The sequence below is a fragment of the Lepidochelys olivacea genome, assembly GCF_965140295.1.
Source record: "Lepidochelys olivacea isolate rLepOli2 genome assembly, chromosome: 4".
In the NCBI taxonomy this organism is placed as follows: domain Eukaryota; kingdom Metazoa; phylum Chordata; order Testudines; family Cheloniidae; genus Lepidochelys; species Lepidochelys olivacea.
Window position 1 is genome coordinate 86,293,619 of NC_140414.1, and position 288,358 is coordinate 86,581,976.

The 288,358-nt window shown below is 42.3% G+C and overlaps 2 protein-coding genes and 1 long non-coding RNA gene across 7 annotated transcripts; 1 reads left to right on the forward strand and 2 right to left on the reverse strand.

The window, feature by feature from the left end:
- Window positions 1–22,133: 22,133 nt before the first annotated feature.
- STOX2 (storkhead box 2) lies at window positions 22,134–141,734 on the forward strand. Of its 5 annotated transcripts, XM_084625826.1 has the most exons (6): window positions 93,683–93,772; window positions 94,174–94,245; window positions 94,594–94,707; window positions 102,090–102,242; window positions 122,422–124,687; window positions 135,570–141,734. In XM_084625826.1, the coding sequence occupies exons 3-6, from the start codon at window positions 94,689–94,691 to the stop codon at window positions 135,763–135,765; spliced, it is 2,634 nt and encodes an 877-aa protein (XP_084481952.1). In that variant the 5' UTR covers window positions 93,683–93,772; window positions 94,174–94,245; window positions 94,594–94,688; the 3' UTR covers window positions 135,766–141,734. The 5 variants fall into 5 exon arrangements, with proteins under 5 accessions (XP_084481951.1, XP_084481954.1, XP_084481955.1 ...); XM_084625828.1 differs by lacking the exons at window positions 93,683–93,772; window positions 94,174–94,245; window positions 94,594–94,707 and adding exons at window positions 23,599–23,711; window positions 52,732–52,895; XM_084625827.1 differs by lacking the exon at window positions 94,594–94,707.
- On the reverse strand, window positions 88,077–93,512 carry LOC311519389. Its single transcript, XR_014711263.1, has 3 exons — window positions 93,405–93,512; window positions 91,388–91,431; window positions 88,077–88,163 (listed from the first exon to the last, which is right to left on the reverse strand). It is a non-coding gene; the product is annotated as an uncharacterized lncRNA (long non-coding RNA).
- A 43,813-nt stretch (window positions 141,735–185,547) lies between the features above and the next one.
- Window positions 185,548–243,934, reverse strand: ENPP6 (ectonucleotide pyrophosphatase/phosphodiesterase 6). Its single transcript, XM_084626319.1, has 8 exons — window positions 243,597–243,934; window positions 225,046–225,225; window positions 212,640–212,751; window positions 202,988–203,129; window positions 201,100–201,279; window positions 197,187–197,324; window positions 191,807–191,930; window positions 185,548–190,463 (listed from the first exon to the last, which is right to left on the reverse strand). The coding sequence occupies exons 1-8, from the start codon at window positions 243,832–243,834 to the stop codon at window positions 190,258–190,260; spliced, it is 1,320 nt and encodes a 439-aa protein (XP_084482445.1). The 5' UTR covers window positions 243,835–243,934; the 3' UTR covers window positions 185,548–190,257.
- Window positions 243,935–288,358: the final 44,424 nt, after the last annotated feature.

Here is a 288,358-nt window from a genome sequence, read left to right on the forward strand (position 1 = left end):
TGCTAAGATAAAGTATGGTCCTTTTTGCAAATAAGAGAGTAAATTAACAAATTTAGCCCACGTAAATTATCAGAACAAGAGTGATAACTAATTGGCCATCTGTTTTGTTGTCCCCCAACATCATTTTTCTCCCTGCTTTTTTTTGGTGTGTGTATTTAATATGCAAATTCCCGAGGTGGCAAGTTGAATATGTATTAGTATTTTGAATTTAAAGGGAATCTTAACCCTTTGCTTTATGGGTGAAATTCTGGCCCGTTAGACAGCAGGCTCAACTGTGGATACCCAAATGCATTTATTATAAATACCCAGAGTATGAATAATTTCCTGGATAATAGTGAGGGTCAGTATAAGAGGCAACCAGCTTGTCATGGGAAAGGTACACAGTTCTGCTTTTGTAGCATGATGGGATATCTGGATTGTTTCCATTGCTGGATCAGTGTACAAACATGCAGTCTTATTTCCTGATGTCCTCTCTGCAGCTCCTGTAATGAAGGGCTTACGGTGTGGCCTCTGTGTTTTGGGAGACCCAGAATGTCTGAGGTGTATTTAACCTGTTGTTTTGTCAACAGGTTTTCTGATATGGATCTACTAGTTTGACTGCTAGAATTTCTCTCAATATGTAAACTCCCTTTAGATTATTCATATTATTAAAAAATTATTTGATTGTGTTCTTTCAGAAATGAGAAGGGTTAAATTATATCTATTCATTCCTGGGTTGGCTGAGCAGTGTTTTGAAAGATGGATAAAACAAAGCAAAATTCATGTTTCTAGCTGTACCATCCAGCACATATTCTGGTGCTTTGTTTGTTGCACTGGCTCCCTCTAGAACTGATCAAATTCAAGATCTCTATGAATCTTCAAAGACCTTCATGGACTTGGCCAACAATACCCCCAAGAGTGTGTGTGTCTGTGGGACAGTGACCTCCCACGGTGGTTGCATTCCTCATGAACTACGCAACTGTCAACCTGAAACCTGAAGTCCATGATAACATGAAATGGGGCTTTCTTGGTAATAGGGCCATGGCTTTGGAAGTCATTACAGGAGAGGATAAGAGTGACTACAAATCTCTCAGGTATCAGAATGAGTATAAATCTTAATTTTTCAACGTAGTTTCCCCAGATTTTGCTTAAAACTGCAAAGAAGAGAGGAAGAAAAATAGGTGAAGGCAACAAGAAAGAAGGGAAAGGTATGAAATGGGGGAGGCAGGAGGAGGAACCCCCTCCCCCAAATCCCAGGTGACGGAAATGCAGGAGGAAATGTAGCCACCAGTCAACTGTGACTTAGGTTATTAACTCCTGGGATCTGCTCAGATACTCTTACTGTGATGGGAGCTGTTAGAAGAACCTAAATAGATGGAATACGGTTTGTTTTGGAGGAATTGTTCTTGATGAAGCGTTCTTTGCAGGGTTTTAGATTGTGTAGCCTGGCTCATCACATCCAGCTTGGCCCCATGTCACTTCTCCACTAGCACTGCAATCTATCTATATTATTATTATTTTTTTTTTTGCCTGACTGCTAAGGAGACAGGCAGTGGCTTTAGCAGTTTCAGCTGACGCTATATTTTTGGGGAAAAGCTGATACGTCGCAGTGGTGATTTCTCCAGGCCCTTATTGGTGATTGATTGGCTGATCTCCTACTTTTTTTTGTATATCATTACTCATATTAATCAACAACAAGTATGCTAAACAAAGGGATTAATAATTTATGAGAAGAAGGGAGGTGATAAACTAGTGTCCTATAATTCTAGATTTCTATTTTCATTTATCAAGAAGTTGTTTGTGGAAAGATAATTCACCATCTGGGTTTGCAGTGAAGTGGAGAGCAATAATATAGGTCTGCATTGGTGCAGACATTCTGTTTCTGGAATCCAGAATACAATAGAACCCTTTTTTTTTTTAAATGGGTGGGATTTGGATAGTCCGAGTAGGACAGTTGAGTAGATAAGGAATTAGTCTTTCCAGCCAAGAGACAGGATATCTTTTTTTATTGGAGACTGGTGAGCTCGAAGAAGTAAAACGTGCATATTTTGGCAGCTGTTTCCAGCTCTAATTCAGCTATTCCGTTCCTCAGCTTCCTTTCAAAAGAAGTTAGAACTGTAGGCAATAACAAATTGAGAACATGCTGGTTGTTGAAAGCAAAGCAACTGAGGAATGAATTTTCAAAAGCTGTACGTTGTATCTGTTTCTTTTATAAAGACTATTTCCTTTATGACTTCTTCCAGCTTAGTATTTAACATTTCAAAGAACTTTGGAGGACCATGTGTAGGCGGTGCCTTCAAGAAGCAATAGCCAAGGATTTAAACTATTGTCATCAATGGGCACAGAAGCTGAAAACTGCAGGCAGTTTTAATCTCAGCATTTTTAATCCCAACCTTTTGTGTTCAGATTAGGAACACCGGGGGATATATTTAAGGGGCATTAGCAGAAGTTTTTTCATTGGCAGTTCAATAATAGCATCACCCTTTGGAAATACTTTTTTCCCCTCTATTGTTTTTGGTTTCAGTGAGTGGAAATCTGTGGAGTTTAAGTACTGCTGAAATGATTAGGGGATCAGGACACTAAAAATACAGGTGCTTGTGTTCACAGCTCCTTACTCCACAGGCAGTTGAAGCAAAGATGCTTAAACGTCTCCCTGATGACTCTACCTTTGTTTCATTTCTGAACACAAGGTCTCTCTGTGTTTTTTGTACTGCATTCCACACGGTGCTTGGGACTGTTCTTAAAAATAGAAGGACTTTGGATCCATGGGTTTTAGGGGCCAATCTGCTGACCTGGCTTATAGGTGTGGCGGGAGGGAGAGGAAGGTGGTAGCGGCATCAAGAAAGTGATCAGGAAAAAAGATGAGTGCATGCAGGTGGAGTTTCCTTTACTCTTTCACAGAACCCAAGACAGGTTTAGGATGAGTGTGTGATGAATCTTAGAATAACCGGAGAAAAAAAGCATTTTAAGTTTGTGTAGCTGGGTTTGACGTTCCTTCAAGAGTTTATAGGATGATCAGCATGACTAATGGCATTTACCTCAATTGACTTATAAAGGTATTGATTTCTGTTCAAAAGTGATCAGTTTTTAATGGGGACTCGAGAGAAAGCACCAGTTCCTCAGTATCTGTGTAATACTGTTTAAAAGAGAACTGGATAAATTCATGGAGGTTAAGTCCATTAATGGCTATTAGCCAGGATGGGTAAGGAATGGTGTCCCTAGTCTCTGTTTGTCAGAGGGTGGAGATGGATGGCAGGAGAGAGATCACTTGATCATTACCTGTTAGGTTCATACCCTCTGGGGCGCCTGGCATTGGCCACTGTTGGTAGACAGGATACTGGGCTGGATGGACCTTTGATCTGACCCAGTATGGCCGTTCTTATGTTAATTCTTCTGAGTGAAAATGTTTGTTAAGAAATGTGGGCTATGAACTTTCTTCTAAAATCACCTAATTTAGGTTTTGTTTATTTAAAGGATCTTTTTAGATTTCTTGAACTATTAAGTACAAGTTGTTTCCTGGGCTTCATACAAATGTATAGTAATGTGAAAATCATTTACTCTGGAAGAAACACGATCCTTTGCTGTTCCTATTCACATGCTTTGTTCTATAATTGATTAAGTAAGTAATCTTTTACCCGGAAGCATTGAGGATTTTATTTTACAGCACAAGAATGCCTTTTAATTTTATACTTTGTCACTGTTTCTCCAGGGCTATTGCAATGATATTCCCATATAATAATTGACTCATACTTCATAGTGTTGTCAAGTTTCTGTTGTTCTCACTCTTGAGTTTGGTTGGAAGACTTGTAACCTGAAAAATTGACACCAGGGTTTGTTCTCATACCCAGTGTGACACTTCAGTGCTTTCTGTAAGGAGTGTAATGCTTCAGATGAGGCATTATATCTAAGCTCCTTCTGTGCAACTCCAGGAAGGGGTTAACGATCCCATAGCAGGCTTCAGACAAGCTAGGGGATAACCTTGCTATACTAGATAGCACTTTTTCTTGGCATTTCAGAAAAGAAACTGAATATTGTGTATTGCAGAGTTCCCCGGGGCTGGCGGACTTGCTTTAACAGTTTGTGTTATTATGTAAAATTTAAAACATTTTCTTTTCTTTTGCATAATTTTTTTTTAAATGGGGAGCTTAAAAATGTTGTGAGGTGGAGATATAGGTTTGGAATATACCCCATCGTGCTCTTGGTAAATGCCCCTCCCTTATCCTCTTCTTGAATGCGAAACATAGACACTGAGAAGTACTCAGAAAAACGTGTTCAGATATGCAAGCACAAGTCGTGCCCATCATCTCCTGCCGGCCTATAAACATGACAGTGGAATCATCTCCGGGTATGTGGGTGAGTAATGTGTGTGTTACAAAAGCGAACTGGAACACAGTTGAGGATGGCAACAAACCACGGTAATGGAGAACACACAAGGTAAGCATTCCAGTGACATCTCCACTGTAGCAGGGAAACATAGTTCTTACAATTGGGCCTCTGGCCATTTCCTGGTTCACCCCAGGTGTTTGGTGTACATAGGCAGTATTCTGAATCTATACGCTGCCACCATAATAAAAGTGCTGGGATTAGTGTGTAGCAAAAATGCTGGGATCAGCATGTAGCTTTCTCTTTATTTCCCCCTTTACTTGGTACAGCTTCATAATTTTCTCTCATCTGTGTGATAGCAGAGTCACTGGAAGGATGAAGCTCCTCTAGTGTGCTTTACTGAGAATATCTTAGGGTTGCTTAAGTGAGGCAAAGCCACAACTTTAATCAATATTGGAAAAGTTTCTTCCATAGCCCCTTCTGCTGTGTAGTGAGAGATTAATTGATCTGATAAAGAACTTGGCTTTGCTATTCTTCAACAGCCCATCATTATTCTCCAACATAAGAATGGCATGAGATGCTAGCAGGAATTATGTTTTGTCTGATCCCTTGGCAAAATATTCAAGGATTAACTGACCCACCATGATATGATGAACAGAAGGTGTTTTTGAGACTCTTTATGCCTGGGGTGTACTCTGCTCCCTTCCTTCAGAACTTTATGTGGAAATCAAGCATTTTGTGTTACACAGAGGTGTTTACCTGTGTGAAACAAACTTTGTGAAGAGCCTCATGTACACATGGGTGTATTCATGCTTGAAGGTGTTTAGACTTTTTTCAAACTTGTAGGCTTCCCCATCCTCTTAAAGATTTTAAAGTCCCCTTTCTTTTATACATGCTATATACATAATGTATTGTGTATATACGTATAAGCGAGGATTTTTAAGGTGAATTTAGTGCTTTGTAGTTCAACAAATGCTCGTGGAGTTCTAGAAGCTGTCAAGATTTAGTTCCCTTGGTATTTTTAAGTTCTAAACTGTCTATCAGACATATTTTTTGGTTCATTTGCAAATGTGCCTCTGGTGTTTTGTTCAGGTTTCTGCATGTGGAAGGAGAATACTTTCCTCCTGTGTATAGTTGTGTGGAATTTAAAATAAATGTGCCAGTGAATGGTAACTGCTGAAAAATACAGAAATTGTCCACTTGTTATGGGTATAGCTACATGCTTCCTTTTATTTTGGAATGTATTTTTTTTTTAAAGGGCATGAAAGAACAAACTCTGAGTGTCAATTAATTGCCTTATGGGGGAATGGGGGAAAAAAGGCAAAGAGGTATCTGTATAATAGTCTTTGAAAAACAGATGTCATGGGTTTTACTATTAGTAAAGATTGATTAGATATTTATTTTTTATCATTTTTTAACATCCCATACCAGACAGTTAGGTTATGTCTAATTTATAATAGTACAGCTGGCTCCTGGATATCAATTTGTTACTTAAATATCCGTGTACTGAAGATATTTGACACCAGTGGAAAACAAGTAAGTTGTGGTCGACATTTTTGGCACGTTCTTTACTACTATTTCTTTTGTGCAAGCAGCCAACGAATGAACTGAACTGTTATAACTCCAGTTTTCCAGGATTTTGATTTTTATTGTATATGAGAGGTTTAATAACTTGGCGTGGCTTGGCTGTTTAAAAATCTGTGCAGTATTCAGGTTTTTTCTTGCCCAGCTTGTATTTAGAGGCATAATCCCACCTCCTTTCCCTCTTGAGTCACACGCTTCACAACTCAATGATAATGGGAGCTAACAACTTATATCAAGAGAAGACTATAACTTGTAAAATGTATTCCCTTTGGTGCCAAGCTGTGTTTTTGAGTAGCCTGGGCTACCCAGATTAACAATCCCTTATCAATTGTCTTCTGTACAGGGGAAGCCATGAATGCAATCAAAAAGGCTGGAGTTGAAACACATACAGGAGAGCTTTTCTTCCCTTAAAAGGGGTAGAGGGAAGGCAGGATTTATCTAAAAGCGGTGCTAGCTAAAATAAATACTGGACTGTATAAGCCAACACATAGAAAAATTAATCGGTGAAATACAGCATTTGTGCAGCAGCACTGCATTCCTGTCATCACATGTTCCCAAACCATAACAGTGAGAGAAATATGATCTGAAACTAGCTTAAGAGGTGGTGTAATTAAACCAGGATTATTACCATAGCATAATATAACTTGATATCATTTTGGAGTTAGGCTGCAGGGTTGCCTTGTGATAAGCTTGAAATATTTTCCCCTCTTCTCTTTTGAAAGTTTTTTCTCTCACATGTTCAACTTCTGGATTATTTCTCTCTCTTTCTCTGGTAGAGCTTCTCAAACAGTTTGCCCAAGAAGAAAGAATCTTTTGAATGAACACAGCTATTAAAACTCCTTTGTAGCTGTTAAATCCATCAGCAGAAACTGCCTTATTTTGTAATATGGGTTACAAGCCTGGGCAGCCAAATAGCATGGCTTCTCTTCCTTCCCCCCACACCCCTCGCTTATGGTATGAATGATGAGTGCTTGTGAAAGATGACAAATTAATAACACTAGTGACCTGAAAGTCTTAGTGATCTGAAAAGGAGACATGCTACAGTGTACGTTTTCTGGTTTACTTTTGTTAGTGCACCTGAATGCTAACTATGGAAGCAGAAACCCTGTTACTTCCTAAAATCAAAGGACAGTTGTAACCTGTTAGCAGACTTTCTTATGCAATAAGGGATTACACAAACGTTTCTTTAAAGGTTACCTGGGTTAGTGCCCTTTTTTGCTGTATCTGATAGTAGTGGCACATCCATAACTCCTGTTTTGTGTGTGTGAAAGTCTGAAAAGCTTTTTTCTTTTACAAATTTTTTTGTATATGTTTGTTTATAGTAGAAATTCAGGTCTTGTTTACCTGTTTTCACTGGCAGACTGTACAACTGGAGAGCGAGTAGACTGTGGCATCGTGGATATCTGTGGTATTTTTCTTCTTCTAGTTTCTCTCCCCTGTTCTTAGTCCTATCTTATTTTATTTTTTCTTTTCTTCTGTTGCTAAACTATACCTTTCTCCTTCCTGCTTTTTTCTGCTTTCAGCTGCCTGTACTAATTTCTCTGTTTTCTCATTTTGTCCTCTGCTCGACCCTCTTGTCATCGTATCTTCCCATCCTTCTACTTCCACCCTGTATTCTCCTTTGTCTCATTCACACCCTTGCTTCTCTCTGTCCTGTCCATAATGGTGTGTTTGCTTCACATACCCCTCCCACAGCCTGTTCTCTTCTGGGGACTTCCAGGGAGAAGTGGCTTAAAGAGGATACATTGCACCGCAGCCCAAGGAGCATTCCACAGTACTCGTGCTGCCTGGTACCTCTGTATTATGTGGGTCTGACACCTTTTCCATTTCCACCAAGATATAAAAGAAAGGTAGTGCCAGCAATAGATTCCTGGTTAGCTCTGGTGGTGGTGTTCGAGTGCTTGGTCATGTCCATTCCATTGTAGGCATGTGTGCTTGCCACATGCACCCGTGCTGGAAGATGTTCCTCAGTGGTGTCCGTAGGAGACCGTTTTGGCGCCTTCTGAAGTGGCATGCATATGCACCAGTATAAGGAGCGCTCCCCTTGTTCTATCAAGGGGTTTCTCTTTCAATGGTTCTACAAACTTTCCTTGTGCAAATAGTTGCAGTCAGAGAAAGTTAACAGTTCCTAATAGTGTTAGTATACTTAGTTATTTATAGTCCTGAGGGACTTAGCCCAGGCTCCCCAGGCTTCAAGCCTTGGGATTACTTTAAGAAGCCCATGCCAGTCAGCGAGCCACATCTTAGTTGTTTGAAGTGTCTGGGTGAGGCCCACATTCATGAAAAGTGCCATATTTGCAAGGGATTCAAGCCCCGGACCAGAAAGGAGAGAGACATTTGACTCCACCTGCTTCTCATGGAGTTTGCTCTTGCACTGGTCTTGGAGCTGGCACATTCGGACTTGGTGCAGAGTACTTCGGCATCAACTAAAAAGCGTGCCCCCAGCACTGGCTGCTTCTTGATGCTGATCCTTGTCACCAGTATCAGCCAAAAGGCACAAAAAGCAGGCCGGGAGAGGGTACTACCTGGGGTCCCGTAAGGATAAGGGAGAAGAGGAACCTCAACCAAGTTGAACCATCTCACCATCACCGGAGCGCAGCCAAGCAGCAGCCTCATCTATTGGGCCTAGTCTGCCCTGTGACCTGTCTCCTACCCCAGGGAGTGGTAGAAGTACATGGTACCGTCAACCACAGAAGTCTGTCAAGCAGCAAAAGATGACATCTCCCTCCCGCTGCTGCCTACTCCTTGGGAAGAGCGGCCTAACAGCCCCTCCCGCCCATCTGTTTTTAGGGGAAAGTCCTCAGTGGCACCCCTGCAGAAGGCTCGCAGCCCCATACTCTGGCCCCCTCACCAGGACCGTGCCAATGATCTCCAGAGCCGCGTCTCAAATCACAGAGTTGCGGCCACTCAGCAGGTTCCCGGCACCAATCACCGAACTCCAGGCACTGATCTCTGGGATCCATACATTGGTCACCAGATCCACGGTATCGGGCCACAGAGGTTCCCGGAACTCTGGCAGCGGTCACCGAAAAGGTACCACTCCCCAGTTTCCAGGCATTGCTCACCAGAGCTTCCTCGGTGCTCTCCAGAGTCCCAGAACTGCTGCTCAGAGCAACACTGATCTCCAGAGCCCTGACGCCGGTCATTGGAAGGCCGATACCAGTCACCGGACCAGCACTGGTTGCCGGAGCCCAGACGTTGGTCACTGGAGTGTCCTAGACAATCCCCATGCTCCCGGTCATCGGAGCCTGCACACCATTCCCGAAATGGGTGGCATCATTCTCCGGATTATTACTGGGCCTTTGAGCAGCGCTACCGGTTGCCAGATACATGGCACGACTCAGCAGGCTCCCGATACTGCTCCCCAATTGGCAGGCATAAGATCACCAGACATAGTGGGGAAGCCTACCCTATTGTGGCGACACCATGGTCACCAGAGGAATACCATTCCTCCTGGGGCTCTGAGAGCAAGGAGTCGATCGCCCCCAGGGACCAACCGCCACCTGCACAGCCAGCAGGTTCTTCCCAGAGCCAACCTGCAAAAATGTAGCCACAGGGTCAGGGACCTGGGCTTTGGCAAATCTAGAACCTATGGGCAATTCCCCAGGCTGGGAGACCTCAGGCCCAACATGCAGTCTCAGGGGTGTCAGAAAGACTGACCTTGGTGTCTCGATCCCGGGCTCAGATGTCGCATCCATCCAAGGGGCCCAAGAGCCACTTCCTCTGGTGGATGTGGTTTCCCAGGCAGGGGACATGGAACCCATCCCTCATCCTGGGCTGGCCTCCCACTTATCATAGCCTGATGAGGCAATAACAGGCCCATCGCAGATTGTGCCTCAAGATGATGTCAGAGCCCACCAGGAGCTGCTTAAATGAGTGGCAGCCAACCTGGGATTGGAGGCAGAGGAGATGTCCAAACTCGCGTACTCCCTATTTGATGACTTGGCGGCGGTGGCCACAGCAAAGGTGGGTCTACCCATGCATGATGGGGTAGTCAAAATTGTAAAAGCCCTGTGGCAGACCCCGTCATCCCTGCCCCATTTCTAAGAGGGCAAAACGCAAGTACTACGTTTCTGGAAAGGGGCTTGAGTACTTATACACTCACCTCTCCCTCGGGTCACTAGTGGTCGCGGCTGCCAACAAGCACGAGAGGAAGGGGCAACCCAGCTTGACCCCGAAAAATTAAGATGCAAAGCAACTTGTTCTGTATGGCAGGAAAATTTATTCTATAGCCTGCCTACAGCTTCACATCGCAAACCACCAGACCTTGTTTGGCAGGTATCATTTTAACGTATGACAGTCCATGGCCAAGTTTGCTGACTCGCTCCCGCAGGACGCTAAACAGGAATTCAATGCCATACTAGATGAGGTTAGGGCAATCACGAGAGCCCCCTCCAGGCCACCTCAGATGTGGCAGCTTCCTCAGCCAGGCTGATGGCTTCCGTGATGGCCACGAGAAGGGTGTCATGACTTCAGTTGTCTGGTCTGTTGGCGGGGGGGGAGGGGGGGAGGGATAGCTCAGTGGTTTGAGCATTGGCCTGCTAAACCCAGGGTTGTGAGTTCAATCCTTGAGGGGGCCATTTAGGGATCTGGGGCAAAAATTGGGATTGGTCCTGCTTTGAGCAGGGGGTTGGACTAGATGACCTCCTGAGGTCCCTTCCAACCCTGATATTCTATGATTCTATAAGTCCAACAGTCCTTCCAGGACCTCCCATTCGACAGCTCAGTCCTATTTATTTGCTGAACAAACAGACAGCAGATTACATGGCCTAAAATACTCAAGGGCCACTCTTCGTTCACTGGGTCTGTACACCCTGGCCCATGCTAGGAAGAGATTTAAACCTCAGCAAACGCAGAGGTTCACGGGCTAGACCAGAGCGGAACCGTGCCACAGAAAGAGCAGGAGATATAGGAGTTGCCAAGGCCAGCTGCCTGTAGCAGGGGCTCATTTGGGCTTGAGCCGTGCCCCTCCCAAGAACAGGCAATCATTCTGAGGGGATGCTCGAGGGCGACTTCCCAACCTGCAACCAGGATCTGTCTTACCCTTTATTTTCCCACCGTTTGTTACCTTTCCTCCCTGTTTGGACCGCCATAACTACAGACCACTGGGTCCTCAATACGGTGGCAGCAGAGTATACCCTCCAATTTCTTTCTATCTCCCCTTTCACTCCTGTTCCCTGTCCCTCTTCAGGGACCCTTCTCATGAGCAATTGCTTGCCCAGGAGGTACAAGCCCTCTTGCTGCTGGGGTCTGTGGAGGAAGTTCCAACAGAACAAGTAGGGAAAGGATTTTACTCCTGGTACTTTCTCATTCTGAATGCCAAAGGGGGCCTACACCCCATCTTAAACCTACAAGACCGCAACAAATATCTCAAGAAGTTGAAGTTCCACATGGTCTCCCTGGCCTCCATTATCTGCTCCCTGGATCCCCGGAGACTGATATGCTACCCTTGACCTGAAAGATGCTTGCTTTCGCATCTCGATATTTCCTGGCCACAGGAGATTTCTGTGGTTTTTGGTCGGTCAGACACGTTACCAGTTCACAGTGCTCCCATCCAGCCTAGCGACAGCACCAAGAGTGTTTACAAAGTGCATGGCGGTAGTCGCAGGTTACTGTCGGAGGGTCCAGACCTATCCCTGTCTGGATGACTGGTTCATTAAGGGCTGCTCAAAAGGGCAGGTGCAGCGCAGTATCGAGGTGTTGCAAGCCACTTGTCATGCCCTAGGCCTGTTGATAAGCGAACAAAAATCAACATTGGTCCCTGTTCAGAGGATAGAGTTCGTTGGAGCAGTCTTCGACTCTACCTAACCAGAGCATTGTTACCACAAGCCAGGTTCAGGGCAATGTTGGATCTGAGTGCCCAAGTCACCACACACCTGCTCACGGCAACTCAGATCTGTCTCGGACTCCTAGGGCACATGGCTGTGTGCACCTACATAGTCCAGCACACAAGCTATAGCTGAGTTGCCTTCAAATGTGGCTGCTGTTGGTCTATTCCTCAGACACCCCCTGGACAGGCTCCTCACAATTCCGCCCCAGGTACTCCTCTCCCTCCAATGGTGGTGCAATCCAAATCCAGTGATGGAAGGGGTTTCATTTGTGGCTCCATGGCCCACAGAATCCCTGGTGTTGGATGCATCTGACCTCAGCTGGGGAGCGCACCTTGAAGGCCTCAAAACTCCAGACTGTGGTCGTGGGAGGAGCAGTCACTTCACATAATCAGAGAGCTCAGGGCCATCTGCCTGGCATGTGAGGTATTCCTTCCCTATCTATCTGGTCGAGTGGTGCAGTTACTGACAGAGAGCACAGCCTCCATGTTCTACGTCGACAGACAAGGGGGAGCCCGGGCATCAGTCCTGTGTCAGGAAGCCCTTTGCCTGTGGGACCTCTGAATCCAGCATGCTATCCACCTAGAAGCCTCCCGCTCCTCAGAGTCTGGAACACGCTGGCGGATTGCCTCAGCAGGTCCTTCTTCTCTCACCACAAGGTCCCTCCACTTGGAGGTTGCCCGGATGCTCTTCCAAAAGTGGGGAGCTCCCCAAGTGGACCTGTTCGCCAACAAACAGAACAGAATATGCCACCAATTTTGCTCACGACAAGGCCTTGACTGCGGCTCGCTATTGGATGCATTCCTTTTGTCGTGGTCGGAGGGTCTCATGTATGCCTTTCCGCCAAGCTCACTGATCAACAGGGTCCTTTTCAAGATCAAGAAGGACAAGGCACAAGTCGTCATGTTTGCCCTGGCCTGGCCTGGCCTCGCCAGCACTGGTTCGGCACACTCATGGATGTGGCAGTGGCAACCCCATGGACTCCCCAGGCCATCCAGACCTGCTGGTGTGGATGCTGTGTGGCTGAGCCCAGAGGAGCAAGCCTGCTCCACGGAGGTCCAGCAGGTTCTTCTGGAAAAAAGAAAGCTCTAGTGGAAGGCTGTCTACCTCGTGAAGTGGAAATGCTTTTCCTGCTGGGCTTCAGAGTGGAATGTCTCCCTTGCCAGTGCCTCTTTACAATCCCTCCTGGACTACCTTCTGCATTTAAAGCAACAGGGCCTTGTCTTTTCATCTACTAAAGTGCACTTGGCAGCCGTATCAGCATTCCAGATGCATGTCCGGGGTAGATCAGTATTCTCACATAAGATGACGATCAGGTTCCTCAAGAGGCTGTTTCCTCCAGTCTGTGATCCGGTTCCCCCAATGGGATCTCAGTCTAGTCCTTTTCAGGTTTACCAGTCCTCCTTTCAAGCCTCTAGCCTCTTGCTCTCTCTCCCACCTGTCGCGGAAGGTCACATTCCTTGTAGCTATTACATCAACAAGGTGAGTCTCCGAGATTAAAGCTCTTACGTCAGAGCCAACGCACATGGTGTTCTACGAGGATAAAGTCCAAATGCGTCCCCATCCGCCTTCCTGCGAAAAGTGGTGTCGCATTTCCATGTCAACCAAGACATCTTCCTCCCGGTGTTCTGTCCAAAGCCACATGTGTCTAACAAGGACAGGCTCCTGCACACCCTACACATTAGGCGTGCCCTGGCTTTCTACCTAGAGCACACTAAGCTTCTCTGCAGATCGACTCAACTCTTCGTTGCAGTGGCTGACAGAATGAAGGGCATCCCAGAGGATTTTGTCCTGGACTATCAACTGTATCCGTACCTGCTACAAATTGGCACAGGTGACGCCCCCACCAATAGTAACTGCTCAATCCACAAGAGCTCAGGCATCGTCTGCCGCTTTCCTGGCTTATGTCCCCATCCAGGACATCTGCAGAGCTGTGATGCACACCTTCAAAATGGATTACACCATCACCCAGCAAGCCAGGGATGACGCTGGATTTGGCAGAGCTGTGTTGCAATTGACACGTCCATAAACTCCTATCTGCCTCCAGAGGTACTGTTTGGGAATCACCTACAATGGAATGAATATGAGCAAACACTCGAAGAAGAAAAATTGGTTACTCACCTTTCGTAACTGTTCTTCGAGATGTGTTCCTCACGTCCAGTCCATGACCCACCCTTATTCCCCTTTGTCGTAGTTCTGTCAAGAAGGAACTGAGGGAGGGAGGGGACTGGCAGCACCCCTTATACTCACGCATATGTGCGCCATGCCAGAGCTGGTCCCCTACGGATACCCCTAAGGAAAAACTTCCGGCACCGGTGCCTGTGGCAAGCACACACACCTACAATCAAATGGACATGAGCAACACATCTTGAAGAACAACAGTTACGAAAGATGAGTAACCGTTTTTTCCAGCTGCACAGTAACTTTAGGACAAACTTAGGCCACATCACAGCTTGAAATACTTAGAAAATCCCTAGTTTTATAAATACAACTAGGAGGCCAGGACTGCCCCTGAAAATTGGAGCTATTTGTAGTTTTCCAGGACACATGGTCACCCTACCTCTATTGCCTGTTTGGTAGAGACTGCCTCTGCAATACAGACACTAACTCTCATATTCTTCCTTGCTTATTTCTACAGGCTTTGAAAGGATTCTCATTACATGATAACAGTATAGAGACTGAAGTTTCAGCATTTTTTTGCAGGGAATTAAGCACCATACCAAAACTGATTTCTGTGATTATGTTGGAAGCTTGTCAACTATCAAACTTAGCCAATGGTAATAAAGCAAAGCTGCTTTAATTTCCTCTTTGAGACATATGATTTACTATATGCAATGAGCAAGGCGGGGTAGTAATGTAGAAATGAATCCTTGAGCACACAGATATAGAAACTTTGATTTTAGGACTGAGGTTCATTTTTTCCCTAAAATGAGGGGTAAAGCTGTTGTTCATAGATTCATAGATATTTAGGTCAGAAGGGACCATTATGATCATCTAGTCTGACCTCCTGCACAACGCAGGCCACAGAATTTCACCCACCACTCCTGCAAAAAACCTCACATCTGTGCTACTGAAGTCCTCAAATCGTAGTTTAAAGACTTCAAGGAGCACAGAATCCTCCAGCAAGTGACCCGTGCCACATGCTACAGAGGAAGGTGTAAAACCTCCAGGGTCTCTTCCAATCTGCCATATTTGGGGTCAGGAAGGAATTTTCCTCCAGAGCAATCAGCTAAACCCTGAGCATATGGGCAAGATTCAGCAACCAGATACTACAGAAAATTCTTTCCTGGGTAACTCAGATCCCACCCCATCTAATATCCCATCACAGGCCATTGGGCCTATTTACCATGAATATTTAATTACCAAAACCATGTTATTCTATCATACCATCTCCTCCATAAACTTATCGAGTTTAATCTTAAAGCCAGATAGATCTTTTGCCCCCACTGCTTCCCTTGGAAGGCTAATCCAAAACTCGTCTAATTTCTAGTCTAAATTTCCTGGTGGCCAGTTTATATCCATTTGTTCTTGTGTCCACATTGGTACTGAGCTTAAATAATTCCTCTCCCTCTCTGGTATTTATCCATCTGATATATTTATAGAGAGCAGTCATATCTCCGCTCAACCTTCTTTTAGTTAGGCTAAACAAGCCAAGCTCCTTGAGTCTCCTTTCATAAGACAAGTTTTCCATTCCTCGGATCATCCTAGTAGCCCTTCTCTGTACCTGTTCCAGTTTGAATTCATCCCTCTTAAACATGGGAGACCAGAACTGCACACAGTATTCCAGGTGAGGTTTCACCAATGCCTTGTATAACGGTACTAAAACCTTCTTATCCCAACTGGAAATACCTCTCCTGATGCATCCCAAGACTGCATTAGCTTTTTTCAGCTTTGTTCATGTGTGTCTTGATTATTTCCCCCATTTTGATTTTACTGTCAAGATGGAGTCTTGTCAGTTTAAACTCTCATTTCATTTAGAATCTGAGCCGTTGACCCTTAGGCCTCGAAAGCTAAAATGGCAGCACCCACCAGCCCTGCTATTTTAAAGGTCTGTCCATTTTCTATTTACAAATTGGTTTGTTACTTTTTTAATTTAAAAGAGGATCATAATGTTACTTCAAAATCCGCATCTTGCTAACACTGGACACACCATGTCATATGGGAGCAATCACATGTTTCATAAATCAGGGAAAGGTGTGGTCTGTAAATTGGAAGTCAGGGACTCTTGATTTTTAACCACAGCTTTGACACTGACTTGCTGTATGATTTTTGGCAAGTCACTTTTCATTCTGTCTGTTTCCCTATCTGGAAAACAGGGATAGTAATAATTAATTCCGTCAAGGAGGATTAGTTATTTAATGTTTATAAAGGACTCTGATGATCATCATGCAATAGAAATGCTTAGTAATACTTGTTTGCTCATTTTGTTTAAATGTGAAGGAGGACCAAAACAGATAACTCATGAAAGCATCTGAAACTTTTATGCAATTATTGCAAGTTACTGAGCTTCCTTAACTTCCGGTAAACTCACCAGGCGTTTGGGGTGTTCAGCACACTTTTTATGGAAGCAGAGTCAGGATGGGCTCCACCCTGACATCTGGTGGTGAGGTGTGGCAAGTTGTGGAAAAGAACTTCAGGGGCTGATCTCATTTGCATAGGCACACCCACCCCGCCTAGAATGAGGCCATAACTGCCCAAATGGTCACTTCGGCTGTTGTGGGATCCCCAGTGTCTCTGTTATTGGGGCGGGAAGAATAAATTGTTATTACCCTGATTATGGGAACTGTGCTTGGAACTGTACTTGGCCTTTTGTTATGATGGAGGGACTCACCATCAACTGAGTAGCACTCGCTAGGCAAGGGACATGGGTTCCAAAACTCTGTGAATTGAGAGAGGCTTGAGACAGGTATTAGTACCTGGTGGTGTGGGCCCCTTTGTGAGGGCTGAAGCACCAATTGCACCTCTGTCTCTCTCCACTGTGGAATGTCAGAGCTAATTTTGGGTCTATTAAGAGTCTTGCTACAGGTACTGTGCTGCATTCACTTTGGCCTTATGGTGCACCAGCACTAAGGCTCCCACTACTGTGAGCTGAAATCACTGAGAGCTGAAATCACTGAGCCCTGTGTCAAGTAGTGGGGAGCCGGAAGATCTAGAGTGCAGCGGTGCTGTTCGTGGATAGGCTGGCGGAGTGTTCGTGAGACGGCGAGGTGAGCAGAGCTGTTCGTGAGACGGCGAGGTGAGCAGAGCGGAGCCGGTCGTGGTGGAGCGGAGCTGTTCATGAGCCGGTCGTGGTAGAGCGGAGCCGGTCGTGGTAGAGCGGAGCCGGTCGTGAGACAGCGGTGTGTTCATGAGACGGCGAGCTGAGCAGAGCGGAGCTGGTCGTGGTGGAGCGGAGCTGTTCGTGAGACAGCGTAGCAGAGCAGAGCCCTGTGGGGCAGTCAGCTTCAGGACATGTAAGGTGCCCCTTACCTCTTTCCCCCCCACACAGGCACATTTTAGCCAGACTGGGGAGTAACACTCTGCAGATGAACTTTTGAACTCTGGAGCTAGACTTTTTTGGACTTTGGGTGATTTGTGGATTGTTGGACTCGAGACGTTTGGGTTCTGGGATTCAAGAACCCGAGGGAAAGGATGTGGCCCAATTTTCTGGGAGCAATTTTTTTTGCTCATGGTTTGGTTAATGAACACTAGTTGTGGTGTTTCCCCAATTTAATGCTGATGTTGTTTACCTCATGTTATTAAAGATTCTCTACTACACGAGACTCTGTGCTTGCGAGAGGGGAAGTATTGCCTCTTTGAGGCACCCAGGGGGTGTGTAAGATTTTCCCAGGTCACTGGGTGGGGGCTCGAGCCAGTTTTGCATTTGCTTTGATGAGAGGGAGCCCCTGTGTACTGAACCCGGCCCTTGCTGCTATCAACTTGGCCTGGCAGAAGGGTTACACTTAATAATAGAAAAATTGCTTTAGGATATATCAAGGGTATTCTAAGTCATTCTCTTTAAATGTATAATGCCAAGCCAGCATCTTTGAAGTGGTCATTTCTAGGCAGTCTGCTTCTGGTAATTACACAAATTAAGTGGGGGAAATGGATGTTAAAGCTGTAGGTTTCTTCTGATTCATCTCAAAACGCTTCAGGACCTTTGTGGCCAGTGCACCCCCGATTCTGCCTCTCTCTTTAATGATGTGTGTGGGGTAGCCGACCAGTTGAGTCATTTTAAGGGCCTCCACCAGTAACAATAACCATCAAGAACAACAACTTCACTTGAACCTGGTCAAGGCATTCTCTTCTTCTTCTTCTTTTAAAAAAAAAAAATACAAAGTAATGAAAGGGCCTATAGTCATGAGCCAGACCCTTTCTCCTCTATACCTCCTAGAGCAAATAACAAAATCCCTTATTAATGCCTATATGCAGGGGGCATTCCCCCGCTCCCTCATTCTTAGCTGAATTGGATCATGACAAGTTTGGTTGAAGCTCTTTTCCCCTCCTTCCCCCAAACAAAACAGCCAAAACTTAAACTTGATATTCAAGTTACACATTTGATTCACTCTAGTTAACACCCTTTGGCTTCAAATAGATACAATAGCAGGAGGAAACTTGCTCTAGATTTCTCCCTTCAAAAGGAGGAAATCTTTCAGATATGTCAGAAAACGCTTTCCAGTCTGGGCCTAGAAAGAGACTTAGATATTGAATACAAGGAGGAGAGAGGCATAGATGGCCACTCTAATAAGGGTGCTGCAAGTGAGAGATGGCCTCTAAAACATGCTTCAGACTGACATCTAAAACATGGGGGGGGAGGGGGGAGAGAAGTTTGGTGTTGTGATGGTTGATTTATTTATTTTAACTGAAATCTGACTTTTGACTTTTTTCTGGGACAAATGTATTAATTTGCACTAAATTATGACATGGGCTGCATTTTTACCCTAATATACTCTGTCCCAAAGCACTAACCATGAAAAACACACGTACTCATTCAGAAGAAAAGATGTGATCTTATATTAACCATATACATTACATATTACCATGAAAACATCCTGCATCTGCTGTACCTAGAACTTATCAGGAAATTAAATGTTCAGGTTACCATGTAAGATATGTGCATTGTTCAAAGTATAAAAAAAAAAAAAAAAAGGTAAAGTAAAATGAAATTAATTGTTGTCCATGTGTTTCTCAGGCTATTAGTAAAGAATTAGAGTTAAATATTCTGCATATCAGTGGCATGAGCACACACATCTTTGTGTTTAATAGAGCTGTTCCTTAAATCCCCACTCTTGTAAAGATTGATCTGTTGCGGGGTAGACTCTAAAATTCAACTCAGTAATTTTCAGTAGGGAATAATTATGTGGGAAGCCAATGTCAGGATCACTGCTTGTGTGGCCCTACTTGTTTGTCAGTCTGTTATTTCCCCTCTTCACTTTGGGCTTGTCTTCACTGTCTTCACTGCAATCGATGCAGCAGTGATCAATTTATCGGGTCTAGTGAAGACCCGCTAAATCGACGGCAGAGCACTCTGCAATCGACCACAGTACTCCACCTCTCCAAGAAGAGTACGGAAAGTCAACCAGAGAGTGTCTCCTGTCGATGCAGTGCAATGAAGATAAGTCAACCTAAGCTATGTTGACTCCAGCTACGTGAATAGCTGGAGGAGTACTGTAACTTAGGTCGACATATCTTGGTAGTGAAGACAAGCCCTTAGTGTTATTTCTTGACCTTGTTCCCCCCCACCCCGTTATCACTTATTCCATTTAGACCCTTGACTCATGACTTCCTCTTTTTCCTAATGTCTTTTTTTTTTAATTTTATTTTTCATCTGTCCAGCCGTCCTTTTATTTTTAGGAGCAGTAGAATAGCAGCTCCATTCTCCTGTGCAGAAGCACATTATTATAAAGCCATAATAAAACAGACTGCCATCTAAGGCTTTGTCTAGGCTAGGAAAAAGGTTGAGTTTATGTCAGGGATAGGTAATGTGAACTGGCTAACTTTGACCTAAACTTAAACCTATTTTTCCTAATGTAGATTCAGGGAATATCTTTAGCTCAATTTTTAGCTGGTAGAGTTACAGCCTAGGATTTTGGCTATGACTTGACCTGTATCTGCACTAGGAAAAGTGGCTGAGTTTTTAGGTCACACTTAGCTAGTTTGTGTTAACTAATCCCGACCTTAACTCAGTCACTTTTCCTAGTCTACACAAAACTTAGGAGTTCTGAGGAGAGCTCTAATTATTATGGCTTCTGCTTTTAGGTTGAAAACACTGGCCAGCAAAAGCATCATATAGTTATGGGGGATGAAACCCAGACTGTTTAGTAATTGTGTACTTAAAATCTTATCTAATTGTTTTTTTTAAATGGAGCTCTCGGTCATATATTTGCTGATCTTCATTTTCATGTTGCCTTCAATTCATGAAGGAGAAGCGTCAAAGGAAACATGCATCTTTGTAGCAGTACAGAAAAATGACCTGAATGTCGTCCTTTAAATTTTTACACATATTTGTTGGGCAATAAGGGTATATGGGAAAGAATCCCTCAATATTTCATTTTCAAAGCTATATGTGGAGTTTTAGTCATGTAATTCCTACTGGTGTCAAGAGGAGAGGAGCATATAAACCACAGATAATTCTTATTTGCTTTGCCCAGGTAGGGAAACTGAGGCAGTGACTTGCCAAAAGCAACACAAGTCAGCTGTGAGATTTTAATTGCATATTTACTGATTCCCAATGCTCAGCTTATTCTTCCAGCCCTCAGAGTTTTAACACTATTAAAAGAGTTGGAGTTGCTGTCAAAGTTACAGAACTATAATTATCTACCCTTTGAAAATGTGAAATAAGTTTTAGAAGGAAAGAGTAACTTACATTAAAGAAGTAATTTAAAGCTGAACTAATAAATTTAGTTGAGTTTTAATTTAAGAGATGTTTTAAAACGCTGCATTATAGTAAACTTCATATGACAGCATGGATTCTTCACATTTCCCATTACAAATATGTCCGCTGTAAAAGCCTCACTAAGGAGAAATTCTGTGTTTAATATATTTTTAGAAGTCTATAAATTCATACTTCAGTGAAAACCTGAGCCTAAATATTTCTTCAACAAGGCATCTGAAATTCAGATAACTGGAATTTCTGTGTTAGGATGAATATTATGTAATCTATAGAATAGGAAACTATTGGAGCATTTCCTGCTTCTTTGATATGTGGTTTTAATTGTTAATGTATATCATTTTGTTAAATTACAGGAAACAGCACTGGGGGTGTGGAGGGGAGAGGTGGATCATTTGGAATCCATCTGTGTCACAATGTAGTTCTTCATCAGGACTGGGAAGCAGCTTCCTCATGACGTGCAAGCACAGCAAAGAAAAAAAACCTTGAAAGATTGATTAGTATGTAGGTGTGGCCGGGGTGTCTTGGGGTGTGTTTATGAGTGGTGGTGAGGGGTTAACCCTTTTGGTTCCATGCAAAAAGAAACCACTTCAATTCAGTTTACTTGAATTGGTGGTTTATAAAAGTTCATTTTAAAATAGATGTGGAGCAATCCAACAGTGGATAAACATATATTTGAAAATGGGCCTTCAGTCTAGCAGAGAGTTATAACATGATCCAATGGCTGAAAGTTGAAACTAGACAAATTCAGACTAGAAATGAGACATATTTTTTTTAACAATGAAGGTAATTAACCACCGGAACAACTTACCAAGGGTTGTGGTGGATTCTGCATCACTGTCGGGCTTTAAATCAAGATTAGATATTTTGTCTTAAAAGACATGCCCTGGGAATTATTTTGGGGAAGTTCTATGGTCTGTGTTATACAGGAGGTCAAACTAGATGATTCTAGACTAGATCAATGATCCTAAACTAGATCAATGCATCTGATGAAGTGAGCTGTAGCTCACGAAAGCTTATGCTCAAATAAATTGGTTAGTCTCTAAGGTGCCACTAGTACTCCTTTTCTTTTTGCGAATATAGACTAACACAGCTGCTATTCTGAAACTAGATGATCACAGTAGCCCCTGCTAGCCTTGAAATCTTAGAAGGGTCATAATTGCGTGTGAGGACTTTGAAGAAGTGAAGCACTATGGAAATGCTAAGTATTATTAAATTTTATAATACCCTTAAAATCTTTTCTAATCAGAGTGAAGTTTTTAGTTAAACTCCTAATACTGAGAATAATAGCTAAAAAGTGCACAGTTCAGAAGATCACAACTCTCACTCAAATGGGTTTTAACTCTCATGTAGCAGCAGCTTGGGTGTTTCCAGACTGGCTACAAGCTGAAATGTATCTGTTTTTGTCTTTCTGCTCCCCACCCCCACTGCATGCACTGTTGTCCTATAATGATTGGCTGTGGGACTAGAAACAGCTGTATTGAGCCTTGATTTTTAAAGAGGTTGCAGGCCTTCCTGCCGTTTAGCCAGTTGGTAGTGGTTAACAACTAGAGAAGAGAGAGCGAAGTAGCTGTTTCCATTATAGTTTCAAGCCAGCTTGATTCCTCTGCGATGGAATGTGTTTGCAGCTGTCAGATGAACCAATTCCTGCTATCCTCATTTTGACTTACACTCTATTGGGTTTGTGCAGAGGAAGAAGTTCGGTAGCAAATATCCTTTCCAAACAAAAGATTTTCTTTCCTTCCATCTCAGGGGGGCTGGACTATCCTAAAAACACGCAGTTTTGTATGTAAATATATGCAAGCTGATTATAGGCTGGGGCACAAGCCAAGGTTTCAGTGAGCCCAAGGGTGTTTCACATTAAAATGTGAAGCCTGACAGGATCAGTGCGTCTAACTTAAGACAGCTTCTTGATTAGCATGAGACTGGGTGGCTGCCTTGTTTCCTGCCCTTCAATAGCTATTCACTGTTTTCAAGGCGGAGAACTGTTCAGCGGAGGAGCTGTGGCAACTTGAGCAGACTATACACGGTTGACTCACTGAAAGCAAATGTTTGGATTAATTTGCAGCCTCGCCTCCCAAGCCTGCAGGAGCTAGTGCATTAGAGAGGAATATACATATATCCCTTAAAACAAATAACGACACGCACAAAAGAAACAACTGGCAAACTGCTGAAGGAGGGCAAAAGACAGAGAAGCATCAGCCATTATGACCATCTGTGTTTCCTGGATTCTGCAAGAATACAGTTGCTACTTCTTGTAGGTCATATGTGAAAGATGTGTGAATGAGACACATGCACATCCAGTGTGTATGGATATGCTGTGGGTGCTGCTAACAGGAAGATTGATCGAATGATTACTGCAGCAATGGTTTAGGCTGCTTCCATGGATTCTTGGCTTGGATTCTGATAGGTGAAGAAAAATGACTTTCACTGTTATCAAAGCATCATTCTAATCCTGTGCCATTGGATATTTGACCCTGCTTTCTACAGTTCCTGGGCGCTCTGTGTTTTGGGTCGAAACCAAAGGCAGTGGGGCTTTCCTAATTTGTTTGGGTCTTTTTGTGTTCTGGCTCACACTTGACTAAGCACTCCTATGCTGAATCGAGCTATTGTTTGGGATCCTAGAGCTTTTCACGCTGCAGTCCCTTACCCCCTCACCCCCCTTGCCTGAGAAGCCACATAATGTGCCTTTCCTCCACATGAATCTGGAAGCTATAAGCTGGACTGATTGCAAATGAAGTGTAATGCATTGTGGGACGTGTGTAAAAATTGGATCATTCGAGGGGGGGAAAAAAAGGAACAGACCTGCAGTTTGCTTCATAGAAGAGGTAGTGGCAAAATGTTTGCAGATTCTACCCAAGCTGTGGCTGTGGTAGACTAATGAAACGAAGCATCGCAAGCACGCCGTGAGGCCTGACTCATGCTACTGCTGCTGGAGGATTAGACTGCAGGTAGCCTCAAAATGAAGAAGACACGGAGTACAACCTTACGGCGAGCCTGGCCTAGTTCAGATTTCTCTGACCGGGCCTCAGACCGCATGAGGTCCCGCAGTGAAAAGGACTACCGACTGCACAAACACTTCCCACCAGCTTTTATTGCCCAGGCATCACGGGGCTACATGACATCAGGTTTGTAACAGCATTTTTGTGCTTATTGCAAGGCTCAGTGTTGGGTGTTTATTTGGCTCGCCAATACTGTGTTGATAGGTAAAAGGATATACGGTGACTGATAGCATAAGTTGTGAATAATGCAAAAAAAAAAAAAAAAGCAGACATCCACCATTTTGTACCTCAGCAAGATTCACAGCAGGGCCCTCTCAATATGGTGTTTAAAATATATTAATAAAAAATAAAATAAATGAAAGGAAGTATTTTTCATATCTATATTTTCAGCTCAGGATAGATAAAAATGACCTGGGTGTTCTGATCAGAGCGGCCCCTTTGCTCTTGTGCTTATGAATAAGTATGTGCTGAATATTTACTATCAAACCAAACATTCCCTTTCCAACCGGTTAAGTTCAGTTATCTCAATGGGGGCATATCTATATTGCATTTTCGAAAGAAGTGCCACCTGTAATTCTGAATGCTCTTGCTCTATTCCAAGCTCGTCAGGTTTCAGAAGCATATTTCCATACAGAGAAGTGTATCCGTAGTGAAAATGAATATAAATGCTGTATTTATGTATAAAGAGTGTGTGTGTGCATGCGTAAGTATACATGTGTTTATTCATCGGTTCATTGTTTTAAACTGAGGTTGTATGGAAATAATGGACCCTGCATCAAAATGTTTGTGAATGGCAGAAAAGAAGCACAAAAATGTAAAAACAGAGAGAGGCAAAAATAAGGAAGGGTTTATTCTTCAAATTAGGGTTTTATGTAATCAAAAAAGCCTCAGTATTTCTAAATGAATCTTATCAGCCATGTAATTCAGAAATTCGAGAAACACAGGAAGAATACTTGAGAGAATGCTGTGGAGGGGGGGAGAATCCTGGAAATCTTCTTTGTTGTTCTACTGCTTGATTATTGTGATCAGACAGAACATTTCATTACTATGATGTCAAATACCAATTTATCATGAAGGCACATTTTTCCTCTAAGGCTTAATTTAGATTGAGTAGGCAGATTCCTTTAAAAGGGAAAAAAGAGGAGGGAGAGGGAAAATGAAGGTATTTTACCATGCATAGTTGAAAACAGTTCCAGTCCCATCTATGTTCCAAAGGTTGAACCAAAGCTTGTGGTTTTCAGTTACATTCTTACTTTATTATCGTCCTTCCTAATAAACATGTCTCTTTTAGCCAGGAGTGGTTTCTCATGTTTTAAAAATGTCTCATGACTTTTCTGTCATTAACCCCAAAACCTAAAGGAAATAATGTGCATTATATTGCAAATCTGCCTAGATAAGAATATTGTGCTGTTTTGGCAATAGTCTTTTTGATTTTCTCTTTCATGGGACGGATCATATTTAAGGAAAATGACAAGTATAACTTATGCTTAAGCAGCTGAAGAAAGCTACAATGGTTGGTATATTTTCTGAGTGGTGATGGTGCAGCAGATTTAGAAAAGAATCTGTGAGCCAGATCTGACTCCAGCATGTACTTCTAAAGTCTAAACAGTTATTCTTTATGACTTTTCTGATATTCTTAGTTTGAGATGCACCTTGTCAGTTTTGTCTCAGACAATACTTTTAAGCTTTTCTTTTAGTATGGAAACCAGGTCTGAAGCAGAAGAATCTTTCAGTAGTGTTTCTGACAGTTGGTGGGTTTATTTATTTATTTAATATTTTTTTTAACGCAGGAGTGCAACTCAGATACATTCTTCCTGGAAACAGTCTGAATTCACAAAAGCATTATCCTGACAGGGTCTGTATGATCAAATTTGAGTCCACCTTAGGATCAAATGTATAGCTATCTGTATTTTAGAGTAGATGTCTCTGTGTGTGAGATAGGGGGTGGAAGGGTAACATTCATTATAAATGTGTTATAAAATGATCCCAAAAAGGGATGTTACAGCTATGAATATACAGGTGACTGATTTCTAATGTTATAGCACAGCAATGGAGGAAGAAAAGCAGGTGTCACGTCTAGTATGAGTAATCTAGTAAAGTTATTAAAGGCATAACAAAATGGAAATGAAAACCAGAAAGATTTTTTTTTTATATTAGTAGGTAGAATTTTAGCTGTAAATGTAATTGTGGCCTTTTGGTGCGTGGCTTGCTTTTTTTTTTTTTTTTAAAAAGAGCCCTGTCCAATGCCCTTCCAAATAGTAGATTTGGGAGGAATGCGTACTATATCTAAGCACGTCTAGTTATTTAAAGTAATCTCTTCCTCACAGGAAATCCATAGGAAGTCTTCTTGCATAAAAGTTGTGATTCTGACTACAAATACATTCTTTGTCACCCAAAATGTTGTACAGGAGAAAGTGCCTGAAACACATAGGCTTTTCAGACTTCTGCATTCTGTTTGTCCAGTCATTTAACCTAATCACCATTAGTATTGTTGTGGTCATTTTAAATTAAATGCTGCATTGTTTGGGAGTGGGGAGAGGAGAGGGAAAGCTTGTTTTCTGGCTTGATTGCTTTAGTTCAGGGATATAAGATAGGGATAGGCAAACAAGCAAATGACACTTTACTATGGCACTAAAAACCTTAAACAAATAAACACTGTAAATATAACTCAGAATTGTTTGTGGAAAATCGGGTATGTACACATTATTCCTTTAAACAGTACAAAAATACTAGGTGGTGCTATGAAGAACTGTGTTACACGTAAAGCTTTTGAAAAATGCAGTCTCTAAATGGAATCTAGTTTATTATTAAAGCAGAAGTGCAGGCTCCTAACGAGAGAAGTGACGGTGCACCATTTTTAAACAGTCTTTTCATTAGTAATGAATAAAAACCAGTTTTGAAATTTGATTTATAGTAAGAAGCATTGATGTTTAGTATTAGCATTTTCAATACCTTCAGGGCAAACTGCCCATAAGCTGTGGCAGTTATTGCAAATATGGATGAAATTTATGTGGGGAAGCCCACAAAGAGATTGGCAGATCAATGAAGAATGAATTTAAAATTATATAAATCTAGAAAAATCTCACATTTTTACTGGTGAATAATCTCTTGATGCTGGCTGGCTAATCTGCTGTAATCCAGAGTTTCTTCAGGCTTCCTAGCAACCACTGCGTTCAAAGGCCATGCAGTGTGTTCATTGTTTATGTTGAATATTAATTTGCCAGTGGAAGACTGAGTAAGGAAAAAAGCTTTTCTATTACTGAAGAAAAACTATAACAATAAAGCTGTTTGCCCTTGCATATGAGAGAGATTTTGAACAACTGGGTGCAATACATTTTGCACACATCACCAAAAAAGAGAGATTTTACTTTTCATATTTTTTATTGATTATTACTTAATCAAAGGGAAAATAAAGTCCTGTAAAACCCCAAGCAGACTGAAAGTTACTTAGACTCAGGAAGGGGAACTCTGAAAAACCACACAGGGTAATATATATACTTCATCAAGTGTCAGAAGCATTTTTTTTTAAAGAAAGTTTGTTGGGTTTTTGTTTAATCAGGAGAGATGATCCATGTGCTGTGGTCTACACAGCTGTTATATTAGGCTACCAAAATTGGATGAGATTGGCTTTTATATAGTTATAAATGAATACCATTCCAACTCTCTTTGTGCTGTTTTAATTAAAGCTTTTTGGGGTTCCAGGTAATTTACTAATTTGAGGTTGGAAAAAACCTATCCCATTTCATCATAAAGAAACAGTCTAATGTAAACAGCATGAGGGCATGTCTGAAGGACTTTAAATGAGTACCTTCTGGAACTACAGAAAGGTTACTTTCTGAGAAGTTTGCAGTTAGTTCTGAGCTCAGAAGTTAACAATAACGGCATAGTGGATGAAATTTAGCTCTGGTGTAAGTCAGTCGGTGTTCCATTATGAGCTACTATCTTTATAAAAAGTTTATTAGCGCCCCCCCACAAAAAAAAATTGGACAAGAAATTCAAACAGTTTTTTGTCCAGTGCTAACAAATTTCGCTTCTGAAGGAAAAAGCTTGCTGCTCTCTCTGTCTTTTGGGGTTTAAATTTTGACACAAACTATAGTACTGGTTCTTCAGCTTTGTTTAACAGAGGGAGCCAGGGAGTTATTTGAGAGAATCGGAGAATCCTAGATCTTTTCTTAAGCTTGACCCTTTCAAATTAGTAATAAATGGGAGATGTCCGTAGAGGCTTGATGGTCAAAAGAATACACAAGTTACTGTAGCTGAGGGACTGCAACAATAGCGAAAGCTTGGGGGCTCGCTTCGATGTCTCCCTTCAGTTGATTATTTGAAGATACATATACTGGCATGAAAGTTGCTGTATTGTAATTGTTAGTGAAATAAACAGCATTACATCACCTACTTTGTCTCAGCTCGAAACTAAGACACTTTCCAACTCTGCTGCTTTATAGTGATGCACTATACCAATCTCTGTGGATTCTGAAATGATCTAGATTGAGCCCATTAATGGACCAGTAAAAATCTTGAACCTGTTAATGTTACAGTTGCAGGGCCAGCTGCACCTCTGACCTCATCTCTGGTCTCTCTGGCTTCCGAACAGCAAGGTGCTTGGCCTCCATTGCAGCTTTTCTCTCTCAAACTAGTTTTTCCTCCTCTGCTGCTGAATCGCTGAACCCAGTCTGGATGGGGCCAGATTGCTCCTTTGTTCACTGCCTATGCTCTTGACACCGTCTTCCTCGTTTCCCTCTGAAAGTTGTTGTCAAAGCTCCTGGCCCTACCCATAGGTGCTGGAATTAGGGGAACTGAGGGTGCTGTTGTACCCCCTGGCTTGAAATGGTTTCCATTATATACAGGGTTTACAGTGCGGTTCAATGGCTCTCAGCACCCTCACTATAAAAATGGTTCCAGCACCCCGGCCCTACCCATCCATTCTGTTCTCTGGAGAACCCACCTGCTCTGCAAGAGAACTGGGACCCTACTCTGTACTGGTCTGGTACCCATTCTGCCTCCGGTCAGCTTCAAACAGCAAAGTCACCAGCACTGACTTTTTCAGTTCTTTAGAAGATTCCTTTCTTTGTATAAATCTGCTAGCTAATCTTTCTTGAGCTGCTCATAGCTCATTTTTCTTATTTATCTTTTTCTAGTTTCTTCCTGAAAAGAACACACGACATTTTTTCTCTAGATTTTTCCTTCTACAATGCTTGTTTTTACTGCTGTGCTCACTTATTGGAAATTCTCCACTGTCACCATCGTACAACACTGATACCACTATGTCACTGTTATATCGTGTATAGAGTGAACAGATGTCCTGTTTTTATAGGGACAGTCCTGATAATTGGGGCTTTGTCTTATATGGGCACCTATTACTCACCACCTCCATCCTGATTTTTCACACTTGCTATTTGGTCACCATAATCGTGTCTCTCCTACCCCTTCTCTGGTCTCTCTGAGTGCACTCCCTCAGGTCTCAGGCTTCATGCCTTCCCCTCTGGAAGGGTGAATTCTCCCACTCTTAGACCAGGTCCTAGTCTATGGTACCCTGTGTGTCAAGCATGCCTGCTCAACAGGTCTGACTGGATTTGGATATCTGTGGCTCTTCCCTTCAGAAGCTTGTGACCCTTTGTGAATACAGTGACCAAAACAACCGCCTTAAACCAGAGTGTTGTTTTAAATTATGCTTTGTTTTTACTGTTGATTAATAGATTTTAAAACAACAAATGGTCTACATGCATGCCTATCTATCTTAGAGTCCTAGACAGATCTGTCTAACTCAGATTCATAACCTCTGGGGGTCTAGCTCTTAGTCTGTTGTCCTTAACTCCCTCTGCCCCTATCCTTAATTGCCTTTCTTTAAAACCAGCCAAAGTTCTCATTCTCCCAGCTCACAGGCCCCAAAATATCTTTAATGACCGCTGCAGGGGGTCGGAGCCGGTGGGGGTGGGCCCAAAGCCAGGGCATCCAAATGAATGGCTCTTGCATTGTCTTTGAAGTGTTCACTGAGAAGTGTATATCTGTTTCTAAGCCACTCCAAGGTGCATTTCCTCTCAGTTCTGCTATTAAATTGACTCAATATATGCATACAGCAAATATCACAATAACCCAATCAAGATACAGACCTTCCCTTGCCCCAAGAATATAGAACACAAAGTATTCATAAATTATTACAGGTAAATAAATAAATCACAGGTAAAAACTACACTCTCTACCTTCTTGTAAAGATTTTTCTCTCTTTAATACCCACTAAATCTCTGAAGTTGATTTGATAAACCTGGAAAAGGTGGAATATCTTGCCAGTCTGGAACTGAATATAAAACACATCTTTGCAAAACGCCTTGCATGGTGAGGGGAGATGGAGGAAGCTGAGGCTTGAGGACTCACCCTTCGTCTTGGTCCAGCCCAATGCCCTGATTGATTGTCACCACAATGAGAATTAATTCATGTACGCACTCATTTAGAAAGCACAGGGGATCAGAGGGAGGATTAAACTATCTTCTCCTGTAAAATTCTGTGTACAGTTTTAATACTGGGGCACCAGCTTTAAAAAAAAAAAAAAAAAAAAAGCTGGAACTTTGCTAAGGGTATTGTGGCGTTCTTCCAAATCAAAAGGTGTATTTTTTTTTTTTTGCAGTGTTCCACGGGGGTTTTTGTAGACTGGCACAGGTGTGTTTCAGGTTTCCTCAGATCGTAAAAATTTGCAATTTACGTCTGTTGATAACAACGGTATCACAATCTCCTGATACCAAAATCTGTGGCCCAGTCCATGTTTGAAGGAAGCCATTTTTTCATCGGATTCGTAACGTTTTTAAATATAGTTCAAAAACCTAACTTCCTCTGAACTCTTATCTAATGTGGTTTGGCTAGCTGGAAGAGGCCAAGCAATGGTAAAAGCATGTTGAGAAACTGTGGTCAAGTTTAGGGCTTATGTGGGACAAAGGCCTAAAGTGAAGGCACACCAGGAAAATGAAGTGTGCCTGGAATTTAAAATAATATGGGATTAACTTCTCGCCTAAAGAACATTATACATAAACCAAGAGAGGATGCGGGGTGATCATTTTGTGTTACTAATTACAATCATTTAAAAATAATCAGAGTTGGATAACATCTGGTTTGGGTGGATAAATTTGCATATAGAAATGAAGGATGCCCTTTTGTTGTAAGAAATAATTGATGAACAATATTATATGAAGTAACTTGGGTTTAATTTCCTAAAAAATTGCACGTTTGACACTGAAAACTAAATCTCCACAATCTCATCCTGAACTCCTGTAATAGTGGGCGGTTTTTATACAAAGAGATGAAACAGGGTTATGTGGTGGCTTTTTAAAGCTACAGCAACACTGTGTACCTCTAACCATGCTTTGCAGAAGTTTTTGTTGGCATTCTATTGGCTGAGGCCAAAGACAGTCCTGGGCTCTGAGGGAGAATGCTCCGAGACGGCAACTACAACTATGCTTTAAAAAGATCTAGCGTGTGCCCTTCTCAGGGGCTATCAATAGCCACCAGTTGGTAGCGATGAGGCCTTGGCCAATTCTCTACCATACCCACTTTGGGATGTCTAGTCAGTTAGGAATACTAACACTTTGCCACACCACATAGAATCATAGAATATCAGGGTTGGAAGGAACCTCAGGAGGTCATCTAGTCCAACCCCCTGCTCAAAGCAGGACCAATCCCCAATTTTTGTCCCAGATCCCTAAATGGCCCCCTCAAGGATTGAACTCACAACCCTGGGTTTAGCAGGACTAGGATTTTGCTGCCCCTGCACAGGGACGTTGGGAGAGGGGGAAAAGAAAGGCTGTGTGCCTACCCTCTTCCCCTGAGCCTGAGGGCTTCATGTGTGAGAGGCACTATGGTCCTAGTGGATAGGGCATGTGATTGGAAGTCAGAAGATGGGGTTCTATTTCCATCTGTTCCACTGGCTGGCTTTGTTACCTGGGGCAAAAAAAAAAAAATTACCTATTTGTGTCTGTTTCTCTTCCCACCCCCTTCTGTTTGTCCGTTTAAAATATGTTCTTTGGTGCAAGAGCTCTTATTATGTGCTTATGCAGTGCCTCCCACAAAGGGGTCCTGATCTCAGCTGGTGATTATTGTAATATAAATAATGATGAGCAGCCAGAATATGTTCCTTAGCATGCAGAGAGAAATCGAGGTTCTGCAAATAGAATCCTTCAAATCGACTTCTGGATTCTGTGGCACACATTAGAAATTTCCATCCCTCCTTCATGCTAGCTGAAAAAGACTCCAACTTGTTCATAATACAGTACCAGCAGTAAATGATGTGGAATGACTGTTATTAAAGACTGTTGTCACTTTTACCATGTCAACCAACTCTTCACAAACCAAAAATTGCTCTATTTTTCATCAAATTGTAGAAGATGTGATTCCGGTAATTTGAAAAGAGTGGGGAAGGGCTCCTATTAATTCAGCAGGAAACATTAACTCCTGGGAATCGTTGCAAATTCATAACTTATTTTAAATTTCAGTCTGCAGTTATGATTTTCCAGGAGTACCAAACAAATAGATCTTGATTCATAGTTTCATAGATACTAAGGTCAGAAGGGACCATTATGATCATCTAGTCTGACCTCCTGCACAACGCAGGCCACAGAATCTCACCCACCCACTTTTGTGAAAAACGTCACCTATGTCTGAGCTATTGAAGTCCTCAGATCATGGTTTAAAGGCTTCAAGGAGCAGAGAATCCTCCCGCAAGTGACCTGTGCTACATGCTACAGAGGAATGCAAAAAACCTCCAGGGCCTCTTCCAATCTGCCCTGGAGGAAAATTCCTCCCCGATCCCAAATATGGCGATCAACTAAACCCTGAGCATGTGGGCAAGATTCACCAGCCAGATACTACAGAAAATTCCTGGGTAACTCAGATCCCACCCCATCTAACATCCCATCACAGGCCATTAGGCCTATTTACTCTGAATAGTTAAAGATCAATTAATTACCAAAATCATGTTATCCCATGATACCATCTCCTCCATAAACTTACTGAGTTTAATCTTAAAGCCAGATAGATCTTTTGCCCACACTGCTTCCCTTGGAAGGCTATTCCAAAACTTCTCTCCTCTGGTGGTTAGAAACCTTCATCTAATTTCAAGTCTAAACTTCCTGGTGGCCAGTTTATATTCATTTGTTCTTGTGTCCACATTGGTACTGAGCTTAAATAATTCCTCTCCCTCTCCGGTATTTATCCCTCCGATATATTTATAGAGAGCAATCATATCTCCCCTCAACCTTCTTTTAGTTAGGCTAAACAAGCCAAGCTCCTTGAGTCTCCTTTCATAAGACAAGTTTTCCATTCCTCGGATCATCCTAGTAGCCCTTCTCTGTACCTGTTCCAGTTTGAATTCATCCCTCTTAAACATGGGAGACCAGAACTGCACACAGTATTCCAGGTGAGGTCTCACCAGTGCCTTGTATAACGGTACTAAAACCTCCTTATCCCTACTGAAATACCTCTCCTGATGCATCCCAAGACCGCATTAGCTTTTTTTCACAGCCATATCACATTGGCAGCTCATAGTCATCCTATGATTAACCAATACTTCAAGGTCCTTCTCCTCCTCTGTTACTTCTAACTGCTGCGTCCCCAGCTTATAACTAAAATTCTTGTTGTTAATCCCTAAATGTATAACCTTACACTTCTCACTATTAAATTTCATCCTGTTACTATTACTCCAGTTTACAAGGTCATCCAGATCCTTCTGTATGATGTCCCGGTCTCTCTCTAAATTGGCAATACCTTCCAGCTTTGGATCATCCTCAAACTTTATTAGCACACTCCCACTTTTTGTGCTGAGGTCAGTAATAAAAAGATTAAGATTTTTCCCAAAACTGATCCTTGAGGAACTCCACTGGTAACCTCCCTCCAGCCTGACAGTTCACCATTCAGTAGGACCCGTTGTAGTCTCCCCTTTAACCAATTCCTTATCCACCTTTCAATTTTCATATTAATCCCCATCTTTTCCAATTTAACTAATAATTCACCAAGTGGCACGGTATCAAACGCCTTCCTGAAATCTAGGTAAATTAGATCCACTGTGTTTCCTTTGTCTCAAAAAATCTGTTACTTTCTCAAAGGAGGAGATCAGGTTGGTTTGGCACGATCTACCTTTTTGTAAAACTGTGTTGTATTAGCTGGATGATATAGGATTTGAAAGTTGAAAATAAAAGAGAATGTATTTGAATAGAAAACCAGCTATAATTTCTTATTTATGTGGAGTTCTTTTTTCTTTATAGCAGTCCAGGGGACAAATTCTGGGGGATACTTAGCACCTGCATTTCCCAGTAAAATCAGGCCTTATGAACCAAAATGGATCAGGATCAGGCCCTGTATGTGAGAATTGTTCATATTTATTCTATTTCCCCTCCCCCACCAATGGAATAGCAAAAAGCAGGATTCTGCAGAACAGAAATAAGGTTTGGAGAGCAGAGATGGAAAAATTCTGTTTTTATCTCGTGTTTTGTATACTTCACGTTATTTTACTTAATTTTTGTTTGTGATCTGCTGAGATTGTGGGTTTGGGGGGATTTTAGGGCTGTATGTGAAAATTAATTTGGAATAAAGTAGCATGTGCATTTATAGCAGATTAACTATTCCTGATTTACTCCATGTGGACAGTCTTATTCTGGAATAAAAGTGTTTTATTCCTAATTAGCTCTAATCCACTGTTAATGATCTTGAATATTAAATCAAGAGGGCACCAGTATGACTGTATCAATGGAGCAAAGTTCTTTTGAAGCTGACATCCTTCCTCCCATCACTTACCATGTTCAAGCCTCACAAGGGCAGTTACTGTTTTGATTGAAAGAAGAAAAGGAGTACTTGTGGCACCTTAGAGACTAACAAATTTATTTGAGCATAAACTTTTGTGAGCTACAGCTCACTTCATCGGATGCATGCAGTGGAAAATATAGTAGGGGGATTTTATATACATGGAGAACATGAAACAATGGGTGTTACCATACACGCTGTAACGAGAGTGATCAGGTAAGGTGAGCGATTACCAGCAGGAGAGGAAAAAAACCTTTTGTAGTGATGATCAAGGTGGGCCATTTCCAGCAGTTGACAAGAATGTGTGAGGAACAGTGGGTGGGAATAAACATGGGGAAATAGTTTTACTTTGTGTAATGACACATCCATTCCCAGTCTTTATTCAAGCCTAATTTAATGGTGTCCAGTTTGCAAATTAATTCCAATTCAGCAGTCTCTCTTTGGAGTCTGTTTTTGAAGGTTTTTTTTGTTGTAATATTGCCACTTCTAGATCTGTAATCAAGTGACCTGAGAGATTGACTGGTTTTTGAATGTTATAATTCTTGGCATCTGATTTTTGTCCATTTATTCTTTTACGTAGACTGTCCGGTTTGGCCATTGTACATGGCAGAGGGGCATGGCTGGCATATGATGGAATATATTACATTGGTAATGTGCAGGTGAACGAGCCGCTGATGTGATTAGGCCCTGTGATGATGTCCCCTGAATAGATATGTGGACACAGTTGGCAGTGGGCTTTATTTTTCCCCCCTACTGTTCCTCACATGTTCTTGTCAACTCTTGGAAATGGCCCACCTTGATTATCACTACAAAAGGTTTTTTTTCTCTCCTGCTGGTAATACTCACCTTACCTGATCACTCTCGTTACAGTGTGCATGGTAACACCCATTGTTTCATGTTCTCTGTGTATATAAAAATCTCCCTACTGTGTTTTCCACTGCATGCACCCGATGAAGTGAGCTGTAGCTCACAAAAGGTTATGCTCAAATAAATTTGTTAGTCTCTAAGGTGCCAAAAGTACTCCTTTTCTTTTTGCAGATACAGACTAATATGGCTGCTACTCTGAAAGCTGGTTTGATTGAGATGCTCAAGGTGAAGCAATTTGAGACTCTCTTCTTGATCTATCCTGCAGGATGGTATGTTCCTCAGGGCAGAGACATGCTAGCTTGGTTGTGAAGCATCTACTACACTTTGGAGTACTGGGTAAATCCCACCCATTGCAAGAGCCACTAAGGGGAAACTTTTGGTGATAGTTAAACATTTTCATTTTGTTTTTTCTGTTTTCATTTCCTTCCCAAGCAGGATCAGTTAAAAATAAATTAACCTTTGTGGAAAAGTTTGGTCTCTAAAATTTCAGGCAGTAAAGACTTTAATAGACAATTTAGAAGTATTGATTTAATGTTGGCCTGGCAAAGCCAAAGATCTTTACGAAAGATCTGAGTTCATCACAATCCATTTCTTGGAAGTCTATATTATCTAAACTAATTTGCATGCATTCTTAACGTTGTTTTCATTCCTTCCCCACCCCCATTTCCCTACAATTTTCCTGCTGATGGCCTGTGACCTAGTTTCAGAAAAATGAACTTCTGACCATATGAGAGAACATTCCAAATACCATAAATTGTATTGCTTCACTTTGTCTTATAAAAGTGATGTACATAACTTTGTTGTGATGCTCATTTTGCCTGTCAAAAAATTATACGGCATTTTAGAGTGAAATATCAATCTCGTTGTTATAGTAAGGCTTGGCAGAATTTGATTTTTATTTTTTATAGTTTTTGACATTTTATTATTAAGCATTTATTTAAAGTTTCACAGTTGCAGGAATTTCTGAGGGGGTCAGACAATCAAGGGTGTCAGACAATAATTATCTAATGGCAGTAGATATTGAGATTCAAAAAGTTAAAGCTTTTTAACTGTTAAATACACAAATTGTGTATTTTAACATGTGATGTTGACAAAGTAAGTATACTTAAATCAGTTCTCAAGCAGCATTTTTCTTATTTTGCCTGTCTGTAAATTTTGATTATCATCAATGGAAATATTTTTGTTGGTTTGTGTGTGTGCAGGGAAATCAGTGTTTATCAACATTTACAGATAAATATTGAATCCTTCCAAGCCTATAGATACTAAATTCTGTTCCCCTGATTATCAGCTGGGAATTTGTATTCTTCGATATTGTGATGACCTTGCTCTACCATCCATAAGCCTGTGTATAAATAATATTTTGGTCTGGGGTGAAACTGAAGTATTTTTAAAAGATTTCCCTCTGATCAGAGTTTTTAGGAGTGAGAGCTGCACAGCTGGGGGGGGGGGGGGGAAGGGAATTAAAGCTGCAGAGAATAGTTTAGTGGCCTAAACATCAAGTCTGAAATACCTGCAACGCCAGGTTCAAATCCAATGCTTCTGCACTTCCCTTTGGAAGGTCGTGGGTAGATACACCAGTTAGTAAAGGTACAATAAAGTCCTCAGTTACAGCTCAGCCCAAGGTCTGATTCTCAATTTTGATTTTATTAACACAAAGGTTCAAACCAAGAACTAAGTATGAGATAGAATTAGGTTCCCTGCCTCATCGTAACCCTTAATATGCTGGGGCTTAAGCAGAAAGGCCCCTTCCCATTGATTTGGCATCAGCCCACCTTCTGTACTGATGGGGAGTGGATCAGCAAGAAGGTCAGTGCTCAGTGGCTCCTGTGCAGTAGCTTGTATGACGCTACAGGCCTTGGAACACTGCAGATCAACTTGAGCCTTGGAGTTGGGAGTGGCAAAAGTCCCTTTCCTGACCAAAGGCCGTCACCCCTTGCCAAGTTTTAAGTCCCTGCATGGGTTAGAAGTTAGAACTTTTCAAAGAGAACATCACCAAAAATTTTTAATAGGCCCAAAGCAACATATTTTACCCTAACTTTGTTCTCAAAAACATATGAACTATTTTGGCTGAAATTAAATTAAAAAAAAGTAGCGAACGCTGAACATGGAAAATTTCACCACAAGTGGTTTAAGTTTGGAAAAGTTATAAGCAACTGAAAACAGGGTCTTACAATGGCAAGTGTCAGGTAGCCTTAATAATAGGTAGTGCTACGAGGCCTGCCTGTAATATATATTTATTTCCATTATAAATAAATATTTTATGTATTATATTTATCACAATGGAAATGGTGACAAATTCTAAGAAGGGCCTAAGAGTTAGACCCTGATCATTGCAGAGGGACCCTCATGCCAATGTGGGGTCCCATGGAGTCAGTGGAGCTCTCAACAAATGTAGGGGTGTCTCTCTTGGAACAAATAGTAGGACTGGAGTTGGTTCCTATAGAGGAGCTTATCATAAAAAGTAAGTCTGGTTGGAAAAGTTTGACAAAAAACAAAAGCAAATGTTTTCATGAATAGTTTTTCTCTGTTTTCCAACCGCTCTACTAAATGTCTAGCACCATATTTTCTTTGGAATTTTTTCCCCTTTATTTAATTCAAATTTAGCTTCAATCTAATGAATTAAGTTAGTCTAATAAATGTGATCCGATAGCCCCTAATATAAAATTCAGGCATCTTTTGGAAATTATTTTTTTTAAACATGTCCTTAAATATCTGTTTACACAAGAGACTGAAACAGCTATGTAAATAATGCTCATTTTAAAACCATATGCAGTAGCTGTTCGTCAGCTCTATAATCTGCCGTATTGGCCTATTTATCATTTTAAAAATATATTTTAAGAAAATGTATTCAATCACATACATTGCAAAATCTGGATGTATTTGGTTTCATTTTCAGTAATAATGTGTGAGGGCTCTTAGGACTAATTTCTTCCTCTTTGATAAGAAAAGCAAGCAAGTAAAATCATGGCTGACTTGTAACTAAGAGTATGTCTTCACTACCAACATTAAAGTGCTGCAGGTTTACAAAAAAACACACCCATGTGGGGACTACCTGCCAGCGCTGGGAGCACGGTCTACACTGCCACTTTACAGCACTGAAACATGCAGCACTCAGGGGCGTGTTTTTTCACACCCCTGAGTGAGAAAGTTGCAGTGCTGTAAAGTGGCAATGTAGACCAGGCCTAGGAAGCATACTGCACCCCTGCTGTTGCCCCACCTGTATACCTTAGCCTTCTCTTCTACACATGCACCTTGTGTCCTTCCTGTTGGTAATAAAAGCTAATGAGGGGTGTTAATACAGCTTGGAACAGAACACCTGAGTAGCTTTCCACTCAAATTCAGAAGGCTTGCTTTTGGAGAAGTACTTGTGGCACCTTAGACACTAACAAATTTATCTGGGCATAAGCTTTCGTGGGCTAAAACCCTCTTCATCAGGGGCAAGTATCAGGGGGGTAGCAGTGTTTAGTCTGGATCTGTAAAAGCAGCAAAGAGTCCCGTGGGTCTATAAGGTGCCACAGGACTCTTTGCCGCTTCATCAGGAGGGTCATTCATAGAATCATCATAGAATCATAGAATATCAGGGTTGGAAGGGACCCCAGAAGGTCATCTAGTCCAACCCCCTGCTCGAAGCAGGACCAATTCCCAGTTAAATCATCCCAGCCAGGGCTTTGTCAAGCCTGACCTTAAAAACCTCTAAGGAAGGAGATTCTACCACCTCCCTAGGTAACGCATTCCAGTGTTTCACCACCCTCATAGTGAAAAAGTTTTTCCTAATATCCAATCTAAACCTCCCCCACTGCAACTTGAGACCATTACTCCTCGTTCTGTCATCTGCTACCATTGAGAACAGTCTAGAGCCATCCTCTTTGGAACCCCCTTTCAGGTAGTTGAAAGCAGCTATCAAATCCCCCCTCATTCTTCTCTTCTGCAGACTAAACAATCCCAGCTCCCTCAGCCTCTCCTCATAAGTCATGTGTTCTAGACCCCTAATCATTTTTGTTGCCCTTTGCTGGACTCTCTCCAATTTATCCACATCCTTCTTGTAGTGTGGGGCCCAAAACTGGACACAGTCACCAATGTCGAATAGAGGGGAACGATCACGTCCCTCGATCTGCTCGCTATGCCCCTACTTATACATCCCAAAATGCCATTGGGCTTCTTGGCAACAAGGGCACACTGCTGACTCATATCCAGCTTCTCGTCCACTGTAACCCCTAGGTCCTTTTCCGCAGAACTGCTGCCTAGCCATTTGGCCCCTAGTCTGTAGCGGTGCATTGGATTCTTCCGTCCTAAGTGCAGGACCCTGCACTTATCCTTATTGAACCTCATCAGATTTCTTTTGGCCCAATCCTCCAATTTGTCTAGGTCCTTCTGTATCCTATCCCTCCCCTCCAGCGTATCTACCACTCCTCCCAGTTTAGTATCATCTGCAAATTTGCTGAGAGTGCAATCTACACCATCCTCCAGATCACTTATGAAGATATTGAACAAAACCGGCCCCAGGACCGACCCTTGGGGCACTCCACTTGATACCGGCTGCCAACTAGACATGGAGCCATTGATCACTACCCGTTGAGCCCAACAATCTAGCCAGCTTTCTACCCACCTTATAGTATATTCATCCAGCCCATACTTCCTTAACTTGCTGACAAGAATACTGTGGGAGACCATGTCAAAAGCTTTGCTAAAGTCAAGAAACAATACATCCACTGCTTTCCCTTCATCCACAGAACCAGTAATCTCATCGTAAAAGGCGATTAGATTACTCAGTGGACAGATAGAGAAACTGAGGCAGGGACATTCACCATTAGTGGAGAGGGCCGGCATAAGGCTGGCGTGGAGGGTTTTGAGTGAGTCAGGGAAGAGTCCTGGGCAGAATTACTGATGGTGTGGGAGCAGCGTTGTAGCCTTGCATCCTGGCCCCAGGAAATTTTGCCTCCCTAACTCACCTGTAGATTTCAGCCTAAGTGATTTAGCCAACTTGGCATATCTGCATCAAGGCCACAGCTCCTTTCACCTGAGGATTTCTAAACACTTTACAAAGTATGGGAAATAATATACTGCTTCAATCTAATATACAGATGGGGTAGCAATTTTATTCTAATGTTGATTAATACAGTCAGAGTAACATATAGCCCAACAATACAATATATCCAATCATTAAGAATTATACCATTTTACCTAAACAATTTTCATTTTTATGTTCAAGAAATGTACTAGAGTAAAATGAAAAATGCTTCAGTTTAGTAACTTATATTCAATTATATTGGGATAATTTTTAAAGTAAGATTTAATATTCAAATGAAGATTAATTAGTTAAGAAGTCAAGAAAAAAAAACACTTCACTTTTATGGATCATCCTAATTCATTCATTGGTTCCTGGAGTGGAGGGGCCATGCCTTTCAAGGAATGCCACAAATTCACACAGTGACCTTGGCTGCTGGTTTTTACATTTGGCTTGGTATTAAACCAAAGTTGTATACAACTGAATATTGACAGACTGCTCCCTATTGGCAATGTACCTGAGGAATCTCAAGAACATGTTCCACCTAAATTCAGTTATAATTTATACTCAATATACTGGTTTCAAATCTGCCCGTTTCAGATCAGAAGCATTAAACCTGGGTATTATATTAATGTAAGGGATGGTGGTAATAGGGTTGCTATTTAGTCTTGAGGATCAAAATTAACAGGTGATCCAAATAATTTAAATCAGGCAAGCAGAAAACCTTATTTTTTAAATCATTGATTTTAATCTTGTATTGCATTTGTGATTTTTAGTTATTTTTCTGAAGAAAGGTTGGTTCTCATTTGCTGGTATAATTTGATAATTCTTTTTGCTAGCCAAGAGGGATACATTATATATGTATGCATTTATTTAAGCATTTATATAGCTTAACATACATTTATTCAGATTCTTAATTTTTGCACTTCTGTTAAAAGAAAGGTGAATGATGCATTTCTTAATACTGGATGATTAATTTTTTTTTTACTCAGTTGTGTCCAGCTGCATTTGGATGGAAATTGGAAGTCAATTATAAATGCATAAATTATCGTCTTAAAATGGTTTTTATTACTTAAATAGAAATACCTTAAATATGCTGGATACATAAACTAAACTTTTGTTTTCTTATCAAAATGTTGTTTTTTGTTTAAAACAAACTGATTTATTAAACAAAGGAAGTATTATCTGAAGTTAGTGAATTCAACTAATTGTTTCTGGTCACCATCTCCTTCAAGATTTGAGAACTAGTGGATCTCATCCTCTCGCACTATTTTCATTAATAGATTGAAAGAGGGAAACAAGCTGCCTGCCTTTTCAACTCCCAGGCGGTTTCTCAACTTTGAATGAACTAGCCATTAAACTGAACTAGTTGAATAAACTGAAACGAAGAAAATATTCTCTCTGCATCTACAGAAGAGTCTGCTTCTATCCAAAGCTGGTTGAGTGCTTCCAGTAAACTCTGGGTCCAGGTGCTTAGCCAGTAACTTCCACCACTTCAGAGGATTGACTTTCTTTAAAACTTGGCAGCAAACGTGTTGTGCTTTAGTATATAAATTTTTAATTTAAATGATTTTCATAGAATATAGTAAGTTTTGACCTTAACATAGCATCATCATTTCATATTTAATTTTAAATAGGTTTATTTAATGTATTATTAAATATATTTAATTTAAAATAAAAATTGGTTTTTATTCCCCCTGAAAGTTAATGTTGTGACAGTTTATCATTACATGACATTATATGTTTTGAAGCACAGGAGGATTGACTGGAAAGTTCAAAGTAGGACTCAATTTATGGCAGGTTAAATGGATGGGAGTGGGGAGGGACATACCTACTAATCCTTTGGAGGGCCATACTTTTGAGAGCTAGGAGAGTTCTTTGTGGAAGCACAAGACCCCAAGATAGGGAATTCTGTCGTGGTGGTGGTGGTGATGGTGATGATGATGATAGCTTTAAAGGAGGGACTTTTCCTCTTACCAGAAATAAATTGTGGCACTTGTGTGCGTTAGGAGGGAGTGGAAGGGCTAGCCTTACATAATATGTCACAATCCTGTGAAAATCAGAGTGGCAACTCTGTGTTACTCTTTGTTGAATCTGCTTGTTTTGGGTGCCGCCCACGCCTCTTTTGGAGATCATTTATCACAAATGTGGAAAATACGCAGAGCTGAAGAAGATCAGAGGCTTTACACACTTTAAACTCATAGCCTGCTATCAGCCCTCCCCCCAAATGCTTCACATAACGTTCCAGAATCTTCTAATCATACATATTAATAGCATGAAAATCATCACGCATTCTCTATTTGCACAGCAGGTTGTGACATTCCCAAAGGAATGTTTTATTTTCATTTTTATTATTTCAATCACCAATTTCATTTTCCACCTATCCCCTTATCCAGCCAATTTCCTTCCCCCCACCTTTCTCCTCCTCTTCCCCCCCCCAAAAAAAATCCTTCTGAATCCTAGGCCTCATCTTGGAGGGAAGGTTTGGAATAAACTTATATTTCGTAGTTAAGTATAATGTCAACTCCTGATTCATACTGGGCATCGGGTTTGGTGTCCTGATGCTACTAGGTTCCACCTCCTCCAGTTCTTCATCAGTCCTCATGCAAAACTTCCTTTAATATTTTAGGAAATTTCCTGTAGAAAGACTGCGGGATTGGAGTCTCTCTCTTCCCCCAAAGGAACCATTTTCATCACGTTGACAGTGCTGAGCACTTAACAGGATTGGGTCCCTAGAGAGATGTAATTATTCACCTCAATTGCCATAGGCCAGAATTTTCCGGCACTGCTCCTTGGTAAACATGAACCTAAAAACTCAAACTCTGCATGGGATACATGAACTGAAGTTGCCATTTTTGGTTTGACGGCAACGGAGGAGGAGACTGAATTTTGCTAGTGTTGCACAAGCATACGTCAAATGGAAACAGACTTTCCCTGTCTGACTATAAATGATGATGCAGAAATATAAAATATACAACAGTGATGTGAAGTGAATAGTGTTACTGAATGCAAGTGCACAACAGAGGTTAAGATGGTATATATACTCATATAATTATAATTTTATCCTTTTTAAGGTTAAAAGTGCAGGCTGCCTCTCTTTAACTTGCACCTTTATGTTGACTAGTTTTTTATAATGTGCCCATCACCATAGTATCTGAGCATCTGTGTATCAAATACTGCATGTGGAAATGAAATCTTTATGTATTGACATGAATATGTTCTGTTGATGTATGGATTGTGCACATGCCCAGGTGTTTTATTTAGACATTGATGTCAGTAATTAGTTAGTGTTGTGGCAATATTTTCTTAGCAAAAGAAAAAAATAAATGTTCGGAAAAATAGTGAAAATAGCATGACATATGCAGGGTACAAAACAAAGTACAAAAAAAATTACAGCAAATTAAGGCGCTTTATATAAAAGTAAGCTTAACTGGAAAACACAAGAATTCAAACCCAAAAAATCTGAAAACCAGCCACTATTTCTTTGACCTGTAGAAATGCTGTTAACCACCATGATAAAATTTAGATTAATCACAGGAGGCTGACTTCTGTATGTTCCTGTTTCTGTCTGTCTACTTTTAAAACTCGGTCTTCATAGTGTGTACTTAATTAAGTACACAGAGTAACTCCAACGTAGATGTATTGTGATTCTATACCCTGTGTCATTCTGATACATATTGGAAGTTTAATGTTTGCTGCTCTGGTTCTTATTAAGAATATATCAAATACCCATAAACTTACTTACATATGTTTTACTGATTTTTTTTTAAAAGTTTCTGTAATCTTAGATAGTGAAATGAGTCATAAATTCAGCAGCTGACCTTAGAAGTGCCAATACATTGGTGAATATTTTAATGTTTTCTTTCCATATATTGGCTTTTCTATCACGGCACTATGATTAGAGGTTAAAGTTGAAAAAGACCTATTGGATCAGTGGGTCTGATTCTCCATGTACTCGCGTACTAATTTAATGCCATTGATTACAATGAAGTAACTCCCAGTTTACACATGTGTGAAAGGAGAATCAGGCCCATTGAGTCCACACCTTTGCATATGCAGGATATTTCCTCCCAGAAAAAGTACCAAAGAGCAGATTCACAGTTCACTTGATCATGGTCAAAAGGTCACGAAAGATCAAAGATCAACTGCAAACATTGAAATCAGCAGACTTTTAATGCGGAATATGTGTAGAATCATTCCTCATTTTTATCTTAATTTTAAGGGCCAGATTCTGATATCATTACTCACATTGAGCAGTACCATACTCCAGGAGTAGTACCACTAAAATGAATGGTACTGCTCTCAGGGTAGGGTACTACTTAATCAGAATCTGGCCTTAAATAAGTAGATGGTACCATAAAGTGATAACCATTCCCTCTTATGAATGAGCCATATCCTGCCATTGGTTTTGTACACAAAACTCCCTGTTCATTTCAATAGAGATTTTTTTTTTTGCGGTGGCAGGTTGAACCAGAAATTTATGTATGAGTAAAATGAGAGTAACTGTATAGTTTTGGAGGCAATGAAGGGCTAAATCCAGTGTTCTGCTGGAGTTTGTTCTGAGCAGGATTTGTGCCCTAATAATTATTCCCATGAAATTATTAAAGTTAAGAAAAAGTCACAAGTAGGTTTCTAAAAGACTTAACTTTAGGGTATTTAACTTACTAAACAATTAGATTGTGGTAAAACTACTGTACTATAGTAAGCAAAGCTTCAGAATTACAAATAAAAAGTTTGTTGTATTAATCCCAACAGAAAAACTGTGAGAGAACATTTCTTTAAGATTTTTTTCCCCACTTCTTCAGTGGTGAAAGGGGATAACCTGTATAACCCATAACAACCCCTTGGAAGTGATCTCCATGGAGAAGTCAACTGCCTAGTCAATACTTTAGGTGTTAGGATAACTTGTTTAATTCAGCACCAGTGATAATCCTGAGTGTTTAAATATTCAAGGAATGTACCACAAAGAAAGCAAATGTCTAAATGTTGGAACTTTCAGTAGAAATTATACAACTCTGAAATGGAGTATTTAAAGTGCAGTGTTAGCAAATGGTTACATTAAATCATTAATCATAGAATCATAGGACTGGAAGGGACCTCGAGAGGTCATCTAGTCCAGTCCCCTGCACTCATGGCAGGACTGAGTATTATCTAGAGCATCCCTGACAGGTGTTTGTCTAACCTGCTTTTAAAAATTTCCAGTGATGGAGATTCCACAACCTTCCTAGATAATCTGTTCCAGTGCTTAACCATCCTGACAGTTAGGAAGTTTTTCCTAATGTCCAACCTAAATCTCCCTTACTGCAATTTAAGCCCATTGCTTCTTGTTCTATCCTCAGAGGTTAAGAAAACAATTTTTCTCCCTTCTCCTTGTAACAACCTTTTATGTACTTGAAAACAGTTTATCATGTCCCCTTTCAGTCTTCTCTTTTTCCAGACTAAACAAACCCAATTTTTTCAGTCTTCCCTCATAGGTTGTGTTTTCTAGACCTTTAATCATTTTTGTTGCTCTTCTCTAGACTTTCTCAAGTTTGTCCACATGTTTCCTGAAATGTGGCACCCAGAACTGGACACAATACTCCAGTTGAGGCCTAATCAGCACAGAGTAGAGCTGAAGAATTACTTCTCGTGTCTTGCTTATAACACTACTGCTAATACAGCCCAGAATGTTTGCTTTTTTTGCAACAGTGTTACATTGTTGATTCATTTTTATCTTGTGATCCATTATGACCCCCAGATCTCTTTCTGCAGTACTCTTTCCTAGGCAGTCATTTCCTATTTTGTACGTGTGCAACTGATTGTTCCTTCCTAAGTGTCCTTATTGAAATTCATCTTATTTACTTCAGACCATTTCTCCAGTTTGTCCAGATCATTTTGAGTTTTAATCCTATCCTCCAAAGCACTTGCAACCTCTCCCAGTTTGGTAGAGTCCGCAAACTTTATAAGTGTACTTTCTATGCCATCATCTAAATCACTGATGAAGATATTGAACAGAACCAGATTCAGAACAGATCTCTGCGGGACCCCACTTGATATGCCCTTCCAGTATGACTGTGAACCACTGATGATTACTCTCTGGGAATGATTTTCCAACCCAGTTATGCACCCACCTTATAGTAGCTCCATCTGCATTGTATTTTCCTAGTTTGTTTATGAGAAGGTCATGCAAGACAGTATTAAAAGCCTTACTGAAGTCAAGATATACCACATCTACTGCTTCCCCCCATCCACAAGGCTTGTTACCCTATCAAAGAAAGCTATTAGGTTGGTTTGGCATGATTTGTTCTTCACAAATCCATGTTAACTGTTACTTATCACCTTATTATCTTCTAGGTGTTTGCAAATTGATTGCTTAATTATTTGCTCTATTATCTTTCCAGGACTGAAGTTAAGCTGACTGGTCTGTAATTCCCTGGCTTTTCCTTATTTCCCATTTTATAGATTTGCTCTATATTTGCCCTTTTCCAGTCCTCTGGAATCTCTCCCGTTTTCCATGACTTTTTGAAGATAATGGCTTATGCCTCAGCTTCTCAGTCAACTCCTTGAGTATTCTAGGATGTATTTCATCAGGCCCTGGTGACTTGAAGACATCTAACTTGTCTAAGTAATTTTTAACTTGTTCTTTCCCTATTTTTGCCTCTGATTCTACCTCATTTTCTCTGGCATTCATTAAGTTAGATGTCCAATTGCTACTAAACTTTTTGGTGAAAACTGAAATAAAGTCATTTAGCACTTTTGCCATTTCCACATTTCCTGTTATTGTTTCTCCTCCTCCCCCCACCCCCCATTGAGTAACGGACCTACCCTCTCCTTGGTCATCTTCTTGCTTCTAATGTATTTGTAGAATATGTTCTTGTTAATGATTTCACTAAGATATTACCGTGAACAATTATACCTGTTTTATCACATGCGCATATCTTCAGCTAAAGTTAAGAGGCTTACACATTTAAATTGCTTTGCATTTTGGGAAGTTAGAGTTGGAGTGAAATATATTAAGCGCGTGGCTTTTCTGTGCAAGAGGTTCTGCAGAGTCAGCTCCTAGAATTACAGGGATTTTTTTTGTTCTGATTACTTTTACTTTTTGACTATCTATTTTTGTGTGTTGTGTCTTCAAAAGGCCAAAGCCTGTTGGATTTAGTTTCCAAAGTGTTGACGTTTGTAGTTTACGTATATTTTTCTCTCCAACATCTGGACATCCACATATTGAATTTGCGGGGGAGGGGTGGAGTGGGGGAGGTTTACACCATACAGTCACATCATATATTATTTATGTACATTTTATTTATGAGAGCAAATTCTTCCCCCTCCTCTGGAGCCACAAAGCACCCCGACAGCAGCAGTCCTGGTGCAGTTCCGTTGCCCTGAGGAGAGTGACTTGGCTCTGGCACCACGTGCATAGAGAGGGTATGCTCCTCCCGTATCACAAAGCCCAGATCTTCAGTGATGTCTTCTGCTCTGCCATGGCAAGGTGGTTGGGACTGGGCTAATGCATCATCTGGATTTCATAAATGTAGCATATGGGAGTAAGGCCGTTAATTTATTAATCCTCTCTGGCTCACTGTGTTCTAAGTTGTAGAACCCTCCTGAAACCAGAGTAGCAGTACGTATTTAGTGAGGCCTGGCATGCTTGTCTATCATTAATGACCACAGTTATTTGGACGCAGCTGTGCCCATATGAGTTCTTGGTATTGTTTTTGTTGTGTGAAAAGCAAAATACATGACACAACAGTAAAGTATGAGTTTGTTTTTTTTTTTTCCTGTAGACTCCATGTAGCTATAAAGAAGGTCATGGTTGGCGCAACCTCTGTATGGCTTAGTAGAGCAGAGATTCTTAAATTTTTTCATTGTATCGACTGCATATTAATAGTCAGAGTGTCACATTGGTGCCTCCCTTCCTCTTCACAATTGTGCAGGCACCTCTTCTCCTGTTTGTAGTCATACAGCATCCTGTGGCAACTGCAGAAATTGTTTACATGGAAAAGTATTATTAGGGAAGTATTTTTAATGGATGTTCAGCTTCTCTTAATACAGTTTTTAATGACGATACTTTCCAGTGTTTGGTTTCTTTTAAGTTTAAACTCAGCTCTGTTTCTTAGGTTTCACACCCCAGCCTACCAAAATTCTTCTTTTCCTTTTCTTTTCTTTTTGTGTGTCTGAGAATTTCCTAGTCTCTTCTCCCCCCGCCCCCCCCAAATGCACTAGCAGGATACATAACAAAGCTCCTAACTTCTGCTCGATATTGGAATTAGAGAGTGCAAGGGGCAGGTAGTTTGGCAGAGCAGTCGGAGGCAGGGATCCTGGGAACTTTTTCCAGTGGGCAGTCACGGAGCTGAGGGAGTTTAAAAAAAAAAAAAAAAAAAAAGTTCAGATTGTCAACTGGAAAAAAAGCAATTCACAGTTAAGGCTGAAACTTTTTCTGGTAACAGATCTTCCATGCTAGGATACAAGTTTGTTGGATGTTGTGTTTGTTCATCTGGATTTTTTTATTTATGTTGTGTACCATTTATCCTGCAAAATGTAGGTCCAATTTTGAGAAACAGAGCTCATAGTTTTGCTTTAGTTCTGAGTCTCCTCAGTTTTTTTAGGGAGAGTGGTCAGACTTTTAATATTTGAATTAAAATATGTAGCATACAGTGAACAGAAAATCACTATCTACTGTAGCAAAAAAAACTATTCAAACAAAGATTTTCAAAAATAGGATTATAAAGTCAGGCTTCTAAATCCATATTTAGGCTTCTAAATACAATGGGAACAGCTGGAAACGCAACACTTTTTAAAATCAGGTCACTTATTCGTGGCCTGAATGTGCAAAAAGGGTCAATTGGCCACAGATTTAGGACAGAGGATAAGCATATAGTCACTCATAACTCAGATCTTCCTGATTTTCAGACACAGCTGGTTATAAAGGGGTTCTGTCAAGTATGTAAAATCCAGGTCTGCTGCAGCATTTTCCGTATTTTTGAAAGTTCGGCTCCCTTCATGAAAATGATATGCTGCCATGTGGTATTAAAGGCCAACCCATCTTAAATTATACATCTTCCACATTTTCCATACACATCCATGCCCCTCCTAGGAGCTAGTCCTTCACATCATCCACTTTGCAATACACTATGTGTTGTATACTCATCTGGTACCTCCTAACCCCCTCTAAAAAATCTATTGGAAAAGACAGTGAATGGCCAAACAGGTTTCTTATTGTTATATTTTAATTTTAAGTATATTCTTCAAAAAAGAAACAAAGCTGACCACACTTAGGCCTTGATCCAACACACACTTGTGCTTCATTTGACTCCTGTGAGTAACTCATTGAAGTTAATAGTACTCCTCACATCAGTAAAGTTAAGCATGTATGTAAGTGTTTGCAGGAGATCCACCTAAATCATACTTGATTTGTTGTATGAAATGTCTCTAAGTTTAGGCTGACGATCTAGATTGAAAACTTACATATATTTACAATCGGAATTTCCCAGACTTGGATGCCAGGCTCTGTCTTCACTGATCTCAGTTAGCTTGCACAAACTATCATGTCCTTATGTTCACAGGATTACTAACAAATATTGGAGTCAAAATGTGAACACAAACCAGTCCTTTAGTTTTGGGACATATTGTGACTTGTTTTTTTTATGTTGTGTACACACACATGCTCCGTTTTATTTTATTTTTGCATTAATCTTGATGCATATTAAGGCTATTGTGCAAATTATGTATTGCCATGAGTAAGGGGTCAGCAAAGCCCCTTATTGGTGTGAATTGCCAGCTTACTTCATAGATCCCACCCAGTTTTTAGTCACTACTGACTTTGGCCAGATTTGAATAGGTGATCTAGAAATATCTCATTAGCAGCCCCTCTGAACCATTCAGTATTCTAATAATGGCTCTTATGATGATGATGTTTTATTCTTTAATACTATTACTCCTATTTGTATGCTGTTCTATGTCCAATTAATAAAATATACAAAGAAAAAAAAATCTTGATTATCAAGAATAAGGGAAGCAGAAGGAAATTTTGCTTTTTTGAAAAACAGCTCCCAAATCCTATTTTTTACATCTAGAGGTGAAATAGTTCTGAACTTATCCATAACTGTTACTAAATAGTACTAAATTTTTCCATACAGCATAACTATTACCAGACTTTGCATATGCCTGAAAGAATGCTTCTCGTTATTTTATTACGACAGTACATTTAATTTAGCTTACTGAGGGATGTTTGGTGATTGCATTCATATATGGCGTTATCTGGATAATTTAGTCTTTTAAATTAGAATTACAGCAAGGCTAGTTTTTATTCAAAGCTGTAACAGATAGTGTGAAGTAAGAAAGCAACATAGAGATGGCAGCAATTCAATGAATTACAAACTCTGTCAACTTAACAAACTGCAGTAGAACCTCAGAGTTATGAACACTGACCGGTCAACGACTCACCTCATTTGGAACTGGAAGTGTGCAATCAGGCAGCAGGGGACACACACTCACACTCACTCTCTCTCCCTCCCCGGAACAGTACTGTGTGAAATGTATACTACTAAAAAAAATAAAGGGAAAGTTTAAAAAAAAAATTGACAAGATAAGAAAATGTTTCTTTGCTTCTTTCATTTAAATTACGATGATTAAAAGCAGCATTTTTCTTCTGCATAGTAAAGTTTCAAAGCTGTATTAAGTCAATGTTCAGTTGTAAACTTTTGAAAGGACAACAATAATGTTTTGTTCAGAGTTACAAACATTTCAGAATTATGAATAACCTACATTCCTGAGGGGTTCATCGCTCTGAGGTTCTGCTGTAACAGAACAGTAGAGGGGCCAGTTCATACTGTATTGAAATAAAGCCAGGACTAAGTGTGGATAGCAAAACACTGTGTCACAGAATACCATGTTGCTCATAAAACAGGTTCGTTTGTGTATTTGATTTCAAAAGAAGTTTAATTTCCATCAGAATTACTTTTATTGTATTATTTTCATGGTGCAAAAAGTGTACTCAGTGCTGTTTAAATAGTTCATATAACCAGCATAATTGTTTTTTTCTTTCCTCTGCTGCAAGTCCTTAGATACCTGCACAAACTTTCAGTAATCAGAAATGTTGCCTTACGTTTCCACTTGATTTGTTTGTTGCATTACTTTCAGTTTCACAGGTAGGGCAAAACTTCCCAGCGAGGTGTAAGATTCCTTCAGTGTTTTTCTGTTTCTAAGACTGGTCTTGGATGAGTTGCTTTACTGAAGAGTAATTAATCACCAGCTATGAGATGGAACAAGGGCAGCTGACGTACCAGACAGGAGCAAAATTGTCTTGTCTGTTCGCTCCCTGGCAGAATGGGATGTGTCTATAGGAGGGATGTGATGTCTATCTCATTTTGGTATCTGTCTTACATGTGTTTCCCTATCAACTTTGCTGCAAGTTTTAATAGATGGTTTTCAAATCACAAGAGAGACTGCACATGGCCTTTTCAGGCACCTTACTGCCTTCTTGCTTACTTTGCAGAGATGCGTTGGGAGGGAAACAGTTGCGCTTTTACCAATCAGTCCACCACATATTTTGCTCTTGGTATTACCATCCCTTATACTGTCACTGCTGCAAATGGCTGCTACATAAATGCAAACTGTGACTGGAAACCTATTTGGATCTCTAAGACTTTACATAGGGTCATTTCCACATCTGAAGGAAGGATTGCATGTTAAAAAATGTGGGATGCGGTTGTGGGGGAATTAAATGTAACACCTGAACAACGACTTTTACATGTAACATGAGGGTGTTCTTACCTCCCCAAGGCCTGAAGGCCATAGTCCATTTTAGTGAATATGTTGCTTAATTTATTTATTATAGGAGCATTTAATAATGCAGCCAAAGTTCTGGACCTTTGGCTGTTTCCATTCTTATTTTATAAATTGTCCTTGAAGTCCATACTACTTTCTTTTTTGGACAGATCACCAATCCAGACAGTCAACACTTTAAAGCAATCTCCACTCAAATAACTACATTGATAGAAAATATCAAAGTGTGGCCGTTAAGACCACTAATACTTAAGACATGCCTTCTTATCCTTTAAATACAGGGGGGAGGTCCTCATCCTCACTCTGCCCCTTGACACTGAGCAAAGGGATCAGAGTGGTGTCAAGGGGCTTTAAAAGCCCCAGATCTGCCTGGGGGAGGATTCCTTCAGTGCAGAAACCATGAAGAACAGCCCTAAAGCTGCCTTCCAAGAATGCTTCATAAGCCACAGTACCAAGGACAGAAGGGGTGTGTAGAAGTGAGGCTTCAGTATGCTGCACGGCCGAGATTCCAAGAACTGCTGCGGCCCGTAAGGCAGCCTGGGAAGGCTGCTGGGTAACTAAATTGTGTTGGGAGCCGCAGAGCAGCCTGAGGTTGGAAGGGTGCAAAGGTGGCTGAAGGGCATAAAGCCCATCTTCGCCCACCTCCTTCCGGGTTGTGAGTTTTGTGCCGCTTCTTCAAAGCTCAGCACAGAATCTCACCCAGTATAAATATTAACCATTCTCCATTTGCAGGCAGGGAGAAGAAAAAGGAGCATCTCCCAAGATGCCAGATGTCACTGCTCCTATGGGAAACTCTTTAGACATTAAAGCAAAAAGGGCAAGAATGTAGATACCATGTTGGACTTGTAACCTTCATATAAAAAAGCCAAGGCAATTCGCTTCATTGCATAACTAAGGTAACTACTGTATAATGATTATACTGATTATAATGTATCTCACAGTGAAATGTATTGCTAAGCTGTCATGTTAGCATTATTGTCACATATGCCATCGCTTAGCACCATATAGCTTGATCACACCCAAAGCTGTAAACTACTTGGAGCTACATAATTAGCATGATCTTCAGGCAAGATATTGTTAGCCATTGTCAGAAATGGCACAGATCAAAATCTCTGTGATGTCCTTCTGTCCCGCACAGAAAAAGTCAACATTGACTGGAGCTATCTGGTTCAGCTATCTCCAGTGAACACTTATTCAACGAATGTAATTCTTTATTTGTGTTACTACATTTACCACTCTCAGACTTGTGACTTTTATTAATTGTTTATTCTAAATCATTTCATGTATTTTAGCATTTTGGTTGGTTAGGTGTCTTTCTTTTGAGCTTTGTGGTATGGCGAGGCTGCTAGATGTAGACTAGCTTGTTAGGTTACACATGGATTTCAGTTTTATGTGAGAGGATCCTGGATAGGCACCTTTTTTGAATATGAATGTAAATAAATATGAATGTCTTCTGCAGACATATTTCAGCCTGTAATTGCTCATTAATTTTCTCCATGACTTGCTTTGAATATTCATAACTCTTATTTTGCGTTTTGTGATATGTTTGGCTGTCTATGTGCCATAAATGTTTTGGCTTCCTAGCCAGTGACTCCCAAATAGGGTGGCCAACTGGGTTTGTGTGATTAGACAAACACCCTTGCCCCGCCCCTTTCCCTGCCCCGATGTCCCGCCCAGCTCACTCATCACCCCTCCCTCTGTTGCTCGCTCTCCCCCACCCTCACTCTCTTTCACTGGGCTGGGGCAGGGGATTGAGGTGCAGGAGCGGGTGTGGGCTCTGGGCTGGGAGGTGGGGCTGAGGGGTTCAGAGTGTGGGAGGGGGTTCTGGGCTGATCTTGGGACACGGGGTTGAGGTGCAGGTGGGAGTGGGGGGTGCAAGTTCTGGGAGGCAGTTTGGGTGCTGAAGGGAGCTGGAGCAGGGCATTGGGCTGCAGGAGGGGGTGCAAACGCTGCCCTCAGAACTCCCATTGGACTCAGTTCCCAGCCAATAGGAGCTGCGGAGTCGGCTCTTACCCCCCCCCCCCCCGTAGGCCTCAGGGACATGCCAGCCGCTTTTGAGAGTGGCGCAGAGCCAGGGCAGGCAGGGAGCCTGCCTTAGCCCCACTGCGCTGTTGGCCATTCAGCACCTAAAATCTCCTGGTTTGGCTTCAGTAGCCTCTGGGAGATAAGGCATGATTCCGGGAGACTTCCTGCAAAACCGGGGTGTATGGCAACCCTACTCCCAAATGCACGAAACCTTTCATGATGGCCCTGTGAGCCCTTCAATTATGAATATTTGCATAAGCATTCACTACATTTTCTCTTTCTGCAAACATTTTTGTGACCAAAATCTAGTCACTCATTTTCTCAGGAATCTAATAAAGTGTGATGTGAATATTATAAAAGAAAATTTGCATTTTTATTTGCATGAATGCCCGCAATTGCTTTCACATTATTTTTCCCAGTGCTAGTATTGAATTCTTCAAAGACTGAGTCAGCCACTTCATTTTTCTCTCACACTTTTTTTTAGTAGATGTTTGGCTGAGGCAGTGTCCCAGAAAACATAGGAGCTAGTTTTCTAAACAATTTGAACTTTGGGTGGATATGTAAATAAGATTTACACATTTTGGTTGGTAAAACCTTTCTTTGTTTTGAACCTCTGTGAGGGTGCTCAAAATCAGGAAAATAAGTATGTTGTGTTCTTTGAAGCTAAGTTATCTCTATCTTCTTATTGCACCCTATAGAAAAAACCTTCTGGTGTTCCCGTAAATATACTGCAACTACTTTATTGGTACTATATATAGTCGCCGTATTTCTCTTGGCAACTTTACTATGAAACATATTGGGTCTGGGTCCTCTGGTCCAGCAGGCACCAACACAAGCTGACACAGGCCTGAAGCAGCTCATTTCTCTAGTAACTATCATTCTGTCATTTAAAAAAATCCCTCTTATTTATTATTTTCATGAATTATTTCTTTTCAAGTAATATATTCATAAATTCCAAGGCCAGGAGGGACCATTGTGGTCATCTAGTCTGACCTCCCAAATAACATAGGCCTTAGAATTTCCCCAAAAAAATCCCTAGAGCAGATCTTTTAGAAAAACATCCAATATTGTTTTTAAAATAGTGAGTGATGGAGAATCCACTGCAACCCTTGGTGTAAGCTCCTCCAATATTTAATTACTCTCACCATTAAGTATTTATGCCTTATTTCCAGTCTGAATTTGTCTAGCTTCAACGTCCAGCCATTGGATCATGTTATACCTTTCTGTGCCAGATTGAAGAGCCCGTTATTAAATGTTTGTTCCCCATGTGGGCACTTATAGACTGTAATCATGTCACCCCTAAACTTTCTCTTTGTTAATCTAAATGATCTTCTTGAGTCTTTCACTATAAGGCATATTTTTAATCCTTTCATTGTTCTAATGGCTCTTCTCTGAACTCTCTCCAATGTATCAACATCCTTCCTGAATTGTGGGCACCAGAACAGTATTCCAGTAGCGATCACACCAGTGCCAAATACAGCTACATGGTGAAAGGGGGACCGGATCGTCCAGAGAAAACACAGGACTCCAGGGAGAAGCGACAGGTGCAGCCCAGATCCAGCCCCCCAGATTCAAACATATCTTAGCCCTACTCACATCCCAAGCAACCAACTTCAGACATTCCTTCAACTTCCCCAGCTCCAACACCAAATATACCCAAGATGTCGAATCTGAACATGGATCTCGCAAACCAAATGTCCATCCAAAACCCCAGCTCTGAATCCCCCCACACACTCCAAAGTTCCAGTTGCACGCCCCTTCCCAACACAAACAGCCTCATTGTCCCAGCTCCAGCTATTCCTCTCACACCAGAGCCCCTGCTCTGAACCCGGCCAGATATACCCAGCCCCAGCTGCAACTATCCACTCACTTTTGGGGCTCAGCCTGGACTCCAAGCTCTGAAGTGGAGCTGGGCTCTAGCACCTGGCTCCAGCTTCTTGAGCCTTGCCTCTCCCTGACTGAGTCACACCGACCCTGCAGCAGGGGCTGCTCTTCTTGGCAGAGTCTGTGACACTCGCCTGTCCCTTCTCCCTGCTGTCCCGGGCAGTCCTCTCTCTGGCCCTGGGGCAGAAGTTCATGGACCTGGGGCAGAGGACAAACCAGGCAAACAGGCCCCTGCTCCTCCCAGCAGGAATCTGTCCACCCAGGCTGTAACTCAGGCCCATGCTGCCCCTTCACCCATCCTGGAGCTGGTCGCTGCTTGAGGGGCCAAGCAGCCTCCACTCTGGGTTCCTGGCACCGGCCACGGCTCCTCTGCAAACAAAGATCTCCAATCTTGCAATTTTATCTAGAGATGGTGAGATGTGAACTCAGCCTGACCTCTGGTAGAGTGAGTTCCAAAGACATGGACCCTTCATTGGCCATGAACAGGAGTTTAAACCTTGGCTCCATAAGCTGAAGGGTTCCACTTGAGCTTAGCAGGCCTGGTGTGGAGCAGAGATTGATCGATTGTATTTCGGTAGTGCCTAGGTGTCCAACCAAGATCAGCATGCCATTGTGCTCGGCACACAAAATAATAGACAATCCCTGCTCTGAAGAGCTTGCAGTCTCAACAGACAAGATAGACAAAGGGTAGGGGAAAGGGATCCAACATACAAGCAGAGCGAACAGGGTGAGGGTTGACATTTCTTTTTAAAAATGCCTTGGGTGGGTTTTATTAGGAGGGGATTATCTAATTGGAAAGGCAAAGGAAGGGACAATAGGAGAAGGGAGAATAAGGAGGGGAGCATGAATGGCAGGTGGAGTGAGGTTTAGGTGGAGAGGTATAAGACGGGGGTAGGTGAAGGTTGGAGCAAACAGTCCTGAGAGAAAACTGTAGAGAGCAGTTTTATGACATTATCAGTGTCTGATGGTCCTTGTGGAGGTACCTTGCTATTGCTTCTGATAATTAGAGTTTCTCTGGGGCTGGCTCCTCCCTGGAATTTCTTTCTTCCCCAAGCCTACATGGCTCAGAAAGTTGTGCGGGGGGCGGGGGAGGAGGAGATGCATGAGTCCTAGTGCTCCAAGTGGGGGAAGCCTAGAACGTGTCTAGTCCAGTGGTTCTCAAACTTTTGTGCTAGTGACCCCTTTCACACAGCAAGCCTCTGAGTGTGACACCCCCCATAAATTAAAAACACTTGTTTGTATATTTAACACCATTATAAATGCTGGAGGCAAAGCGGGGTTTGGGGTGGAGGCTGACAGCTTGCGACCCCCATGTAATAACCTCGTGACCCCCGAAGGGGTCCCAATCCCCAGTTTGAGAACCCCTGGTTTAGTCCATTTAGGACAGTGAAGACTCTTTTACTGGTTTCTTTTAACAAAATTACTTCCTTTGTCATCTCTCTGGTATTTCCTAGGTACCCTTCCATTCCATTAACATTTTGGTCCGTGTTAGTCACTATAGTAGACAGCAATTTGATTTCTCTGTTCAGTGAAGTTGGAGTATTTTTTTTTTAATTTATCCCCTCATTTTTTAAATTTTCCTTGATTTCTTTAAGAAAATTTCCTTATTCTGACTCTGGAGTAACTGGACTTGCAATCCGGTGGTAGGCACAAAGAGTCCTGTGTTTGTGCACCAATCACTTTTTTTTAGTCTTGTTCCTATGGTTGGCATATAGGTGTTGATGTTGGGGCCTCCCTGTCAGCTTTCCATACGTAATACTTATACGTTTTGTTAGTGGAATAATACACCAAAGGAGAAGGAAGACCCAGAACACTGAATAACATTTAAAAGAGAGACCTTCACTTGGAATTTTTGAGTGCACAGGAATGGAGGATTGAGACTTGAAACTTCTCTCCCTTGTTTGCAAAAGGGCCATTACCATTGGCTGTAGCTCACGAAAGCTCATGCTCAAATAAATTGGTTAGTCTCTAAGGTGCCACAAGTACTCCTTTTCCTTTCTTGTGAGACACTTCTCTGGGCCGTTAACTAAAATTCCTCGCCCTCCCCCCTTATGTCTGCACTGCTGTCAGAACTGTCATTGCAGCACTGTAGACAAATCTGCGCTAGCTTTAAGCTAACTAGTGAGGGTATTGATAGCTGTGAAACAATAGCAGCCTGGGCTGTACAAACCCGCCTGGGACCCTAGCTGGGCTGCTAGCCCTTGCTCAAGTCTGTGCTGCAGTGGCTTCTCTACACTTGATGCTCACATACTAGTTGGATAAAAGCCAGATCAGGTATGCTGCAGTCACACCTCCAATTGCAGTGTAGACCTACCCACAGACTCAGATACAATTCAAACCATTTTGTTCTCCGAGAAAAAAAAATATTAAAAGAAAAAATGTGCAAGGAAAGATTCTTATGTCTCAGTATTAAATCTTTGTCCTGACTAAGAGAAATGGAGAAACGGTTTAAAAAAATAATAAAATCTGGAATGTATTGTCCTGTTCGTTGCGAGAAAACTCTGCATGTTTTTAGCATTAGGTCAGCTTTCCCCTCTCTAATGGCTTAGTATTAATCTACCCAGTACCCACACTAAACAGGAGTCTGTCCTAGAAGAATATGGACAAATAAAGGCTGAACAAGCATAGATTGCACTAGCTGGGAGGAAGTCCTGCGTGCGTGCACATGGAGTATTTCTGCACAGGGAGTTACATTGCAAGTACAAGAAGATTCTCTTTCTCCCCCTTCCTCCAGGTGGTCCCAGGCAGGGAGCAGCTATAATTTGGCTATTTGCACCACCTGAGCACAATGGGAACTGGCTAGTGCAGGCATTAGTGTTCTATACCCACAGGTAAGATGGGTGTAGGCAGGTGAGACCATGGCTCAGGTCCTGCTGCATGCTGGCAAGCCCTGGAAGGCTGCACTGGGAGAAGTCCAACAGGAGCTTCTGGTGAGTGCAATCCTGCCACTGCTCCAGGGGTGCATTCAAGTGCAGATGTAAAACAATTATTTCACTTTCCTAAATTTGAAGATGCATGTAAGTAAATGGGCAATTATTTTGTTTGTTTGTTAGGTTCCCCCTATTTCCCAGCTGTTCCAACTTCCTGTGGGAGAGACATTTCCACTTCCTCCTACTGCAGGGCCTCTACCTTCAACCACAAAGAAAAGCATAGGGGTCAATTGTGCAGTTGTTAAGTATTTTTTAAAAGAAAACCATGCATGAATCCCTTACTTCCTTCTTTAATTCTTCTTTTCCCTTTTCTTCCTCTAGCTTAATTTTTTTCCTGTTTTTACCTTTTCTATTTCCCTAATATTCTTAACTGCTTTTCTCTTAGAATTTCAAAAGCTGCCACTTTGCATTCCTTTTTTTCCCATAACCCTTTAGATCTCTCTTCTCCATCTTCCCATCTCATTTTGGAACAATATTTTCCCTTTCTCATTATATCATCTACTCTCTTTTTTTCCCTGTGTTGTATTCTTGGCCTCTTCTCATGCCTGTTCCCCCTCCCCCATTTCTTCTTGATAGAAAACACTGCTAATCATCCTTACTTTTCATCTCCTTTTCTGAATCTTAAGTGAAGTCTTTCTGATCTCCGTGTGTGTTCTGTGGCAGTGTGTGCCAGGATTGGGACAGAGTGAGACTGAAAGCCGACTCACTAAAGCAACAATCCAGAATCCTCTTGAAAGCAAAGTTAACTTTTTGATTCATTATCTCCTGAGAACTGGCAAGCTCTCGCCACCTTTGTAAGTTTCACCTACTTACATTTTGAACTTGTTTGTGAAGTTTAGTTGAATAGGAAAGCAAATGGGATGTGGGTTTTAAATGCATTGTTCAAACATATTTAACTGTTTTTTTATATCTGGTGTGAGTCACGTTGTTGTTTTTGGTCAACATTTTGCCTCTTGTCAGAGAACCAGGCTAGTAACATCAGCAAATGGAGGAAGTCAGTGTATCTAAACAGTTGGCCGTTCATTTTGGCAAACCTCAGGGCCACATTCAGTGCTGACTTGTACCCATGCAGTCTTATGAAATTTAGTGGAATTGTACAAGTAAATGAGCACAACATTTGATCCAAAGACTAGAGAGAGCATTCCTGAGGACAGTTGCTTGTGGCACTCTATGCTATTTGGAAAGGTCTCGTCATATGGTCTTTTTAACTCCATAGAAGCCTCATGGATTGCTGTAGTTCTGTGGTAACTGGAGAAGCAGCAACACATTATATGATGTGAGGTTTAATTAGATCCCACATAGATTGAGGCTTCAGGCCAAAAGTCCCTGTGTTTCGCCACCCGAGCAGTGTTTAGTGTAGTTGCCTCATGAGTCTTGACCTGTATTGTTACTAGATAGGCAGCCTTTGGACCTGATCCTGCAATATGTTGACTACACCTTATGAATTGTCATTCACCATTAACACCTAGGGAAATCAGCAGGAGTGGAGTACACTCACCACCTCATGGGAGGCGGGAAGCGCCCTGCAGAATTTCTTTTTCTTATACATTAATAGCATCTGAATGTGCCATGTCGGGGGCAGATGTGCAAGGTAATCCAAGTCCTTGACCAGAAGAACTTTGTCATAAATGACAAAGATGGATGAAAAGTGAGAGAGGTGCACCAAAATTTACACCAAATATGATGTCTGCAAATCAAGAATTTGTCAGCCAAGCAGCTCCTGCCTTTCCTGGTGCTTATTTAAAACAGGTACTCTTTTTATGCATGCATTTACACCAAAAACATCATTTTTTTGAGTTCATAAAGATCCAGTTGGGTTGAACGTCCACATAGATTCTTTCAGTTCCAATTGGCATGCCAAATCTTTAAAGTAGCATTCTAAACATTATAGATCACAATTTCCTAACTCAACAAGTGTTACAGCCAGCACAGGGGAATTCTAAATTAGACCTTCCTTGTCCTAACAGATAAAGAGGAACTGATCACACAACTAAAAGTTAATGGTATTTTAGGTACAAGTGATCATGACTTGATCGCATATATAATGTGCAAGCGGAATAAAGTCCACCCTAATACCATATATACTTGATGCTTTAATAGGGCCCATTTCACAAAGCTAAAAACAATTCTGAGCCAAATCAGCTGGGAGGAAGAATTTAATGAAAAGAATGTGTGAATAATAATTGGGATAATTTAAGAACACTTTACTACATGCCCCAAAATTCACAATCCCACAACTGAGGAAGGAAGGCTGTGCTTGTTTAAGAAATCAACGTGGTTTAGAGGGGAAAGTAAGTCAGCTGAAAAAAAAATTTTTAAAAGAAAAAAGGGAAAGTTGATAGTAATGAATATAACTCAGAAGTTAGGATAATTGATAAGGGAAGCCAAGGGACACAAGGAGAAATCTATGGCCAGTAGAGGTCAGGACAATAAGAACGAGTCTTTAAAAATAAGTTAGGAACATAAAGAATCCTGACAATGGTGTTGGGCCATTGCTAGATGAAAATGGTAGAATTATCTTTACTCTTCCATTTATATATTTGGAAGTTGCTACTAAAAATAGACATTTTTAAATCAGCAGGTCTAGATAACTTTGCAGCCAGAGGTTTTAAAAGAGCTGGATGAGGAAATTGCTTGATTTTTCAATAAGTCTAGGTGCATTATGTAAGTTCTAGAAGACTGGAAGAAAGCTAATGTTGTGCCAAATTTTCTAAAAAGGGTAAATAGGACAACCCGGGTAATTATAAGCTTATCAGCCTCACATCGATCCTGGGAAAAATAATGGAGTGGCTGATACAGGACTTGATTAATAAAGAATTAAAGGAGGGCAGTGTTATTAATACAAATCAAGATGGATTAATGGCAAATAGATTCTGTCAAACTAAGTTAATGTCTTTGAACCGCGGCCAATGGGAGCTTCGGGGGAGGTACCCACAGGCAAGAGCAGTGCATGGAGCCCTCTGCCCACCCCTTCCCCCTCCGGGGCTCAGGGACGTGGAGCTGGCCGCTTCCCGGAGCAGCGCGGGGCCAGGGCAGGCAGGCAGGGAGCCTGCCCTGACCCTGCTGCGTGCCGCTGCCACCCCAGAGCCGCTCCTGGTAAGCAGTGCTGGGCCAGAGCTCGAACCCCTCCTGCATCCCACACGCCAGCTCCCTGCCCTGAATCCCCTGTCACACCCCTCCTGCACCCCAACCCCCTCCCCTGAGCCGTCTGCTGCACCACTGCCCTGAGCCCCCTCCCACACTCTGCGCACCAACCCCTTTCCCTGAGCCCCCTCGTACACTCCGCACCCCTCCTCTGCACCAACCCCTTACTCTGAGCCCCTTCCTGCACACCGCAGCCCCTCCCACATCCCGCACTCCCTCCTCCACCCCAACCCCCTACCCCAGCCGTACATTCATGGCCCTGCATACAATTTCCCCACCCAGATGTGGCCCTCGGGCCAAAAAGTTTGCTCACCTCTGTCATAGAATCATAAATTATCAGGATTGGAAGGGACTTCAGGAGGTCATCTAGTCCAAACCCCTGCTCAAAGCAGGACCAATCCCCAGCTAAATGATTCAAGTGTGTCCTAGTGTGATGCTACGTCCAAAACAGCTAAAGCGATCCTGAGATGCATAAACCAGGAACTCTCGAATAGGAACACAGAGGTTGTTATCTGTGTATTTGGCAGAGGTGTGGCCTCTCCTGGAATACTGTGTCCAGTTCTGGTGTCCACAATTCAAGAAGGATGTTTATGCATTGGAGAGGTTCAGAGAAGAACTGTGAGAATAGTTAAAGGATTAGAAAACATGCCTTGTAATGATAGACTCAATCTATTTAGTTTAACAAAGAGAAGATTATGGATTAAGATTATGGGGTGGCTTTTTTACAGTCTATAAGTACCTATGTGGGGAACAAATATTTAATAATGGAATCTTCAGTGCAGTAGAGGAAGGAATAACACAATCCAATGGTTGGAAGTTGAAGCTTGACAAATTCAGACTGGAAATAATATGTAAATTTTTAATGGTGAGAGTAATTAATCCTTGGAACAATTTACCAAGGGTCTTGGTGGATGTTTCATCACTGACAATTTTAAAATCAAGTTTGGATGTTTTTCTAAAATATATGCTCTAGGAATTATTTTTTGGGGAAATTCTATGGCCTGTCTTATACTGGAGTTCAGACTAGATGATCACAATCGTCCCTTCTGGCTTTGGAATCTATTAATCTATTGCTAGGGTAGCCAAAATTCAGGTCTTTGCAGGGTGTTTTTCATTTGGATTAGAAATGAGTGAAACAGTTATGATGTTTTCTTAGTGTAACTTGTTTCTTTGCAGAAAGTTACACCCTTCCTGATTCCATGAACAGCAGCAAGAATAAACAGTGTACAGTCAGCCCTCTTCAGCAGAAATCCCACGTAAGGCATGCCAGCCCTTTTCCCAAAAACCAGATATCTTTTTGCCTTTGCTTCTCTCCAGGGACCCTAGAGACTCTTTCTGATCACTCACTGTGTTTAACACAGAGCCCTCTTCCAATCCCCAGCCACTGCGTTTGGAACCAGGAAAACCCTGTTCGCTCTACAGTCTTCCACAGCCTCAAGACCCCAAAAGTCTTGTCTTAGCCTTTGTCTCCTGGGCTTCACCATTCTCACAGCCCTTTTTCCAGGACTTCACAGTTCTCCCCAGTTGAGGCTTCTTTCCCAGCTGGCTCCTGCTCCTTGAAATTGCATCCCTTTCAGGTGGCAGATGTGGAGACCCCCACCCCACCCGTTCCCCTGGTCTGTGTAACCTTGCATCTCTACTGTCTGCATCCCTGCCTAAGAGGCAGGAAGTTCCTATACACATGACTGTGAGCAGGCATGTGACCAACAACTACAGCGCCCAGTTTTAAAGGGCCCGAGGGCCATACCAGGAGCACTGGGACACGTACTTACACCTGAAGGCCCAGTGTTGTGCCGCAGTGCCCTAATGACATTCATGGTGGTTATCTGAATAGCATTCACTCTTTTCTACCGAGAGTTTTGCCCTGAGTGACTACCTCAATGACTTTTAATGGGCAACCTATTCTCTTTCATGACAGAAATGTTCAGCTTGTTATGGATTTACTTTTACTAGTTTCACACTTTTCATATTTTGCTGGCCTGTAGAAAGAGTATTTTCAAATCAAGTGTGGACAACTTTTGTGAAATGCCCAGTTTAATGATATTATCAACTTTTCTGAAGGTTGGACAAACCTGTTCAATGCAGAACTGCAAGAGTTGTGTGGTTTGTTACTTTTTTAAGGTTAATCTTGTTTTAGATTAGAAAAAAAATTCATATGACAATCGTGTATATTAGATATTGACTAAGGCTTTAGAAATAATCTGTTCTGTAGTTTATCTCGTGTTTCCTTTAATTTCTTCTCAGTTTGTTTTCATTGTGTCTGTTATATGAGATCTTTGTCTCAGACTTAAAATATTCCTGCTTTCTTTTTGGAACATTTCTTCAAGCTTTTTTTTTTTCCCCGTGCATGCATGAAATGCTTAATGCCCTCTATCTCTGTGAAACTGTTTTGTATATAACTCTAAAAGCTCCCTTAGGACTGTAGGGTTTTTCTAATGGAGCAATTTAAACATTTTCCACACAAATGCGCATGCAGGGTAAATGACTTTACAAAAATTAAAAGAATATTTGTTAGATATTTCCACTGTTTTTATTAAAGATCTGTAGCTGCAGCTATGATAGAAATATATTTGTCAAACATATTTAGAATAACTTCTGCTATTGGTAGAGAAATAAATGAACCTTATAAAGCTAGGAATTCGGAAATTAATGAGGAGAGAAACAATAGAAAGCTATTTAGGTTGATCTGATATTATCATAGGCTTGCTATTCTATTACTTGCATACATGTTTTTAAACCTATACAAATGAATAGAATATTCAGTTCACAAAGAAAGTTGATGGGACAGGAACCTTCAAATGATGAGGATATGAAATACAGCAACAACTGGGAAACCACAAATCGTATGTACATAGAATGGAAGTTTAGAATTAAAATGGTAAGACCGTCCTTCTCACACAAGAAATAGTGTGATGTTAGATTATCTTCTTAAGATATGTATTGAAACATATGTCTCATAAAAATCAGTGGATTCTATGGAATAGGGCTGAGACGAGAAATTCTGTTTTGCAGAGGATTTCAAGATCAAGATTTCAGCTGGGTCTTTTCAAAGGGGGTTAAGTTTGAAAGTCAGTGGAATTTAGGAACTAAACTCTTTTAGGCCCCTTTGAAAATCCCACCTGTAGCATAGGTGAGCTCTCAGGGTATTGAACATTATGTTGATTAAACTTGCTGTGAACAGCTATGTTAGATGACACTGGACTTAAAAAGTCAGTGACAGCTGGTGGCATGTCTATATTAGGATTCCCAATGCTGCTAACACTAATGGCACTAAAACTGTGTTAGCAATGAAGGGGAATTTTTGCAAAATGTTTCGAGTATAGACCATGCTAAACACCCTCTGAAATGGTATAGAAAATTGCTTTTGTCTTGTCTACACTAGTGCTTTACCTTCTTTCAATATTAGTTGAGGGAAAGCCTTTTGCTGATAATCATTGTTAGAAATGGCTCTGTTTCAAAAAGTTGGGCAGGCTGGAGCGGTTTGGTGTCTGGAGCCTTGTCAGCGCTCAGAAATCTACCCACTGCTGACAATGGATATCAGCTATATATGTGTCTGAACTGGTGCTGAATGATTTGAACTGTCCCCTGAGCAGGGCACAGCCATGCTTTCTGAAGTGGAGCTAAATGGTTTGGTCCTGTCTACGCTTGCGGTTAAACAGTTTTCAGCATTGGTTCAGCAGCATCCATTATAGGCACCAGATGTATTCTTGACAATCGGTAAATTTCTTAGTGTAGACAAAATTTAGGTGTAGATATAGAATATATAATTTCTAATGTATTTCTCTCCACATGAGTATGTATTTACTTATAGACTCTTAGGTACCATGTTGTGAGAACAATAATAACATCTTGATAGATACATATTGTCTATTTAATTCCCGCTCCCTATTATAAATAGAGGATATGGCACATCATTTAACTTTTTTTTCTTTTCTTTTTTTTTTTCTTTCTTTTTTTTGGTATGGGCTAATCTGTAAAATTTTACAGATGAGTATTATAATTTCAAAATTTCTTGAGAATAAGTATGAATGGTCCAAATGAACAAGTGTGTGACTAGGGCAGGGGAGGACAAACTGCTGGATCCAGCCCATCAGGGCTTTCAATCCAAGCCCGCAGGCTTGCCAGTCCCATGGTGCAGCGAGGCTAAGGCAGGGTCCCTGCCTGCCCTGGCCCTGCACCACTCCTGGAAGCGGATGGCACTGCGGCCGCTGGGGGGTGGGAGGGGCAGAGGGCTCCATGTGCTGCCCTGGCCTGCTGGCACCACCCCCCACAGCCCCCATTGGCCAGGAACGGGGAAGCGCGGCCAGTGGGAGCTTCAGGGGTGGTACCCGCAGGCGAGGGCAGCGTGCAGCGGAGCCACCTGTCTTACCCCACCCCCAGGAGCCACTGCCGGACATGCCGGCCACTTCCAGGAGTGGCATGGGGCCAGAGCATGCAGGGAGCCTGCCTTAGCCCCACTGTGCACCACTGCCACCCCAGAGCCACTCAAGGTAAGTGGTGCCGGGCCGGAGCCCACATTGCGAACCACTCCTGCACCCTGCACCTCCTGCACCCTGAACCCCCTGTCACACCCCTCTGCACCCCACCCCCGTGCCCTGAGCTCTCCTCCTGCACCCCAACCCCTTGCCCTGAACCCCTTCTTGCACACCGCACCACTCCCTGCTGCACCCCTGCCCCAGCACTATGTTCATGGCCCTGCATACAATTTCCCCACCCAGATGTGACCCTTGGGCCAAAAAGTTTGCCCACAACCTGGACTAGGGTATGCTGAGTTCTAGTTTGTAGTTTTGACACCTTTCCACTCCCCGATCTTGGTGTCACGCTGTTCTCCTGGTGCAAATTAGATCAGACTGAAGATTACTTTACTTTAATTTGCACCGGTTGCCCCAAAGTTCCCTTCTGGGAGCTAGGGATTTTTTGGTGCACAGCTTTTCTGTAGCCACACTCTCTGTGCTCAGAGAAAGGGTGTCTTAATAGAGATACACCATTTGATTGTCCCCCTTGCCAGGCAAACTCTTCTGAGGGCTTTACTGCTGTTCATTGCAGGGAGGAGCAAAGCTTCATTTGTATTACTTGCCACAGCTTGATACGTTGCTTGATAATCAGAGCCATCTTGTGTGATCTCTGGACCTGGATCCAGTAGGAGGAGAGAATAAATGAAGTACCTGACTGAACTGTTGCCAATGTCAAAGTAATTGTCTTTTTACAGGGGAAAGAAGAAAATATGAAACAAACAAAAAATGTGTGGCCCTCCAGAGATGAACCAAAATTTCAGTAACTGTTGTTTTGCGCGAGACCTTTTATGTAGAAGTAGTTAGATTGTCTCAGGTTTCCAGCTACAAGTACCTTAAAAGCACTAGTCCATAAAGTCAAAAGACAAAAAGAGACGCCTTGTGTGCAGATATTGCATAAATATGAGTGCAACAATTCCTCCTTATAATCTCTTTAAATACAATAAGTGACGCCAAGTAGAAACCATATTTTCAGACTGGAGGCCGGGGCGCACAAACTTTTTGGCCTGAGGGCCACGTTGGGTTTCCGAAATTGTATGGAGGGCTGATTGGGGGAGGCTGTACCTCCCCAAACAGCCAGGCGTGGCCCGGCCCCTATCTGACCCCTCCCCCCGCTTCTTGCCCCCTGACAGCCCCCCCCCCCGGGACTCCTGCCCCCCATTAGCCTGTCCAACTCCTCCTCTCCTTCCTGATTGCCCTCCGAGGACCCCTGTCCCCATTCAACCCCCCTGTTTCCTGCCCTCTGACTGCCCCAACCACTGTCCACACCCCCGGCCCCCGACCACCCCCTCTGCCCTCTATCCAACTCCCCGGCCCTATTACCGCGCTGCCTGGAGCACCGGTGGCTAGCGGCGCGGCTAGCTCAGAGCACCAGGTCATGCTGGGCTCTGCAGCTGCGCTGCCCCAGGAGCTCGCAGGCCCCCCGCCCAGAGCATGGGGCCAGCGGCGCAGTGAGCTGAGGCTGCGGGTGGGGGGGGGGAGAACAGCGGAGGAAGGGCCGGGAGCTAGTCTCCTGGGCCAGGAGCTATGGGGCCGGCCAAGAGGGGCCTATGGACCGTAGTTTGCCCAACTCTTCTGTAGGCTCATTATCTTTAAACTAACCATTGTGGCTCTTCTTCAAGGACTTATGCAATTTGGTTGAGCAGTTGTTAGTTTAACTGTAAGCAGTTGTCAATCATTTTGTGTTCTTGTTGTTTGCCAGGTTCCTCCATATGCATCTCAGGGGGGAAAAAAGCATGAATGTTTAATAATGGAAAATATTTGATTGTTGTACCCAAAGCCAACATTCGGAGTCTTTTTAAAAGCAATTTTAAAAAAACTGATGTGTGTAAAATTGTAGTTGACAAGAAAGAAGTGCTATCATACCGACACCCCATTGCAGATTGTATCTGAAATGCTTTGGCTGTGTCTGAACTAGACTGTACGCTGCTTGGGGCAGGGACTATCTTCTTTGTAGTCTTGTAAAGTGCCAAGCAATGCAACCTGACGGCACTCAGTAAAGCATCATTCTTTGCACCTGGCTGGGAGAGTGGTGTGATTCAGTTACTTTAGAGAGGCAGAGTTGATTGCCAGCATTCAGAGACCTCATAAAAATGTAAACAGTTCAAAACAGTGTTACTCTGGAAATCACGCAGTCCTTCTGGAGTGAATGCAAGTACCATGGACACGATGCATTGTTACACATTTTAAAGAATCGCCACACTGTCCAAGCACATCCATCCCAGCCTTGTCTTCAGTGGGTATGTCTGCACTGCAGTAAAACATCCACAGCTGACTTCGGTCAGCTGCTGGCACCATCCACACCACAGAGCCCTTCCGATCTGCCACAAGCGGTCCTCTGTAGGCCTGGAACCGCTGCTGCCCACTGCGAAGTTGCTGCTGCCACACCCAGGTTCACTGCTACATTTGGGTCCCCCTGGCACTTAGATTCTGCCTTCTCCAGCGGATAAACCTTTACTCTTCCTCCCAGAGAGGCTCTGCCTTCCACCCCCCACGGACCACAGGCCTCATCAGCTCTGCTGTTCCCGCATCCATTCTCAGAGTCTGAGGATTTCTTGGAACCAGACCCCTCCTCTCCTGCCCAGGTTTGCAGTCTGGATCCCAGGCGCAGACCACATCATCCCACAGCTTACGACCCTGCCTATGACCCATGCTATCGGTACCCATGGGGTCCACTGCTGCCCAGAGACCCCTATGCCTGGCCCTACTGGCCCCCATGGGACCCATACCAGGGCCATGGCATACCGTTGGTGACATCCGACAGGCCGTCCCCAGTTCGATCCTCACCCTCCTTGGTTTCTGAAGAAGGAGATGATGAAATAGTACAGCCAGTTCTGCTGGTCCCCACCAGTGCCACCTCCTCCTTGCAGGATGAGGCGCTCATTCCACCCTCTCTCTCTCCTCTTGGTGACCAGAAGCCGCACCACCAGCTTCTGGACATCCTCCAACCACAAGGGCTCTCTTGCACTGCCCTTCCCATCCATGAGGCCTTCCTGCAGCCAGCGCAGATGGTCTGGCACATGCCAGCCTCCTGTGCTCCTACCCCCAAATGGGCAGAGAGGCAATACTTCATTCTGTCAAAGGGAGCAGACTTACTGTTTGCTCCCCATCCCCTCACTTGCTGGTGATCCACACAGAGATGCAGCGTGCTCACCAATATCATCTTCAGTCCACTCCTCTAGACGGGCAGTGAAGAAAATGGACCTCTTTCTTGGGCAGGAAGGTTCACAGGAGTCCAGTTTCATGTTGCCAACTACAAGGCACTTATGGCGAAATACAATTTTCATACTTACTTCGAGTTTGCGGAGTTTAAAGAATTTCTGCCACTGGAGAAGCAGCATAATTTCAGGTCCTGGTAGATGAGGGCCAGTTCATGGCCAAGGTGAGCCTTCAGGCAGCTGTAGATGCCACCAATACTGCTTCCCACTCCTTGGCAACCGGCGTCATGTTCTGCCGGGTCTCCCAGCTGCAATCATCATGCTTTCCTAAAGAGGTCCAGATCACTCTTGGGGACCTCTCCTTTGGCACCCTTCAGTGACAGGACCGATGAATCCCTTCATTCTCACAAGGACTCTTGCGCCACTTTCAGATTGCTTGGCATTTACGATCTGAGCTGTCAGCAACAAAGACTGTCCTTCTGTCCCCGTCCCTGCACCCCATCTGCCCTACTTTCAATGCCAGCAGAAGCCACCCAGACATCGCCAACATTCCCAGCAGCCACGCTACTCTTCCATTACTTCTCCCACTGCTTCAACCCTCCCCCACTGCCAGCCTAAACAACAGTTTTGACTTCCAAGTAGAGACCCGTAAACCTTCTCCTCTCCCCTCCATGGTGCCCCATGTCATCTTCGGGAGGCCATCTTGCCCCATTCACCAGCAATTGGGGCAAGATCATCACAGACTGTTGGGTGCTAGACATTGTCCATTAGGGGTACTCCATCAGATTCCTCTTGTTCCCCCCTCGTTTCACGTCCTGAGGTGACCAGGGAGATCCCTTCCATCATGATCTCCTCCAACAGGAAGCAGACTCCCTTCTCTGAAATGGCACCATAGAACCGGTTCCTCTCCATTAGAGGGGTCGTGGCTTCTATTCCCCGTACTTCCTCATTCTGAAGAAGAGTGGGGCCCCCTGCCTTCTTCTGGACTCCTGAGTGCTCAACAGGTTTATAAAGCAATTCACGTTCCGGATGGTGACACTTCCCTTGATTGTCCCTTCCCTTTTCCAGGGAACCTGGTTTGTGGCTCTCGCCATGAAAGATGCCTATTTCCATATAGACATTCACTGAGCTGAACGCAAGTTCCTCCGTTTTATGGTTGGACACTCCCATTATCAGTTCTGTGTCCTGCCCTTCAGTATCACAACCACTCCTTGAGTTTTCACGAAAGTCTTCGCAGTTGTTGTGCCCCAACTGTGACATCTTGGTCACTCGGTATTGCCCAACCTGGGCGACTGGCTCCTCGGCCATCCCGCGGGTACCTCTTCTCAGTAATCCACAACCTTCATGGTATCCTCTCTGCTCTCGGGATTTGCATCAATGAGAAAAAAGTTGTTCCTTGCCCCTGCCCACCGGATCACCTTTATTGGTATGCCCCTGGATTCCATCACGGCCCGAGTTTTCCTCCCGCCAGACTGATTTGCCCCTCCTTCTTCTATCACTACTGCCTTACGCCGCACCCTGCACACCTCTGTCTGCTGATGCCTTTCCCTCCTTGGCTGCATAGCGGCCTGTAAACGCGGGTGACGCACATGCAGGTCAACAGACACTGGTACGGAACTGTTCCAGTGCCTGGTACGCGTGCGCACCCATGTTTGGAATCCAAATAGGGACCCACACATCTTGAAGAACCTTGAGTTACGGGTAAATCACCTCCTCTTTTAGGGCCCCTTTATGCCACTCAGGACCTTTTACTTGGAATAAGGAGGCTGGAGCAGGTGCAAGGATCTTGCCCTCTTCATGTTATGTTTTTGGAGGCCTTCCTCCATTGATTTTGCTTCTCTTTGGCAATCAATCATCTTTTTCTTCAGAACCACTGTTTTGAATGCTTCTGAAATTAAAAGAATGCCTTTAAAAATCAACCAAATGAAAACCCCATCCTGTGTGTTGCATTATCTTGATTTCTCCTCACTCAAGTGGAAGATATTTATCTTTCTTTTTTTTTTTTAAGATAGATTCTCAAAACTTTCCCAACGAACTTAATGCATCAAATTATGGCCCTAAAAAGTTTACAGAGCTTCCATTTAAGTCATGCCAAGGGTAAGTGAAGCCATGAAGTGAAAGGGTATTCAAGTTCAGGCTGAATTTGTCATGAATTGATTGCTAATCCATTCCTTATTTCCCTTGTTGTGTCTGGGTACTGGAGGAGTATGAAGTCAGTGTGATATTGTCTAAGGGCTGGTCTGTTCTGAAAATTTACATCTGCATAGTTACATCTCTCAGGGATGTGAAAAATCCACACCCCCTGAGAGAAGTATCTGTGCTAACCCAGTGTAGACAGTACTAAGTAAATGGAAGCATTCTTCCATTGACCTAACTGCTGCCTCTTGGGCAGGTGGATTAACTACAGTGATGGAGAACCCCACCTGTCACTGTAGTGAGTGTCTACACTGAAGTGCAACAGTAGTGCAGCTGTGCTGCGACAGCGTGTTAAGGGTAGATCTAGCCTAGCAGAGTGCAGAGCCCCATGACACCTACCAATACCTGCATCATGTTGGCTGTGAAATTCCAAACCCTCAACTCTTGCAGTGTGGACATTTTGGATTTACAAGTGGGATAATTCTCATGTCCACTTTCAAAGCTGTCTTCAGCTTCATGTAAAAGCATGCTTGAGCAGGAAAGTGGCTTCAACCCGGCAGCCAGAACTTTGATGGTCCTGACATGCTAGTTTGTCCTGTCAGACCATCATGCTTTTCAGTGGATGACAGTGGGTATACTTATCACTATTTTTACCACTTGTGTTAAGAATGGTCATGTCAATTGAAGATAAAATTTAGTCGTAACTTTTTAGTCTACCTGGTTTTCAAAGGTTTGTGTTGCAACCTTTTTTATGTAAAAATATTTGTATTTATTTTTATGTTTGCCTATTTAAACATTAGTGTATACAAGAGGGAAAATCAGGCTGTGTTAATGCAAACACTGATCCCACCTTAACTGCAACTAGGAAGAGTATTTGGTGATTTTTTAATTTAATTTTTTTAATATAGGTCAAATAATTCAGAAGTCATTTGAATAAAAAGTCAGATGTATTTTTAATTACAATATTTTATGTTTAAGTAAAGGGTAGAGGGGATGGATTTTATTTCTGCAATCACTTAGATTTATGATTGAAACTATTTGGCATCAGCTGGATTTTCAGAGCATGTTCCATCTCAGACAGGGAGAAGAGTTCCATGTCTTTATTGCATTTTGAAGTGTCAAGAATCTGCATAACCTTTGCCACAAGCAGGCAGAATGGCATGTTTCAGTGAATGTAGAGTGCTGATGAAGAAACCCACCCTAATGCTAGCAAAGAAAATTACTTTCTTATAAATTACACCCTGGATGGATTTGGCCCATTGTCGCTAACAATGGAGCTGTGAATTGCAAAGATCTAATGTGTTGTGTTCAATATTTGTATTAGGGATGTGGGATTAGGTAGCTTTTGTTTTGGCCCAGGAATGTTGACATCTTTATTGTGTTTTACGTTATGGAATTATGGGTGAAGTGTCTTTATATCAGTAGTGCAGTAGTGTATCAGAGAAGACTATTTAAATAACAGGTTGACCTGAAAGAATAGAAATATCATAGCATGTTGCATGAGTAGGTTTGTATGTTACAAACGGGGAGGAGTCTCTGTTGCTACATACATGCTTTTGTTTTGTTAGCAGACGAGCTTTAGCGACAAGTTCCATCTGGCCACGTCTACCCAGCTGTGTCTCTGTTGATTGGTTGTAATGAGACTTCATAGGACCCAGCTTTTTTTTTTTTTTTACAGCGCGTCTTCAGCTCTGCTCTGCCGAGACAAGGAGACCGTGTTTTTGCTGTTTGCATCCAACATGCAAAACACAGGTCTAAATTTTTAATTAGCTGGAGCAAGCGGTGAAAAGAAAAAAAGGGAACGTAACAAGCCTCCGCCGAGAGCAGCTGGGATGTGTTGCCATGACAACAAGTTCAGTAGGCTGCCAGCTAGCATGTCAATGGGCAATGCAGGGAGGGAGCTTTCAAACCCTGCCTGCTAGCCACAATGCGATTGGTCACGCCTCTCTTGTCTTTGTGTAGACTAGGGTATGCTGGGTAAGAGCCAGAGTGATTGCTCAATTTGTCTCAAGGCTGCAGTGAGGTAATGCTTCTGAATCTTTTGGGATTATGAACTGGATCTCTGAAAGGTTGTAGTGTAGAGTGTTTTCATTCCCTTTTGAACTAATTACCCACTGTATCCTATATAAGCAGTTTTGTAACAATAACTGGCTTTATACAGACTCTATTTATATGGTAGGAGGTAGGAATTGGAGGTGAGCATTTTAACTTGTGTCTGCAGGCAGAATGACTGATAGGATGTTGTATGAGCTGCTTTTAGCATAACCTTGCAATACTGAGAGTGAAGTTAAGGTGCTGAATCCTTTTTTAACCCACAATAAAGGGCTGGTCTCTGGGTGGTTGTTATGGGGGAAGGGTGGGGACTTTGGAATTGCATTCACACAATTTACTCATTTAAGTCTTGCATGTTGGCTGATTTTGAAGAGGTGCACAGCACCCTATAGGAGGATGAAGGTTCTGAGGCTGCACTGGCATCAGACACACGACGGAGCAGGCCAATTTTTGTATTCTTTGCTACTGGGAAGTTTAAATAGCCCTGTTGCTTTTGTGTGCAGGCTGGCACCCTAGGTTTCCTAATTGTTGTCCATTAGTTGAACAAATGTATTAGTCTCTTTGGTAAAAAGCTGGTTTAATGTAGATGATCTGGGCCAAATTCAGCTCTGGAGTAAGCAGCCACAACTCAGGGTATGTCTACACATGGGCCAGCTTGAGTCTCGCTGGCCTGGGTAATAACAAGCTGTAGCTCAGGAAAGCTTATGCTGAAATAAATTGGTTAGTCTCTAAGGTGCCACAAGTTGTCCTCTTCTTTTTGCAGATACAGACTAACACGGCTGCTACTCTGAACACCAGTAAAGATAGTGCCACATTGGCTCCAGAGCAGGTTAATAAGCTGAGTGTATAGCAAGAGTCTGTGCTATATGCTACTTCACTGCTTTTGTTACCTGTGCTAGTTGGATTCAAGGTAGTTGGTGCACAGCTTTTGCTGTGAAAACATACCCACAGTTGAAGACAACAGAGCTTTGCCACTTTACAGCAGAGCTAAATTTAACCCTTTGTCTGCATGTCTGCAGGCGTAGAGAGTTTTAGGTCTCAATGGTGAAATAAGCAAGTCTGATGCAGTTCAGGGACTTCTTGTTAGAAGTGCTCTGGATCTTTGGATGCACAGCCAGTGATCGAAGCACAAAATATGTTCCTTTTACATGTTGCAAAAATGCAGAACATATTTAGAACCATGAAATAAATTTGCCAAAAATAATGAAGTAAAGAGAAGAGGTTTGGTGATCAACCATTACTACCTAGTGTGCCAAGTCTACTGACCCTTCATACATGGAATTCCTATTGAAGTCTTGATTAGACACTACAGAGTCCCACAACCTCTCGCAGTTGTGGAATGGAAATTGGCACTAGCGTGTGCACTTGTAATGGTGAAAAATCACTCCTTTGAGGAGGAATAAGCTACAAAGAGACTTTTTCTCCCAATCTTGGGGAAGTTGCAAGACATTTTCACACCATAAAACTCCACTAAGAATGCATCACAATGTAGGTCACTGCTCATAAACCAGTCTTTCTAGTCTCCTCCGTTTTCTCTTCACCAAGTCTCGGAATCAAAAGCTCAGTTGTAGTCTAGGTGCTTTTAAAAGCTCAAGAATTTACTGCCTCTGCATTCTGTGCAATTTCATGGAAGCCTTCAGGTTTCCACAGGAAATGTAATCGCCTTTGTCCATGTGGAATACCTATCGCATTATTTATAATATTGTGATTTGTACTTTTTAGGGATTACTGTCTCCTAACCTGGAATTCCCCTCACAAAGCCGCTCCCTGACATAAAGGTGTGTTGAGGCAGAGTTCCTGCAGATTTCCCATTCCTTTTTTAATCTTGGGCCACTTCCTCAGATTAGGTGCCTACTCTGAACTGCCATTGAAGCCTATGCACAAACTGGCCAGCAAAGGAATCTAAGAGAGCAAGTATGACTGACACCTGTGAAACACTTTATGAAACTAAATGATAGAGGGGGCAAAAATTCTGCCAGTTGCTCCAGAATCAGTTTCTCCTGTTGTAGCTCTGGAGATGGCTGCCAATTCAGTGGGACCCTAGGAAGCCTTAGAAGAAAGCAGCACTTTATATCTAGAGTGCCCTTGAAAAAGGGGGAAGTTTCAAGCAGAGACAGTTTACTAAGCCATTTATTTTCAGCATTCCCTTAGCTCCCGTTATTTTGAATAAGACCCGTCTCCCTCACAGGCCAGCTTCTCATTTTCCTTAATCCTTCAGTAAAGTCATAATCCTTTATTTGTGACCTCAGAATCTGTTGCTATGGAAAATAGAGTGATATCACAGAGCTAGTATTGTGACTTCACTGTAGGTTGGAGCAATGGGCTGAGGGAGACAAGCTGCTCTCTGTATGGAGGAGAATTGTGTATTTCTGATGTTCTGCTATAGGCCACACAGCCATCAGCAGACTCTTCCTAAGGAACAGTGGAGAGCCATTTGAGTCTCCTCCTATGTGGCAAGAAGGCTTACTTAGTGGATGAGGGTGTTGATGCCATTTTATATAGCTAATAGATGCGAGAGAGCGTGAAGGGAGTGGTTATTACACACTGCAAGTTTGATCCTTCACTTGGGTAGAAAAGATCACACTACCAAGAAGAGCCAGTTCAAATGTGATATCTGGGAAATATACGCAAGGCATACTCATGCTTGGCAAAGAGATACATCAAATAATAGAATCAATCTGCCGAAAAATACTGATTTTTCTGACGTGGAATCTCTTTCCCATCTCCTCTCCTTTTTCCCTCCAGCTTCCTATCCATCACATCTTCCAGTCCTTCTCTCCCTCTTCTTCTTGAGTAAAACTCCTTTGTACCTCATTAAAATGTTACATTTTTTACTGCACATGGACATTAAAATACTTACTTCATGATAACTTAAATTGTTGTTCCATATGTATTTCTGCATGAGGTGCGTTCTTAAAGGCATCTTTTTTCATAAATATGTCCATTTGCATGTGCAAATCAGGCATCTTGGTACAGAAATTCCAGATTTGCAGTGACTGCAAACACAAATTCAATGTGATCATAAAGTATACCCTTCAGAAATATGTCCTGAGTGGGCAGTCTTTCTGTACAGTACAAACTTGGTCCAGCTTAAAGCCCTCTGTATCCAATGAATGATAAAGAAAATTATTTATTAACAAAAGAGAGGGAGACATTATTCTTAAATCCCACATCACAAATAGTTAGAAAATATGGCATGAAAGATTAAGGAATGTATTACAGTTAAAAGTTTTCAGCAGTATGACACATTTTCCTCTAACATAGTTCCAAAATAATGACCATGTGTTTCAACTAGCCTGATTGTGTACATGTCACAACAGTACGCTAAAGTACTGCTTCAGGGTGGATCAGTTCCTATAATTGATGTAAGTGTCTTATGTTTTTGGTAGATCCTTGTCATGAGGCAACAGTGACAGGTATGCTAATGTTTTTTGCTTTAATCCCCAATAGTCTCAAATGAAACTAGTAAATTGGTGGATGGCGTTGCTTAGCCAAAATGTGCTGCTAAGGCTGACTGACAGCTTATATAGTTTCCAAAAAGTGAGAGTTCTGTTATGAACATATTAGCCTCGGAGATTTAGGGGAACTGACTGGGTTTCTGAAGATTTTTTTGTATTTTAGGAAATGTACATTGTAAAATAATTGTATGCATGTTGTTCAGTCCCTGCCAAATTGAAATCAAGACTCTGTTGATCAATTATTAGTGGTTGACAATCTCGGGGGAAATTCTCATGCACTTGTCCTTCAGTAATGAGGCCTAAATGAAAAGTAGCGATAGCACACATGCAGTGAAACTTCTAAGCTTTGTGTTAACTTGTTAAGAACAAGTCCAGTGAATTTTCAGTGCTCAGTTACAGGTGTCATAGCCAGAAACTAGTACTTCATTTTCTGTTTTGGACGGTAATGCATAGGCACCTTTTATCATCTCTGTGACTAGAATTCTCAGATCCTCAAGCTTTCCCATTGCCCCACAAGAAAGCAGCACCATGGATTCTTAAACAGTTAGTCTATACGTTTGTGGAGTTGTCTATTATTAAAATAGTTATTTTAAAGATTTACAGCTAATTTTCCTGAGGATATTGCTTTACTGAGATACTTGGCTTAATACCAGTAATAAAATAATTGTGAAAAGACCTCTTAAGGTCATTTTTGGTGTGGTTATGCTGCTTAGTGGATCTGATCCCGAGAGATGTAAGCACCCGCAGTTCTCACTGACTTTACTGAGAGTGCAGTTGTTTCTCAGAAAGAGGCTAATAGCTTCTAAAATGCACCTGTGTGTGAACTGAAGCCCTGAGCTCTTGAGAAGCTGATAACCTTAGCTCCCGTTGGTTCTTTGCAGAGATACTCAGCACATTACAGGGTCAGACACCCTCCCTTCCCCCCTCCCACTACCCTTCAATGTAATGGAAACTTATGTCAAATGTTCAAACTTGCATGCCTAAAGTTAGGGACCAATCCATGTTTAGAAATCTAAATATGGATATAGGTGCCTCCCTTTAAGCATTCATGGTAGAATTTTTTCAAATGTGCCTAAGTGACTTAGGAGCACAAGTCCTGTTGACTTTCAAGACTTGAACATTTTAGGCAAGATTTTCAGAATTGCGTGTCTAAAGTTAGGCTACCAAATAAGTGACCTGATTTTCAGAAGTGCTGAGCCTCCAGTAGCTCTCGTTAGAATTAATGGGAGCTGCCTGTTATCTGCTGTTTTGAAAATCAGGCTCATGTATACATTTGCCTATGGACACAGGTTCCGAACTTAAGGCTCCTGTTTTTTAATATCTTGCTTTTGGCCTTAGTGAAAATATTTTGAGAAATGGAACTTAATTTGAACTTTAAAAGAGAAAGTTTGAGTACTCCAGAGATAAGTTGCCATGCACCAGGAGAAAGCATAATTACAGGAAAACAATAGTTACATATACTTTTTTGTTCCTTCCTTTCTGTTGCGTCAGTAGAAGGTATAACGTACCAATGTGAAAATATTTTCCCACCACTAATACATATAGTATCATTTATACTGTTGCACTGTTGCATGTAACTATGGTTTTGGATTCTCAGTCTCATTAGGTTTCCCCATTTTATGTACACTCTGAGGGCTTGTCTACATTGGGAAATTTACCAACATATTATACTACTGTAGTTATATTGTTATAACTTCCTGTGTGGAAACTTATTCCAGAATAATAAAGAGTATATTTTTTCAGTTTAGCTTATACTGCTTCCAAAGTGATATGAACTAAACTGGAAAAAAGGTACACTTAATCCAGAAAATGTGCCCACACAGAGTTATCGTGATATAACTATGCCAGAAAATGTCTTCATGTGGTCAAGTCCTGAGATCAATTTCCATCTTACCTTGTTTCTCCAACCCTTTCAGATCGCTTTCATTCTGTGGAAGAGTTTTTAATACAAATGAATCAATGGACTTTTAAAGGCAGTCTTGGTGATGTCTTGTTACAATAGCCCTCTTGAGTGTTTGTTCCTTTGCTGTCTGGATGTTTATACTAACTGATGAACCCTTTGCATGCTGTCTAAATGTAATGGCATTGAATAAGTGATTATTAATATGCATGCTGTTTGTTTCTTTAATTGTCCTAGAAAGTTCTCCTTGAACTAGTTTTGATCTTGCATTGTGAAAGCTTGGGAATAAGTCACTGGGGGGGAGCAGTTTGGATATTTTCTTTTGAAACACCCTTCCCTCACACCCCTCCAAAGCATATAAGAACTCGTTGAAAGTCAGTGAAGAATGAATACTCGCTAGGAGCAGCAGCTGGGCATTTTCATGAAATGACTTGCCTATAGAAAATGCTCCCTCTGGCGGTTCGTTAGCACTAGCGTTTGAGCTTCAGGGTGCAGTACAAGGCACATTTGTTCTGTCAGGCTTTTAACTGAGGCTTTTATTGAATCTTTTATATGGCAGTGATGCTGCCATAAGCTATTTGGAGGGTGAAGGTCAGACTAGTGCATAAGGGCAAAAAGAAAACAAAACAAAAGCACCCACTACGTGCACAGGCAGTGCACGTAGATTAGCTTTCTGCCCCCACAAAGTAGCTCAGTTCCTGCTCTTTCCTTTACTCCACTCAGCTACTCTAACCTGCCTTCCTTCTGCTTCACTGAAACCCAGTGATCTAGTGGACTCCCAGCCTTTCACAGCTTTCCTACTTCTGAGGTACTAAAATGTCATCGCTTTATTTGGTTATTCTTCAAATTCCCTTTTAGCCTTCTTAACTGTTCTTACCTGTCTATCTTCCATTCTATTAGCATGACTTATTCTGGATTTCCCATTTTTAAAAGGAATTCATTTGGCCCAAATTAGCCCTTCTACTTTACCATTTAGTCATACCATCTCTCTCTCTCTCTCTCTCCTCCTCCCCCTCTCCCCCGCCCCCCATTTTCTTTCTTTTATTTCATTTGTATGTTCTGGATTACAAATAAATTCTTTTAAAGCAACTCCAGTTTAATTCTACATGCCAGATTATTACTGGCTACTGCACTGGTAAGGGGCTAGATGACACAAGGAAATTTCACCAGGCTATTTGCACCCCAGTGTCAGGGCTAGCTAGACCCAGTTCCAGGACTTTCAGAAGGCTAGCGCCCACAGCCGTTCGAACCTCCCAAAAGAGCTGTTCAGATACATCTATTGCACCGTCCAACAAGGTTGTGTATAATCAATGCTGTACTGAGCTGCTGAAAGGTACTGTGCATTCTGGAGCTCCTGGTCTGGCAGGGTGACACTCAGCTAGCCCCAGTGCAGATTGTGAGTTTTAAAGGTACAGTCAAGTCCCGGGGGTTAACACTGCTGCTGATTACGTTCCATTGTGAGAATGTTGATCATGTTAATTATATGATTACTGTTACGGTTACTATTTCTTAGTAGTTCCACACACTACTTCCTGAACCAATTCTTATGTGTTACTTAGGTGTAAATCAGCAGTATCCTTTCCTGTTTTATGCTCAAGAATAAGATGTTCAAGAATATATTTTTTTAGATCAAGCAATTGTTCTTCCAACCGTGTTCTGCCATGGCATACAACCACTTTATATTAGCTGGAGGTACCTATTATTATTGTTTTAATATAAATTTGCGGTATGTGTTCTCTGATCCTTCTCAGCATTCTGACCTCACTATGATCTTACAGATCATAAATATAACCCTCTTGAGTTTATTTTTTCTCTCATGTATCATACAGGCTCTGTGAGATGGTGTTCTTCACCCAGAAATATTCTCTCAGCTCGGTATGAGTAACCTATCTTTTCTGTATAGCTGATAGGCAGGACTTACTGTATGCTATTGATTCTTCCCAGGATAAATGTCATTTTTATATTGCTCTCCTCCTAATGCCAGGCATTCTAATATACCCATTGGCGTTTGTATTTATAATACTATGACATTTTACTAAAACTCATTATTCGATCATTCTTTGTTGTTCCTAGTGGATGTGTACAATAGTGTCCCCCTTTACTACTTCCGTTCCTAGCAGACTTTGTCTGAACTGAGTGCTCCTCCACACCTATTGGTGTTCTCTCAGCTTGTAGTTCAAATAATCACGCAAAAACCGCTCTTGTTTGCAGCCATCTGTTTCAGCTTTGGTTTAAATGGAGATCAGCCCCGGTACCTAATGAAATCAACCTCTCTATTTTGTTGTCTCTTCTATGCACTGATGTTTTAAATTCTTTGAAAGTTAGGGAAAAAAATAGTGACTAATATTATTAGAAGATATATATGTATTTTTCTTCCCAAGAAGCTATGGGCTAGATTGTGACTAAGCCTAAGCAGGTGGTTAAGAGCACAAGAAATTTTCCCTCCACACACTCATCTTCTCCTGCACAGGGGCTAGTCACAATGGCACTCCAGGAGCACGAGGACACTTTTTCGGGTATGTCTACGCTGTACTGTAAACCTGCATCAGTGGCACCTACGCTTGTGGACTCAGTGTTGAGTGTCCAGACTGCATTGTACACCTGGGTGTACAGTTGCTGGACTCTGGTCTCACAGCTGTGCTAAGGCGTCCATAATGCACTAGTCAGGCCTTCTGACTCAGGTCTGCAGCTTGAGCTGTGTTGCACTGCAAGATGACAGGTTTTGGACCCGAGTCTGTCTCTTACCTGTCCCACTAGCATGGCCCTAGGATCCAAGTACTAAGTGATCACCGAATCAGAGTGATTTATGTGTGGATGAAAGAGGGACTTGGGCGTAAACCTGTGTCAGAGCCAAGACTTAGTGTACAGTGTAGACATAACCTTCCAGGCTAGTGCTTTGTAGGCATAGTATTATTCAATGAAAGACTGAGAGAGAAAGTCCTGTCAAATCTAGTTGAAGTACAGAAAGCAAAAAATAGAAATAAAGGGACAGTGCTCAGCATTGGAAGGAGTTGATGGTGTAGTTCACAGAGGGAATCAGTACTGAGATTGTTTTGTTAATAAATATATTAAACATCTGAAAGACGGAGCATATAGTACAGTGGCAACACTTGCTGCCAATCCACAATTATTTAAGTTAGTCTGGACCCTTAAAAATTTGAAGAAGATCTAACAAAGCTAAGTAACTGGGCGTCACAATTTCAGTGTAGGCCAGCACCATATAAAGTACATTGAAAAGAATTTAAACGGCTTGTTCATACTGATTGGGTTCTGAATTAGGAAAATTGTCTAGGTAACCATAGTCAAAATGATGAAGATGTCAGTTCCACACTCAGAGGTAGCAAAAAAGTAAGTGGCTGTTACGCTGTATAGCGGGGTAGATACACAGCCTGACACTTTCTGTCTTATTCTCCAGACATGGAGAGTCACAGCCTCACCTTCCGTTTCAGTGCTTCCCAAACAAAGAGTTTTTCAGATTCCTGGAACTATTAGGTTTGAAAGGGAGAAGAGTGAGTAGGGATGATGTTATATAAAATAATGATGATAGAAAGCAAGTCAAAGGTTTTAGTTGATGGTAATAAGTGAATGCTCAATAAAATTAAAAACCAAAATATGTAAAACAGGTAGAAGGAAATACATTTAATTTAATGTAATGTATAGTTAACTTGTGTGGGCTCCCTGGATCAAGATATTATCAAGGAAAGTAGTTTAATTTTTTTAATGTTGATATGTTTGTGTAATTACTTGAGATAAAAATTACAAGGGCTCCCTATCCTTGAGGATCTTCAGGGAATTGACTTATCCCCAGTTGGGGTCAGGAAAGCATTTCCTCCGATGGTGCATTATTGCACAGTTGGCCAGGTGCATTTTGGATTTTTTTGCATTTTCCTCTGTAACAGCTTGGCCACCATCAGAGAAGGCTTACTGGGGCAGGTGGGCTAGTGATCTGTTCTAGTACAGCATTTCTTGTGCTCACAGTCCAGTCATTGATTCAAGCCTCTGGACATTTTAAATGGAGGGATTTTAGTGTGTCACAAGACACCATGAGCAGTGGACTTGCCTCCTCTAACAGTAGACCATAGGTGCAGAATATGCTAGATTAGCTAATACTTAGTATAATTTATCAGAATTGCTTCCCTAAGTGTTATAGTGCTCCTCTCTCTTCTTTCTTGCATCAGTTCCAGACAAAATGAAAATTATTCCTTCCACCCAGAGGGGAAAAAAGACCTAATAAACTCTTGACTGTTAAAACTTCGGAGTGTCTAACCTTTTTTATTTTTTTAAAACTACTTTGGCTCTATTTTAGTTGATTCCATGCCTGGCTTTTTCATCAGTTCTCTCATGTGTAGGAAAGACTAGGCTGTTAAAGGCTGCTGTGATGCCATGGGACGCACATTAAGGGGATCCTTTTCACTGTGTGTAGCAGACTCTCCTTTTGAATTGAAGTTATTCATCAGTCATCATTATTTGTTTTTAAAGCTATAGCTACTGCAGCCCCGTCTTTTGGCTGAAAATTCTCCCATACTTATCACTGTCATTAGAAATGGAAGTGCAGTGATTTTTCATTTGGGCCCTCTCCCTGATAATTCAGGGCATCCCTCACCTTTAGGAATTTTAATCACTAGCAGGCTTGCTTTTCTGTTAGTTGCAACATCCCCAGCTGCACTGAAAATCTGTTCTGGCTAAACCAAAGTGGAAATACCTTAGACACTGAACAGTGTGTGGCTAAGCCAGCCGATACATTTTGTTGCAATGATTTTGTTTAATTTCGTTTCCAACATTTTTCACAAAAGGATATTTTTGTTGTACTTTATAAAACTTCTGTTCCAAATCAGCCTGGCATAGTATAGATTAGTGGTTGTTTTCTGTTGGTGTTGCTTTCTCTCCCACTTCACCGTCTCCGGACTTCAGATGAATCCTATAACCCTCTTCCCTTGCATTTTTTGTCAACTGAAAGAAATGAACAGAATCCTTTTTGGAGATCAACAGTACTGTTGCTTAGCACTCTGTAGAGGTCATTGTTGAGCAATGCAGATCACCGCTTTTCTCTGCCCTCAAAGTTGAGGACGCTGTTAGTGGATTCCTTGGATATTTTGTAATAGCTCTTCCTTAGTTCTTGTCAATGATCTAGAGTTTGGAGAAGTAGCTATTAGGGTATGTCTACACAACAAAGAAAAACCCACAAGTGGCCTATGCCAGGCAATTCGGGCTTGGGCTGTGGCCAAGGCTGTTTCATTGCTGTGTAGACTTCTGGTCTTGGACTGGAGCCTGAGCTCTGGGACCCTCCCATCCTGCCCAGTCCTAGAGCCTGGGCTCCAGCCCAAACTCGGAAGTCTACCCTGCAATGAAACAGCCCCGCAGCCTGAGCCCTGTGAGCCTGAGTCAGTTGGCACGACCCCGAGTCAGCTGGCACAGGCCAGCCTAGGGTTGCCAGTTTTGGTTGGACGTATTCCTGGAGGTTTCATCACATGACCATCTTTAATTAAAGGTTAATCTTTAATTCCTGGAGACTCCAGAATAATGCTGGAGGGTTGGCAATCCTAGGCCAGCCGCAGGTTTTTCTTTGCTGTGAAGACGTACCCTTAGAGGTCAAGGAAACATAGGAGAGGTAATAATCATTTCTAGAAGTGTCCCCTTTCTCTGTCAGGATATGTCTACACTACGGAATAAGGTCGAATTTATAGAAGTCGGTTTTTTAGAAATTGGTTTTATATATTCGAGTGTGTGTGTCCCCACAGAAAATGCTCTAAGTGCATTAACTTGGCAGAGTGCTTCCACAGTACCGAGGCTAGAGTCGACTTCCAGAGCGTTGCACTGTGGATAGCTATCCCACAGTTCCCGCAGTCTCCGCTGCCCATTGGAATTCTGGGTTGAGATCCCAATGCCTGATGGGGCTAAAACATTGTCGCGGGTGGTTCTGGGTACATATCCTCAGGCCCCCGTTCCCTCCCTCCCTCCGTGAAAGCAAGGGCAGACAATCGTTTCGCTCCTTCTTTCCTGAGTTACCTGTGCAAATGCCATACCACGGCAAGCATGGAGCCTGCTCAGGTAACCGTCACCCTAAGTATCCTGGGTGCTGGCAGACGCGGTACTGCATTGCTACACAGTAGCAGCAACCCATTGCCTTCTGGCAGCAGACGGTGCAATATGACTGGTAGCCGTCCTCGTCATGTCCAAGGTGCTCCTGGCCACGTCGGCTGGGAGCGCCTGGGCAGCCTTGGGCGCAGGGACTAAATTTGGAGTGACTTGACCAGGTCATTCTCTTTAGTCCTGCAGTCAGTCCTATTGAACCGTCTTATGGTGAGCAGGCAGGCGATACGGATTGCTAGCAGTCGTACTGTACCATCTTCTGCTGGGCAGGCAAGAGATGAGGATGGATAGCAGTCGTATTGCACCATCTTCTGCCGGGCAGGCAAGAGATGAGGATGGCTAGCAGTCCTATTGCACCATCTTCTGCCGAGCAGCCATGAGATGTGGATGGCATGCAGTCCTTCTGCACCGTCTGCTGCCAGCCAAAGATGTAAAAGATAGATGGAGGTGGATCAAAACAAGAAATAGACCAGATTTGTTTTGTACTCATTTGCTTCCCCCCTCCTCCCCCGTCTAGGGGACTCATTCCTCTAGGTCACACTGCAGTCACTCACAGAGAAGGTGCAGTGAGGTAAATCTAGCCATGTATCAATCAGAGGCCAGACTAACCTCCTGGTTCCAATAAGAACAATAACTTAGGTGCACCGTTTCTTATTGGAACCCTCCGTGAAGTCCTGCCTGAAATACTCCTTGATGTAAAGCCACCCCCTTTGTTGATTTTAGCTCCCTGAAGCCAACCCTGTAAGTCATGTCCTCAGTCGCCCCTCCCTGCATCAGAGCAACGGCAGACAATCGTTCCGCGCCTTTTTTCAGTTCGGACGCCATACCAAGGCAAGCATGGAGGCCGCTCAGCTCACTTTGGCAATTAGGAGCACATTAAACACCACATGCATTATCCAGCAGTATATGCAGCACCAGAACCTGGCAGAGCGATACCGGGCGAGGAGGCGACGTCAGCGCGGTCACGTGAGTGATCAGGACATGGACACAGATTTCTCTGAAAGCATGGGCCCTGCCAATGCATGCATCATGGTGCTAATGGGGCAGGTTCATGCTGTGGAATGCCGATTCTGGGCTCGGGAAACAAGCACAGACTGGTGGGACCGCATAGTGTTGCAGGTCTGGGATGATTCCCAGTGGCTGCGAAACTTTCGCATGCGTTAGGGCACTTTCATGGAACTTTGTGACTTGCTTTCCCCTGCCCTGAAGCGCATGAATACCAAGATGAGAGCAGCCCTCACAGTTGAGAAGCGAGTGGCGATAACCCTGTGGAAGCTTGCAACGCCAGACAGCTACCGGTCAGTTGGGAATCAGTTTGGAGTGGGCAAGTCTACTGTTGGGGCTGCTGTGATGCAAGTAGCCCACACAATCAAAGATCTGCTGATATCAATGGTAGTGACCCTGGGAAATGTGCAGGTCATAGTGGATGGCTTTGCTGCAATGGGATTCCCTAACTGTGGTGGGGCCATAGACAGAACCCATATCCCTATCTTGGCACCAGAGCACCAAGCTGGTGAGTACATAAACCGCAAGGGGTACTTTTCAATAGTGCTGCAAGCCCTGGTGGATCACAAGGGACGTTTCACCAACATCAACGTGGGATGGCCGGGAAAGGTACATGACGCTCGCATCTTCAGGAACTCTGGTCTGTTTCAAAAGCTGCAGGAAGGGACTTTATTCCCAGACCAGAAAATAACTGTTGGGGACGTTGAAATGCCTATATGTATCCTTGGGGACCCAGCCTACCCCTTAATGCCATGGCTCATGAAGCCTTACACAGGCAGCCTGGACAGTAGTCAGGAACTGTTCAACTACAGGCTGAGCAAGTGCAGAATGGTGGTAGAATGTGCATTTGGACGTTTAAAGGCGCGCTGGCGCAGTTTACTGACTCGGTTAGACCTCAGCGAAACCAATATTCCCACTGTTATTACTGCTTGCTGTGTGCTCCACAATATCTGTGAGAGTAAGGGGGAGACGTTTATGGCGGGGTGGGAGGTTGAGGCAAATCGCCTGGCTGCTGGTTACGCGCAGCCAGACACCAGGGCTGTTAGAAGAGCACAGGAGGGTGTGGTACACATCAGAGAAGCTTTGAAAACAAGTTTCATGACTGGTCAGGCTACGATGTGAAAGTTCTGTTTGTTTCTCCTTGATGAAACCCCCCGCCCCTTGGTTCACTCTACTTCCCTGCAAGCTAACCACCCTCCCCTCCTCCCTTTGATCGTTGCTTGCAGAGGCAATAAAGTCATTGTTGCTTCACATTCATGCATTCTTTATTCATTCATCACACAAATAGGGGGATGACTACCAAGGTAGCCCAGGAGGGGTGGTGGAGGAGGGAAGGAAAATGCCACACAGCACTTTAAAAGTTTACAACTTTAAAATTTATTGAATGCCAGCCTTCTTTTTTCTGGGCAATCCTCTGTGGCGGAGTGGCTGGTTGGCCAGTGGCCCCCCCTCCGCGTTCTTGGGCATCTGGGTGTGGAGGCTATGGAACTTGGGGAGGAGGGCGGTTGGTTACACAGGGGCTGTAGTGGCAGTCTGTGCTCCAGCTGCCTTTGCTGCAGCTCAGCCATGCACTGGAGCATACAGGTTTGATCCTCCAGCAGCCTCAGCATTGAATCCTGCCTCCTCTCATCACGCTGCCGCCACATTTGAGCTTCAGCCCTGTCTTCAGCCCGCCACCTCTCCTCCCAGTCATTTTGTGCTTTCCTGCACTCTGACATTATTTGCCTCCACACATTCGTCTGTGCTCTGTCAGTGTGGGAGGACAGCATGAGCTCAGAGAACATTTCATCACAAGTGCGTTTTTTTTTTCTTTCTAATCTTCACTAGCTTCTGGGAAGGAGAAGGTCCTGTGATCATTGAAAAACATGCAGCTGGTGGAGAAAAAAAAAGGGACAGCGGTATTTAAAAAGACACACTTTATAAAACAGTGGCTACAGTCTTTCAGGGTAAACCTTGCTGTTAAGATTACATACATAGCACATGTGCTTTCGTTACAAGGTCGCATTTTGCTTCCCCCCACCGCGTGGCTACCCCCTCAACTCTCCCCCCTCCCTGTGGCTAACAGCGGGGAACATTTCTGTTTAGCCACAGGCAAACAGCTCAGCAGGAACGGGCTCCTCTGAATGTCCCCTGAAGAAAAGCACCCTATTTCAACCAGGAGACCATGAATGAGATCTCACTCTCCTGAGGATAACACAGAGAGATAAAGAACGGATGTTGTTTGAACGCCAGCAAACATACACTGCAATGCTTTGTTGTACAATTATTCCCGAGTACGTGTTACTGGTCTGGAGTGGTAAAGTGTCCTACCATGAAGGACGCAATAAGGCTGCCCTCCCCAGAAACCTTTTGCAAAGGCTTTGGGAATACATCCAGGAGAGCCGCGAATGCCAGGGCAAATTAATCCTTTCACATGCTTGCTTTTAAACCATGTATAGTACTTTAAAAGGTACACTCGCTGGAGGTCCCTTCTCCGCCTGCCGGATCCAGGAGGCAGCCTTGGGTGGGTTCGGCGGGTACTGGCTCCAGGTCCAGGGTGAGAAACAGTTCCTGGCTGTCGGGAAAACCGGTTTCTCCGCTTGCTTGCTGTGAGCTATCTACAACCTCATCATCATCATCTTCTTCTTCTTCTTTGTCCCCAAAACCTGCTTCCGTGTTGCCTCCATCTCCATTGAAGGAGTCAAACAACACGGCTGGGGTAGTGGTGGCTGAACCCCCTAAAATGGCATGCAGCTCATCATAGAAGCAGCATGTTTGGGGCTCTGACCCGGAGCGGCCGTTCGCCCCTCTGGTTTTCTGGTAGGCTTGCCTCAGCTCCTTAAGTTTCACGTGGCACTGCTTCGGATCCCTGTTATGGCCTCTGTCCTTCATACCCTGGGAGATTTTGACAAAGGTTTTGGCATTTTGAAAACTGGAACGGAGTTCTGATAGCACGGATTCATCTCCCCATACAGCGGTCAGATCCCGTACCTTCCGTTCAGTCCATGCTGGAGCTCTTTTGCGATTCTGGGACTCCATCATGGTCACCTCTGCTAATGAGCTCTGCATGGTCACCTGCAGCTTGCCACGCTGGCCAAACAGGAAATGAGATTCAAAAGTTCGCAGGCCTTTTCCTGTCTACCTGGCCAGTGCATCTGAGTTGAGAGTGCTGTCCAGAGCGGTCACAATGGAGCACTCTGGGATAGCTCCCGGAGGCCAATACCGTTGAATTGTGTCCACAGTACCCTAAGTTTGACCCGGCAAGGCCGATTTAAGCGCTAATCCACTTGTCAGGGGTGGAGTACGGAAATCGATTTTAAGACCCCTTTAAGTTGAACTAAAGGGCTTCATCGTGTGGACAGGTGCAGGTTTACATCGATTTAACGCTGCTAAATTCGACCTAAAGTCCTAGTGTAGACCAGGGCTCAGACTCTGCTATTTAAGACTAACAACTTAATGCTTCAGCATTTCTTCACATGGTTCCAGGTTGTTACTGTTTGTGCGCGAGGCATCGGTTGTTTTTTTTGCCTTGGGTTAGGTAGGATTGGTAATTATTTTTCCTTCGTTTGTGTGGCACATTTTAGATATGTGATAAGTAGGGATGTTTTTCCAAACTTATTGGATATGAAATCGTAGCTATCAGAGTGTATCAGATATTAATATCAGCTACTGATAATTGCCTTCAGCGGGAGAGCTTAGCAGCGAGTAATGAAACTCAGGGTCCAGGAACAAACTAGAGATAAGGAGGCTGTGGGTGGGAGAGACTGGGGTTTATGCTGGGAGGAAGAGGGGGCATGTAGGGGTTATGATGTAGCAGGTAGCATCCCTCTGGGGATGAGGTGACCAAGTCCATTTGGGAATCTCTGGGACCAAAAAGAAGTTATAAGAAAAGAGCTGGAATTTCTTCAGTGCCTCACTCCAATTCTGTGTGATAACTGAGTTAAGCATTCAAAATTTAGGAATGCAGTAGAAGTGATACACATCTATTTTGAATTGTCTCATCTGTAATGGTAACCTTCCCATTATATTTCACTGATGTTTTTTAACTTTTAATTTTTCTCCTCTTTGCACAGTCCAATATATTCCTTTTCTTCTCTGAGTTTCCTGTAGTGATAGAAGGGCAGTGATAAAGACCATAAAATCTCAGAGCCCTGGCCTGGGAGGATGTGTTGTACAAGTTAAGGTAAAGATCAACAAAGGACTCTTTTCTTTAGGCTCCATCTTATGTGGGTAGGTGACTACCATCAGGGAGGAGACAACTCAAAATAGATTTGTTAACATCATACGCCAAATCCATGAAGACAGGACTGGTCAAGTACTCTCAGATGGTGGCCTCTCTAACCCATTCCCCAGGTACAATGGTGTGAAACAAGGCCTTGTGCTGGAATCGATCTTCTTTAAACTCTTCTTTGCAGCCGTTGTGCATTATGCAATTGAGAACCTTCAAAAGGGCATATATGTAAGGGACTGAACTGATGGAAGTCTCTTTAGTTTCTGAAAGCTTACTGCAAAGACAAAAATCCGTGAGGAACTTGTGTGTGAAGGTCTTTTTGGAGTTGATTGTGCTCCATCTAGTCATAGTGAAAATGACCTAAAATTTATTCTTCACATGGTCCCAGAGGCAACTAAACAGTTTGAACTCACCACCAGCCTGGAAAAAAACCTGAAGTCTTTTTCCAAACAGTCCCTTCAATCACCACCACTGAGCCAAATATCAGCACTGATGTTACAAAAATAAAGAATGTCAGTTGCTTTACAGTGGCAGTACTGTTTCATGTGAGATCAGGAAATATCAAACAGAATACAAGAGGCAAGCCAGGCTTTTGGAAGACTTTGCCACAAGATACTCAACAAGCATATCATCAGACAGCCAACAAAATGGATGATATACAGTGCAGCAGTGATAGCATCCCTTTTTATGCAGATGTGAAATGTAAACAATTTACTGCAGACGCATCAAGCAGTTTGAAAAATTTCACGTGTGCTGTCTTCGCTCTATTCTAAAGTTCCTCGGGCAAGACAATTTGTCAAACATTAATATCCTTGAAAAAACAACACCAACCAGCATTGAGGCAATGATCATCAAAGCTCAGCTTAGATGGACAGGTCACGTTACCTGAATGGATGATGATACACTCCCCAAAAAAGTCCTCTGGTGAGCTGAAATTCAGAATGTGCAGGAAGGTTGGTCAACGTAAATGTTTCAAAGACACGCTTAAACAGAATCTGAACTCATGAAAACTTTGAAGACATTACCACGGGTAGACCTGAATGGAGAGCAACTATCAATAAAAGTTGTAAACTCTTTGAGAATGATAGACAAGAAAAACTGATTGAAAAAAGGGCCAAATGTCATGACAAATCTTCAGTGGGAGCCTACACATTCCTACGTGACATCTGTTCACAACCTTTGCTCCTTACAGATCAGACTATACAGCCATAATAGAAAAAACGAGCGGTCATGATGTCATCGTCTGATATGGCAGATGGCCATACAATGGCAATTTAATACATACTGTCAGCTGTTGCTGCTATTATTGAATGCTTATCACTTTGTCCTTTGTGTATGTCAGAGACGGAGGAGCGTGATAATTGAACCACTTCACTAATTTGGACTTCAGTAGATATTATTTTGTGTGGACTTTTCCTTTTCTTAGCTCATGCTGTAATAATAATAATGGTGGCAATCCTGTCTTGTTCTTCATCTTCAGTCCCTTTCAACTTTTGAAATAGTAATTTGTGAGTTTAAAAAAAAAAAACTAGAGGAAAAAGCTCTGGTGGTTTTTGTTACAGTATGTCCTGCTGTAATTCCATTGTAAGAGTGCCCACAGTAAGCTTTTTTTTTTTTCCAGAAATATAAAAAATATTTATCAGAAAATAGATGTGGATTTGATGAATTAACTGCAGAGATTTCTTCACAAAGATTCTGGGGGACATGTTTAATTCAATTTGCCATGTTGGATTAATCTGTCTTTTAGAAACTTTGAGCCTGATTCTGCAGCCCTCGAGTAGGCAAAAGGCTCTTAAAATCAATGGATGTTTTCCTGGCTAAGTACCACAGGATAGGGATTTATTTATTTATTTTTAGGTATAAAATTTCTGGGTGTAAGTATGGCAAAAATATAGTTCTTAGAGCTTCAAATACCTTCTGACGCCCCTACTTCATTATAATTACAGTTGTGTCAAGACACCCAGTTTACACCACTGTTGTCACATGACCTGATACTGTGGTTACAACAATCTACAGTATAGAGCCTTGTCAAGACTAGGAAAAGAATGTTTGGTTTGGTTGGTTGTTTAATCAAATTATTTACCTCTAGGTAGCTAATTCCATTGGGAAAACCAGTAGGCATCTACTGCAGATTCAGTTTACTGCCTTTAAAATGGTTAGTTGGTCAGGGTAGGCCCTAGGCTTTCCTCTAGCACAGTGGTTCCCAAACTTGTTCTGCCACTTGTGCAGGGAAAGCCCCTGGTGGGCCGGCCGGTTTGTTGACCTGCCGCATCCACTGGTTTGGCCAATCATGGCTCCCAGTGGCCGCGGTTCGCTGCTCCAGGCCAATGGGAGCTGCTGGAAGCTGCGCGGGCTGAGGGATGTACTGGCCGCTGCTTCCAGCAGCTCCCATTGGCCTGGAGCAGCGAACTGCAGTCAGTGGGAGCCGCGATCAGCTGGTATGATTTTAAAGGTGTTCAACTGAATCTACAGTGGGATAAGCTACCTTTACGTGGCTAACTCGAACAATATCCAAACACCTGTGTTCCTAGTTGAGATAAAGCCTTGATAAGACCTTAACCTTGGTCTTGTACTGTTACCTTGCATAGTTGTATCTGCAGTGTAGATGGGGTCTGATGACGATCAAGGAGTAGTGTTATAGGATTTTATGGACCTGTGAGTCTAAGTACTTTTAAAGTGAGGGCACTGTATTCTATGCAGAATAAAATATGCCTTTAAAGAAAAACCCATATCAAAATGCCTTTGTTTTGTTTTTCCTTTTTCCTGTGCATTGTTTCTGTCTCTTTGACAAGTCACAGTGGGATATAAAATTTCCCCCAAATTAAAACAATTTAAACATTTCTTCAAGGCTAATAAATGTACCCTTCTCCACCCCAAAAAGCCTAAGTTAGCCTGCACTTACCAAGCAAACAGAAGCCTCACATTGAGAGTGAGATGTTGACACAGTGACCTCATTCTGAACGTTACCTTCTTTGTCAGCAGAAGCAGCAGCAGCTCCGCTGGCTCTCGGCACTTGGAGCAGTTTGATTTCTGCTGGCTCGTTGGCATGATTTCAGGACTCGCTTTATTGTGAACCTAGCTGGTGAATGGGATGACAAGACATAAGCTTGAAAGGACTTGTTCCCCAATATGAATTTTTGACGAACAGTTCACAGCTACACAACTTTGATCCAGTGTACAATAGAACCATCTGTATTACACATAGGTCTGCAGCTTTCTTCAGACATGGAAAAGGAAGGCAAATTTTTTTTGTGATTATAATAAACACGGGTAAGTGTGTGAGCTAAATTGCAAGTGATTTTAGAAATAAATGCTGTGTGTATGTATGTGTCTGTATTAAATCAGGAATATATGCTGCTAGATGTAAATTTTGTAGCTTGTCTAGGAGTTAAAGCTTTAACGCGTCTCTGCTAATGCATGTAAGTGGCTTTTTTGCCCACTTGGTAAGGAGACTGGTTTGTTACTCTTGTACAGTGCAGCGGTGCACTGTTACAAAAGCAGCGACATTCCATTGCAAAGACAAAGAAGCATGCACAGACATACGGAGAAACCTTGGAACATCGAACTGTAGCTTTTCTCAGAACGATGACTCATTTCAGTTCACAAAGGATTCTGGGCAGGGTAGTGCAAAGGCAGGTTGGCTGATCCATTCCTATGACTTCACTTTGCAGAGAACCAGGCAGAAGAGGAGTGACACTGCAGAATCCTGAGGCATTGCAGTGGAGAGTTGCTTTACTAAGACTGTGAGTGCCTTCAAAACAGGGGGTGGTGGTAGGGTGTGATTCCAACTGTTCCATTAATATAGGGTGAAAGAAGAGATTTTTTTGAAGATGTGTTTTCATAACACTGAGTAGGAGGTATATTTGCAGAGCTCTTTAGAGATTTCCCCCCCCCCCTAATTCTTAGCTATGTTTATATATCTCTCTCTCTCTCTCGTACAAAATTATGGGAAGATTCAAGTATTATAGAATTCCTTAAAGATGACCCGCACAGTTAATGCATTAGCATTTATGGTCTGGAGGCCCCCAGTAGCTTTGGTAAGAGATGAGCATTCAACATATTATTTAAAAGCATGCTTTATTTTTATTCAGGTCTTGTGGCATTGATCTCTGCTGCAGCCAGGCAGATTCCACTATGATGTAATGCCCTGGCAATGTTGTGACATCACAGCTACTGTAGAACTGTAATGGAGCATAGGGGTTCAGGTAAATCCCCTTTTTAACATATTGTGTGCTGAAAGTATAAAATAGTAATTCAGCAAAAGAAATTGAAAAAATCGTTTGGGTAGCTTTTTTAAAAGCTCACTATATATATTTTATAAAAAAGGAATTTCCTGATATTCTCTGGGACAGTCCCATAGATTTTCATAGACGCTTTGTGATCATAGCTTTGCACAGACTGGGGAGTCAGGAGTCAGCTGGCTATGGTAAATGAATGAAGCAAAATACATTGAAATATTTCTGTCATAATGTGTTGAGTGTGTGTGCGCGTGCACTTCAGCACATATTAACAAAGTTACTGACATTTGGTATGTTACATCTGCAGGGTCATTTTTAACCAGGTCCAAAGGATGGAGTAGGTCATTTTACATGTTTGGATCAGAGTTAATCACTAGCAGCATTCAAAAGCTACCCTAAGAACGTTAACACATGAAGCAAATATTTGTCATACTGTAGGTCAGCACTGGGATTTCTGTGTAGTTCCCAAGGCCAAAAATAGTTTGAATGGTCATATCATATAGTTGAATTCTTGCAATATGGGTTGCATTATGAAACAGTGGCATGTGTCTATAAGAAGAAGGTATGTTTTGGTGTGCATACTTTTTCAGTGGTGCAAAATTGGCTAGCTGGTAAGATGTATGCAAGATTCTGTTATAATAATAATAATTATTATTTTATTATCATAGACCCTAAGAGCCCCAGTCATGGACCAGGATCCCATTGTGCTAGCAAGCATATAGAGGCTTATACCATCATTGTCTGTGAAACTGATTAGAGGCGTAGGGATATCTTTTTATTTTAGAGTCAGTGGAATTCTTACCAACTATTAGGGTGCTCTTTTAAAACGTACATAAATAAGGCTTAGCCTTCTCTTAAACCAGGGTAAATTGCTTGTTTGTTTTCTAAAAAAATTTTCTTGTATCCAGTTGCAGTCGTCTTTTGATACTACACTTTGATGTTATGTGTATATCAGTAAAGTAAGTCTGAAAAAGTGATTAAAAATAAATAAGTATGTTTAGTTGGGACTTGGCAGACTACATATTTTTTTAAATTTCAGTCGTGGTCAGTAAAATATAGAATCATAGGACTGGAAGGGTCCTTGAGAGGTCATCTAGTCCAGTCCCCTGCACTCATGGCAGGACTAAGTATTCTCTAGATCGGGGTAGGCAACCTATGGCACGCGTGCCAGAGGCGGCACGCAAGCTGATTTTCAGTGGCACTCACTCTGCCCGGGTCCTGGCCACGGGGGGGGGCTCTGCATTTTAATTTAATTTTAAATGAATCTTCTTAAACATTTTAAAAAACTTACTTGCTTTACATACAAAAATAGGTTAGTTATATATTATAGAGTTATAGAAAGAGGCTTTCTAAAAATATATTACTGGCACGTGAAACCTTAAATTAGAGTGAATAAATGAAGACTCGGCACACCACTTCCGAAAGGTTGCCAACCCCTGATCTAGACCATCCCTGATAAGTGTTTGTCCTACCTGCTCTTAAAAATCTCCAATGATGGAGATTCTATTACCTCCCTAGGCAATTTATTCCAGTGCTTAGCCACTCTGACAGGAAGTTTTTCCTAATGTCCAACCTATACCGCCCTTGCTGCAATTTAAACCCATTGCTTCTTGTCCTATCCTCAGAGGTAAAGAAGAACAATTTTTCTTCCTCCTCCTTGTAACAACCTTTTATGTACTTGAAAACTGTTATCATGTCCCCTCTCTATCTTCTCTTCTCCAGACTAAACAAACCCAATTTTTTCAATCTTCCCTCATGGGGTCATGTTTTCTAGACCTTTAATCATTTTTGTTGCTCTTCTCTGGACTTTCTCCAATTTGTCCACATCTTTCCTGAAATGTGGCACCGAGAACTAGACACAATACTCCAGTTGAGCTCTACTCTGCGCGGAGTAGAGTGGAAGAATTACATCTCGTGTCTTGCTTACAATACTCCTGCTAATACATCCCAGAATGATGTTTGCTTTTTTTGCAACAGTGTTACACTGTTGACTCATATGTTCATTTATATGTTAATATATCACAGATCTCATGTTTCTAGCATTTTTAATGCTATCAGAAGCTGCATGTTCTTCCAGTTCTCACGATTGTTTAATCTGGTTAAAAGGTGCCATATAGCCTCAAGTGGCAATTTGATATGCACTTGTACATTGTTGTTTTGAATTGGTGTTTTTATGTGTTTGTTTGCTAGCCTATGATGTGGGCTATTCTGGAAATAATATGATTGAACTCACCTTGAAATTTAGGAATGAGGATGCAACCCCGGTCAAATGCATAACTTGTTCAGTTTATCCACCAGTATTCGCCAGTTAGGCTCACAAAAAGTAGTTTTGCAAATGTGTCCCTTCAAAAAGGGATTTTAGGTAAGCTCGAAAAGAGAATATTTATATGAGGAGTTTGTTCTTCTGTCTGTAATTTTCTCTGTCCCCAGCTGCTGCTGTTAGCTATCTTTTGTTCGAAGAAGAGCTTTTTCCACTATCACAAACAAGCTTCTACTTTTGCTTGATCCCATAGTGAAGTCACAATCGTGTGCTGAAGATATCAGTCTGTTGGCATGGAAATCTATCTAAAGCATTTCTAATGCAAACCCTCCCTGTGGTAGTTAGATATCATGAAATGGCTGTAATGTCATAACTTGAAATTTCCTTTTTAATAAAATCGTATGTTTAAAGTTTATCTGGAGAAAACTGCTGTACCACAAAAGGTTAAAGAGCTCTGAGTGACAGGGAGAAGGGGAGGAATTGGTTACATTTGGGCTTCTTACATTTCACTGCACTGCAGAAGTGCTCTTAGGGGGTTTCTTCCCCATATGTGAGGAAATAAGTGTATAAATTCTAATAAAGTGTGGTTGTACTCTGAAAAGTGACTCTGTAAAAACATTGTAGTATTTTCATATTTTTCTCTCTCAATGGATGCATTGAATTGGCTCCATTTATAAATCAAAGATGATTTTTCTAACTGCTGTCCCTGCAAACTGAGACAGAGAGCGGGAAGTCAAACTTTGTTCTTTCTAACCATTTAATCAGTAATAAAGATTCTATTGTCAGAACTTAGCTGACAGTTTTGTTGCTAATGCATAGAGCAGAATGCAGTCTAGGTTTGTCTTTCATAACATTTTGTCATAAGTGTGATCTCTACTAAAAAATATTTTTTGTCAGTAAAATAAACAGATGAGATTCAGACATACAGGGAGCAGGGATACTGAATTAAATGGTGTATAGCAGAGCTGGTGAATAGGACACTGAAGCATGGGTTCTTATTTCCAACTCTGTTACTGATTGTGTGTAACCTGGGGCAATCACTTAACCTCTTTGTGCCGTGGGGTCTCATCTGTAAAGTAGGAATAATAATGTTTATTCATCTCTGTAAAGTGCTTCGAGATTCATGGAATTCAATTCTATTATTCAATAGAAGAAAAATGCTATTTAAGAGCATGTGTTTATTTTACTTAAAACTGGACTCTTAATTTTTAAATAATAGCGCCCATTAAAAAGGGTAATTATCTATGTAAATCCCATTGTCATCAACGAGAGACCAGATCCCATTAATTACTTGTTAGGTGCTTAGACATTTTCAAAATGCTTATGAAGTACATAAGAAAATACCGGGAAACTTGATTTTATTATCATTCTTTTTTTTTTAATAAAGTTTGACTGTTTCTTTCCACTGAAATGGAATTGAAACCATGTACTTCTAGCTGCTGATGGTATTTTAACAAAACATACAGTCAGCTGATGAATGCCGCTTTCTGGGCTTCACTATTTTCCTTTTAATTTTGAACATAAACATTTGAAAGTCAAGTCTAGTAATTTGATTTCAAAGGAAAGCTGCTTGAAATAAGCATCAGACTGAGTTAATGGGAGCCATATGCTGAATCCTTTATAAAGTGTTGAGGTCTACCAAAAAAAAAAAGTTTTAGGAAAAGAATACTTGATTTTTTTTTAAAACAGATCTTTCCTAAAAAGATTTGTTGTAAATCTTGTATTCAAAAGGATAAATGGTATTTACACATATAATTGGTGATAATATATTAAATTAAATTGTAAACACAAGATACTTTCTGTTGCTGTGCATCAAAGAATTTGTTCACTTAACTTCAACCACAGAGTACTTGGAACTTCCCAGAGCCCAAGGGTGTTTAAGATAAAACTTGGCAAATTAGTACCGCCATAAGTGCTGGTCTCTGTGGCTCTCTATTACTAGGTCTGTTGTAAGTTTTACAGATGTTCTGTTCCTCTGTTTGAAGAATCGCAAATTATCTCCAGTAGATGGTTTATTGGCATCTGTAGGTTTAACTATAGAATTAATTCTGACAGCAGTGAAGATGAATGAGGGTTGCCATGTCAAAGTTAACCAACTCTCAAAGGGATTAGCAAGGAGTGAATTATGATAGCCTTTTACGAAACTAATATATGTCAGCCATTCCTTTTGAATTTAAAATGTGTATGGATTCCCGTTGAAAATTGTATCTGATTTGCTTACATAAAAAACCCCAATTTCCAGATGCTTTAGTGGTAACTAATTGTGCAAATTAAGCTCACAATTTTAGAACAATATTTGCAGACTTGCCGTTTGAAAATGGGGGCTTATAGGGCCTTGTCTGCACTTTGCATACTTTACAAAACCGTTTCTCATGCACAGCATACACAGATATTTCTACATAAAAAGGAAGCACCAAGTGTTTCTAAAATTAAAATAACTTTACTACTTGATGACTAGTATGCAGCCAACTGAAACATACAATTCACAACATTCTGAATCCAATCTCTTCCTTCAGAAGACTAATTAAAAATTGTAAAGGATCATTTATTAAATCCTAATGATTCCTTAGGTTAAGTGGCCTATTTAAAAAGAAAGATCTCGTGTTCCAGTTGTAATCCTTTGGAGTGTGTGTACATACCAATTCTGATGCTTTTCAGGTATGAGACCAATTAGGTCAATGTCATCTTCTCTCCAATACAATTTCATTTTTGTAGGTAGAATCATAGGTCTGGAAGGGACCTTGAGAGGCCATCTAGTCCAGTCCCCTGCACTCATGGCAGGACTAAGTATTATCTAGATACATTTGAACACTTACTTTCTTATATTTATGTCTCATTGATTTTAAAGATTTTATCTTCATATGTTTATATACATAATTTTACCTGTTGACAGATAAAATATTTGTTTGTCTTAACAATAGTATAATTAACTCTTCAGGTTTTTTCCCCTCTTAAAAAATTAGGAATGCTATGCCTACCTGTTTTTGCGTCCTGTCATTTGTAAGCCTGTCTACTATTCTTCCTAATCAGATGTCCACCATCTTCCAGATTGTTGTTGGTTATTACTTTGTAATGTCCCAGTGACTTTGCAGACAGGTAAAACAAAAATGTCCCAATGAGCTTCTAATTCAAGACCCCAGTGCTGAAGTCAAACATACATGGGGCAGATCTTTGTGCTTACAAGGAGTCCAACTGAAGGTAATGGGGCTCTCTATAGGTTCTAATGTCTGCCAGCATATATCCAGTTGCAGAATGAAGACCTGTTTAGGTGGTAGGCAACAGTGTTCCAGAGAGATACAGCATAAATAAACTTATTTTTAAATCCACTTGCATATTTGTATGTGTGATTTTTTAAATCCTTAATGCATCTCTGTTCATGTGTCCCTACTGTGCAACAGAATATGCAACTGGCGTATTTGAAAAACAAATATTACACATAGGGTTAACCTAAAGCAATTATGAAAACTTTTTTACAAAATACTCAGTGCAACAATTCTGAGTATTGTTTAAGATGAGATGCATTTGATTTTCCATTTGTGAGCCCTGTGTGAGCACACTGTACCTGCTTAGTAAAAAACAAGACAATGAAAATTAATGGGGCCACATGCAGAACATCTAATCCCTTTCAATTTCAGGAGTGGGTTGGATCTGAATTCATAGATTTGAACCCACTTCCATATATGTGGTTTCTGATCTGATCCAAAACTGTATTCTAGTTGTTCAAATTCACTGAAATCTCATGAGAACAGCTCATGAAGTTTCAAAGCCATTTAATCTAAACCTGCAACCCAGTGATTGATCAGTCTGTGACCTGAACTGTAGTCCAAAGCTGATCAGAATCCTAACACCAACTGTTTATCCTGGTGTAACTATTTAGTATTCTGTTATGGTTAAAAGAAAAGAAGTACTTGTGGCACCTTAGAGACTAACCAATTTATTAGAGTATAAGCTTTCGTGAGCTACAGCTCACTTCCTCAGATGCATCTGAGGAAGTGAGCTATAGCTCACGAAAGCTTATACTCTAATAAATTGGTTAGTCTCTAAGGTGCCACAAGTACTCCTTTTCTTTTTGCGAATACAGACTAACACGGCTGTTACTCTGAAACCTGTTATGGTTAAGGAAACCTCAAATCCTTCTGCTTTCTCACTGGTTACGTAGGAAGCACTGCTGTACTTTTGGGACCATCTGGGAACTATTACCACTGAAACAGGAGATAAAGAGCAGACTTTAAATGTGTATGTACTATATACTTATCTCATCAAATTGTTTCTCATCCTGTAACCTTTTAAGTTTAAAAGTTGTTCAGTGCTCTTAAAGTATTGGCTAATAAAATATATTTAAAAAACTTCATGGGAAAAATTAATTGGATAAGTAACCTGGCAAGTAAAAATACAGTTCACCTAAAGCAGATAACACAACTGTCTGTACTTGTTCATATTTCTTCAACAAAACTTCAAAATTTCTCTTTTTAAACTACAGTCATGCAAAGTCATTACATCTGCAGACCAAGGAAGGAGCTCTTTAACTCTTTAGGTATTTGATGTTTTTGTGCCACTGAGCAAAGGGTATAATATAGCTGGCCAGCAAGCTAAAAATATGGCTCATTATCACTTGCAGAATTTTCTTTTTCTAATTTTTGTTGCAATTTTTAAAAAATTCGAAATTCTCTCTAGTACAAACTCTAGATGACCCATACAACCAGGATTTGAAAAGAGAGAGCAGTGCTTGTGCCTGCAAAAATGTGTATGAACCCATTGCATTCACAAGTTCATGCTTGTGTGTACAGTTGTCACTTTGGACATACAGCCTTGGGGTTCTGCAGCTGCAATGGGTGTGGGTTTTTTGGGTTCAAGTATTGGATTGTTCTTCAAAAATATTTCCTGAACATTTTAATATACCTTCAATGTCAAAAATGTATTGTGTCTTTGACTTCTCTAATAAGTTGTTGGTCTAGTTTTGAAGGTTTTATCGCAAGAGCAATATAAACTATACAAAATTGTGCACATTGCAGTGGACACATCTCTGTATATGATCAGTGAACAACGTTTAAATGAAAGCCTTCCTTGAATGTCTACTGTCTTTCTACAGGTGATGTATCACCAATCAATATGTCTCCCATCAGTCAGTCACAGTTTATTCCACTTGGGGAAATCCTTTGCTTGGCCATCTCGGCAATGAACTCTGCGCGAAAACAAGTCACACAAGAAGCTCTAATGGAACACCTAACAACCTGCTTCCCAGGTAACCATGCACTAATGTATCACTAATCATATGAACCTGGATTTTTTAAGTAACAGTCAAAGAATTCCTCGTAAAAGGTTGGTTACAATTGTTGTTACTTTAGAAAAGGAAGCTTGGTAGATAACCTGCTTTGCTTATTCATGTATTCAAAAGCCAGAAGGGATCATTGTGATGATCTAATCTGACCTCCTGCAAAATACAAGTCATAGAACTTCCCCAAAATAATTCCTAGAACATATCTTTTAGAAAAACATCCAATCTTTATTTAAAAATTGTCAGGATGGAGACTCCACTGTGACCCTTGGTAAATTCTTCCAGTGGTTAACACTCACACTTGTAAAAAAAATTATACCTTATTTTCAGTCTGAATTTGTCAACCTTCAACTTCCAGACTTTCGATTATGTTATATTGTTGTCTGCTAGACTGAAGAGCCTATTTTCATATATTCCCCATGTAGGTACTTAGACTGTGATCAAGTCAGCCCCTAATCTTCTTTTTGTTACGCTAAATAGATCAAACTCTGTGAGTGTCATTATAAGGCACGTTTTCTAATCCTTTAATCATTCTCGTGGCTCTTCTTTGAACCCTCTCCAGTTTATCAACATCCTTCTTGAATTGTGGACAACTGAACTGGACACAGTATTCCAGTAGTGGTCGTACCAATGCCAAATACAGAGGTAAAATAGCCTCTCTACTCCTACTCAAGATTCCCGTTTATGCATCCCAAGGTTGCTTTTTTTTGGCCACACCATCACCTTGAGAGCTCATGTTCAGCTAGTTATCCACGACAAGCCCCAAATCTTGTCGAGAGTCTCTGTTGTAGATGGTTTTCAGAGTAGCAGCCGTGTTAGTCTGTATTTGCAAAAAGAACAGAAGTACTTGTGGCAGCTTAGAGACTAACAAATTTAGTAGACCATAAGTTTTCTTGAGCTACAGCCCACTTCATCATCGGATGCATAGAATGGAACATATAGTAAGAAGATACATACACCTCTACCCCGATATAATGCGGTCCTCGGGAGACAAAAAATCTCACCACATTATAGGTGAGACCGTGTTATATCTAACGTGCTTTGGCCCCCCCTGTTCCTTGTTTCCTGACTGCCCCCTCCAGAGACCCCCCTTCCCTAATCACCCCCAGGACCCCAACCCCCCTGCTCCTGTCCCCTGACTGCTCCAACCCCATCCACATCCCTTGCCCCCTGACAGGCGCTCACCGGCAGCGGCAGGAAGTGGAGCAACACAGCCCCAGCCCACTCCCCTCCGTCACCGCCCAGCTGTGGTGCTCCGCTTCCCGCCGCCAGTGAGTGCAGGGAGGTTGGGGAAAGGACGCCCCCCGCACTCACCTGTGGCAGGAAGCGGAGCGACATGGCCCAAGCCTGCTCCGCTTTCCTTGCCCTGGCCCCAGCTGTGTTGCAGGCTGGGGCTGGGGGGGGAGGGGGGTTGGGGTTGGGGAAAGGTCCCGCACTCACCTGCGGCGAGAAGCGGAGCACGGGAGCTGGAAGAGCAGGCTGGGGCTGGGCTGCTCCACTTCCACCACTGCCGGTGAGTGCAAGGGGGATCCCAAGCCCCCTCCCCTGAGTGACACAGCTGGGGCCGGGGTGAGGGAAGTGCAGTGGGCTGCTCCCAGCACCCCCCTAATCCCCCGGGCCACTCTGGGACTGCGGGGCCCTCAAAAGTGCCCCCTCCCCACAGCTCCTGCCTCCCAGACCCTGGGGGGTAGGGGAGCCCCGACCACCCCCGAGACCCTCTGCCCCTTATCAAACCCCTCGGCCCCGGCACAGCACAGCACCCTTAACATGCTGCTCAGAGCAGTATGTCAGAGCTTTACTGTGTTGTATGCGAAGCCGTGTTTTATCAGGTCGCGTTATATTGGGGTAGAGGTGTATATAAATACAGAGAAGGTGGAAGTTGCCATACAAACTGTAAGAGGCTAATTAAGATGAGCTATTATCAGCAGGAGAAAAAAACTTTTGTAGTGATAATCAAGATGGCCCATTTAGACTGTTGACAAGAAGGTGTGAGGATACTTAACATAGGGAAATAGATTCAGCTCCAATTAATCCTGAGATTCGAAGCAAAATTTACAGAAACCCTAAGACCTGATTCTGTAACTCTTATACCCATGAGTTATTCTTGCTCTCACTGATAATCATGTTCACTTCAAGAGGGTTGCTCGCATGATTTAAACTTTATAGGGTTGATTCCTAACTCAATGAAGGATTTGAAGAAATTTACAGAGGTTGTACTGAACATTTACAAATCAGTATAATATTCTGGCCTATTGTTTTTCTTTTCTGTTTTTAATTGACTTCAGAATATGCTTGTCCAATATTTCTCGTGAAATATCTGAAACTTCTGCAGGATCATAGTTTAAAGCACTTAGGGTCCAGTGTTGTATTTAGTGAGATAGGTACAGCTACTTGCTGCATATACCCTGAATAGCCTGCTTACATAGCACTTAAAGGTGCACAAACAAGCTAATCAGCAAAGTACATATGGCACTGGCTTGCACTGTGCCTTTTTAATCCCTAAAATTGGAAAGCGGGCATGCTGGAATAGAAAGTGTGGGTCAGGAACTAAGTGCACTTACTCCACATGGTAGATTCCATGTTGGCTTTTACTAGGTCATTTAGAGTTTTATGTACTTAATCACAGACCAAAAGGAACTGTCCATTCCTCATGCAATCATTTCTGATAGAGACCCCATGTACATGTGCAAAAACATTCCATCTCCAAGAACAGGATTCCCATCTCCTGAATTAGTTGCCCTCCCAGCCACTTTGGACAGGCTGCCAAAACTGTGGTGCCATGGTACAAATAATAAAGAATATTAGTGTCTGCCTCAGGGGGCTTATGTTTAAATCTAAAGGAGGTCAGTAGCTTTTGTTTTTTCTTGGACCTTCAGACTTCTGGTGCTGGTCCTGCCTTCTAAAGCCGGGAGGCCCGCTCTTGGAACTGACACCTCTCCCACAAGTCTTTGGCTGCTGTAGATTTGGCCATTTTGTCATAACCAGTCTTGTTGATGCATTTCATAAAAATGCATTTTTCTTCTGTTAAATTCAGGAGGCTTTCATGTCCACATATGCTAATAATTCTGTATAAAATGGTGACATGGAAATAGCCCAGACACAGTAACACTTAAAAAAAGGAAAAATATTAAAAATAATGCTCAGGGGCATATCGTCTCCATACCACCAGCCTATATCTGAGGTTGGTGAATGATGCAAAAGGCACCCTATGTAGGCTTCTCTAGGCAGTGTAATATAAAAGGAATGGGGGCGGGGTGGCCATCAGGCACTCCTGAGTTCTAATCCCAGCTCTACTGCTCGCTTGCTCGGTGACCTTGGGCAAGTTGTTTAGCCACCATGTGCCTCAGTTTCCCCATCTTTAAACAAGTTGATATTACTAACCTACCTCCCATTGCTGGTGTAAAGATTAATTACTGAAATTTCTATATTTAAAAAAATATATATCTTCCTCCTCCTGGGAAATCCTATTATAGTTAGATATGTATGTCTATTTGTTTTTGTTCTTGGGGTTTGGGGTTTTTTTTAGACTGTAGGATAACCGAGCATGTGGAGTCATACAGCCTTATAGTGGGTAGGACTTTCCCTATGACTGATAGTAAGTCTTGAGATTTTGAAAAGAAAAAAAAAATCTGGATTTGGAACTATGTCTAAAATAAAGATTTTTGTCTGCCATTCAAATAATAACAGTGTTTGAGGTTTTTTAAGGAAGCTCAGTTCTGCCCTTTGATACATTTGGAGGAAGTATGGTAAGTATATTTTGTAAACACTAGTTTTCTGTCTCAGCCTGTGGTTTTATTTATAAAATTTCTCCAGTGATCTCTGCATACTGAAAAGTTAATGATCCATTATGTGGGGCATAAGGTGGAGAGGGCAATCAAAGTTCACACTTCTAGTTCTAGTGTAGTTTGTCTCAGTTAGTTATTTTCTCCAAGTCAGGCTTACTTCGGTAACACTACATTCGTATGTACAGGGAAGGTTCCAAAGAGTGAAGCATTGGGAGGAATCTTGTAATCCATAGCATTATCAAAAACCTGATTAGGTACTTGAAATTCAAAATTATTAGATACATCCCTTGAGTTTCTTATGCATGTGGGTATTGGTTGGTTTGGTATTTCTGCTGTTCCTATCAGACAAAAACACACACACAAATAATTCAACAGACTGGAATATTTTGTAGTCTGTGCTTGCAAGTATCCCCAGGCAAGTTGTCACAGTCTCTTGCTGCCTCTCCCTTTTTTTCCAGCATGGAGCATGTGTCTTTCTGAAGTCTGAGATTAAGAAAAGGAGTATCTTGCATTTCCCATCCTTCCCACCCCACCAAAAAACCAAAATCTTCCAGCCTTTATTGTCCTAAACTAGTTTTTTCCCCATCACTGTTCTTCTACTTTGCTGTTAAAAAGGAACTCTTTTCCATTCCAGTCCATAACATAATTAAAATATTGAATATCACTGTATTAGCTCTCTTAGGGAGAGCCGCATCATCCAGTGAAGGGGACCACTCTTGGTGCTGGCTGATCTTTCCATTTATCTCCCCACCCCTTGTAAAAATTAATGAGTCCCAGCTTTTGAGTATCAGTATTTTCTCAATAGGTGTTTTAAAGTATCCCATAACCTTTTATATATTAATAGTTTATCTTCCCCAGTTGGATTGTGAAGAACTAAGAGAGAGGAGAGCATTACTCAGTAGATAATTCTAAACTCAATACTGTCAAATAATTTGTGTTTCTCTTATCATGTAGGAACATTTGCATGTCTAGGGCCTACACTAACAAGTTAGGTCAACCCAGCTACATCGCTCATGGGTGTGAAAAATCTACTCCCCGAGCGACATAGCTAAGCCAACCAACTCCCGGTGTAGACAGCGTTAGGTCGACAGAATTCTTCTGTAGGCCTAGCTACTTCTCCTCAGAGTGGTTCTACACCAGTGGTTCTCAAGCAGGGGTACGCGTACCCTGAGGATACGTCAACTCATCTAGATATTTCCCTAGTTTTATAACAGGCTACATAAAAAGCACTAGGAAAGTCGGTACAAACTAAAATTTCATACAGACAATTACTTGTTTATACTGTTCTATATGCTATACACTGAAATATAAATACAATATTTATATTCCAATCGATGTATTTCATAATTATATGGTAAAAATGAGAAAGTAAGCAATATTTCAGTAATAGTGTGGCTGTGACACTTCTGTATTTTTATGTCTGATTTTGTAAGCAAGTAGTTTTTAAGTGAGATGAAACTTGGGGGTACGCAAGACAAATCAGACTCCTGGAAGGGGTACAGTAATGTGGAAAGGTTGAGAGCCACTGACTTAAACCAAGGGGAGAACCCTTCCAGTTGGCATAGTGTCTTCACAGCAGCCGCTTGTCACAAGGTCACTTGTGCTGTAAAGACAGGTACTTCCCTGGGTTTTATGGCATGTGTAAACTTCGTAACCACAGTTGCCATTCTCAGACTGAGGAAAAATAAACCTCTTTCCTCAGTGCAGGATCTTACAGTTGCGTACTAGCCCTGTAGTTTGCTGAGCCAATGTGCAAACATAAATCTGGGCCACAGCTATATCTGAAATAAGGTATGCTAATTATTTATAACATCACATAGCAACCACTCTACATCTTAAACTAGTATTTCATGAGCCAATCAGAGTGTTTCTTTTATCCCTTGTTAAGCCATAGTGCCAGCTCAAGAGAAAATCATTTTAGAAGATTTAACACCAGTTAAACACTATTTAAAATGCATTTTTCATAAATGTATACACTAGTATTGGGAAAAAATGTTTGTAGTAATAATACACATCTTATTTATGTGTATTGTGTTTTGTCAGTCTTTTTCTTTTTAAAGAGAGAGCGCTACTGCTGTGAATATTGTAATATTCTAACTCAGAATTGTGCAAGATGATGTTTATGAAATCCTGCATTATGTTTATTGACTAGATTTAAAATCTCATATGCTAAATGTAAATCTATTAAATCCAGGATAATAGCTAAGAATTTAACCTCTTTTTCCTGCGTTTGGCACCTACCCTCTAGTGAATATGAACCTGGCTTTAACAAAGCTTATAGGTAAAGTTTATGGGTATATTATGACTTTGCTGTTTTTAATAATTTTTACAGATTTTTTTGTAATGTTGTTAACCAAATTAGCTTACAGTGTTGAAAATTTCTGTAACAGAATATATGCCCCTGTGTTAATAGTCACTTGAGAAGTAAAGAAGTGATATTTGGATGGCTGCTGCACTGAGGTAAAGTTCACCTCAAAAATACATAATTCCTGGCACTTTAGAGACTAACACATTTATCTGAGCATAAGCTTTCGTGAGCTACAGCTCACTTCATCAGATACATTCATCACATGCACCAAAGCTTATGCTCAAATAAATTTTAGTCTCTAAGGTGCCACAAGTCCTCCTTTTCTTTTTGCGGCTACAGACTAACACGGCTGCTACTCTGAAACATAATTCCTGTACCTTCATTTTTACGTTGAATGCCCACTATATATGCAGCAGTGAAAAGATGTATTTTACATTAACCGAGTTCACCTTAGGTCACTGTTCTTTGTGAGCAACAAACAAGACATAATCTTCTGTCTGGAAACTCTGTGGAAGGCACAGTAGACTCTCTTGAGATGCAGCAAATGTACATGTCTGATGATTCAATGTCCAGACAGATTCTGCTTTTGAATTATTAAAGCACTACATAATCTTAAATAACACCGCTGCTGTCATGCAGTATTTTAAATGCCAGATTCTCTTATATATTTTTAATGGTGCTTCTATTTAGTGGGGGAGTGGAACAAGAAAGAAATATGACCAGCCTCTGGAGATGGTGGGGGAGTTTACATATAAACAGGACATTGTCAGGGTGTCACTGGGCAGCCCCAACAGGAGCACCCTTCTGTGGCAGGCCACGTCATGACAGGCACACCTGCCCCAGTTTCTCTCCTTCAGAATCCCCAGAATTAGTCTCCAGAGTCTTCTCAAGTATAAATATAGCCCTGGTGGGGTTCAGTTATTGCAAATGTTCTGTATACATTTATCATAATAAAAGTCCCATAATCATAGTCCATATTTTCCCCATTATAGTCCAAAGAGTATATACAACATAGCCCTGGCATCCCTCACCATGCCCCCGCTCAGCACAGCCTTCTCCTATCCATGTACCAGGACAGCGATGCCAGCCCCCCGAGCTGGAGTGTAACCCTGTTCTTCCCAGCAGGACCCCCCACACACCCACCATCTCTCTGCTGGGAGCATCCGTCACTCCCCCAGCCCTCTCATGGTTCTTCTGGGTCCAGCTCTGCAGCCTTGGAGAGTCCAGCCTCTGCAGGTCAGTTCCTCTGCTGCTCTCCTGTCTTCAGCCCTCTTTGGACCTTAGCTTGGTTTCTTTGGCCTAGATCCAGCAGGAAATCCCTCTGCCGTTCCTCCGTCCTTGAGCCCTCTGGCTCTAGCTCTCTGAGTGGGGGGGACACTAGCCAGCAAACACCTCTTGCTGTTCTCTGGCCTTCACGCTTCTTCCAGGTCCCAAACATACAAGGTATGGCTAACACTGCAATAAAAGATCCGCGGTGTAGCTGTGGTTGGCCTGGGTGTGCTAACTCGGGCTTGTGGGTCTCAGGCTGCAGGGCTATAAAATTGCAGTGTAGATGTTCAGGCCCGAGCTTTGAGGTCCAGGGTATGTCTACACTACAAAATTAGGTTGAATTTATAGAAGTCAATTTTTTAGAAAGCGATTTTATACAGTCAATTGTGTGTGTCCCCATTTAGAACCATTAAGACCATTAAGTCGGAGGAGTGTGTCCACAGTACCGAAGCTAGCATCGACTTCCAGAGCATTGCACTGTGGGTAGCTATCCCACAGTTCCCGCAGTCTCCACCGCCAATTGGAATTATGGGTTGAGATCCAAATGCCTGATGGTGCAAAATACATTTTCGCGGGTGGTTCTGGGTACATGTCATCAGCCCCCCCCCCTCAACCCCCCTTCCATGAAAGCAATGGCAGAAAATCGTTTCGCTCCTTTTTTCCTGCGTTACCCGTACAGATGCCATACCACGGCAAGCATGGGGCCCGCTCAGCTCACCGTCACTGTACGTCTCCTGGGTGCTGGCAGACGTGGGACTGTATTGCTACACAGCAGCAGCTCATTGCTTGGTGGCAGCAGATAGTGCAGTATGACTAGTAGCCGTCCTCATAGTCTCCTGGGTGCTCTTGGCCGGCCTCGGTGAGGTCGGTTGGGGCACCTGGGTAGACATGGGTGCTCCTAGCAGACCTTGGTGAGGTCTGACAGGGGTGCTCCTAGCAGACCTTGGTGAGGTCTGACAGGGGTGCCTGGACATAAATGGGAGTGACTTAAGTCATTCTCTTCTTTAAGTTTTGTCTAAGGAGATTCAGTCCTTCCTGGAATATTGGTAGAGGGATAACTCAGTGGTTTGAGCATTGGCCTGCTAAACCCAGGGTTGTGAGTTCAATCCTTGAGGGGGCCATTCTGCCCCAGGCTGCTCTCCCAGCCAGCAGCACTGTCTGCTGCCAGCCTACCCCTTACTTTTCCCTCCCTCCGTGAAAGCAACAGCCGACAATCATTTCACACCTTTTTCTGTGTGGGCGCCATGTTGCTGTCAGCATTGTCATCCACCCGCCGCTTCCACTGTCACTCTGCTCTCCTGCTCACACCATACCATGGCAAGCATGGAGCCCGCTCAGATCACCGTGGCAGTTGTGACCGCTCTAAACACCACGCACATTATCCAGCAGTATATGCAGAACCAGAACCTGCAAAAGCAGACGAGTAGGCGACAGGAGCGCGGTGAGGAGAGTGATGAGGACATGGACACAGACTTCTCTCAAAGTACGGGCCCTGGCAGTTAGGCCATCCTGGTGGCAATGGGGCAGGCTCATGCCAAGGAATGCCGATTCTGGGGCCGGGAAACAAGCACGGACTGGTGGGACCGCATAGTGTTGTGGGTCTGGGAAGATTCCCAATGGCTGCAAAACTTTTGTATGGCTAGGGCCACTTTCTTGGAATATTGTGACTTGCTTTCCCCTGCCCTGAAGTGCTAGAATACCAAGATGAGAGCAGCCCTCACAGTTCACAAGTGAGTGGTGATAGTCCTGTGGAAGCTTGCAACGCCAGGCAGCTACCAGTCAGTCGGGAATCAATTTGGAGTGGGCAAATCTACTGTGGGGGCTGCTGTGATGCAAGTAGCCAACGCGATCACTGAGCTGCTGCTATCAAGGGTAGTCACTCTGGGAAATGTGCAGGTCATAGTGGATGGCTTTGCTGCAATGGGATTCCCTAACTGTGGTGGGGCGATAGACGGAATGCATATCCCTATCTTGGGACCAGACCACCAAGGCAGTGAGTACATAAACTGAAAGGGGTACTTTTCAATGGTGGTGCAAGCACTGGTGGATCACAAGGGACATTTCACCAACATCAAGGTGGGATGGCTAGGAAAGGTACATGACGCTCGCATCTTTAGGAACTGTGGTCTGTGGGAACAGCTGCAGCAAGAGACTTACTTTCCAGACCGGAAAATAACTGTTGGGATGTTGAAATGCCTATAGTTATCCTTGGGGATCCAGCCTACCCCTTAATGCCATGGCTCATGAAGCCATACACAGGCACCCTGGACAGTAGTAAGGAGTTGTTCAACTATAGGCTGAGCAAGTGCAGAATGGTAGTAGAATGTGTGTTTGGATGTTTAAAAGCGCGCTGGTGCAGTTTACAGACTCGGTTAGACCTCAGCGAAACCAATATTCCCATCGTTATTACTGCTTGCTGTGTGCCCCACAATATCTGTGAGAGTAAGGGGGAGACGTTTATGATGGGGTGGGAGGTTGAGGCAAATCGCCTGGCCGCTGATTACGCATGGCCAGACACCAGGGCGGTTAGAAGAGCACAGCAGGGCGCGCTGTGCATCAGAGAAGCTTTGAAAACCAGTTTCATGACTGGCCAGGCTACAGTGTGAAAGTTCTGTTTGTTTCTTGATGACAACCTGCCCCCTTGGTTCACTCTACTTCCCTGTAAGCCAACCGCTCTCCCCTCCCCCCTTTGATCACCACTTGCAGAGGCAATAAAGTCATTGTTGTTTCAAATTCATGCATTCTTTATTAATTCATCACACAAATGCAGGGAGAACTGCCAAGGTAGCCAGTGAGGGGTGGGGCAGGAAGGAAACACCGGGTGGAGTGAGGGAGGGGGGAAGAAGGGAAGGGCAAGGCCAAACTGCACTCTAAAACTTATTGAATGCCAGCTTTCTGTTGACTGGACAGTCCTCTGGGGTGGAGTGGTTGGGTGCCCGGAGGCTCCCCCACCGCATTCTTGGGTGTCTGGGTGAGGAGGCTATAGAACTTGGGGAGGAGGACTGTTGGTTACACAGGGTCTGCAGCGGTGGTCTGTGCTCCTACTGCCTTTCCTGCAGCTCCACCATACGCCAGAACATATCACTTTGATCCTCCAGTAGCCTCAGCATTGTGTTGTGCCTCCTCTCATCATGCTGATGCCACCTCTCCTCTCACTCGTCCCTCCTCTCCTCACATTCATTTTGTTCTTTTCTGGACTCTGACATTGTCTCCCTTGACGCATTGTGCTGGGCTCTTTCAGTGTGGGCGGACTGCATGAGTTCAGAGAACATTTAATCACAAGTGCTTTTTTTCTGCTTCTAATCTTTGATAGCCTCTGGGACGGAGATGGTACGTGGAGCGATGAAATGTTTGCAGCTGCGGGAGGGGAAAAGGGGAGATTAGTCTTTAAAAAGAGACATTTTAGAGAACAATGGGTAGACTCTTTCACGGTAAACCAAGCTGTTAACATTACATAGCACGTGTGCTTTCTTTACAAGGTCGCATTTTGCCTCTTATATCGAGGGCCTGCCAGTATGGTGTGAGAGATCACACACGCAGGGCCAGCGGGCAACAGAATTTGGCTTGCAGGCAGACATGGTAAGCCACAGTCTTTTGGCTTCTTTAACCTTCCTAACATGTGGGAATGATTTCAAACAGCAGCGCCCTCATTTCACATACCAAGCACCCATTGGGTTGGCCCTTTAAAATGGGTTGGCCATTTAAAAGGAGGGACTGCGGTTTTCAGGTTAACGTGCAGCACAAACCCAACTAACCACCTCCCTCACACACAGACACATAGCCAATTCTCTGGGATGATTGCTTCACCCCTCCACCCACTGCGTGGCTAACAGTGGGGATGATTTCTGTTCAGCCACGGGCAAACAGCCCAGCAGGAACGGCCACCTCTGAATGTCCCCTTAATAAAATTCCCCTATTTCAATCAGGTGACCATGAATGATATCACTCTCCTGAGGATAACACAGAGAGATAAAGAACGGATGTTGCTTGAATGCCAGCAAACACCGGGAACATCCGCTGCCATGCTTTGGGGAGGAGTACAGAAACCAGTTTTAAGAGCCCTTAAAGTCGGTTCGCTGCTCTAAGCCAATGGGAGCCGCTGGAAGCAGCACGGGCCAAGGGACGTATTGGCCTCCACTTCCAGCAGCTCCCATTGGCCTGGAGCAGTGAACTGCGGCCAGGGGGAGCCATGATTGACCGAACCTGCAGACGCGGCAGGTAAACAAACCGGCTGGCCCGCCAGGGGCTTTCCCTGCACAAGCGGCGGAACAAGTTTGGGAACCACTGATCTAGTCCGACCTCCTGTATAACAGGCCATAGAACTTCCCCAAAATAATTCCATTTGAACAAGAGCAAATCTTTTTTAAAAAACACTACATCCAATCTTTATTTAGAAATTGTCAGTGTTGGCGAATCCACCATGACCCTTGGTAAATTCTTCCAATGGTTAGTACCATCACTGTTAAAAAAGATTACACCCAGTTCCAGGCTGAATTTGTCTCGCTTCAACTTCTAGATATTGGATTTTGTTCTATTTTTGTCTGCTAGACTGAAGAGCCTATTTTCATATACGTGTTCCCCATGTAGACTGTGATCAAGTCACCCCTTAACCTTCTCTTTGCTAAGATAAGTAGATTGAACTCCTTGAATCTTTCACTGTAAAGGCATGTTTTCTACTCCTTTAACAATTCTCATGACTCTTCTCTGAACCCTTTCCAATTTATCAACATCCTTCTCAAAACAGGACTGGGCACAGTATTTCAGCAGCGATCGCACCAGGGCACAGAGGTAAATTAACCTCTCTATTCCTACTTGAGATTCCCTTTTTTATACATCCAAGGATCACATTAGCCTGTTGGCCACAGCGTTGCCTGGGAGTTCATGTTCAGCTGATTATCCAACAAGACCCCCAAATCTTTTTCAGAGGCACTGCTTCCTAGGAAAGAGTCCCCTATTCTGTAAGTATAGCCTACTTTGTGTGTTCCTAGATTTTATAATCCTAGGGGAATTCTGTGTCACTGCGCATGTGCAGAATTCATGGCCCCCACAGATTTCTTTTCTTCCCTGCAGAAAAATGACTTCTGATGGGGAAGCAAAGGGAAGCTGCAAGAGCAGTCATGCACTCCTCCCTGGCAGTGCAGGCAGGTCGGTGTGAGCACCCAGAGCTGCCGGTAGAGATGTAAATCACCATTAAGGGGTGAGGCTAGGCAGTTGTGTGAGTGAGAGAGAGAGACTGTCCCTCTCGCTCACTATTGCAGCCCACTTGGTATGGAGGAGTAGGGCTTTGGGGTGTTTCTGAGAAGGTAGGTGTGGGGAAGGCTCTGTCCCCTCAGGCAGAGCAGAAAGTAGCAGCCTGCCTGGTTAGTGAATTGTTCCCATTGTTCTTAGTGAATTCCCCCAGGAATATAAAAGAGTTGTAAAAATTTTAAGGCCCCTTTACATTGCCAGAATGGCTAACAGAGGCTTATTGTAAAAGACAGTGTGGCCATAAATGCTTATGGTGCTTTAGGGATTAGAACTGGTTTTAAATTTTTGGACTGAAAATTTTTTCCCATCAAAATGTGCTCCATGAACTGTTTGCTACTGACCTTTCTGGAGATGGTCAGCAGCCAATATAAATTGTGAGTTTGAGTCCCCAGCCTTCACTTGCTCTTCAGTTACCTATGATGTAACACTGAGCATATGGCTACATATATTTGTTGACTAATAACTAGAAGTAAAGGGTCAATACTAGCTCCATTAGTATTAGACAGAGTGGGTTTGGGGATTTCCTCCAGTGCTCCCCACTCCAATTCTCCATCCATTGTATTGTAGTTTAAATAAATTACCAAAATAATTGAAACCAGCATGATTATATTGCGTTATTTTGACAAATAAAATATGCAGAATTTTAAAATATTGTGTGCAGAATTCCCTCAGGAGTATAGAATCTACTAGATGTATGACTTAACAGTCAGCTGTGTTGAAACACATATACTGTTCGTTTGCGCCCAGCTTACCAAGCAGTCCTTATTGCTCTGTATCAGTAATTTTGTCCTCTTCATTATTTGAGTTATGAGGCTCAGTTCATTAATTTTTGTAAAGTGCTTTGGTGTCCCATCCATTCATACATGTAACTACCCAAAGAAACTGGGAATCCCATTACTGAAATGGCGTGAGGATATAGATCTAACTCAGAAAGGGGTTGACTTTAAAAAATGAATTTTGGCAATTGTTATATGTTTTACTGAAATGGAACTGTTTTCACCAGTCAGAATGCTGTACAGATATGAAAGCGTAACTTTTTCCAATACCAACAGCTCTGCACCTTGATTGGTTCTGGGTATCCGATTTGAATCATCAGTCTGTAGCTAATCTCAAACTAATGTGCAAATATCTGTACTCTGCTTGGTGGACAACTATTATTAGAATCAGAACAGAGATATTTGTATAATCACTGTACCATTATTTTTCAATCGTCATACAGTGAATATGCAAATCCATCTACTTGGACTTCTGCACTCAGAATAACCAAGCTGTTTGCAGCAGCAAAAAGACCAACTTGGCTTCTCATTCCCTTCAGCAGAAGCTTCAAAACTTACCAAAGGCAAAGTGAATAGCGCTATCAAATGGTTAATGGAGGGGAACGTGAAAAAATGAGGATTTTTAGAGCTTTGACTTATCTTCCTCCTTCAGGCCCTTTCTTGTTCCCATTAAAGTCAATGGAAGCTTTGCCAGTGATTCAGTGCGAGCAGGACTGAGCCCTTCTCATCCCCACTTTACAGGTTTTTATCACTTTATTTATCTTTTTAACTCTGGAAGGTACTTAAATACGACCGTGATGAGCACATTATGATAACCTAAATAGAAGGATCCTATTTCCACCTGATGGCCTTGTCTACCCCAGAGCTTCTTGCACTGTTTCTCTAGCCCTATTCAACTCCGTCACTGCTAGGAACTTTGGAAGTATTAGTGTAGACCAGAAACATTTTTTTATCTACTGTTGTCAAATATGTCCACCAGCACATCATCTGGTGCTAGCAGTAGGGCTAGACAGTATGAAAAGTCCAAGTGTACATGGAGGGCTCTCTTTAACCACTCAGTTAGGGTGAGATATTTTTGTTGATATTGTTTATAATACACTGGGAGAATCTCAGCCACTCTCCCCACTTCAGATGTGAAACCAAATGCTAACAGAAACATATTGCAACTGGTTTGGGGGAAAGAACATGGCTGACCTGGAGGGAAGTAAAGAGAGTGTGGAAAGGACATGGATAGGTAGGGAAAATGATGAGAAAGAAGGACCAGAAAAGTGTTAACTTAAAGGGAAAAAAATTACCTTTTGACAGCCAGTTTTGTTTGTTGCATTTTCTCCTTCTATCATTTACATTTGTATATTAAATTAAACAATACAGTAATAATGATGATCTCATGGCTGCTTCTTGTTAACTTGGTGTAAAGTGCTTCCTGGTGTAAATAAACCTACAATGAAAAGGGGAGCATGAAATGGGACTTCTGCACTGCTACCCTCTCACTTCAGCGGGAGTAACACTAAATCGTGCAGTGCATCTTGTACACAGACACAAAGAAAAGCTGAGAGAGTCTGGCTTTCTGGTTCACTGCCACCGGCAACAAAGCTAAGGGTAGAGGACGGAGGGACAGCATTAGCAAAGCAGGCACTTAAATAGTATGAACCAAACATAAACAGATAATACATATCTGCTCTGTGTGCACTGTATTCATTCTTGGCACTTCTGCTGTATGCTAAGAGCCTGCTTAAGCTGAGGGTATGGTTTTCAAGTTCTTTAATTGTAGATGCTTGAGGTCCAGAAAATGGGGGTTGCATATTATTATTTTGTGTTGGCCCAGGGAGATAACACAAGGCTCTGAGCTCTCAGTGTGTGTGCTAAGCTCTTGTTGTCCACCCGCCAGTACACAGTTGCTTATTTTTTTTTAGATGTTCCCATTTGTTGCTACTGCTGGTGTGCCCTGCCCATTCAGGGTTGTGTGTGTCTCTGCTACTACTTCCAGGATGATCTCCTGTAGCGAGGGTACTCCCACTGGAAAGGGAGAGAGGGAAATCTGAGTTCTCTTGCCTTACCTTGATGATTATTTCATGAAATGTATGTGACCCATAATTCAGGATGGGGGAAGGAAGATTGGAATCTTAAAGGCTTGTCTTCACAAGTGCTTCACAATGTGCTGTACGTCAGCGCAGATGCATCGATGCAGCTGTGCCAATGTAGCACCTCTGGTGAAGACGTGCTATGCCGACGAGAGAGCTCTCTCCTATCGGCATAAATACGCCACTGCAACAAGAAGCGGAAGCTGTGTCTGTAGAAGAGCATCTCCCCCTGACATAGAGTGATGTAGACACCGCTTTAAGTCAGTCTAACTTATATTAGTCAGGGGGGTGGTTTTTTCACAATCCTGAGTGTCTTAAGCAGTCGTGTAGACAAGCCCTGAGTACTCCTTTCCTCCCACTTCTTTTTTGCTGCTGCTCTCACTTTTGTGTCCATATTGTTCCTATTCAACTTCTTAACAGCTCCATTATAAACCTTTCCTGACAAATATTCCTGGTAATTGACCCAGTAAAAACACCTCTAAATACAAATATCATCCAAAGCCAGATAAGAGAGTAGTTACTATTGTGACAAAGCTCTCTCCTTGTCTCCATGGGTCCCGCATTTCCTGGCGGATTTCGCTAGCCTCAGAGGCTCACTGTGACCCTCCACGTAACCCTTCTCTCGCTAGAGACAAGGGTCACAGTCTACTGAGCCATTTTCATCATAAGCCAGCGAGGGAGGTGAGGAGAAGCTATCTTCCCTTGCACAATCTCTGTTGTCTCCCAGTCTCAGTGATTAATCGGGGGGGAAGGGAGAGAAGGGGGGAGCCCGGGCCCACCCTCTACTCCGAGCTCCAGCCCAGGGACCCTAATAGTATCAGCTATGGTAGCTGACCTTTTAGAAACATGACATGTACAATTCCCTGGGCTACTTCCCCCCAGCAGTCCCCACTTCCTCAAGCTCCACTTCACCCTTACCTCAGGGCCTCCTTCCTTGTGCCTGATATGGTATGTACTACTCAGTCTCTCCAACAGCGCAACTTCCTCCCACAGCTCCTGACATACACACCCACCTGACTAACTGGGAGGCTTTTAACTAGTTTCAGCCTGTCCCTGATTGGCTTCAGGTGTCCCAATCAACCTAGCATTCTCCCTGCCTTCTGGAAAGTTATTAATTGGCCCCAGGTGTCTTAATTGACCTGGAGCAGCTGCCATTTACCTTATCCTGGTACGAGGGATTTGTTTAGCCTGGAGCTAATTTATCTATTTCCCACTACTTTTTTATAGCCATCTGGCCTTGCCCCGTCACACTATACATACTGCAATACAGTGCCCGCTAATGGGGTGAGTTCGGGATAATGAGTTCTCTCTCGTTAGCATGAGTTCTCTCTATCTTGGCTATTGTTGGCTTATGTCAAAACTTCAGGAGGGCTTGAGGGCTGTGTGTGTGGAAACACATACAACTATACTTGCGAAAATAGTGAAACACGGGCATACATTAGAATCCACTCTAATAAAATTTGGACAGCAATAGCTTAGCTTTCTCGTTGAAATGTTCTTCACGTATGAAAGAGAGAAAAACACTTTAATTTCTACTCCTCTATTCTGTAAAATGCACTCTAGAAGCGCCTATTAAGAACATGTGTATTATGTAGGAGAGCTTTTGACTGTAAAGAAAGAAGGGGATAATGACTTACTTCACAAAGAAATTTTAAAATTGCCTTTTGCTAAAGTTGACTGAAAAGGCCACAAGAAAAATGTTTGTTATGGTGCAGGTGGAACTAGAGTTTTTTGTTGCTTTTTGTTTTTAAGCCGTCAAATCTTGAAAAAGAACCACTGCATCTCTTTCCATATTAATTTTTTTTTTAAATAACCTTGAGTAGTTGAATGCCAGAAGGTTCTGTTCTGCTCTGGACTCCCGATTCTGGAGTGGTGACTGCTCCACATGTCCTTTTAACACAGACAAAACTAATGAGGAATAAAGAAATGTTGGCACTTACTTCTTAGCATCCCTCCTCATTTTCCGCAGTCCAAGGTCTGTCTCCAGACAGACACCCACATCTTCGGTCAGCATGGTGGCTGCTGTCTGAGGAAGTAAAGGAGAGGGAGATACTGCCCAGACTGCAGCATAGTCATAAAGGTCTCCGCAGCAAGAGCTATCTGTGTCTCCGATGCATGAACCCTTCTCCCAGTTGAGAGAGCAGCATCTGGGTTCACCTTCCCAACATGGAGAGTGGGGGAGATTTTTGGCCTTTGGAAGGTTAAAGCCTACTACCAGCAATCAGTCACACATGTAATGAAGGCTTGGAACCTACTTGCATTAACACTTTCTTAGACAGCCTACTAAAAAGGCCTTTTAGAAGATGCCGGCAGAGGAAATAGAGAAGAATCCACCCCCACATGAGCCACAGCAAGGCAGATACAGGCAGATTTCCTCTAGAGTCATGCACAAGAGATCTCCCCAGTATGGCTCCAGCATTAAGCAGGTTGCTCTTCTGTGAGGTTATGGGCATATCAGGAGATGGGTGAAGGTCCCACTGAATTCATCAAAGAAGAAGGGGAATGGACTTCAACTGGGCCTTTTCCCTTCGCCCACCTCATATTTCCCAGATAAATTCTAGTTAGGAACTTAATCCAACTAGTCTTTTCTGCAGTGAATTAGCAGAAGCCAATGTTTCAACACCCTTTAAAAAAACAAAATAAAATAAAGATTTTCAAGGTTAGAGATGAGGAGGGTTCTGTTCTCCCCATGTATGAGACCAGGGATGAGATTATTTGGGGTCCTGGGAACAAATGGATGGAAAACCGTCCCCTCCCTAAGGTGTACATGCAACAAGAACTTCAGGACTGTCCTAAACCTTGGTGCTTGTTGTCCTGTAATCTGTTCAGCAGTGGAAAAAAAGACTCCCTTTTATAACTCTCCCTGAAGAGTAAGCTGGTGAAACCAGAACTTTTACTGCAGGATCTGGTCTCATCCTGTTAGCACTAAATGAGCTGATTAACTTGCACCAGTGAACTATTCTTGAGCAGTCTCCAATTCATTAAGCAAAAGCAGACTGATTCCCGCATCACACAGGTTTCCTTCAATATTGAGCATGAACATTTTTTCTCTTCTTCTTTGGTGGTTGTATAAACATCTGTTTCAACTATTGTATTTCATGTATGGGGTGTGTTTTAGAGTTTGCTGCATCCATTTTGTCTTGAAAGAAAGCAGTGGTGAATAATAGGGGCCGGTTCAATGCCATTTATTTCATTTACAGATGCTCCCTGATTTACGCAATTGTTCCGTTCCGGAAAGCCTCGCGTAACTTGAGTTTTGCATAAGTTGGAAACGTATAACCGAACGTTATGCAAAAAAAAAAAAAAAAGCCCAACTAAAAAATTCCTATTTCTAGCTTACGGAACTTTTTCCGTAAGTGCGAATTTGCATTAAGTCGGGTCTTGCATAACCTGGGGAGTGTCTGTATTTATTTTTGATCCTCCTCCTAAACTCTAGCCTTATAGATTAATTTGGTCATTTAGGAATCAGAAATACTTTTCTTCATTTTAGCACGTGAAGCTCCAAAATGTGGACATTTTTGTTATCCCTTCCCCTCACAGTTATGTGGTAACACCAAGAGCCAGTGTTTGAAGTCAGTTTGTAATTGCCACAGCAGCATGCTAGCTCTTGGACAGCATATTGTTCACTGTGCTGGTCCCATGTTGTCCTCCTGCTGTACTCAAACGCAAGTAGTAAAGTGTAACTGCAGACTCTGACCTCTGAAACGTGTATGTGTGGAGTTGGTAACATACAGTAGGAGACACAGAAGAGAGCAGCCGAGCCATTTGCTTATACCACACATCAGTCAGCACCTTATTTGGTGTAGTACTTTGAAGTATTAAGGACTTGATCCTGTACCACTGAAGTCAATGGAAATTTTTACGTTGACTTCAATAGGTACAGAATCAGGCCTGAAGGCCCAGTCCACAAAATGACCTATGTGGATTTTATGTAGTCAATAATAAGGTATCTGCCTGTATTTGATATCTGCACTCAAGCATGTGGTCCATCAGACCCCACTTAAAGGCCAAGCGACTCTTGTGGGGAAGTTTTTAGAAGACAAATATCATCCAGCATAGTCAACACATTTGTTTTGAGTAAAATAGATCTGTGTAATTCAAATAGTCTTTTTCTTGGAGAGGCTGAAGAGCTTAGAGCCTGATGGGGGCAGTTGTTTATGTGGGAATGGTTTGGTGGGAAAGTCCTGCCTGTTGAATTGTGTTGGAGGTATGGTTCTCCTGTGTGCTTTGTTTCTATTGCATTTTTATCTGGAAAAAAATGTTATGGGCACCTATTTATACATTGCTGTAAATCACAATTAATACATACATATTGATAAATTGGGATGTAAATATTTGACTAGAATAATAAAAATGAAATCTTTTCCCTTGATTCTCTTTTCTTTGTATTCTTTCCATTTTGTAGTTTACAGTCACCTACACAATGGAAGTAACTAAAGTGTTATTTTTTACACTCTATTAATGTCCTCTTTTTATTTAGTTAATAATTAATGTGACTGAAGTGTAGGAGATAAGTGGAAATACAGACTAGAGAATGCCTATCAATGTGCTCAGTTTGAATTGTTTGCTCAACATGCTATAACTTTTGAGTTGGCAAAACTCTGTATGGGATGGTGGGAGGGGAGCCGAAGAACTTTTCATGATTATACAGTAGCTCATATGTATTTACTGTTGTTTTAGGCGTTCCAACTCCCAGTCCTGAAATTCTTCGGCATACCTTGAACATGCTTGTACGAGAGAGGAAAATATATCCAACTCCAGATGGCTATTTCATCGTGACCCCACAGACTTATTTTATAACCCCATCCCTCATAAGAACTAACAGTAAATGGTACCATTTGGATGAGAGGATACCTGACAGGTCTCAGTGTACCTCTCCACAGCAAGGAACTATAACTCCCTCCACCTCAGGCTGCGTCAGGGACCGAACTTTACCCAAAAACCACTGCGACTCTTGCCATTGTTGCAGAGAAGACATGCACAGCATGCATGCGTCCACCCTACAGAGGAAATCCACAAAAGACTGTAAAGACTCATATTGCCCTCCTTCTCTGTGTCAGGTACCACCCAGTGAAAAAAGTAAAAGTACTGTAAATTTTTCTTATAAAGCAGAGACACTCTCAAAGCCTAAAGATGTAGAAAAGCAGTCTAAAAAGTTTGGACTAAAATTGTTTCGACTAAGCTTTAAAAAGGACAAGGCAAAACAGCTGGCCAATTTCTCTGCCCAGTTTCCTCCTGAGGAATGGCCCTTGAGGGATGAAGACACCCCTACTACTATACCCAGGGAGGTAGAAATGGAGATTATTAGGCGCATTAACCCAGACTTGACTGTGGAAAATGTAATGAGGCATACTGCACTAATGAAGAAACTTGAAGAAGAAAAAGCTCAAAGAAGCAAAGCTGGATCTTCAGCTCACCATAGTGGGCGAAGCAAAAAGAGCAGGAATCACAGAAAGCCTCATGGAAAATCTCGGTCACACAGCAAGACCCGGGTGTCCAAAGGAGACCCTTCAGATGGTTCCCATTTGGATATACCAGGTGAAAGAGAGTATGAGTTCTATGATCCCCTTACTAGGTCCCCACGGGAAGGCTGTTTCATAATAGAACACAAAGGAGATAATTTTATCATGCACAGCAATCCTAGCGTGATTGAGTCTCACTTTCCCATGACACCAGAATGGGATGTATCTGGTGAATTGGCCAAAAGAAGAACTGAGATGCCTTTTCCTGAACCTTCAAGGGGAAGCTCCCACTCCAAGGTCCATCGAAGCCACAGCCATACACAAGATAGAAGGTCAAGGAACGAGAGGTCTAACAAAGCCAAGGAAAGGTCTAGGTCGATGGACAACTCTAAAGGGCCTCTGGGTTCTGCTACTTTAGGTACACCTGAAGATGTAGCTGAAGGGTGTAGCCCCGATGACCCAACAACTAGCCAAGCATATACTGATGACAGTACCTTAAGGCCTTCACAGTCACTCAGTCATCAAAGGGCTCTGATTTCATCTGCAAACTATAAAGATGTGTGTGTACCCGAAATAGTTAGTGGCAATGTAGAAACCCCCAATTCCTGTGGCTTATTGGAACAAATCAAGCCTACAGAGAATTTACCATCTTATAGTGAGCTCAACTCCTGCACAACAAAATCAGCAATTGATGATTATTTTCAATGCAACACTTCGAGTGAGACTGTACTTACTGCTCCATCACCACTGGGGAAAAATAAAGAGGACCATGACACAGTGACTTTAACAGAAGGAATAAAAAAACTTTCTCCCTCAGAAAGACATTCCCAACACATAGCCAGAGAACCTGGGGTACACAAAGAGGAGTCCCCTAAAGGGCCAAGTAGTGGTCCAGTTGTTGCTGGCCAGACCTCTGAGGTGATCGCAAATGGGCGACTGGTTCAACACCATAACACTGAATCAAGCAGCCTGGACAAAAGGAAAGAAATATTTAGCAAAGATACACTTTTTAAACCTCTACACAATACACTGTCTGTGAATAATTATCACAAGTCCAGTACGCCCCTACTAAAACCCCATCAAAAGACACCCTCTGACACACTGCCAGGCAGATGTGAGAAACTTGAACAAGCTATAGTAACCTCAGTTACACAAGTTTTACCCGTTTCACAGAGACAGCAAGAGACAGCTGGGAACCAGGAAGCCACCTTTGATTATTACAATGTTTCTGATGATGATGACTCAGAGGAAGGAACAAATAAAAATGCTGAGGAAGAAAAAAACAGAGATGATGTGGGCACTATGCAGTGGTTGCTGGAGCGGGAAAAAGAAAGGGATCTGCAAAGAAAGTTTGAGAAGAATCTCACTCTTCTCACCCCCAAGGAAACTGAAAACAGCAGCAGCCAGAGAGCCACCCATTCAGCTCGACTGGACAGCATGGACAGCAGCAGCATTACTGTAGACAGCGGGTTCAATTCTCCACGGTAGGACTGTAAAATTAATTATAAAGACCACTCTAGAATGCTCTGTTTTCAGTTATTACTGTGTTTTGTATGGGTGAACAATTGTGGGACTGTGTTAAACTGTTTCAGACATTCTTTTAGACGATTTTTAGGCAGCCTCCAGAAAGCCTCTATCCAGACCGATGGCTTGGTTTCTTTCCCTCACATAGGCAGCAGCGACAAATCTTACCACTGCCTTTTTGCCAAAGGTTCATTGTCCCTCCACCCCAAACTTTCCTGTATCACTTTTTCAGATTAATTTATGTTGTATTTAGAATTGGGGTGGGTGGCTCAAAAATATCATCAGCAAGATAAACTGGAAGAACGGATACAGTGTAGTGACAGTGTCTTTGGCTGAGACATTACAGATAGGTGATTAGGGGACATAGAGATACCACTTATACTTTTCTCTGGTATTTTTTAAATCCTCTTTCTGAAGCCGTGTCTGTCACCAGTCCAAACTGATAGGATTTGAAGAGCAGTCTCTTCTACCTAGAAGAAGAGTGGAGAGAGGTTCAGGAAGGTACCACAGCCCTGAAGGTATTAACGATGTTTGGTCCCTGAAGTTGTCCAAACAGTGCATCAACAGAGGTGTCTAGCCTGTAACGTCTAGGAAAAGAGTGTAAGGATTCTATATGGTGTTAGAAGTTTTAGAAACATATGGGAAGAGACAGTTGCTGATATATGCCCACCCTGAAGATTTACAGTGTCATCTCCAGTTTAATAATCCTTCACTGAGGCTTCTCCTCTCTGATCCCAGAGGAAGCCGTGGCCCTGGTAGACTGGGTCTTGAGTCTCACTGTTTATCCTAGAAACCAACCAATTAATCCAGACCAATGAGTCTTAAGACAAAGTAACAGTGTACAGGTGGTAGTTCTTTTGCAGTATCCTATTGTAGACCTAAGTTATTTATCACCTTCACTTTTACAACAAATAAGATCTGAATCTTGTTAGGTAAAAGGAAATTATAATTGTTTCTGTTTTAAAATTGATTTAGTTTCTCAAAATTGTTAATTTACAAAAAAAAAATTAAAAAATTAAATGTTGGGCGTACGGGGCTTCAGAACGTATGCAAAGGAGTCCTGATCTCTACACTCATGACCAGATTCTCCTGTCAGTTAAAACGGTGTCAGTCTAAAGAAAACTCCCTTGGTTTTGGTAGTTAAACCAGAATGATGATGGTGTGATTGAGAGCAGAGTTTGACCCAAAGGCTCAGAATGAGAGTCATGTAGGTTGACCTTTAGGCTTCTCCCTAGCCCTTTGTGCTGTGCCGCCTCTTGATCCCTCAGCATATCTTTGTCCCTCCTCTTACTAAACAGTAGCAAGTGTCTCACAGCGCAGGCCTGTCAGGGAAAGCTGCCTTACTGTGGGAATGAAATGCAGTTTTGTTTCACATCTCCCCTGCTGCTCCATGGCTGAGGGTAACTCTTCTGTGGCACTTTTATTCCTCCTTGGTTCAAGGATTTTTAGAGCTACTTTTTTGCCTCCAATTAGCTACATGCTGCACTATCCACCAAATCACTGGGGTAATTTATTTTTTTAAAAGACACATTAATGGGGATAATTATTTCTAGCATTTAAAATTTAAAAATATAATTTTAAAGGAAGAAAGAGTAATTAAGGTTCTTCTGCAAGTAGATGCAGCCATGTATTCCACTTGGATGTGTGCAGTCCTGCACTCTGGAGCCAGAGTATTTTCCCAAGTAGAACCTGTAGGCGGCAGTGCTCACCCCTTGTGGCCATAGCTTCTCCCCTTGCTATACGAGTCAGCACTGCCCTATTCCCCACTTGGTTCCGTCTTACCACCTGTTGCTGGAGGCAGAGTTCTGTGTAGTTTTCCTATCACAAACCTTTTATTTTTACTGACATTTCTAGTAGTGTATAGTTAATTAGTACCCTTAGTACTTAGTGTTAGTTAGCAGTAGTTTAAGTATTTCCCTGGTGATGCCCTCACCAGGATTTAAACATTGTCCACTGTGTGGGGGAGCGATCCCCACATGCAGTGCTTGCTGTGCCTAGGCAAAGTCACATCAGGGAACGGTGTTCTATTTGCAGATAGTTCACCAAACGGACTAACGTGGCAAGGGATCTTCGTCTGAAGCAACGCCTGCTCAAGCAGGCCAGGAGGCCTGCTTCGGCACCGAGGCCCTCGTCAGATCAGAAGTTACCCTCTGGTTCTGAGAGTGCTGCCACATCACATCCTGAAACTGGCGCCTCTCTGAAGAGATGGAGGAGTTTTCCCGTCAAGTGTGCCGAGGAAAAGATAGCATAAGACTGACTGAGCCTGCTCCAGGTCCCAGTGGGACTCATCTCCCTCTTCCAGAAGGAGTGTGTATTGGCACAGGGTGAATGACGGTGTGTGGGATGAAGCAAGGCCATCAACCACTTCCCAGTACCATGCAAGGAGGTCAGAGACCCATACCATTGACTCTGGGGCCCTGGGGCATCCATTGAGTCCGACACCAATGAGGGCGATGCCAGCACAGACTCTTCCCATGCTAGGAGCATATCAGGACCTCTTCTGCCTTTCTGTCCTGAGCTCACCCTTGGTCCAGGACTTAGCTAATGCTGCATCTTTTATAGCCCCGTAGGCTGAGCGGCCCACTGAACCTGGGAGTCTGTTGGCACTATACCCTGAGGTTTCCCTTTCATAGTCAGAAGAATTGGGATCAGTACCAGACTCTGTGCAATGGACCTCTCCAGCCCTGTGAATTGTGACTGGCACTCACTGCCCTCCATTTCAGCACCGTCAGTTACTTTGGAATTGCAGCCGACTTCAGGGTCGACACCGCTTCCATCCCCAGAAACAACCTGTACTGTTTCAACCGTCGGCGCCAGCTTCCTCGTCATTCTAGGTGAGTTGGACCAGTTGCTCACACCCTCAGGGCTGGTTCCTCCTTTATCCCCTGAAGTCTGGGACTTTTTGGAATCTGAGTCAGGATTTTCATCCTCTGACTGTCCCACCATCCAACCCACATCGGTGGCCATTCATGGAGCTCTCTGGGTACCAAGATTGGCATTTGTTTTGCATTTCGGACTGGCGCCTCTGGCCCAGTGCCTACTGTCACCAGTGCCCTATCCATGCCTGTGGGTTTCCATGGTCGGTCACATAGGTCCCACCCCTCATCTCGCCTACAAGGTCTGTGATGGGGACTGTCCATTCTCCACAGGCCCAGGTACCAGTGAGCCTTCCCCTTGTGGAGCCTCCAGAGTCATTCCACCCAGGCCCGTCAGTTCTGGAGCAGGATCCAGCTCTGGCACAGTTAACCACTCCATCTTTGTCCCTGGACAGTTCCACAGTGCCTGTCCCTTTCTCCCCTTCGGTACTAGAGGATTTCAAGGTGTACCAGGACCTTTTGTGGCACATAGCCGCTTCCCTAGATATCCATGTGGAGTTCCTGCAGGAGAACACCCACAAGTTAGTGGATATCCCACAGTCATCTGCCCCTCGGAGAGTTGCCTTCCCCATTAACAATGGGCTACTTGGGCCTGCTAAGGTCTTCTGGAGCACAATGGCTTCAATACACTTACAGGGTAAGATTCAATCTCACCCTTTGCAGCCTCAACCAATATATCAGATAAATGAGGTTCCAAATGATCACTCTTGTCAGCTATCCTCCCGTGTTGTTTCAAAATGAATGGCTTGCTACTCTTCACCCACTGGGCAGTTTGGTCTGTTGTCTTCACCTGGTCCTGGATTCCTTGCAGTGGTGGACGTCTCCAGAGAACGTTTGCCAGGGCGTTCCCTTCATCCAGCCTTTGCCAACCAGGTCTGTGGTCTCCGATGCCTTCCTGATGGGTTTGGGAGTACATCTAGGGTTGCTGAAAGTTCGAGGTCTATGGTCAGAGCAGGAGTCCGCATTGTATATCAACATGCTGGAGCTTCGAGCCATCTACGATGCATGTCACACTTTTCTGGACCATATCAGATGCTCAGTGGTTCACATATTTACCGACAATACCACCACAATGTATTATGTGACTAAGCAAAGAGGAACACACTTCAGGATGCTTTGCCAAGAGGCAATCAGGTTGTGGCAGTTCTGCGTTGAGGAAAGCATTACTCAGATAGCTGACTATGCGCCTGGAGTCCAAAATCATCTCGCAAACCATCTCTGCAGGAATTTTTCCCTGTGTCACAAGTGGTCTCTGAAGACAAACATCCTCCAGGTCACCTTTGCAACTTGGGGCATTCTGACTATCTCCCTATTTGCTACGAGAGACAACAGGAAATGTCACCTGTTCTGCTCTCGAGGGAGCCTCAATCTGGGCTCCCTGTCTGACACTTTCCTTCTCAGCTAGCAGTTGGCTGTCCTATATGCTTTTCCCCAGATCATCCCACAGGTCAGCCTCAATCTGAAAGTGGATTGAGCCAAGCTCATTCTCACTGTCCCAGCCCATCTGAGACAGTGCTGGTTTTCCAACCTTCTCGCGCTGTCAGTTCAGCCTCCCATACCCCTTCCTCTCCATCCTGACCAACTCTCTTAGAATCGTGGTCACGCATTGGATCCCATGCTCAGTTCCCTGCATCTCATGGACTGGTTGCTTTGCGGCTAAATGAGGAGGAATAGCAGAGTTTGGTGGCTGTATAACAGATCCTATTCAACAGTAGAAAGCCGTCTACCAGAATAGCCTATGCGATGAAATGAAAACGGTTTTTGATGTGGTCATGGGCCTGCAGAATAAAACCAGTGCTGGCCTCTATCCAGGATATCTTGGTGAACTTGCTGCACCTTCAGTTGTTGGACTTTTGCTCACTTCATTGGAAGTGGATTTGGCAGAGATATCGGCATTTCATCCCTGGCCCCTTCAGAGAAGATCAATCTTCTCCAATGCTGTGGTAGCAAGATTCTTAAAATGGCTTCTTTGCCTCCATCCTCCAGTCCAAGAGCTGGTTCCTCTGTGGGACCTTAATACAGTCCTAGTGGCTTTAGTGGGACCTCCACTTGAACCCCTCACATCTTGTCCCTTTCCATTTTTGTGTCATGAAACTGTGTTCCTAGCAAAAGGCGGGGGGGGGAGCGCGGAGGCCCCTGCCTTCCCAAGGCCCCACCCTTGCCCAGGGAGAGGGGGGCAAAAGCAGCCCCCTGCCTGCATCCCTGCCTCCTCCATCAAGGGGAGGTGCAGGGACCCAGGCTCCCCACAGCTGCCTGTGTGGCTCTGGCCAGGGTGCAGGGCCTCGGAGCCACAACCCATCCATGATGAGAGCCACACGGCCAGCTGTGGGGAGCTGCAGCAGATCCTCCATCTGTCCATGGTGTCAGGGGCCTGTTGAGAGTAGACCCCCAACCATGTCCCCGTCCAGGGCAGATGGAGGGTCTGCGGCTCCCCACATCTGCCTGTGCGGCTCTTACCATGGCCGGGTGGCAGCTCCAAGGTCCCCTCCTTCCCCCCTCTGTCCCCCCACGACGGCAGGAGCCGGTTTGGAGAGAGCTGCGAGAGCAGCTGCGGTAAGCTGGTGCAGAATCGTGAACCTTCCATGTCCACCTGCCCTGGGCCGGGTGGAGAGCCGTGGTCAGGGGTGGCAATGACACAGGACGGGGCTGCTCTCAGTTCCCCCACATTGTGGGCAACTGGGCTCTCTGGCCAGGCTCCATGCTGGCCAGGAGGTGGGGCCTCGGGGGGAAGGGCACCCTGGTGGAAAGTGGATGGGCCAGACCTGTCCACTTTCAAAAAGTGGGAGGCCTGTGGCCCTGCTGGGTCCCTCCTCTGCCCCCCCCTTCCCCTGTTCCGGAGCCACTGGTTCCGAGTAGCAATAACATCCACAAGGAGAGTCTGTGAGATGTTGGCTCTGATGGCAGCGCCCCCTTATATACAGTTCTCTAAGGACAAAGTAACTTTACTACCGCGCCCAAAATTTTTGTCTAAAGTAGTTTCTCAGTTTCATTTGAACCATGCAGTATATTTACCTGTGTTCTTTCCTAAGCCACATTCATTTCCGGAGAAGCAGACATCAAGTGACATCTAGCCAGCTGTCTGGACAGGACTAAACTGTTTTTTGCTTCACCTCATTTGTGTCATATGCAGATAGTTTTCAGGGTCAAGCAGTCTTTTATCATAGAATATCAGGGTTGGAAGAGACCTCAGGAGGCCATCTAGTCCAACCCCCTGCTCAAAGCAGGACCAATCACCAACTAAATCATCCCAGAAAGGGCTTTGTCAAGCCTGACCTTGAAATCCTCTAAGGAAGGAGATTCCACCACCTCCCTAGGTAACCCATTCTAGTGCTTCACCACCCTCCTAGTGAAAAAGTTTTTCCTAACATCCAACCTAAACCTCCCCCACTTCAACTTGAGACCATTACTCCTTGTTCTGTCATTTGGTACCACTGAGAACAGTCTAGATCCATCCTCTTTGGAACCCCCTTCGGGTAGTTGAAAGCAGCTATCAAAACCCCCCTCATTCTTCTCTTCTGCAGACTAAACAATCCCAGTTCCCTCAGCCTCTCCTCATAAGTCATGTGCTGCAGCCCCCTAATCATTTTTGTTGCCCTCCGCTGGATGCTTTCTGATTTTTCTACATCTTTCTTGTAGCGTGGGGCCCAAAACTGGACACGGTACTCCAGATGAGGCCTCACCAATGTCGAATGATCATGTCCCTCAATCTGCTGGCAATGCCCCTACTTATACGGCCCAAAATGCTGTTAGCCTTCTTGGCAACAAGGGCACACTGTTGACTCATATCCAGCTTCTCGTCCAATGTAACCTCTAGGTCCTTTTCTGCAGAACTGCTGCCTAGCCATTCGGTCCCTAGTCTGTAGCAGTGCATGGGATTGTTGCATCCTAAGTGCAGGACTCTGCACTTGTCCTTTTTGAACCTCATCAGATTTCTTTTGGCCCAATCCTCTAATTTGTCTAGGTCCCACTGTATCCTAGCCCTACCCTCCAGTGTATCTACCACTCCTCCCAGTTTAGTGTCATCTGAAGAAAACTGGCCCCAGGACCGACCCTTGGAGCTCCCCGCTTGATACCAGCTGCCAACTAGACATGGAGCCATTGATCACTACCCGTTGGGCCCGACGATCTAGCCAGCTTTCTATCCACCTTATATTCCATTCATCCAGCCGATACTTCTTTAACTTCCTGGCAAGGATATTGTGGGAGACCGTATGAAAAGCTTTGCTAAAGTCAAGGAATAACACATCTGCTGCTTTCCCCTCATCCACAGAGCCAGTTATCTCGTCATAGAAGGCAATTAAGTTAGTCAGGCATGACTTGCCCTTGGTGAATCCATGCTAACCGTTCCTGATCACTTTCCTCTCCTCCAAGTGCTTCAGAATTGATTCCTTGAGGACCTGCTGCATGATTTTTCAGGGACTGAGGTGAGGCTGACTGGCCTGTAGTTCCTCTTCACAGACTCTCTATCTAATTGGATAACATCCTGTATCAAGACTGCATATTAGATAACTTTGGCGACACCTCGTCAGCAGCGCGATCTCATTCTACAAGAGTGCAAGCAATATCTATATCTTTCCTCAATGATGTCTCAATATTGGACATTTGCAGGGCTGCTACATGGTTGTCCACACATACGTTTCCTAACGATTATGCCATTATCACATCTTCCAGAGTGGATGCAAGTTTTGGTAGGGTGGTCCTGCAATTCTTGTATAGGCAGACTCTGAGCCCCTCCTCCTGGGGTGGGTACTGATTGTGAGTCACCTAAGCGGAATACACAGCTGCATCTACTTGAAGAAGAAGAAATGACTGTGGTTATTTGATACGTGGTTTCTTTGAAAAACTGTGGTTCTTTGAGATGTGATGCCAAAGTGTTTTCCACGGCCCACACCCTCCTTCCCCTCTGCACCAGAGTCTGGTCTCTGGGTGTTTGGTGCTAAGGAACTGAAGGGGGAGGAGCTACGCCATGAGGTGCAAGTGTCACCCTCTGTGTGTCCTGTTAGGCAAAATTCTCCAGCTCTGACACGCTGAGGTACACACACCTAAGCGGAATACATGTCTGCATCACATCTCAAATAACCATAGTTTACAGTAAGTGTCCATTTCTTTTACCTGGTGCAGCTAACCAAGGTCATATAACTTTGGAAGGTTTAGGAATCGATCCATTTTATTGATCACATGTGTTGTGCAGAGGCTTAGCATCTTTCCACTATAACAGCAGTATGTCCACTTGCATTGTATTCTTACAAATTAATCTTTTATTTTTTAAATGGAAGTACACATCTGCTTATTCTTACTGTTGCCCATATAGCACTCTGCACCTCCCACCCAAACAATTTGATCTTATTTGGCATACAGAGCTTTTTTTTTTCCTCTGGGTTGGTTGCATATGAGCCAGTTCTTATACTACTGTTTGGCTAGCTTACAGGATTCACGCATGTGATTGTCTACCTCAGATTTGCAGTTCAGTTAGTTCAAGGAGATATTCTGTCTGCCTTCATTCTTTGCACTGAAGCTGAAACCTCTATTTCTGTCCATCGTAAAGTTTAACTAGCTTGATGTGACAGGTTTCAGAGTAGCAGTCGCGTTAGTCTGTATCCACAAAAGGAAAAGGAGTACTTGTGGCACCTTAGAGACTAACAATGAAGTGGATTGGATGAAGTGAGCTGTAGCTCACAAAAGCTTATGCTCAAATAAATTGGTTAGTCTCTAAGGTGCCACAAGTACTCCTTTTCTTTTAGCTTGATAATGAAACAGATAAGTTTAGTGTATTGTACTGCTGTACTAGTTTTATATAAAGTCAAATGGGAAATAGAAATGGCAGTTTTTAAAATTAGGTTTCTTGTATAATCCCTCTTTTTGTCTGCCTTTATTACCCACTTTTTAACATCTCTTTTTGGCAAGAGCCATTAAAATGAGCCAAGAGTAACATACAACGGTCAGGAAGCTATTTTTAAAGTCAGGATGTACTCTGAATATTTCAAGGGCTTTCATGTACCCAAGGAGTGAGTTTTATTGTGAGATGACTAAAATGGGTACTTCTGGTCAATTTCATACCCAGTGTAACTCCATTAAAGTAAATGGAGTTAAGACTAAATGTGGCCCTTTAATTGTAATTAAAATACCATTATTCTCTTCCCACTTTACAATAAAAAAATTCGTTTTTAGAGTTCCTTTTTAGGAAGCAGGAGTGTTTAGTACACCTGAGTAACCAAAATTACCATTTCAGCACTATAAAAGGAAAATTATATTTTAAAAGGATGCCAAATTGGAAGAAAACACACTTTAACAGGATCTTGATAATGAAAGAATTCCTTCTAAAGTCAAAAGGCACCGAAGGTATTTTATCTGTAGAATTCTTGAACACATCTATACTGGAAAAATTTCTGTCAGACTCCCGTTACATTTTGATAATGCGGCTACTGAAGTTGGCTCCAGGTACCTTTTTTTTTTTTTTTTTTTTTTTAAGAGGTCATGCAGTCCTGCTGCTTTTCCCTCCCCTGGAGTCATACCCAACCCTGCCATCAATCTGCACACACAGCTCGCATTGCAGGATGACGGCAATCTCAGGATATACATGTTGTCATGCTCAGTTTGTGACATCAAAATTAAAAATTATTGAAAATCTGGAAATGATGGTTACAAATTGAATATGACTTCATGTGAGAAATAAACAGCAGGAACTCATGAATTGTAAACACAAAGGCTGTTTTTCAGTCATCTGTCCATCCCCAGCTAAAAGTTTAGGAAGAGAAGTCAGAAAATGAGAAGGGGGGTATGTTTCTGCCTGTCATACGCTCCTTGAGTGGTATGTAAATTGTCCATTGAAGCAAATGGGTAATACTCAAGGCAGAAGAGGGCCAGTGGTGAGCAGAACTGTACCTATTATAACAAGTTTTCCACAAGGCATCAGTGATTCTTAGTTGTTCTGTTTCTGTTTATTCCACACCTGAATTCATTCCTCTGTGCGTGGTTTTGTATTCATCTCCACAGAAATAATTGTTGTTAACAAAGGATTATGGCTATAGGTGGAGAATAAATAGCAGGAGCAAATGATTCATTAAAAATAAAGTCTGTCTTCATCCAAAGGTCCTTACGGGTAGAACATAAAAGAAGTGGTATAATATAAAAGGAGTAGAACTCACTTTAAATACAATGGCCACTATTTTCAAAAATGGGTGGCTCAAGTTTAGGCTTCTCTGTCCTTATTTAGATCCCTCATTAAATGGCCTGATTTTCAGAAGGGCTGAGCACACAGCCACTCCCACAGATGAGCAATTTACTTGCATTAAAAGAACTTTCTATATTAGATAAAGTGAAATTACAACACTAATGCTGTTTAAGGACCCAATCCTGCATCGTGATAGTCCTTATAGTGGAGGGCACTCAGAATCTCAAGGCTTTGATGCCAGCAACTAAAAAACATTCCAAGAAATGTGTCATAATTGGAAGTATTACAGCTTTAATGGAAAATAGTGTCTTCAGTTTGGTCAGAACTACCAGAAATGTTCTGTGTGCAAACATATACAATAATGGGGAGGCATAAAAATACTGGCCAAAGGAGAATTCTCATAGCTCAGTTCAGCCACATGGCTGATTTAGTGAAACTATTCTGTGATTCAGTGCACCAGCCTGGAAAGAAAGGTGATCTATTTCACATGGAAGTTTTGCCGGAATGAAAAATCCAGATGTTTGATATTGGCTCAGATGTACAAACTTTGTGGAACAACTTCAGGTCTGTTTAGTACTATACCTGTGCAATAACCTGTAACCAGTGAGTATGTTTGCAATCCCTTTTGGAGCAACATGTGAATAATCAAACTGATATGCTTCATTGATGTGACACTGCATGCAAACACAGGAAGCCCATTTTAAAACACCCCAGTCAGTTTTCCTCTTTGGTAGATATATGGGGGGTGGCGGTGTTTTGTTTTGTTTTGTTTATTTCATTTATTTTGCTTTATAGTACTCGCGAGAGCTTGGCTTCCAACACTTCAAGTATTGTTGAGAGTAACAGACGTCAGAACCCAGCCCTGAGTCCTGCACATGGTGGCGCAGGTCCAATGTTCAACTTCCGAGCAATTGCAGACCCTCCAACAAGTGAAGCTGAAAAACTGCAGAAACCTGCTAACTGCCTACAAGCTTCTGTTACTAGTGTTTGATAGTCCTTCTGCCTCGGCTCTTCTGTCTCATCCTATACAGCAAAGTTTACGACACTGGGACTGATGTTTACATCTTTGGAAAAAACGAGCATCTCATCCACAGTTTTGGTGTTTACTTAAACTGTGCTGCTATGTAGGGACAACAAAGAAATCTTGTATTTCAAGGTATTGCTTTCCACACCTGCAGCTCTGTAGCAACAGAATAGCAGTAGGAATAATATGTACACCTTTGCTTCACTTAATTGTAACTGAGCACATATATGAAAGTCTAGACACTGTAAGTGTAATCTGCATTTTCAATGTCCATGCAGTTGCCAACTCCATTTAAAAATGCCACAGATGCGTGATGCCCCCTGTGAGTGGTTAAACTCGGACAGAGTTGATCATTTTATTTCAAAAATTGAGCCACCACTAAAAATAAACAGCTAGGTCACCTTGAGGGAAAACAAAGCCAAACATGACTAGTAAAGACCTCAGCTCTATCTGTGAATTATTTATACATCAGTCATTTTCACTGTGAGTTTTCATGACACGATTTTGCAGGAATCTATAAAAGCAAGTCAAAAGAGGGCATGTTTTAAGTATGTGGGGTGGGTAAGGGAGAATTGCTGTATTTTATTTTTTTGTTTCAAAAGTATATGAGATGCTTGTCTAAAACTTACTATGTTAACCTTCCATAATTGCAAACAGAGTTGAAGGCCTTTGAATCCAGGTGAAAGGAGGGGAAGTCTAACTATGACTGAGGCAAAGCAAATAGTGACAGAAAAGGCGTAACAGGTTTTTTTTAGTATAAATCAAATGTTTAAGGAAGGTGATCTCATTGGTGTGGCACGTCTGATATTCCAACGTGCTGTTAATATAAAAATCAGAATAACAAATTTATTTGAACAAAAGAGAAGTTCTTTGTGATACAAATGACAAGCATGGCCTGAAGAGCTGATTTCTTTCTAATGGAAGGACATAATTCTATTTTATATAGCTTTTAAGTAGAGTGCCTAAATTAGGCTGTTGAAAATAGCGTGCATTGCAGTGGTTATCAAAGGAGAAATTTAGAGAATTATAAACTTCAGGCCTTTTAGTCAATGGGCGTTATTTACAATTCAGCATTTTATGGACATGTATAGCTTTTAAAATTATATATGATTTGAAATTAAATGTGTTCATATGGTTGATCGAGAAATCCTAATTCTGCAGGCGTGGTGTATCTTATTTGTACTCCCTTAAATTGTTATTCCAAAGTAATTTATGCTAACTTGATTACTCCAGAGTAACTCTTACAGATAGGCAAACTCCACAAGTAATTTTTAGGTATAAAGGGCCAAGTTCTGCTCTGTTACACATGCAAACATTTACTGCAGCAAACTGTCTCCAAAAGTGCCCACATTTGCTATTTTATCAGAACTGGAAGAAAAACGAAAACGTTAAGAAGGATGTTCAGCAATGTAAATACTTACATTGCCTTTTATTGGTACCCAAGATACTACACCCAACAGCACATATTAAAAACCAACATTTTCTTCAGTTTCTGGTGACATGTATAACTTGTATAAACCATTTGCTTCACTCATGTTCTGTATTGTCATCAGAATTCTTTAGTAAAGATATAGCTGTATATTACACAGTTGGATATAGCTTACATATTTATGAAATGGCTTTATAACTCTGGACACAATTGGTTTCTGATTCTGTCAGGTATATCATACAGAACCTATGTCTATATTCTAACTGTTTTCCTTATTTCTATGCCTACATTCCATTTCATAAGAGCAATAAGATCTTTCAGTGCACATAAGGGAAATCATTGTGCTTCTTGGTTGGTTAAAGTCACTTAGCCTCCTGCCTTATCATGCCTTCCAAGCCATGTCGTGACCCAATAATACTTTGCCTGTCCCATCTTATTGCTTAAATATGTAACTTCAGGATTGCTTATTACATGCAGACTTGAGTCTTTTTTGTGAGGCGTCGTTATATATGATACAGTGGCTGACTGTGATTTTTGTTTCTGAGATATGCTCTGATGTTAGTAGTATGTATCAATTCAGTAAATAAAAATGTTTGAACAATATCTTAACTTATAGCTGATTATCTGAAAGTACAAATTGCAGTATTAAAATGTGAACAGAAAAGACAAACTTTACCTTTTTGGGGAAAACATTTTCTTTGTTATAAACTTACTAAAATTTATACAGGTAGTTGACTGTACAGAAGACATCTTTCCAGAGAAATATCATAGTATCTACTTAAAAACTGTATAGTTTCTGATTTCTGAAAGTTCCCATAGTCCAGCAGACAAAATAAAATGTCATATTAATGTTAACATGGCATACTACTGGTATTAATGTGACTCTCAGAATATGGAATGTAAGCAGAAGTTTCAAATAGAAATATTCTGATCTTGAATTTTTTTTTAAAAAAATCAACAGGTGAAATATAAAGAAATTCCGTTGTGAGGTTCTGGTAACAAAACCATGGGAGTGGAGCTTGAGTGCTTTGTGTCACCTTACTCCTTCAATGAAATCATAGCCTTGTATTACATGGTTGCTTATCTATCATTCTTCTCACAATTTAAAGGTTTACAGAATTAGATTAGGTTGAATCTCTGTGTTGTGTCAACTTTAAAGGGTCAACACAAATCTGTTGGCATTTTGCACACTTTTAATATGTATTATTATAATACAACATGTTACTTTTATGGTAATTTTTTTTACATCTATAACTACCTCCATGAATTTGATGAAATGCAGCAACATGAAAAAAGTGTTTTGTAAAAAGCAAGGTTAAAAAAATTCGGTATCATTAGGTCATGGTGTTCTCTTGTGTATCAGTGCTTGCATACAAAGTCATTATGTTTTCATTGCCATGATTTCCTTTTCCTGTATTAAATTTAGCTTTCAGTTTAATAATTTGAGATTTTGATGAGGCCACATAATTTTGTTAAGAGTGAACGGAAGCCTAATACCTTCCATGGTCTTGCCATTATTGCTAAATTTTTTACTTGGTAGAAAGTCAAAACGATAGTTAAAACAACGAGGAGTTCTTGTGGCACCTTAGAGTCTTAGGGCTTGTCTACGTTACCCGCTGGATCGACGGGCAGCTATCGATCCAGCAGGGGTCGATTTATCGCATCTAGTCTAGTTGCGATAAATCAACCGCCAAGTGCTCCCCCGTTGATTCCGGTACTCCACCGGAGTGAGAGGTGCAGGCGGAGTCGATGGGGGAGCGTCAGCCATCGACTTACCACAGTGAAGACACCGCGGTAAGTAGACCTAAGTACGTCTACTTCAGCTATGTTGTTCATGTAGCTGAAGTTGCGTAACTTAAATCGATTCCCCCTCCGTCCCCAGTGTAGACCAGGCCTTAGTCTCTGAGGTGTCACAAAGAACTCCTCATTGTTTTTGCTGATACAGACTAACACGGCTACCCTTCTGAAAATGATAGTTGTAATTTAGCAGATTATTAACACCTACAGTATATGAAATATGATTGGCAGTTTGGAGTTTTACAGAAGACATACCAGGTATTTTTTTGTCAACCTTCAAACACTTTGGGCCCTATTCTGCCTTCAGTTATGCCAACATATCAAATCAGAACTTCTCTTAAATGGCAGGACCTGTGTGCTATCCAGCTGTCATTTAAAGAATGCACATTTCATTTTCTAATCCCATGTATCTCAGATGCTTGCTTCCATTGAAATTAGTGATGAAACTTTAATTGATTTTATTGAGATTAGTATCAGGGTCCCTAAGTAAGGTGTATACAGAGGTGCCCATCCTGCAAAGAACCTGGGCAGACTTCCAATAAAAAGGGGGTTAGCTGTAGAGTAATAGCCAATTACAAGTTGCCTTTTTTAAAACTAGAAAATTTCAAAAACCAAGGAAAATAAGTGTAAGCTTCACCTTAGCAGCTCTAATTTATGTACAAACCCTGAATTTATTCAAGCATACAGAATCCCAATACTCGGATGTAAATTAATATCACTAGATGAGCCAATTTTCCTGTGTACATATTTTAATTTTTTTTAAAAAATGAGAATAGTATCCATTTGACTCAGCAGAGCAATGTAAACACCCACATGGTAGAAAGCAATCCTCACCCCCGTTCAAACAGTAAAATCTATTTGAAAACAACGTTTTTGATGAAAACCTCGATCTTATTGCTGGTGATGGTAGTTTATTTTTCGAAAAAGTCGGATCATAAACAGTATTTGGAGCCCATAATAAACTATAATAATATTTTGCACTTATATTTCATGCCTTTTACCTGAGGATCTCAAAGCTGTTTGCAAACCATTAAGCCTCACAAGCTTGTGAGGTAGGCAAATTTTGTTATCCCTATTTAACTCACTGACACATTGAAACATAGAAAGGTTAAGTGACATGTCCAAGATCACACAGAGTCAACAATGTGATTATCAAACAGTTTCTTTATTTAATTTGAGTCATGACAGTAGGTTTAATGTTTTAATATTTAACCAAAGTGCTTAATGTCTATACTATAAAGATATTCTTCGGAGGTGTTACAGTTATTAAAGTAGGAGAGAAACTATAGTCCTGCACTGGACTTTGATATTGGAAGTGCCAAAAATGTTCACATTTCAGCAATAGGGCTGCTGCCAATAGTGGTTTTAGAAAAGTCAATTTTAACAAAAACTTGTTTTTCAAATACATTTTACAGGGCTTTCCCCAAGGTGATACTTCAAATTGCTATACTGAGTAAGAATCTTCTTTTAATCTAGTGGCACACCATAGTTGACAATCCTCTCTGCTCCTCTGAAGAAGACAGTATAGTATTAAAGAGAAATGCTGCAATTTTTTACTTAATTCCTTTAAACATATATACTTAACCCATAATAACGCACATAATTTAATTAGTCTGTAGTTTATTAAGGCATCAGGATTTCCTGTTTATATACAACATGCCCAGCTGGAATTATTGAAGTGCCACTCGTGTGAAAGGAGAATGGGATTATCACTTTTTTTTTTTTTTTTTTTTGGTAGCAGCATTTCAAATTTTTACTTCAGTTACACAGGCGTATATCTGGAATAACTTTACTGATTTACACTGAGGTAACTAAGCTCAAACTCCATCCTTAACTCCATTGAAGCTTTGTTCTGAGCTGAGGGCTTTTGTTTCCCTTCCCTGGGAAGAATATGTAGAAGAGGCAGAAGGCCACTCAGACTTGGATTTGAAAATAGGACTTTGGTTGAATAAACAGGTGTTTCTCCCATGACTGTATATGAAATCTGTAGAGAAATGCACAATCAGCAAACCTCCTGCCCCCTCCCCCCACCCTCCCGGCCTGGATGCTAATGCACAACCATCTGTTTTGCACAATGGAAGGGCAAATCTCTGTTCAGTATAATGCACTCATCAAGCTGTACAGTGGATAAGAGCCACCCAAAGGATGCCCATGTGAAAGTATGAAAGGTCTGAACAGGGCTCTTAGAGTAATTGGCACAGATGTTACTTTTATACATAGAGGAGACTTACGTTTAAAGGGATCATAATTCTGCAGGTAACTTTCTGTGAGTGTCTGAATGTGACCGTCGCTTTAGGTTTAAATGAGTTAATAAATGCAAGTGGGACTTACTGTATATTAGAAGGGAGTTTTGCAGCCAAGACTGCCTTGTATAAATGTGTTTGCACTGAAAATAAATTTTAAAAATTACTTGGTCTCTGGTTGCTGTAAAGGTCATCCAAGATGGATGTTCTGTTTATATTGTATAATATTTCATATGAAATAATTACAGTTCATAAAATGTCTTCCCTAATGTTACTGATTTATAACAGCACATTTGTAACATGGTTTTTATTGTGTCAGTGTACCATACTGTAAATGATGATTACTTGTCATGCTTAGTGTAATAATTTAAAGGAGAAAAGGACAGGGATTTTTGTAAGTCTATATATTTGAAAGTCCCTCCATATGGTAATATTGTGTACATGTTGTTTACGTAGTGTTGTGTGAAATATCCATTTTGGATTGTGTTACTTTTTAAGATATTAAATAACATTTGGTTATATGTTTTCAGTGGGTTTTTTTGCACCTTCAAGGGATGTGGAGGGTACATGTATTCTTAAGTTTCATCCCGTGTTTTTCGCCCTCATTTAGTAAAATGTGCATAACAAATTTGCCATCTCAAAAAACAAAGGTAATTGTAGCTTGATATTTTCATGGATACTGAATGAAATCCCTATGATCTTTTCTAGTAATAGAGAAGCAAGGGTGAAAACTAAACATAAATATAGGATTTAAAACTCCCAATTTGAATTGGACATACAGGCTAATGCAACTAGAGTGAACATATTTATAATTGAATTTACAAGAATATAGTTAAGGTGGATCAGACTTCTATGAAATGCAAAATCCTTTAAAGCATTGTAAAGTCAACTGGAGACAAATTTCAGTTTTCCTTTTTTTTCCCCTTCGCCATCTGTGTGGGCCAGAGAAGGTCATGGTACACAGACAGTGGAGAGGAAGAACCACTAGCAAGGTGATTGTTTTGGTGAAGTGCAGATGACATTGTGCATGGAAACAGTCTTGACAAATCATAAACAAGATTTACATATGCCATTTTCCTGCCCTCCCAGGAAAGGCAGGAGGAAGGGTTATGGAGAGATTTTGACCCCAAATGTTTTGGGTTGGCTCGGGAATCTTGTCTTGACTACCAAAACAACCACCATTTGCCTGATGTAATGTTCATACATGCCCCAAGGTCAGGTATAAAGCAATACGTATTAATGTTTTGGATATCAAGTAAGAGTTTCTATTTGAAATGGGTTCTGGCACCCAGTTCCTTGACTTGTCAATTCTCTGTGATGCATACAACTATAAATACTACAAATACTCTTTTCTATAGTGCCAGAAAAACTGCACCCTTTCACCCATCCATCTGTTCCCTATTGCTTTTCATAATCTCATCCCTAAGAATATTTTTAGACTAGGAAAAGTGGTCATATTTCAGCAGGGGTTGGCTGATACATTTTAATTAACCCTCATCTAATGCTGATCCTTTCTCCAAAAAAGGGTATATAGATATGCCCTACATCGAGCCATGTTCTGAGTGGCCTGTAGGCAAAGCAACCTCAGTAATCGCTCCACCAATCATCAGTCCTACATTCTAGTAGGTAGCCCCATTACTGTTACGCAGCAGTAATTTGGCCCAGGTTTGTTGGGGGGTTTTTTTGTTTTGTTTTTTCTGAAGTACCTCTCTTCTGGTTTTTCTTTGGTTTGGTTTGGTTTCTGTAGTGTTGGAGGACTTCACGGGATAGCTTTTCACCTCTTAGTCTGTGATTTCACCTGCCATTGTCTAGGAGGAAACCTAGATTGTGTTCCCAGGCCCTTTATACACACATCCTAGAACTATATTTGGAAACCCGTGTTTGAACTTGCTTCATACCTGTTCAAGCTGAAGGTTCAGAAATCTGGAGACTTCATGCAAATATCTTCATGTTTTAATTTGCATATGTGAATATGCTTTACTTTACAGATATGGTGGCCAGTGTCCCGATTAGCAGAACTGTAAACCTGACAAGGATGCAGCATGGAATGAGCTTTAGAAGCAAAGGGATTGCTATGCTCTGCCATCTCCCTGGAGTGGCATTGTGAGAACTCGGTGGCAGCTTGAGGCTCTGCCGCTGGCTGCTGCTGCTCCTGGAGTGGGTGGAGGGATGTGGTTCAGTTGTCTTGCTGGCTGCTGCTTGGCCTGGACTGGAAGGGCCATCTGACAACTTCCTGCAATTTGATGGGGGCTGCTCTGGTTAGCCTGAAGCTGGGTGCCTAGCTCTGGCTGTTGCTTGCTTGGCTGCCCCTGCCTGTTTGGAGCAAGGGGGCAGAGGGTGAGGCAAGTGGAGTGTTGTGGGGATAAAGAGGTTTCTGGCCACTGATCCCTGGTTACTGCCCATCCATGTGGCTATGCACAGATAGCCCAATGTCACTTTAACAATAGCTCCAAGCCTATGGCCATGGGTGGGCTGAGCAACTATGTTCTCTTGCTCTTTAATTGGAGCCCTGGATTCTTAAGCATAGATTTCCTACCTGGGATGGCCCTTAGCATAGAGACATAGCATGGAGTGTCTCCCTAGCTCTCCATATCAGGAGATTACTTCTGCCTAGGAGCTTAAATGTGGACAGCAGCTAAAGAGAGCAGACTCTGGCTGGCATCTCATCAGGAGACTTGGTCTCTGTCTAAACATGATTTCAGTTAACCTGGTTCAGAATCAATTTATCTGGCCACAGTGGTTTCAACCCAGTAACTTTTTTAAAATGTACAGTGAGCCCTTCCTTCTCTCCACGTGCCCCACTGTATCTGAGTCTCTTTACCATTTTCAGTTTCTGAGTTTTCCTACAAACTGATTTTTCTATAATGTGTATCTTCCATTTTTCCTCACTCTTCCAAATTATCTTCTGATTCTGCTTCCCTTTAGCATCTTATTTTCCCCATTAGTATTTTCTTTTATTACTTTTCCTTGACTCTAGATGTTCCCTACTTCCCCCTTTAAATTGAATTTTTTCTCCTTTGCCGTCTCTCAAAATCTCATCCTTTTTGTACAAACTTCCTCTTTCTTCAATCCCTTTCTCTTTTTCACTCCTCCTGCTAATTTGAAATAGCTCAGTTGAGGTGAACTGAACCATAGCTTCAGGAAAGGAGCTCCTGCCATTAGGTGTCTTGTGAAATGCCGCTCGGGATTTGAGATTTAAAAAATGTGAAGGTGTCTAAATACCCTCAGCCTTTCATCAGCACTGTCATTTATATCCTCCCCCTCATTTCCCTCACTACCCTCGTATTCCTGCAATACGTTCTTCTGCCAAACTTCTCGGTGTATATTTATAGCTGAGTAACGATGACTAAAATTCCAGTCTCTGAAGAGCTTTGGGATATTTATACCACATCGCCTTCCTCTGTGCAATAGGGCAAGCCACCTGGCAGGAAGGTAAGTGGGTTTTGTTGTTTTGTTTAAGTCCAGTTGTGTTTCAAAAATTGCTACCTGGATGCTGGTCTCTTACCAAATTTTCTGAACTATGATATGGGGAGCTCACAATTCAGATCTACTTGCTTGGTACAACTGATAGCATCAAGGTACAACTGATAGCATCAAGGTACAGAAAGTCTTGCAGCAATCTCAATGATCCAGGAGCTTTGGTGGTCAGGACCTTCATGCCAAGGTGAATAAGCTTGGGTTTGTACACACTCCTTTCTACATAGCTTCCAAATTCTCTGGTGAAATAAAAGAAAAACTGTGCTCTTGGCTTTATGCTGTAGAGTAGTCAGAACTGCTCCTTCTGACAATGGGACCATCCTTTCCTCCATGGAGTCTGCTGGACCTACATACAAGCCTGGCAGTTCATTCTCCTTAGTAATTTCAGGGAACTTCACCTAAGCACTTGTTTTTCTTCAATATAGGCCCTTAATTGTTTAGGATTGTCAGAAAAACTCATTGGTACCGTGCTGAAGACCACAAGCAAAGTTAAATCAAATTGAAGAATTAAGATCAGAAAGAAAGAATGCCCTGGGGGAGGTCATATTGTTTTTTCTGGCTTGGTCTGAGTAGGAGTCACGAGGGATGACCAGTTTCTTAATAATTTTTTTAGGTCACTGTGAGATTCCCCTTTATTTCAAGTGATACATTTTCTTTTGGGACTTGAATATGGTTCTGAAGAGACCGTTTCTTGCCTATATATCCTTTCAATTCTATATTTTTGTTTGCTGATATTTGAAAATTACAACTTTCCTTGGTTATCGCAGTGATAAAGTATGCCTAAGTGCAATACTTACTTTAGTTTCCAAAGCATTTTTTTAAGAATTCCAGAAAGAGTCACATTTATTTCCAGCTACCTTTGGCCTCATATGTTTTTATCCAAAGAAAAATTATGACTTCGTGATGCTAATGATGGCTATCTTACTCTAAAGTGTAGTGTCTCTTGTCTATTGGACAAATCCTGCTTTCATTTACAACCACACAACTTGTCTTCCAGGGAACTGCACAGATGTAATTGAGAGCAGTTTGGCTATATATTAGGGATGTCAATTAATCGCAGTTAACTCATGCGATTAACTCAAAAAAATTAATCGTGATTAAAAAAAGTAATCACGATTAATCACACTTATAACATTAGAATACCAATTGAAATTTATTAAATATTTTTGATGATTTTCTACATTTTCAATATTGATTTCAATTACAACACAAAATACAAAGTGCACAGTGCTCACTTTATATTATTTTTTGTTACAAACATATGCACTGTAAAAATGATAAACAAAAGAAATAGTATTTTTCAATTCACCTCATACAAGTACTGAAGTGCAATCTCTTTATCGTGAAAGTGTAACTTACAGATGCAGATTTTTTTTGGTTACATAACTGCACTCAAAAACAAAACAGTGTAAAACATTAGAGCCTACAAGTCCACTCAGTCCTTATTCTGCCAATTGCTAAGACAAACAAGTTTGTTTACATTGATGGGAGATACTGCTGCCTGCTTCTTATTTATAATGTCACCTAAAAGTGAGAACAGGTGTTTGCATGGAACTTTTGTAGCCAGCATTGCAAGGTATTTACATGCCAGATACGCTAAACATTCGTATGCTGCTTCATGCTTTGGCCACCATTCCAGAGGACATGCTTCCATGCTGATGATGCTCGTTTTTAAAAAAAAAAAAAAAAAAAACCCATCAATTAAATCTGTGACTGTACTCCTTGGGGGGAGAATTGTATGTCTCCTGCTCTGTTTAACCCCATTCTGCCATATATTTCATGTTATAGCAATCTTGGATGATGACCCAGCTCATGTTGGTTGTTTTAAGAACACTTTCACAGCAGATTTGACAAAATGCACAGAAGGTATCGATGTGAGATTTCTAAAAGTAGCTAAAGCACTCAACCCAAGGTTTAAGAATCTGAAGTGCCGTCCAAAATCTGAGAGGGTCGAGGTGTAGCGCATGCTTTTAGAAGTCTTAAAAGAGCAACACTCTGATGCAGAAATTACAGAACCCAAACCATCAAAAACCTTCTGCTGGTGGCATCTGACTCAGATGAAGAAAATGAACATGCGTCAGTCCACACTGCTTTGGATCGTTCTCAAGAAGAACCCATCATCAGCATAGAAGCATGTCCTCTGGAATGGTGGTTGAAGCATGAAATGACATATGAATCTTAAGTGCATCTGGCACGTAAATATCTTGCAATGCCAGTTATAACAGTGCCATGCGAACGCCTGTTCTCACTTCCAGGTGACATTGTAAACAAAAATCAGGCAGCATTATCTCCTGCACATTGTAACCAACCTTGTTTGTCTTAGTGACTAGCTGACCAAGAAGTGGGACTGAGTGGACTTGTAGGTTCTAAAGTTTTACATTGTTTTACTTTTAAATGAGTTTTTTTGTACATAATTCTACATTTGTAAGTTCCACTTTCATGACAAAGAGTACTTGTATGAAGTGAAATGAAAAATACTTTTTTTTACGGTGCTAATATTTGTAATTAAAAGTGAGCATTGTACACTTTGTATTCTGTGTTATAATCGAAATTTAATATATTTGAAAATGTAGTAAACATCCAAAAATATTTAAAATAAATGGTATTCTATTGTTATTTAACAGCGTGATTAAGCATGATTGATTTTTTTAATCGCTTGACAACCCTACTAGATACATAAATGCATCACTTTGCCCAACATTGGGGTGAAGATAACCAGGTGAGTGAAACAAGGTAATTGTTTAACAGTGCACAGCAACACAACACAAGTTCATTTAGAAACAAAAGAGAATATCATGTTTGAGTTTTTAACGTTTATATTCACCAAAAGCAAAAGATTAAAGCAGATTCATAATTTTTCATTTTAAAAGTTAACAAAGACTGACGCCAACAATCTTGTCCTGGCAGAGGGATGGGCTAGAAGAAATAAGATGCTGCATAAAAACACAATCTGATAAATCTGAAAAATACTTGATAAATATCATTTTCTAATGTTAAGCAGGTATGACATATTAATCTAGTCTTCTGTAGACAGATCCCATTCTGTTCTCCAGTTTAATGCTATCTATACTTCTGTGATATGTTGAGCCCCATCTACCATAGCCTGGTGGATTTCAGAGGTGATGATTGTAACAAGCAATTTGTTGTACAATGACTCCTGTGCCCTCTATGTGAAGTGTAAAAGGTTTTTTTTTGCAGGAGAGTGTGGAAGCAATGCAGAGGCTCCAACTTGTGCAACACACCCCTCTCCTGAATGAGTTGTTCCTCCATGAGCACATCACTCCTGTGCGCTGTCTACCAGTTCCCGGTCATAGCCTTGGTCTTGATCAAGACACAGCTACATCAGTGATCACATTTCCACCTGTAATCCATCCAGGCAAGTGTGCTCCTTGGGGACATAGAAGTTTACAAAGCCCAGGGTGAAGTGCATAAGATCCAAAGATAAAGCATTCTTGAATTGAGGGTGTTCATTGGTGGAACTAACTTCCAGAGGAGCCTAGGCTAAGCCATAGTCTGACCACCATCAGGACTTATTGCAAGACCATCCTCTTTGGCCAAGCACGTAGGGCTGAGGTATCAAACGAGTTCTACAAACACATTGCCTTATCTAAACTTAATCTCTGTAGCCATCTCTCAGGCAGGTCTATCTTATTCCCCATTTCTGAGTTGGTAAAAACAGCCTGCACTGCTTTGCAGCATGCTCCCTCTGTTGCTAAGTGAGTCTCCCCAGCCTATCAGCTTTTTCACTGACATAGCGGGTAGCCTCTCCCAGGTCACCCAAACCCCCTCTCTTTCCTAGGGTCTTTAAGGTGTTAGAATTCCCTTTGATCCCAGGCTTAGTCTTGGGAAAGAGTACCCCATGGTAGCCTGGGTGGAGCCAGATAGGTAACTTCTTTGCCCCAATCCTTGTTATCTTAACTCCTTTGAAGTTGTGTATTTGAAAGGCTGGCTTATGTCATTGTTTTACCTCTCCTGCTCAGTTCTTTAACAACCTCTTTACAACCTCCTTTGATTTACGCTATACATCAGGCAGGCAGCAATACAAAACTGAACGAGGAAGCCAGGTCACATTTAAAAATAGGCATTTTGTTCATTCGGCACAGAGGCCTGTGAGTATACTCTTCACTCCCTCAGCAGGCTCCCAGTGTAATACACAATGCTCAATCTTATCTGCCTGTGGTGCTATCCCAGTAACCATGACTATAACTCCCTGGTCTGGGCTTTGTTGGGACTATGATTAAAATGTACGTGTTGGACCTGGGGCTGTAGCCTCGCTTTCACCTGTGGGGCTGGATATGTTAGTTGATTTCAGTTCTTCAGGGGCTACAGTGCTGTGCTCAGACACTTGTCTTCCCCTTATCTCTTGCAAACATGTGCTGGACCCTGTTTCTGTTACCCTCACTCACCAACAGGGATTTCCCTGCACACACACCCAGTGGGGGTGTAAACCCTGCCTGAATTTCCCCAGTACCCACCAGTGGTCAACTAGTAGTTACGCAGTGTTGCCAATTTAGTCACTGGTTGGAAATTTGAATTGAAATTGAAATATTAATACACACTTTAAAAGCATATATAGTGTATGATAAAATACTTGTACTTGAAAAAGTATAATAGGTTTGAAAAGTATGAACAAAGACAAGCGTCATCACACTGCTCTTGTTTTTTCTGGCAATGTTGGTGCATTCGTTTTGGCAATGTTGGCCAACCTTATAATTTCAAATTATGATTTGTAAGCAAGGTCTGAATGAGCTGTCCCCTGACACCTAGTGATGAGCCGGGGGTGGGAGGAAAGGCTTCAGGACCAGACTGTATTTACATGAACATACCTGCTCTGCCTCGGTATCCAGCAGACAGAGCTGTGCTGTGCAAGTGATCAATTTTGGCTGGTGCTGGGTTTTTACAAATCATTTTAGTATTGAATGCGGGGAGTCATACAATATTGTTATCCTTATTGTGGGAGTAAAGGGCAGCGGAACTGTACTTAGCCTGCCTGAATGAGGGGGTCACCCTCAATGCTAAATTTTTGCCAGGGCTTGGCAGTTCATAGCCCCGGGACATCGGGTTTTCCACGTCAGTTATGAAAGTAAAAAACTTGCTTGAGTCCCGGTACCTCTTTCATTACAAATTAAGCACTGGTCACCCTCAACTGAACTGCACTTGCTAAGCAAGGGGTTTGGATGGCAGATCCCAATGGAGAGAAGTGGGGGGGCGGGGGATGGACAGGGGTTTTGGTTGGTGGTGTGGGCTGTGCCTAGGAGTCACAGGCACTATTTGACTTGCCCCCTCTCTCCTATTTAAAGATAGAGCTTATTAGGCTCCATAGAGAGTCTTTTGTTTTGTTAAGTGACCACTAGAGCTGAAATCACTAATAATCAGGTCTAAGTGCTTAGACCTGCTGCAGGACAGCATTTCTGTGGAAGAGACAGCCCGGCCTGCACTCGCTGTGAGGTTCCCCCACTGCAAGCTGAAATCACTGAGACCTGAGTGGAACCTCAAGAAACCGACCCACAGAGGTCACAGTGGCAGGTGACAGCAGAAGGTGATGGCACAGGGCCATCAGCAATGGAGTGGTGGAGTGAACGGTGGCACAACAAACAGCAGCAGCCAGAGTGAGCGGCAAGCAGCTGGAAGAACAAGCAAGGTGACTTCTCCCCCGCACTCCCCAGGGTGGGAGGTGATCTCAGGCGAAAGCACCTCTGAACTCTGGGTCTTCACTGACCAAGGACAACAACTGAGTGGGGTACGGTGGAGGGAGAAGGGAGGGACACATTAAAGGACCATTTGTTTGTTGGACTATGTTTTAGTGACTTTGCTCCAGAATGCTAGATTTGTGACACAGAAACTTATATAAATATACATTTCCTAGTAGGCCAAGATTATTTTTTAAACGCATTATTTGCCAAGGTCGTTATCTCACATTTTTGCTATCTCAAGAGGTTGTTATCTTGGGGAGTTTCTGTACTAAACTTTTTTATTACATTATCATTTATTTTTACATAAGAACAGCCATATTGGGTCAGACCAACGGTCCATCTAGCCCAGTACCCTGTCTTCTGACAGTGGCCAGTGCCAGGTGCTTCAAAGGGAATTAACAGAACAGGGCAATTATAAAGTGATCCATCCCCTGTTGTCCACCCCCAGCTTCTGACAAGCAGAGGCTCTCCGAGTACAGTGTTGCATCCCTGCCCATCATGGCTAATAGCCATTGATGGACATATCCTCCATGAACTTATCTCGTTCTTTTTTGAACCCTGTTATAGTTTTGGCCTTCACAACACCGCCTGGCAAAAAGTTCCACAGGTTGACTATGTGTTGTGTGAAGTACTTCCTTTTGTTTGTTTTTAAACCTGCTGCCTATTAATTTCACTGGGTGACCCCTAGTTCTTGTGTTATGTGAAGGAGCTTATTCACTTTCTCCATACCAGTCAAGATTTTATAGACCTGTATCATATCCCCTCCTAGTCCTCTCTTTCCAAGCTGAAAAGTCTCTGTCTTTTTAATCTCTCCGCAAAGGGAAGATGTTCCATACCCCTAATCATTTTAGTTGTCCTTCTCTGTACCTTTTCCAACTCCAATATATCTTTTTTTGAGATGGGGTGACCAGAACTACACACAGTATTCGAGATGTGAGTATAGCATAGATTTATATAATAAAAGTGAAGGAGCTTGGTTTGCCAGACCAATCAGCAAAACCAATGTTGACAAATTATGCAAAACAGCTGCAAAACACCAATCCTCTGGACTTCATGGACATGCAGAAAGCCTTATTAGCCAGTCATTGTCAAAACCAATTTTAGAAGTACTTAATGAGGCTGTTAAAAATGCTGGAGACACAGTTTATTCAACAAACATGGCTATCGCATCGTACTTTCTCTTTAAGCAACACACACCACACACTACACTGGAGGCCAATATGAAGTGCACTATCATTTGTTAATCTTGAAGTTGAGCACTAGTTCCGAGCAAGACTCACTATTTTTCTATAAGAAACTCAACTGACTGGTTAGAAGCATGCGGTGCAACAGTGAAAGTCTCAGCAGGTGAAAAAGTGAAGAACTCTCTCACCACATTCAGAAAAATGTGCATACATGGCTGACGAATGAACTGATACAAATGGGTGTCAAGTATTAAGTCACTGTGTACATTATCGATGTCAGTGGTAGGCCAATAGATGAATTTCTAGATGTTCAGGTTATAGAAGACACATCAACTGCATCTCTGACAACCCGCATCTTAGAAGAGTCAAATGCTTGTAAACTGAACCCCAAATAGACGGCTGCTTGTGCATCTGATGAAGCTGCAAACTTCTCTGGAAGACATAGTGGAGTACAAGCTTTGCTCAGAGAAAAGTGTAACTAATTTCTCCTATACGCACTGCAGATGCCATCTATTCCAACTAGCGCTAGTACGAGCTGCAGAATCTTCAGAGGCCATTTAAAAAGCCATAAATTTAATGTCTTCATTATACTCTTTTTTCAATAAGAGTTCAAAAGGACAGAACCATCTTGGAAAATATAGAAGATACACTGGGACTGAAGTTCAAATTAGTCCAACCTGGGAAAACCCACTGGCTTTCTCATAAGTGATCCTTGGCTATTGTCTTAAAATTACTGCAATCATTATTATGGGCCTTGGAAAGTATCTACTGAGATGGGATGGATCTAAGTAGTGAGGCTGGTGGACTACTTTTGCTACTAAGTTCAAAGAAGACAATCACCATTGTCTCTTGTAAGTCTACTGTTGAAACCACTTGGGTCATTAAACAATGCCATCCGGGCATCTGCTACAAGAGTAGTAGATCTCTGTCTAGCAATGGAAGCTACACTTGGATGTAGCTTCCATTGCTAGACAGAGATCTACTACTCATATCTCTCTGATATCCATTGAAAACATACTGGAAGACGCAAAGACTTGAGTTCAGAAGTTGACTAATTAGGGCACTTATATTGACTCCTTAAATGAAGAGGACAAAAAGTTTTTGTTAAGCCAGCTGAAAAAGTAATGTCCACAGACTTGATTCTTACATCTCTACAACACCAACTTCCGGATTCTGTCAACCTCTATGGAACTTTTACAGATGCCTGTCTTAGAAAACACCGACAGTTGAGTGGAGTGAAGTAATACCACCAACGGGGCTGCCATGTGATTAGGACAGAACAGAGAATTTGAACACAGAGTGGAATATCATCTGATGAACAAATGAAGATTTGGCTTCAACTTCTTCTTTATCATCCGTTGTGGTTTGACCCAATTTTTGTGCTATCTTTCCTAGGATGAAAGAAGTAGGAATTCATCTCTTTCAGGCCCCAGTCACAACAGCTACAGTTGAGCGTTCTTTTTCCTCACTGAATAGAATTTTGTGTTCTGAAAGAACTCACCTTCTGCGTGATCATGAGCATATCATGAAGGACTGGAAGTACTGGACACATGAGAAGTCACCAAAAATGAATGCACTGCATTGGAGAAGTTCATGGAGTTGTGCAAAATTACAAGAAACCAAGAAGAATGTAGATATAGTGCTTCATAATAGGCTTGTGTAGCCAACTTAAATTTGTGTGATGATTTAAATCTAATAAAATGGTTGTGAAACATTTTTCAGTTTTTACTATGGTGCCATACAGCCCATCTTTGCCCTAATGGTCTCACCCCTCATCAGTCCTCACCCCACCCCTGTATTTTTGAACACCCCCTACCCCCTCTTATTTCAATTCCTGGGGAAAACGCTGCAAAGCAGCAAGTGCAGGCCTTTTTGTTCAACAGGAGCTTCTTTTCATATCCTGTCACTGTGTGGGATTCTTCTCTCACCAGCCCCATTTCTTAGAGGCAGGTTTCTCTAAGATTCCTACCTTGGCTTTGGGTTCATTATCAGGAACTTCTGTACAGCTGTCAATGGTGGGGTGAGGCTAATTACTTCCTTCCCTAGCTTTCTCCTCAATGTCAGGTTTCCCTCAATTTTCTTTTGTGCCTTTTTCTGCCTCTGTCTCTCTTCACAGCAGAGGTCTCTACATCTCAATAGCCTGCTACCACTTTCACTTTTAGCTGCTGTGTCTGTGGGTCTCCAATGTTGTAGCACCATAAAGACTTCTTAGGACCCCTAACATCCTCCCTGGTGTCAATGCCAGTCAGCCTGCTAAGGCCCAAATGTGGGACAAAATCCAACAAGGGGCATGCAAATTAGTCATGCAAGAAACTTAAAATGCTGTGGGGTTCATTCCTTAAGTGTCAATCACTCTCTATAAACTCAGTTTCATGATTCTTTTTCTTCATTTTCTTAAATAAATGTGAGGGGACATTAAATTAGTGTGGTATGTAGGGAACCTTGGGACAAAATGAGTGCTATCCCTCAAACTTGATTACATTTGATGAGTGTGCTGGTGCCCTTTTGTGCCTGCCAAATACCTGCTGAATTGCTCTTGGAAAGAACTGGCTGCCCAGCCTCACTTATGTTCAGGCTCTCTCCTACACAGACAGCGCCTCAGCCTATGAGACTCATAAATCTAGTTTTTAAGCATCCTGCTCCTTCTGTGCCTTCTGGGTCCTATTAGTCAGCTTGTTGGGAAATATGATCCAGTGTATCTGAATCTGCAGGGCTACCAATGAATGGAAGGATCTTGTATCTGAAGCAGCTCCCTGAATACCTGGGATCATTAATTGCTAGGCTGTAGATTGCAACAATGTCTCTCATGTATTTTACACACACACACACACACACACACACACAATGTTTAAAAAAACATGATTGAAATTGCAAAGTCAAGACCCCAAAAGTTTGGAAAAGCCAGAATTAAGGTTGCCTAAGTAACCCCTGTGTGGATTTGCATTATGAGATTGTCTTTGATTACAGTACAGGCATGCAGTGCTTGTTGTAGTTGTCTGTCCCAGGATATTAGGGAGAAAAGCTACGTGAGGTAATATCTTTTATTGAGCCAACTTCACTGTTGGCGAGAGAGACAAACTTTTGAGCTTACACAGAGCTGCTCTTCAGGTTTGGGAAAGTTGGTCCAATAAAAAATATTACCTCACCCAGCTTGTCTCTCTAATTACATGATCACACTGTTTTTTCCACAGGACCCTTAGGTCATTCCACACAAACAATAGATAGTGCTCACTTAATGAGCAGCTGTTCGATATTTTGTTTTCAGCTTGTTTATTTCAGTTTGTTTATTTTGTGTTCTGATACTTTGTTTACTGCACACTACTCAAATTCTGCTCTGAAGATAGAATTATTAATTTCCTCATAAGCTTTTCAGTGGTGCCCATCACTATATTGTACGAGTACTTCACAAACATCAATTTGTTTTCACAACATCCTGTAAGGCTTCCATTTTACAGATGGAGAATGGAGGCACAAAGAGAGTAAGGACAAAAGTATCCACTAATTTTGGCTGCCTAATTTGAGATACAGAGGTCCCAATTTTTCAAAGTACTTAGTAATATATAGCACTTCATATGTTTAAAGAATAGCTTCTTTTGGCTTCAGTTGCCATTGTGTGTGCTCAGCACTTCTGCAAATCAGACCAGAGGATCTCAAATCAGGTATCCAGAAAATGAGGATCACACAGTTAGTGACTACCTGTAAAAAGGTTAGTTTAAGTGACATGCCCAGTATCATACATGAACTCTGTGGCAGAGGCAGGGAAAGAATCCACTTCTCCAGAATGGCATTCAGTTACCTTACCCATGAGATCCTCCTTTCCCTTCCAGCAATCCTCTGGAATCTCAATCTCATTCACTGCACACCTTCCAGCTTCTGCAACAAATAAGGCAGAAGCACTACAGACAACAGCCTCCTTTACCACACAGCCCTGATGCATCTCCTGAGCAAATCCATCTTGAATGAGACAGGGGTCCTGTGGAAAAAAAGATTTGTAGTCATGTCACTGACTTAAGGTTGCATGGGTAATTTTAATCCTGTCATTCCCTAACATTTTGAGAGCTTGACTTTGCAACCTTAATGATGATCTTTTAATCTAGTTTTTTCAATGTAATCTCCTAATTAAAAAATGTGCTGGCCCTGGCTGAAAAAAAGGATATTTAATTAAATTGAAAAAAGAATATTTCCAACATGTGGAATCATATAGACTCTTAATATGGGTCATCAGCATGGTTGGGATCTTCAGCTCCATAGCAAGTCCTGTTCCACTTGAGTTAGTGAAATAACTGTTAGAAGATAACTCTCTTCTGCTGCTATGTGGATCAGGCACTAGCGAGGGATGGAGAAACAATCTTTGCCAGTGGGTTTCAAAGCTGCTTGCCAGAAAGCAAAAGTATGTTGAGACTCAGGACTAGTGGGTTTAATGCCAGCTTCTGGGAGTGGGGTGGTTGGGGGAGTATTCTCTAGTGGTTATGAATCTGGTTTGTCCAAAGGCTAAAACTAAGGTTCTGCCCCACCCCCTAGCAGTTTCATGTCTCCTTCTGCTCTGATACACCCTCCCCAGCTCCTGCTTGTCCCCACCCTGCCTAGCTCCTGCATCCTGTCCCCTTCCTCTGCTCCTGCTTCTGTCTCCAGCTCCCTCCCCGCTGTTCCCTGCTCTTAAATTGCCCTACCCCCAGGCCCTGCCTATCTCTCCCCTCCCTCTTGTTCTTACTCCTCTCTGCCTTCTGACCCCTTCTGTTCTTAACTCCAGGTTCCTAACTACTTTCCCTCCCAAGCCTCTGTCCTGCATCACTTCCCCCGCCCCTGTTCCTCACCCTTCTGCATTCCATTCAGGGAGCTGCTTCCTCCTTCACAGTGCCTGGGCTTCAGAGCATTTGGAAGAGACAGTCTCCCCTGACCTTTTCTGTGCCCAGTACCGGAGCAGCAATTACAAGAAAGTCCTGTTCAGCCCCGGCAACCTCAGGCTGGAGCATGCTTAGTGTAAGACAGAATCTTCTAAGAATTCAAATGCCAAATTCTAACAAGCCCCTACTGAGCATGTGCAGATTTTCAGGTGCTCTTACCTTGACTAGATTTTCACAGGAATGGCAAAAAACCCTGAGGACACCCTCCCTACTCCCCGTTCCCTGACTCCCCCTCCCCGCCAAATTTCAAGTCCCTACTCCAACTTATGGAAGTGCTGGAGCTTCTCATCAAAACAGTTGAAAGATTTTTTTTTTAAATTGGCAACACAGTGTATTTCTCCCTAATATTTTAAGAAAGAGCTGAACCATTTCAGCTGAAACTTGGCCAAAAAATTTTTCATCCTCAAGCAGACAACTGGCATGGAAAATTTCAGCCCAAATAGTTTGTTTGCAAAGTTATAAGCAATTGAAAACTATAGACAGCTCCACTTCTGCAGCCTAAAATACAAATGGAACACATTTTGAATATATCCCTCTCCCACCCCTCCATATGTTACTTGTCGTTACGCTGTAGCCTCCGGGGAGAAACTGTGTGTGCGCGTGCTTATGCTTGTATAACATCTAGCCCAGTCAAGCCCCAGTCCTGACCTCAGTCTTTGGGTGCTAACATAATGCTAATAATAATGTTTGTACTAAATTAAATTCACTTCACTCTCACAAAGGCAAAGTAATTGGGCTTTTTCCAAGTGAAGTCTGGGGGAAGGCATAGATCACTTGAAACTGGTGTCCTGTGCTGTAGCCCACCTTCAGCCCATGTCCCAGACATTACCTCTTTCTTGTCACCTGTTGGTGGGGCCACCGGTGTAACTGGGTTCTGTTCTCTTTCCCATGTGTTCCACACCAGCCTATATTCACAGATTTGTCCCAAAGTTGTCCTATTGGCCGCTCTCCTCACACAGCTGCAAGGCAGAACTTAACTGGGGAAGTGAGCCTTGCGGGCTGTGCACCAGAGTGAGTTACATCCATTATGTTTTGTAAAATCCTTCCCCCAACACACACAGCATTCACTTTCCTTCTCTTTTTTTTTTTTTTTTTTAAATAACTAGTATCTTTCAACTGCTTGAGTGTCCCTTTAAACTAGGCTCTGGGGGACTCGGATTTATTATTCATTTTTAATGAAGAAACCTGAGAACCCTCAGACATAATGTAGCTTAATATATTTGTCATCTCTTTCTTCTGCAATTGTTTTACTATTACCAATAACCTGGTATATAGGAAAAAATGTTCTCGTACATCAGTGATATGCAGCAGATAGCAGCTGCACCAAATCACAAATTGTTCAAAAATGCCTTTATAAAAAGGAGAGAGGCTCTACTTTCTGTGGTAGAAGTAAGAGCCAACAGAAAACTAAAGCCTTGTAGAATGATAAATAGTTTCAAAAGTATTCCTCCTCTGTTTTTAAAGTGTTCTCCTGTAGTGAAATGTACTTTCATTGAACCAGAAATTGTAATAAAAGGGTATCAGGTAAAACTGCTTAGACCGTTGCTGAATTTTAGACATAAGGAATGTCCTGATTTAGCAGGGACAGATTAATCGTTCAAATACCCACGTGGGTCAAAGCAACAATAAAACCAGATTCTTTTTGGTAATTGATCTCTGATGAACAGCTGTAACTTGGAGATAGAACTTTATTTATTTAAAAGCTTGCAACGTTAAAATTGACAAAATAAGCCCCAAACATACTAGACATAAATATATCTTTGCATATATTTTAATGCATGCTTGTCTTCCTAAAAATGAAATATTTGTTTCCTGGGAAGTTGAAGATGAGAAGCATGCCTTCTGAGATCAGACTGATAGCTACAGGTACCAACTGAGCAGCAGGGTAAACCCAAGATGAAATGGAGCTCTTCAGTTTGTTAGTTCAAAATGTCAGGCTGATTATTAGTCGGACCGTGGGGATAACATTTATAAAAAAGCGAAATAAAAATCGCCAGCCATGCTTTACTTTGAAGGAATGACGGTCCTCTCTGTCTTTGGTTAACCTTGATCTGGAACGTTTTGTCATTCTGAACGTTGTAGCCTGGAACTAGTCCCAGCTTGCAAAAGCAATGAAAAATTTGGAGCTCTCAGCATTCTTCCCCTCTGCAAGTGAAAATTGTTCCCTCTAACCTCTTTTTCCCTGCAAACACATGGGGTTTATATTCATCAAGCTTCTGGAAGCCCTGAGGACACTCATTTCATCCAGGAATGAAAACTTTCTAAACTCCTACAGTACATGTAAAAACATGCTATTTGTTCTCTTTTAAAATCTGCAGGGTACCCCCATGTTAGTTTAGTATCCAGAAAACTTCTCTTCTGCAGCAGAAGATACGTGATGAATTCCAGATGTCTGCACATGGCAACAATCCCCAGACATAATAGATTACATCAGGGAGACAAATGATAAGAAAGCAAGCTCTTCCCTCCTCCCCCTTTTCTCCTTAAGGGTACAGCAGGTTTTGAGGTTGAGTTTATTTACTGAGTTGATGTATGAAACCTTTGCTTCACATTTAAGTGGCAGTCATTACCATCAGTCGTAGAAGCCAGCAGCAATTGGGGAAGATCTTGGTTTTCACAGGGAACTCGGGATCACATGAGTTTCCTGGTGAGACTGGAATACAGAAAACTTCCAAGCTGGTATACAAGATTTACAGAAACACTTTCCTCTTCAGATATTTACAATCAGCTCCAAACTGACCTTTTATGACCTCATCTGCAATACATGGGAGGGCAAGGACAGGGCAGTTAGAAATGCTCTAGTATCAGAAGTGTTACTCCTATACTCTCTCTCTCTATATATATATAGAGAGAGAGAGATGTTTCCTCTGATAAATGTACATTGGATCTAAAATAGAAAAGGTGCTTGGCACGAGTCCAGTACTGCAACCCTCATTCACTGATGGCAGTAGGACTGTTCCTGCAAAAGAAGGCTACTTTCATGAGTAAAGAATTGTACTATCTTCCCTCACCCCCCCCCCCCCCAAGAAAGAGGAGTGGATTCCGGAAGAAATACTGTATCAATATTTAAAAACTACAACACAGTTTGTATTTTCAAAAGCTCTACAAACATTAACTGGTGAATTCTCACACACAGTGCTTTTGCCCGTGAAGTCCTGGCTTGGAAGGCCTGAAGGGTCTTATTGAAAAAAATAAGGCAAAATAGGGGAGACATTGGATTTCAAATAGTTAATACTAATGCAAACGAATCCTACAAGCTGTTCGCGTATGAATAGTTCCCTTGACTTCAGAGGTACGACTTGTGTAAGAACTACTAGCATGACAGAATAAGGATTTGCAGGAGCAGGCCCCAAGCCCTTGTGATAGCTGAGCTCTCTAAAAGGCTTTCAGTGTCCAGATATGTTTTGTTCTTAGACTCAAATTATGGAGAGGAATTCATGAGACCAGTGGAGTCTGTTGGGGAAGCTTGATATGGAAGGGAGACCTAAAGGCACTGGAAATAATGTGGAGTGTGTTGGGATAACCAGATGATGGGATGGAAGGAGGACTGGGAGACACCAGGTGATACAGTCCTAAGATACGGAGAAATTTACAAGCTTCAGCTAAGAGGAGTGAAGAGTATTACATGTTCTCATAGCTACAGATTTATTGCCATTGTTAGCATTTGGTGATTATTTAGCTATTTTATAGCTTAGGAAACTAAATGTTAAACGAGGCAAGTAAAGGGAGGGAGACAGAAAGTAGGAGGCCCAGATCCACAAAGGTACTTAGGCACCTAAACCTCAGACTTAGATACCTAAACCTCGACTTTAGGCACCTAAATCCCAGTTTTGATTCCACCATGAGCCACAAAACTGATGAACCTGGTGCCTATGTTTTCAGGATAAAAGTCCTCTGGGTGCCTCAGGAGAGACTGCTGCCTGCCTCTAGGCATCTGGACATGTATCTGCCACCTAAGCCCCAGAGCAATTCATGAACTGGGGCAACACAGGTGTTTGGGGCACCTAAATCATATGTGAGGCCTGATCTGGTAGGCAGCCTCTGAGCAACCCTACTGGATTGGGTCCCATTCAAAATCAAGCAGGCAGAAGAGGTACTGCCTCTGCCCACCTTCTAACTTGAATCCTAATGGTTAGAGCACGCACATGATCTAGGGGAGACCAGGTTCAATTCCCCCTCTTTGTCAGAGGAGGAGAAAGGGTTTGAATAAGGGCTTGCCACCTCTCAGGAGTGAGCTGCTACATATTTAATCACAGTAGAACAGTCATTGGGCCAGAGGGATCGGGAGAATGACTGGTGCGGGGCTTAGAACACCCAACTGGAAGTGGGAGACCCAGGGTCCCTGCTCCAGTCACTCTTTCATTTGTTATCCACAGTGGAGCAGCTTTTGCAGGAGAGACTGAGGGAGCCCCACATCACAGTTGGTCAAACACTGCTGAGAGACGAGAGACCCTGTGTGGCCCTAAGAATCCCTCGATGCCAACTGGCAAATGGTTCACTGTTCTGTAACAGCAAGCCCTGTCAGGCCTGACAAACTCACTGCATCTAACATGCTGTTTTCAGACTATTTAGCCAAAAAGAATTATGTGAGGTGTCTTACCATAGTGATCCTCATAATCACTGCAAGATGTATGTGTGGGTGAGATTTAAGAAGTTGTAAGCATGTATTGAAAATATGTTTTAGAATCTGTGTCCCAGGCAGGCTGATTTTGCCAGATAGAGGGATGTGGAATTGCCTGCCTTGGTTCAGACATAAATTAAGCATTGTAAATCCAACATGACCGTAAGCCCCATGTAGCTGTGAAAGTAGCAGGTCGACAGGGGGATGTGAAACAAACAGGAGTATGGGAAGACACCTTGGAGTCAGAACCCCAGGCAGGAAACCACAGGGAGTCATCCTGACTCCAGGGACAAAAATACTGGACTTCAAAATATTGGAGGAAGGCACAAAGACCCTTTGTTTGTTCTGCACGTGCAGGGGTAACTAGGCAGTAGTTTTATCCATGAAAATTAGATCTGAACCAAACTTGGTTGAAAAGCTGCAAGAGAGGGCTTAGGGTGAGAAATTGCTTTAGACAAGGATAGCCTGTTAAAGGTAATTCTTAGTCTCGTAGAACCGTGTTATAGTTCTGTTTAATTTGTAACCTGTTCTTACAGTGCCTTGCTCACTATCTCTTAAGACTTTAACTTTGTTGTTAAACTTATATTTGTTTTCACTGTAAATAGGTTCCCGTGCTGCATTGTTACACTGGCGCTGATGCTCAGCTGAATCAGACATGTTGGTGTGTGTATGCTATTTCCCGGGGAGAAGCAAACTTGGTAACTACTGTGAGTGACCAGTGATGGGCTGGACACTACAGGGAGACGCTTCTGAGCAGTTTGGGGACTGGCATAAACCAAGTGTTTACCTGCAAGGCAAAGTACAGGCTGGCAGAGCCCAGAGGAGAGTGCTTGTGTGGCCCAAGGGCTGGCTGGTGCTAACACCCAGCTATCACAAGAAAGATTCCCACTTGCTGATATGCAGGGCATAACAATGTGACTCTCAGTCTTGGACGTCCTGAGACAGTGTCACGCCCTCTTCAAATCTTAACTCCCCACTCTGCTTGATGGCAGAACTGAACCTCAGTCTCCCACGTTCCAGGGAAGTGCTCTACCCACTCGGGTGCCACTTATAATGTGGGCAGTGGCAGCAGCTCCTCCTCCTCCTTTGGCTGAAACACAGTGGAAAGTGAGGCAGGCGTCTAACTCATCCATGCAAAGAATGCCTTAGCCACCTGACTCCGAGTGGCTGGCTGGTTCCCATTTGTGGATCGGTAAGCAAAGATAGGCCCCTCCCTGCAGCCCAGACTTAGGCGCCTGACTCTGTAAGAGGGGTATGGCTTAGCACACACTCCTCTGGTTGGCATCGCCAATTGACTAGCTTAGGCATCTCCTTGCCTAGTATGCTGGCTATTAGGATCACATTCTAGGGCTCCTCTCTCTCTCCCTAGTCATTGTATAGGGAGTCAAGGTATCTAACTCAGCTTTGTAGATTGCAGTGTTGTTCCTATGGTTTTCTAGATCCTTAAAAGTTAGGCACCATCAGGCTCAATTTTGCAATGCCCATGTCCCTTCATGGACCACCCCTGTGTGACAGCAGCATGTCCTAGGATCTGACCCCTTTCCCCGCACTGAAGACTTTTACCTGGTCCGGCAGCAGGCCCTATCACTGCCCGTTTCCCCTTCTTCCATAGGTGGCGAGTATCATAGGCTGGGGGAGGCTGTACCTCCACAAACAGCCAGGCGTGACCCCTCCTACCCACCCCCCAGCCTACCTGCCCCCTGCTTCCCACTCGGCGTGGCTGCAGTCTTCCTGTGGAGTAACCTTGGCTCTGGCCACCACGCCACCCGCCTTCCCAGGGCAGGGGAGGCTGGGGCCATGCCACCTGCACACCCTTTGCTCCGGGCCTGGGAGGGCTGTGGCCATGCTGCCCACGTTCTTGGTAATCTGAGTCTGGGGGGCAGCTACGGCCATGATCCCCTCTCTCCTGGTGCCCCAGGGCTGGGGAAGCTAGCTGGTTGCAGGAAGAGGGGGCTCTGGCCTCCGGCAGGGGCTGCAGAAGGGATGGGGCCTCAGGCGGAAGGGGCAGGGCTGGAGGCTTGTCGCCCATGCCTTCTTCCCTAGTTAATCTCACTTACCCCTCTGAATGTAGTCTCAGTTAGTCTTTGCTTTTGGGAGTGTAAAGTTCAAAACAACCATCTTCTAGCCATCCTAGCTGGTTCACACCCTTGGGTTCTTCATCCTGCCTTTGCTGAGGTTTTCCTCTAGCAGGCTCGGTCCCAACATTCTAGCCTCCTAGCTGGCTCCTGCTTCCTGCAGGCTTGCACTCTAGGTCTGCAAACAGGCCTGGTTTTGAATCATATGTTCCCATCATGTGATCCCTGGACTTACTGCCTTCCCTGGGGAGGCAGGTTACACCTGATACAACCTTCTAAAAGGGCCAGATCATCCTGTTTCAGGGCCCTAGACGCTAAACTCTTCAGAGCAGGGACCATCTCTTACTACATGTTTGTATGGCTTTGATCATGGCTGGAGCCTATAGGCGCTACTGAAATAGGAATAAAACAATCTATTTTCATCAACTGGGCACTTAATTCGCTCCATGTAGTTTGTGCAACTTAAATTGGAAAGTGTGGTACATGAATTTGTCTAATTTGCATGAAATTCAAGCTTACACGTTGCCTAAAAGTTGATGAAACTGTCCCATAATAGTAAACCTTTTCTATCCCTTCTATGGGGAGGGGAAGAAGGTTCATTCTAAGAGACAGGTGGCTTTAAAACTTATAGTTTGATTGGGAGTGCCATGGAATATATACAGCTGGCCAGCTGCTCACCAGAAAACTTTTCTAACTTACTTTTGATTTCTAAATAACTTTAACTGGGACACTGTCCAATGGCAGCTGTATCTTTAAGGGCTTATCTTCACTACCAGGGAGATCAATGCAACTGAAATTGATGCAGCGGGTGTCCATTTATTGGGTCTAGTGAAGACTCACTAAATCGATAGCAGAGAGCTGTCCCGGTCAACCCCGATACTCCATCTCACTGAGAAGAGTAAGGTAAGTTGACCAGAGAGCATCTCCCATCAATGCAGTGCAGTGAAGACACCAGGGTACATCGACCGAGGCTACGTCAACTCCAGCTACGTTATTCACACAGCTGGAGTACCGTAACTTAGGTTGATTTACCCCAGTAGTGAAGACAAGCCCCATGGCAGCTGTATCTTCAAGTTAGTTGTCATGTTTCTCAACTATCTAGGAAAGTTCTATAATGAAAGCTAACTTCAATAGAAGCAATGGATCCTGGTCAATAAGGAAACAAACAAAAACATTCTAACTAATTATCAATTTTTGCAGAGAACTTTCCTAACAAAAAATGTCTGTATATGACATGGTGAGAGAAGGATCTGGTTAGACAAGTTACCCAAGCTGAATGGGCTGTGATCTATAAAAGAGGACCAGCAACTTTGGTATGTAGCACAATAAAAGAAAATATCTTCAAGATACTGTTTCAATGTTACCTCATACCAGTCAGGTTACAAAAAAATACAGGTCGGTTGAATGGGGATAAATGGTGGTGAAAGGGGAGATTTAATGATTGTTACACTTGATGTTTCTCTAACCAGAATGCTAAGTTCAGTGTTCTAATGATTGATGTTTATAAGCCAGTGGTTTGTATACCTGTTAAAAGTTCCTAAATAAATAATTATAAAAACCCCTTCAGAATTTGAAATTTGAACTTTTGCACATACTTTCAATGGACAAATCACCATTTCCTTGAACGTTGTAGACTAGAGAAATTTGAAGACTGTGAGATCACCAGAAACAGCAAAAACTGTCCTGTGAAACTTCATGGGAAATTGTTCATTGATTTTTGAACTGATCCTCAGAGCTCATCCTAGGGAGCTTGGCATTTATACCAACCCGTAGCCTTTTTGAACAGGAGTTATTTTTGGAAGTGGGGTGTCTAATAGTGCCATTGATTTCATCCGCACTTCAGCTTCTGCAAAGAAACGCTACTCGACTTCTCTGATGGTGCATCCAGAAAGACCTGAGTACTGTGAAAAAGAAACTGTAAAAGGGAGGTGTTTTCAATTCAGTCTTCATTTTGGCCTCTACAATGCAATGTGCACAGCGACTCGTGGAGTTGTTGAGCTCTGTAAGTTCCTACAGTGGGAGTTGAGGCAATTCAGCCCTTTGCAGGCTGAGCCCTTTATCCAGTATGTTGTTCCTCCAGTCTCTCAAAAAAGACAGGGTCTGGTTAATTCATTTCCATTCCTATGGCTTTGTCTTCCATCTTCCTCCTCCTTATTATTGTTTAAGTTTCTCTAGCTATCATGTATGAACACCTACCAAGTGGTTTATTATTAGGATCCCCCCAAAAAACTTAGCCATGAGCCACATCTATCAGTATAATAGGCCTTACTGTCACTGTCCAAACAAGAGCAATTGGCATTTAAAATTCAGCCTCTATGATTGACTGTATTTTATTTCTTAAAGTGTGATTAATCTCTGGCCCTTTTCAATTTGTGCTCAGCAGTTACCACTTAGAATAGATTCTTGTTCTTCTTTCTCAATCTCCCTTCCTCCAGTATTCTCCAGATAATGGGTACTAAATATGTCCTCTTTAATAAAACTGGTATTTGTTTATCCAGTTTGCATTCTGGCATTTCATCTACAAAAGGAGACTGCATGAAAATCAGACATAAAGCATAATTGATCCCTGAATTTTATCTTGTTTGCAGAGAAAATAGTTCTTTGTCCTTTAACAGAACTCTGCTAATATATTTACGTTCGATTCCTATAATATACAAATAATTTTTCTCTTAAATCAGTGTCATCGGTGTTTCATGAAGACTGGGCAGGGGTTGTTTTTTTGGGTGGGCGGTGGTTGGCCTCTCAAGGTATTTTGTACTGTTACTTATTATGAATGGTGCATTTCTGTTGCAGTACCCTAGGGGCCCCAACCCCCCATCCCATTGTGTTAGTTAAACATAGAATAAAAGATGGTCTCTGCACTGAAGAGCTTACAGTCTAAGGCCTGGTCTACACTACACAGGTTGACGTAAGCTGCCGTGCGTCGACCTACCTGTGGAAGTGTCTTCACTTAAATTTGGCTCCCACCAATGTGTGTTTTGCTCTACACCGATTTAGTAACACCACCTCCCCAAGTGGTAAAAAGTCACAGTCGATGTAATTAGTTTGACACAGTGTCCATGTAGACACTGCGATGCTTGTACCAAAAGTTACTGGCTTTCAGGAGCTGTCCCATAATGCTCCATACTGACAATACACAGGTGTGAAGGGGACAGAGTTAAGGAGGTTAGGGAGTAACGAATGAAGTGAGGAAAGGAAAGAGAGGGGCATGGAGAGTAGTTGGAATACAAAGCAAACTTCTCCTGAATTTCCTTGTGTTCTGTTTTAATTGTGGAAACCGTTAGTTTTTGTGTCTGTGGCACTTTGCCATTTTATACACTTCCCCACCGAATTGTGACTTTTCCTCAGCTAGCTTTGAACAATAAGTCTGCTTTTGTCTGGACTTGCGTCTAGGTGATCTCAGTTACGTACCTGTAACAGTCTTGGCGTACTAATGTACTTCTAATGCAAATGTGAGAGCACCAGAAGAGAGTCTGACATCTTCAATGTGGTGGGCACCTTTGCAGTGTTGGATGCCAAAGTAGTAATTATTGCTATTTTATGACAGGCCAAATTGTTTTCATATAGTCTGAAGCAGTTACTGTTGTAGAAAGAAATACTGGCTTAGATCCTGAGCTGGTGTGAATCAATGCACTGCTGATTTACAGCAGCAGAGAATCTGGCCCATCAACCATAATATTTCAGGGTGAACTTAGCACTTTCTATGGTTTTCTTTTCATTTATTTCTGTGTAATTCTGTTTGAAGATCTTGGTGCTGTGTAGATTTTTTTTTTATTAGATCAGTATCCAGAAAGATACATCCCCAGCTACTATTGTTTATTTTTTCTATTGTGTATGCATCCAGAGGCCCAATCAGGATTGCACCTCAGTGTGTAACATAATACACAAACATAGAGGAAGACATAGCTAATCCATCCAAACTAGGGTTGTGACTGACTTACCTTCCCTCAAACATCCTCATCCTCTACCATTAAGATTTTCCCACCTGCTCAGGGAAAGTCTATGGAACTAAATGTGCTCCCATCGCAGCATAAAATACCGTGATAATTGAAAAGTACAGAAGTGTGGTTAAATTACAGAAATTCAAAATAAAAATTATGGAATTATTATTGAGAGGCAAAAGGGAGGCGATTATGAGAAATGTCATTGCCCAATGCATGAAGCATTTAAACAAAATAAGAAATTGAAATCAGCAACAAGGTAAAGGTAAGTAACCTTTATCTGCTGAGTCAGCAACCCACTCCCAGTGTTCAGTATTCACACTTCTGCAGAATGATTTACCACATCTGTAGGGCCCAGTCCTCTGAGGTGCTGAGTGTCCCCAGGCACCCCTGATCTGCCCTTAATTAACAAAACTTAATGAAAACAATTGATGTTCTGATATGTGCTCTTCTCAGCAAAAGGGATAGTGTACCTGGTACTACCTGGCACAATGTCAATGAAAATCTGGGGTGAAATCCTGGCCCCATGGAAGTTTCACCATTGTCTTTCAGGGGGTCAGCATTTCACCAGGGGTATTCAGTGTCCTGGAAGGAACTGTAAATTCACACATCAGATAAACTTGCAGCCAGGAACAAGCTTAGGTTTATCTTTATTGGATGTTCAGAGCTCCCTGTGTTCACATGAGATGGAACAAAATGGACTACTTTGATTCTGGAAGATGTATTTCAACAAAAAGTGATAAAACTGCCAATTGGGTGCTTCCCTTGGAACACCGGCTCCAACCATACAGCACTCATGGTGTCACTGTAGTCAGGAGTCAGTTGCCACATAGTTGTATATTCAGATTTTGAGGGATTATTTATTTATTTTTACTTATTATTGAGTTGTCTATAATATCACAGTGTGTCTGGGCATCCTACAGTTAATAAGAAGACAAGGTTCCTGCCCCCCACAAATTATAATTCAAAGAGACAGCATTCAGATAAAGGGTAGGGAATTGGATGCAAGGCAACAGAAAATGGAGTGAGTGAGCAGTGAAGTTTGCATCTATCTATAGTGAGTGAGTAGCATTCCACAGTTTTTGCATGGCTTTGTACAGAATTAATATTATCTATCCCCTATCTCTGTAACACTTATTTAAGGGGACACTAAGGCTAACAGACTTCCTGGAAGAAGTGTCTGAAGGGATTTATAACATGTTCTGTGTGGTTGCAAATTGGCACATTGCATGATCTCAGCCTGCTTCCAGATATAAATTTGAAAACAGCCTATCCTACATCTCATCAAGCTTCAGCTTGCTATCCATTCTCTTTTCGTGTGTGCGCACGCATGTGTGTGTATGGGCAGTAATGCTGTTTGCCATTAATATACAAAACAAACTAGTTTGGTTTCACAAAAAGAAAAGGAGGACTTATGGCACCTTTGAGACTAACAAATATATTTGAGCGTAAGCTTTCGTGAGCTAAAGCCCACTTCATCGGATGCATTCAGGTTGGTTCCAGTTCTTCTTTGGAATGGTTATTCTAGAATAGAATATTCTGAGACATTTTGTTCTTGCTGATTTCCTGTAGATGACTTCCATGAGCATTAGTGCACTTAAATCTAGCAGATGACATAACCGCAAAAAGCCCATGCAGTGAACTGGAGGTGGGGAGAGAGCTTGCTCTGAGCACTAAACTTGGAACCAGAGACTGCTGAGTTTTTAGTCTTGCTCTGGCTCTGTGGCCTAAGTATGTGGTCTTGGCTAAGCCACTGAGCCTCTCTTCCCCCTGTTATCTGTACAATGGAAAGAAACATTTACCTCACAAGCTCATTGTGAGGACAAATTAATATTCACAAAGTGATATATGTATGTATGTGCTGAGTAAAATATTATTTTCTTAAGAGCAACAGAAGGCCTCTCAAGAGCCATCAGTGCCCACTCCTGCAATCTCAGAAAAATTGGTCATGTGGGATACACCCACCTAATCCCAGTGGAGGCTGGTGACATTTAAAAGCTAGTAGGCAAAACTGACACACAAATGTATGATCAGAGCCAGCTAACAGCAGCACAACAGTATATTAAAAAGTACTTTTTTATGTACACAGTACATAAAAAAGGGAAGGAGAACCCGGGGAAATACAAACCGGTCAGCTTCACCTCAGTCCCTGGAAAAATCATGGAGCAGGTTCTCAAGGAATCCATTTTGAAGTATTTGGAGGAGAGGAAGGTGATCAGGAACAGTCAACATGGTTTCACCAAGGGCAAGTCATGGTTGACCAACGTGATTGCCTTCTATGATGAGATAACTGGCTCTGTGGATATGGGGAAAGCAGTGGACGTGATATATCTTGACTTTAGCAAAGCTTTTGATATGGTCTCCCACAGCATCCTTGCCTGCAAGTTAAAAAGTATAGATTGGATGAATGGACTATAAGTTGGATAGAAAGCTGGCTAGATTGTCGGGCTCAACGGGTAGTGATCAACGGCTTGACGTCTAGTTAGCAGACAGTATCAAGCAGAGTGCCCTGGGGATCTGTTCTGGGCTGGTATTCCTCAACATATTCATTAATGATCTGGATGATGGGATGGACTGCACCCTCAGCAAGTTCGCGGCTGATGCTAAACGGGGGGGAAGAGGTAGATATGCTGGAGGGTAGAGATAGGGTCCAGAGTGACCTATATAAATTGGAGGATTGGGATAAAAGAAATCTGATGAGGTTCAACAAGGACAAGTGCAGAGTCCTGCACTTAGGATGGAAGAATCCCATGCACTGCTCCAGGCTGGGGACTGACTGGCTAAGCAGCAGTTCTGCAGAAAAGGACCTGGGGATTACAGTGAATGAGAAGCTGGATATGAGTCAACAGTGTGCCCTTGTTGCCAAGAAGGCTAATGGATATTGAGCTGCATTAGTAGGAGCATTGCCAGCAGATTGAGGGAAGTGATTATTCCCCTCTATTTGACACTGGTGAGGCCACATCTGGAGTACTGCATCCAGTTTTGGGCCTCCCACTACAGAAAGGATGTGGACAAATTGGAGAGAGTCCAACGGAGGCCAACAAAAATCATTAGGGGGCTGGGGCACATGACTTACAAAGAAAGGCTGAGGGAATTGGGCTTGTTTAATCTGCAGAAGAGAAGAGTGAGGGGGGATTTGATAGCAGGCTTCAGCTACCTGAAGGGGGGTTCCAAATAGGATGGAGTTCAGCTGTTCTCAGTGGTGGCAGATGACAGAACAAGGAGTAATGGTCTCAAGTTGCTGTGGGGGAGGTCTAGGTTCGATATTAGGAAACACTATTTCACTAGGAGGGTGGTGAAGCACTGGAATGGGTTACCTAGGAAGGTGGTGGAATCTCTATCCTTAGAGGTTTTTAAGGCCCAGTTTGACAAAGCCCTGGCTGGGATGATTTAGTTGGTGTTGCTCCTGCTTTGAGCAGGGGGTTGGACTAGATGACCTCCTGAGGTCTCTTCCAACCCTCATCTTCTATGCTTCTATGATCTGACTCAAAATGGGGTAAGTAAAGTGCTGCCTACCCTGCAAAGCCTTCACTTGCCTGAGCTTAATGGACTTTTGTCTATTTTTAAAGCCAGTCCAGTACAAGCATATGAGCTTCCCTGGGTAACATTTTAAATCTATGTCATGTGAGGATGTGTGCATGATCTCTTCAGAGCTGTAGCAGCCAGCCCGATAGGAGGGAGCTTGGGGAAAGCTCTAAATAAAGGAATTTTTTTCAAAAAGCTCCTAAGTGACTTAGGAGCCTTTAGAAAAGTTAACCTAGAGGCTAGGCAGTGGAGCAGAGAGAGACTACCACTTTCAGACCTACCATCTCTAAGGGGTTTCTCCATATACTATTCTCTTTCAGATCCTCTTAGAGGTCCACAGGGAAAACTACTGTCAAACTGTTTGCATTTCCCATTCTGATTGTCCGCTTCTTCCATTTCCCTTTCTCCAGGGGATGGGCAGCCAACCAGAGCTACTGAATACGTGAAGGACAGCGAAGCGTAGAAAGCCGAGCTCTCCCCCTCCTTAGTCTTGCCCCAGTGTGAACGGAGCCCTTAGAGTTCAGAGCCAGCATGGGAGCAGGTACTCCCAATTTCCTCCACAGCTCCTTCACTGGCTCCTCCTGCCCATGGTCCCCTAAGGCCTGGTGGGAGGGAGGCTCCAGCAGGCTTGAGGTTGGGAGGAAGCTCTTCTTTTACTATCTCCTCCCGCACGCCCCCCACCCAGGCCTGAGAGAGTAGTGAGGAGGCACAGTAGTCGGAGACAGCTGGAGAAGAGATTGCAGCCTCAGCTCAGGAACCTGCAGGAAGGTAGGGGTGTGCCTGTGGGGGTGGAGAAGCAGAATCAATTGTGGGGCGTAGAATTGATTGTACTGTGAAGCGGCAAAGGAGAAGAAAGGAAATCTCCGATTCCTTCCTTACCTCCTTCAGTTCTGCCATGGAAGTGTCTTCACTTCTTCTACCCAAATCCACTCACCTCCCCATCCAAACACTCCCATTTTTTCTCCCCAGCCCATATGTTTTCTTTCTGATAAAACTGAAGGATGAGGGGCTGGAGGGAGGAGGTATCTTCCCCTCCCCTGCCCCCACTCTCACCCCGAGGGAGTAGAACAGGGACTAACTGCTCATATCATCACGTTCTGTCACACCCACTTCCTGCCTTTAAATCACTGGCAGGAGAGTTGGTTTTTATTTGCTACATCAATGTGAACCCTGCCCATGGCAGGGGAGGGGAGTTGGAAGCCGCTGCTCGTTCAGTGAGCACTTTAATATTGTTCTGTGCAGGAATGAAAGTAACTTAAGGGACTTACGAGTACGCAGGGTGGCCCAGGTCTTGGGCAAGGGGGGGCAGCTCTGAGGCCCAGCTTGGGGCTCCAGCGGTGATTTAAAGGGCCTGGGGCTTTGGTCACTGGCGTCGTAGTGGCAGCAGCGGCTGGGAGCTCCGGGCCCTTTAAATTGTCACCGGAGCCCAGGGTAGCATCGGGGGCCAGGAGCCCTGGGGTTCCAGCGGTGATTTAAAGGGCCAGGGGCTCCAGCCGCTGCCAGGAGCCCCTGACCCTTTTAAATCGCCGGGCCCTGGGGCAGCTGCCATTTCCCCACCCATCCCCCCGCTCCCATCCCCCATCAGCAGCCCTGTCAGTAGGATCAGCTGTGTACAGGCCATACTGGCTTACTTTCACCTCTGGTTCTGTGTAAATTTTTGCAAGGGGGAAGGTTATCAGCTGCTGTTGACAGATGAAGCTATAGAACATCATAATATGTACTCAAATAAAGTTCCTTCCTCAGTATAAGCAGATTGTGACTGTGTAAGTCATTACCATTTTCACAGAACGTATAGCAACTTTTATTCCAAAGTATTTTGCGAACTATTTCTCTTATAGCCAATCCGCGAAAAAATAACACCAATCGCAAATCATGATTTCAACAAGCGGAGGAATACTTGCAGTGAACAGTTTGCAAGTGAGACATGGGCTGAGGTATGTTTGCACCTGAAATATTAATGGAATTAATGTGAACAACAGCAAATGCATTTGTCAAATTAGCGATCTTTTTACACTTTACAAATTTAATAAGCACTAAGTATGATAAATTGTTCACTGCTGATAGTTTCCTAAGCTCAGAGAAGAGGAAAGAAGGCACACTGAGGAGTGGGATATTTCCTTTGATCCTTTTTTTTAATTTCTTTTTTTATTCTTCTCTTCTTTGACTTCTGATGTTTCCTGCTCTCACTCTCCATCTATATTGCCTGGACCCTCTATACATCACACAGCCCTTTAAAAACAATTAAATTACATCTACAGCTGGAAGTTCTGACCCTCCCCCAGAAAGAGCTTTGCCACAACCCGAATAAATTGGGAAAATATGTGACCCATGGGGTTATGTGAGCATCTGAGAGGACTTCCCTATTGGGAAGGAAAAGTCCATATGACACACTGAACAGTTGCTTTACACTCTGAACTAACTAAATAAATTGTGGTGAACATAAAAGCAACAAAAATCATCTCTTGAAAAATTGTCATTTTCCTCTCGGATTTCAGTAGCATTTAGATTTTGTTATGATTCATTATGTATGCTGCTTCCGTTCTAATTGAGATTCAGTAAATCATCTCTTCTCCCTCACTTGTAATTAGATGGGAGGGGGTAATACACAGTTATGGAACTGCTTCCTAGACAACCAGGAGCATCTTTTCAACTATACCTCAAAGTGTATTCCTAATGTCTAGTCTCGTTATCATCATGTACTGGATGTTCCAATCTTTTGTATTTTTGAAGGTTCTAAATTATTAGAGATAAACCTGAACCAAAACACCCTGTGTTTTGGGAGCGGAGGGGGTGGATCTGAAAGTGATTCAGATCAGATTGAAATTTCACTCTATTGTGCTTTCTCTAAAACAAGTTCTCTAAAAGAAAATCCTGGATCTGAAAGTTGTGTCCTTTGTTACCAGCTCCTTAAAACAAGTCAGTCTGTAGAGAAATCATGGAGCAGGTCCTCAAGGAATCCATTTTGAAGCACTTGGAGGAGAGGAAGGTGATCAGGAACAGTCAACATGGACTCACCAAGGGCAAATCATGACCAACCTGATTGCCTTCTATGATGAGATAACTGGCTCTGTGGATATGGGAAAAGTGGTGGACATGATATACCTTGATTTTAGCAGAGCTTTTGATACGGTCTCCCACAGTATTCTTGCCAGCAAGTTAGAAAAGTATGGATTGGATGAATGAACTAGAAGATGGATAGAAAGCAGGCTAGATCATCAGTCTCAATGGATAATGATCGACAGCTCGATATCTAGTTGGCAGCTGGTATCAAGTGGACTGCCCCGGGCGTCTGTCCTGGGCTGGTATTGTTCAACATATTTATTTAATGATCTGGATGGTGGGATGGATTGCACCCTCAGCAAGTTCGGGGCTGATGCTAAACTGGGGGGAGAGGTAGATATGCTGGAGGTTAGGGATAGGGTCCAGAGTGACTGATACAAATTGGAGGATTGGGATAAAAGAAACCTGATGAGGTTCAACAAGGACAAGTGCAAAGTCCTGCACTTAGGACAGAAGAATCCCATGCACTGCTCCAGGCTGGGGACCGACTGGCTAAGCAGCAGTTCTGCAGAAAAGGACCTGGGGATTACAGTGGACGAGAAGCTGGATGTGAGTCAGAAGTGTGCCCTTGTTGCCAAGAAGGCTAATGGCATATTGGGCTGCATTAGTAGGAGCATTATCAGCAGAACGAGGGAAGTGATTCTATTCGGCCGTGGTGAGGCCACATCTGGAGTACTGCATCCAGTTTTGGGCCCCCCACTACAGAAAGGATGTGGAAAAACTGGAGAGAGTCCAGTGGAGGCCAACAAAAATGATTAGGGGGTTAGGACAAATGACTTATGAGAGGAGAGGCTGCGGGAACTGGGCTAATTTAGTCAGCAGAAGAGAGGAGTGCGGGGGGATTTAATAGCAGCCTTCAACTACCTGAAAGAGGGTTGCAAGTGGTGGCAGATGACAGAACAAGGAGCAATGGTCTCAAGTTGCAGTGGAGGTGGTCTAGTTGGAATATTAGGAAAAACTATTTCACTAGGAGGGTGGTGAAGCACTGGAATGGGTTACCTACAGAGGTGGTGGAATCTCCTTCCTTAGAGGTTTTTAAGGCCCGGCTTGACAAAGCCCTGCTGGGATGATTTAGTTGGTGTTGGTCCTGCTTTGAGCAGGGTGTTGGACTAGATGACCTCCTGAGGTGTCTTCCAACCCTAATCTTCTGTGATTCTATTTTGAAACTGGATAGTCTTTCCATGGACTTCAATGGGTTTTAGATCACACCCCAAAAATCCTAATGTTTTATGCTGTTTCTGGGCTGGGCAAAATCTAAAATGGAGGTAATCTCTCGTGGTTCCAATTTCCTGGTTAGGAGCGTGTGGGGAACAGCCTTTGGACATCACAGTGAACACCCTGGAGCTCTGAAGGGTTTCAAGTCTGGATCTATATCAGAATTTTGTGGTGTGGGTCTATCTTCCTAGAATATTCAGAAATATATTCCAAAACTTGTAGAGTGTACATCAAAGCACCTTCCCCCGCCTCAGCCCACTTTGTCATTACCGCTGCATTAATGCTCTGAATGATAGTACAGTATGTTACAGTGTGCGCTTTCTTGGATCATTTCATACTTTCAGTTTTATGCACTATAACACACACCAGCCAGCTTTTCCTTTTTATCTCTTTCTCCCCATTCTCCTACAAATCACCAGCACATTTTGGAAGGCAATTTATAAATACCTCCAGCTTTATCTACTTGGGTAGGTGTCAGACTGTTGCACTCTGCCATGATTTCTGTTCCCTTTAATCTTCAGCAAAGGTGCTAAATGTTTCTTTTCTATTTCCTAGCAATCTCTTAATGTGCTGCTGGGTTTATATTGAAGTAGAAGGGCAACCCTATGTGAAGCCAGAAGAGGGAGCTCTGAGTCAGGTAATAACGGGGATGTAGCGATGTATCATTAAATACAGAAGTCTCTCCCCTTTGTCTTTGCCCTCTGCCAATACAGTGTGACCCCTCCACAATATTTTTTTTTAAATCTGCATATGAGCTTCCTCATTATTCTTCATCTTATAAGGTGAAAATTAAAATCAAACCAAAACCCTGCTCAGCACAAAAAAGAAATAATATAAGGGCTGAGGGAATGGGGTTGGTAAAGCGTTACAACACCTTTTGCTACTAGATCACCAGTTCAAATCTACTCTTGGGCAGGAGTAGCTGTTACCAGCTGATGGCAGTTCAGCGGAGTATGAGAAATAAGCTGGTGGTCTCAGTCTCGTTTGCGGAGGTCAGGTGACCCCATCACCAAGAGCACATGACAAAATTGCCACTATTTGGCTTTGTCACACTCAGCCAGAGGGCGACGGTGGGATGAAAATGGAAACAGAGCTACCCTCTCACTCCCTCCAGTCCTGGTTTGAGGCACACTGTCAGAGCAATGTGGGGGAAGCTTACAGTCAGCGCTTCTGTAGCTGTCATTCGAGGACTTCAATTTCCAGGGCTGTCAAGCTGACATCCTTCACTAGCACAATATGAGCTCAAAAAAGAGAGAGAAAGAACAGACAAGGAGATACGTTAGATCTATAGAATTCACGAAAACTACATGGAAGACTTTTTTATATTTAGACTTTTTACATAAATTCCAAGTGGAAATGGACCGCTTAATGGGGGAGAGAGGAGTAAGACAAAGTCACGGCTTGTATTTCAAATAAAAACCTATGAAAGCTTCACAGACCCATTAGGCAGAAAGGAAGCTCTGGTATTTCTGCCAGCCCAACTACACTTTTATTTGACATGCCAATGTTTATTCGTTGTATTATTTTATATCGTTTACTTCATTTTCTTCGTCTCACAGAAGACACTGGTTTAATATAACATACTGCTAGGACTTCAGTGGTTGATTATATTTTGTCTTTAAAACAGACCATTCAGTTTTCTTGAAGATTTACTGGTGACTGATTTACAGTTGGTAAATACCTTTCCTACTGTGTTTTCTCAGCTGTGGCTCTGTAATTTACGAGGTTGTACTCTTTGTAGCTGCTTGATATTCCTAGCTATTAATATACAAAAAGGAAAGTGATGCCAAAGGTACTGAGAGGTTCCTACTTCCAGATTCTTTACACCCTTGCAGCACTGTTTGTTCAGGTTACCCTTTTTTTTTTTTTTTTTTTTTTGATCCAACAGAAGAATTCAGAACTAATGGAAAAAAATAATTCTTTGTGCACTGGTTTTGATTTGCTTCTCTGTTTTATGAGGCTTTAAGCAGGGGACTTTATCCGTATGCTGGTAATTACCAACAAACCTGTCCTGTCAGGAAATCCATAAAAAATATTATTAAAAGCTGTTGTATTTGTATGCCTTTGGGGCATTCACTGCTATACTCAAGGCATGACTAACCAGCATTCTTGACATTACTACCAAGAGTTTGAAATGTGCTGTTTATGGCCTGTGCTAAGTGTCTGATGGAATTATGTGGACAGTAGGAAACCATGACATATCTAATACATTTGCCAGTTTTGGTTTAACTGCCTCTGTATGAGAATATATTAATATTTCACATTTCTATAGTGGCTATCGTCTCAGAATTACAAAGTACTACACATATATTAGCTAAGCCTCATGACATCACTGTGTAATAGGGAAGAGGTGTGTTGCGGGATATACACACCCCATCCCCCTTTTGGGGTGGGGAAGGGTTGTGATACCACCGCCGTCACAGTCTTCCTGACCGTCTTTAGGACAGAAGCTGCATGGCCCAGAGGCTGGAGATGGTATAGTGGAACTTGGGGTCAGGGCAGCTCAGCCTAATGGCCAGAGTCAATTCCAGTGGCCCTTGTATTCAGGGCAGCACAGCCTAGTGGCTATAGTCAATTACAGATGGCCTTGCGCTCAGGGCAGCCTGACTTAGTAGCTAGTAGTCTAGCGGCTAGAGTCAATACAACATGGCCTAATGGCTAGGGTCCGTCTAACAGCCCTCTGGTACAGGGTAGATCAGCCTAATGGCCAGAGTAAATATCACAGTCCCTAGATGCAGGGCAGTGTGGCCCAGGGAAAAGGAAGGGGCCATCACCAGGGGGATGACAGCCTGGGTCAGGAGGCCCAGGTCCATCTGACTGCACTGGGCCTTGAGCCAGAGGGTGGGACTTCCGCTGCCCAAAGTGTGGGGTTGAATCATAGAATATCAGGGTTGGAAGGGACCTCAGGAGATCATCTAGTCCAACCCCCTGCTCAAAGCAGGACCAATCCCCAATTTTTGCCCCAGATCCCTAAATGGCCCCCTCAAGGATTGAACTCACAACCCTGGGTTTAGCAGGCCAATGCTCAAACCACTGAGCTATTCCTCCCCCACTCTCTCATCCAGTTAACCCTCTCTCATCCAGTGCAGGATATACACACCCAGTCACAGGATGTAAAATACATCTGAGTCAAAATAATGCAAACCCCAGCTAATTGATAGGGAGGATAAATTTGAGAGGCTATAATGCTGAAAGAGACCTCAGTGTGGCAGTGTGCAGTGAATTAGACAAGAGTTTGCAAATTAGCAAAAGTCTAATGCAATTTTGGCCTGCATAGGTGGACACATTTCAGAGCACAACAGTTCTTCTCTTTATGGCTCTTTTGTGACCATGTCTGGAATGTTGTGTTCATTTCCAGCCCACTCCCCCCCGCCCAATTAAAATATAGTTTTTGACAAATTGGGAAGAGATCGAAAAAGATAAACAAAAATACTCAGGAGGAAGAATAGTGAGATGGATTGACTAACCAATAGATCAGTAAAGAGATTAAAAGAGCTTGCCTTTTTTCCACAGGAAAAATATTTGTGGAATCATGTAATTAATTACTGTGTCATAACCCATAGCTACAATGGGGAAGAATTAAGGTTGCACAGAGAACTTTTATTATGGAACTTCCCATCTTTTGAGTGCTTGACTTTGCCATCTTAATAACATTCTTTAAATGTATTTTTTTCATGTAATTTTGTTTCAGTGGAGTAGTCTTTCAGTGCAGCTATTAAAGGAATGTTGTCATAAAACATGGTTTTTCATACTTTTTCACACTGTGGACCCATATTCATTCACCTCCCTTCTCATTTGTAGTCATGTCACACCTCTGTTGCCACTACAGCAGTTGTTTACAGGGAAAAGTAATATTAGGAAAGTATGTATTTTTAACTCTTTAACGTAGTTTAGCAGTGAGAAACATGGTAGAGAGTTAGCCCTATATGACCAGCCAGCTCTCCATGACCACTAAAAGGTGCTCCATCATTGTTGTCTACAGATCACAGGCTGGGATGAATCTGCTACCGTGTAGGTGGCTATTTCTGTTCCGTTTAGTTGAGCATACTAGGAAATATTCTACTTTGTGCTGTGGTCAGTCCATGATGTCAAATGCTTGTCCCATTCCAAGACAAGATAAGGAGTTCAGACCAGGTGGGAAATTAATCTATTGTTGGCAACATTTGGCAACTGAACCAACGCTGAAAACTTTGTTTGCTAGCGTAGATGGGATAAAACCATCTGTGATGTTGCACTCCATATGTTTATGGAAATATGCTTATGAGTGTAAAAATAATGTAACTGGAATATGCTTTATGCAAAAGGTCTCTTGTAAGGTATCATTACAAAAGCTTATGATCTACTGCTTGTGTTCATCCCATTTGTTTGCATGTATTATTTCTATGTCTGGAGACAGGAGAATCAGATATAAACTTGTATTACTAAGGTAAACATGTTAAGTGGAAGCCATTATTACTTGAAACCACTTAAATCCTACTTTTTATACTTAATAAAATCGCTTCTGTTTATTAATTAACCCAGAGTAAGTGATTAATACCTGGGGGAGCAAGCAGCTGTGCGTATCTCTCTATCAGTGTTATGGAGGGCAGACAATTTATGAGTTTACCCTGTATAAGCTTTATACTGAGTAAAACAGATTTATTTGGGGTTTGGATCCCATTGGGAGCTGGAAGTCTGGGTGCTGGAGACAGGAGAACTTCTTAAGCTGTTTTCAGTTAAGTCTGCAGCTTTGGGGCATGGTTCAGCCCCTGGGTCTGTGTTGCAGCAGGCTTGCATGTCTGGCTCAACAAGGCAGGGTTCTGGAGGCCCAAACTGGCAGAGAAAATGGGCTCAGAGGTAATCTCAGCACATCAGGTGACAGTCGCAAGGGGGTCTCTGTGACTGAACCTATCACATCATCTTCAACATGCTTCCAGAAAATATGACTGAGACTTGATTCCACAGTCAGCCACTCATCAATATCCTAGTGTAGATGGGGCTTCTCACCATCAGCCTGATTTATGTGGATAAGGACATGGTCCTGAATCTCCAGTGGGAGGAGTTTGTGACATGTTACCAGGTTAGAAAGGATATCACACAATGGACAGTATTGTAGAACATTCACTCTAAATATTTCTGGCGATTGATTTAGGAGTCTCATTTGTGGACTGGATGGTAGGCATGGTCTTCTTTATTTTTCATTTAATGTAGTCCCTTCTTTTCTATGCTGGTTTCCTACACTTTGGTCTCTGGATGTTCAGTTAATTGCATCTCAGAAAAACAAGAGAAATTCCATTAACAGAAAAGAAAGTCAATAGATCCTCTGCTAGTTTTATCTTTTATAAAATATAAATGTTTTGTTTAAAAATGGAGGGTTATGAATATAGAGATGGAGATCTGGTGAAATAAAAAAAAATCCACACTGAAGGACTTATCTGAACTCATACGCTGGACCAGCACTTCTCTATTGGTTTTATCAATTTCTGCAAAGTGTGACCATCTGTTTTTTAAATATACATTTCTAGCATAACACATTTCCTTATGTTTGCAGTAAAAACCTCAATGCTGTACTATATGATAAAGGTTGAAGAGAGGAACAGAGACAGAAACAGTAGCTCTGAGCGATGTGAATTGGCCAGTTCATATCAGTGGAGTGTTAAACAGGAAACTTTGATGTAACCATTTAAATATAAAAAATCTTAAAACTATAAGAAGTGAAATTGATATCAGAAACACACAGCTACTTTGGGATTCTGGACGAAAAGTAAGGAGAATGTCACTGTGTTATTCGTCCCCCCCCGACCCCCTTTGTCACCTGTCTATCTCTATCTACTTTTCAATCAACAAGTGAATCAGTCAGCCCAATTGTGCCAAATCTGAAAGGGCTATTGTAAAGCTTAACTGGGTTTTGTAAAGCGCTTTGAGAACCTGAGATGGAAGGTGTTAGGTAAGTGCAAAGTATTGTTATTCTTTGCTTAGAGCATTCTAGATGATAATGAACTGGACAAAAAAGTGTCTGGATATGTCTATATATGAAATACTTGGATTGCAATATGCAATTCAGGTGGCTTGAATAATAGTCACATGATGTTATGTTATCTATATCATTCAATAGTTACTGTGTCACTCCAATAGTGTAAACAATGCTGAGCGTTGAAATCACAGTTCTTGCCCTCAGCTCTGTGTTTAAACCACTGGGGGAATCTATAGATTTTTAAAAATTGCTTGTACATTTACTGTTCATGAAAGTAAGGGTCTAATTGCACTAGCCAAAGCCAGATTTGGTGGAGGTAGGTATAGTGCATACAGTTATCTTGAATGACTGAAGCTCCTGGCTATTCCAGTCTATGGTTTGTAGTGAATTTGAGACTTTGCTTTAATAACCAAGAGTAGATCACTAACACCCATGATGAAACCTTCAGGAGAAGGTTGAGGAGGAGGAAAGCTTCACAGGGTGGTTCTTCCAGTTTTCTCAGTTATTCTGTCAGGTGCGTGGGGCTTGTTTCCCAGTGGAATGAGCTGAGTATCTGTGCCCCTACCCTCCTAGATCTTGATAAAGGCACTTTGCTTCTGTGCCTGCCTTGTGCTTCCACGTCTACTTCTCCAAGATCCTCATCCCAGTTCTATGGTACTATGGCTCCTGGTCATAGCTGCTCTTGGTGCCTTCATTTAAAGGAGTTCCACAGTGTGTAGAGACTGCATGTAAAAGAGAACACTGCCTAGAGTGTATTACCTTTCCATTTGGAAAATCCATGGGGTCTGGTTTGGAGGAGGAACAACTTGCATCTTTCTGGCCTGCCCCAGCTGGCTCCTACCCAACACAGGCCTTTCTGTCCCTAACCTCTCCAATCCAGGCTCTCTCCTGGCCCCACTTACCAAGAACAGATCAATGGACTTTGAGCTGTATTTTTTAAATTACTCTTCAAAAGTAAGTGGTAACGCACTGCTCACAAGTGGTAGATGAATACTTGAAACTACCAATCAAAAACTAAATCTGATAAATGAAGTTGCAGCCATCTGAAATGCTATCCACCAACCATCCTATTTAAGAGGGATAAACAATTTTTATGTCATTATTATCTGTTTTTATGTCTATGCTATGCTGTTTCAAACTTTTGTATATAGTGTATGTGCAGCTTCCTGGTAGTAGGTGATGTATCAGAGTAAATAGCCAGTCTGGCCAGACAAGGGGCTGTTAGCAATGTGTGCTGGTGTTCCCAAAGTGAACTACAGAATAGCCTGAAAGTATGATTGGAAAAATCATCCAGTGATAAATAGTGAAGGGAGCTGGAGAAGAGAAGGGCTTATTGGCCACAGTGGGAGGTAGGAAAGTTAGTAAATCAATCCCACTGGCCAAGCAGGTTTGATGGATGAGTCACCTGCATGTGTGGGAGTTTGGAATCAACATCCATGCAGGCCAGAGGCAGAATAAATTGATAGAAAAGGGGCTCTCAGGGGAACAGGACTGGGGAGAGGCATGTGAGCGGGAAGTTGAGACCAGAGGAAAGTTAACTAGAAGGAAAGGCAGGGTCATGACTTTTCCTCCTTAATCTTTACTTGTAACTCAGGGGAGCCTTTTCTGCCTGCCTAGTGAGGTTTGTGGTAGCCTTTAACTTTGGTATGAAATGTTGTGATTTATTTCCATTGATCCTGTCTCTCTTTTCCATGAAAGTAAACTTTGGTTTATTTAATCTAGAATGGTTTTATTGGCTGTATGTGGTAATTGCTGAGAGCCACCTGAGAGGAGGCTTTGACCTCTGAAGACAGGCAAAATGAGTGATGAGGTCTGAAGTGGGAGTTTGCAGCCTAAGGCTCAGACCAGCAGATTGTGTACCATAAGGTGATGGTGGTGCTCTGGCTGATGTCAGACCAAAACGTGGGAAAGGACCAAAGACAAAGTGGGAGATTGTAGAGCTTAGGGGCACAGGTGACTGATGTGTTTAATGACTAAGCTCTGTATAACACATTTATATCACACTACTGTTCTCAGTAATGATTAATGACTCATGATCCTTGACTGCCACCCAGAAGTGTGCGTGGTTGGTGCTGCACCTTGGTCCTTTCCCACTTCCTTACTGCCTGCTTATCTGGGTCCAGCACTGCGCTGAGGGAGATTCTGTGTTGCAGTAATTGCTACTTCTGGGTGTACTCCCCAGCAGCTCTGGAGGTAACTGGAGCACATAGTTTCTCTACTGACAGATTGCCACCTGTTGTTGTCTTTGGTACAGTACCTCTCTGCCTCCCCCAAGCTTGGCAGTGGTTTCTAATCATTCACCTGCACATCTACCAATGTGATATATGCCATCATGTGCCAGCAATGCCCCTCTGCCATGTACATTGGCCAAACCGGACAGTCCCTACGTAAAAGAATAAATGGACACAAATCAGATGTCAAGAATTATAACGTTCAAAAACCAGTCGGAGAACACTTCAATCTCTTTGGTCACTTGATTACAGACCTAAAAGTGGCAATTCTTCAACAAAAAAAAACTTCAGAAACAGACTCCAACGAGAGACTGCTGACTTGGAATTAATTTGCAAACTGGATACAATTAACTTAGGCTTGAATAAAGACTGGGAGTGGATGGGTCATTACACAAAGTAAAACTATTTCCTCATGTTTATTCCCGCCCACCACTGTTCCTCAGACGTTCTTGTCAACTGCTGGAAATGGCCCACGTTGATTATCACTACAAAAGGTTTCCCCGCCCGCCCCCCCCCCCGCCCCCGCTCTCCTGCTGGTAATAACTCACCTTACCTGATCACTCTCGTTACAGTGTGTATGGTAACACCCATTGTTTCATGTTCTCTATGTATATAAATCTCCCCATTGTATTTTCCACTGAATGCATCCGATGAAGTGAGCTGTAGCTCATGAAAGCTTATGCTCAAATAAATTTGTTAGTCTCTAAGGTGCCACAAGTACTCCTTTTCTGTTTACAGGCACAATATAACCCTGCATCTCAGTCATTAATTTGCTGACTTTTAGTTTCTATGTTCACTGCTTCAGTGCCTTGAAAAGCAATGTGTGAAAAGAGGACTGCACCCTCTTTCCCCAATTACTCCTGTCACCCTGGAAAGAGCACATGGTGCTAGGAGCATTCTGTGCTACAGTTCTTGGACAGGTAGAGGAGCTCTGACTGGAGTGAGAGTGGTAGTGTTTCATTTCCTTCTGTTTCTGTGGGGTTTAAAAATCACTTTATTTATTTTAACAATCTTTGTGTGAATTTACTGCTCATGAGAGGCACCAGGCTAGTATCCCTAGAGGTGGCAGCTCTGTATTTATCTACAGATCAGAGGCAACAGTGCAGACTGCCCTACTTTCTCCATTAGGCCTCAATTTTGCTCTGCTCTGACCATTTCTAGGGTTGAAAGGGTCATTCTGCCTTTTCTAAAGGGTGCTAATAAATACAGTGCCAGTAGTGATGGCATCTGTCCACTGGTAAATGAACCCTAACATCTTACTTTATATGGGCCGCATAAGAGTGGTAATAAATTCTGGTCTCTACAACAGATGCTTTCATCTGGGCTGACAGAATTGCTCCATGTCAACTTTCAGCCTGCAGCAGAATTGTTTGCAAGGTAGTTAGTGGGACTACTCATGATAGTCAGCATTACATGCATTATTATTATTATTATTTATGTGTCTCACTGTAGGAGCTAGGTGCCCCAGTCAAGGACCAGGTCCCCATATGATGGGTGTTTACCTCACACTAGCCCTGAAGGTGTTAAGGTAGTCTAGATGGGCCAATTAACGAGATAGGCTGCATCTGGAAGGGAGCCAGGGATCAATAACTCTTAATTAAGGATGATGCTAACCTGGACAGGAACAGGCAGGGTTTCTATAAGGCTAAGAAGCTGAGACCAGAAGGGAACTGCAGGGGGAAGTCGTCTGCAATCACTCCCTTACAGGAGGGAGGTGTGTTGGAGATTACCGGGTCTGGCGAGAAGCCATAGGGGGAAGTAGCTCTGGGAAGTAGAGGAAGCTTGGATAGTTGGTAAACCCAGAGGATAGAAGGAAGGAGTAGAACAGAGCCCAGAGAAGTAGCAAACAGGTCTGGGAGTAAGTAGCCCATAGTTGCGGCACACAGAGTCCTTGGGTTGGAACCCTGGAGTAGAGGCTGGGCCCAGGTTTCCTACCAGCCACTGGGGAAGTGGCACAGCCCTGGACAGACAATGGAGGACTTCCTGGAACAGCAGAGGTGCACCTTGTCCAGAGAGACTTTGAGAGACTCCAAAAGGGGAGGACTATAGTGATTGGCCAGAGGGCCAAGTCACAAAGAAGATTACTCAGAGTTCTGGAAGATGAGATTGAGATGAGGGGTTGAACAGCCACAGGAAGGGGGATCCAACCAGTGGCGAGCTAATCCCCAGATGAGCCACAAGGAGGCATACCAGTGGTGAGTAGCAAAATCTGTTGCACCTCATTGTGCTAGGTGCTGTACAGATACAAAACAAAAAGACATTCCTGCCCCACAGGGAATTTACAAATTGAATTAGAAATGTTTACAGATATGTCCCTAGTTGATGTAGAGATACCAATGGACAGTGCTGTTGTTTAATATTGCTATGTTTATACATGCAGTTAGAAGGGAAAAAAACCGAACAGATTCAAAAGGTTAACTTTATTATAATACCCCTGGAAAAATTATCCAACATGCAAGCCACATTATCTTGTGCAATTTATTTAATATCTAATTTACATGCATATTTTGAGGACTTTACCATTTTTAAACAATGTTATCATTCATCCCACTGGTGATTAGTCAGTATAAGCTTCAAACACTGTTTACACTGCAGTATCTCTATTTTTGTAAGTGAGAAGTGGACCAACGTGACTACACTTTGATATAACAATCAACCAGGAAAGACAAGGTGTTCTAGGATTTTTTTTTAAATCTTACATTATTTACAAAAATGTATACCATTTTTAACAGAAATCATGCAGTGTTCTTATAATTATTCACCCATTCACAATCAATCATTGTTGGAAAGCATCACTTAGAACCATGGTTTTAAAAATACATTCACCTCAGTTATTTGTTACACAGATAAGGATGCTACAGGCAAAATGCTCTGATTTTTGAACCAGAGCATGAATCAATATAGTGGTACAAAAATACCAAAAAAGCAAGATGCACTTCTAAAACATACCCGATTCTCAGTTCTCTTGGAGATGACCAACTTGATATTAATCTATTACAGAATTTTCCTTTCACAGATTGAACACATTTTGAAGTGCTTTATCATAGGATGTTTTCATTAAACCCCATGAGATTCTCATACATTTTGAAAATGTACTTTGCAATATTTGCAAACACTCAGAATTTCTGAATATGGACACTTACTTTTCTAACTGTTCCTCACATGCAGTAGTGGGGCAATGTTGATCTCATTTACTGATCTAAATGTGGAATAACTCAATTGAACAGTTATTCCTGATTTACACTAGTGTAATTGAAATCAGAATCTGGCCCTGTGCTGCCTTTGAGCTCTTTTTTTCTCTGTAAGAGAATATTGAAACCTTTTTATTATAGGATTTAAGACTCCAGAATGTCAAGGGATTAGTGTGTGTTTTATATATCCTGTTGGTTTTCAAACAAAACTGTGTAATTTAGTCATTTGGTTATCTTTTATACTGATAATTCTCTCACTTTTAAAAAAATGTGCTCAAATGAATTCATTGAGCCTGGTCCATTAAAGAGCAACAGGGAACTTTGAACAATAGATGCTTGTTTCACAGCCACTGCAAATGCTTAGAAAGCCCTAAATTGCCTTTTATACTCAACAGCCTGATAACAAAGGCTGATTTTCTTTTTTTTTCCCCCAATTGATTTGATGGTTCACTTGACCTTTAAAAAGACATTACATAAATCTTTACCGCTATTACAGAAGTCTTTTGTCAAGTTTAATTTGATTTTTTTCATGCTGTAATAATTTATCCTTAAATTAACTGTACCAAACCAACCCAAAATGTGCTTTACTCTGGGTTTGTATGCTCATTAATTTTTAGAGGTTTATTTTATCTAGGAAGGACCCTAATCTTTCCACAGGAGTTCATACTGAGAATATGCTGAGCCTCTCCTTTGAGGTAAAGCTGAGTGCCCTGTACTCCCATCAGCATTGCGAGGAGTTAAGGGTTCTTGGGGTCCTTGCAGGACCAAACCCTAAATGTCTCTTTTCTAGATATGGTGGGGTTTTTTTTACAGTGAAAACATTTAAAAAATAAAATTATGTAAAGATGTGTAAATCTCTTATTACTAATATTTTAAAATGCATGTAGATCCCCCATATTTAACATCAAGCAGTATAGCAGCAAAATGTTTTAACAACTAAGCAAAATTAATCTTCTGAAATAAATAAAATAGCTATTGGTTGAGGGCCAGATTCTACCATTTTATGTTGACGAGAACCTCAATCTAGAGATATAGTTTCAATGTAAAATTGGCATAATCAGGTTCTTAGTTGGGATTTGCTATCTCTGCCTCCCTGTTTTTGTTCTGGTTTACCTTAATCTTGGGACTTTAACCTCCGAGATGGATTACCATCCAGGGTATTCTGCACTCTAGCTGAAGGTGTAATTTCCATCTGGGGTTGTCACACCCTGCTGGCTCTGATCAACCTAGAGTGCTAAAACTAGCCGCATACTGCGACTACAGGGGCAGGAGGATGGGCTATCTGTTCTGAATTCAATCCTATCTGAGACCCTAAGTATGCACTCAGCTAGCCCATCCCACTGTCCATGTAGCCACGACTATTTTTGGCATGCTGTATCGAGCATTTCCAAACTGGAAATTACGCCTTTCAGCTCCAGTGTAGATATGAAACCGCAAGAGTCTATCCCTATCTAACTTTACCAATACAATTTAGGACTGGGTTTGAGGTCCCTGTGATGAAATATTCATTCAGTATAATTTTTTGTCCTCATCCTGTCATCCTTCTGTGAGAAATGGCTTTGAATGTCAAACCTGGATATCTCCTGTGAGCTCCTCCTCTCACTACTATAGCACTGGTTAAAGGATAAAAAGTCTTTTGAAAGTCCACCAGTATAAACATGTCTCCCTGCTGCAGAAATCACCTTCTGAAGGGAAAAGAGCCACGTGTATTGCACGCTCCATTGCTTGAACTGGAATCACTTAAAACCATGCTCTTCACTGATGCTGCTGGTAGAAAAGCAATAGATGCTGAAAACTCTCAAGAGTTCAGCTGATGTATTGGACCACCGAGACCATATGGTGTTATGTTTCGCTACTTCATCCGGAAAGGCACAGAGAAGAGGCCAGTTGTGTTCCAAACTGTTTTATTATACTTGTCACTGGCATATTTTGAGTTATGGCTAAGGCCCTCTGCAGCATGGTTACACCTCATTTCTTCACTTGTGCACTTTGAATTTATTGTGTTTCTATCTTTCTCTTTCGCCTTCTTTGTTGAGTGCATGTGATTGAGTAGTACAAATGCCATTCCATGGAGTTAGAAGGGCCAGGCCTTCCTGTTAGTCATACAAGTATTCAGATACCCCACTGCTGGGTGCAGAATAAGATTCTAGACTTCTGACAGTGACACGTCATCAGAGCTAATTGCCATTAAAATCATTTCAGATTTTGAGTGCCTCAGCATGGGAGGGATGGCCTAGCTGACCTCTTGAGGTCCCTTCCAGCCTTACATTTCTATGATAGACAGAAACCTGGTAGAATTTTGGCATATGGAAATGAGTTTTCTCCTTGAAGATTTATAGACAAGACCTCCATAAGCTGGGCCTCAATTAGAAAGGCCCTGTATTCTGCAGCAGACTGGAAATGTGGTGGCCAGTTCATTTAGATGTAACTGGGAGGTTTTTAATGAATTAAGCAGAAAATGAAGATTGCAATTACCAGAATAGTCCCTGTGTTGTTTATTCTGATATGAAATGCAGTTTATTTTCTGTCATCCCTCTGCTTTCAGTTGTCAACATCCATGGAAGTTTTTGCATTGACAGTGCGTGCTGGCATCACGGAACTTGTGGGAAGGCTGGAAGTTTTGGCAGCTGGGACAGTTGGGGCTCTTGCCACAGTGCGGCCTTTTGGGGCTAAAACATATTTGGCTGGATTTTTCTCCTAAAATGATAAGCAGTGAAATAGTTCATATTTAAACTGTCATCTTTTGGTTTCAGAGTCAATGTCCTAGTAAGAAGAACAAGACGGTTCATATCTCCCAGGGCTACTGTATCAGTAGACGCTTGATTCACATTTTCAAGGTTTTATTCTCAAGCTTAAAGGCTAAAAATGTTCTGTTTTTGTTTTTTTTTTCCTAATGAATCTTAGATTCTGAGGTAAAAATATGGGTAGCAAATTTGATGGCCTTAGAATTGTGAAATAAATGGTGCCCTCTGTATAGGCAGGTGGGACGTTAAATTTAAAAATCACCAATGGGCTGTTCTAATAAACTGCCACATGGATGACCTGAGTTCAGGTTTGGCCTCATTGTGGAACTCTCACTCTCCGCTTGCTCTCAAACTCATTCAAGTCCATGGTAAAACTCTTCTGACTTGAATGGGTGCAGGAATGGCCTCTATATTCGATGGTTGAGAAACAAATAATCCTGCCTCTTGGCAGAGGATTAGACTTAGATGACCCTTGTGGTCCCTTCTAACCCTAGGTTTCTATGGTTCTATGAGCTAATGGAGTACTGAGGGGGCTGATGCTCTTAAGGGAGAAGGAAAGACAAAGTATGGGGAAAGAAGGATGCTATGGTTCTTGAATGCTCCCATGCCTACTTTTTCTTAGGGTTGTGTTTATTGTAGCTTAGTGGAGAGAGGCTGTTTTTTCCTGTTTACAGCAATGGGGCAGTGCACACCATGCATGTAACTGCTTTGTGAGGAGAGGGCAGGGCTGTAGCAGAGAGAAAGAAATAATCCAGAACAAAACAATCTGGTAAAATTACAAAGGACTATATCCAGTCTTGAGCCCCTAACTAAGCAGAGGTGAAAGCATCTCCTTAGTTAGATATGGTAGTATGAGGGGGAATTCATTCTCTATCTCCTGGAGTAACTAACTCACTCACTCTCACAATGAGCCACATTCTGCTCTCATTGACACTGCTGTATAGATTTACAACAGTGTAAATGAAAGCAATATTTGGCTTTGCATTTGTTATAACCACAGTGATTTATCCCCTGTGTAACTCGAGGGATGAATTTGGGTGAATAGGTGCAATTTACCCAGACAGTATTCTGTTACTGAAGCCATTATTCAGATAAAGAATTCTACCCAAACAAACAAAAATCAAGTTACTGGTCACAGTGATCAATATTGTTTTGGGGCCAGAGTAACGAGATCTGTTATGCAAACAATAAAAGTAGAATTAATGCCAGCACACAGCTGCTCCACTGGAATAACTGTGCCAAACTGGCATTATTTTTTAGCATACACTCCACTCTGGACCAGGATCCATTGTTCGATAGTGGCTTTATTCCTGCAATATTGCACATGATGTTGTAAACATCGACCGATCTGATTGGAGGCGCCCTGAAGTTAGATTTGAAATCTGAAACAAAGAAATGCAAAGATATGTTTTGGTATCTGAATGGCAAGGAGGATTTAACGTTGGATAATTTCTTTTGCTTGAGGCTTTGAATTGCAGGAGCATCCAATAAACAAGGAATCAGGTGGGATGGGGACCTTATGTCTTTCCAGACACTAATAGAAAGTCTTGTGAGTAGGATACAAAATTATCTGTTAAAATTAGTGGGGCAAATAAGAAAAGAGAATGGAACTATTAAACACAGGAGCTATTTAAATGTTTAAGTGTTTGTGCATTTAAACATTGCTCTGCTGCCTTTTCAGCAGACAGTTTTGCTTTGCAATGACTGTGTGAAAGATTTTGATTCTATTTTTTCCCCCCTCATCTGTGAAGAGCATGCACTATTCAATATTTAAAGGGTCTGACAAACTGGGACACAGAAATTCTCTATGTAATGATGCAGCAGTTGTACGATATAAGTAATAACCACATGGATGCTATCAAAGGGGCTACTCTGCCTTCATGAGCCCTTTGCCAAGACTAAAAAAGGATACCTATATTTCATATAGAGTTAAAAGAGCTCAAGCCTAGCTGAGAACAGCAATGTTCAATGGATTGGAAACTGTTTTGAGAATTAGGAGATTTCCTGTGTAGCCCTGGGCAAATCACTTGATGTCTCTGTGCTTAGTTTCCCCATCTGTAAAATGGGGATAATGGTACACACCTCCAGAGTGTGTTCAGATCTGCAGATGAAGTCCTGTGCACCCTGTATATTTGTAGTAGTATAGAAATAGCATAATATACATCACACAGAGATCAGGGTCTGAGACTCCATTTCATCCCAGGTAATTACAGGTTGGTTGGGAAGTCCATGATAGTGTGCATGTCATGGAAGTGTACATAGCAATACATCATGAGAGGCCAATGTGCCAAAGAACACTGAAGGATTTAAACAACTGAGGATCCCAAACAATACAGGACCTATTGATGTGCCCATGTGTGAGCCTTGGAGTACATTAACAGGAAGGGGTACTCAATGCTGATCCAAGGCTTGGGCGATCATAGTGGTAGGTTCCTGCACACCTACATTAGGCAGCCATACAAAGTGCATGATGTCTGAATGGCAAAGCAAATGTAATCATTGTTTCTTCCCCAGTTTCACATAAGATCTAGAGGCTAAAAGGAGAGCAAGCTTGCTCTACTTTCATATAGGCTGTGATGGACAGGCTCCATGTCCAGAATTAACTTCTACATCAACGCTGAACCCAAAACAGTGCAGCACTGTGGATCTGCCTTCTCTCTGAAGCTATTGTAGAGGCGGGGTGGGGCAGGGAGTTTGTGATTATCTGATCATTCATTTGGCCTACCTGGCCCATATGCGAGGAAGAATCCCCTCATGTTCATGAGCTCATTGTCATATCCATGCCACCCATTTTGCCAGGCCTCCTTTTTCCCTGTGCCATTCTCCCAAAATGGAAGTTTCTCTTTACTCTGGGGAAGAAAAACAAAACACAGGTTAACATATAAATGCCATAAGAGGGAGCCTTTAAATAATGAAAGAACTGGGTAATTAATAATGTATCGTAACCTTTATTTTATAATGGAGTTTATGTTCTGCCGCCATAGTCATAGGATCATAGTAGTCAGAGAGGGAAAAGACTTATTAGATCATCAAGTCCAGCCCCTGAAAGGGCAGGATATAGTCACCAATAGGGGACATAGCAAGTATACTGAAATGGCACTTGATTTATTACAATAGAATACAGATGTAAAACGAAGGCACATAAGAATATTCTTATATTTTTATTACCTTCAGTTGTATACAATGCCACAACTTCAGGCCCTGAGCCTGAGGGTAGCTAACAGGGAAGATAACCTTTCCAGTTTCTATTCCCTTCTTCTCTGAATGTTTCTGGTGGGTGAATATAGATACAGAGCTAGTCCATAACACTGAGTTCTTCTATGGCTGCTTCCTAGCAATGCCACTTTCTGACCAATTTCTGTTGTTCAATTCAGTGGAATAATTTACATGTAATTTTGTCCTTTGCCCTCATGACCAATGTCATAAAAGCCAGAAAAGGAAAAGATCTATTAAATAAGTTGGTCCATTTCATCCAGTCAATCCAATCAACACAGGACTCTTCCCTACAACAAATTTTCAAATATTTTGTCTTGTTTGCTTGTTTTATTATTGAAGCAATGAGGCTTCCTTTAGGAGACTATTCCATAGACCTGATTTAGGAAGTTTTTGCTGGGGATATTCTTCAGATGCTTGTACACAGTCATCGTATCTCCAGTTTGTTTTCACTTAACCATGTTACACAGAAATAGTACTTTTAAACATTTCTCTGGAATCAGTCTCTCCAGCTCCACAGTAACTAATACTTAGGAAAAATTCATAGTAGTATTTGTAATCTAGGAGGCTCCTAGAGGTCTTAACAAACTGACATACAAACAATATTGGAGGGTTATTTCCTCCATCACTGGATTGCATCCTCCCTGGAATGAAATGTTGCAGCTGTTGAACACCACACAAATATTTTAGGGCATGAAATAAAGAAGACAACATAGTTGTGTCTGAAACTGCAGAGGGAATTTATGAAGGCCATAATGTAATTATCAGAGTTGGAATTTTGCCAGAACCCTGGAGTTAACACACCTACTGTTTGTAAAAGGACCATGAGTCCTGAATGAACACAAGTGGTCAGGAATCAGGATCTCACTTTTACATCCAAAAATGGCATGTTTAGCAGTGCCTACTAACACCAGACCCGGGCATTGGATCAGGACTAGAGCTGGGTGATCAGTGAGAAATAATTGTAATCTCTTCAGTGACTTCTAAATAGTATTTCACTTCATCAACTAATAATATGTTAAAATTCTCCTGACTGATGAGTGACAGTGGCATTGAGTGGCCAGGCCAAAGACTAGAGAGAGTGTGTGCACTTTGTATCCATAGCTCCTGTAAACTCAGATCAGTGATGAGACAGACTGAGTTAAGATCCATTTCCATGTTGTTTATATTTATTATCTGATTTTATTCTCTCTTCTTCCCTCCCCCTCCCCCAAACAATTGACCATGGGTAGAAACTGTATATAAAATTTTATTATAAAGTGTAGATCTTTAGACTGCTAACTGCAGGAAGCCCTTGGGTATCCGTGCATTTCTTTGTATATAACAGTCAGCAGATGTACAAGATAATTGAACAGTTCTAGTTGACAAATTAAATCTGTTGCCTTGTCTCCATCGATTTCACTGACAGCACTCAGAGCAAGCAGAAGAGCAAATGGAGTCAGTCTGCTTTTTTGTATGGTCTCCAACTATAGTGCCTGCCTACACCGCTATTCTGCTTTATGGAGTTCTAGGGAACTAATGGGCTGCTCACCATAGAACAAGTTGTACCGCATTTGTAGGCATCCACTCAAGTCATGCCAAGTCTTATCTAAGTTGTAAAGTTTCTTTGGAGATATCATGATGACGTGGCTGAAGTTAATCCCTTTAAAAACACTGCCAGATGTTATGGACTCAGCTGTTTCCCGAGTAATGCCACACTCACGAAACAGAATGCCCTTCGATCACCAGCCCAAGAGTACAAAGAGAATAGTACCTTACTGCTGCTGTGAAATGAAGTCAGAAACGTAGCAACTTTTATCTCATTTGCTGGTATTTGGGTCAGAAAACCTGATACTTTCTTTTACATTGGCAAATAGTTGCATAGGGTCATTAAGAGCACTGGCTTCAAGCAAGCAGAGTATGGGCACGTGCTATGCCAGCTTCCCAACATAGTGTTCCCAGGACACCACACTCCTAACTCACAACCCAGTCCTGGGCTTCTGCTGAGAAGAGAGTACCAGTCGCTCAGAACTGTGCCAGCATGTGCGGTGATTTTGTGATATGCACAAATGGGAGGAAGGATGAGATTTGACAAACCTGTTTCTCATGTCTAACTTAAACCAAGACTGAACATTGATCTCGAATGGTGAACCACTAATGTACAAGGCCACGCAATTCCCTAACCCTCTTGACATTCTAAAGTTCTCCTACATACTTCTGTTTGCCTATAACTACAAATTCAGCTTGTTTAAACTGCAGAAAGTACAGCAGTAGAGGTACACAACATATATACAGGCCAGCAAGCAAAGCATTAAGTATAGAGGTACTGAAGCACAAATATTTTATATGGAAAATTAAATTGAGGTAAAGAATGAGTAATGGTTCAAGAGGAACAAAATAATATCAACACCCAAACCAACAGAACTAAAAAAAAAAAGGTGGGGAGGGGGAGTATTGAGCTTTGGATACTGAAATGCAAAAGTGAAATCTGGAACGTATGGAGAGGGTAGAAAATTCCAGAGACATTCCCCCTTTCTGCTCAAAAATAGTGCCAGTAGTGCTCAGAGAATACTACTAACAATGGAAAGTATTTAAAAAAAAATGTAAAAGGTGAACACAATAGGAAAGAGCTTGGCAAACTCTTTTCAGTGGTTTGGGCAGAAAAATAATTGAAATCTCAATTATTACTTCAAAAATATGACACAGCTTCTTTTTCAAATCTGAGTCTCTGGTAATGAAAATACACCCGGGCTGTGGAAGAATTGAGTGAATGCATGAGAGGGCATTCTTGAAAATCAGAAACAATAGGGAGGAATAATTTTGTAGTAAGCAATGTTTGCTCGACTGTTATGAAGGGATTGTCAAATTTCCATTATTTAAATTTTTTTCAGTATACATAAGTGTTCTGAATGTTAAGCTGGTACTATACAAAGGGTTTTAGTTACAACCTTTTTTCTAAAATCAATTAAAGAAAATGGTTTCAGATACTTTTTTATATACTCTTGAAACTCAACAGTGGCATTTAGATTTTTAAACTGAAAATGTGCAGCTCGCCATCCGTATTCAAGAATGATTTTTTTAAAGGAGGCATTGAAACTCCCCATCACAAACTAGAGGTGTTATGTTGGAAATGTGACAGTCAGATAACGATATGACAGGCATAAAAGGAGCTGTTCTGTTTAGCTATGTTAATTTGTGAGGCAAGTGTGGTATAATTATTAGAAAGACTGGGAGCCAGTACTCCTAGGTTCTATTTCCAACTCTGTTACTGACTTATGTCACTACTAAGTGACTTTGGACAAATCACTTACCATTGTGGTGTCTTCATTTGTCCCTCTATAAAATGTGTACAACCATAGTTACCTAGCCTCAGCACTGTGAGGCTTAAATAACATTTGTTGTTAAAGCTGCTCGAGAATTTTTTGAGGAAAATTTTTTCGCCAAAAAGTTATTTGTGGGAAGAGTTTTGATGAATTTCCCAACTTAAAAAAAAAGTTGGAAAAGAAGTTTTTGAAAAATGTTGAAATGTCACCTTTTGACATTTTTGAAACCAAAAAGTTTTGGATTTTTGGTTCAAAACTCTTTTAGTTTCAAATTTTTTTTCAGGATTTTGATATTATTTGAGATGGGAAAACTTTTCAAAATCTTGAAAATTATCATGGGATGGGAAAACTATTTCCTGACCAACCCTATATGCAATGCACTTTGAAAGACTTGAATGAAATATAAATACTAAATACTAGGAGTAATGTTTTATAATAATGAAGAACTTGTATGAAAATATAACAAATTCCACTATTTTTAAAAAAAATGATTCGATGTTAAACGCTGTATACTAACTGAGTTCTGTAATATTTAATTAACAGTTTGCCTACTAAAATTCATCCTTGCAGTTTCAATTGGATAAGGTATTCTTCATTTCCTGTCTTCAGACTGTGGTTGCGTCTGTATGCACTGCAAGATGAGTGCCTCCCATGGGCATTTAACACCTTTGTGGAAGGCACTCTGAAATAGCAGTTGTATTCCATCCCAGAAGTGATTGCATTTCAGTGGTGGTTTAACTGAGTCCTATGCATAGAAATCAGTGCTCTTGATTATGCATGCATGCATGCATAATCCATGCATATACACACACATGCTTCGTTAACATAGTTGTGCTTATGGCAGATAACAAAATGCTCATCTTCAACCACTTGTAATCATTCACTTACATACACCTAAAACAGTTACTCTTTTGAGTAAATGCTGTATTTTATATCACCTTTGGGCATGGGTTCCTTATGAATAAGTTTTTTTTTTCTATATCCAAAAAACCCACCCCCTTTGAATTAAATAGAGGGTGGGGAAATTACCAGAAGCAAAGGAATTATTGAAAATTGTAGTAATGTAGAGCTTAGTGGTGGGGAGATGGTAGTAAATAATTGGAAATGAGGGGAAGTCAAGAGAGCAGATAGTATTTTTAAGGGACAATATGATGTCAGAAAAGTACCCGGGGAACCAAGTTGAGGGTACTGTGCTGGAGGAAATATTGTCATACATTAGGATAATCTTAGGTTGCAAAAGAAAGTAATCCCTGAACCTAACCAGAGGAAGGCTGAAAGGAAAAGGTAAACTGGATGAAGAGGAAAAATAATTATATGCAAAAGGGAATAAGTTTCAACTCTTATTATTCCACAACAGGACAAAGGACTAATCTTAACTTAGATTCAATGTAGTTGTCACACCATTAGTTTCATTTAAATGTACATTTCTAGTATTTAAATGTGAGGCGGTAGTATTTATCCCAGCTAAACTCTGAGTCAATAGTATAACTCACCATTAATCTTATAATTTTCCATCTTTTTTCTTATTCATTTTATATATTATATTTTTTAACCAGACTGGTAAATCAATAATTTGTTCATATGGTTTACCTCTGCTATGAACCATCCTTCCTCAGCCACAAGAGTTAAAGGAGACACAAATTTCCCTTTTTTGTAATAGAATCTGTCTGGAATTTCCTCTGTGCTATAAACATTCATGTGTTGCACAGCTTTCAGTTTATTATGCACCTGTAAAAGAAACAAACATTATAAAACCATCTGCCTGTAAAAATTGCATCTGCATCTGTTGGTGAGGAGAAACTTCTGCATTTTTAAACCAGATAGCTTATCTTTGTAAGTGTCCAGTTGTGTGCACAAATATTCATTAATGCATGCAAATATGAGACTCTGCAGGTGCAAATGGGTGTTTATGCAAATTTGGTAGGTGTATTTTAGGAGGCTCCTTTGAAAATTTGCCACACACGCAAACACAATTTGTGTGTATACACACATGTGCACAGATGCACACTGAGCTACAGCACTGGAAACAATTATGGAGACACTGAATTAAACAGTGAAAACAAGTGTGCTCTAGTAGGCAGAGCAACCTGGGCCTGGGGTGGGGAGGGAGAGGATTTGAGGGGCAGTTGCCCTGGGCCCCTGTTTGAGGTAATAGCACTAATCGGTCTCATAACGATGCTGTGATATTAATTCATCAATGTTTTATTGGAGCTTTGAAGATGCTCAGCACTATGTAAGTTCAATTAGCTTATTAATATTATCCTATTGTCTAGAATTTCTGCATAAAAATGTAACCCAAATTATTCAGCAGAAATACTTAGAGAACATATTGTTGAGAGGGGTCATTTTTTAACTTAAGGGTATAAATCTCTCTTCCCCAACAGTTTTCATTGTTATAACCTACATGGAAGGATAGATGCATTAATTGTGTGGTAATGTTCCCAGCCTTTAGGTGAAGTGAGGCCAATGGCCTGAATATTTAAGTGATAGTTTCAGATGCGTGCAGGATGGATTTGCTTTTTTTAACTTCTTCCCCGGCCAAATATACACCTCACATGGAAACGCTCCACAATTACAGCCACCATCAAGAAACAATGCACCAGAGTCTAATAACTGGACTCACTGGGTCAAATCCTGCCACTCTTATGTTGAGTTGAGCCTTAATTCATGAATAGTCCTGTTGTTTTAAAATTGAATTGGACTACTCAAAAGTATCGTGCTGGGAATACTTCACATGAGTTAAGAGTGGGAGAGTCTGGCTTGCAGGAAAAAGGCTGAACTTCCTGGAGTCTGTCCACACTGATAGCTTTGAGATGGTTACTGCTGGTGCTGTTACAGTAACTGCCTCCTAGGGCTGTCTACACTTAAAATGCTACAGTGGCAGAGCTACAGTACTGCAGCTGCACCTCTGTCGGGCTTCAGTGTGGATGCTCACTACAGCGACAGGAGGAGTTGGCCCATCACTCTAGATAATCCTACAGGTGGTAGCTAGGTTGATTGAAGACTACTTCCATTTACCTAACACTGTCTACACTGGGGGTTAGGTCAGCTTAACTAAGTCTCGAGGGGGGGGGGCATGGGGGATTTCCACACCCCCTGAGAGACGTGGCTATTCTGATGTAACTTTTCAGTATAGACTAGCCCTAAATGATCAGCTGCAGACTCAAATGCACTCTTGAGGACTTGGCCACACTTGCAGATGTAGAGAGCCGGGAGTTAAACCGGCCTTTGGAGACTGCAGCAGGGAAAACGCTGCTGCATGTTCACACTGTCAGCTGCAAGCGCAGTGGTGTGGGCACATTAGCAGCTCGTGCAACACCACAGAGAGCAGTGCATTGTGGTAGCTATCCCAGTGTGCAAGTGGCTGCAGCTGCTTTTCAAATGAGGGGGGAGTGTGACAGGGAGTGTGTTGTGTGTATGTGGGGGAGAGAGAGTGTGTTTTGGGGACAGAGTGTGTGTCAGCATGCTGTCTTGTAAGTTCAGGCAGCAGCAGACCCCCCTCCCCACTGCTTGTCCCTCTCACACACTCACAGCATTCCACAGAGCAGATAAGCAGCCGGCTGTCAGAAACGGAGCTTTGACAGAGGATATCCGCATGCCTGCAGCTGAGTTCAAAACAATGACCAGAGTGGCCACTTGACGTCAGGGGATTATGGGATGTTTCCATAGACCAATCACAGCACAGTAATGCAACACGTCGTCCACACTGACACCCGTGCGTTTCAGCCAGAGAGCAGCAAGCTTTATGCTTCTCATGGAGGTGGATTACCAGGAGCGCTCCAGCTTCAGAGTCCAGGCACTCTAAGTCCCTTGCCAGTGTGGACACCTCAAGAGTTAGGCGCCCAGGGCTGATTTAATGAGCTCTAACTTGCAAGTGTACCCAAGCCCTTAGATAATGGGAAGGTTAGGGAGGACAGCCCACTCTGGGCAGTAGCATTCCTAGGGAAAGATGATAAATTTCATTTCCTTAAAAAAAGCCCCAAAAACTCCCATTAGGGAAGTGAAATGGGTACTACTGATTACTCTGTGCTCTGGAGTCCTGAAGAAAAATCCATCAGAAAAACGTCCCCATGCTGCAACACCCTGCATTCCATCACTATCCAGGGATATAGAGCCATTTAATGGAAGTTAAGCAGGTGCTTTGTTGAATGGGGGCATGAGCTCTGTCAATGTGAGCAGCAAGCATTACAGGTGGCTGGTGGTTTCCAGATCCAGCCAAAAAATATAGAGGCCTCTGATATGAGACTGAGGCAGGTCAGCCTCCAGAAAGAGGGCATTATGAGTATTTTAATAACTGTGCGAGCCCTATATGAAAGCTCTGGCATTCCTTTGAGACCACTTTAAACCCTGGCACTGGCTTCAAATGGTCAGACCATCAAGTCAGTACAATACCAGCTCTGTTTCCTAAAGTGGCTGTTTTTGTGCAGAAATCTACAGACTTTGAACCCTCTCCTATAATCATTTAATCTACAATGTACAAGTGAGTTATGAAACTGCAACCAACAGAAAATGAACTGTAGGAAACAATTTTGCACTGGCAGGTACCTGGACTGTAGATCACTTAATATGTCTACTTTCTCTGATTCTATGGAAAACAGTAATAGATTTTCAAGAGTGTGTTTTTTGGTTAACTGTCAATGGGGCATTCTTATTTGTTAACCATATTGCACTTTAAGAAAATTAGTATAGAACTTCACTCGGTTTCCATAATTTTATTTCCAACAGTCTCAAAACCAGCAGTTTTTGGCTTTTATCATTTATTGAATCAAAAATGCTAATGCTTCAAAATTGTTGTAAAGAGATTGCCATTGTTGTGTAAAAAAAACAAAAAAACCAGAATTTTCAAATGAGCCTAATTAAGTTAGATGCCCAAATGCTATTGAAATTCAGTGGAATTAGGGCACTTAACTCCCTTAAACTTCTTTGAAAATCCCAGCCTGGATGCTGAAAGTTAGGGTTCTATATAGGTGCCTAAAAATGGATGTAGAACTGACTTGATTTTGAGACATGCTGTGCTCCTCTTGATCTCAGTGGAAGCTGGGGGTGCTTAGGTCCCCTTGAACATTTATTTATGGATTAATGTTAGCCTAATTAAGTCTAGTGTCAGGCACCAGGTTAGAAAATGTTGGCATAGTGTTTTATAGTATTAAAAAAAGTAGAAAACAAGTCTACCTCTCTGCCTAAAGCAAATAGATGTTGCTAATATGGGACAGGTGTGTGTGTGTGTGTATTTGCATAAAGAATATAATGCAGAGAAAAATTATAGTTTTTGATTTGCATGATTTGACTTTTACTCAAAAATGTTTTGCACTTTATCATCCATCATTAGGTGAAACTGGAATCACAGGACCAAATTCTGCCTTCTGATATGCAACTCCTGTTGACTTCAGTAGGACCTGTACATGCATATCTGAGGGCAGAATTGGACTCCTGGGATTCAGACTAAAGCTGAGAAATGATTGGTATAAAACAGAAGAAATAACAAGGTGATTCTTTTGCTTGCCTCAGTCTGCTTCTCCTTAGTTGGCCACAGGCTCACAACAGGGCCTCGGTCCTTTACTTGGATAATATCAGTCATATTGATATAGTTCTTCAACTCAATCACTTTGTCCAACCAGGAAATGTCAGTCATCCCATGATCCGAGAAAAAAATGACATTCAGGTCATTCTGAAGGCCCTTGTCCTGTCAAATTAGTGAAGACAGCAATTACAGTTTGAAAAGAATACAGTGTGTTCCTGAGTCAAAGTTCTGTGCTAGGCGGCTGAATTCATTCTTGCCTAAGTTCTGCTGCAATCAGTGGAATTACAGTGGGGATGGGTTTTGCCTGGGATACTTTACAGTAAATAACAACAACAAAAAGTTTGGTCTTGGTCTGTTCAGACAGATCTCATGAGATTTTCCATTATTTTGGCCTGAGATTTTTCAAATGCTGGTCACAAGAATTTGGCACTATCTCATTTGAATCCAAATCTTACTATTGATTCAAATTTAAACCTGACCATCAAACCCTATCTCGGTCCTAATCCTCCTCTGGATAAGTGCCATCAAACTTCCTGGCACTGTCTCTAGTTATAGGTAGTATTTCAGTCCTATGCATTTGTTGTTAATGAACATTTCATACAAATGGCTATGCACCAAATCCCAATCTCATCTAAGTGAATGGGAATTCACTGAGACCAGGATCTGACCTAATCTCTTTTTCAAATAGACTGAGAAAAACTTTCCCATTTCCATCTGTGTGGGTCAGTCATTTCCCTCAAATATAAAACTGGTGCTCTTATAGTTTGAGATATTTTTCACTTCCTTCCTCATATTACTCATTGCTGAGGAAATTAATACCTCAAGGTGTATTTACCATTGTGGACAGTTACCAATAGCACTTCATGCTTCCTGGTAGCAGAGAAATTCACAGAACTGGCTTTTACACAGCAGCCTGATGTGCTCATTCCCTGTTATAAAATCAGCTGGATAATTTTTAAAGCAAAGTTGCAAGATACAGAGACACCATAAATCTGTCATAGAAGGTAATTGTCTGATTCTACAGCCCTTATAAAAATGAGTAGTCTTTACTCATCTCCCTAGTGTAAATTCCAGTTGACAACTCTGTTTCTGAAAAGAGCAATGTCCCTGCTGGTTTACAGCTTCCTGGGGCTAGTGATATTGCCATGCAAACCACCGGAGACCAATACAGGGTGACTACTGAAATTAAATGAAGGGCAGCAGTATCATGCCTTAAGTTCCCAGCAAAATCAATAAGCTCTGTTATTGCAGAAATGCAACCTTAACTGCCATTGTATGGGTATGAACAGGACTTAAATTCTCAAAGAGTAATTCCCAGAGTCCCCCTTGGAAGCACTGGGGTTTGGGGCATCAGCCCTGTGAATTTAAAAATATTTACCGGAACTCCGCTCTGGACAACTCCGGCAGAATTTAACCCCTGAGTATGAATATGCATAACATCCTCCATAGTGTCTTGCAGAGCCATTTTTTAACCTCCTCAAACAACATTGTTTTATGGTCTCCGTTAAATACTGTTTCAGAAATCTCTCTTTAGCAACATTTGTTGCAACAGTGGAGTTATTTTAAGGTGGAAGGGGTAACTCATTATAACATTGAACTGACTCATTCAGCTAAGTACTATGTTCAAGAAAGTAGGCAGATCATAACTATAAACACCAGGTATAACAAGGAACCTTTCACTACCAAGCAGTTGTCCAATGCAGGAAGGAAACTTTACAAAGGGAGAGGTACTAATAGCTTGGAGCCTTTGAAATGCCACATGCATATTAACCAGTGAATTGTTGCAAAGGAGCTTTAATGGTAACAAGGATCAGGGTAGAAAGAAAAATGAAGAATACCAAAGCACTCAATCTTTTGTCACATCACTGACCTTGATTAGTTTGGTCATGTTGTTCAATACTTTGTCCAGTGCCTTCAAAGCGTTCTTCCTCTGAACAGATGAAGGACCAAAATGGTGGCCTTCCACATCAATGCGTTCATAATACACTGCTGCCATTTCTGCACTGCCATTTCTGGGGTTGCAACATAGCAAAAAAGACAGGTTCCAACATGTACCTTGTTTTACTTTTTCAGGGGCCAATACTACTCATTCTTATTCATGTGAACATTGAATTAAACCTTCACTTGCCTCGTATATATCAAGGATATGTTATCAACAGTATATACCATCATCTGCATTAGGATCACTGCAACAAGATTTTGTGTGTGTTTCTTAGACCTGGCTTCCTTTATTAAAATAGTATTCTACAGTAATGGTCCAAAACACTGCAGTTTACATTAATGCTAATACAATGTTTTGACCCATTAATGTAGAATACTGTATTTATTTTAATTAGTTTTCCTTTTTACTCATGGACTTCAGCCAGTTTTGGAGACAGATCCCAAGATAATCTGAAATTCACATCTTTTGTTGGGCACACCAGTCAAAATAAAGGGGGTGGTGTGGGGGAAATCATGGAAGTTAGAGATTGGAAGAATGTGTTAGGTCAGGGATTCTCAACCTGTGAGTTGCGAACAGGGGTTGGGGTTGTGACCACCTAGTCCTTCCAAAATTGTTAAATGGAAAAGACTGTCTTAGCTGGATGGGAGGGAGATCCCAGTGCAGAAAATGAGGTCCTGACATGGAAAAGGTTGAGAACCGCTGTGTTAGCCCTGGTCAACACTAGGAGTCGAGGTCAAATTTAGCAGTGTTAAATCGATTTAACCCTGCACCCGTCCACACGGCAAAGCCCTTTTTTTTTTTTTTTTTACTTAAAGGGCTCTTGAAATCAATTTCCTTACTCCACCCCTGCCAAGGGGATTAGCGCTGAAATCGGCCTTGCTGGGTTGAATTTGGGGTATTGTGGATGCAATTAGATGGTATTGGCCTCCAGGAGCTATCCCAGAGTGTTCCATTGTGACTGCTCTGGACAGCACTCTCAACTCAGATGCACTGGCCAGGTAGACAGGAAAAGGCCCGCGAACTTTTGAATCTCATTTCCTGTTTGGCCAGCGTGGCAAGCTGCAGGTGACCATGCAGAGCTCATCAGCAGAGGTGACCATGATGGAGTCCCAGAATCGCAAAAGAGCTCCAGCATGGACCGAACGGGAGGTATGGGATCTGATCGCTGTATGGGGAGAGGAATCCATGCTATCAGAACTCCGTTCCAGTTTTTGAAATGCCAAAACCTTTGTCAAAATCTCCCAGGGCATGAAGGACAGAGGCCATAACAGGGATCCGAAGCAGTGCCGCATGAAACTTAAGCCTACCAGAAAACCAGAGAGGTAAACAGCTGCTCTGGGTCAGAGCCCCAAACTTGCTGCTTCTATGATGAGCTGCATGCCATTTTAGGGGGTTCAGCCACCACTACCCCAGCCATGTTGTTTGACTCCTTCAATGGAGATGGAGGCAACACAGAAGCAGGTTTTGGGGACGAGGAAGATGATAGCTCACAGCAAGCAAGCAGAGAAACCAGTTTTCCTGACAGCCAGGAACTGTTTCTCACCCTGGACCTGGAGCCAGTACCCCCCGAACCCACCCAAGGCTGCCTTCTGGACCCGCCAGGTGGAGAAGGGACCTCTGGTGAGTGTACCTTTTAAAATACTATACATGGTTTAAAAGCAAGCATGTGAAAGGATTACTTTGCCCTGGCATTTGCGGCTCTCCTGGATGTACTCCCAAAGCCTTTGCAAAAGGTTTCTGGGGAGGGCAGCATTATTCCATCCACCATGGTAGGACACTTTACCACACCAGGCCAGTAGCACGTACTCGGGAATCATTGTACAACAAAGCATTGTAGTGTATGTTTGCTGGCTTTGAAACAACATCCGTTCTTTATCTCTCTGTGTTATCCTCAGGAGAGTGATATCATTCATGGTCACCTGGTTGAAATAGGGTGCTTTTCTTAAGGGGACATTCAGAGGTGCCCATTCCTGCTGGGCTGTTTGCCTGTGGCTGAACAGAAATGTTCCCCGCTGTTAGCCCTGGGGAGGGGGGAGGGACTAGCCATGTGGTGCGGGGAGGCAAAATGCAACTTTGGACAGAAAGCACATGTGCTATGTATGTAATGTTAACAGCAAGGTTTACCGTGAAAGAGTGTACCCATTGTTCTATAAAATGTGTCTTTTTAAATACCACTGTCCCTTTTTTTCCCCCACCAGCTGCATGTGTTTCAAGGATCACAGGATCTTCTCCTTCCCAGAGGCTAGTGAAGATTAGAAGCGAAAAAAACGCACTCGTGATGAAATGTTCTCTGAGCTCATACTGTCCTCCCACACTGACAGAGCACAGACGAATGCGTGGAGGCAGACAATGTCAGAGTGCAGGAAAGCACAAAATGACCAGGAGGAGAGGTGGAAGGCTGATGAGAGTAAGTGGCGGGCTGAAGAGAGAGCTGAAGCTGAAAGGTGGCAGCAGCATGATGAGAGGAGGCAGGATTCAGTGCTGAGGCTGCTGGAGATCAAACTAATATGCACCAGCATGTGGTTGAGCTGCAGGAAAGGCAGCTGGAGCACAGACTGCCGCTACAGCCCCTGTGTAACCAACCGCCCTCCTCCCCAAGTTCCATAGCCTCCTCACCCAGACACCCAAGAACGCAGTGGGAGGGCCTCCGGCCATCCAGCCACTCCACCCCAGAGGATTGCCCAAGCAACAGAAGGCTGGCATTCAATAAGTTTTAAACTTTTAAACTTTTAAAGTGCTGAGTGGCCTTGTCAATCCCTCCTCCACCACCCTTCCTAGTGCTTCTCTCTTCCACCACCCCTCCCGGGGTACCTTGGCAGTTATCCCCCTATTTGTGTGATGAATTAATAAAGAATGCATGAATGTGAAGCAACAATGACTTTATTGCCTCTGCAAGCGGTGATCGAAGGGAGGATGGGAGGGTGGTTAGCTTACAGGGAAGTAAAGTGAACCAAGGGCCAGGGGGTTTCATCAAGTAGAAACAAACAGAACTTTCACACCGTAGCCTGGCCAGTCATGAAACTGGTTTTCAAAGCTTCTCTGATGCGCACCGCGCCCTCCTGTGCTCTTCTAACCGCCCTGGTGTCTGGCTGCGCGTAACCAGCAGCCAGGCAATTTGCCTCAACCTCCCACCCCACCATAAACGTCTCCCCCTTACTCTCACAGATATTGTGGAGCACACAGCAAGCAGTAATAACCAGTGGGAATATTGGTTTCACTGAGGTCTAACCAAGTCAGTAAACTGCGCCAGCGTGCTTTTAAATGTCCAAATGCACATTCTACCACCATTCTGCACTTGCTCAGCCTGTAGTTGAACAGCTCTTGACTTCTGTCCAGGCTGCCTGTGTACAGCTTCATGAGCCATGGCATTAAGGGGTAGGCTGGGTCCCCAAAGATAACTATAGGCATTTCAACATCCCCAACGGTTATTTTCTGGTCTGTGAATAAAGTCCCTTCCTGCAGCTTTTGAAACAGTCCAGAGTTACTGAAGATGCGAGCATCATGTACCTTTCCTGGCCATCCCATGTTGATGTTGGTGAAACGTCCCTTGTGATCCACCAGTGCTTGCAGCACTATTGAAAAGTACCCCTCGCGGTTTATGTACTTGCTGGCTTGGTGCTCCGGTGCCAAGATAGGGGTATGGGTTCCATAGAATATCAGGGTTGGAAAGGACCTCAGGAGGTCATCTAGTCCAACCCCCTGCTCAAAGCAGGACCAATCCCCAACTAAATCATCCCAGCCAGGGCTTTGTCAAGCTTGACCTTAAAAACTTCTAAGGAAGGAGATTCCACCACCTCCCTAGGTAACGCATTCCAGTGCTTTACCATCCTCCTAGTGAAAAAGTTTTTCCTAATATCCAACCTAAACATCCCCCACTGCAACTTGAGACCATTACTCCTTGTTCTGTCATCAGCTACCACTGAGAACAGTCTAGATCCATCCTCTTTGGAACCCCCTTTCAGGTTGTTGAAAGCAGCTATCAAATCCCCCCCTCATTCTTCTCTTCCGCAGACTAAACAATCCCAGTTCCCTCAGCCTCTCTTCATAAGTCATGTGTTTCAGTCCCCTAATCATTTTTATTGCCCTCTGCTGGACTCTTTCCAATTTTTCCACATCCTTCTTGCAGTGTGGGGCCCAAAACTGGACACAGTACTCCAGATGAGGCCTCACTCAATGTTGAATAGAGAGGAACGATCACGTCCCTCGATCTGCTGGCAATGCCCCTACATATACATCCCAAAATGCCATTGACCTTCTTGGCAACAAGGGCACACTGTTGACTCATATCCAGCTTCTTGTTCACTGTAACCCGTAGGTCCTTTTCTTCAGAACTGCTGCCGAGCCATTCGGTCCCTAGTCTGTAGCGGTGCACGGGATTCTTCCATCCTAAGTGCAGGACTCTGCACTTGTTGAACCTCATCAGATTTCTTTTGGCCTAATCCTCTAATTTGTCTAGGGCCCCCTGTATCCTATCCCTTCCCTCCAGCGTATCTACCTCTCCTCCCAGTTTAGTGTCATCTCCAAACTTGCTGAGAGTGCAATCCACACCATCCTCCAGATCATTTATGAAGATATTGAACAAAACCGGCCCCAGGACTGACCGTTGGGGCACTCCACTTGATACCGGCTGCCAACTAGACATGGAGCCATTGATCACTACCCATTGAGCCCGACAATCTAGCCAACTTTCTATCCACCTTATTGTCCATTCATCCAGCCCATACTACTTTAACTTGCTGGCAAGAATACTGTGGGAGACTGTGTCAAAAGCTTTGCTAAAGTCAAGGAACAACACGTCCACCGCTTTCCCCTCATCCACAGAGCCAGTTATCTCATCATAGAAGGCAATTAGATTAGTCAGGCATGACTTGCCCTTGGTGAATCCATGCTGACTGTTCCTGATCACTTTCCTCTCCTCCATCTATCGCCCCACCACAGTTAGGGAATCCCATTGCAGCAAAGCCATCCACTATGACCTGCACATTTCCCAGGGTCACTACCCTTGATATCAGCAGATCTTTGATTGCGTTGGCTACTTAAATCACAGCAGCCCCCACAGTAGATCTGCCAGCACCCAGGAGACATAAGGTGACAGTGAGCTGAGTGGGCTCCATGCTTGCTGTGGTATGGCGTCTGCACAGGTAACTCAGGAAAAAAGGTGCGAAATGATTGTCTGCTGTTGCTTTCAAAGAGGGAGGGAAGGAGGAAGGGCTTGATGACATGTACCCAGAACCACCCCCGACAATGTTTTTTGCCCCATCAGGCATTGGGATCTCTACTCAGAATTCCAGTGGGCAGCAGAGACTGCGGGAACTGTGGGATAGCTATCCACAGTGCAACACTCCGGAAGTCAACGCTTGCCTCGGTGCTGTGGAAGCACTCCGCTGAGTTAGTGCACTTAATGCACTTAGAGCATTTTGTGTGGGGACAGACAGAATCGACTATCTAAAAATGATTTCTAAAAAAAGACTTCTATAAATTCAACCTAATTTCATAGTGTAGACATACCCTTAGGCAATCCAGCCTATCTCTGTTACTTATTCAGTACAAAACATTTTCTCATTCTTTGTCTACTCTAATTTAAAATATTTGAAGTGAAGGTGCCTTTATTTCATCCCTCTGGAGACAATCCACAGTTTAACAGATCTCATTGTTAACAATATTTCCCCACTATTCAGTTTAAATTAATTTTTCTTAAATTCATCTGATTACTTCTACTACAGATGTACCTTTTGAACCTCTCTCTGAATAGTTCTCTTCTTTTTTGATGTTTACAGCCTTCAAATACTTTTATCTGAGGTGTGTTTTCTCTCCTCACCCATTCCCAAATCATCATTTAGTTCAATATAAAAGCCGTATAGAATCTAAGTATTACTTATTCTTCATCGTATGAGATGAATGGACTTATTTAGACTGAGGTATGAAATTTCTTAGTAAAGGCTCAATCCTGTAGGATAAATGCTTAACTTCAAGCATGTGATTTTTATGGGACAAATCACATGCCTAAAGTTAAGCACATACATAAGAGGTTTGCAGGATCCGAGCGGGAGTGGCCAGAACCTTACAAGACCTGAGCTCTTGTAAGCTATCATTTTTTCCATAAAGAATGCTGAAAACAGCAGAGTATATGGTATAACCAAGAAATACTTTACATTTTCAAAGTACTGCACAAACATGACCTTATCTTCATGACACCATTTTACAGGAAAATGAGACACAGATTTTGGCCTAACTTTTCAAATGTGTATATGTAAAATTTGGCTTCTAAATATGGACACGGGAGCTTAACGTTGGGCATGTAGTTTTGAAAATGTTGGCTAAAGTGACTTTCTCAAGGGGCTTGATTCAAAGAAATGGGAAATCTTCCTGAAACAATCTTTCCTTTGACATCAACAGGAGTTGGACTGGGCCCAAAGCAAGTCAGTGGACACTCCAGATGTGAAATCTTGTTCCCACTGAAGTCAGTGACAAAACTCCCTTCAATGGATCCAGGATTTCACTACAAGATTAGACTCAGGAGTTCCTGTTTCCAGACCCAAGACTTATCCGTACACCATGCCGGCACTCATAAAAGGCCCTATCCTGCTTTCACTGACATCAGTTCAGGTTTTGCTATTGACTTTAGTGAGAGCAGGTGTGGACCCAATACATTAACTTCTAATGACTGCCTCACAGCTAAAATGCACATTTGGGGGATTTTAATTTCAGGCTTTTCTAACTGCAGCTTCAAATATTAACCAACTGACTGACAACCTGGTGTGTAACACTTGGCATTCTTGTCTTTATGTGGGAGGATGACCTTGCCACGGGCCGTTTTCCCACATGTAGTTCATTTCAGCCATAGGTTAGCTGGTTTAAAATGTATTTAGTGTGTGGAAAGGAGGCATTTTACAATTAGGAATGGATCTATTTATCTGCCTTTTACAGCGCCAAGAACCAGAAGCTCTCCTGGCCATGTGTAATAATAATGGAAATGACTAATGGCAGTGTCTTTTACCCTGAGATTGAGGGCACAAATTTACACATCTAAAATAACTATATTTCAAGCTTTACATCTAGCACAACAGTACAGTAAAACAATCCATTGTTTCTTAAAGTAGTGAAAATGGATGACGGGGATAGAAAAAAGAAATGAGAGAGAAAATGAGGAATAAGGGGAAGATATTTTATAAATCTTAATCCCCTCTTCTCTCCTTGCTTTCCCCTTCCTTCCCTATCCCCCTTTTCTGTAAGTAACTGTCATATTAATACTTAAGACTAATTTTATTTTCTATCACTCCCACTCTCCATCAATCTTCCCTTGCTGTGTGTATGCAGATACGTAGCAGCTACATGGATGCAGGTTTAAAGAAATGGAACTCAGTCCCTCCGGCTGAAGTTAAAGAGGGACTCGGAGAGGAACTTCTTGAAATGGAAATAGGAAATTAGAGGTGGTCCAACTGCATCTGCAGTGTTTTGGCTCCTCACGTGGCTGCAGGTGGTGTTTACTGTAGATATTACAGTACCACCAGCTTGCTCTGTTAATTGAAATCACCAGCTCTCTCCCCTGGTGAGCTGTGAAACTGACTCTCTCATATTCTTGCCCTTTTTTTTTTTTAACTGAAGGCACCAGCTAGCAGCCTTGTGTGTCTGAGGGAATGAGCAATGGAGATCTTTCCAGTGGGCTTCAGCTTTCCAAAAGAACAGCTTGAGGGACTAGATCTTTCACGGCTCAGTCATTACTTCATCAAACTTTAATAATGTTCAAAATCCACCAAGTCCAAGACTAGACTCTCTCCAAACCCTCTTATGCCCCTTGCCTCACAGAAACCAACCAGGAAGCAGCAAACATGCCTGCTCCCAGCCTGATACGCTATCCCTACAATGAGGATTTCAATGACCATTTTCAGTTCTTTCTCATCACTCAATAAGCTGAATGCTGATGATTAAGGAATTCTTAACAAATAAAGTCTAGCAGGTGAATTGCCTCACATCTGTCCGTCCATCCATCTATCCATCCCTCCATCCACCCAAAAATCACACAAACAGGGAAACCATTTAATGTCAGGTTTCCAGTCACCTCATAAACCGCATGAGTAAGAAGAACCCTGCACTGAATTATTGGATTGATTCCTCAGCTGTGTGGCAGCAGTGCTCAGGATACCTGAAAGCCACAAAGATGGTGCTCAGCTGCTTGTCTTATCTGAATGTGAAGGACACCTTTCACACCAGGCAAGACATTTTTCAGATACTTTATTTGCATATGTTCCACTCAAAGCAGGTTAAGTTTAAAACTTTGAATGTGGACTTAAGATTGACTTTCAGTGAAACTTAGGCTCCTATATCACTTAAGAACTTTTGAAAATTTAACCCTGTCCTACAACACTTTACTCAAGCAAATAATGTTTACACATGCAAGTAATCCCATTGATTTCAAAGGGGCCTGTTTAGGTGAGTAAGTACTATTAATGGTTTGCATGACTGGATTTTCAATCCTCACTGAAGACTTGTACAGTTGACAAGTTTAAAGGAATTTGGTTTAGATACAACAAAGTTTTATATAGCTTGAAAATTGCAATTGTGTAATGGGAGAAGTTTGTTTTCCTTAACTTTCAAAATGCACTCTGAAGTATGAGACTCCAGATTCTGCCTAAAAGGTAATTTTCATGATATACTTATGCAAGACTAAGGGGTTGTTTGAACCTGAGGTTCCTTTAGTTTTATATACAAGAGCAAGTTTATACACACTCTTAAGATTTGGAAACTTATATTCAAGTTGAACACTGTTCCACACCCATTTTTTTGCAATGATAATCTTTCTAGACTTATACAGCACTTATACAGTCTACAACATTTGAAAGGTAATGATACAACAATTCAAATGATATAATAGATTAAGTATTTAATAGAGTAAGTGTATCCTGGAAATGACTACATTATAGTTAAAACAGAAAGTTACTAATGAAGAGGTTTGGTCCATGGGGCCTCGAGAATGGGGTCATGTTGGTCTTGAATACCCCAGATCTTACCTGGTTTTAAAAGCTAAGCAGGACTCTCCCTGATTAACATTTGATTGAGAAATGGCTGAACCAAAAGCTTGGATCTGAACAAACTTCCACTTGAGGTTGCTCAAATCCAGATCTGAATTGTATAGGTTGGGCCCATCTGTGTATGGAAAGTTTGTATATGGAATCTAGCATTCAGCTTCTAAATAGGTGGCCTGACTTAAATCTCAAAAGAGCTGAACATTCAATAACTCCAGTTGCCTTTCAATGATTAAAGTCTTTTTGTGGCTAAATGAGTTGATTCTATCAGTCTGATATATAAATGGATTGAGCCTCATTTCTCTACTAATAGCCAGGATATGGAAAATAATTAATCATTATGGCACATGCGTGCCATATCATAAGCAAGAAGAAAGTTATTGAAAATACATATTTTTCTGTGTCCATGGTATAACAGCAGAACCAAACTTGGCTTCATCAGGTCCTTCAAGATGGTCACTAATCCTCAAGAAAGTGCCTTAAGACAAAGCTATTGCTGCTCAAATACTAATGTTTGAGAAAATAAATACTGTGATGAAGAATTTTGGGTGACTTACCTCAATGACTCCAGAGCATCACTGACAGCATCAGAGAAATTGGAGTCTGTTGGGACACTGAAATATGGTCGACAAAAACTAGGTCTGACACCAAGGATTTCAACCTCGCAGCCTAAAAAGACAAGACAAATATTGTATGTTTTGTTTTTGATTATAAGTGACAAGCACTGGGGAGCATGGGAAGGTGAACGTTTCTTGTATTTCTGGCCATATCTGCTGGAGATTTTGAAGAATGTCAGAGCCAAAATGACATCTGTCATTCATTTCACATTCTTAATTAATGAAAGATGGTACAGCATTTGTATTTATGGAGAGTATTTGATGGAGATCCCCTGTAATCCATTAATTTTATCCTTTTCCTCTTCTAAAAGGGCCATGTTGGTATGACCTTCCCTGATTCCTGTGTGGTATGTCTTCGCCATTTAGACCACCAAGTTGGCTCCTTTTGTAATAGTTTTCAAGAATACAATCACTTTCCTTCATTCCCAAGTATCCAGTGTAACAGAGGTCTAGATTATTATTCCTAAAGTAGATTTTCCAATTAAACACAACACCTACCATAAAAATACCCTCCATAAAATATATTTTAACATATGAGACTGGAACTGAACTGTTAGATCTCATTCTTAGAGGTTCTTAGTAAAACAGTTTAAGTCAATTAATTCTCTTAGTAACCTGCAGCCTTTCCTAGCAAAATACAATGTGTTTTGTGGCACAGCAACTTCTGGCAACATATCCTGCAGGAGAACATGGGCTTTTAATGCAGGAGAACAAGTTTTTTTATGTCTGATTACTGCACTAGTGGGTGACATTAATATTTATAACTGTATAGCTCAGCAACACAAAATTCATGCAATTTAGCTTTAAACACCCAGGAACCCTCAAATCACAGTAATATACACTTCCTGGGATATTCCCAGGACACAGAGAGAGAGAGAGCTTTTACAAAATGGCTTCATGGCATAGAATCATAGGACTGGAAGGAACCTTGAGAGGTCATCTAGTCCAGTCCCCTGCACTCAGGCAGGACTAAGTATTATCTAGCCCATCCCTAACAGGTATTTGTCGAACCTGCTCTTAAAAATCTCCAATGATGGTGATTCCACAACCTCCCTAGGCAATTTATTCCAGTGCTTAACCACCCCGACAGTTTTTCCTAATGTCCAATCTAAACCTCCCTTGCTGGAATTTAAACCGATTGCTTCTTGTCCTAGCCTCAGAGGTTAAGAACAATTCTTCTCCCTCCTCCTTATAACAACCGTTTCTGTACTTGAAAACGGTTACCATGTCCCCTCTCAGTCTTCTCTTCTCCAGACTAATATGTAGTAAAATATTTTGAGGTGTTGCTAGGTCAACAAGAGAGATTTTTTTTTCTACCCTAAAGTGGTGTTATCAGCTCTCTGAAACTGTCACAATTTGGGCCACTTTGCTAAACCTTTGGGATTAAAGAACTATGCTTTAAGCAATGCTGGGAGCTAGATTCTGTTGGAGGAGGAAATAAGGTTACACAACACCATAGATGCTGAGTTTTTAATCTGCCGGGGGGGGCTCCAACCAGGGCCCGCCCCCACTCCATCCCTTCCCCCAAGGCCCCACCCCACCCTGCCTTTTTTCCACTCCTGCTCCGCCCCCTCCCTGCCTCTTCTCTGCCCCGCCCTTTCCACACCCAGTCCTCCCCTGAGCAGACTGCGCCCTCCCTCCTCCCCTCCAGCACCTCTTGATACCGTGAAACAGCTGATCCGTAGCAGGCAGTAGGTACTGGGAGGAAGAGGGAGGCACTGATTGGTGGGGCCTGCTGGTGGCCAGGAGGCACTGGGCAGATGGGGAGGCTCTGGTAGAGTGGCTGCTGGTGGGTGCTCAGCACTCACCATTTTTTCCCCGGGGGTGCTCCAGCCCCAGTGCACCCATGGAGTCAACACCTATGCACAGCGCTGTTTTATGTTGCTGTGATGCTGAGCCAGCGAGGGTTGTGTAACCAGCAGGCTATGTGACCTGAAAACAACCCTTAAGGATCCTTAATATTAGAAGAATATTGAAATGGTAAAAAGGCCCATTCCTTATCGATAGATAGTAAAACCATATTAAATAGGTGAGAATCCTTGAAATGTAGGCCTGTACTGTTAGAGAATTAAGAATAGACACTATTTGTATTTGTCTGTGTTTATCTGTATCTTGTAGGTAAACTTGTAGGTGCTAATTATCTTATAAATACTAAACTTCTGTTCCTGTCTATACTATTTCATTACTGTGTTCTATTGATTCAAAAATAGAAATGGGATATTTATTATTTAGATGGGACTTGAGGTGTAATAATATTATTGTCTTCATTCTCTTTGAAATTTTTAGTAGACTACATGTGAACTGTTTTGTTAATTGCTTTATGCTAATGAATACAACAATATACATTACTTATTCTTCAGCCAAGGAAGCCCTGCTGTGACCACAGCTTGTTTCAGCTGTAAAGGAAGTCAGGCCTGATCCTGTTTTATCTCAGATCCACTTAACTTTATCAGGGAAAATCTAAGTCGCAAGACTAAGGTCTCCAGATCTACTCTGAATTATCCCTGCAGATTGGTGAAATCTAATTATAGAATAAACCACCAGTTTTGGGGATCATCTGCCCTATTCTTTTCAGTTTGCCCTGGTTAAGCAATCTGAGTGTGACCTCTCCAGCGACCACAGTCACAATTGCTTAATAGGACTCTCAAAAAAGCCATTTGTCAGTTTTCTGCATCTCAACCTTGCTGAGCTCATATTGCCAACTCACAATGCAAGGAAAAATAAAAAATACCCAAATAAAGCAGGCTATACTGACACATTGATGCTTCTCCATAGCTGCAGATATGAATCCTTTGGCACTGCGGCCCGCATACAAGTACATACAAGGTTGTTACAAGGAAGAGGGAGAAAAATTGTTCTCCTTTATCTCTGAGGATAGGACAAGAAGCAATGGCCTTAAATTGCAGCAAGGGAGGTTTAGGTTGGACATTAGGAAAAACCTTCTAACTGTCAGGGTGGTTAAGCACTGGAATAACTTGCTTAGGGAGGTTGTGGAATCTCCACCACTGGAGATTTTTAAGAACAGGTTAGACAAACACCTGTCAGGGATGGTCTAGATAATACTTAGTCCTGCCACGAGTGCAGGGGACTGGACTAGATGACCTCTTGAGGGCCCTTTCAGACCTATAATTCTATGATATCACTTCAAGATCAGTATACTGAATTTAATACTTTATTGACATATTGTGATCTATCTACTCAGACCAAGATTTCCAAAAGTGGTTGCCTAAAGTTAGTCTCCTAAATTCTTATTTAAGTGCATATGTAAAGAAGCTGAAAAGTGCTCAGCCCCTAGCAGCTCCCACTGAACTCAAATGATATTGGTTAGTGCTCATGTTTTGAAAATCAGGCAACTCATTTACATGCTTCAGTATGGATTTAAAAGCCTAGTTTTAAACAACCACTCTTGGAAAAAATTGGCCTTAATCTAAGGCATTTCTGATGCACTCCTCACTGTAGTGTATTTATCACATGGAATTATGAACATTTCACTGACCCATATGAGTTGAATGCATGGCCATCAACCAAGTAAATGTGCTGTGTGGCCACCATATGCCTCATTGTACACTTATTTAGAATTGATGAGTGGCAAAATCCATACAACTGGCTGTAGATTCAACCTTTGTTTTAAATAGCCTTCCATAGCAGTAGCACAGAGATGTGCTGCAGGAAGTCTGGGTAGTCAATAAAGCTGGACAAAATTTTTTGACTGAAACATTTTTTCAGCAAAAAAATGCAGATCAGTGACCCCAAAATCTTTTTCAAGTTCATGTTAGTTTTGCCAAATTAATCCTCGTGAACCTCCCCCACTCCCTCCCCCGCCCCCAAAAAACACAAACATTTTAGTTAGACATTATGTAAATGAAACACTTTGATTTTTTTTCTGTTTAAAACTACTTTTTTGGTTCACAATTTCCTAGAATTTAATGTAAATCATTCAAGATGGCTACAAAGGCTCAAAATCTAAGTAGAACTTTGTTCTTTCCCCAGTTCTTTGAAATTGCCAAGCAAGCAAAAAAATCAGTATTTGCCCGGCCGTCATAGTAAGTCCCTGCTGCTGTTTGGCCCTGTGTTACTTAGGTGGTTTTAAGGCTGCTGACCTATAGTAAATAGAGTAATTAAAAGTTTGGCTTAGCAGTCTACACACTTCCAAGACGAGGGCTGAATCCCTTTACTCTTTATTAGCAAGAGCTTTTTTCTCCATTTTTGTCTATTCTGCCTGTAACTGGATTTAATGTATACATAAATATTGGGCCCATAATACAGCCACTAAGCATATTCACATAGCAATTAAAATACTGAATGCTACATGTAACTGAGATTAACAGTGAACAGCCCCCATTATTATCCATGCCAAAACATTAATAGAAGACACCCAATTCCTATCTAACCCAACCTCAAGCAAATGCTTGAGCAAACAAGGGAGTCTCACCTCATGCACTGAAGGCTGACAAACTTGAACTCTGGCTCACCAAGGGACAGAATGAATTCTAGAGCTCTCAGTGCTTCACTGAAAGCTTCTTGCCTCCAGTAGATACTGGCGGAAGAGCACTGGGCTGCAGCTGATCTCAAACATCATGATGGAGCATAGCATCTCTCTATGTTTGGGCATGTGTTATTAGTGTTATACAGAGACAGGCTTGAACTGGAACTTTTGATCCAACTTCTCCTCTGCACCTTGCATTTAGGAGAAGTCTGGATCCAAAGCCAGACCAGAATTTTGTGGTTTGGCCCTATCTCTGTAATGAGTCTGATCTAGAACTACAGATCCAAACAGGCTCAAATTTGGATCAGATATACTTCTGAGTGTTTTAAGTAGGATGACTAATTATGCATAAAAATATAATCAATTTGATTAATTTAGCCTCTTTTTCTGTTCACATATTGTCTTCAGTCAGGTTGCAGTTTTCTCAAATGTAGTTTTTCAGAGTTATTTTCTAAACTTTTGTTTATAGTATTAACCTCCTTGGGCTGAGGGTAACTTAGTTGCTCAGATATCTCTCTCTCTTAGCTGTTTCTAGACTGCCAAGTGATCAGCATGATATGGAAGTTACAGACAGAAATAATTTCTGGTACTACTTCTTGGTCTGTATGTGGGCAGTTCATTGAGAGTATTAAATATTTGAAATTCAGGCTTCTTCGATGAGACACCAAAGTCACATGATATGTATTTATTCCCTCTTTCTTGAACATAATTTAAAATCAGGCTGCTTCTTACAAAATCATAATTTTCTTGCTATGAACATTCAGTAATAATTACTTAAAATTCACTGTGTCAGCGATCATAACTCCTGGTAAATTTGTTCACTATATCATCAATGAAAAGCAAACATAAGACGTGTGCAAAACTAGGTAAAGTGAATGTGTTTTAAAATTCAACTGATTGTGAAAAAATGTTTTTGCATTGTATGCACAGCTCTAATATCAGATATTTTTGTTGCACCATTTTGCACAGCACTGACCTATTGTTTTAAAATACTAAACTTCTGGGATTGGGGCAGGAATGAGGACCCCTTTCACAATGATATAGATTCCGTTCTGCATCTTTCTTTATTTGACACAGAGACTTGAACCTCTGTCATTTCTAACTTGAATTTCTAAATATTTATTTAACAGTTGGGCTTTAAGTGTCATAACACAAAGTTCTGAAAACATTCCAGGCCTGCACAAAGGTCTGGAAAATATCTTATTTAAATGAAAAATGGTGTTTTTTGTTTTGTTTTTTCTCTTTTTCACATTTAAAATAGAGGCCTCTATACTTAAAGCAAACCTGGCTATATAGTTGAAAAATTGGGCAGCTACAGGGTTATTGGTTAAAGTCCACCTTATAACTCACTGAGAAAAGAAGAAAGAGAACTTTAATCCTTTTACTGCCGTGCTTCTGTTACAGCTAAAATGCAATAGCAATCCTCCGAACCCCATGGTCCACTGGAACATCAGTGCTTCAAAGTGAATTAGTGAGTACATAGGGCCATACATTTCACTTCAGATACAGTACAATTTGCTGTACATTACTTAGCAGCAAATCGTTTAAAGGATAACTGATATTTCACCCATGGATAAAGACTGTGAGAACGGAAACTGCTTCATAAATTATGTTTGCTCATCCCTGAAACAGGCCTCTTTGTGCAGTGATTAGGAAGGAGCAAATGTTCCATAAAACCAAATGCTTAGAACACTGATGTTTTAACACAGACAGCAATTATTGGTGGGGATACTTTTGCTTTTATGTTTCCACTCAGATAAACTCCGCCTGCATTTTAGCTTTGTTATGTTTTGCATCTCACAGATAAAGTGATAGATAATTATTCACAACAGAGGCCTTTCCTGCTTTCTATGTTCTTAATTACTAACTTTTTAGATTAGCTTCTCTTGAACACCGAACTTCATACATAACTTCAGCATCCTCCCTTTCATATTTCCATATGTTTTAGACCCCAGATTCATGTCTCAGAACCGTCTGATTCTTATGAGGAAAGTGTAGTCCCACTTGTTAGCTAGATGGCACTTGTTTTGTGTATGAATGTCTGTTTGGATTAATCTTTATTATTGATCAGAAGGCAAATTGTACCTCCCAGCACCAAGCACAATGAATCTGGCCTACCTCTCTGTGACTGTTAGAGCATCCCAAATTCTTCCTGATGAGAACCTGCAACAAATTTCCAAGTTGCCCCATATTATACGCAAACAAAAATCAAATGTTGGGAGGTCACACAATCCTGAGTGTAAAAACTGTATGGAACGTGCACCCTTAGTAGTTTTATACCATCACTTCTGGTTTGCCGCCTTTCTGTATCTGTCTGTCCCGACCCTTCTTTCTTCTTTCTGGATAATTCACCTTACGGAAAAATCTTGTAGAAATTAATAGAGAATTATACCTTTTTAATAGGGCTGTCTATTAATCTCAGTTAACTCATACAATTAACTCAACAAAGTTAATTGCAATTAAAAAAACTAATCATGCTGTTAAACAATAAAATACTAATTGAAATTTATTAAATAGTTTTGAATGTTTTTCTACATTTTCAAATATAATGATTTCATTTACAACACAGAACACAGTGTCCAGTGCTCACTTTATATTATTTTTTTATTACAAATATTTGCACTGTAAAAATGATAGACAAAAGAAATAGTATTTTTCAATTCCCCTCATACAAGTACAGTAGTGCAATCTCTTTATTGTGATAGCGTAATTTACAAATGTAGATTTTTTTCTGTTATTTAACTGCACTCAAAAGCAAAACAATGTCAAACTTTAGAGCCTACAAGTCCACTCAGTCCCACTTCTTGTTCAGCCAATCGCTAAGACAAACAAGTTTGTTTACATTTGTTGGGGACACTGGGCACTACACTAGGTAACTCGGGAGGGTGGAAGACCACGAGTGTCGAGGAAGCCCTCCTGCTCTAGGCCCGGATAAACCAAGGCCCCTTTGCTCCTTGAACCCTCTGTGATCCTGCATAACTCTGAGGAAGCTAGCACACAAACAGACAGGTTTGCACGCGGCTCGCCAGCTAAGGCCAGCTTCGGCCTGGAAAACCGATAGATAAGGCAGAAATGTTTAGCAAAAACCAGTAACAAATAGGACCATATAAGGCAAGGCTCGGGCAATGCTACTGAGGAAGAACACAACTGGCTGCTTCAGCTGATTGGCTACGGTATTGTACGGGGCAACAGGTAATTGGTTGCATAAGCTTGTGTAATGAAGTAGGCAAAGGTATAAAATGTATACTGGAATCTGCTGCACTGCTGCAGGATTTGAGACAGCTCAGTCTCCCTGTGCCGTATTTGGAGCTCCAAATAAATCTCTCTGCTTCTCCACCCCGTTGTGGTCATTGGCGCGATGCACACCGGGCAACGAACCCAGCTGTTGCTTGCCTCGGGCAGTCTGTGCCGGCAACACATTTACGGGAGATACTGCTGCCTCCTTCTTATTTACAATGTCACCTGAAAGTGAGAACAGGCGATCGCATGGCACTTTTGTAGCCAGCATTGTAAGGTATTTACCTGCCAGATATGCTAAATATTTGTATGCCCCTTCCATGCTTCAGCCACCGTTCAAGAGAACATGCTTCCATGCTGATGATGCTTGTTTAAAAAAAAATGTGTTAATTAAATTTGTGACTGAACTCCTGGAGGGAGAACTGTATGTCTCCTGTTCTGTTTTACCCTCCTTCTGCCATATATTTCATGTTATAGCAATCTTGGATGATGACCCAGCACATGTTCGTTTTAAGAACACTTTCACAGCAGATTTGACAAAATGAAAAGAAGGTACCAACGTGAGGTTTCTAAAAATAGCTATAGCACTCGACCCAAGGTTTAAGAATCTGAAGTGCCTTCCAAAATCTGAGAGGGACAAGGTTTGGAGCATGCTTTCAGAAGTCTTAAAAGAACAACACTCAGATGCGGAAACTATAGAACCTGAACCAACAAGAAAGAAAATCAACTTTCTGCTGGTGGCATCTGACTTAGATGATCAAGGGTGCAAGTAGGGTGGTACCCTCCAATACGCAGTACCGGCAAGAGATTTTTAGTGGGTATGGGGTACCAGAAAGACTTGGGGCTAGCCACCCCCTCTGGAAGGGGGGAGGGGTCTGCACTCTGCTCCTTAAAGGAGCAGAACACGGCTAGGGAGAACATTCATTCTTTATATGGCTTTATCAGCACAATACATATGCTAATAAGCTTAAACAAAGGCTTTGTTTAAGTTTGTTAGCATATGTATTGTGCTGTTACATTGGTCAGGAGTCCTCAAGTGGTGGGGACAAAAGGTTTTTAAACAGTGTTTTTGATTCTGTTTCTCCCCATTGGTCTGAATTATCCATGACATCCATACTGCATCACATCAAGTCCAAATCATTATTGGAATGTCTCTGCTTGCACTGACCAGACGATGTTTGGATTCTGTCAGCCCAGTTCTGATGGGAATCAGCTGTTGTCCCCAGTCTACACAGAATTCTTCTTTGCAGTCAAACTAGTCTAACATGCATTTTGTTAACTGGAAGTGGAGCAGCAAAAAAAGAAAACAAATGCCTCATTTTCCAGCTTTGTGTGTGAGAGAACTATAAGTGAAGATTATAATACCGGACACTGACAACCTTAAACCAGCCAGCTGCCTCAGGAATCTGCCAAGAACTTTGCTGAAAATATGTTCCTCATCTTAGCAGTGGAGCTAAGGCTTATCACACATCTGCCCACTTTTATTCAAATAAAGCTCCTTCTGATCTGACAGCTCAGGCATTGTCAGTTTCATCCAGAACAATTTACAAACTTGGAACCTAATCTTGTAAACCCTTAATCATTTGATCAATCCCATTGAAGACAATGGGACTGTCTGCATGACTATGGACCACTTTTGTGGGCTGGTAAAAGTTTCAAGAGTCTGTTCCTATAAAGGAAGTTGAATCCGCCATTGAAATACAATGGGTGCAATATTATAAAGTAGTTTAGGATACAGTTCTATTTAAATTTTGTCTTTTAATAATTCATAAGTATGCTGAAATGGCTCCTCATCCAACTCCCATATTCCATATAAACAGACTGAATACTACATATTTTGGGGGAAAGTGAATAGACAAGCATGTTGATGTTTATATATACAAAGGGGGGTATCAGAGGGGATGGGGAGAGTGTGGGGGCCCTGGGCTGGGGGTGGGGAGGGGAGGAGTCACATGGAGGGTCACATGGGGAGGTCATGTGCCCCGCCGTATGTCCCTCCCATGCGTGCAGTAGTGGCAAGAAATGATTTTTACTTGCACCACTGCAGATGATGAAAATGAACATGTGTTGGTCCACAGTGCTTTGGATCATTATTGAGCAGAAACTGTGCTAGGCATCATGTCCTCTGGAATGGTAGTTGAAGCATGAAGGGACATATGAATCTTTAGCGCAACTGGCACCTAAATATCTTGCGACGCCGGCTACAACAATGCCATGTGAACGCCTGTTCTCACTTTCAGGTGACCTTGTAAACAAGAAGCAGGCAGCATTATCTCCTGTCAATGTAACCAAACTTGTCTGTCTGAGCGATTGGCTGAAGTAGGACTGAGTGGACTTGTAGGCTCTAAAGTTTGACATTGTTTTATTTTTGAGTGCAGTTATTTTTTGTACATAATTCTACATTTGTAGTTTATCTTTCATGATAAAGAAGCACTACAGTACCTGTATTAGGTGAATTGAAAAATACTATTTCTTTTGTTTTTTACAGTGCAAATATTTGTAAAGAAAAATAATAATATAAAGTGAGCACTGTACACTTTGTATTCTATGTTGTAGTTGAAATCAATATATTAGAAAATGTAGAAAACATCCAAAAATCTTTAAAGAAATGGTATTGTTTAACAATGCAATTAATCATGATTAATTTTTTAATCGCACGATTAATCGTGATTAATTTTTAATTGCTTGGCAGCCCTAATTTTTAATGTTAACAGCTCCATAGAATTTAAAAGCGCATTCTATACCCTGCTAAGGAATTCTATAAAATGGTTCAAAAAATCTCATTCTTTATTATATTCTATTGTATTTGGAGTGAATTCTATAGAACCCTATTACTTTTCTATAGAATCCTATTAGCTGAAGGGTCACCTTGTCCCCTCCATTAAAGCAGATGTTTCCATTGGGACTATTCACATGCTTACAATTAAGCATCTGCTTAAGTGCTTTGCCATAATAACTCCAGCTAAGATGCCTGCTGTAAGGGCTATAGATAATGGAAATCTGGCAATCCTAATCTGAGAGTGAAATCCTGGCACTACTGAAGTCAATGACAAAACTCCCCATGATTTCAATAGGGACAGGATTTCACTCACAGTACCTAGCAGCAGGTGCCACAGGTAATACACATCAGTAGATGCACTAACAACTCTCCAGCAGGCAGCACGATCAATGGAAGAAAGTAGGTATATGCCAAAATCCATTAGTTTTCTGCTGGGCACACTATATATGTCCCCCATACTCATCTCTTCCTCAGAGAACTTTACTCAAAAACAACCACGCGCTCCCCATAGAGTGAAAGAGATGGTAGAGGTCTCCCTTAGGGAAAAGTCCTGTGGCATGCAATAGCAAACGATAGGATTTCTATAGGGCTTTTTAACCTTCCTATAGAATTTAAGAGAATTCTATCCATGCTATAAAATTCTATAGGAGGTTTCAAAAAATAAAAGCCTTTAAAAATTATTAAATTCTATAGGTTTTAGAGCAATTTCTATCGATGACTATTACATTTCTACAGAAGCTTATTGGTTTCATATCTGTTAAATTCCACAGTGCATTTCCATAAAAATAGGCTTTGGTTTTGGGTGCTCAGAAAGTAGGCACGCTGCTGGTAGCAAGTATTTGTGTAATTGGGCCCATGGAGCAGTGTTTCAATACAAAGTCTCCTGCTTTCTTCAGTAACATAGCAATGATTTGGCTAATTTCTCTGACTGTAAGCTTGTGGAACATAAACCATCTTGTGTTGCCATTTCTGTCTGTTCCTGTGAGCTGTTGTCCTTTCTCTTGAATGTTGTTATGCAGCATTGTGCTAGGAGGACGTGACTGGGCACATGTGTGGTGTAAGGGGATGAGATGAAGTGGCAGGGAGCCTGAACAATTGGGTCAGCTTCTTCTGCTGTGCCCACTGATCCTGGAGATTTCCAACTCTGTGATTCTGATATGTGACCCTCTAGTCAATTATATGTATATAAAAGTATGTTAATGCAATGCTTGGACTACAGTGTTAAAATGACAAAAAGTGAAGAAGTGAAAAGCTAAGAGCCTTGCATATGTGTATTTGTAACTTGTCCATGGTGCATATATGTAACATTTCCATCTGATAGAGATGATGTTTGCAGTGGTGTTGTAGCTGTGTAGGTCCCAGGATATGAGACACACAATGTGGGGGAGGTAATATCTTTTATTAGACCAACTTCCGTTGGGGGAAGAGACAAGCTTTTGAGCTTCACAGCGCTCTTCTTCAGGTCTGGAAAAGATAACCTGAGTGTCAATGCTGGGAGACCACGAAAAGTGCTTGTTCTTACTCTATACACCACATGTGTTTCTTAGCCAGACTGAGCATTTCCTATTAAAAGTAAAGGTTCAGTTATTGCCTGTCATTTTTGTAAGCTAAAGCTTTAATAAATAGTTATTTTAATATAATCTATAGCATGTGCATATTTCAATCAAAATTCTTAAAAAATTAAATAGAATTGCCATGTGTGAGTGTTAAAAAACATACTTGCAATTGTTGTTTCTATTTCATACCTGCAAGGTATTCGAGAATCATCCTACATAGCTGTCCATAATTTTTAAACATGCAACATTAGATGGTGGTTTTGAGGAACTGCATTTAAAGATACTAACCAGGCCAGTAATACATATTAACTTTCTTCTTTGCTTTCGTCATGGTGACCCACAAAGGCTCCGATCCATTCCACCAAAGAGGTAACAGGCTCTCTCTATTCACACCAATGTCAAAAGATGTATTTGTACTTGGGTCCCACATGTAATTTCCAGTCATCTGATGGACTTCACAGTGGCGACCTAAAAAGGAAAAGCGTGTGTTTAGCTTCCACTCTTATCACTTATCTGTCACTTTCTATTTCCAAAGTACTGGAAAAACAATAGCTAATGAATCCTCACAATGCCCTGGTGAATTAGGCAAGATAATAATTATTCTTCCCATTTTACAGATGGGTAAATCGAGGCAGAGAGGTTAAAACTCTTGAAAATGATGGCTTCTAATGCTAGGTGCCTCAGTTTTTGGGTCCCTAACATTTATACACATAGGGCCTGGGCTTTCAGAGATACTGTGCACCAGCAGCTCCCTTTGACCTTATTTGGAGCTATGGATATTCAACCTTTCTGAAAATCTAATCCTAGTGATCAGGGACACTGAGGCTTCTTTACATTGAGGGCCTTTTACATTTACCCATTTTAAGGCTCCCTTACACTGCCAGAACGGTGTAAAGGGGCCTAAGTATAAATGAGAATGAGGTTCTACAGTTGGGCACATAAAGTCGAGGCATCCACAATTAGAAGCCAGTTTAAAAATATCTGGCCCCACGACTTACCTAAGGCAACGTGGTCAGTCACCAGCGGAGCCAGGATTAAAACTCAAGAGCTTTCTTCCAGTTGGGATTGATTCCAATCCCAAACTCAGTCCTCTAAACCATGGTACCCCGCTCCTGGATCATCTCTGTCCTCATGTCTATAATGTACCCCCTGCACTACTTAGCCCAGACAAACCACTCACTGTGGCTTTAGCAAACATGGATGCCAGATTTTGACTAGTTTGAGTCCTTCTGAAGTTGAGACCTCTGCCAAGTCTGAGACCTTTTTAAAGACACACGCAGTCCAAATCCCCCAGAATGCAAGGTGAAGGCAGTGAAGCAGTTTGAGAACCGCAGATCATTAAAGTATTATTTAAAAAATAAAAATAAACAAAGGGCAGTTTGTGGAAAATTATATTTTCCCTGTGTTTGCTCTTGTGTGCAGCATCAGTGACATTCTCTCCAGTACGATATTTAAAGCATCATGGTTTGTTCAACTGTTTAGAATAAGGTCTACAGCTGGAAAAACAAAAAAGACAACCTCAGGCCTGGTCTACGCTGCGGGGGGAGAATCGATCTAAGATACTCAACTTCAGCTATGAGAATAGCATAGCTGAAGTCAACGTATCTTAGATCGACTTAGAATCACTTACTTCGCGTCCTCGCAGCACGGGATCGATGGCCACTGCTCCCCCGTCGACTCTGATTCCGCCTCTCACCCTGGTGGAGTTCCAGAGTCGACAGCAGAGCGATCGGGGATCAATTTATTGCGTCTACACTAGACACGATAAATCGATCTCCGATAGATTGATCACTACCCGCCAATCCAGCGGGTAGTGTAAATGTGGCCTCAGTGACAGTAAGAAGAAAGGCTTCAAGTTTGGTATTTATTCTCCAATACAGGGCTGCATTCTGCCACCCTTACTCAGCCTGAGTAGTGCCTTGCTATATAAACAGCTCTGATAAGCTCACTGGGACTACTCTGGTAGCAAGGTACTACTCAGCGTGCACAAAGATAGCAGAATCAGAACCATTATTATATATTCCATAAGAGTAAACAGTGCTTTACCAACATAGGGGAAGAATGGGTCCCTGCCTTGCCTCAAAAGCCCTTGCAATCTAATTGAGAGAGAGAGAGAGAGAGAGAGAGAGAAATAAATAATATGATACAGACCATAGGTGGTGGAACTAGGAGTGCTGGGGGAGCTGCTGCACCCTCTGCCTTGAAGTGGTTTCCATCATATTCAGGGTTTACAGTTTGGTTCAATGGCTTTTAGCACCCCCACTATACAAATTGCTCCAGCACCCTAATATAGACATACGAATAGGCACGGTGAGCCCTGAAAAGGGGAAAGAGTGGGAGCCACATTTTTACAGGGGTCTCAGTCCAGCTTTCTGTCTTCCTAGCCACAATCTTAGAGGTCATTTTGAAAAATTTGGCACCTGAAGACTAACTGGAAGAAGTGAGTTTTAAGAGAGAATTTGAGGGAGGTTGCTTGGTGTGTGATTGGCCGAAGCTGTTTTGATGTTAAGAATAGTTTTTTGGTTCCTGGGAGATTTTTCAATGTCCGTGTTTATCTACAGATAATGGCTGAGTTTACACTTCTCTTGTGTCTTGCAAAGTTACCCTTTGCAGCAATACTGAATGAGACTCTTAACACCTATTGACAGTAATATGTAATTTTTCCATTATTAATTATATTGACACCTCAGTTGATGCCAGCACTGATATTAAAAATCATGTTTACTGCATATATAATTCTCTGCTTAGACCTAAATTGTAGCCACATCAAGGTCAAAGGAGCATATGAAATACTGGTGTTAAATCTGTACAGAGCAATACAGTTACATAGGGCCCTTATGAATGTGGCTTACACTTCAGTGGAATGATGTCATGGAGCCTGCACTTCTGTTTGTCCTACACATCTCTCCTGTATTTGCTGGGTGTTTGTAATATTTGCACACGGAGGAGACTCACAGATATTAAAGTCAGAAGGGACCATTATGATCATCTAGTCTGACCTCCTGCACAATGCAGGCCACAGAATCTCACCCACCCACTCCTGCAATAAACCTTTCACCTATGTCTGAGCTATTGAAGTCCTCAAATCATGGTTTAAAGACTTCAAGGAGCAGAGAATCCTCCAGCAAGTGACCTGTGCCCCATGCTACAGAGGAAGGTGAAAACCCCCCAGCGCCTCTTCCAATCTGCCCTGGAGGAAAATTCCTTCCCGACAATGGGGCCCACGTCCTTATTACACATGCATATCCACCAGAAGCTTTGTGCACCTTTAAGACAAACTGCCTTGTACGAAGACTGCCAGTTACAGCCTCAGTTCCATGGAAGTCAGGAGATGAAGTTGGCTTTCAGTTGATTTCTAACATATAAGATGCAGTGAGATGTTCAGAACCCTTTAACACAGAAAATACATTCCTTGCACATGATTAACAAGACACATGTTTCGACAAAATCCCTCCCAATAGGGAAGTGTTGCTTGATGGATGGTGCAAAAGCAAAGCAAAAATAATGGGATCTAACAGTCACAGAGATGTTCAAATCAGCATCCCTTCACCTGAAGTCTTTATGACACAGTTTGACGAGCATCCACTGGAGAGCAGTTTACAGTGTTTTGCCAGACAAGCTCAGTATCGGTTTTGACAGAAGTTTGTTGTAAATTTAACATACAACAAAAGAAACTAGTTTAATCTATTTCTTGATGGGGTCTGTAATTTCCATGCATTACCAGAAGATAGCATCGTGTACTTTAAGAGTTAATCATGAGCTTGGCTTTTTTAAAAGGCAATGTTCAAGATTAAGTTGCTCTGAAAGTTCATGATTTACGCAGCTTAAAAAAACAACTGATGTACGTGTGAGACACTTTCATCATTAGCCTGTGAGTCAGAGAGATGGCGAGGACCAAGATAACAGGTTTTGATTATTGTGAGAACAAGTGTAGCAGTTTCAACTGAAATAACCTCAACATTATTTTTAAAATGAGATCTTTTGAGTGGAGGACTTCATTTTATTTGAGTATATATGGTCTTGAGAAGGGTTTTTTAATCACTTTCTCGGCTATACATTGATTGAATTAATGACACAAGCTATTTCTCCCCCAACCTGAACCCTGCACTTCTCCCCCACCCCTACCCCGCCCCAAGTGGAAAAGTAGCATGTGGTTTATTTTTAATTTTAAGAATTTTTTAATTTCAAAAAATTCCTCTTTTGAAGAAATACCTGCTGGAACTCCCAAACGGTTGCACACCCAGCGTGATACAGAATAGTTGCACTGCAGTGTCTTGTCTCTGGAAGAGTTATTCTGGGACTAGCAACACAGGCACAGCCATGGAATGGGCCTAGTCCGGTGAGCTGCTGCGTGAAGTGGCAATATTTCAATAGCATTTCAAAGTGTCGTAGCTGTGACATGAGGCACCCCTGGATGAATGCTTTGTTCCACATACATCCAGTAGTGTGCAACTGGTTAAATGATTTATGGCATCCTTCCATTCTATCCCCTTTTAATGCACCTTTTGCCCGACCTCTGACCTCTCCTGCTGTGCATAGAGCCAAAGTACTGTTGCCTTTCTTATGGCCTGAGTGGTCAGCCCATCTTTAGAGCTTGATGGGTTGTTTCCGTTAGGAACTGAAATTGATTATAGTCATTTCTTGGGTGTAATCCTGTTTATAAAGAATTTACACAAAGTCCTGTTTCTTAAATGTGGTAGGAACAGACAGGAGCTATTTTCTTTGCTCCTAATTCAAATTCAGCCCAAAAGAAGCTCTCTCTCTTGGCTTCCTCTCAGGGATCATCAGTGCTTCTATGGTGGTCTTCTGGCTGCTTTTCTGTTTTGAGCTTTCTCCTTCTGACACACACATAGACATGCAGCTGCAATCCAATCTGTTCCCAGTCTCTGCATTTGCCTTCAGTTCTAGCCACTGGCCTTAAGGCTCAGCTTCTACTTCAACCATACCATGCTGATCTGTGACTTGGGCAGTGGATTCTATTGTTTCAGCGATCACTAAACCAGGTGGCATTTAATTGCTCCATTTAGGCTGAATGAAAGGCAGCTAACATGCCCATCAGCTTCACTGAGGTCTGTGATTGCCCATAGGTCAAAGACACACTTACTGCTATCTACAAACACCCTTCATTATAACAGTAGAAACGGCCTTTGTATGGGGAAACTATGCATAGGGTTGGGGGAAGAAATCCATCCCCTTCCCTGGTCTGTCTTCAACTCCCTTGTGGGACAGTGCAGAGTCTGCATGAAGTCCATCCCTGGTGCATACCAACCTCACTCTTTGTAGTAGAATAGTGTGGCAATTCTGACTCCTGAAGTTTGTGCCGCTGGGTGCTCATCCCCCTAAGTAAATTTTGTGCTCGTGAATGGTGCCAGCCTGAAAGCTCTAGAGCGTTAACACTTCTGTTTATCCACAGAACAGTCATAATACCGACAGCAGCAGCACAAGCTTCCTGATATCATTCCACCTCTGTACTACCCTGCATAGGAGCAACCACTTCCGGGACTAGGAAGAGTAGTTCAGTCTCCAGGTCCCTTCAGGCCTGGCCTGCAATGGAAGCTTGTAGCCAGATTGTCTATTTGTGCCATTTGCAATCACTTTTTGTGTAATATAATCTCTTCACTGGGAACAGGACTGAGGCTACCAAAGAGACTTCATATAACAATGACCTTCAGCCTCCATGTATTTGGGTTGGATTTGAACCCATGACTTAGGGGTTTAAGGTTCAATATACTATTGCTGTCAGTTTATCCACCTGTCTAGTAGGTAGAATAATACTGTCCTAACGGTTGCTGTGAGGTTTAATTAATTGTTTGTTAAAGAGAGAACAGAGAATTATTCAGATCAGTGTGAAGCTCATATTGCTGTAGATTCAATTTATTTTCTTTTAATTGCAAGCTCAACAAGGCCATGGGACATCAGTTTTCATTCTCAAGGCTCCCATCACATTTTGCAAAGGAACTTTGTATTCTGAAAAATCTGCAGAATGAGCTGGACTCTGCAGAGTTTCCACATATAATCATAGGACTGGAAGGGACCTCGAGAGGTCATCTAATCCAGTCCCCTGCACTCATGACAGGACTAAGTATTGTCTAGCCCATCCCCGACAGGTGTTTGTCTAACCTGCTCTTAAAAGTCTCCTGTGATGGCGATTCCACAACCTCACTAGGCAAGTTTTTCCTAATGTCCAACCTAAACCCCCTTTGCTGCAATTTAAAAACATGCAGATGTTCATGCTCTTACAATAACAAACTATTACAATACACCCATAATGGGTGATCGTGGGGGAGCTAAAGTTTCAAACTTGCAATAGATTTTATTATAAGGAGTAAGCACAAAAGATCATTTAAAATATTTTTCAGATTCATAGATTTTAAGGCCCAAAGTGACCCTTAGATCAGCTAGTGTTCCCTCCTGCTTAAAACAAGCCTTAAGTAGAGCCCTGCAGATCTCCAGATATCCGCTTTATATCTGCAGACCATGATTGTGGATCGCTGCTCAGATGTGGATACAAATTTTCTATCTGTGCAGGGCTCTAGCCATAAGATTTCACCTGTTGCCCTGAATAGAGTTCAATAACTTGTTTGACTAATGTACTTTTTCCAAAAGGCATCCAGTCGTGAGCTAAAGACATCAAGAGATGGAGAATACTTCATCTCCCTTGGTAGTTTGTGCCAGTGGTTAACCACCATTAGCACTGTAAAAATGTATGCCTTATTTCTAATTTGATTTTTGTGTGGCTTTAACTTCCAGCCATTGATTCTTGTTATGTCTTTCTCACTAGATTAAAGAGCCATTTAGCTCCTGGTACTTTCTCCCTGTGAAGGTAAACGGTAATCAAGTCCCCTCTTATATTTAATTTTGAAAAGCTAAACAGATTAAGCTCTTTAAGTCTTCTACGGTAAGGCATTTTCTCAAGCCAAAGAAAATAAATTGTTGTGATCTTTTTAACAACTGGTACCTGGCAAAATTACATCACATGCTTTTAGATGGCTACCAAAACAAAATGCTATATTCTTACTATCACTGTTGTTGCATCCTTATATAATTAAACATTAACTGGACAATCTCAAGAGGAGCAACAGGGCAAAAGGCAGATGCCATATACAAATGTCAGTAAGATAAAGTGACTGTAATGGCAGTAAAAAAACATCCCTTTGCCAAGTAACAGAAAAAACAGAGGAGATAATTCCTAAGAATATAGTGGCTACCATACACTTTGAGAAGGTTGTCAGCAAAAGCATTTGCATGTTTACATGCTACAGCTAATTTAGGATGCTACATTTATTTTCTGTATTCAGCTCTCCTCCAAGCACCTTTCCCCCACTGGCTCTAGGCACTTTTGCCAACAGCAAAATATACTGACCCCAAGGATGAAATTTAAAAAAATATGCAATCAACTGCCCCAAACAGCACCCACTCCAAAATCACTACCCTTGCTCATTCAACAGCCACCTGGATTAATGGGTAATACCCAAGATCAATACATAGTTCAAGTTGTTCCAATAATGAGGCTACTGACGCAAGACCTGATCTGGCTCCCATTAAAATCTATTTCATTGACTTCAATGTGTGTTGGGTCAGGTCATTACTAAGTAGCACTTCCCATAGAAAACATGGGCTTCCAGTTTGTTTCTGGGTGGAGTTTAAGATGTTGGCTTTGACCTGTAAAGCCCTCAATTACCTCATTAAAATGCCTCTCTCCTGTATGATGCCACTGTCATTGCAGTTGTAGGAGAGACATGAACTAACAGCCTCCTATTTCTTTTTGGGGGCTTTGACTGTGTAAGTCACTGCCCCCACTTGTCTAACAAAGTGCTGATTAGTATATGTTTAGGATATGCTTCAAGCCTAATGTAATTTCTCAGGATTCTCTTGAGGGGTGTAATATGGTTAGATGGGGGAGGGAAGGCCATGAGTCTGAGTTTCACCTCTTGTGATGGTCCTCGCTCAGTGGTTTGTTAGTAAGGTGGCATTACCTAATGGTCAGGGCTTAGGCCCATGACTTGCAGGGGGGTTGTTGGTAAGGGCTCTGGGCCCTCTGAAGGCTGTCAGTGCTCTGAAAGCCAGGGGATGCATAAGGCTGCCCTCCCTGAGCCACCTTCTATTACACCCGGTGATTGTCTCAAAATCGCTGTCTGGGTTAAGATGGTGTGAAGGATGTCCAAGCACGCACAAGGCAGCCTCTGGCAGCTGTGTGTAGTGCGGTACCTCTCTTGGGCAGCAACTGTCTCCTCCTGTGGTATGGCCCAACCTCCTAGGCCACATCAGTCCTAGGGCTTTCCCCTGCTGGGGTAGCCCAAACAAAATAAAGAGGATTAACAAAGACTGGAGTTTGTATGAGAGAAGGGAATGCTTCCATCTCAGGCTGTCTCTGTAGGAGGTCCTCCCTTCCCTCAGAGGGGGACCTATGTGCAGTTGTCTTTGGGAGAGATTCTGCCTTTCCCTCAGCTCTTCTCCATTGGAGCTGATGGAGCTGATCCTCTCTTCCCTGGTCTGCCCCCAAATGAGCTGCTCCCCTTCCTTTTAACTCCTCCAGTTGGTGCACTTCCTACAGGTGTGGAAGAGTGGGGCTGGCTGAGTCCAGAGCAGTTCCTTAATCTCTGGTTGACCAGTGTGGAATTTGTATACCCATCACACTTCTATTTGATGATAAAAGTACCATTTCTCCATCTGAAAGGAATGATACATTTCTCTCCAAGCCCAGATGAAACTTAGAGCTGGTCTACACTTAGAAAATTAGATCGACCCACCTATGTTGCTCAGGGTTGTGAAAAATTGCCCCCCGTCCCTGCCGAGTGATGTGCTTAACTGACCTAAGTCCCCATGTAGACAGCATGAAATTCTTGCTTCAACCTAGATAGTGCCTTTTGGAGAGGTGGATTTATTACAGTGCTGGGAGAACGATGCTGCAGCTGTACCACTGTAGAGTTTTAAGTGTAAACAGACCCAAACTGTTTTTGCCAGAGGTGATAATAGATACCTGTTTGCAGTATTGTAGCCATGTCAGTCCCAGGATATTAGAGGGATAAGGTGGTGAGGTAATATCTTTTATTGGACCAACTTCTGTTGGTGAACAGGACAAGCTTTTGAGCTTATACAGAGCTCTTCTTCAGGTCAGATACCTGAGCAGCAATGGATCTATGAACACTCCCAAATTGCTAACCTAAGAGACAAATCAGAGTTGCACCCTGTCATTAGGGGATGCTGATATAATCTCTGCCATCTCTTTCTGTTGCGTTTCCCAAACTACCAGTATTTCCTTGGTCTTGTTTAGACTGAGTCTCAGCCAGCTGGTCCGCATCCAATCTCCAGTTTCAGTCAGGCACTGGGTAAGCCACCCCATTGCATCAGGCAGGTCAGATGAAATGGAGCCAGAGCTGGGTATAGTAATCAATGTATTGAAGACACCATAGTATATCGATGCAGTGTCCTAATCAGACACACAGGTGATACAGAAATATAAAAAAGAAGAAACCTAGGGTTCCTCATATGAGAAGGCAGAAAAGCAGTTGCCCAAAGCTAGCCTCTGGATTTCTCTCAAACAAAGGAACGAGTCACTCAAGCAATCCTTTGTGGCTTTCTTTTAGATTTGCATAAAGGTTTCCCTGCAGCTGGGGTGAAGTCGGTACAGTATATGCTTTCTTCTGAGTCCCTTACCATGCAGATAGAATAAAAGGAAACACCAGGGAATAATACAGTCACAGTGTAATGGAGGGCATAGATCCCATCCTGTGCGAGGTAGGGAAAGAGTTAAAGCTCTCTGTCTGAACAGCTGCTAACCCTTAATGCAGGGTTTTCCAGGGAGCTAAGCCAGGAGGGACATGTGGTGGGGTTCAACCTAAGGAAGTTTCTAAATTCCAAAGTGGACTATCAGAGGAATGTGCTTTGGAGAGTATGGCAGTCTGATCTAGACCTCTTTAAGACCCAGAGGCGAAATCCTGGCCCTATTGAAGTAATTGGCAAAACTCCTGTCTTCAGTGGTCACAGGATTTCACTCCAGACCTTCCCCATATGAAGGAGAGAACAGGCTAAAGTAAGTCTCGTTTTTTAGAAAGGGTTTGCACTTTGGCTGCACATGGCTGATTTTTTATTTAGAAAACTGGGCTGATATAAGTTCTGTCACCGCTATTTACTTGCTTGTTTTGTTTTGTGCTTTGGTCTCTCTGACCTGCAAAAGTTAAGCCTAATCCAACAGGTCTGTCATTTCTACAGCAACAAAAGATAAATGTCGTCTGTTTAGCAATAGGAGTGGGTAGAGTGGTTCAGATGAAGCTTAGGCTGGTGCTTATTCCTCAGTCTGAAATTAACTTGATTTTTTTACAATTTCATTATAAAAAGTTCAGTAAAATGTATGTATAAAAGAAGCCCTGCATGTACCTCTGCACTTTCTAGTTTCCTGTGGTATTTCTGCTTTCTGACATAGCTGACTCTGAGACCCACTGGAATTTCTTTATTGTTACTTATCACTTGTATTATAATAGTGCCTAGAGTCCCGTCCCCCCAAGTAAAACTGGGGGTGATTGTGCTAGGCATTGTACACATGCATAGTGAGACATATCTCCTGTCTTATTGCAGTCTAAATAGGCAAAACTAACAAAGGTTGGGAGGGGAAACAAAGACACAGAGAACAGGAGTACTTGTGGCACCTTAGAGACTAACCAATTTATTTGAGCATGAGCTTTCATGGGCTACAGCCCACTTCATCAGATGCATAGAATGGAACATATAGTAAGAAGATATATATACATACAGAGATCATGAAAAGGTAGAAGTTGCCAGACCAACTCTAAGAAGCTAATTAATTAAGATGAGCTATTATCAGCAGGAGAAAAAAACCTTTTATAGTGATAATCCAGATGGCCCATTTCAGACAGTTGACAAGCAGGTGTGAGGATACTTAACATGCAGAAATAGATACCATTAACTTGGGCTTGAATAGAGACTGGGATTGGCTGGGTCATTACACAAATTGAATCTATTTCCCCATGCTAAGTATCCTCACACCTGCTTGTCAACTCTCTGAAATGGGCCATCTTGATTATCACTACAAAAGGTTTTTTTCTCCTGCTGATAATAGCTCATCTTAATTAATTAGCCTCTTAGAGTTGGTCTGGCAATTTCCACCTTTTCATGTTCTCTGTATGTATATATATCTCTTACTGTATGTTCCATTCTATGCATCCGATGAAGTGGGCTGTAGCCCACAAAAGCTTATGCTCAAATAAATTGGTTAGTCTCTAAGGTGCCACAAGTACTCCTGTTCTTTTTGCAGATACAGACTAACACGGCTGCTACTCTGAAAGACAGAGAGAATCCACTTGCCAAGTTCACACACCAAGCTGGGAATCAAAAGCAGTTCTTGTGACTCCCAGTCCAATATCCTAACCACTAGAGTACACTGCCTCTCCAGTTCTTGCTAGAGAACCTTTTCTCTCACTGTTTCTAGGTCCTGGAGGACTTGGTCAGTAGCACTGGAATTCCTAGATATTTAGGAAACAAACCTAAAAACTTGAGATGGACCCAGAATTGGGCCTTGCCATCCCCAATTGATGGGAAGTTCAGATCTGGATACAAATGGTGCTGGTCTGATTTTGACATGCATTCCCAATGGGCAAGTGCAAATCAGGGATTTGCTTAAGTGCATCTAACAGTGCATGTGCAAAGTGAGCAGACATTTGTGTTGCCTACAATGTTATAAAAATGAGCACTGGGCCTCAGGTCTCTCTAACAGAACAAACCAATCTGAAATACTGAATCTGAAAACAAACTCACCTCTCCCAGCCTGGGGATGTTTGGGTTCAGAGCTCGATTACACAAGCCAATCCCTATGCTGCACCCTTTGGAGGTTTGCCTAGAACCAGTTGGACTAGCAAGTACCTATTTTTATAAACTGTGCTTGACATATCTCCCAATATCCCATGATCTTCGCCAGAGAAGGGAAATATTCAGTCTGGCATCACTACTTCATTCAAAATGACAGAATAAAGGGAATAATGCCGGGTAATCTGACATCATCATATTATTATTTATTACTACTACTATATTCTTTCATTTGCATAGCACCAACAGAGTGCTAGGATCTTCACAGTCAGGTGTACAAACATGATTACAGTTTCACCCAATCAAAAAGTAAAAAAAGAAAATTGATTCAATTGTACTATGTAAATGGGTTTAGGAAAATTCTACAGCTCTTTGCTCCAACCTCTCTCCTCAGTGGAGATCAGTGTGAATCACGTTGGGCACTGTCATGCTCCTATTGCCATTGATTAGAGAAGTGAGGGTGTAGGCCTGTAAAATCAGAGCCATCATATTCGCTGGTCTAAAGCAATTCTCATGGTGTTGCTGCTTTATACAACGTCAATCTTATTGGGCTGGAGGCATGTCAAAGTGAATGGTGTCTCCTGAAGGCCCCATGTTCTGCCTGTCAGTTACAGCACCTGCTGCTCTACTTTATCACCAGATGCCATTGGGCCTGCATCTTGCTGAAGTCCAGAAGGACCTCAAAGGTGATGCTCGTGTTAATTCTTTCATTACTTGTCTGAAACTACTGAAAACATTCAGTAGGGTGCCAAAGGAAGCACAAAGAGAGAGCTGCTATGGATGATGTGTCCTGCCATCTGTGGGGCCCCAGGCAAAAATGACACCTGCAAGATGTGAACAGACAATGTGTGGCCCCAGAAGAGCTTATTAATGAAGATTTTACAATACTGTTATGATCCTCCAAAATCAAGCTGAGCTACAGGAGAGATTTCACTGGCCTAGGATATACATAAATGTGCAGTACTGGTGGAAATCTTATGTCAAATGGATGAGAAAGAAAGCTCAGTAACATGCTTTTGATTTCTAAGGAGGATCCATTTGACCATGTAGCAGGGGATGTCATGAACCCTTACACTAGTATAGTAATGATTATAGTGCCTCTTGGTCTAAGGTCTATATTTTAAGAGGATCTAATGGATGCCTCTACTAAATGGTGTGTAGACCATTGAACTGATGACTAGAAAGTATATGAACTTTTTACAGTCTTCCAGTGGTGAATGGTTACTATACCTTTAGCTCTGGATATATAAATACCTAGAGATATTGGTGTCCAGCTACTGCTAGTGCTACTATTTGTTGGTAACAGGCACAGTCTTAGAAGTACCATAAATAGACAGATGTGCAATACACGGTTTTAGTTACCGGATGAGCAAAAAGCTCTATGCTTCAATTTGTGGCATATGAACTTATCTCTAGAGTTGTACAAACATTTTCTGTTTTCCATTCTGGGGACATTTTTTCAGTAAAAACAAACCCAAAGGTTCACAACGTTTTTGAGATCCAAAGGGAAATATTTGGCACTCAGAACCATACCCTGTCTCAGATTGGTGGATGTACCCCATGAGGCGTGTACTTTATAGAATGCCTGGGTCAACAAAATTAAGACCTCCCAAGACTTGGGAAGCCTCTCTAACTCCCATGGATAGCATTCCACCACCTCCTCAGGCCTTGCCTTGATAATGTTGTAAGGCTATGGGTATGCTGACACTACAATCAGGAAGAATGAGTGACGCTGGTTTAGACACACTTGAGCAGTGTAGTCTCAGCAGCATGGGAAGCGCCACAAGTTAGCTGCTTGCATATGTACCTAAGGTTCTGGGCAGGGTTGTATTTGGGCCGGGGGAGGGGTAGCTTGTGCCACTGCCTTACTGCCACTAGGTCAAAACTAGCTGACTGTGGTGTAATCATACCCATAGATTCTCCGGTGGGGTAACCAGCCCATATGTAGTGGTGCTGCAAAGCCAGCTACAGTACGTGATTCACAGTATGCCATTTGAAATTTAACAGTACATCACTCAAGAAGGGGGGACACTGTCAACTTTAAAATCATACGTCATAAACAAACATGTTAATGCTGTTGCTAATAATGCCTTTGATTGTCAAAAGAGAAGGAAAAAACTTTAACATTCAAACTATTTGTCACTATGCTCTTTTTTCACTTTTGCCATGGCTCTCAGCGTGTACAAAGTAAATTAGTGCAGTGCGTTTCATTTTGGTTTATAATTGATTTCACTCAGCTTCTAAGTGCTCCAGTGTTTGTGTTTCAGGCACTGCATGGGTAATGTTTATATGTTTAAAAACATGTTTTCTTTAACATTTCATTTGAGTTTTAAAATATGAAACATTCTCTTGGTCTTGTCTCTTACAGAAGCTTACTTTGGAACTAAATTTAGTCTCTTCTTTGACTAAGTTGTAACCCAGATAATTTTAGTTATGTAGCAAAAACCAGGCACATGCTTCATCATATGAGAAATATGATAGTCAGTATCCTGCAAGCATTCATTATTCTCCATTAACATGAGGTTGTTAATAATGCTGTTAGTAGGGCATTGAACCATGCAAGTATGAGCTTGAGTTAATACTTGCCTCTTCATCAGACTTTGTGCTAACTACTTCCCCCAGCATCTAGGAATTGGGTTGGTTAACCCAGTAAGCAGATGCTCATATCACAAAAAGCACCATTACATTTGGCAGAAATTGCCAACTTTCTTGTCCTTAGAGGGGTCTGGTGATTGAGCGACAATGCTACCCTTGGAAATGAGCACTCCAGCTCGGAGTAAGATGGTATAAGGAAACGTGTGCTACAGCTGCTAGGCCTGGACCTGGATAAATATTAGAATTCCCAATGGCCTCTATATGCCACTTTCCCATAGCCCTACCATTCATTTCCATGTTTTAAATAAATCCATGTACTCTACTTGCAAAGATCTATCCTTCTCAGCTGTACTTCTACACCTGCAATTGTAATGCTTTGAGATCCTTGGATGACACGTGACATTGAAATGTAATTACAATGGGACTCTGACAAGATTTTTGCTTTGCAAATTATACTGTAGCTTCGAGCCAGGGTGTGAGAACTCTGGTAATGTAAAAGAACTAATATTCCTGTTTCATCATCTAAATTCCTTTATAAATTCTATGGAACCTCAAGAGCACATGTGAGATTTCTGTATGTAGGATCTTTGAAGTAGCACATGTTTCAAGCTGTTGTTGCCTGACCCTTTTAATAGTTAATAATCATTGTATTGATGGCTAGTTGATCAAAAGGTCATAAGGTTCTTGTCCCAAATCAGGCTACACAGAATTAAAACCAACATCTTGTTGGAAGCCTCAGGGTGGATGGCAAGGAGGCTCACACTGAGGGCAAAGTAAAGCCTTAGAGATTGTTATTAAAATGAGTAAAGCCAGAAGAGCTTCAAGCCCCATGAAAAAAGATAAGAATAGTACAGTACTGGGGATATCTGTGGTATCATTCTTTGCATAAGTTCTTAGATTTTCATACTCCCACCCTTCCTTGAGTACCTAGTGGTGAGAGACAAAGGACCAGCCCTGTCTCTGGCATGGCATGGCAATGATTCCGATGTTGGGGGTGTGAGTTTTGTGCTGTTTAAAGTTTAGACACATGTTAAAGGGGACCTTGCTGACTTTGTAACTATTGAGGAGTATGAAGAATATGTTGCAAACACAATTACTGCTGCATTGTAATTTGTAGAAGTGGGAAAGGTCCCAGACCTAATCAAAGATGAACAATTGTTAAATTGGTACTGTATTGTCCAAAATGTTTCCAAAGGCATGCGAAGGAGCGATCCACGGGTTTGGACTTGTGCCAACACTTATCATTAGGAGCAATGTGACAGATGGGATCTGTGACACCACACATGTTTTGCTAAAGATTATGCAGTAGCATGGTTGTCATAAATATAAAGGGAAAGTTAACCACCTCCTGGCCAGAGGAAAAAACGCTTTCACCTGTAAAGGGTTAAGAAGCTAAAGATAACCTCGCTGGCACCTGACCAAAATGACCAATGAGGAGACAAGATACTTTCAAAGCTGGAGGGGGGGAAGGGGAAAACAAAGGGTTCTCTCTGTCTGTGTGTTGCTTTTGCCGGGACCAGAGCAGGAATGCAGGTCAGAGCTCCTGTAAAGGGCTAATAAGCAATCTAGTTAGATATGCGTTAGATTCTGTTTTGTTTAAATGGCTGATAAAATAAGTTGTGCTGAATGGAATGTATATTCCTGTTTTTGTGTCTTTCTGTAACTTAAGGTTTTGCCTAGAGGGATTCTCTATGTTTTGAATCTGATTACCCTGTAAGGTATTTACCATCCTGATTTTACAGAGGTGATTCTTTTACTTTTTCTTCAATTAAAATTCTTCTTTTAAGAGCCTGATTGCTTTTTCCTTGTTCTTAAGATCTAAGGGTTTCGGTCTGTGTTCACCTATGCAAGTTGGTGAGGATTTTTATCAAGCCTTCCCCAGGAAAGAGGGGGTAGGGCTTGGGAGGATTTTGGGGGGAAAGACGTTTCCAAGCGGGCTCTTTCCCTGTTATATATTTGTTAGACGTTTGGTGGTGGCAGTGATAAAGTACAAGGGCAAAAGGTAAAATAGTTTGTACCTTGGGGAAGTTTTAACCTAAGCTGGTAAAAATAAGCTTAGGGGGTTTCTCATGCAGGTTCCCACATCTGTACCCTAGAGTTCAGAGTGGAGAAGGAACCTTGATGGTCCTTGTATGTCTCATTCACAGTCTTCTGGCATGAGTCCAAACACTCACTCCCCCCTTAGATTTTGGGGAACTAAGGATATCTTGCTCAATGCAGGAGCTGGAATTTAACAGTAAAAGGTCACCGCAAGGAACATGGAAGTGATCACCACAAGATCTGTTTGAGCAAGGGGTGACAGGTGTACTTAGTGCCCCAAAATCTAAGGGGTGACTGTCACACTATTTATCTGCCAAAGGTCACAGGCCTACTATACTTACGCTAATTTATACTAATTTGCTTAAACTAATGTCTTACAGGATATGGGCCTGTAGGTTTCTTGTGTTACAGCTGGATATAATGCAGGCTAAGCCAGCCCGATGGGCTTCAGGGCTACACTCTCAAAGAGATGAACAGATTGTGGATTTCACTCCACCTGTATATAAAACCAAACGGGATTCTTTGGGAGATGAGGGCAAAATCTGAAACTGAGGCCCCCAACCCTTCAAAAAACAAATTACCTCTAAGGGGAGGTCCAGGAATCTGTTATGATGGAGGGGTGGCTGGGCCAAATTTGAGTAGTGGTGTGACCCTGTGCACCAGTCGCAACACCACTTGGTTTAGGGCCCTCTTGAACAGACATCGGGGCAAACTGCCCCTTCTGTCCCCACTAGGAGGCTCTGCCTATATAAACCTAATGGTTGTGATGGTCAAGCTTGACGGTGAGGGAAAGCAATCACTTCTGCTGCACTTTTTGTGCTTGGGCCAATTTCGGGCAAAGTCTTTTTACAAATATGAAGTGCTGACGTGATTTGTTTATATAGCAAGAAAGTGATCCATGGTGCAGTTGCACTTTTATTCTTTACAAGGGCGTTTACTTTGCAAAACAGCGTTTTTCATGGGCTTGCCCTGGGCGGTGATGAAAAGATGTGCATTTTCTAAGAAATGAACATTGAAAAGGGGCATTTTCTTCCAAGCTGGGGAAGGAAGGGTTAAGTAATTTTGAAACAAACCAGGCAAAACTGATGTCAGCTTTTTGATTTATAGTGGCATCTATTTATTTCTAAACAAGCAGTACATGAACTGCTAGGCATTGTATTGTTCTATGGACAGACAAAGCCACTGCCTGGCTAGAGAAGAACTGACTTTTTTCTAGTTAATCTGAAGGTCTTGTTTATTGAATAATTGGGGAGACATTCAACTTTGAGAAAGTCTATTCCCTGCTTACAGTAATTCTTCATTTCTGATTGTTTAGCTGACGTTTATTCTCTAAAGTAACTTTCCTAATGTACTTAGCTATTCTGCTACTGCATAGCTGTCTAGCATCATGCTGAGTTACAAAGAAACTAATTTTAAAATATACTATGAAAACAGATCAAATGGGCATTTGTAATATCTTGATCACATTGCCTGCTTTGTAAGAACCCTTTCTTGGCATTCAGAAAATGGCAAGATGTAATGGGAATAAGCAAAAGCAAGAATCTTTACACTCTTTCATTTCTAATTGGATGCTTCATAGTCTTTTGCAAATACGGGGTCTTAGGGGAGAGTTAAAACAGAATTCAATAAATCCCCATAATCTAATGGCCAAAGCAGGATGTCAGTTTTATTTAAAGACCAGTTTAATGCAGAACTGTCTAGAGCAGCTCTGCTTTCTGAAAACAAGACATACTTTGGTCATCCTCACTTTATATTAGTCCTTGTTAAATGCATAAATTGAGTCTCCAGACATACTTTGTATGTTTACATTCCAAATGTTTCCCATCCATTTCTACTTTCTAACTCAGAAAGAAAAAGACACTTAGTTATACAGTATTCAAGCATTATAGATATTCCAGACAACCATGAAAAATGGCATATTACTCAGATCTGAGGAATTTTGTGTGTACTGTATCTCAGAGAAAATGAAATGCAACAGGAGAAGCAACTAGAGATCACCTATGCCTACAGGTTAGGTATACAGCAATTACAATAATTTTCAAGAAACTTTATTATGAAAACTACACAGCTGGTGAGCTAGTGAAAAAGCAAACTTGTGAAAACAAATCCTAACTTCTTAGCAAGATTATATTTACACAGCATGTGTCCAACTTTAGTTTAGATTGGAGAGACTTGATAGATTTATTTGTCTTGCTGTCTTCATTGAAATTCAGAGTCAGTACTGTAATACTTTTTAGACCTCACTAAGGATAACAGTACAGCTGAAACCCTAACCTAGAGTATATTCATCCCTCTGTGTAGCAAAATCCAATGACCTTAACTTAATCTAAGAAGCTAGCTGACAGCTCTTAAGAGCATCACAACACATAAAAGAAAGTACTCACCAGTCATCAGCGTGTAATAATTTGGATACGAAAGGCTGGGAAAGTCTGGGGTCATGTAATCCACTTTCACTCCCCTGTCCACAATCTCTTTAAAGCCAGGCAGGGACTCCAGTTCATTGTCATTGATGTAATCATAACGAAAGCCATCGATCAGAAACACTAAAAGCTTTCGACGGGCAAAGGATGAGCTTGCCATAGTGAGAACGAGGAGGAAAGAGAGGGTCATGTGCTTTGCCATGTTGATAGAACTCTCACCAGAGCACTGTCAGGGCTGCCTGTCCCTTTGCAATGACGCTGGGTGAGGTGTCTGAAGCTGCTTTCAGGGGCTGGACCTTACACTGCTCTCCTCACTTGGCTGGTTTAACTTGCAGGGTTTAAAGGTACAGCACCATTTATTAAAACTGCTAGGCTTGCAAGGTTACAGGTTAAGTGCTAAAGTATGATTAACTTTGCTTCTAAGTGTCTAGTGTGTGTGGAAGAGAGAGCTTATTCCACTTGGGTTCAAAAAATGTACTTAGCAACGGAAAAACACGCTGTACGAGGAATTGGAGACGAAGAGGAAATTCTAGGGATCAGTCAGCGTGTGCTTGTTAACATTACCTTTTGGCCTAACAAAAGAAAACAGTAGGAATAATGTAGCATTTGGTTTCCAGTTTCTACGTGTCTATTTCAGTGTAAAACTCCATGTTCCACTTGGTTAGCTGTGTCTGTAAAAACCACTGGAATAATACAAACAACTTAAAAAAAAAGTAACCAAGTTTTTAAGTAGAAGAACTCTAATGGAGGTTAACAACCTCTTTTTGAGTGTTTTAAAAGGATCTCCAGGGACATAAAGGTGTACTTTATTTTCTTGCTATGGCTTTTGGTAGAAGAGTGGCCTAAGATTATCATAAAACCCCCCATCTCATTATTTATTTGTATTAGCATAGAATCTAGGTGCCCCAGTCGTGGACCAGGACCCCATAGCGCTAGGTGCTGTCCAAGCAGAAAAAAATGACAATCCCTGCTCCAAGGGGTTTACGGTCTAAGTACCCACTCGTGCTGTGGTATTGTCAAATTAGACAATATATTATTAATACAGCCCTTTTGTAAACGAGTGACTTTTCTGTGTTCTATAACATTGTAAAATATCGATTAGGAATTGAGTGATTCACAAATTCACACATGAAAAAACCAGATTAAAATTTTACCCATGAACAAGCCAGCTTCCTCCTTGCCTGAAAATCTATAATCTTCCACAAGAGGATCGATCTCCTTTGAACCCCTCCTGCTACGTCTCTCCCAATTCTCACCTTTTGTGCAGGGGCACCTATCTCTAGCAGTCTCCTGGTTTACCTAGTGCATACCTGCCTGACCAGAGATCCACACCCATTTCTGTGGCATATGAGTGCAGAACAAATTTAAATACAGCAAAGAGTCAGATTGTGGAACTTCATTATCCTGTATTCTCTACCTTTTCTCCTTTTAACCTCATGAGTGTGTGCTTAGGTGTAACTTGTTTTGTTCACCAGCTATGTGTAGTTATTGGGGGGAGCAGAGAGGAACTAGCAGAGAGCGGTGTATCCTACCTATAGTTGTGTTAGCCCAGAGTTCAAAGGCTTAGGCATGGTCTACACTACAAAGTTAGTTTGACGCAAGGCAACTTATGTCAACCTAGTTGTGCAAGTGTTGTGACAAAGTTCCTCCTCTGCCTTGGTGGGTCCTGCGCTTATTGGTGAATATTCTCGCCTCAGAGGTTCACGGCAGCCCTCGGTTTGGCCACTTTTGTGGCTCAGATCTGCCGTTCACTCAGTTAGCCTCATCACTGGCCAGCATGGGGAAAGGAAGAACAATCCCCGCAGTCTCTGCTGATCCACCTAGTGGATCGGGGAACAGGCCAGAGACTTTCCCCCCTGGTGGAACCCACAGTCCAGTTCAACTCCTCCAGTATCAAGTAGGGAGTTGGGGGGATGGAGGGAATCCGGGCCCGCCCTCTACTCCGGGTTCCAGCCCAGGGCCCTGTGGAATGCAGCTGTCTACAGTGGCTCCTGTAACAGCTGCGTGACAGCTACAACTCCCTGGACTACTTCCCCGTGGCCTCCTCCCAACATCTTCTTTATTCTCACCACAGGACCTTGCTCCTGATGTCTGATAATGCTTGTACTTCTCAGTCTTCCAGTAGTATGCCTTCTCACTCTCGGCTCCTTGCGCCTCTTGCTCCCAGCTCCTCGCACGCGCACCACAAACTGAAGTGAGCTCCTTTTTAAACCCAGGTGCTCTGATTTGCCTGCCTTAATTGATTCTAGCAGCTTCTTGATTGGCTGCAGGTGTTCTAATCAGCCTGTCTGCCTTAATTGTTTCCAGAAAGTTCCTGATTGTTCTGGAAACTTCCCTATTACCTTACCCAGGGAAAAGGGACCTACTTAACCTGGGGCTAATATATCTGCCTTCTATCACTTTCCTGTAGCCTTCTGGCCCGATCCTGTCACAGTGTCTATACTTAAATTTGTCTCCCACTGAGGTAAATGCCCTGTTACACTGACATAGTAATACCACCTCCCTGAGAGGCACAGAGTCATGGTCAATATACTTAGGTTGATGCAGTGCGAGTGTAGACACTGTGATAGTTTTGTTGACTCTAATTGTCCTCCAACAGCTGTCCCATAATGCCCCACACTAATGACTCTGGTCACCATTGTGAACTCCACTGCCCAGGGGTCACAAAGACTGGAAGCCCCGCTCCCCTTTAAAGCCCTGCAAATTTTTGAAATTCCTTTTCCTGATTGCCTGGCTTAGCGAGCACACCTAGCAGCTCTCCATTGTTGAGTGCGACTGGCCAGCTGATCGTAACGGCTCCAGGCTCCAGATGCGCTCCTGCCTGGAGTAGACAGGAGATATTGGCTCTCCCGAGTCCTGGGCCTGTGGGGAGAAAAGGCTGTGCAGGTACAGCTCCAAAACAGCCACAGAAACATCAATGTCTGTGAGCAGATAGCTCGAAGGATACAGGAGAAGGGCTACAACAGGAACCAGCAGTAGTGTCGTGTGAAAGCCAAGCAGTTGCGGCAGGCATACCAGAAGGCCAGGGAGGCCAACAATTGATCCAGTGCTCAGCCTCAGACCTGCTTCTTTTACAAAGGGCTGTGAGCCATACTCAGCAAAGACCCTACCACCACACAACCATGGATACATCCAAGGAGCCTGAGTCACAAGTTCCTGCTGTGACCAGCAAGGAAGAGGAGTATGGGGGACAGGTGACCAGGGGAATCCACTGCACAGTGAGCCAGGACCTGTTTTTGACTCCCCCGCAATCCAGCCAGTCCAGCAAAGACAAGCCCAGTGCAGGTGAAGGAACCTCAGTGTGTACATACATTTTCAATTATAGGGAAGGCCCCTCCAGAGTAGGTTTCTAGGGAGGGCTGCATTATTTCTTCCTCCACAGTAGGACACTTTCCCACACCATTCAGCAATAACTTCAGCAGGCACCTTTGCAATATGCAGGCAAGCAGCATACACTCCCGGGCAGCTTCGGGAGACCAACAGCAGCTGTTCTCTCTCTGCCTTTGTTACACTCAGGAGTGAGATGCCAGCTAAAATAATCACCGCCTGTGGAAAATAGTGCCAGTATTCAGTGCCATTGCCCTATACTACTAGAATTGTGCAACCCCAACCGCCAGCAGGCCATACTCACCGTGGCGAGTGCTGTGACTGGTGCGGTGCACAAGCAATCCCAAGAAGAAGTGAGAATCTAGCGCTTAAAACTTTAGGGGAGCGAGGGAAGTGAGTTCAGCATCTTAGGTTTCGCTTTACATAGTGAATATGCTGACAATGGTACCACTGTGTGTTTTATCTTCAGCTGCTGCCATTGTGGCCTTGAGGGTCTCCCCCTCCATGCCTGCAGAAGCCTGAGCCAGATAAGGAGGAGAAAGAAGAGGACTTAAGATAAGATGTTCAATGAGATCCTGTGAGCTAGTGCTGCATCAGACTGAGAGCACAGGGCCAGGAGAATGAACGTTGTGGACAGCCTGGAGAGTTGAAAGAGCAGAGAGGAGAAAGGCCCAAGAGTCCCAGCAGGAAAAGGAGAGGGAGATGCACCAGGACAAAATGAGGCTTCTTAGGTAGCAAACACAGATACTGCAGACGGTAGTAGACCTCTGGTTCAACAATCCAGGGCTCCCCTACCTTTGCAGCCTATTGAGAACTCAGTATCAGGATCTCCCTATACCCCCCACCCTCAACATTCCACATGGCCTCAGGGGTTGCCGCACTTCCCTGACCATTCCATCCTGGGGGACATTAAAGACAATCACAGCTTCACTTGCACTCACTGTGGCTTTCACAGGACAGTGTATGAGTAGCTTAAATAGACATGAATGTTTTTTCCCCTTCCTAAATTCTATTCTCACAATAAAACATAGTAAATTAAGTTTTTAATGGATTTGTTGTAAAATTGCAGGGTGGGGGGTTGCACTGATTTTGTTACAGAATAAAATTCTATTATTTGGAACATAATTCATCCTTATTAGTTCACAACATATCCTGTCGAGTGCTCAGCAGTTCTGAAAGCAGCCAATTACCTTTTACTGCACAGTGTCACACAACTCATAGGATCATTCACAAACAAAATTAATAGGTGCGTTGACAGTGTTCTATCCCTACATGAACAGCAATCAGCCCCCAGCCACAAAAGAACAAGCCAGGTAGGGCACACTACAACAAGAGGACACTATTCTGGCTCACTGTTAAAATGGTCTTTCAAAGCCTCCCTGAACTGTAAAGCTCCACACTGAATTCTTTTAATAGCCTTTGTATCTGGCTCTTCAAATTCTTTAGGTTTTAGGGTAAGATCTGGGAACGCTATGAGGTAATTACCAGCTCCCAGGCGCTCTCGGATGGCCCCTAAATGGCCATAAATGGCCCCTCCCACAATGCTTCCATCTTATTGGCCTAGAGCACTTTCAGGACCATGACTTGGTCACTTCCTCTGAAGGAACGCTCTCTGGCATGTTTATTATACCAGGCCTTTTGCTCTTGTTGAGCATCCTGTAGGTTTTTTCGAACAAGGGCTAGTGAGTCTTTGAGGGTGTTTTGCAGGTTGGTTACAAAGTTCAAAATGTTAGTTTCTGGAGAAGATGTAACCCCCTCCCATTGCTGCTTTACCTACTATAATGGCCCCTTAACTTTGTGGCCATAAATGAGTTCAAAGTGTGAAAATCCCAAATGGGATGTGGTACAGCCCTGTAGGCAAAGAGCAACTGCTGCAACTCCCAATCATTGGAGCGCTTATTCACGAATTAGCGTATCATGGCCCCCAAAGTCCCATTAAACTTCTCCACTAGGCCATTTGTTTGATGGTGGTAAGGGGTTCACCCCATGAGCTTCCCAAAGACATTTCATGGTCCCTGCCAGGAAGTTAGTTCCCAAATCCATAAGGATGTCAGAGGGCCAACCTACCCTGGCAAAAATGTCTGTTAATGCCTGGCACACATTTTTAACCCTGGTGTTGCCTAGAGCTACTGCTTCCTGCCATCGGATGGCAAAATCCATTAAAGTCAATATGTACAGTTTTCCTCTCGGTGTATTTGAGGGAAAGGATGCAGAATATCCACAGCTATTTGCTGAAATGGAACCTCAATGATGGGGAGTGGCTGGAGAGGGGCTGTCAAGGCTGAATCCCAACTCTGTCACTCCGAGTGCAGAAGTGGGTGCCGCAAGGATTTAAAAAATGAATACTTGCCAGTTCAGGCTTGTATTACACTCCCAAGGTTACAGCTTTTCTCTGACCTTGGTTTGGTAAACGCTGCCACCGCCCAAATGCAACAAAACCCCCTTTGAACCCAGGAAGGAGCACTTGGGAATTCCTCCCTGTGGGATACCCTCAAGCCCTTTCACCCCCTCTCCGGGGAAGAGCTGAGAAAGGAAACAAAGGAAATTAGCTGTGGCTACCAGCTAATCAAACAACATGCACAAACCTCCTAGGACACCAAAAATCCAATCCTGTTCTTAAAAAAGGTAAATTTTATTAAAAAGAAAAAAAATACATCTGGAACTTAGGCTTTTGTTAGATTTTAAAAGAGCAATTCCAAAAAATCAAGCACCAAAAATAGCTGTCTTGGGGGTTCATCTTAAAGGTTACAAGCAAACAAAAGCATCTGGGGTTAGCACAGAGGAGTCCACAAGCCAATAAGAAATAAAAGAAGACTGTCATGGGACGCTGTATTTCACGGATCACAGACTCCCAAAGAGAAGAACCACAAGGTACCAAACCCAGTTGGACCTGCTGGGTAAGCACATTTGATACACAGGGTACTGTAGCCCAGGGACCTGTCTCAAGAATGGGAGAATCTGAGATTCCACTGCAGTAGAGAAGTCAATGGTACAGCTGGCCCTGTAGCTGTGACACTATACAATATTAAATTGTATTTCTGCAGACAATTCCCCAGAAGAGTAGGACTGGCGCCAAGCAGTCTAGCTTGGCAGAGACAGCATTTGGCACTAGATTTCATCCCCACCAAGCAATGCTGAGTTGTTTGGGTCACATTCATTGGTAAACACACTGTCTGCGTGAAGACCCCAGATGGCATGGGAAACTCTAGCATTACAATAGTATGATACAAACTCTATTATTGCTACCAGAGCCTGGAGTTGGAGTCTGTTGTCAGAAACTCTTTTAGTCTGGAAGTGAAATTTTTTTTAAGAAACCACAGGCAGGAATAGAAAATAATCATGAAATCCCTCACCTCAATATTCTACACCATCAGGTACCCCACAGATGACAGAAGTTCTAAAATTTCTCTTGGATCTGACTTCCAAGATTTACATCGCCCCAAGAAACCATAGAATTGTAGGACTGGAAGGTACCTTAAGAGGTCATTTAGTCCAGTCCCCTGCACTCATGGCAGGACTAAGTATTATCTAGACCATCCCTGACAGGTGTTTGGAGATTTTTAAGAGCAGGTTCGACAATGGTGGAGATTCCACAACCTCCCTAATGTCTAACCTAAACTGCCCTTGCCGCAATTTAAGCACATTTCTTCTTGTCCTATCCTGAGGTTAAGGAGAACAATTTTTCTCTCTCTTCCTTGTAACAACCTTTTATGTACTTGAAAACTATCATCATGTCCCCCTTCAGTCTTCTCCAGACTAAACAAATCCAATTTTTTCAGTCTTCCCTCATAGGGTCATGTTTTCTAGACCTTTAATCATTTGTGTTGCTCTTCGCTGGACTTTCTCCAATTTATCCACATCTTTTCTGAAACGTGGAGCCCAGAACTGGCCACAATACTCCAGCTGAGGTTTAATGAGTGTGGAGTAGAGCGAAAGAATTACTTCTAATGTCTTGCTAACAGCACTCCTGCTAATACATCCCAGAATAATGTGTGGGTTGTTGTTTTTTTAGCAACAGTGTTACACTGTTGACTCTCATTTAGCCTTTTAATCAAAAACTGTTCCCAAAAGAAACTTTGTCTCATGGTTTCCATCCAGAGCCATGCTCACCACAGCTTCTATTGCTGTCTGCTGGCTTTCTGGGCACTTTCTGCCTCTCTCAGACTCAGAGACACACCGCTGCAGCCAGTCCATGCTCCAACCCAAGTGCTTGCAATCTGTCCCCAGGGAAAACTCTTTGCCCACATGGTTTAGCATCTGTTTAGGCCTTGCCATGCTGGCCGGTGCCTTGGGTGGAAGCTTTTCATTGTTTCAGCTCTCACTATATAAAGAGTAATTTAATTGTTCCTTCAACTTACCCTGAATGAAGGGTGCGTAGTACATCCACTGACTTTAACCCAACCCTAACCCTTACCTTGACTGATCTATAGATCAAGGCATGCTTGATTAATGGTTTCCAGCATAGCAATATTTTCAGTTTTAAATATTAGTTAAATGCTGTTGTGTGTGACTACCTGACTGTGTAACTAACTTCTTTTAAGGCTGCTGTGGAGGTGAAGTATGGATTTTAGGAGGGGGAGTGGATCATTTGAAAATGGAACCATAACTAGAATGCTCACCTTAACCTTTTGAAAAGTAAATATTTAAAGAAAATGCTTCAGATTGCTTCAGGCGATTGAATATCTATAGGGCAATTTTTAGATCTAAAAGACAATAAGTGAACTGACATTAAAGCTGAAGGCCTGGAGGATATTCATGCACTGCAAATTCTTAATGCCCTTCTAGGATCTGATCTAAAACCCACTGAAGTCAATGGGAATCTTTCCATTGACTTGGATGGATCTTGGATCAGGTCTGTAGCCAGTAAAGTACAACACCATCCTCCTCCAAAAGAGGCAAGGATAGAAGAGCCTAGCAACGGCTCTAGACTTGCACTGTTGAATACCAGGTCAGCTAACAGGGCACTGTACGGTAATTGTAGGTCTCACTTGTAAGCATACAGTCTTAATTGTAAAATCATGCTCATTAGCTTTGAGAAGTCATGTGTTTAAGGATGTGGGCATATTGCTCTTAACCAAGCAGGATAGTTCAATCTATAACATTCTTTGAGCTTGGCCCATCCCACCCACCTTTGCCTGTGAAGGGGTGTGCGTAATTGCCTTGATTGAATTCGTAGTGTTCTTCAGTACTGAGGATTTTGTCCTTATTAGACTGACACTCATAGACTTTAAGGTCAGAAAGGACCCTCATGTTCATCAAGTCTGACCTCCTGCACATTGCAGCCAGAGAACCTCACCCACCCACTCCTGTAATAGACCCCTAACCTCTGGATGAGTTACTGAAGTCCTCAGATCATGATTTAAAGACTTAAAATTACAGAGAATCCATCATTTACACTAGTTTAAACCTACAAGTGACCCGTGTACCCAGTGCTGCAGAGGAAGGCGAAAAGTCCCCAGGGTCTCTGCCAATCTGACCAGGGGGGAAATTTCTTCCCAATCCCAAATATGGTGACAAGTTAGACCCTGAGCATGTGGGCAAGACCAACCAGCCAGACACCTGAGAAAGAATTCTCTGTAGTAATTCAGAGCCCTCCCCATCCAGTGTCCCATCACCAGCCAGGAGTTATTTGCTGCCAGCAGTCGCAGATCGGCTACATGCCATTATACGCAGTCTCGTTATACTATCCCCTCCATAAACTTATCAAGCTCAGTCTTTTCCCAAAATATTAATTAATTAGCAGGGGGGGAAAGCTAACAAATGGATTTGGCTATGGCCACTCAGAAATATTTATTTATTTCATTTACTGTGCATTTGTGACTCTCCTAAACATTATGGGTATTAGTTGTTAAAAAAATAATATTTTTCCTCTTCTTTCAAAATTGAAAACTATGAAGAACAGCAACAATGACAATACAAAATCATAAACCGCATAGTATTAACAATAGACATACATTAAAAACATACTGTTCTCCCTCCTCCCCTCCCCCATTCCTTGTCATGCACCTGACAGGTTTAGGTTGGATATCAGGAAAAACTTTTTCACTAGGAGGGTGGTGAAGCACTGGAATGCGTTACCTAGGGAGGTGGTGGACTCTCCTTCCCTAGATATTTTTAAGGTCAGGCTTGACAAAGCCCTGGCTGGGATGATTTAGTTGGGGATTGGTACTGCTTTGAGCAGAGGGTTGGACTAGATGACCTCCTGAGGTCCCTTCCAACCCTGATATTCTATGATTCTATGAAGATGAGGACAGCCAAGATCAAGCACCCGAATAATTAAAATCCCTAAGACTTTCATATTTTCCTGAACAATAATTTTTAACACTAAAACAATCAAACCTAAAAAGCAAACCTTGAGGACAATCTGCTTGAACCTGAAACACATTCAATTCCATTCACCTTCACTAGACCCCAAAAAACTGTTCCCCAGGAAAGTCCTGGTAAAATGATGGTTATTCTGTAATTATTATTCTGCAATCTTTGCTATCTGAATGATCAAATATGTAACCGAATACCAGCCCAACTGTGAACCCAAGCACTACCCTTTAGCACTTCTCCTACTCTCTGATCCAAAGATTTATAGCCCAGGGCCTTGACTGTGCAGAAAGGTTCATGCGTTGCTGAATTCATTCTCACCTTGTTTCTAGGGAAACATGAGCTATAGATGTGAATTTTTTAAATTGCTGCTACCCTCACTGACTACATAACTTCAGAAAGTTAGTTTTCACCTACCTTGGGTTCTCACAGTTGACTCCAAGTTGTGGAAGAGTGAGTATGTTGTAAAAGAAACGCCCCACCCCCATATCCTGAATGTACAGAGATTAACAAAATTAGTTGTGAATATTAGTAGGAAATACTAAGCTCTTAAGAATTATCATAGAATCATAGAATATCAGGGTTGGAAGGGACCCCAGAAGGTCATCTAGTCCAACCCCCTGCTCGAAGCAGGACCAATTCCCAGTTAAATCATCCCAGCCAGGGCTTTGTCAAGCCTGACCTTAATAACCTCTAAGGAAGGAGATTCTACCACCTCCCTAGGTAACGCATTCCAGTGTTTCACCACCCTCTTAGTGAAAAAGCTTTTCCTAATATCCAATCTAAACCTCCCCCACTGCAACTTGAGACCATTACTCCTCGTTCTGTCATCTGCTACCATTGAGAACAGTCTAGAGCCATCCTCTTTGGAACCCCCTTTCAGGTAGTTGAAAGCAGCTATCAAATCCCCCAAATTATGCCACATTTAACCTATCCCTTCTCAGCTTTTTGAAGATGCTCCTCTATTACCAAAGATCTGAGCTCCAGACTTCTTGTGGTTATTATTTATTTGTATTATTGTAGTGCCTAGGCGCCCCAGTCCTGGACCAGAACCCCATTGTGTACTGCATAGAAATACAACAAAAAGATGGTCCCTGCCTCAAAGAGCTTGCAGTCTAAATATAACACAAGAGACAACAGATGGGGGAGCACAAGCATATAGCACTAATTTAAAGGGTACTTGGCCAGTGGGAACTGGTCTGAGGCCACTAGCTATTTTGGAGGTTGCTAATTAGCCTTCACATGGGAACAACTGTTTGTCGGTCACTTCTGATCCCAGCTGGATATGAATCAGTGCCTGAAAAGTCAAAAGCATGGGACATTATCCCATTACCAGTTTCCTGAACCATTCAGATGCCTATGAAGTTGTCTGTTTAAACTATTTAATTGCAATAACAAGCTATGCTGAATATTTTGTCACTTTCCCTGCTAATACAACTCATCCGCTGATCCTTTCCTCAGCAGTCTTCTTGTCTCGGTGTGTCATCAGTTGCCAGAAATGGACACGCTGCCAAAACCTCCAAGGCCAATGGCCTCCTGCCCTGTTGTTAGTAAGAAACCACTTTTCTTGGCTTCTCTGGCATGTCTATTGCCCTGTTCTGATATTTTTTAAATGGAGGTGGGATTCTTCTCTCTTTTCAGAAAATTTTACTTTTTCATGCCCCCTAGTGATGCAAAGCAAACTCACACCATGTGGTGCTCTGGGTGGTGGCTGCCCTGCTGTCTGCAAAAACGGCAATAAATCATTTGCTGCATAGCTTATCACAGCCACCACCCCCATAAAGAAGCTATTTCTTCTACATCCTGACTCTGTAGCTACTGCATTTAGCAGGTGTCAAAATAAAAAATTGAAAACTGGACTCTTTTTCTGGGAAATATGGTTAATCAGGGAGCCTGATTTCTCTGGTTTTATTTTCCTAACTTGCTAGTGACCACTGCACTCAACTCAGAGAATCAGGAACTAAGGACAAACAAGACCATTCAGTCCACTGTATGTATGGCGAGGGCGGGGCAGGGCAGAAGTAGGTGGAACAGGCAACTCAGGTGCCTGAGCCTGCATTCCTTACTCGAGCAAGGTGAGTTTTTAATGAGAAAGAAATGCAGAATTCGGCCCCAGCTAGGTCATCCTTGGCAAAAAATAAACACTATTGTTTGCTCCAATAGCGACCCAAAGTATTGTCAAAAAGAAAAGGAGGACTTGTGACACCTTAGAGACTAACCAGTTTATTTGAGCATAAGCTTTTGTGAGCTACAGCTCACTTAGAATCATAGAATCATAGAATATCAGGGTGCACTTCATCGGATGCATCATGAAAGCTTATGCTCAAATAAATTGGTTAGTCTCTAAGGTGCCACAAGTCCTCCTTTTCTTTTTGTGGATACAGACTAACACGGCTGCTACTCTGAAACCTGTCCAAAGTAACAACACTATTACAAGGTTTGGACCATTAATAAGGATGCAGCATGGTCTTCAAGGGGATAAGATAATGGTCTGGAGACCTGGGTTTACTTAATCGGTCATGTGGTTTCACCATCCTGTTTCCCCCCTCACCCTGTGCCTGTCCTGTATATTTAGATTGTAAGATCTTTGGGGCAGGGAGCAAGTCTGTCTTTATGTTTTTACAGTGCCTATCACGAAGGGGCCATGAGCTAGGTTGGAGCCCACAGGTGCTAATATAAATAATAGGTGATAATAGTCTATATTCTTCAGTACAAGGAAGTAGAGCACTGAGGTTATTTACACACAATTCTAGGTCTTCTGAGAACTTCTACCTGACTCCAAACCAGCTCAACCTATATCTGGCTTTGTATTCTTTAATTGCTCTCTTTAGGTCTTAAAACCTCTTCCAGTCTTGATCACAATTTAAACAAGGGAGGAAAATATATAAGAGGGATTGACTGGCCATAGCTTATACTCGTCATTTTTGCTCTTTACCTGAAACAGCAGTTCATTTATTACCAGAACTATTAATGTTTTTCTGTCAGTTTGCACAATATATCAGACAAGCTTTCAGCAGTGTGTGGGTGTAACATGATAGCATTTCAAATACAGTATGTAACCAGAAGGAAAATGCCCACTAGATGCTGCTATATTGTTATTCCTGGCATAGTAAGCTGTTTTCCAAGCTCCTGTGCAAGGCTCTTGTAGTTAAAAGTTTTTCTCTCTCTTTTTTTTTTTTTCAGCTGAAAAAATCAAAGTGCATTATGTACTATCTCAAGTCTTCTTGAAACAGTTTCCGTTAGTTTCATAGTCGTCAAACTACAGTTGCCATTGCAAGCATTAGGCCTGCAGCTACTAGAGCCAGCCTAAGATCAGCCTTGAGATTGTAAACCTCATTGAAGTTTTTCTCTAATTCCATCACAATCATAGTCATTGTCAGGACAATGAATTAACCTTTTCTGTCCCCTTTGCCCTGTCCAGTCATCACAGAGCATGATTATGTGCAGTATTTTCAAGGCTTCATATTTGATGTTTCTTACTATTCTACCAGTGCCCACAAGTCAGTGGCTATAGGAGAGGAATAGGAAGGTGATCCAAGTGAGTTAAAGAATATTAATAACCTCACCGAACTATATAGCATAGGAACTTTGTTTCTCATAGTGTGGTGGTGGTAACTGATGGTTCATCTCGTCTGGTATCTGTCATAAATATAAAGGGAAGGGTAAACCCCTTTGAAATCCCTCCTGGCCAGGGGAAAGCTCCTCTCACCTGTAAAGGGTTAAGAAGCTAAAGGTAACCTCGCTGGCACCTGACCAAAATGACCAATGAGGAGACAAGATACTTTCAAAAGCTGGGAGGAGGGAGAGAAACAAAGGGTCTGTGTCTGTCTGTAGTCGTCTTGGCCAGGGACAGAACAGGAATGGAGTCTTAGAACTTTTAGTAAGTAATCTAGCTAGGTATGTGTTAGATTATGATTTCTTTAAATGGCTGAGAAAAGAATTGTGCTGAATAGAATAACTATTTCTGTCTGTGTATCTTTTTTGTAACTTAGGGTTTTGCCTAGAGGGGTTCTCTATGTTTTTGAATCTAATTACCCTGTAAGATATCTACCATCCTGATTTTACAGGGGGGATTTCTTTATTTCTATTTACTTCTATTTTTTATTAAAAGTCTTCTTGTAAAACACTGAATGCTTTTTCATTGTTCTCAGATCCAAGGGTTTGGGTCTGTGGTCACCTATGCAAATTGGTGAGGCTTTTTATCCAACATTTCCCAGGAAAGGGGGGGTGCAAGTGTTGGGAGGATTGTTCATTGTTCTTAAGATCCAAGGGTCTGGGTCTGTAGTCACCTAGGCAAATTGGTGAGGCTTTTTACCAAACCTTGTCCAGGAAGTGGGGTGCAAGGTTTTGGGAAGTATTTTGGGGGGAAGGACGCGTCCAAACAGCTCTTCCCCAGTAACCAGTATTAGTTTGGTGGTGGTAGCGGCCAGTCCAAGGATAACGGGGGTAATATTTTGTACCTTGGGGAAGTTTTGACCTAAGCTGGTAAAGATAAGCTTAGGAGGTTTTTCATGCAGGTCCCCACATCTGTACCCTAGAGTTCAGAGTGGGGGAGGAACCGTGACAATAGGTCTTGGATCATGTGAGTGGTAGAGAGAGGTTTGAGCCATTGGCAGGGTTAGTGCTGTCATCCAGTCATATGTTCCATATGTTCTGCGGCTGAGCAAAACCAGGAATTGTCTCAGTTTAGCCAACCTGACTGGGAGTCCCAAACCAGGCCACAAAATGGGGTGAATCGCCAAACACTAGGAGCTATGGTCAGTTTAGAAATTGCCTTTCCTTCCCCGGGATAGCTGCTACAATGTATGGTTCAGGCCCCTCAGGAGCCCAAAGGGGTCATCTCCTCCCACTCCTAGCAGAATGAAGCAGCATCTTGTCAGGATGATGCAAGTTCACACCCAAAGGAGTCCCTTTTTAGTTTAGGAAGTGAAAGAAGGACAGTAGCATCCAATTATCAATGAAGAGGAGGGGTGGCGTGAGGGAAACTAGTGATCTGGTTTGTTGAAGTGGCTGAACTTACTCCTTAAGCCCTTCTTCTGTGTGGGTACTTTTGTTTATTTACCATTTTGAACTATGAGTAAGCAGCTCAGAGACACTGGGAGCCCTCAGTGCCAGAACTTGGGTTTGTTTTGTTGACTTGAACAAATAAACAAGGTCTTTTTGTGACAAAGGGTTTTTTTTTCTTCTCCTTTTACATCAAAAGAACCTCTGTTTTTTTGTGCTGAGGAGGCTGGAACAGGGGCCTGGCTACAGCCATTAAATTCATGGAACAGGAAGGGGGATCTCACAAGCTTGAAAGCTTCCCAGAATCACGCTGGGCACTCTGTATTGCAATACTAGGTAAAACTCTGGTGCACCCTGCACACCTCATCTTATAAGGCAGAGTAGAAAGGAAGGGGAAAGATCTTAGGTAACTCCAAAATATGGAGTGAATGTGGCTGGGTGAGTGTTGAGATTTTTTCATTTTGCCAGTACCAATCTGTGTATTCCTGACAGCTGACAAGGATGGTGTGCCAACACTCAGCAACATAGGGTTACAGAGCTGATGTGGGCACAGGTGGCCCTGCCCTACCGTACCTATAAGAGATGTTAGACCCAGAAGGAGGAGCTTAAAGCAAGAAGCCTAGCATATTTGGTTGTAGAGCAAGTCTTCAGCTCTCTGGAGAGAGGTTTGGCTGAAGGCAGGAACTCCTCCCTGGAGCAAGGGAGGGCCCAGTGCTATTCCTCTTCATTTGTCTGACCTTAGCTGGAAGCACAGCTCAACCAGGGCTTTCTGGAGGAAGAGAGCTTTACCACAGTGGTAGTATAATTCATGTGTGTTAATTCCCCCTTTTCTGTTCACTGACAACCGTGGGAGGGGTGGACTATCTGGGGCTCAGCTGGAGGGCTGAGCCTCTTATGACTGGAAGTGGCATGGGAAACCACCTGAATATCCCAGAGCAGTACTGGGGACTGGCTTAGGGGTTGCCCTGGGGCAGGAACCCCAGAAGCAGATGGAAAAACTATTTGTAACTTTTCAAAACCTACAGAGTATTTAGTTTCTTATGCCCCTCTTAAAGCTTGATCCAAAGCCCATTGTAATTAATGGAAAGACTCCCAATGGCTTCAGTCTGTTTAAGGATCAGGTCCAGAGCCTGGTTAGCGGGGTTACTCAGAACAAGCAACTTGGTTAGCTCAGGACAAGGAATTTTCACTTTTGATGTGCAGGTCACCTTTAACATGATGGAAGAAATGAACCATCTGACTTTTTTGCATCATTCAGATTGAGGATCCAGACACTAGATGTCAGCGTTGTTCAAACAGGCTTTCAGTTGCTTTGCACAAACCCCATTAACAGCTTTATGCAAAGCCATTAACAAATTGTTTGGGCACCTTTTCAACTATGCTTGCAGTCCTGACCCCAAAAGGAAGGTGAGTTGTTATGCAAATCTTTAATGTTGCTGAACTAGTTTTCCTGGATTTTGCACAAGGCTTTGATGTTCCAGTCTTTGAAATACAAACACTTTAAAAAAAAAAAAAAAAGCAAACTCTTCTCTTCTCATCCGATGAAGTGAGCAGTAGCTCACGAAAGCTTATGCTCAAATAAATTTGTTAGTCTCTAAGGTGCCACAAATACTCCTTTTCTCTTATTTCAGTTGTTGCAACTAAATGGCAGCTCTGCAGTCTGCATTGTAATGACAAAGTGCTGGTTATTACAGAATGGAGGTTAAGAGCTCATATTTTTACATAAAGTCTTTATGCAGTTTTATGAATTTTGCATAAGGCAAAAGAAATGGAATTTCATACACTTACCTCCTGAAGTTCCATTCTTGTGATGTTAGCTGGAGCTGGAAGGTGACCACCATGCACGGGGTGAATTTCAACAGTCCTTTTCCTTCCTGAATATCACTGTGAGGACGGGTAAGACCATGCCACCAAGCCTGAGGCTGCAGGCGGCACAACCTCACCAGAGACAGAATAGTACTTGTTCCTGCTACTTGTGCTGTGGAGTCTGAGCTGCCTTATACTGATCAAGAGCTCTGTGGGGATAAAAGGAGCTATCTGGGGAATTAGAATTTTTCCTACTACTTTTGACCCTGAAGCCTAATGCATTTTCCTCTCTTTTTGTTTAGGAGAAAATTCCCATGCACTGTCCCCGCCAACTCTCCACAAACTCTCACCAGTTCTCTATGCAATACAGATGTCCCATGCCCCCACCTAATTTGGCTGGCAAGACAAAGAAATTTAGGGTGGGGAAGACAAGATTATAGAATCATAGGACTGGAAGGCACCTTGAGAGGTCTTCTAGTGCAGTCCTCTCCATGCATGGCAGAACTAAGTATTATCTAGACCATCCCTGACAGGTGTTTGTCAAACCTGCTCTTAAAAATCTCCAATGGTGGAGATTCCACAAGCTCCCTAGGCAATTTATTCCAGTGTTTAACCACCCTGACAGTTAGGAAGTTTTTCCTAATGTCCAACCTAAACTGCCCTTGCTGCAATTTAAGCCCATTGTTTCTTGTCCTATCCTCAGAATTTAAGGAGAACAATTTTTCTTCTTCCTCCTCCTTTTAACATCCTTTTATGTACTTGAAAACTGTTATCATGTCCCCCTTCCGTCTTCTCCAGACTAAACAAATCCAATTTTTTCAACCTTCCCTCATAGGGTCATGTTTTCTAGACCTTTAATCATTTGTGTTGCTCTTCGCTGGACTTTCTCCAATTTGTCCACATCTTTTCTGAAACGTGGAGCCCAGAACTGGACACAATACTCCAGCTGAGGCCTAATGAGTGTGGAGTAGAGCAAAAGAATTACTTCTCGTGTCTTGCTTACAGCAGTCCTGCTAATACATCCCAGAATGATGTTTGGTTTCTTTCGGGGGTTTTGATTTTTTATTTTTTTTTGCAGTGTTCCACAGTTGAGTCATATTTAGCTTATAATCCACTATCCCCAGAATCTTTTCCGCAGAACTGCTTCCTAGGCAGTCATTTCCTAGGAAGGTGGAGTCGTTTCTCCACCCTCTTTCCTCCATTTTCTTTGTGCGCAGCTGATTGTGTATTCAGTTTTGGGCACTGAAGCCAGGGACTTAGGGAGTCCCAGATTTGCTTGAACCAGCGCTGTTCACACTCCACTCTCTTTCCTGCATTCCAAACTTTTGATTTCTAATTTTTTTTCACTTGTCTCAATTTATTATTCAACTTTCCCAGGCCCAATCCTACAAAAGCTGCCGCTAAAGACCGTGGCAGTTTCACACACAGAGCACTTTTAGGATCAGACCTTCAAATTTACCTTTCAAAGAGCTACACGTGCAGAAGACAGGTAGAAGTTTGATGTTTGATCACCTGGATGTTAGTCACTTAAAAATTATGGGCCAAATTCTGCTTTCATTTACACCTGTGTAAATCCACGGTAACTGAGTGGAAGTTAGTGGCTTTATCCTAAATTTTAGGCCAACGCAATCAAGTACAGAATTACTTCTCTTGTTTGTCATATTAAGTTATAAGTAGCATTGGTGATTTCAGAACATACACATTTGTGGCTTAGGCAGTTTTAAAAATATCTCCCATTCACAGTGGAGGATTTTTCTGTGTTTTAATGAGACCTTTCAAAATATTGTTTGTTTTAAATATGTATAGGCTCATAGATCTGTTCTGTTTTGTTGGCATAGTTGTTTAGTTATCCTTACTTCATTGTTTGGATAACTTCCATATAAACCGGTTCAGTGAATTATTAATACCATTTTTGCTCTTGCATATCATCAAAAAAATTATTAAAAAGAACAGCACAAACAATACATGCTCTATGGTTAATGAGATTCTAAAGGGCAATGAGTGACCCTTTAATTATGTGGGGGAAGGTGCGGGGTTACTATTGGGGTCTGGTTATCAGAGACAGGATGCAACAGAAGATTTCTTTTCCAGGAACTAACATGAAGTAGGTCAGTATTTAAAAAGGGCGGGGGGAAGGGAGAACACTTGGATTTTGATGATATGACATCATAGCTTTTGCATGGAGAGTCTTGCTCCTGGCTGGGATCCTACCAACAGTTCATTACCCAACAACTGTTGTCATGGCTACAAAGGGTGGGCAGCAAACAAACCTCAGGGCAGTGTTTAGTGAGGAAAGCACTGTAGTGAAGGTTCACTCTTGACCTTGCAGGAAGCCCATCTTGCCGGCAAGCAGCTCTTCTGCTTTTAGATCCAGGACAGGAATGTTACAGGAAATGCAGCATCTAGTAGGGAGCCACATGCAGACTCCCAGCCACACAAGAGTCTCTGTTAAAAAAGTTGTAAATATTTGAAATTGCTTGGATGTATTTAAACCTTCAACATTATGCCCTTTTTCAGCAAGGCTAATTAGCCTTAGACACAGAGACTAATGTTAGAAACTGAGAAATTACCAATGCAAAAGGCCTATTAGATAATCTAGTCCCCTCATTGAGGAAACTGGCAGGATTACAAAATACAGGCTGTTCTTTAGTGCATTGTCCAGTTTTAAATGATTCAAAACAGAGGGTGCCCACTGCTTACCTGGGGGTGAGGGAGGGAGTATTCTACAGTGGAATAAATCTTGCAGTTAGGAGAAGAGCTAGGTTAACAGTGCAAAAATTTATTTGCAAACACTGATCTGAACAAAACCATCCAATTTCTTTGATATTTGTGAGCTCGCTTTTTGCAAGCATTTGTGAGTAAAATTTGTTGGCTGAAAAGGAAAGTGTCAGAAACATGCATTCATATTAGGGCTGTCGATTAATTTAAGTCACGCAATTACTCAAATTAATCATGATTAAAATTAATTGCAATTAATCACAGTTTTAATCGCACTGTTAAACAATAGAATACCAATTGAAATTTATTAAATATATTTGGATGTTTTTCCTATATTTTCAAATATATTGATTTCACTTACAACACAGAATACAAAGTGTAGAGTGCTCACTTTATTTTATTATTTTTTATTACAAATATTTGAACTGTAAAAATGATAAACAAAAGAAATAGTATTTTTCAATTCATCTCATACAAGTACTGTCGTGCAATCTCTTTATTGTGAAAGTGTAATTTACAAATATAGATTTATTTATTTTTGTTAAAGAATAACTGCTCTCCAAAACAAAACAATGGAAAACTTTAGAGCCCACAAGTCCACTCAGTCCTACTTCCTGTTCAGCCAATCACTCAGACAAACAAATTTGTTTACATTTACGGTAGATCCTGTTTCTTATTTACAGTATCACCTGAAAGTGAGAACAGGCATTCGCATGGCAATTTTGTAGCCAGCATTACAAGGTATTTATGTGCCAGATATGCTAAACATTCGTATACTCCTTCATGCTTCAGCCACCATTCCAGAGGACATGCTTCCATGCTGATGATGCTCGTTAAAAAAAAAAGCGTTAATTAAATTTGTGACTGAACTTCTTGGGGGAGAATTTTATGTCTCCTGTTCTGTTTTACCTGCATTCTGCCATATATTTCACGTTACAGCAGTCTCAGATGATGACCCAGCACATTTTGTTCATTTTAAGAACACTTCACCGCAGATTTGACAAAACTCAAAGAAGGTACCAAAGTGAGATTTCTAAAGATAGCTACAGCACTCGACCCAAGGTTTAAAAATCTGAAGTGCCGTCCAAAATCTGAGAGGGACGAGGTGTGGAGCATGTTTTCAGAAGTCTTAAAACAGCAACATTCCAATGCGGAAACTACAGAACCCGAACCACCAAAAAAGAAAATCAACCTTCCGTTGGTGGCATCTGACTCAGATGAAGAAAATGAACATGTGTTGGTCCGCACTGCTTTGGATTGTTATTGAACAAAACCCGCCATCAGCATGGAAGCAGATGGTCGAGTTCAGGATCAAGAAAGGAGAGCAGCAGAATATGGACCCTGGACTTCAGAAAAGCAGACTTTGACTCCCTCAGGGAACTGATGGGCAGGATCCCCTGGGAGAATAACATGAAGGGGAAAGGAGTCCAGGAGAACTGGCTGTTTTTTAAAGAATCCTTATTGAGGTTACAGGAACAAACTATCCCGATGTATAGAAAGAATAGTAAATATGGCAGGTGACCAGCTTGGCTTAACAGTGAAATCCTTGCTGATCTTAAACACAAAAAAGAAGCTTACAAGAAGTGGAAGACTGGACAAATGACCAGGGAGGAGTATAAAAATATTGCTCAGGCATGCAGGAGTGAAATCAGGAAGGCCAAATCACGACTGGAGTTGCAGTTAGCAAGAGATGTTAAGAGTAACTAAGAAGGGTTTCTTCAGGTATGTTAGCAACAAGAAGAAGGTCAAGGAAAGTGTGGGCCCCTTACTGAATATGGGAGGCAACCTAGTGACAGAGGATGTGGAAAAAGCTAATGTACTCAATGCTTTTTTTTGCCTCTGTCTTCACGAGCAAGGTCAGCTCCCAGACTACTGCACTGGCCAGCACAATATGGGGAGGAGGTGACCAGCCCTCTCTGGAGAAAGAAGTGTTTCAGGACTATTTAGAAAAGCTGGATGAGCACAAGTCCATGGGCCTGATGCACTGCATCCGAGGGTGCTAAAGGAGTTGGCGGGTGTGATTGCAGAGCAATTGGCCATTATCTTTGAAAACTCATGGTGATCGGGGGAGGTCCTGGATGACTGGAAAAAGGCTAATGTAATGCCCATCCTTAAAAAAGGGAAGGAGGAGGATCTGGGGAACTACAGGCCAGTCAGCCTCACCTCAGTCCCTGGAAAAATCATGGAGCAGGTCCTCAAGGAGTCAATTCTGAAGCACTTAGAGGAGAGGAAAGTGATCAGGAACAGTCAGCATGGATTCACCAAGGGCAAGTCATGCCTGACTAACCTAATTGCCTTCTATGATGAGATAACTGGCTCTGTGGATGAGGGGAAAGCAGTAGATGTGTTATTCCTTGACTTTAGAAAAGCTTTTGATACGGTCTCCCACAATATTCTTGCCAGCAAGTTAAAGAAGTATGAGCTGGATGAATGGACTATAAGGTGGATAGAAAGCTGGCTAGATCATCGGGCTTAACGGGTAGAGATCAATGGCTCCATATCTAGTTGGCAGCTGGTATCAAGCAGAATACCCCAAGGGTCAGTCCGGGGGCCAGTTTTGTTCAATATCTTCATTAATGATCTGGAGGATGGCATGGACTGCACCCTCAGCAAGTTTGAAGATGACACTAAACTGGGAGGCATGGTAGATACGCTGGAGGGTAGGGATAGGAAACAGAGGGACCTAGAGAAATTAGAGGATTGGGCCAAAAGAAATCTGATGAGGTTCAACAAGGACAAATGCAAAGTCCTGCACTTAGAACGGAAGAATCCCATGCATGGCTACAGAGTAGGGACCAAGTGGCTAGGCAGTAGTTCTGCAGAAAAGGACCTAGGGATTACAGTGGACAAGAAGCTGGATATGAGTCAACAGTGTGCCCTTGTTGCCAAGAAGGCTAACAGCATTTTGGACTGTATAAGTAGGACCATTGCCAGTAGATTGAGAGACGTGATCATTCCCCTCTATTCGACATTGGTGAGGCCTCATCTAGAGTACTGTGTCTAGTTTTGGGCCCCACACTACAAGAAGGATGTGGAAAAATTGGAAAGAGTCCAGCGGAGGGCAACAAAAATCATTAGGGGGCTGGAGCACATGACTCATGAGGAGAGGCTGAGAGAACTGGGATTGTTTAGTCTGCAGAAGAGAAGAATGAGGGGGGATTTGATAGTTGCTTTCAACTACCTGAAAGGGGGTTCCAAAGAGGATTGATCTAGACTGTTCTCAGTGGTAGCAGATGACAGAACAAGGAGTAATGGTCTCAAGGTGCAATGGGGAAGGTTTAGGTTGGATATTAGGAAAAACTTTTTCACAAGGAGGATGGTAAAGCACTGGAATGGGTTACCTAGGGAAGTGGTGGAATCTCATTCCTTAGAGGTTTTTAAGGTCAGGCTTGGCAAAGCCCTGGCTGGGGTGATTTAGTTGGGGATTGGTCCTGCTTTGAGCAGGGTTTTGGACTAGATGATCTTCTGAGGTCCCTTCCAACCCTGAGATTCTATGATTCTAAGATTCATGGACACATGTCCTCTGGAATGGTGGTTGAAGCATGAAGGAACCTATGAATCTTTGTCACATCTGGCATGTAAATATCTTGTGACACTGGCTACAACAGTGCCATGCAAACGCCTGTTCTCACTTTCAGGTGACATTGGAAACAAGAAGCAGGCAGCATTATCTCCTGCAAATGTAAACAAACTTGTTTGTCTGAGCGATTGGCTGAACAAGAAGTAGGAATGGGTGGTCTTGCAGGCTCTAAAATTTTACATTGTTTTATTTTTGAATGCAGTTACTTTTGTACATAATTCTACACTTTGTTCCTGGTATATCAGTGAGGTCTTAGATGGTTTTCCATTTTTTACTAGGCTCCAGAGAGTAGCTCTGATAGAAATCCTAGTCTACCTGAGCTAGGTGTCCTACCCTACCTGAGCTAGGTGCCGTTGAACCAAACCTGAAACTTGTGAATTCACTTTAGCTGACCTATGATAATCACCTTTCATGCTATTCCTGAGCTTTGTGGCATGACCATTTATTCTGCACATTGTTGTGGTGTATTGCAATTCCCTAATGCAAACATTATCTCAACTCCCAGTGAAATCAATAGTCATGGACTTTTATGCCTGTTGGATCCGACACTAAGACTAGGTGAATGGTTCAGGTACAAATTCAGGTCATTCAAAATTACCCTGTTCACATGTGCTGAGCCAAGCCCCACCCACCCTCTTCAACAGACTCTTATGTTGTGAAGGAATCATGTTTGTATCACATCACCAGCCTATGACTCCAATTCCTTCTGTGGTATGGGTGGTAGTAGAGGCCCAATCACATGAGGAAGAAGCAGGTGTCCTAAATTATCTCTGTATTCCAGGGCACTATCCCAAGCCTGGGAGACAAAGATTTGCCACTTTCCCATGTGACCATTCCTCTGCTCCCACCCACACTGCACACTTTCCTGGCTTGGCAAAACACAAGCCTTCACACCTTGCTGCAATTCAGATTGGAATTTGCTAGATATTGTGCCCAGTTCCTTCTTGTTTGTAATCTCCTCCCCTTGACCCTTCAGAATCTCAAATCATGACACTGGCCTTTGTCCCACCTTATGGAGACACAAGACAAAACTAGTAGAGGAGATCTTGAAATGGTCCTTTCCTTCCACATGTATATAAGATTTACTTTAACCTGAATTTCAAACTTTGACATGTCTAATGTTGGGGGATCTACAACTAAAGGAGGACATCAGGCTGTCATGCTGCTCCCTTCATCAGTACTAAAATCTCATTAAAAAGAACAGAAGTATTTATAAAAAGAATATAAGAAGGGCAAAATGTATGTTAGAGCAGCCAAGAATTATACTGTAACGTCAAGTGAACTTTTGTACTTGCTTCATTAATAACTTGAACCTGTGCCCAAGCCTTGTAATCTATTTTTGTTACCTCCTGTTTTTAGCTCTGCAAATGAAAGTGAAGTTGAGGTTAAGTGTAAACATCAAACTTTCTCTTTTGTGTCAGATATAATTTAGCACATGTATGGGGGGAGGAAGGGACTATGGTTCTTCTTTGGTTTCTATAAACAACCTTGCACTGGACCATAATGTTCTGTAAGCCCTTTGCAAAGCTCCTTGTGGTGAATCACAGCGACAAATGGGATAGCCCTGTGCTGGGGATGTGCTCATTGAACATTCTGGGAGCTGATGTCCAATTCAAATAGCAATCTCTCAGCTGACAATTACTTTTGAAATGCATTAATATGCTATTGGGTAGGTCAAGATCAAACTTAATGATCTCATGACAATTAGTGTTTGAAATGTATTCATTTTTCTTAATAATATACATTGAAATAGTGACTTTAATTTAGATAAAGAAATGTTATCTGTTTTGCAGAGAAATCCTTTGGTAAAATAAAGGCTAAGGAAGCCTGGTCACTCTAGGACAGGGGTTCACAAACTTCATTGCACTGCAACCCCCTTCTGACAATAAAAATTACTACATGACCCAAGCGGGGGGGAGGGAAGGGGAGCGAAGCTGAGCCCTGGCACCCCTGGTAAGAGGAAGGCCAAAGCCAAAACCCCAGCGCCTGGGCAGGAGGGCCAAAGCCTGAGCCTCGCCACCGAGGGCTGAAGCCCTTAGGCTTTGGCTACAGCTCCAGTCAGTCGGACTCAGGGCCCCAGCAAGTTTAACGCCAGCCCTAGTAACCCCATTACAATGGGGTCATGACCCACTTTGAGGTCCTGACCCACAGTTTGAGAACCGCTGCTCTAGAAGATGCCAAACATATGAGATCCTCCTGAATCATTTGGTTTTTCTGTAAAAGTGGCTAATCACACCCACGCTAACTCCATTTCACATGTGTAAACTGCTCCTCCAGTCTCCCTAGTGTACTCCAATGTACTAGAATTAACTCCTTGGCACTGTTTAAGCACTAACAGTGTGATTGATACTATACAGACTAGAGGCCCTCTACTCAGGAAATACATTCTAAGCAGAGCAAACAGCACAGACAGACACTGGACCAAGTAATGACTGGTTAGAAGCATCACAGGAAATTTTTTTTTCTTGCTGTGGATTAGGGTTGGTGACCAATTGTGTGACCCAATTTATTACACTTGCATAACCCAGCCCATTGTTAGTTATCTGGAAGATTTGCGTTTTCCCTGAAGAATTAGGAAGGTTTGGGTGTGGAGAAAACAGAAAGCCCGACAACATGGCTGCATCTGTTTCCCTTTTTGCAGTCCTTCTCACACCTCACTGTGGACATAAGTCATTTGACGGATTCCAAAAGTTCCTCAACTTTGGCAGTGCTGTCCTGGTCAACAGTTTTTAAAATCAGTTATACGGTGCAGCCTTTAACCTTTAAAACTCAGTTCTTGTTTGTTTCATTAGACCAATTTGCTGATACAGTAGTAACTCCTCGCTTAACGTTGTAGTTATGTTCCTGAAAAATGTGACTGTAAGCAAAACGATGTTAAGCGAATCCAATTTCCCCATAAGAATTACTTTAAATGGGGAGGGGGGTGGGATAGGTTCTAGGGAAATTTTTTTCACCAGACAAAAGACTATATACACAGTATAAGTTTTAAACAAACAATTTAATACTGTACACAGCAATGATGACTGTGAAGCTTGGTTGAAGTTGTAAAGTCAGAGGGTGGAAGAGGGTGGTGCCTGTGGGTACCTCCCCCGAAGCTCCCTGTTCCCGGCTAATGGGAGCTTCGGGGGAGGTACCCACAGGCAAGAGCAGGGCACGGAGCTCTCTGCCCCCCCTCCCCCAGGGGCCGCAGGGACGTGGTGCTGGCCGCTTCCCGGAGCGGTGCGGGGCCAGGGCCAGGGCCGGGGCAGGCGGGCAGGGAGTCTGCCCTGGCCCTGGTGCGCATTGCTGCCACCCCGGAGCCACTCCAGGTAAGCAGTGCTGGGCCGGAGCCCAAACCCCTCCCACACCCCGTACCCCCAACTCCCTGCCTTGAGCCCCCTGCCTGCACCCCAGCCCCCGCCACACCCTGCACCCCTCCTGTACCCCAACCCCTTGCCCTGAGCTCCCTGCTGCACCCTGCACCCCTCCTGCACCCCAACCCCCTGCCCTGAGCCCCCTCCCGCACTGTGCACAGCCTCCTGCACACCAACCCCCTTCCCGGAGCCCCCTCTTACACCCAGCATCCCTCCTCTGCCCCAAGCCCTTGCCCTGAGCCCCTTCCTGCACACCGCACCCCGTCCTGCACCCCAACCCCCTGCCCCAGCCCTACATTCATGGCCCTGCATGCAATTTCCCCACCCAGATGTGGCCTTTTTGGGCCAAAAAGTTTGCCCACCGCTGATATACAGGGTTTATAGTTTGGGTCAATGGCTCTCAGCACCCCCACTATACAAATTGCTCCAGCATTCTTCTCAAAATCCAAGCTAGGTGGCGCAGTTCATGTCACTCCAGCAAGGAAGCAAAATCTTGCATTTCTAGAGAATTCAATCTCCTCTCAGCTATACCTCAGCAAAGGTTTAATAGCAGCTGCTGTACAGAGTCATATTACTAAGACTATTATTTTTACTCAATATATGGGAGTACAGTTAGTTACTGGTATCTTGTGAACTGTCTGTCATCACTAATTAAAACCAATATCCAATTCACATCCTGTCAGGCAATAGCCTTGTTTTTTAGTCTTTGTTTGGTTTGCTGATTCACAAAATCCAGTCACTCGCAGTGGGTCTTCCAGTCATTAGTGCCAATTAGCAGGGCTCTGCTGTTTCTGAATACAGGTTTTAAATAATTTAATATGTGCTTTTCAGGGTCAGATTCTGAGTTGGCTGACACAAATGTAAATCAAGCGTTAATCCTTTTAAGTTAATAATGGTATTATCCTGGCACCAAGTCAGTGAAGATGAGATCAGAGCTGGTCTCTGAATCAGTTTCCTACAATACCTGGGTGTTGTCTGAACCTGAGCATTGTATTTAGGATCATACAAACAGCTTGGTGGAGCCTCTGCCTACTGTTTCCCTCGCCCCCTCCCGGGAGCATGAGTAGTTTGTACTCCAATGAGGAAAGCTATTTTTAAACTTGCAGTGCTTCCTAATGTAATATGTGACTAAGTTGCATCATGGTTACTGTTTGCGTGCACTGAAAGTTCATGCAGTCTAATGGGGACCAGCCAACGACAGTAGTGGAAGAAAGGTCAGACCGATACCAGCCCCAGCATTGAGAGGAGAATGCTACAGTCTCTATGTTTAGCACAGGGCTGGCCTTTCTGGATTTAGGATTGCACCTGAGTCTATATTATTATGTGTAGTTCAGTCCTGGATGTCAAACAACCAAACTGAAGTTTTCCGGGCCACTGTCTAGAATCAGCTCTTCACTGTCTAATACGTGCAGTGACTTTGCAGAATGTTTTACGGCACTGATTTATACTTTCTAAGAAGTGAGCTGAAACCAAACGCTCCGTTTAATCAGTGAGTGACATCATTACCTGCCCTGGGGATACATGTTATTAGTTATATACACAGAAGGACTGATTTCTATAGACTGCAAAGAGAGATGTGAGAATCCCATCAGACCAATGGGAAGAAGAAAACACATTTTTGCCAAGAACTGTTTGATGGAATCACTTTTAGATGGATTGGAAAGGGATTTTTGCTGCTAGAATTATGTAGGTTATGGAGGCTAACTTTCTTCACTAAACTGAAGGAGCTGTTGGAACTTTTGAATGGACTTCTGGATGTAGGATTCCACAGCACATCCTAGTAGACCACATGGGATAGGGAGGGCAAAATAGGATGTGAGCAAGTGATTTCTATGGATGTACCTCAGCCCTGATTCTTGCATAGGTTTTGACTGGGCTAAAGGGACAGGTTGTCAGTGAAAAATCTGTGGCTAGAAATTGGCAAATTTGCAAAGATATATATTTGGACACACACCCTTACTGAGTTTATTTCTGAGGTGGTGTAGTTAGGTTTGCGGGCACCCTGCTCCCTACCTGGACCCCCATATCCTCCTTACACTTGAAAGATGGTTGCAACATTTTATTTCAGCTGTAAAATTACTGAAAAAAGTCTGAAGTGTTCTGTCTGGAGAAGGAGGGTGACTTATTCCTCTTGCATCTGATTTAGATGCTTTCTTAAACAAGAGGTTAAAGGAGAAAGGCCAGGGTTAAAGGAGACAAGCACTTGTCTTGTTTTAAATACACTGTAGAATGGAATAAAAAGAAATGCAAGCCAGTGTTCTAGCCCAGCTGCCAACAGCTCTGGTTAATACTGAAGCTCATTCCCCTTTCATACACTACAGCTGTGTGACTGACTGAAGGGTTCAGCTGGAAAGTTCCGCTTTGACATTTCACCCTCTGCTGCTGCCACTGTCACGGACATACACACGCATTGTTGCATACAAGTCCTAGATGTGCCGCTAGATATAAACTAATCTCTGCTCCCCCCATGCCCAACTAAAAATAAAACCCCACAAAGGTTCTCAAACTGCAGGATAAGTTGTTTGTTAACTCCTGCGTTACAGTGTTTAATTAATTTTTTTATTTTCTTCGTAAACTGCTTTAGGAGATAGGCTCATATAATACCTCATGTCAATACTCAACACACAGCAGTGCTTGCTGCAAGAAGATAAGAGTCAGAGTTTCCAGGAACCATTCACAGTAACGTCTCCAGACAGATGGAAAAGTCTCTGCACCTGTGTGCAGCATGATGCCAAATAAAGTGCCAGGCTATACCACAGACAGAGCAGGTTTTTGACACTGTATATGATCTGGATAGATGCTGAGTTTGGTACAGTTAGGTCCAAGCCCATTGCCTCCATAAAGGTGATGGGTGCCCTCATAAACCATTAACTGTTGTAGGAATTGAGAGTGCTCAACACATTACAGGATCGGGACCTTACTTCCAGAACTAGCTGTTCAAGCCTTACTAGTAGTCTATTCCCAGTTCATCAGTTTTAAGGGGTCATAAGTCCTCACCTAGTTATCAACAATAAAGTCTGTATACCATTAGATGAATGATCCACCACGAAATTCAAAGCTGTAATTCAGTCAAGAAGGTCTATTGACCTAGTAGGAGAACCAGTGTAATTCAGAGCAGAGCAGCCTAGTGTTTATCCTGCACCAATTGTCTTTCTTTCCTAAAATGTTCAGGGCCCAATCCTGCTGTGGTTCATGCAACACTTAGCTGAGATTATTGGGCAATTTAATTGAGAAAGCTGTTTATAGAATCATAGAAATGGAGGGCTGGAAGGGACCCTAACAGGTCATCTAGTCCGCCCCCTGTGCTGAGGCAGGATTAGGTATATCTAGACTATTCCTGACAGTCTAACCTGTTCTTAAAAACCTCCCGTGATGGGGATTCCAAAGTCTCCCTTGGTAACCTGTGTTACACAGATACCTTCTTGTATTTTAAAAATAATCTCTGTTCTAGCTCTCTAAGGAGATTGGGTGAGATAAGGAGGGAATCTAGAAGAAATGGGAAACTATCCCTGTTTGGTAGATAGGTATTTAAAATAGTTCTAGTCTAGCAGCCTAAGCAAATTCTTATTCCTCTGTCTCAGCTTGTTACTTTTATGGCTCTGACAAGATGCATTATTTATTTGTTAATCTCTCTAGTGTCTGTCACTGTGGCAGCCCAGTACTGCAGTGGCAGAGATTAAAACACAAACAAATACGCACTTCAGAAACTTCTGAGCTCCAAATCAAATAAAAAGCCAGTTGACCTCTAAACAACTCACTGCACCCAGAGCCACCCCCTAAAGAACACAGGGCTCTGACAACTGCCCAGAGGAACCCGTTCCAAAGACAAGGGAATGTTAGTTACAGGAGGAGTTCTCCAGTCAGACGCCTCTGACATCCAGGTCTGTTTCTTTCAGCCTAACAAACAACCATATTAATTGCTGTCTCACCAGACCACACACACAGCCCAACATATGTATAGTTTAAACCAACTATTGTCAAGGCAAGTAATTTTCTTGAGGGGCAAGTAAAATATCGTTAGCTTTCCCTCACCAGCAATTATTGTAGCAAAGGGCCAGTGAGTAGGTGTTTGTGCCTGGACTGATAAATTCTCGACAGCTGAGCAAAGCTGGGTTTAAACATGTCGAAGGGGCTTGGACTCATTCTGCCAGCACAGACCTTGGCACAGTCCCAGGGGAGAAAGTCTGCTTGGAGCCTGGAACAGCACAAGGCCTAGCTGTGGTACAGGGAATTGTGCCTTTAAGGGCTGAACTTCCCCAACAGAGTGTCCTGGCAGAAGCGCTTGTTCTTATGCACAGCCAGTTGGAACTGGACTTGGCATAAAGCAGCGTTCTTGCACTGAGTGATCACTGAACACCATAATGTCCACACCATAGCCTCCTGCCAGAGAGGTCTGCACCCAACCAGCACAGCCCCAAAAGTTAGTGGAGGCCAGGGAGGGGTGGGCCAGGACAGCCGCAAATGCACTGATTCAGCACATCACCATTTCAGCTCCTAGCACAGCGGGGTTGGCTACAGAAAAAGGGTTTCTTTTTGTAGCAGTGATCCCCGGTTTGTAAATTCTGAAGCTACTCTGATTTATGTCTAGAGCCGTTCTGGTCCCTCAGCAACCCCTGGAATGCATAAAAGTTGGCTTACGATACAGCTCAGTTAGACCAGGACATATATAGCAGGTCCACAAAAGAAAACACCACAGAGATGGGTCAAAAAAGAAAAAGATATATTTTTAACTAACATTTATCAAAAGGAATTGGGCTTAAGAATTCTTGGCCTCTAAAGGAAAACACCAAAATATATCAGAACATTATAAAACATCGTAAGATGCTATTGGTCTTTTGATATTCAGAAAGCTAAATGTACCAGGCATATTAGCATCTGAAGATATTTCTTTACCTTCAGCAAATGGACTCTTTTTCATTTTTATTAGGCAGAGACAATAGGAAGGACTGAGAATCTGACCCTTTCTCTTAATTGAAAAGCACAGTGTTGTGTTTTGAAATGCAGCCCAGTGTGGTATTTTCCCATGTACAACTTAAAGAAATAATGATCATGAGGAGCATGGATCTCAGGCCCCTCCCCCCAGTGTTGTTTGCACTTATTAAAAAAAAAATACAGCAGTATTCTACGCTATACTATAGTATTTGTATTGTGAGATATTGTGTTTTCAGCCTTTCCTCTACAAGGCTCTGCCCCGCTAAGCCTTAATGAGCAGGAGTTACTTTACTTGCCCGAGTCCCATTGAACCAAACTGGACTACTCACATTTGCAAAGTTACTCCCATGCATAAATGTTTGAAGGACAGGGATTTAATACACTAGTGCACTAATACATATACAGACGTGTTGGCTATGGAGCAAGCTAATATTTTTTAGCTAGAGTTATGACTGAGGCCCAAGAAAGTACACTTGAGACATCTACTGTAATTCCCCCATATGACTGCTCAAAATGCTGCCAAGAGACAGATGGTCTGGTCTGACAGATATATATTCATATGAAAGCCAGAGAGGGACTCTCAAAGGGGTTTGATCTACCATACTCTACGATTTAACTGGGTGAATTAGGCCTCCTAAATCTGAATTTTCCTGCTTTGTATTATACTGCAATGTTTAATATTTAGTTTGATTTACTACATACTGTTTGTATGATATGTTTCATGTATATCTGATTTATTAGTTTAATGTTTCAGATGTATTCCAGTATGTAATTAGTACACAGTACAGTATGTATTTCTGTTTCAAGTATATGGTTATTGTTAACTGGTGACCATGTGCATGACATTCTTAAATATATGATGAAAAATTTCCACTAGCAATTGAACTTATAACCATCTTACACAAACCTATACTGGCCCAGATTCTGATCTCAGTTACAAGGATATAAATCCAGAGTTACTCTTGATTTCAGTGGCATCACGCCAGATTAACACCAGTATAACTGAGATCAGCATCTGATCTATTTTCGTTAATAGATCTGTTCCTATAAGCAAAGGACTTTAAGCTCATGCTTAACTTGAGTAGTTGTACTAAGTAAAGTACATGCTGGAGTAATTTGTGGGCTGGGGCCATAGTTTGGTGTGTGGCACAGTGCATTAATTGAACAGTTCCATTTCTTTCACAGGCAGGTTGTCAATTGTGTGTTATATTTTGGTGCATCTTGCATTTGTTGGGGATCTAATTTAAAAGAGTTCTTGACATTGTGTCACTTAAGTGGACAGAAGATGTGTGTCTTTTAAACCTGTCTTTGTTTCTTTAGCAAGTTGTTCCAGTTGACCTCACTTAATATAGAACCAGTGATAATTAGAGGATTTGCGCAGAAATAGTGTTGTGCCTATGTAATCGCTTCCTTGATTAAGAGAATTACTGGACCATTTTTTAGCCTTGCTGGTCAATGAACGGAGATGACAGTAGATCAGTGTAGAGCTGAGAAAATAATGGAGTTTCTGATTTGCTGGCAATTCCAAAAAAAATAGAAAAAATTTGGTTTTGGGTTGACCCAAAACAAATTTAAAAAAAAAATTTTTTTTTGAAAAATTTGGCTCTCTGAAAAGTCAAAAGAAAATACGCATCTCAACATCGTCAATGTTCATTTTGTGGTCTGGAAAGAAAGTCCCGAATTGCAGCTTTTTGAACTGACCCGAGTTCCTAAAGATGTGCATGTGATGAACTTTTCCCATGAACCATCCTATCCTAACTGTATGATCCACCAGCGCTTGCAACACCATTGAAAAGTATCCCTTTTGGTTTATGTACTCTTTGGCAAGGTGATCTGGTGCCAAGAGGGGGATATGCGTGCCATCTGTCGCCCCACCGTAATTAGGGAACCCCATTGTGGCAAAACCATCCACTATGTCCTGCACATTTCCCAGACTCACTACCCTTTGTAGCAGAAGTCAATTAATGGCCCTGCACACGTGGAGCACAGCAGCTCCCACAGTTGATTTGCCTATTCCAAATTGATTCCCCACTGACTGGTAACTGTCTGGCATTGCAAGCTTCCAAATAGCAATCGCCACTCACTTCTCCACTGTCAGACCAGCTCTCATTTTTGTGTTGCTGAACTGCAGGGCAGGGGAAAGCTCTGCACAAAGTTCCTGGAAGGTGGTCTTCTGCATTCGCAAGTTCTGCACCCACTGCTCGTTATCCCATACCTGCAAAACAATGCGGTCCCACCAGTCAATGCTTGTTTCACAGGACTAGAAACGGCTCTCAACAGAGTGCAGCTGCTCTGTGACTGCCAGCAGCAACTGTGAATTGTTTTTTTCAATGGCTTGCAACAGGGCTGTTTGCAGGACGTTGCTATGTTCCGTACGGTGGACCCTACTTCGGCTCTGGAAATACTGCAGGAGAAGACGTGAGGTGTTTGAGATGCTCACAGCAAGAGTGCACAGCTGAGCAGGCTCCATTGCTTCTGGGGTTATGGCATACGCGCAGCAGTTTTAAGGCACGAAAACCACTGGGTTGTTTGCCATTGATATGAGGAAGGGAGCACAGTGCATCATGGGATGCTGATGCAATGTTCCCATTCTCCTCTGCGACAATGTTTTGGTCCCATGAGGCATTGCACAAACTTCCCAAAGCACACGGCGGCAAGTTTCACTTTGGTATAGCTACCCACGATGCACTGCTTTGTGCATCGATGCAGGCACTGCTAGTGAGGACGCATTCCATCAAGACAATGAGCATGGTGTGGCTATGCACAATTGACTTAATTAATTCCGAGGCTCAAGGTTGAATTAGATAAAGTCAACTTAATTTTGTAGCGTAGACAAGCCCTAAGAGGCAATGAAGCAGAAGACTGCTTGAGACTGCTGGAGAGTAGGAAGCTTGTTGTGATACACTCCCCCTGGAAGGGGGAACCACAATAGTTACCTAACCAGGGGGCGGAGTCACAAAGCGGACACTGCATCTCCTGAGGAAAAGAGAGGGGCTACAGAAGAGAAACTGACGGAAGGGGTATCAGCCTAATTCTCCAGATCAGCCACAAGGAGGTGCTATCCAGAGGTGAGTAGAGCAACCCATTGCACCCTACCATGAAATATTCAGATTTAAGGTTAAATTTAAAAGAATTCTAATATTCCTGTGTTGTATAGTGCTTGGGTTTTTTTAGATAATTACAGCATCCCTGTAATGTCTTTTACTCCGGGTTACTTACATGTATTTTTAACCTTAACTCCATCTTAACATAGCTTTGGTCAAGGAATATAATACTGCCTAGTTCTGAGGGCAATAGATGCAAAATATTACCCAAAGGATGAGAAGGTTACCAAGTCTGTGATATAAGGATCAGCATTACATCCGCCAGTCTATCAAGAGATGATGTATATTCATTTAATTTCTGTGAGGAGACATATTACTCTCTGATATTATGGGGACAGATTAAGATTCTCTCTTATGGAAGTTGTGGGGTATATTGTGGCTTTCATATAATTTCCTAAGTAACTTAAATATATAGTTCAAGTTTTCACAGTAGATTCACTCAAGAGATCTTGGAGTCATTGTGGATAGTTCTCTGAAAACATCTGCTCAATGTGCAGCGGCAGTCAAAAAAGCTAACAGCATGTTAGGAGCCAGTAGGAAAGAGAATAAGACAAAAAATATCATAACACCACTATATAAATGCATGGTATGACCACACCTTGTATACCGCATGCAGTTCTGGTCACCCCATCTCAAAAAAGATATATTAGATTTGGAAAAGGTACAGAGAAGGGCAACAAAACTGATTAGAGAGTATGGAACATCTTCCATAGGAGGAGAGATGAAAAAGACTGGAATTGTTCAGCTTTGAAAAGACACAACTAAGGGGGGACATGGTAGAGATCTCTAAAAGCATGAATGGTGTGGAGAAAGTGAATAGGGAAGTGTTTGTCTACCTGTTCACATAACACAAGGATCAGGGATCACCCACTGAAATTAATAGGTAGCAGGTTTAAAAGAAACAAAGAGAAGTACTACTTCACACAATGCACAGTCAATCTGTGGAACTCATTGCCAGGGGATGTTGTGAAGGCCAAAAATATAAATGGGTTAAAAAAAGTAGATAAATTCATGGATCATAAGTCCATTAACCATGATGGTCAGGGATGCAATTGCATGCTCTTGGTGTCCCTAAACCTCTGACTGCCAGAAGCTGGTACTGGAGGATGGGATAGATAACTCAGTAATTGTTCTGTTCATTCCCTGTGATGCATCTGGCACCGGCCACTGTTGGAAGACAGGATACTGGGCTACGTGAACCATTGGTCTGACCCAGTATGGCTGTTCTGATTATCAAGCTGTCCTACATTGGCTCAAGAGCATGAGGTTTAAACAGTACCAACTGTTAAAAAGCAGGGCACAAACCCCAAACTGGGTGTGAGTTCTATACTTAGCTTTCCCCCACCAAGTATCAAGTGAATTCTCCACAAACAGTATAACAGCCTAACCATGGAGTCACAGACAATCCCCTGGGGTACTCCAATTTATCTTGTCACCAGCTAAGCCTGCCTTTGTGATAAATGGTCCTTTATACCACAAATCACAACAATATTCAGGTTATTCCCAGTCCCAAAGGACCAGCCACTTACCCCAAGTTAATTGCACCTTGCATCTCACACCAAAGACAACACTTGTAGCCAATCCTATAATAAACTATCTAAAGATTTATTAACTAGGAAAAGGAAATAACTCTTCTTTACAAGGTTAAAGCAGGTATATATGCAAACAAGTTACAGTCATAAGTTTCAAAAGGCAATAGAAGCTTCTATAACAAGCAAGCTCTAGATGTCCTTTAGGGCTAACCCAGGCTAAGCACGGGCGATTTTTTTGCTTATCTTTTGCTTTTGTCAATAATCCTTTCCCCTCAGACTCCAAGCAACATAAAAGATACAGTTCCTTGTTGTTAGGGCTTTTGATTCCTTTTCCCATTCTGCTTCTAGTTGTAAATTCAGCTGTTGGGCGGAATTCAGGTGCACATCTCTTCTTCACGGAGTGGGGGAGAGGGAGCAATCCACAAAGCCTTTTCTCTTCTGATGTTCCACAATGGTTTGTCTTCTGTAGATGGACCTTCTTTTGTAAGGCAAAAGATAACACTTCCTATTGGAAATTAATATTTCACACTTGTTAATGCTTCCCCCGGTCTGGTGATTTACAGTTACGGAGCAAACACTGAAATACTACCCCATAACATGGGATACAGGTAGTATGAGTGATATTTACTGCATGCAGCAATTTATAAGCATTTCATAAAGTCTAGATATAAAACTCTAATACCTATCTGAACAATGCTAACACACAGGGTACAGTTATGTATTTGTCAGTGTTCAGCTGAGGCCTAGGGGCCTTGGCATGATCTTCCAGCACACTTACATTCTTATATTATGTTCTTATTTACCTTTTGTAACTCTGGCCCACTGTTACTATGACAGCACATGTGTTTTAGAGAAATTTTAATGCACAGTTTTAATACAGAATAGTGAACTTTGCCATTATTGATTTTTATCTCGGTATTTCTCTCCTGCTGCCTTTACAGATATGCTTGTTTCTGCTTCTGAACTCTCAGGTACACAGAATAATAGTCCATGTGTTATTTTATTCCATGCTGAGACAAGCACCTGACTCATTATGTTTATAATAGCAGGCATTCTAAGGCTGCAGCTGCATTCACGTAATGCCTTACTAGTAGTGAGAGCCAGGACACTCAGGCTCAAACCTTTTCATAGTGTGGACTACATTTTAATCAAGACATTCCCTCATTGACTCCAACCCTCTGTATGGAAAAGTAACAGGGAAATATTTCATGTGATTTTTAGATGACGTTCAATGCAGTTTTGCAGCTGGAAACAAGGAGTTGAAACCAGCACAATCAGTCCAGCCAGCTGTCCACTGATCACAGTTTGGGAACTGCTGAGCTACAAGAGTAGCATATTTACAAAGTTTCCTAAAAACAACCATTTTTACCTTAATTTCACTTCTTCTCTCAGTTCTGTGGTGATTTTCTTTCACAAAGAAGTTCCTGTTTCTTTTTCTATTTTCCCCTCTCTGGTGGGGCCCCAATCTCTTGAGTGAGGTATCCGAAGCCCGTTTTTTTTCTTTATCATGTCCAAAGAGCCACTGCAATGAGAACTACCAGAAACTTCTGCAGAAGGAATGCACATGCCTGCTCCAAACAAATAATGGCAGCATCAAAGAGCAAGGACTCCATGAATTATGCCTCTAAAAATAGTGTAGAATTCCTGTGCGGGCTGATCTCTTCCCACGAAATGTACAGATACTTCTATACAGCCTTGCAGAGAAAAATAATGTATGATCTTAAGCGAGCTAAAGATAGCTTGTTCTACAGTACAAGCACGGTGCAATGGACTTGGGATGTAAACAAGTGGTCAGCCAGGGCTTCAGAATGTTTAGTGACTGCTCAATCACCTCAATGCATGTTGCCTATGGAGACTGCAAGCTCTGTGAGGTGGAAATTATTACCTGGTTTTCAAGCAGCAAAAACTAACAGAGCTGGCACTGCTGTTTATTCATCACAGATATGTGGGCCAGACCTCTATTTCCACAGAGGTGGTTGCAGATCATTAGGCAATATTCTAGTCTACTAAATGCTGCACTATCCAGCTCCACCAAGCAGTGTCACCAGGAGACCTGCAGCTACCATATTGATTACATGTCATGCTCTGACATATTTGAAAGTTATTTCACTGCAGTCAAGCTGCTTCAAGAGTTGTAACATCAATTTAGACCTCAGCCTATCCTCAAATTGATGAGCTCTGGATTCATATCATGCCAGAATTTAAAAATACAGTAGTAACCCAAGGTATTTTCTGAGGTCTACTTCCACTCCATGACTACTGAGCTCAGTTCTCCCTTGGATCCTTGCTCTGCTCATTGCACCAGAGCAGGTGAGGGAGTCATCTGCTTGGACCAAAGATTCCTAAGGGAACTTATGTCAATGGAGGACTGGCATAAAAGAGTGGATCTTCAGCACACTTCTCCTTCCCCCATTCCTCCTCCTGGCAAGAGCTGGCTGATGCATGAGCTGCCTCCACCAGCTTTATGTCAGTGAAGAATTTCCTCTGCAAGGGGAATCCGGCCTATAGATTTCTTGGAAAATATTCTCACAAACAAGCAAAGTACTAGAGGCCACACTCTCAATCTGCCCAACTTCATAATTCCATCTAATCAAACAGAATATCAACCAAGAACATCAGGGTGTGGTAAAGAAACTGGCAAAACAATGAGATAATGTAAATCTCCAGAAAAATCCTATCACCTGCGCACCCATATTGAAAAGGATAGGAACAATTAAGAAAATGATCAGGACAAATTTCAGTATTTTTCAAACATGCGGTGAATCCCTATGCATATCTGTGCCAGAGGCTACTTGAAATAGGGAAAACTTTTCAATACCACTCAGCATGGCTATTCAGAACCTCTCAGCTCTTTCTTCTACTAGACTGACATGGAGCCTGGACATTAAAGCCCAAATTTTCAAAAAGGATCACTGATCTTGGATACCTTCATTTCTGAGCACCCAATTTGAGACATCTTCAATATCCAAAAAAATGAGGCAGCCAGAATTCATGACCACTTTTCAAACATTGTGTCTGAGTACCATAGCTAATGTTTGCAAGAACATTGGAGGGGGAAAGTGCTATATATGGGCCCTGCGTGTTACTTGTTTTCAGATCAGCTGGGTTGTCACTTCCTGCTTTTTATCTTTACTGTTCATTGAATAGAAAAAATAGAAGAGGGTGTTACTCTTCAGCGTACTACTCCTGAGTTAAAGGTCAACAATAAGTTGTGAGAATACACAGCATACATATAGTCACTTCACTGGATAGCTTTTATGACTGTGTGATCTTCTAATCACCTCCTAGGGAATAACGAGGAGTCCTTGTGGCACCTTAGAGACTAACAAATTTATTTGGGCATAAGCTTTCATGGGTTAGAACCCACTTCATCAGATGCATGGAGTGAAAATACAGGAGCAGGTATAAATACATTAAAGGATGGGGGTTGCTTTATCAAGTGTGAGGTCAGTCTAACAAGATAAATCAATTAACAGAAGGATACCAAGGGAGGAAAAATAACTTTTGAAGTGGTAAAAGAGTGGCCCATTACAGACGGTTGACAAGAAGGTGTGAGTAACAGTAATTTCCTCAATACTAATTTCTCCCTACTGTTACTATAATGAGTTACTGTGGCAAGGCAGCCAAGTAAGTAGTTACTATAGTAACTTGGGAACAGTGTGACTAGCAGAGCAAGTTGTGTAAAGCACACAAATGTCAATCACTTATTAACATCTAATTCAATTTTGTAGGCAGGCACCCTTGCACTTGAAATTTTTCTTTTATCGTGTTTTGTACAAACCTGTGTGCATCTAATGCATCATGTTTTAGCTGGCTTCTATTTTTAATCACTCAATACCATTACCACACAGTACTGGTAGTGCAAATATGGTATGAACATGTCTCCATTGAGTAACCCAGTGATCTGTTAGCCCAAATTTTCAAAGGGCCTCAAACTGGCCTCTAAAATTGTGAGTGATTTTTTTTGTGTGTGTGTAATTATTCACATGCAAGGCTAATGCAGTTCTTAAGATTTTGCATGCAATTGTTGTTGTGCATGCAAATTATATAAGCACATTTCTGAAAATATGAGCATATATTTCTAATGCCAATAATTTGCACTTACATAGCGCTTTTACAGCCGGGGATCTCAAAGCATGCATTTTTATAGATGGGGAAACTGCAGCACAGAAAGATGAAGTCACAGGTACAGAGCCAAGGTTCCTGACTCACAATCCTGTACTATTACTCTGAGAACAGTGGTCCCAAAACTGTGGGGCACACAGTGAGGCCCAGGCCAGCCCCCATGGGGGCAGAGAGGTGCCCCTTCTAAAAGTGGGAGGGCCACAGTCCCCGCCCCCCACATCACCGCTCCCCCCCACCAGGCATCGCCCGCTTTCTCACTCCTCTCCGCCCCCACTCCCCTGTTACTGACCCTTACAGCCAGTAAAAAGTGGGAGGCATAGCCCTCCCACTTTTAAAAGTGATGAGGCAATGGGCCCTTGGGCCCACTGCCCCTCCCTCATTCCGGCGCCCCTACCACCCGGGCCTGTTCCAGCCCCACCCATAGCCCTGGCTGCAACTCCACTCCTGCTCCCATTCCTGGTCCCCAGCTGTGGCTCGGTTCCCATGCCAGCCCCCTGCTGTGGCTCTGGCCCCAGCTCCCAACCGCAGCTCCCAGGAGGGAGGACAGATTCCATTACAGATAATGGGGGGCATGACATAAAAAGTTTGGGGACCACTGCATTAGACCATGCTGCCTCCCTAGCAGAGTCTGTCTATCTTCAGTAGTTCTGTGCCCCCACCATTACCATAGTATCTGATTGCCTCACAGTCTTTAATGCAGTTATTCTCCCAACACTCCTGTGAGGGAAGGAAGTGCTATTAGCCCCATTTTACAGATATGGAACTGAGACATGGAGAGGCTAAATGATTAATTTATGCAAGGTCACACAGGAAGTCAGGCAGAACAGGAAATTAAGCCACTGTCTCCCAAGTCCTGGGCTAGTGGCCTAACCATTGGACTATGCTTCCTCTTTCTAGTAACTAGACCTTTCAAAGGAAATACTGTAGCATGAAGAATATATCCCTGGTTCTTCCTATGGCATGTGGAGAAAACAACTTTTTGATCAAGCAATTAAGCATCGCATACAATATGGAAAATCTGATATATACAGACTTTGAGTGACTGGTGGATTAATTTACCACTGGTCTAACGTCACTGACATCAGTGAGTTACACCACAGATGAATTTGGTCCAGCAAATTCAGAAAATCTATGTAACATCATCCAGAGAGTAGAATGTCCAACTCATTTAATGTACTAGACAATAATTTGCTCTTATGCAATCTTAGTAACCGATTCAAGCTCTCTGAATTTACCTCGAGGAAGCATTTAGCCACAAGGTCAGCACCTTCCACTCTAAGCAATTCTAAAATTTCTGAGTGTGAGCAAGAAAAAGGCACATTATGCACATCCAACTCTTCTTCTTCAGAGATTCTTTAAAAAATACACTGGAATTAAGCCTAGAGAAGTTTTCTTCTAGATGGCTGTGGTCCTCACTAATGATTCTAAAGTTAACGGAAAAGTACAGTGGGATAATTGTGTTTAATCCAATACAATATTTCAGATGAGCTTTTGTGGATTCCATGGTTAAGTGGTACACAGTGGTAATTTAAGTTCAAAGTCTGCTGAATGTTTTGCTGTACACAGCCCTCTCTTATCCTTAGTGATCAGTGAAACATCGATTTAATGGGTGATACACGTAAAATAGCTTGTGTGGGTAAGTGAAATTAATGTACAGGACAGGTACAGAAGAATTTTAAGCCTGAGCATTTTGATTTGTTTTCTACACCAGATGGAAACACACCAGTCATCACTGTGCATGGCCTCCTGAAGGTCCACAAATGTACAGTCAGGATCTGGGCACTTCGACTGGCCCACTTTTTATAAATGAGTGGAAGCACTGTGGAGGCAGCATACTCAGTCTCTGCAGGCAGGGACAGTGACACTACAGTGCAGTAGCCCTGTTGCTATATTGCTACTTCTGGTTCTTAGTTCATTAATGCTGTTTAAAGGATTCATTCCTTCTCCCACTGAAGTCAATGGATGATGATTATGGCTAGTACCTATTTGGTTTTGTGCTCTTCTGATCTAAAGGTCTCATGGAGCTCCTGCAGCCTCTTCCTAGAAATGCCACTGACTTGCTATGTACCCTTGGGCAAGTCACTTCACCTCTCTGCCTCAGTTTCTACATGTGTATGGATTTTGTTAAAGGTAAAATGAGGACACAATTACTTTACGTACCTCCCAGGCAGTGGTGCAAGTAGATTTTAACTCTTAGTGGTATGGTACCAACCCCCTCACCCCCCACCCCTCCTCACAAAAAATGTGCCATGGCTAGAGCTCTGCTCAGATACACATTTATACCCTGTGGATGCGGATTTCTGTGGAAATAAATCGGTATCTGTGGAACCACAGGGCTCTCCCAGGAACCGCAATGGTGAAAGGAGCAGAACGTGGGGCTGCTATTCCCAGGCTCCCTGCCCCGATCCCCGCCCCCTCCCCTGTCCTCCGGCGGGGCTGTACAGACTCCAGACAGGAGATGCAGCTGCATGGAGGTGTTGGGGGAGGTACAGCCACGCCAGAGGAGCTGCCAGCACAGGGCGCTGGCTCCTGGGAGTGGCAGCCCCATGTTCTGCTCCTTTCACTGCTTCAGTTTCCGGAGAGCCCTGCGGTTTAGCAGATACCGAGTGCTATCTGTGGAGATACACATCCTCAGATATCAATTTTTATCTGCGCAGGGCTCAACAATTAATTCTTGAAAATGTGTCTTTCTGGTATAGCGTTCCAGCAATAAATGTCTTAATGGTATGGCGAACCTGACCGTACTGGCTTACTTGCACCACTGCTCCCAGGGATGGTTTGAGAGTCAATCAGTCAGTGCCTTTGACCTGCGAAGCACCACGTAAATGCTAAGCATTATTGTTGTGGAACCCAAAAGATTCCAACATCCCTGAACGTTGGCAAAGTTCCGCCACAGTCCAATCTTTGCAACTCCAGCCCATCTCTAGTCATGACACTTGTATCCGCATCATCAGATCATTGCTTCATTCTGGGTGCAGCCCTGGCAGATGCTGAGCCTACACAACTCCCTTTGATGCCAGTGGGAGGGGAAAGCATTCAGCGCTAAGTAGGCTTGAACTCTGGGTCCATATTCTGTTAAGACTGTACCCAAAAAAGGCATTAAAATGATCTTTGAAAACACTCTATTTAATTCTGTTAATTTTCCCAGAGCTCTTTAGTTTGTATTATGTATCGTATTAATTTTGTATTTATTTAAACCTTCTTGATCTTCTGGGCAAGGTGTTGAAATATACCCAGGATCCTGCAAAAGGTGAGAAGAAGCTGTGAAGGCACTCAGTGGTGGGAATGGGGAGGCCAGGGAGGAGGAGGCCAGCAAAAGAGACCCACCTGTGACTTATTAAACTTTGGTAACACTTTTGGTCAAAATAAGCACCAGAATTAGGTGGCTCAGGCTCAGGTTACTCTTCAGTCGGTTTCTGTGTGAGCAGTGTTGTGCGCCATTCAATCTGGTCTGCACAACTGAAGTCCCAGTTCAGGCAAGTGCTTCAAATACGTGTGTAACTTTAAGTACATGAATAGTCCCATTTTATGCTTTAAGTTCTTTCTTTAATTGGGGCCTGTGTTTATGGAAACTGTTTTAAATCCTCATTTAAAATTGGTTTCCTAATACAGAGGAATAGAGGAGGATGAGTTCATTTTGGAATGAGGGGTAGATTTTTATTTTTTGGCTCAGGCTTATGAATATCATGGTATTTCCTAGTAACATCTCTTAGAGTTAATGTAAACAAGGGAAAAAACAAATAGGAAGCTGTAGTCAAGAAAGCCTATGGTTTCCTTTGCAAGTCCTTTTAAGAGTGAAAGAAGCCAATCGAAAGGTCAGACACTTGCATTCAGTTATGTTACATGTCACCTTGTGCTGTGCTGGAGCATAAAAACTGTTCTGTTTACAGCTTGCCATGGCTAACACACAATGTGCTTCTGGCAGTGGCTGCAGTTTCCTAGTGAATGGCTAAAGTTGGGTTTGTTGTTGCTTAGGGAAGGGAAATCAATGCCGTAGTTTTTACCTGAAGTGACCCCAGCCTGAATATATATATATTTTTTAAACTGAGCTGACTTCCAGCTCATGATTTTACGTATATTGACAGAGAAAAGAATAGGAGTCTCAAGAGAACTACTAAGTATAAAGCAGCCCTTTGATGGGGGATGGAGGAGGATTAAAATGAAAATCTACAAATAATAAGGGGTTGTCTACACACAGAAATTAACTAAATTGGTTTCTAAAATCATCAGTGCAATTCCCTTGTGTGGGTACTTCTTAAATCGGTTTAAGGCCTTGTCTACACTGGTGGCTGCGTGTAGGGTATGTGTAGCTACACACTTCAGTGAAAAGCAGGCTTCATCTACACTGTGATGTGTAGCTACAAGCAGCAGTGAAAGGCTCTGAAAGGGGGAGGGAGCAGGGAAAGGCCATGTCACATGGAGGAAGCGGGACATTACAATGCTAAAAATAGCCGTGTAGATAGGGGATGCACTGCTTGGGCATGGCAAAAGACATGTAGGATACATACCCTGAGGTTCTGGCATGTCTGTATGTGGCTAAGCAATGCATCTACACTGCTATTTATACCCCTGTGGGGGAAGCGGGGCGGGGCGTGCAGTGCATGTATTCTACAAACCACTGTAAGAGAGTGTGCAATGTTGACATACCCTCAGAGTGCCTTACATTGAATTACCTTCACTTGATATTAACAATGCTTAAATCAATTTAATGAGTGTCCACACAAGGGACTGCACTGATTCAGCAAAATTGATTTAGATATCCATTTAGTTAAATCAGTGTGATTCATGTGTGTGCCCCAGGCTGGGTTTAAGTATAGCCCTATGCTATCTGTAACATCCTTTTTCTGTCCCAGTCAGTCTGGGGTCTGAAATTATGTAAATCTGTATAAATGATGGCCCACTGGGGTTATAGCAATTACATCCATTCAGG

Excerpts from the sequence above, each read along its gene's own strand:
- STOX2 (XM_084625825.1), top strand. The coding sequence starts at position 23,546 with ATGAAGAAGACACGGAGTACAACCTTACGGCGAGCCTGGCCTAGTTCA. Across the intron at positions 102,243-122,421 it reads CCTAACAACCTGCTTCCCAG|GCGTTCCAACTCCCAGTCCT; the intron begins GTAACCATGCAC and ends CTGTTGTTTTAG. Across the intron at positions 124,688-135,569 it reads AGCGGGTTCAATTCTCCACG|TACTCGCGAGAGCTTGGCTT; the intron begins GTAGGACTGTAA and ends TTTGCTTTATAG.
- ENPP6 (XM_084626319.1), bottom strand. The coding sequence starts at position 243,834 with ATGGCAAAGCACATGACCCTCTCTTTCCTCCTCGTTCTCACTATGGCA. Across the intron at positions 197,325-201,099 it reads CTAAGGAGAAGCAGACTGAG|GTGCATAATAAACTGAAAGC; the intron begins GCAAGCAAAAGA and ends TTTCTTTTACAG. Across the intron at positions 190,464-191,806 it reads CTTCCTCGCATATGGGCCAG|ATTTCAAATCTAACTTCAGG; the intron begins GTAGGCCAAATG and ends TCTTTGTTTCAG.